The sequence below is a fragment of the Anomaloglossus baeobatrachus genome, chromosome 7, assembly GCF_048569485.1.
Source record: "Anomaloglossus baeobatrachus isolate aAnoBae1 chromosome 7, aAnoBae1.hap1, whole genome shotgun sequence".
Taxonomy (NCBI): domain Eukaryota; kingdom Metazoa; phylum Chordata; class Amphibia; order Anura; family Aromobatidae; genus Anomaloglossus; species Anomaloglossus baeobatrachus.
This window is the reverse complement of record NC_134359.1, coordinates 245,829,596-246,117,953: the sequence shown is the minus strand read 5'-3', so window position 1 is coordinate 246,117,953 and position 288,358 is coordinate 245,829,596. Positions and strand designations below refer to the sequence as shown.

General features: G+C 50.7%; 3 protein-coding genes across 3 annotated transcripts; 1 reads left to right on the top strand and 2 right to left on the bottom strand.

The window, feature by feature from the left end:
- Positions 1 to 5,144: 5,144 nt before the first annotated feature.
- LOC142245361 (transmembrane protein 180-like) lies at positions 5,145 to 26,922 on the bottom strand. The gene is made up of 5 exons (XM_075318011.1): positions 26,593 to 26,922; positions 15,251 to 15,416; positions 13,017 to 13,745; positions 11,624 to 11,778; positions 5,145 to 5,232 (listed from the first exon to the last, which is right to left on the bottom strand). The coding sequence occupies exons 2-5, from the start codon at positions 15,401 to 15,403 to the stop codon at positions 5,145 to 5,147; spliced, it is 1,125 nt and encodes a 374-aa protein (XP_075174126.1). The 5' UTR covers positions 15,404 to 15,416; positions 26,593 to 26,922.
- On the top strand, positions 26,885 to 62,191 carry CDR2 (cerebellar degeneration related protein 2). The gene is made up of 5 exons (XM_075318010.1): positions 26,885 to 27,102; positions 41,190 to 41,302; positions 44,454 to 44,602; positions 54,626 to 54,778; positions 58,427 to 62,191. Exons 1-5 carry the CDS (start codon positions 27,024 to 27,026, stop codon positions 59,259 to 59,261), a joined length of 1,329 nt encoding a protein of 442 aa, XP_075174125.1. The 5' UTR covers positions 26,885 to 27,023; the 3' UTR covers positions 59,262 to 62,191.
- Positions 62,192 to 91,860: 29,669 nt separating this feature from the next.
- On the bottom strand, positions 91,861 to 280,991 carry POLR3E (RNA polymerase III subunit E). The gene is made up of 21 exons (XM_075318009.1): positions 280,908 to 280,991; positions 270,078 to 270,176; positions 261,503 to 261,553; positions 261,137 to 261,214; positions 260,934 to 261,049; positions 259,600 to 259,682; positions 257,981 to 258,088; positions 257,845 to 257,897; positions 239,410 to 239,529; positions 239,250 to 239,335; positions 188,913 to 188,957; positions 180,978 to 181,069; positions 166,591 to 166,711; positions 166,241 to 166,322; positions 164,858 to 164,917; positions 152,279 to 152,436; positions 123,064 to 123,128; positions 117,049 to 117,524; positions 108,064 to 108,141; positions 100,782 to 100,907; positions 91,861 to 95,361 (listed from the first exon to the last, which is right to left on the bottom strand). The coding sequence occupies exons 2-21, from the start codon at positions 270,111 to 270,113 to the stop codon at positions 95,305 to 95,307; spliced, it is 2,091 nt and encodes a 696-aa protein (XP_075174124.1). The 5' UTR covers positions 270,114 to 270,176; positions 280,908 to 280,991; the 3' UTR covers positions 91,861 to 95,304.
- Positions 280,992 to 288,358: the final 7,367 nt, after the last annotated feature.

Below are 288,358 nucleotides of genomic sequence, written 5' to 3'. Positions count from 1 at the left end.
CACCACAGCGAGTAGTGAGCATGTGCAACCACCATAGCGAGTAGTGAGCATGTGCAACCACCACAGCGAGTAGGGAGCATGTGCAACCACCATAGCAAGTAGTGAGCATGTGCAACCACTATAGTGAGTAGTGAGCATGTGCAACCACCATAGTGAATGCTGCACTGGTCACACATGCTCACTACCATTTCATTCACGCAAGGGACTTTGAGAGTTAGGTTTTGTTTTTTTTGTGATTGGTGCAGCAGCTTGACCCCCAGTGACTAATTATATATATATATATATGGTATTTATATATGGTATATGGTATAACTCCAATAATGAGGACCGGTCCGCTCTACTGACTTATCTTTTCTAGTGAAACTTGTGTCTTCTGAAACAGCAATTCTCTCAGTGTAAATCTCTGCATTGAACTATTCCTCGGTTTATTCCTCTTACAAATTTTTGAGTAAAGTGAAAACTGGGTGTATTCCCCTACACAGCCTGACATTGTCCAATCACTGCTGGCGGAGTCAGGTTATACAGGGACACGCCCTTTTGACAAGGAAATGGTAACACCCTGTTGTCCATTCACTCAAATTTCTAGGAGGAATAAAATTAATGGCAAAATGTAGAGTTACAAGTAAAGAAGCTTCAGAATTATTTCATTTAGAAATCATTTATTGAAAACAGACGTCAATAGATCCGATAGATCTTTAATGGAAAAACTCACTTGTGAATGACAGTTTAAAATAATATTCCCAATTTTAAAGGATAGACGACTTTTGAAGGTGTTTTTTACTTGCATGTCTTTGTGGCAGAAAACCGTTTCTACCTCTCTTCCAATAGGGTTTTATTACAAATTTTGTCTTGTTTGGCCTCTACATCCTCTACGCATCATTGTACATAGCAGGCTGCAGAATGAGTTAACAGTGAATCCATCAGCGAGCTCATCGGACACCAGGATCTGTAAGGCTCATCTCTTTCTGAGCTGCACCAATTTGTGACCAAATCAAAGTTATACGCAAATATAGGATAGCCATAGGTAAGCAACAAAAGCTCAATATTATTCACATTTTGAACTGTGAAGCAGATGAGCCTTCATCCCCATCTTATACCATGGCTTATTCTTAACACAATTACATCATAAATGAGAAATAAACAGGGAAAGTTGTGACATCTGGGTCTCCAGGACCAATATTGAAAGTGTGGGTAGTATTTACATAATGTAATTTTATTACTGTAAGTGTTTCTCTTTCTTAAAGAGAATCTGTCAGCAGATTTTTACCATGTAATCTGAGAGCAGCATGATGTAGGGGCAGAGACCCTGATTCCAGTTATGTATCATTTACTGGGCTGTGTTTTTAATTAAATCAGTGTTTTATCAGCAGGAGATTATCATTACAGGTGTCTCGCTATAAGCGCGTCAAGCGCGTCCAGACCAAAAAGGAGTCTGACGCACAATGAAAAAACACCAAAACACCACCACAAACAAGGGAAGGAATATCAGGGAAACGATAACAATGGCGGGCCCTGACACTAGTGAGAGGGGATGGTGGGAAACCTTTTATGCTCACCTGCAGCTGTCCTTGCTCTCCTAGCCAGTCCCTATACAGTCTCCACAACTGTTGCAGAGCAGCACTGAGAGACCCTCGGAAGGCCCTATAGATGCCCTGGTTAGGGAGAGGCGGGTGAGGTTCACTAAACCCACCGCTTCACTAAAGAGACAAGAGGGTAGGAGAGACAAACAGGGGAAAATCTGCAATGTAAAAGCATAAAGTGTGGCTTCTGGAATGCTTCAACTCAGCTCCTTCCACCAAGGGGGCCAGTATACAAATGGATTTGTATCTTCAGCAGGGATTGCTGGGTAACACCTATTTAAACCTGACAGGCATGACTACAAAGCTACTGCAGCTGAAGCACTCAGCTAGGGACTGCTGGAGAAGCTGCCAGCAGCAAAACTGACATTAACCGTTTAGGTACTAAAGGAAACAAAACATTTCAATGTTGATAACCAGATAGAGATGAGAGGCTCCTGTCCTCAAGCTGTCACTAGTCTCCAAAACCAGGGAGATGACCGTGACAACAGGACTAGGTGTCTCGTGCCTGCTGGTCCAACCTCGCCTCCACCACTGACTGGCAGCTTTCTGTGTACATTGTATATTGACAAAAAGCTGCCAATCAGTGGTGTGGTTGAGTTATACACAGCATGTGGAGTCATTTCCAGCTCTGCTAAATCTGCACCCAGTAAACTAAGTGACAACACTGGAATCAGGCTCTCTGCCCCTACATCATACTGCTGTTAGTCTACATAGCAGAAAGCAGCGGACAGATTGCCTTTAAGCTTTCAGAACCTATTTAATATGATATTTAAAGGGGTTGTTCAGGCGTATAAAATAAGGCTTTGTTTACATAGAAAACAAACAAATAAAATGGCATGCAAACAGATACCAGACCGAACCCGAAATGTATTTTACACCCTTTTTGAAGGGATCAGTTTTTATTACAGCAGATACTACAGGAACATACATACATCCAAATGGTCTGTTATATGGACGCCATATGCTTGGCCACCACAGCACGGGCGCGTGCCGACGAACAGACGGCAAAATCTGGAGGCTCCTACCAAAATGTTGGCATCACATAGCATTTCTTGAATACATACGAGAAGCTTTATTGCCCCTTTAGATATTATTAGGTTAATCTTAACCTACAAAATGATTTGCACATTACCCGTAAGGCAGCTGGAGAAAAACAAAACTGCACATGAACCAAGACCATATGAAAATCAGGCCGCCACCTCCCAATAGCTATGCAAAAGTGATGGCCCAAGCACAATATTTGTACTGTATATTATGCCAGTCACTACTCACGGGCTAGCCGTGAGGCTGGGTAGTCAAAAGGTGTAAGATACTAGGAGAGCTCGTAATGACCAAAAAGGGTGAAACAAGGTGTAGACAGGTCACAGATCGAGGCCAAAATTCCATGAAGGTAGAGGATAGAGTCAAAGGGGTTAAGCAAATCAGAAGAAAAATCCAAGGTCGGGTAAAAAAATAGATCAGACTGAGCACAGGAACAACCGGCACACAGACACCACCGAGCTAAAGCTACAACCGGCAGTAACTGAGATCAGAGAGGCAGCTGCATAGCAAGGTAGACATCTGGAGGAAACCTCACACGCTACAGCCCGGATTGGATGGCTGAGCTGTATATCGCCATACTGACAGCTCAGCATGCCCCAGCCTCCGACTGGATGGCTGAACTTGTCACTCACTGCATCTAGACACAACGATAGGAGAAATCGTGGCACTCACTCACTTTTTTGAAACTTCTTAGTGCTAAAAATTGCAGTTTTGCACACATCAGATAGCACACCCACACACACCACATCTGGAGATACCGATTGCTTCTTGCCGTCAGAGGATCCTGGGACGCAGTATAGTGGGGCACGAGGACCTGTGGTGGAATGCATTGTTGCGTTCCACTGCAGGTCCTTCATATGTTCCACCGTAGTTCATCACGCTCCACTACACTGCGTCCCAGGATCCTCTGCCGGACAGAATTGGTATCGCCGAATGTGGTGAGTGTAATTGTATGCGATTTCATGTGTGTGGGTGTGCGATCTGATGGGGGTGTGTGTGTGTGTGTGTGTGTGTGTGTGTGTGTGTATGTGTGTGTGTGCGATCTGATGGGTGTGTGCGCGATCTGGTGGATGTGTGTGGGTGTGTGTGCGATCTGATGGGTGGGTATGCGCGCGATATGATGGGTGGGTGTGCGATCTGATGGGTGGGTGTGCGCGCGATCTGATGGGTGTGAGATCTGAGGTTTGTGGGTGTGTGCGATCTGGTGGGTGTGGGTGTGCGTTCCACTGCAGCTCCTCCTGCTCGGTGTCTGGTGAGTACGATTGCGGGGTCTTCTTTCTTCTCTCTTTTGGGGGGTGTCCTCTGTCTATAATGAAGTGTCCTGCAGTATCTTTAAGTATTTTGGCTGCATGGACATTTCATTATTGAACCACAACTAGTGCTTATATTCGGGGTAGGGCTTATATTTAAGCCTTACGCCGAAAATTCTGAAAATTCCTGCTAGGGCTAATTTTTGGGGAGGACTTATTTTTGGAAAAACACAGTATCAGACGTGATTAGTTATTTTTTGGTGCAGTTTGTCAGGAATTGAAAAACCATGTGAGTCTGATGCATCCTCTTTCATGATTGGTCTAAGAAGTTTGAGATAATATTAAAAAGAGGAGGGGGGGGGGTCTCCATTCAGGACCCTCATCTATTGTCTGAGTATGGGCTCATGCAGATGTCCATGATACGCGGTCTGAGCACGGACCGCACTGCGGGATCTGTCCATGGGTCTACACACCTGGACTTGACATCCTAATAGGAGTATAGGAGGCTGTCAAGTTAGGGCTGGGAGACCTGTGGACAGCCCGTGCAATGATGTACATGCTCAGGCCGAGTTTCACAGATGTCTGCATGAGCCCTTGAGAGCAGCTATAATGAGAGTTTCTATCTTTGAAGGACTTGGCATGACTATGCATTGCACAGACAGTCATTAATTAAAAGCACCAGGCTATGTAATACTTTAATTTGTCCTGTGGGGGCGCTGTAGGAGATGTGAAACTTCCTACTGGATTCTTTCATTGACTGCAGCAGATTGCTAGGAAATCCAGCAGAAGGACACCCCATTATCAGCTTCTCATCAGGCTCGGACCGGCCCACCGGTGGACAGGTGAATCCCCAGGTGGGCCCCTGTGCAGGATTTGGTCACCCAGCACCTTATATGAGTAATAGTTAGCACAATACACTTGATTCACTGTGTCCCGACCATGGCAGCATCTCCTCATCAGCCGTAGCACTCACTTCCATTTGATTGCTCGTTTGGTCCGAAGGCGGGGAACGTTCTAGGACGATGTCCCTGTACTGTTTTTTTTTTAGTAATGATCTATTTATGCAAACCAGGTCGGCATTAATATGTACCGTATAACCGGCCTCCCTGCAGGCCAAGGCGATGGATCCCATACACAGGGAGGAAAGGAATAATAGGTCAGATATGAGTAAGACAAGTTTTACAAGAAGCGCAAAGCATCAACAGCAATCAGGTCAGCCGTAATAACAGAACAATGATCGGACTGACTTAAAGGGCTTGAAGCCACAGGTCACTTACTTGCGTTTGTAGTTGGCAAAATCTGCATCTACAATATCAGCCAAAGGCAGATTAAACACGCTAAACGAGGCATGTACTAACACCCTGCAAAGAAAGAATAGAATATGAGTTACAAATAAGTGTAGATCTAGAGTATGTCTGTAATTATACAGCAAACGCCGATGCAGCATGAATAAGAAAAGAGCCATGTTATAAAATGCAGGTTAGGGTAGCTGGAAATGAATGTGTCACTATGGTAACAGACTACAATCAGATGCTGTGTAGTCAGATCCTGCAGACATAGGATATTCCTCCTGCCCACTGATGTTAACGACAAGCTGTCAGCTGCATTTTATGGTGTTACCAGAGATGGCGCTCTGTAGGTCAGTGTGCTGCAATTCTAATGACGCCTCTTTGGTCCAGATCAGTTGTGCCATTATTGAGAAATCCTGATTTTAGCTAGAAGCAAATTAGATTGGAGGCCTATTGGTGCCCTTGTGGGAGGTGGTCGCGTTACCCCCACCCATACTGTGTTTTATGCGGTGTGTATTATACATATGGTGAATTCTATAGAGAATGTGAGAAGAAGCACTAGAGAGGGTGCACACTATTTGGGGTAACATTTACCACTCTTGGGGACTGCCCTTGTCAGGGCAGGAGCTGCTCATGGGCACGACAGGGTAAAATGTATATAATTCCTGTGCTGCGGTTTCTATCTGGAGAAAATAAAAATGAGTGGAGGATCTCTACTAGGAACTTGGTGAGATCAAACCATTATTTACTATGCACTAGCTGTAGCACCCGGCATTGCCTGGGATAGCAACTTTCTCTGTTTCTCTCCCAATCTCTGTCTGTCTGACTCCCTCTGTCTGTCGGTCTGATTCCTGGTCTGCCTGACTCCCTCTGTCTGTCGGTCTGATTCCTGGTCTGCCTGACTCCCTCTGTCTGTCGGTCTGATTCCTGGTCTGCCTGACTCCCTCTGTCTGTCGGTCTGATTCCTGGTCTGCCTGACTCCCTCTGTCTGTCGGTCTGATTCCTGGTCTGCCTGACTCCCTCTGTCCGTCGGTCTGATTCCTGGTCTGTCTGACTCCCTCTGTCCGTCGGTCTGATTCCTGGTCTGTCTGACTCCCTCTGTCCGTCGGTCTGATTCCTGGTCTGTCTGACTCCCTCTGTCCGTCGGTCTGATTCCTGGTCTGTCTGACTCCCTCTGTCCGTCGGTCTGATTCCTGGTCTGTCTGACTCCCTCTGTCCGTCGGTCTGATTCCTGGTCTGTCTGACTCCCTCTGTCCGTCGGTCTGATTCCTGGTCTGTCTGACTCCCTCTGTCCGTCGGTCTGATTCCTGGTCTGTCTGACTCCCTCTGTCCGTCGGTCTGATTCCTGGTCTGTCTGACTCCCTCTGTCCGTCGGTCTGATTCCTGGTCTGTCTGACTCCCTCTGTCCGTCGGTCTGATTCCTGGTCTGTCTGACTCCCTCTGTCCGTCGGTCTGATTCCTGGTCTGTCTGACTCCCTCTGTCCGTCGGTCTGATTCCTGGTCTGTCTGACTCCCTCTGTCCGTCGGTCTGATTCCTGGTCTGTCTGTCTCTTGCCCTGTCTCTCGGTCTGTCTCTTGCCCTGTCTCTCGGTCTGTCTCTTGCCCTGTCTCTCGGTCTGTCTCTTGCCCTGTCTCTCGGTCTGTCTCTTGCCCTGTCTCTCGGTCTGTCTCTTGCCCTGTCTCTCGGTCTGTCTCTTGCCCTGTCTCTCGGTCTGTCTCTTGCCCTGTCTCTCGGTCTGTCTCTTGCCCTGTCTCTCGGTCTGTCTCTTGCCCTGTCTCTCGGTCTGTCTCTTGCCCTGTCTCTCGGTCTGTCTCTTGCCCTGTCTCTCGGTCTGTCTCTTGCCCTGTCTCTCGGTCTGTCTCTTGCCCTGTCTCTCGGTCTGTCTCTTGCCCTGTCTCTCGGTCTGTCTCTTGCCCTGTCTCTCGGTCTGTCTCTTGCCCTGTCTCTCGGTCTGTCTCTTGCCCTGTCTCTCGGTCTGTCTCCTGCCCTGTCTCTCGGTCTGTCTCCTGCCCTGTCTCTCGGTCTGTCTCCTGCCCTGTCTCTCGGTCTGTCTCCTGCCCTGTCTCTCGGTCTGTCTCCTGCCCTGTCTCTCGGTCTGTCTCCTGCCCTGTCTCTCGGTCTGTCTCCTGCCCTGTCTCTCGGTCTGTCTCCTGCCCTGTCTGTTCATTTTTGGGATGGTTGCACGAATTGTTGTTTATTGTCTTTTTATGCTCCTGCATAACTTTTAAAAGTAAATATTAAAAAGGTATATTTTATTCCTATTAGCTAATTTCTTGTAATATGGGCAATACCTGGTTTTCCATAAACATTTTGGAAAATAGCTCTGATTTAATATACTATTTAAACTCACGTTTTTAGAAATTTTTATTTTTTAAACTTGTCAAAACACCAAAATTTTTAGTTATTTTTTTGTATCTTTTTTTTTTTTTGCTTCCTTAACCACAGGTAGCATAATCTGGCAGGCTCTGTATGTTGCACTGGGACAGAGAAAAACCGGGCCTGGGGATGAGATGACTAGTCACAGAGTTATGTCGGTGCTGGCATCTCACCCAACCAGCTCTGCATGAGTGGCAGGTTTTTCCCCTGTTTGTGTATAGCAGGGGTGGGGAACCTTCTTTCTGCTATGGGCCATTTGGATATTTATAACATAACATTCGTGGTCGTACAAAATTATCAACTTGAAATGTATCCTGCAATATTTGATAAAGCATTTAATTAACTCCCCCCTGATGTGAACGCTGGAGCCGCTTCTTTTTCATGTGACATGTGATATTAGGTGCTATTGATGATACTACTTGCAGCTGCTTTTCCATCTTTTTTGCATCAGTCTGGTGCGCAGCAGACTCTTTGCAATAAATTCTGAAAAGAACTCGCAGCAGTAAGTTCTGTACACAAAGGTATATTACACTGCGGGTCTCCTCACAGTGGGAAATTCATCAACGCTCTTCTTACATTTATAGAACTCAAGCAGTGGGAGGTCTGCTGTATAGTTCTCAGAGGAGACACAGACTGCTGTATATACATCACGTAGGAGAACCTGAGATTTCTATATATACCATACATCACATAGGAGATAGACTGCTGTATATACATTATACAGACTGCTGTATATACATTACACAGACTGCTGTATATACATTAAACAGACTGCTGTATATACATTACACAGACTGCTGTATATATGTCACATCGGAGACACAGACTGCCATAAACCTCACACAGGAAAAACCAAGACTGCAGTATACACATCACATAGACCCAGACAGATATAGATCACATAAAAGACACTGACACTGCTGTATATACTGTACATCACATAGGACAAAGACTGTCAAACATCACATAGGAAGAAAAGACAGCTGTATATACATCACATAGGAGATGCACACTGCTGTCTATACATCAGATAGACACTGAGACTGCTCTATATACATCATATAGGAGACAGACTGCTGTATATACACACATCACATCAGAGACACAGATACTGCCATAAAAATCACAGGAGACACGAAGACTGCAGTAAATACATCCCATTGGAGACACAAACTGCTGTATTTAAATCACATAGGAGACACCAAAACTGCTGCCTATACATCAGACACTGACTGCCATTAACATCACACAGGAGACAGACTACTGTATACAGCGTGTCCAGCGCCATTAACTTGAGAACGGCGGCGGCTATAAGCATAGAAGTGGTGTCTAGGTATAGTAAAGTATCCATGCGCTATGCAATGAAACCACCTATAGCGCCACCTGGTGGAAAACAACGGAGTTAGCATTTTTATCTCGAAAACTGAACGAGACAGAGAAAAAAAAAGTGAATTACAAAATTGTAGGACATAATCAGTTCAATACGACTCGACATCTTGCATACAGAAATGCTATGTTATGAAACCCATCTCCCCCCCCCCCCCAAACATTGAATGCTGGTCACGCATATGGCGCTCATTTATCTTTGATGCTCAAAGTGGCCCCCGTCAGCTGCATTGCACATCTGGACTCTGGACAGCATACTGTATCTTGCTGCACGTTGTGCAATATAGTAGGTGACACGTTTGCACAAGCATCTGTGATACGTCGTCGTAGGTCCTGTAATGTTGGTGGAGGGGTCGCATACACCTGCTGTTTGATGTGACCTCACAGAAAGAAGTCCAATGGGGTCAGGTCAGGTGAGCGTGGAGGCCACTCCACACAGCCACCATACCCAATGACTTGTAGGAAGGTCTCCATGAGGTATCGCTTCACGCCCGCCGCCTTGTGAGAGTTACACGTTCTAATCATAGCATTTCTGTATGCAAGGTGTCGATTCGTATTGAATTGATGATGCCCTACAACTTTGTAATTCACTTTTTTTCTCTATCTCGTTCCATTTTCAGGATAAAAATGCTAACTCCGTTGTTTTCCACCAGGTGGCACTATAAAGTGGTTTCATTGCGTAGCGCATGGCTACTTTACTATACCTAGACACCACTTCTATTCCTATAGCTGCTGCCAGTCTCAAGTTAATGGCGGTGGACAGGATATGGGTGGACACACTGTATACATCCCATAGTAGACATCGTGGCTGCCATCTCCATCGATGGGACTGGAGTGCAGAACGTGTGCCGATTCTGAAGGTATGTCCTGACACTGGGCACTAGCCGGCATCAGATCTTAATCCTTCACTGCATGCGCTGCAACGCTCAGTAGTGAAAGCTGTGAGTGTGGGTTATACCGATTGCAAAGGGCAATTAATGGTCCCCAGGAATCTGCTGGAGATTCCCCATCCCCTGTGTATAGGGACATTTCAGAGTAAAATATACATCTCCAGATACAGGTATTTTGCTGTGAAGGTGCCCTTTCTGTAATTTATTAGTAGTCAGACAGCAATTAGCATAACAGTAGAGTCGGCAGAGCCAGAAAAGCAAGGACGAGAACATGACAAGGCAGATACCTGATTGACAGGGTTAATAATAGCAATACTCGTTCTCTGAAACAGTCTAATGTACGCATATCTACAGAAGACCTTTCACCAAATTTTTCATGTTGCACTCGATACATGATCTAATAAGGACTGTGGAGCTGAATACATTTTTGTTATTTTTTATTATTTTCCCTCTGCCTTGGGGAGATATTAGCAATCAAAATATCTGATACCTAATGAGTTAAATTTTGTTAAGTGCAAGTCGATGTTATCAGAGCGTTTTCACTGCCAGAACGTTGTGCTAGCATCTTTGGGGTACGTGTACTTCTTTCCTCTGTATATTACCCAATTATAAACAGGTATAATTGCATTTTCTCTCATGGGATTGTCTCTCTCAGTAATATGGGCTGGTTGTGAGCTCTCTCTAGGATACTGCTTTCTTCATTTTTTTTTCCTCTCATGGGATTGTCTCTCAGTAATATGGGCTGGTTGTGAGCTCTCTCCAGGATGCTGCTTTCTTCATTTTTTTTTTCTTTCTTTCATGGGATTGTCTCCCTCAGTAATATAGGCTGGTTGTGAGCTCTCTCAAGGTGCTGCTTTCTTCATTTCTTTTTCTTATATGGGATTGTCTCTCTCAGTAATATAGGCTGGTTGTGAGCCCTCTCCAGGGTGCTGCTTTCTTCATTTCTTTTTCTTATATGGGATTGTCTCTCTCAGTAATATAGGCTGGTTGTGAGCCCTCTCCAGGGTGCTGCTTTCTTCATTTCTTTTTCTTATATGGGATTGTCTCTCTCAGTAATATAGGCTGGTTGTGAGCTCTCTCCAGGGTGCTGCTTTCTTCATTTCTTTTTCTTATATGGGATTGTCTCTCTCAGTAATATAGGCTGGTTGTGAGCCCTCTCCAGGGTGCTGCTTTCTTCATTTCTTTTTCTTATATGGGATTGTCTCTCTCAGTAATATACGCTGGTTGTGAGCTCTCTCCAGGGTGCTGTTTTTTTCATTAGCGCATATATCAGCACAGCTTCTATCCTGCACAGACTTTCTCATTATGAGCTATCCACCTTATATTATGCCAGGGTTCTACAAAGTATCAGATCTATATCCAGGCACTTGTAGCCTCACATTTGGGCACCAAGTCTTCAAGGGCTGGCGCTTTGCACACCAATCTTAATAAACAGTGGCAGAAGTGGCGTAAAAATGGAAAAAGTTGTTAAATTGTTCCGCAACTGCAACTTCAATAGATATGGTGTGCCTTTTCAAGCAGTTTTGATACAAAACTGACAAACGGGACCTTGATATTTTTTCATACCCTCATGTGAATTCAATGCAAAGCGATTTGTATGTTTATAGATTGGCGCAATATAGACTCCTCGGCCAGAGGAGGGGTCTCCGCATTTACTTGTAGATCAGTCAGTGGCCATGTAAATGTAATACGATATAAGAATATGAACCTGTCTTTAGAGACTAAATACTATTGAGGAAAAACAGAAGCCATAAAAGACCGTGTTACGCCTGACAGTGACAGAAAGCAGGAGCCGGAGATGTTTACTTACATGTCGGTGACGAGGAATACCGCCAGGACATAGTAATGCTGCGGCCCTATTAACACCATCAGAACCGCAGAAATGGCTTCTACATAGAAGGCATACAGGATGACCTTATAATAGCCGATACTGGAGAATAACGAGTGACTGATCAGCACAAGAAACTAAAATATAAAAGAAAAGGGTTTAACAGTGACTGAATATACAATATTTAACCAATGATAATAATGACTCATTAAACTAGGCTATGATAAGATAAAATATGACTTAATATAACTCAGACTGTCTCCTGGCTATGGACACCAGGCGGTTAGTTGCCGGTGGAGTACGGTGGAGTGCTCCCGGAACTACGCACCAACGGGGTACAGAATCCTAGGTCAGGCAAACACTCCAGGCAGACCTGATAAAATCTGGGGGACCATCAAGGACCTCACTGACTTTGAAGTTTTGGACACAGTAGCAACGGGAGAACCGGGGACCAGGATCAGAGACTCCAACCCCTCAGGGGTCACGCTACCGTCATAAAGACTGCTGTAGAAGACTACCAGGAGGGGACCCCCAGCTTCTCCCAGCCACGGGGACCCACCAACCAAAGACAGGTGCAGGGGAAAGAAGCCACCAGATCACTACACCGGGACTGGGACTAAGAGGACCTGCAGTTGAGACCAGCCGGCCTCGGGTAACCAGTACCAGCTTGCAGTGAGTAAAAGAACCAGTTACACTGAAACCCCTTGTGTGGCCTACCTTCTTTCAACACCTATCTGCATCACCTGTCCTCTGGGGCCCGGTCCTGCTTGCGGAGGGCCCAACATGCAGGCTGCCACTAACACCAGCCCCAGTAGTGAAAACTATGCAGCGGCGGCTCCATCCACATAGCCGCAACCCGCAAGTGGCGTCACGTGTGCACATTACTCAAATCCCCTGTATTTACCCCCTTTTAAAAAAGCACCCAAGGCACGCGACCGGGCAACGGCCACCAAAGTGACATTCCCCAGTTATACACCGCTCAGGACAGAGTACCCCATAACCCTGGGCGACACATGACCCCCAGAACGAGGCCAGAACAAACAGGCCCCTGCCGGAGGCGGAATACAGGTACTGGCAGAGCCGTACATGACTCACGACAGTCCCTTTGAAAAGATTGGTAGGACAGTTGTCAATTTGACCATAAATTTTACAGGAAAATAACAGAAATGGTAAAATGTTATTTTTTGGGAAAGAGGTGCAGACGTTTTCCATTTTTTTTTTATATGCCTGTAATATATATGTTTGGATTAGTGATTTTTTTTTTTTCCCCATGGACCAAATGGGCAGGAGAAGCCTTGAAGATCGAGGGTCTCTGCAGAATGATCGACGCCATACTATACCACAAAAATGAAAGGTAGAAGGTTTTAGAATTTACCTGAGGAAACATGAAGCCGGCTCCATACATGAGACTTCTGACAAAAGAGGGGAGTGCGTCTTTAGGAATAAGGTTGTCAGCAAAAATGATCATGAAATTGCTGCAAAAAGTAGCGTGAAAAACTTGAAAAAAGTTCATAGACACAAACAACAGAAAGTTCCTTTGGGTTAGGATCTGTTTGGTGAGCGTCAGCACGGCGGCCCAGGAGAGCGAGGTGTCTGACTTGGTGCCGCTCTCCACCAGCCTTTCCCGCTGCTCATACTGGCTTATGCCAAACACCCCGGTATAACACATGCATGCCGTGGCCACGACGGCCACAAAGACCGTGAACGTCTGAAAGTTGGGGAAGTTCTCCATGTTATCGGATACGAGTCCGCAGAAGAGAATGCTGGAGGACCCCAGCAGTGACGCCACTTGGTTGTATTTAATGAGCTGAAGACGACTTTCGTGCTTGGATGAAATCTCGGCAAACAGGGCGCATTGGGCAAGCAAGACAAAGGTAAGCATGCCATCAAAGATGCAGAGGGCTATCACCAGGTGGAGACCACTGAGCCATTCCCCCTCTGTGTAATCCTTCCAGGGGAACCAAGGAAGCAGGAAAGCAAGGGCATAAAATGGAGCGCCATACAATATGGAGTGGCGCCGTATGGAGCAGAAGCCGGTTTTGGAATTATCTTGGATATAACCAAATAGCGGGTCGTTTATGGCATTCCAGATCATAAAAATCACCTGTAAGAATTAAAAGAGCATGTAAATACTATAAAGAACTATCCTCCTATATACCAGCTACTAAGTATTAAAATGTAATATTCCCCATCCTAAAGGAGTTTTCCCACAGGCTGATGTTGGATCCTTAGCAAGCAGATGGTCCTAAATCCGCCTGTATATATGGAGAGGTGGCAGCCACGCTCCACCACCGCTGCCGTCTCATATGGATCTTTGGTTGCCTGTCCCCGGGATCAGTTGGGTTCTTTATGGACATTCATTACCTGTTCTCCAAAAACTGCAATTTGACAATGAAAATGTGCGGAGAAAGCTGTGCTGACCTCGAGGTGGGTGGTGGGACACACATCTGTGAGACATTTATGGAATGACCCTAATGGGAACACCACATCGAGGTAGACCTTTACATAGATTGATACCCAGTTCTCATTGCCTTTTAATGGAGACACCAGCCTTCTGCGGGGATCTGGAATTTGCTTCTTTAAAGGGAACCTGTCAGGTCCCCTGTGCCCTCCATGCTATCTATATGCCCAAATTCCCGTCCAAACCAGCCCTGTATAACGCTATTCACTAATATGAATGTTTAAAAAACTACTTATAACTCTCGCTGTTCTTATGCTATATTAGGGCCTTGACTAGTTACAGGGGCGTTGGTTCCCCTGACTAGTCGGCGCTCTTTCCATATTATCACATCCCTGTGGGCGTGATAACATGATTTCCGTGAGCCAATGTGACCACAAAGTCCAGGAAATGTTGCGCATGCACGCAGCTCATTTTGGCCACATCAGTGCATCAGCTGGGTGTAGGCAGAGTACTATGCATGACCATAAGCTCAAGGGGGTGGTGAGGAAGGGGCCCTACTGAATATGTCGGCAGTGCGGGCTTCAAATAATGGAGTAGATTGAGCTCTCGGCTCACGATCTCATCTGTGCATGCGCTGCCTCCGGCCCTTTGCTCTTCCAGCAGCGGACTTAAAGAAAATGCCACTTGGAAGTGGCGCATGCGCAGAAGAGATCTTGGCTCGTCATTGAGCCAATAGTTCAATCTGTGCATGCGCCGAATCCGGGTGCAGTTTCTTTAAAGCTTGCACCGCCATGAGGTTCTGGATCCAGGCTCACAGCGAGGATCCAGGACACGCACCATAGCGCCTGCAGCATCTCCCTACTCCACCACCATCTTTGCCTCCTATGACCCTGCTCCACCAGTAAGACACCACCGGAATATAAAACAGACCATTTTTTATTTTTATTTTTTCCCTATTTTCTCTAAATTTGGCATGAGTGTTATCAAACGAAAGATATGGACTTTTTTTTTTTAACCATTCATATTAGTAAATAGCGTTATACAGGGCTGGTTAGGGAGGGAATTTGGGCATTCAAGTATGTACAGGTATGAGTGCTGCTGGGCTGGAGGGCAGTTGACAGGTTCCCTTTAACAAAAACACAAAATAAAAAAGAACATTGACTTGATTTGATTTCCAAACAGAGACGGATCTTGACGCTACATTTTACCTGCGCCTGGTGAAAGGCCCCTTCTGATATTTTGTAGTGGTTAAGAAACAACTTCACGTAATAGAAGTTAAATATGCTGTTCATCATTCCAGCACCTAATGTGGTCATGGAGTAGGCCAGGGCGGGCCCGTGGATTCCTAAGGACAACTTCATCTTCACAGGTCACCTAAGGAAACATAAACAGTGACAAAACTACATAAAGAGACAGAAGACCAATACATAAATGTATAATACAAATACATATAAAGGCAGAAACCAAAGCATAAAGTAATGACACAATCAGAAGGAGTTCTCCAGGATTATATTGCCAGTGCTTATATCTTGTTACTAAAATTTTGCGTACATCATAGCTGGATTTTCCAATTTGTCTATACAATGAATGTATGCAGGGTATTTGTGATACCATGTACCAGGTTTCCCCAAAAATAAGACAGGGTCTTATATTATTTTTTGCTCTGAAAGATGCGCTAGGGCTTATTTTCAGGGCATGCCTTATATTTTCCCCATGAGATCTGCTATTCTCGTGGTGCAGAACCGGTCCTATAGTGGTGGGTACATACCATATTTACAAAGGGTTAAATTACCTGATTATAATTCTGTGTACTGCCAAGTTCACCCTCAAAAGAAAGCAGACACCCCCTAAAAGAATCGCACATATCAGACCCAAAACACTTAGAATTTGCAAGTGAATGGGCTCTCACATACAAATCTGCGTCATTGTGAGGTCCCCCTGCGTTCTACAGTGATTGGCTCCCCCTGGTGACTGGAAGCAGTATCACTCATGTGGAGTGATACTGGTACATAATCTGTTTGTGAGAGCTGCAGTGCAAAGCAGCTGGAACGGCAAGGGACCTGACAGTGACACAGATCTCCGTGTCAGAGCCCATCTACCATCGGGACTTGTTAACTGTAATTGTTTGGTGAGTGCATTTTTTGTTGTTGTTTTTTTGGGAGGGGGGGGGATTTGCTTTCTTTTGGGGGTGTCTGCTTTCTTTGATGAAGATTCCTGCTCTATTCTTTAACTTTTCTAGCTGCTTGGACACCTGCTTATGGAGTTGCAACTAGGGCTTATTTTTGGAGTAGTGGTTATATTTAAAGCATACTGAAAAAAAACCCAAAAATCCTACAGGGTCTTAGTTTTGGGGTAAGTCTTCTTTTCAGGGACAGTATTTTAAGGTGCTGTGTGATTAGTCAAGTGCCTCGCTTTACCAGACCTATTGTAAGGGCCAGTACTAAGCTGTCACAGAAAGCGGAATTCCATTTTTCATTAGTCAACACTTTTTGAACTTTGGAGATACTTTTGATTTGTTTTAGTGACATGTCAGGAGTTTTGATCTATGAAGAGCCCCCATCACTGAAAAGACAGGGCAGAAGGGCTCCCATCTTGTTTGGCTGAATGAGTAGAGTAATGTACGGGCTCAAAGACTTTCCATTAGAGTTGACCAGAAAGATTTGCAGAACCCTGGTCTCCAGCATCCATGTCTTTCGTCCATTTCCACTAAACCAGAGCGCCATGAACCTCCTCCTCCCTGCCGGCGTCCCAGGCACTTCTTCTGGCCAGTATTGCCCAACACAATGTCATGCGTCCATCATGCTGAAATGAAGACTGTTCTGGACCTACAGATCAAAGAATCGATGGGGATGCTGGACGGTAGGAGGAAGCTCACAGGTCTCTTGTATGGCGGCTGCCGTACCACACTCCTTAAAGGGAACCTGTCATCAGCTTTTTGCCCTATAAGCTGCGGCCACCACCACCGGGCTCTTATATACAGCATTCTAACATGCTGTATATAAGAGCCCAGGCCGCTGTGTAGAACATAAAAAACACTTTATAATACTCACCTAAACCGGTCACTGCGGTGGATGTGGCTCAAATGGGCGTCTTCGTGCTCCGGTGCCGTCGCCGCCTCTTTCAGCCATCTTCGTCCTCCTTCTGAAGCCTGTGTGCATGACCTGCCTACATCATACACACTCTCCGGTCCTGCACAGGCGCACTACAATACTTTGATCTGCCCTGCTCAGTCAGGGCTGTGGAGTCGGTAAGCCAAACCTTCGACTCCGACTCCTCAAATTCTCTTGCACCGACTCCGACTCCGGCTCCTACATATATTGCTTATAGTTAGGTGAAAAATTTATTGTAGTACATGAATATGTGTATGTGAACATCAGACATTTAATAATTTTTATGATACAATAATCAAGATATTTGGATAGAACATAAAATATATTTATTGGAATACAACTTTAGAACACAAAAAACTGTAATAAATTGTAAATATGTAATACACTATGTAATATACAGTAGATTACATATATATCTTGTGTGTGTATATACACTGTGTGTGTATATATATATATATATTACATATTTACAATTTATTAGTTTTTTTGTGTTCTAAAGTTGTATTCTAATAAATATTTTATGTTCTATCCAAATATCTTGATTATTGTATCATAAAAACAATTAAATGTCTGATGTTCACATTGTACTACAATACATTTTTCACTTAAATATAAGCATTATACTAAATGTTAATATTTAGTAAAATATTCAGCACATTCTGCATTGCACTCCTGTCCCCAATTTATTATATATTTTAGGAGTCGGAGTCGGTGCATTTTATACCGACTCCAACTCCGACTCCGACTCCACCAAAATGAGCTCCGACTCCGACTCCACGACTCCGACTCCGACTCCACAGCCCTGCTGCTCAGGACCTGAATGCCGGCGAGTGTGGATGACGTCGGACGCATCATAAAAGAAAAATTTCCAACTTATCAAACTATTTTGAGGGTCATCAAATAATATTTGGAATTGCATCAAAAAAGAAGGAGGACAAAGCTGGCCGAAGGAGGAGGCGCCGGCACCGGAGGACGAAGACACCCATTTGACCCAACTCCACCACAGTGACCGTTTAGGTGAGTATTATAAAGTGATTTTTATGTTCTACACAGCGGCCTGGGCTCTTATATACAGCATGTTAGAATGTTGTATATAAGAGCACACTGGTGGTGGCCGCAGCTTATAGGGCAAAAAAACTGGTGACAGGTTCCCTTTAAAATCTTTCTGCTCAACGCTACATTGTATAGATCAATACATCACTTTGCTTGGTTTTTGAGAATCAGCTACTTAACTACAAGTTTCCACCCTTCATTGGAGTTTTAGGACTAGGATCCACATGGAGTAAAGCTTTTGATATGTTGCTATGAGTTGTCAAAAATTGTTTCAAACTTCAGTTCCCCGTTAAGTCGTACAGTAAACCTGCCAAATATAAGATTGTCAAAAGCAATTTAGTTTATGGACGGGGTAACTTGGTATCTTCAGTATCTTATATGACTGCAGCTATAGTCCCAGAATGGCCCTCAAACCTTTATACATTATATATCTGCAAACGTTTAAGCAGGTGTGGAAAACAAAATGCTGCAAAGTAAGAATGCTTTCAATAATTGAAGTCTTAATAGTTTATTTTTATCAATTAAGTAAATGTAAAGTGAATGAACAAAAGAGAAATCTAAATCACATCACTATTTGGTGACTGCCCTTTGCCTTCATTATTTCTTCTAGAGACTTGCACACAGCTTTTATCACGATGTTACTTTGGGAAGCGAGTGACTATGTTGTCTCTTACGCTAGAGGACCCTAGGCTATCCCTCACCTCCGGATTACTCCTAATGGTGGAGATGCCAGAATCTTACTCCTAATGGTGGAGATGCCAGAATCCCGTGACTTACTATACGCTTGAGACATACTACTCTAATACACCCCTCGCTCCAGGGAGGGACAAGCAGGAGTGAGACGGTAAACTGATAAGAACAGACAAGGGAAAACCAAAGCTCTAACACACTGCACATACACAGGACTATACAAAGAGAGACTTAGCCCACTTGCTGTAGGTGTGGTAGGGAGGAGGGCACATTGCTTCATGTGTTTTGGGAGTGCGAGGCGATGTGGCTGTTCTGGTCGGGAGTATCCGATATTATTCGGAAGGTGTTTGGAACTACTGAGGAATTGGGACCGGCGGCCTTCCTGCTTCATCACTGTGGGACCCCTTTAAAAACCTACAGATCCTCACTGAGGAAGTTCCTTATAATGGCTGCTAGGTCATGCATTCCTGAGAGATGGAAAAGTCAAGCGCCACCTACTGTCGCACAGTGGATTGCCAGATCCAATGAACTCATGCACATGGAGGACCTGACCTCTTCTGTGCATGACTCCTACACAAAATTCTGGGCCACTTGGAGAGAGTGGATGGACTTCCAACAAACAGTGGAGTACCGAGACCTGGTGGGGGATTGCGCAGGGTCCAATGGTGGGGCGTCATTGTAGGTCTGGAGTGGCGCGTCATTGTAGGTCTGGAGTGGCGCTTTGCTTGGGTTCGGAGAGACGGTGTGTTGCCTTGCCTTGTTTACCCTACCTCCCCCCCCTTTCTTCTATACCCCCTGTTCTGGTCTTTTCTTCTTCCTTTCTCTTCTGATCTGCTTTAGGCTATCACGTCTGATAGTCTGTTTAAATTCTAGTTGCCTTTCTATTAAGGTGGTGTCACACACAGCGACAACGACGTCGCTGCTACGTCACCATTTTCTGTGACGTTGCAGCGACGTCCCATCGCTGTCGCTGTGTGTGACATCCAGCAACGAGCTGGCCCCTGCTGTGAGGTCGCCGCTCGTTGCTGAATGTCCTGCTTCATTTTTTGGTCGTCGCTCTCCCGCTGCGACGCACACATCGCTGTGTTTGACAGCGAGAGAGCGACGAAATGAAGAGAGCAGGGAGCAGGAGCCGGCATCTGGCAGCTGTGGTAAGCTGTAACCACAGTAAACATCGGGTAACCAAGGTGGTTACCCGATATTTACCTTAGTTACCAGCCTCCGCAGCTCTCACGCTGCCAGTGCCGGCTCCTGCTCTCTGCACATGTAGCTGTAGTACACATCGTGTAATTAACCCTATGTGTACTGTAGCTAGAAGAGCAGGGAGCCAGCGCTCAGTGTGCGCGACTCCCTGCTCTCTGCACATGTTGCAGCACAGCGACGCGTGTCGTTATGATCGCTGCTGCGTCGCTGTGTTTGACAGAAAATGGTGACGTAACAGCGACGTCGTTGTCGCTGTCGTTTAGTGTGAACCCAGCTTTAGGTCTATTGTTTACCTTGTTTTTATTTCAATATTTGGAATCTTACACTCATCTTGATGTAGTTGGGCCGTTAGGCCTTTGGATTGTTTATTATGTTTATGTTGATTCCAACTAATCTAAATAAATAAAGAATTAAAAAAAAAATAAATAAATATAAAAGAAGAGAGCCTTAGGCTGCTTTCACACTACGTTTTTTTTAACATGCCTCATGAACGTTTTTGCTGCAAAAGCAGATCCTGTGTGTTATTTTGCAGGATCCTGTCACTTTAAGTTTATGGGCAGGCATTGGAGTCATGTGATCGGGAGTGAGGGGAACTGAACGTGAAAGACTGGGAGTCGGCATCAGACAGCTGCGGAGGCTCGTAACCAAGGTAAACATCGGGTAACTTGCTTGGATACCCGATATTTACCTTGGTTATGAGCGTCTGCAGCTGCTAGGAACCGGCTCCCTGTACACGTAACCAAGGTAAACATCGTAAACATCGGGTAACTAAGCCTGCGGTTACCCGATATTTACCTTGGTTACGAGCATCCTCCGTTCTCAGGCAGGGAAGAGAGGCGAGGGAGGGAGGGGGGGGAGGGGGAGAGAGAGACTGATCACGCCAGGCTGGTTTCTGGGCATGCTCAGTAGAGCAAGCAGGATCCTGTCTATCAGCATGCCAGCGTTCACATGCGTTTGCGTGCAGTATAGTCAGGATCCAGCGATTTGCAGTCTTTGGACGTAGTTCAAAAACGCTACAAGTAGCGCTTTTGAAAAAAAAGTTAAAAAACTGCAAGTCGCTGGATCCTCACTATAACGCACGCAAACGCATGTTGATGCGAGTCCACTGCAAATGCATTGAAATGAAAACGCATTTGCACTGGATCCGTTTTTGCGTTAAAAAAACGTTCATGACGCATGTTAAAAAAACGTAGTGTGAAAGCAGCCTAAGGAGAAAAACAAGAGCAGGAGGGTAGCAACAAAATGGTAACAAAGATTAAACTCCACAACAGCATACAGCAACAAATATCACACCAAATAGTCTGGATCACGATACTTCCCCAGACCAACTAAGATTATTATTATTATTATTATTATTATTATTATTATTAGGACCCAGCCAGCATATATTGGAGAGGAGCAGATGTGATTGGCTCCCCCACAGCAGGTGATCAAAGAAGCCTAACAAGACAAAATAATCACTGATCTCGGGGAGACCAGCCAGAGAAAACACTGCCGGTAGCCAATGAGGGCGCTCAACACATTGAAATCCTACGTACATTGCCCCCTGGGAAATATGCAAAACAAAAAAGCACATGAGCCTTTGTTAGGAGTCTCAACACAGAAACCTGCCAGATATCCCTCCGGGAAGGACTCTCTGGCTGGTCTCCCCGAGATCAGTGATTGTTTTGTCTTGCTGGTCTACTAGGCATTGCTCCTACCTAGCCAGAATCCTACTCCACACTGATGAGGGGCAATACCCCAAAACAGCTGTGTGTGGATGGATACCTGGCCTTGGTAATTCCCTTTTCATATTTTTAAACTCGTCAAAGAGTTGGATATTGACTAAAAGGGCCACTTAATATGGTGGTCTCCTAAAAAGAGCCACTCCTTGGCTAGGTCCTTCCCGGAGGGATATCTGGCTGCTTTCTGTATCGAGACTCCGAACAGAGGCTCCATGGACCTTTTTGATTTGCAAAGAAGCCTAACAAGTAGACTCTGCCTGCGTAGATCACAGATACCAGAGGAGTTTTCAGGCGAAGTGTCAGAATCTGTAGTCTGACCAGAACCAGATGACGCCATGACAGTCGGTGAAGTTTGTTAAAATATTTTTGAAAAATCTCAGCAGGGAGTTTGTTCCAAACATCTTGAAGGACTAAACCCAGATCTGTGTATGAGGCTTGTGCGGATCCTTCTGTCTCTCCATGTAATCCCAGACCTGGTGATGTGAGATCAGGGCTCTGTGGGGGCCGGATCATCACTTTCTATGGCTCATTATTCTTCTTTACACTGTAGATAGCACTTCATGACATTGGCTGGATGTTTGGGGTCATTTTCCTGCTGCGGAATGAATTTGGAGCCAATCAGACGCCTCCCTCATGGTATGACATGATGGATAAGGATCTGCCAGTATTTCTCAGCCTTAGGACATTGATCTCAACATCTGCTCTACGTGACACAGGAAGAGACAGAAGCTGACATCCACAAAAGATCTGTGGTTAGTTCTCCAAGATGTTTGGCACGACCTTCCGGCTGAATTCATTCACACACTGTGTGCATTTGTATGCAGGAAAGTTCATGCTGTTTTAGAGGTGAAGGGAGGGCACACCAAATATTGATTGGATTTCTCTTTTGCTCATGCACTTTGCATTGCGTTAAGTGGCATATTTGTTTTTAGAAATGGTTTGAGCTCCTGGTTTTGGTGGAATATCCAACAAGACCATGTTGGGATCTTTAGAGAAAAGCTTAGACCGGCCTGTGTGCGCTATCCAGAAGCAGAGCACACTTGGAGGCATCCATTGACCTGACCCCAATTGTATATGTAACCTGTAAGGCAGCAACATTATGAAACACATGACTTACCAAACACAATTATAGCTCTGTGCCAAAAAGTACAGGAGGTGGCATAAATCTGTAGATACAAAGCACTGGATCCTCATTATTCTCTCCCTACTCACTTAAAAGGGAAAATGTGCCCCGATAATTTCACCTGAGTATTGAATAGGGCGGGGAGTTAGATCAGATACACAGGTATCAGGGGTACAAGGTAAAGGTGTCAATTTGGCCCTGTATGTATCTGATCTATGTCACGTAGGACTATAAGGAGCAGCAGGCGGAGAAGGACAGAAGCCATTGTATTTTTGTTACATGTCAGTCCTGGGCTACACAATCACAGTGACACATTACCCTGCAAAGTCACCTACAGCAATTTAAATGGAACCTGTAATGTTGGAAATGGTCTCTGATCTGATGGCAGGATGAGCTATACAGCAGGAGGAGCAGTTATGGCAAAAAGCTTCAGTAAATGTTTTCTATTGAAATCCCTGGTGCTTGTATGTAGAGGAGTCCAGTGGGCGGTCCTACCGGTGATTGTATGTATAGGAGTCAAGTGGGCGGTCCTACTGGTGATTGTATATAAAGGCATCCAGTGGGCGGTCCTAGTGGTGATTGGATGTATAGAAGTCCAGTGGGCGGTCCTAATCACCAGTAGGATCACCCACTGGATTCTGTAATTGTATGTAGAGGAGTCCAGTGAGTGTTCCTACTGGTGATTAGGACTGCACACTGGACTCCTATACATACATTCACTAGTAGGACCGCACACTGGACTCCTATACATACAATCACTAGTGGGACCGCACACTGGACTCCTATACATACAATCACTAGTAGGACTGCACACTGGACTCCTATACATACATTCACTAGTAGGACTGCACACTGGACTCCTATACATACAATCACTAGTAGGACTGCACACTGGACTCCTATACATACATTCACTAGTGGGACCGCACACTGGACTCCTATACATACAATCACTAGTAGGACTGCACACTGGACTCCTATACATACAATCACTAGTAGGACTGCACACTGGACTCCTATACATACAATCACTAGTAGGACTGCACACTGGACTCCTATACATACAATCACTAGTAGGACTGCACACTGGACTCCTATACATACATTCACTAGTAGGACTGCACACTGGACTCCTATACATACAATCACTAGTAGGACTGCACACTGGACTCCTATACATACATTCACTAGTAGGACTGCACACTGGACTCCTATACATACAATCACTAGTAGGACTGCACACTGGACTCCTATACATACATTCACTAGTAGGACTGCACACTGGACTCCTATACATACAATCACTAGTAGGACTGCACACTGGACTCCTATACATACAATCACTAGTAGGACTGCACACTGGACTCCTATACATACATTCACTAGTAGGACTGCACACTGGACTCCTATACATACATTCACTAGTAGGACCGCACACTGGACTCCTATACATACATTCACTAGTAGGACCGCACACTGGACTCCTATACATACATTCACTAGTAGGACCGCACACTGGACTCCTATACATACATTCACTAGTGGGACCGCACACTGGACTCCTATACATACATTCACTAGTAGGACCGCACACTGGACTCCTATACATACATTCACTAGTAGGACCGCACACTGGACTCCTATACATACATTCACTAGTAGGACCGCACACTGGACTCCTATACATACATTCACTAGTAGGACTGCACACTGGACTCCTATACATACATTCACTAGTAGGACTGCACACTGGACTCCTATACATACATTCACTAGTAGGACTGCACACTGGACTCCTATACATACATTCACTAGTAGGACTGCACACTGGACTCCTATACATACAATCACTAGTAGGACTGCACACTGGACTCCTATACATACATTCACTAGTAGGACTGCACACTGGACTCCTATACATACATTCACTAGTAGGACTGCACACTGGACTCCTATACATACATTCACTAGTAGGACTGCACACTGGACTCCTATACATACATTCACTAGTAGGACCGCACACTGGACTCCTATACATACATTCACTAGTAGGACCGCACACTGGACTCCTATACATACATTCACTAGTAGGACCGCACACTGGACTCCTATACATACATTCACTAGTAGGACTGCACACTGGACTCCTATACATACATTCACTAGTAGGACTGCACACTGGACTCCTATACATACATTCACTAGTAGGACTGCACACTGGACTCCTATACATACATTCACTAGTAGGACTGCACACTGGACTCCTATACATACAATCACTAGTAGGACTGCACACTGGACTCCTATACATACATTCACTAGTAGGACTGCACACTGGACTCCTATACATACATTCACTAGTAGGACTGCACACTGGACTCCTATACATACATTCACTAGTAGGACTGCACACTGGACTCCTATACATACAATCACTAGTAGGACTGCACACTGGACTCCTATACATACATTCACTAGTAGGACTGCACACTGGACTCCTATACATACATTCACTAGTAGGACTGCACACTGGACTCCTATACATACATTCACTAGTAGGACCGCACACTGGACTCCTATACATACATTCACTAGTGGGACCGCACACTGGACTCCTATACATACATTGACCAGTAGGACCGCCCACTGGACTCCTATACATACATTGACCAGTAGGACCGCCCACTGGACTCCTATACATACATTGACCAGTAGGACCGCCCACTGGACTCCTATACATACATTGACCAGTAGGACCGCCCACTGGACTCCTATACATACATTGACCAGTAGGACCGCCCACTGGACTCCTATACACACATTGACCAGTAGGACCGCACACTGGACTCCTATACATACATTGACCAGTAGGACCGCACACTGGACTCCTATACATACATTGACCAGTAGGACCGCCCACTGGACTCCTATACATACATTGACCAGTAGGACCGCCCACTGGACTCCTATACATACATTGACCAGTAGGACCGCCCACTGGACTCCTATACACACATTGACCAGTAGGACCGCACACTGGACTCCTATACATACATTGACCAGTAGGACCGCACACTGGACTCCTATACATACAGTAACCAGTAGGCCCGCACACTGGACTCCTATACATACAGCGACCAGTAGGACCGCACACTGGACTCCTATACATACAATCACCAGTAGGACCGCACACTGGACTTCTATACATACAATCACTCAGGACGTCGACGCATAAAATATAAGTGCTCCACAGTCCTATATATCATGTCTTTATACGCGATGCCCACGGACCAAGCTGCACGCACAATGTGATGGATCCCTTTAACGCGGACCCCAACTGCTGATAGTTAAAGGGGTGTTCTGATTTTATGTCACTGTTACCTCATCAGATTTTAGTGACTCTGCCACAAATGAACAGGCAGGACCCGGCCAAAATCTGCAATCAGAAGCGAGAAATGCAGCGTCAAACATCAATCCGAACCGATCAACCGAATCTGCAGACACTGCGCGGATTTACAAGCGTTTTTCATGCTTGTGGTGATCTATCTACCCGGGGTACAACACAGCACGAGCGAGCTGCAGCACGATCCTGCACATCACTACCCATCACCAAATGTAACGCACGCTCCACAGCGAGCACATCCTACCGGGCAGCGAGGAGCAGGGCTCATGGATGGCGAGGACGCGGACGATCTCCCACCAGTTGCCCGTCGCAACCCGCACGCTTCAAGAGACTACCAGCATCAGCAGCAAAACACGGAAGTGTCAAAATCTGAGATCTGGGCGTGTTCTTGTGTTTAACCAATCACAGCACGGCAATCTGCCTTCACTAATATGTGATAGGTCCAAAGGTATCCGCTGTCTCTTTAGCACGAGATTTTATTGGCTAGTTTGTAAGCGGCCCCTCCCATTTGCAAATTTGACGTCACACACTCCGAATGCCACGTTGCGGCGCTGTTCGGAGGCGTTCGGCTGTTTCCGTCCGCGGCTCGGAGGAGGAGGAGAGCAGGAGCCGCTGTCAGCCTCGGTCCCCTCCGCCTGCTGCAGTCCGGGAGTCCCGGGAGAGCGGAGCGCAGTCATGTTAACCGACAGCAACGTGGAGGAGTTCGAGATCAAGGAGGATGAGCCGTGGTACGACCAGCAGGACCTGCAGCAAGGTGAGTGCGGGGTGAGCCATGTGCAGCCTCCACCCTGCAGGCTGGGAGCTAGCGGATCACTATGGGGGAGCAGAAACTTCAGAAATGATGGCGGGTCCGTGTATACCGCAGCCCGCACTGGCCGGGGAGCGATCCGCCATACGATGCAATTGGTCAGATTAGGTTGGATGCGATCAGTGATGACCTGCAAACCATTAATAATTCTCCATCATCGGGACACGCTCCGGCCACATGAAGTGATTGGTGGGGTGATGGGGGGCTGCTGTGATGGGGGGCTGCTAATCCGTGTCACACAATGGAGACATTGCCATCACTTCTGTCCTTTTGGGTTAATTTTTTTTGGGTGATATTCCCCATTCTCTTCCCCGTCCCCTTTTACTGCAGTCAGACGGTCGTGCGGTCTGTGCCCTATATCATGTTAGGTCATCATTGTTCTGTCACTGTCATATCTGATAATTCTGCAACTACAGCCTGTATTCTGCACCTGCCCTGCACTGTATATAGCTCAGTGACTGCAGCCTGTATTCTGCACATCCCCTGCACTGTATATAGCTCAGTGACTGCAGCCTGTATTCTGCACATGCCCTGCATTGTATATAGCTCAGCGATAACAGGCAATATTCTGCACATACTGTACTGTATATAGCTCAGTGACTGCAGCCTGCATTGTGCACCTGTCCTGCACTATATAGAGCTCAGTGACTGCAGCCTGCATTGTGCACCTGTTCTGCACTGTATATAGCTCAGTGATTGCAGCCTGTATTCTGCACATGCCCTGCAGTGTGCCGGATGTGGTGAGCTTGATGCAATCCCCGCTGGGCCAGTCTCCCATTATCAGTCGGTAAGTGCAGCTTTGTCCTTCGCTGTCAGTGCTGTAGAGTGCGTCACAATGAATCACATCCCACACATCAGATTTATTAAATATTATAGTTAACCCCTTCATGTGCTTTATGGACTTTAAAATGCCTTTTACTCAATTTAGTCCATGACCTTTTTTATTTTTACCTTCTAAAGCGCTGTTCTGTTGTGTATTAACTTTTGACATTCCCTATATTGTCTAGGAGAAAGGGCTCAGATTTTTTTTTTTTTTTGTTTTTTGCCTCCAAGGCTATGTTCACACTGACTCTTCTGGAGAGAATGTGCCCTAAATTCCTCCTCCAAACTTACTTTTTAAGGCTATATGCACAGAAACTCTCCAAATCCCCAAACTCCTCAAACTCATTGAGTGCCCCCCGGTGTGCTGTCGCCGTGGCCCCCCGGTGTGCTGTCGCCGTGGCCCCCCGGTGTGCTGTCGCCGTGGCCCCCCGGTGTGCTGTCGCCGTGGCCCCCCGGTGTGCTGTCGCCGTGGCCCCCCGGTGTGCTGTCGCCGTGGCCCCCCGGTGTGCTGTCGCCGTGGCCCCCCGGTGTGCTGTCGCCGTGGCCCCCCGGTGTGCTGTCGCCGTGGCCCCCCGGTGTGCTGTCGCCGTGGCCCCCCGTGTGCTGCCAGGTGAGTATGTCAGCTTTCATGGCAGACAGGTGCAGTATTTGGCCTGACTGGTGGTTGTACCTCCTGTGTTCTCATGTTGTTGGGCCCTAAAATAGAGGAGTCTGGTAATCTGGGAATTTATTACGGTATATCTGATATATGTCATCATTGCAGCAGTTTTGCCCAAGTAATGATGAAATGAAGGAACCGCAGTGAATTGTGCAGAGATCAGTGCTCTGCACCTGGATAATGGGTTATGCAATAGGAATTCTAATCTGCTCAGTGTGGACTCTAGAGCGGACCGCGTCCACGCTGTGCACTTGGCAAGTGACGGCTGTCGGATTAATCGATCATTAACTGTTAATATTTTGTTCTGCTCATCACAAGGCCGCCTGTCCCACTGTAGTGCTGTGACGTGAGAGCATTGCTGCAAGGAGAGCATACTTGTCATGTTTTACTATATGGCGGCACATGGATTCCGTACTTTGGAGCTTCAGGGGCGACTGCGTGCGGTTGAATAATTTACTGCGCCATATACAAGCCACAGACTGCAGAAGTGTCCCAGAAGGAGGAATGTGTCCAAAGGCTAAATCCACATGGGTGATGTGTCGGTGCAATGTTGTTTTATTTAATATATACATATATATTATATTTCGTACGTCCTATTCTGATTCTCAAAATTGGTGTCTTACACTTGGACCTGTCATTTTCATCACGTGATTTTTTTTTTTTGTCCCAAAACGCGTTGTACATAAAATCACCATGGAGGTACCTTTTTGGATTGTCTGTTCCTTCATGGCATCATGGCGTTAACCCCTTCAAACACCGCTTTACAGTTCACATCCACATAGGGCTTCAGCAGCCGTGACTTTCCAGCACTTTCAAGTGCTTCAGACGCACGTAACCCGACAAGGTGAGCCTTTTCAGCGTTTCACCCATGTGTCTCACCCGGAGAAGTCCCTATTTGCCCTTCTGTTTTACAGCTCTTTTTGTTCACAATACTCGTAATAAGCAGTTGGATACTTGGTTAAGGGTACCGTCACACTAAGTGACGCTCCAGCGATCCCACCAGCGATCTGACCTGGTCAGGATCGCTGGTGCGTCGTACATGGTCGCTGGTGCGTCGGTACATGGTCGCTGGTGAGCTGTCAATCAGGCAGATTTCACCAGCGACCAGTGACCAGCCCCCAGCGACACGTGGAAGCGATGCTGCGCTTGGTAACTAAGGTAAATATCGGATAACCAAGCGCTTGGTTACCCGATATTTACCTTGGTTACCAGTGCACACCGCTTAGCGCTGGCTCTCTGCACTCCTAGCCAGAGTACACATCGGGTTAATAAGCAAACCGCTTTGCTTATTTACCCGATGTGTACTCTGGCTACGTGTGCAGGGAGCAGGGAGCCAGCACTAGCAGCCTGAGAGCGGCGGACGCTAGTAACCAAGGTAAATATCGGATAACCAAGCAAACGGCTTCTCTGGTTACCCGATATTTACCTTGGTTACACCTTACTGCAGGCTGTCGGACGCCTGCTCCCTGCACATTCAGATCGTTGCTCTCTCGCTGTCACACACAGCGATGTGTGCTTCACAGCGAGAGCAACGAGCCAAAAATGAACCAGCACTGTGTGTAACGAGCAGCGATCTCACAGCAGGGGCCAGATCGCTGCTCAGTGTCACACACAGCGAGATCGCTAATGAGGTCACTGCTGCGTCACCAAAACCGTGACTCCGCAGCAATCTCACTATGTGAGAAGTACCCCTAATACTTGAGTATGATAAAAATCAATGGGGGACTTCAGCATTTTTCCAGAAGATTTCCTGGGAAAAGGCTTGAGTTCCCCATTGACTTTCATTATACTGGGGTACTCTAGTCACGTCCATTCAAACATTAATTGCTCTTATTGAGTATGGAGCATGGTAGTGCTCGCTCATCACTAATATTTTTGCACCCATGTTACAATTACCGTAAATCCCAGCTACCCAAACAATCAGCATAATCTCTGAAGCTTTAGTAGACCCGCAGAGGTTCACATTGGTGTGAGCAGTCACGCTTGTGCACATAGCCTTAAAGGGTTTTACCACAACTGGACCGCTCCACTGAGTTGTTTGGATCGGTGCCATTCTCCCAATCACAGCCCTGTGTCTCCCCACTGGTCATGGGAGGTTGTCACGTGGCCACTGCAGCCAATCGGCAGACGTTAATCAGCTGCAGTCTATGCTATTCTATCTGGTGGAATAGTAAAGGCTGCAGCCAATCATTAGCTGCGGCGCTCACATGACCAGAGGGGGGGGGGGGGCAGCGTTGTAAATGATCACTGTTAGTCTGAGGCTGCTTTCACACATCCGGTTTTAGCAGAGCCGGCCATTCCGGCTCTAAAACCTAAGCAACGGACGTGGCGACAATACCTCATCCTTTGCATAAGTTTTTGACATGTGGCCCGTCCGTTTTTTGCCGCTTGGAGCACGCTACTGAGCATGCGCAATGGAAAAAAACGCATGCGGCGGCCGGATGCGGTGTTTGCCGCAGGATGCCGCATGCGGCGTCCATAGGCATGCATTGCAAATTGCGGCGCGATGCGTTTTTTTTTGCCGGACCAAAAAACGTGCAAGGCAACGTTCCATCCGGCCGCCGCATCGGCTAAATCTGCCGCATGCTGCAAAAACCGGACCGAACGCAAGCCCATGCGGCACAATCCGGCACTAATGAAAGTCTATGCAAAAAAAAACGCAACCGGCGTCAAAAAAAAAACTGTTGCGGTTTTTCTGCAAAGCACCGGATTGTGCCGCACAGGAAAAAAACGGATGTGTGAAAGCAGCCTGAGAGGTAGGAATTTGGAGGAGCTGTTGATAAAGGGTTGTGGATATCCCCTTTAAATTTGCCAATGCTCCGATCATCTAAAACCTATATACCTAAACTAATAATCATATTAATCTAATGTGCTGTCAAGAACGATGATCTTTTGTGCAGAACATCATTTCACCCAACAAACGTTTTGCTCATTTGTCGGGTGATTGGCAGCCGGTCTTATGGACTAGTGATGACACAAGGAGGCGACATCATCACGATCCGTAAATTGTGACTCAGAATTCTCCTGTAGGTTTATATGTCCTTCTTTTTCCCCCTCTCGTTGCGGCAGGATGTTACATAATCTGCTGTGTAATGTCTCCTCGTATTACTTTAGATGCTTTTTTTTTTTTTGCTTCTCACCATTGTGTCCGTACATTCCTTTAGTTCAGCAATTTCCTCCAAGAATCCTGAGCAGGAGATCCTGATTCCTGTTACTGAGCGATATTCCCGCCCGGACGAGGAGCAGGACTCTCATAGTTTCCATCCGATGTTCTTATAAATCAGACAAAACACAGTCTTCTTAGCGACTTATTACAATGTGACATTTTTTGCCAACAAGCGATAATTTTTAGGCAGATCTGGTTTCGCGACAATCTTAACAATATTCCAATTGCTACACACTGTGAATATCGCTCTGCTTTGAATGATATTATGATTTTACGATTTTTACCCCCATCTCATAAGGGCTTCATTGTGTCTTTCATGTAAGTAATATGATAAATAGTGTAAGAGGACAGGTCGGAGTTTCATAGTGTTTAAGGTTGAAGGTAGACTTAGGGGTACTTTGCACACTACGACATCGCAAGCCGATGCTGCGATGCCGAGTGCGATAGTCCCTGCCCCTGTCGCAGCTGCGATATGGGGTGATAGCTGGCGTAGCGAAAATGATCGCTACGCCAGCTTCACATGCACTCACCTTGCCCTGCGACGTCGCTCTGGCCGGCGACCCGCCTCCTTATTAAGGGGGCGGGCCGTGCGGCGTCATAGCGACGTCACACGGAAGGCGGCCAATAGAAGCGGAGGGGCGCGGGACGTAAACATCCCGCCCACCTCCTTCCTTCCGCATAGCCGTCAGGAGCCGCGGTGAAGGAGGTAGGAGATGTTCGTCGCTCCTGCTACTTCACACACAGCGATGTGTGCTGCCGCAGGAGCGAGGAACAACATCGGACCGTCGCAGCAAGGTAATTATGGTTTTCGCCGACGCTATACCGATGATACGATTATGATGCTTTTGCGCTCGTTAATCGTATCATCTAAGATTTACACACTACGATGTCGCATGCGATGCCGGAAGTGCGTCACTTTCGACATGACCCCACCGACATCGCACCTGCAATGTCGTAGTGTGCAAAGTACCCTTTATGTCCATCGAGTTCAACCCCCTGACCTAACATGTTGATCCATAGGAAGGCAAAAAAACTCCATGTGACAGAGAGTAAGCGCCACATTAGGCTGCTTTCACACCTCCGGTTTCTGCAATGCGGCACACTCCGGCACTTTGCAGGAAAATCGCAACCGGTTTTTTTTGCTGCCGGTTGCGATTTTCCTGCATAGACTTTAATTAGTGCCGCATTGTGCCGCATGGCCTTGCGTTTCATCCGGTTTTTGCCGCATGCGGCAGATTTAGCCGATGCGGCGGCCGGATGGAACGTTGCCTGGCACGTTTTTTCGTGCGGCAAAAAAAACCGCATCGCGCCGCATTCGGCCGATGCGGCGCATTTTTCAATGCATGCCTATGGCAGCCGGATGCGGCGCGATGCGGCAATAACCGCATCCGGCCGCCGCATGCGGTTTTTGCCACTGCGCATGCTCAGTAGCATGCCGCAAGCGGCAAAAACCGGACTGGCCGCAAAGGAAAAACTTATGCAAAGGATGCGGTGTTTTCACCGCATCCGTTGCATAGCTTGCACAGCCGGATTGAGCCGCAGAGCTCAAGCCGGATGTGTGAAAGCAGCCTTAGAGGAAAAACTCCTTCCCGACTCCACATTCGGCAATCAGACTAGTTCCCTGGATCATTGCCCCATCACAGAATCTAGTACACCCAACCAGTAATATTATATTTTTCAAGAAAGGCGTCCAGAGCTGTCTTAAATTTTAGTAGTCAATCAACCATTACAACATTGTGGCAGAGTTCCATAGTCTCACTGCTCTTACAGTAAAGAATCCACATCTGTGATTATGATTAAACCTCCTTTAATTAAAGGGGTTCTCTTGAAACAGAAAAAAAGAAAATGTTGTTATACAGCAGAAAGATAATTTCACCCAACAATCATTTTGCTAAGTGATTGACAGCCTGTTTTTAGGCTGTGTCCGCACTGAATTTTGTTTTTGAGACAGTCAAAAATGATGATTTTATCAAGTGGCAGCCACTTCAGGAAGCTATCCTTCTATGTGGTGTCTTCTAGACTTTTTCATACGTTTTCTCAGTCTTTATTCCGGTGTGGTTTAGAGCGGACCCACTCCAAAAGTCTCTTCAAAATCCTACATGGGCAAGATTATCTTGAACCGATTCCTTATAGGAATGCTAGCTTATGAGATAATCTTGCAGTGTAAATGGACCTTTTTAAGGCTTTGTGCACACTAGAAATGTCATGTTTTTCAAGAAACTTTCTTGAGAGACATTCTGGGAGCTGAAGATTCTTGCATCTGCGGAAAAAATCCGCACCAAATTCGCGGCAAAAACGCATGCAGATTTGCCGCGAATTACCCGCAAATTTTTCTCTGCGGATTTTTATGAATGGATAAGTGCAAATCCGGGGGTAATCCGCAGGAAATAATGAACATGCTCATTTTCTCAAGAAAGTTTCTCGAGAACATTTTCTCAAGAAACTTTCCTTGAGAAAAATTCGCAGTGTGCGCACACCTATTTTTTTTTCCATAGGTTTTGCTGGGAAATGTCTGCAGAAAGATTTAACACCTTTCTCAAGAAATTTCCGCAGCAAATACGCAGGTAAATCCGCGGGTAAAACGGTCTAGTGCGCACAAAGCCTAAGGTCCGTTTTATATGGACTGTCTGGCGGCACAATACGACCGCCAATCGGTAAACTTGTACCAATTTGGTCTTTTACATGCAGGTAGTGACCGATGCGAACTGAGCGACCTAGACTGGATTGCTCACTGCGCACAGGCCGCCATAGCTATCGGCAGAGGACGATGCACTGCCCAGAACGGTGTGGTTTGGGGTTTTTTTCTGTGTGCTGCATAGGAGATCATATCGCCCCCTGAATGACCATTTTATTTGTTCATTAGGTGATCGGCAGCCTATCTGCACCGCAAGAAAATCCTGAAACCATTTGTAACAGTCATTCATGATATTTTGCATTGTAAATGCCCCTTTACTCAAATCCAGACAGAGCAGCTTCTCAGACATAGCGAGGGTCTGTCTGAATGAGCCGCCTACAAGTGGTTAAACAGACCAGAAACAATAGCGTCTATTCTTATTGACCTCCCATTGTTCAATATATGGGCCTGTAAATAGGTCACAAAATGGCCACTGTCCTCAGCTGTTGTACTGAACCCTTTGTTAGCACTATAACAATGTTCTCTGTCCTGCTGCCTGCAGGATCCGATTAGAAAGGTTTTGCCGTTCTTTTTATTGTCCATCACAACCAATCACAGCGCAGCTTTCATTTTACCACAGTGTTGTGAAATTGAAAGCAGAGCTCTGGTTGCTATTGGCAACAAACATATTTTTTTAATGAAAGAGGCCTTTTTAATATTTCTTTTTAACTAAGATGTATAGACTTCTTTAATAAAGGCCTCGCTGTGCAGCCTGCGTCTACATAACACGTCTTGGAAGCTTTTGAATGATGTTTGTTTGTTTTTTGTATATACGGTATCAGTGAGACGTCCTTTTTGGAGTCTAATCATTTGTATAGCTCGTTTTTTGTTGTCATGTCTGTGAATGACCCCTCTGTGTCCCGTGCAGCTGCGCTCGCCTCCATCTAGTTAGTCATGGACGTTACATCAACTATCACTGCTGTGTTCACCAAATTGACATCTTGGAATGCAGTGTGTGTATGTGTGTGTGTATGTGTGTATGTGTGTATGTGTGTGTGTGTGTATGTGTGTGTGTATAGATAGATGGATAGAGGGATGGATAGAGGGATAGATAGATATCAGCTCCAGTGAAACCCCCCCCCCCCCCCCCACCTGTGTTCTGTAACATCCTGCCTGCAGATCAAATACTATTTTCAACATCTTCATTTCCCTTTGACGAGCTGTAAACAAATACAAAAAATAAGGAACAATATAATACTATGCTAATAAATTAGCTATAAAACAAATGAAAAACAGCATTTCCTCATTTATTATGTTGAGAAGAGTTTAATTCGTGACATATATAATATAATATAATATAATATACAAGTGCCTCTCGATAAATTATCAACAAAGTTATCAACAAAGTTATTTATTTCAGTAATTCAATACAAAAAGGGAAACACATATTTTATACAGTCCTATATATTATATTCAATCATTACACACAGAGGGATCTATGTCTATATATTATATAGTCGTTACACACAGAGGGATCTATGTCTATATATTATATAGTCGTTACACACAGAGGGATCTATTCCTATATATTATATAGAGTCATTACACACAGAGGGATCTATTCCTATATATTATATAGTCGTTACACACAGAGGGATCTATTCCTATATATTATATAGAGTCATTACACACAGAGGGATCTATTCCTATATATTATATAGTCATTACACACAGAGGGATCTATTCCTATGTATTATATAGAGTCATTACACACAGAGGGATCTATTCCTATATATTACATAGTCATTACACACAGAGGGATCTATTCCTATCTAATATATAAAGCTCTATGTATGTGTGTATGTATGTCCGCTAAAGGAATTTGCACCGTCACATTTACAATCACGAAACACCCCATGTGACTCAGGGAACGTCATAGACTGTTTTGACGGGAAAATTTAACCTCGCGCTTTAGTTACACTCCAAAATCCTGCCTTCATTAAACTGAATGGAGGTGAGAGCTACAGACTGTTAATAGCAACTGTCAGTGGTTGCTATAGGAACAAAATAAACTGTTAGTATAAGAAGCTTATTTGTGAGGTAATAAGATGTAGGTGAGGAGACGGATAGAGAGAGAGACAGAAAAAGACAGACAGCCCGGGCAAAGAGACAGTTACTATCCCGGGCAACGTCCGGGTACTACAGCTAGTATAATATAGTCATTACACACAGAGGGATATATTTAAAGTGTTATTTCTGTTAATGTTGATTATGGCTTACAGCCAATGAAAACCCAAAAGTCATTATCTCAGAAAATTAGAATAATTACCACAAAACACTTGCAAAGGCTTCTTAACCATTTAAAATGGTCCCTTAGGCTGGTTCAGTAGGCTACACAATCATGGGGAAGACTGCTGACTTGACAGATGTCCTGAAGGCAATCATTGACACAAAATGTATAATATATGCCAAACACTCACATGTCTACTTGTATGTGTATTTATAGAGTAGCAGTAAAAAAAGGGCAAACCTAGAGATAAAGGAATTAATTCCGGTTCTAGTTCCATATGGAGAATTGCTGATTAGATAATGTAGCTGTTAATGATTAACATATGAGACTTCACTTTCTAGTGAGCTGTATAACAAGACACGTGTTATAGAATATGTCTTTGACCTGTGTATACATATTTTATCTATTACATCTATATTTTTTGTGTGGCATCTGATCTGCTGTCCATTATGTCCAGTCCTTGTATTGTCACTGTACCTGGTATAGAAAAGGAGTATTAAACCTGCTGCCATGCAATACTCTATATTCATGAGATCTATATAAACCAAACACTGATTGGCGGCTTTCTGCCTATGCACAGTATACACCGAAAGTTGCAAATCCGTATAGTAGGCAGAGTTACATGCATGTCAGCAGAACTTTTTAATCAAAACTGAAGCAAGCAGCCCAGTAAGTGACACATCACTAGAATCTGAGTCTCTTCCCCTACAATATTTTGCTTAGCTGAGATGGCAAAAATTTGGTGACAGATTCCCTTTCACATGGTATAACTTAAAAGGAAAGTGTCATCAGGTTTTTGCCACCTAATCTGAGAGTAGCATAATGTAGGGACAGAGATCCTGATTCCAGTGATGTCTCTTACTGGGCTGCTTAGTGTAGTTTAGATAAAATCACTGATTAATCTGGACTACTTAGTGTGCTACCAGTTAGTCCAGCAAATTCATGAGCTCTGTATAACTGCTAGATCTGCAGCAGAGAAAACATTAATTTTTTCAAAATGACAGCAAACAGCTCAGTAACTGACACATCGCTGGAGTCAGGGTCTCTGTCTCTACATTATGCTGCTCTCAGATGGGGGAGCAAAAACCTGGTGAGATTCCATTTTAAAGGGTTGTCATCCACCTATTAATGGGCGGGGGAAGGGGGAATTGCTGCTCTCCTACTGGCTCCTCTGTACTTGGCACTAAATATGTGCCCCAATATTACCTTGGGGGAGTCACATGATTGGATGCCATTAGAAATCATTCCATAATGTGACACTGTAACTCCTAGAATGCTAGATAAAGAATATCCGATTGTGTCTTGCAGCTCTGGGACCTCTGGAGAGGCTATAATCACATATATATTGTAATGTATGGGTGCTGACATTGCACGGGTGCTGCCTACACGACTCTCGGTAATCCCATTCATTACTGTCTTATTTGCTTTTTCCAGTTTCATAATTGTCATTTGAACTGGTCCCAGCACCTCCCAGATTAAGAGAACAATACGGCTCCAGCTTTTTACAGGGCATTTTCCTTTCTCATAATTGTGGGTTGCTTTTTGCAAGCAGAGATCAAGCGTTTATACATAAGCACCTCAAGAATGTGTTTTTCGGTGTAAGGCTGATTTAACCCCTTGGTGACCAAGCCCAATTCTTCGCTTCTGACGTGTGTCACTTTCTATGGTAAAAAAAATGTTTCAACATATCCTTGTTATTCTGAGTAGTGGTGAGCGGGCACTACCATGCTCAGGGGGTGGGTACTCGTAACTAGTGATGAGTGGGCTCTACCATGCTCGGGTGCTCAGTACTCATAACTAGTGATGAGTGGGCTCTACCATGCTCAGGTGCTCAATACTCGTAACTAGTGATGAGCGAGCACTACCATGCTCAGGTGCACAGTACTCGTAACTAGTGATGAGCGGGCACTACCATGCTCAGGTGCTCAATACTCGTAACTAGTGATGAGTGGGCTCTACCATGCTCAGGTGCCCAGTACTCGTAACTAGTGATGAGCGGGCACTACCATGCTCGGGTGGTGGGTACTCGTAACTAGTGATGAGCGGGCACTACCATGCTCAGGTGCTCAATACTCGTAACTAGTGATGAGTGGGCTCTACCATGCTCAGGTGCTCAGTACTCGTAACTAGTGATGAGCGGGCACTACCATGCTCGGGTGGTGGGTACTCGTAACTAGTGATGAGTGGGCTCTACCATGCTCGGGTGCTCAGTACTCGTAACTAGTGATGAGTGGGCTCTACCATGCTCAGGTGCTCAATACTCGTAACTAGTGATGAGCGGGCACTACCATGCTCAGGTGCACAGTACTCGTAACTAGTGATGAGCGAGCACTACCATGCTCAGGTGCACAGTACTCGTAACTAGTGATGAGCGGGCACTACCATGCTCAGGTGCTCAATACTCGTAACTAGTGATGAGTGGGCTCTACCATGCTCAGGTGCCCAGTACTCGTAACTAGTGATGAGTGGGCACTACCATGCTCAGGTGCCCAGTACTCGTAACTAGTGATGAGCGGGCACTACCATGCTCGGGTGGTGGGTACTCGTAACTAGTGATGAGCGGGCACTACCATGCTCAGGTGCTCAATACTCGTAACTAGTGATGAGTGGGCTCTACCATGCTCAGGTGCTCAGTACTCGTAACTAGTGATGAGCGGGCACTACCATGCTCGGGTGGTGGGTACTCGTAACTAGTGATGAGTGGGCTCTACCATGCTCGGGTGCTCAGTACTCGTAACTAGTGATGAGTGGGCTCTACCATGCTCAGGTGCTCAATACTCGTAACTAGTGATGAGCGGGCACTACCATGCTCAGGTGCACAGTACTCGTAACTAGTGATGAGCGAGCACTACCATGCTCAGGTGCACAGTACTCGTAACTAGTGATGAGCGGGCACTACCATGCTCAGGTGCTCAATACTCGTAACTAGTGATGAGTGGGCTCTACCATGCTCAGGTGCCCAGTACTCGTAACTAGTGATGAGTGGGCACTACCATGCTCAGGTGCCCAGTACTCGTAACTAGTGATGAGCGGGCACTACCATGCTCGGGTGGTGGGTACTCGTAACTAGTGATGAGCGGGCACTACCATGCTCAGGTGCTCAATACTCGTAACTAGTGATGAGTGGGCTCTACCATGCTCAGGTGCTCAGTACTCGTAACTAGTGATGAGCGGGCACTACCATGCTCGGGTGGTGGGTACTCGTAACTAGTGATGAGTGGGCTCTACCATGCTCGGGTGCTCAGTACTCGTAACTAGTGATGAGTGGGCTCTACCATGCTCAGGTGCTCAATACTCGTAACTAGTGATGAGCGGGCACTACCATGCTCAGGTGCACAGTACTCGTAACTAGTGATGAGCGAGCACTACCATGCTCAGGTGCACAGTACTCGTAACTAGTGATGAGCGGGCACTACCATGCTCAGGTGCTCAATACTCGTAACTAGTGATGAGTGGGCTCTACCATGCTCAGGTGCCCAGTACTCGTAACTAGTGATGAGTGGGCACTACCATGCTCAGGTGCTCAATACTCGTAACTAGTGATGAGCGGGCACTACCATGCTCAGGTGCTCAATACTCGTAACTAGTGATGAGCGGGCACTACCATGCTCAGGTGCTCAGTACTCGTAACTAGTGAAGAGTGAGCACTACCATTCTCGGGTACTCGTAGCTAGTGATGAGTGGGCACTACATGCTCGGGTGCTGTGTAGTCGTAACTAGTGATGAGTGAGCACTACCATGCTGAGGTGCTTGGTACTTGTAACTAGTGATGAGCGAGCACTACCATGCTGAGGTGCTTGGTACTTGTAACTAGTGATGAGTGAGCACTACCATGCTGAGGTGCTTGGTACTTGTAACTAGTGATGAGCGAGCACTACCATGCTGAGGTGCTTGGTACTTGTAACTAGCAGTCGGATTCTTGGATGGGCTCAACTCGTGTACAGAGTATAATGGAAATCAAATGGGAGCGCGATCATTTTTCCTGAAGATCGTCCGGACTGCCCTACAGTACGGCACGCTCCCTTCTCTGATTGTACTTTGACAGTGAGGTGTCGATCTTTATTTAGAGCCTGGTGTGGGCAGGAGCTCTGCTACATGACAATCTAAAAATTCTGACTATGTCAGATTAGCTGCAGCCAGTAATCGAAGTGATACATCGTTGGATTCAGAATCTCCTTGCCTACATCATGCTGCTCTGAGGTAGCAAAAACCTGCTGACTGATTCCTTTTAAGACAAATCCACTTCAAGAAACTTTCCTTATCTGTGTTTTGTTTTTGTTTTGCCCACATTTGTGCTCCCATGTCGGTTTTTGTGATCCGTTTGGAAAGAATCAAAACCTCCCCTCACTTGGTTCCTTTTCCAATCCGATCCCAAAATGACATGGATCCATCTAACCCAGTCACACTATTTGCACATCTATCCATGATCTTCATATGTTACCACCCGCAGAGTTTATATCCTCTATATTGTGATTATTTCCAGATCTGCAGCTGGCCGCCGAGCTTGGCAAGACCTTACTAGACCGCAACACTGAACTGGAGGAGTCCCTGCAGCAGATGTACGCCACCAACCAGGAACAGATCCAGGAAATCGAGGTACAAAGCTTGTCCTGTGTCGTGCCGCTCACCATTGTGTATTCATACTTCTGTACAGAGATTGAGATTACCTCCGTTTGATGTCTTCAGGCTACAAGCTCAAATTGTCTCCTGTGTTATACCCAGAGCTGCACTCCTAATTCTGCTGCTTTTTGGTTCTCAGTAGCCCACGTCCTGGGAGTCACTTGGTTGAGCGTTATTCGTACCTAACACAAGTGCTATACATCAGTCCTGGCATTGTCAGAGCGCCATTAAACTATAGGACGTTGCGATTCCTATGTACTTGCTGCCCCCCCCCTATAGAAAGGTGATTATCTGAAATAGGTCGAATTGAAGCACTTCAGGTTAATCCATACTTTGCAACAAATCCTCAGACATAAAGCGGCTGTAGAGCCCTGTGTATGCAGTCACATTCACACACATATTAATAAATGGTTTGTCTAATAATCCGGTCTAGATGATAAACCTGGAAATTATAAGGCAGTGCATTATAGGGAATGGAGTGCAGTAACAGCTGTGAAAGTCGATTTTCTCCTCATGTGGCCTAGCCGGTGTATGGAGATTGTTTCCCGTTTCGTAGCTTCTCCTTAAAATCGAATATCTTCTTGTAAAATTTTAATTAGTAAATGATCGGATGTTCTGGGTTTAACGCGGCCCCCTGATATTTCTGAGAATATTGATTTTAATGTTGTGATATGAATAGAATATAGGAAACAATCTAAAACAATATTTTATTTAGCCCTCCCCATCCTTTTACCGCCTTTCCCCTTTTTCCTGCCCTTTCCCCCTCCCGCTTTTTCCCGCCTTTCCCCCCCAATCTTTTTTTTTTTTCCCGCCTTTCCCCTTTTTCCTGCTCTTTCCGGCTCCCGCTTTTTCCCGCCTTTCCCCTTTTTTCCTGCCCTTTCCCCCTCCCTCTTTTTCCCGCCTTTCTCCCGCCTTTCCCCCCTCATTCTTCTCCTGCCTCCCCCCCCCCCTTTTTCTGCCTCCCCCCCCCCTCCCCCTTCCTTCCTCGTTCTTTTCCCGCCATTAAGAGGTTCTCACACCAGTGCAACTCCTGGGATTTTGGTATGTGTTGAGGGGCATAATTTACGATAGTTAGATCCCTCTTGTCTTCAGTCCTGGTACACCAACAACTGAGCGTTACATTGATTTGGTTATGGATACAGTGGTACAACCATTTCCCCTTAGCGTCCCAGAAGCCATTTTCCAAAACAACCATGTCAGGCCCCATGTTGCTTGTGCTATGCCTAAACGTGTAACCATTGCCTGCAATGTCTCCATACTTGTCTCCCATTATGCACATCTGAGACATTATTGGTCAGCAATTGCAAATGGAGCTGCCATCACTGGATCTTGATGGATTTTCCCAAGTGTAGCGTGGCAGAACATTCTTTGCACCATTATTGATAACCTTATTGTTCGCAGGCAAAGCATATAAGTGCTCTAAACCATGCAATGTAGCTCTGGCAGTATGTTTAGGATCTTTGTCCTGCTGGAAGGTGAACCTATACTCCGTCAACTCTTTTGCAGCGTGTAAGAGGTTTTCCTCCAGGATTGCCATGTGTTTAGCTCCATCCATCTTCTCATCAATTCCAACAAGCTTCCCTGCCCCTGCTGAAGAAAAGCCTCCCCACAGCATAATGCTGCCTAGAACCTAAAAGGAAATTTTCAAGGCAGTGTGTGTATTTATTATTATTATTTATTATTATTTATTTATAGAGCACCATTGATTCCATGGTGCTGTACATGAGAAGGGGTTACATACACAAGTTACAGTAGACAGACTAGTACAGAGGGAAGAGGGCCCTACCCTTGTGGGCTTACATTCTATAGGATTGTGGGGAGGAGACAGTAGGTGGGGTGTAGATCGGGCGGCGGCTCCGCTCGGTGGTTGGGCGGCGGCTCCGCTCGGTGGTTGGGCGGCGGCTCCGCTCGGTGGTTGGGCGGCGGCTCCGCTCGGTGGTTGGGCGGCGGCTCCGCTCGGTGGTTGGGCGGCGGCTCCGCTCGGTGGTTGGGCGGCGGCTCCGCTCGGTGGTTGGGCGGCGGCTCCGCTCGGTGGTTGGGCGGCGGCTCCGCTTGGTGGTTGGGCGGCGGCTCCGCTTGGTGTTTGGGCGGCGGCTCCGCTTGGTGGTTGGGCGGCGGCTCCGCTCGGTGGTTGGGCGGCGGCTCCGCTCGGTGGTTGGGCGGCGGCTCCGCTCGGTGGTTGGGCGGCGGCTCCGCTCGGTAGTGAAGCAGTGAGGTCATTGTAGATTATAGGCATTTCTGAACAGATGGGTTTTCAGGTTCCGTTTGAAGCTTACAAGGGTAGGGGATAGTCTGACGTGTTGAGGCAACGAGTTCCAGGAGACTGGGGATGCTCGGGAGAAGTCTTGGAGTCGGTTGCTTGAGGAGCGAATGAGAGAGGAGGAGAGAAGGAGATCTTGGGAGGACCGGAGGTGACGTGTTGGAGTGTAGTGGGAGATTAGTTCGGAGATATACGGAGGAGACAAACTATGCACAGCTTTGTAGGTCAGTGTTAGTAGTTTGAATTGGATACGATGGAAGATTGGAAGCCAGTGGAGGGATTTGCAGAGAGGAGTAGCGGGGTGGTATTGAGGAGAGGTGGATCAGTCGGGCAGCAGAGTTAAGGATGGACTGCAGAGGGGCAAGCGTGTTAGCAGGGAGGCCACAGAGGAGGATGTTACAGTAGTCGAGGCGGGAGATTGAGGGCATGCCCTAGCAGTTTTGCTAGTGTATGATAGTTATATATATCTATCTCTATCTATGTTCCTATTTTATTTTTTTTTTTTTATTTTTTTGGTGTGCCTCCACACTGTTGTACATTAAGAAGCCGCTCGCTAGTAATGTCAAACATGAGTCCCCTACATGTACAGACTTTCAATCTGTTCTTCATTCAGCAATTGTGTTTAAAAATTCATTACAGATCGTGTCCTTGGGTGCTTTGACCACTCCCAGAGCACTTAAGTGTCATATGCATATGAATTAATACAGCAAAGTTTTTGTGATTTAAGTGGAGAGCAGCAGATTGCATCAGTAAAAGAGTGGATGACGTTATCTTTTAGGGAGCAACATGACTATATAAATGGTGTTTGGAAAGGCAGGAATTGTGCTGACTAGTACCTTTTTAATGATTTTATTCTTTTCCTGCCAGTACCTGACCAAACAGGTGGATCTGCTGAGGCGGATGAACGAGCAGCATGCCAAGGTGTATGAGCAGCTGGATGTCACCGCCAGAGAGCTGGAAGATGCCAATCAGAAGCTGGTACTGGAGAGTCGCTCATCCCAGCAAAAGATTGGAAGGTAGGTGGCCGGGTAGAGCGGAGCCTCTGTAGTGATCCTGATCATGTCTGGGAGCCATCATGGCAGCAAGACTGTAAAAACTGGGTGTTCCTGCCTAAGACAAGGGCTAAATATCCTAATTTTGCAGTTTTGGTAAGTATGCTATCTGTGTGCCAATCAGAGAAAAAATCCAGGCACACACTTCCTTCAAATGGTGGTGCTCGTATCACAGGGCGGCCTCCTCAAATATCAATATAGTATTAAGGATTGGCACTCGCATCAAACTCTCCCTTTCTTTGTCGCTCCTTATTGGGAGACCCAGACAATTGGGTGTATAGCTATGCCTCCGGAGGCCACACAAAGTATTACACTTAAAAGTGTAAGGCCCCTCCCCTTCAGCCTATACACCCCCCGTGCTGCCACGGGCTCATCAGTTTTTATGCTTTGTGCGAAGGAGGTCAGACATGCACGCATAGCTCCACAGCTTAGTCAGCAGCAGCTGCTGACTATGTCGGATGGAAGAAAAGAGGGCCCATAACAGGGCCCCCAGCATGCTCCCTTCTCACCCCACTCTTGTCGGCGGTGTTGTTAAGGTTGAGGTATCCATTGCGGGTACGGAGGCTGGAGCCCACATGCTGCTTTCCTTCCCCATCCCTCAATTAGGGCTCTGGGTGAAGTGGGATCCTTTCGGTCTCCAGGCACAGGAGACCGTGCTCCATCCACAGCTCCTGAGGACCATGCTGGATAGGAGCCGAGTATCGTTCAGGGACATGGCCCTGCTACTTTGAGGTACTCTGTGTCCCCGTGGGGACCGCGCACAGCAACACTCCAGCATTGCTGGGTGTGCTAGTGCACCGGGGACAGCAGCGCTGACTGCGTTTGTGCCATTACACACTTCAGCGTCGCTGAGTGTGTTCGTGTAGGGGGACTGCCGCGCTGACCGCCGCTGCCATGGTTATCACTGCGGCGCGGCTGGGACTGTTAGTGCGCCGGGGACTTCCGCGCCGACCGCGCTTATACGGCGGCCGCGCTTATAACTCGAGTCCCCGGCTTTTGCGGCCTAGTCTCGTTTTCTTCCCGCCCCCAGCCCTGCCAGTCAGGGGAAGGGCGGGACGCTGTACAGGACGGCAGCACTGAGGGCTGGAGCATGCTTTGCATACTCCACCCCCCTCACTCTGCACAGTGGGGCACCAGTTCCCGCACTTTTCTGGGTCACGCCCACGGCTCCCTCCTCTCCTCAGGACGCCGGCAGCCATTCCTCTCAGCTCTGCTAACGCTGGAGAGGAGAGACAAGCTCAGGGAGACCCAGGCAGGATTTCTGGTGCCCACACAACCGCTTTGCGCAGGCGGTAAGCAGCACCTGTGGTGCTGGCCCCACTAGTGCAGAAGTGTACTTATAGATTATATGATTATAGACTATACTTTACACTGTATGGTGCACTGTTGATTTTTGTCTATATACCCTCCTGTATTGCTCAGAGGAGACAACAGCATGTCGTCCACAAATTGCAAGGGTGCCAAAGCACAGACTTACTATGCTGCCTGTGCAGCATGTACGGCTATACTGCCGGCAGGTTCCACTGACCCTCATTGTGTGCAATGCTCGGCCCCTGTGGCACTTACTCAGCCGGAGCCTCTGCTAAGGGTGGCCCAGGGAGAACCACCTGTTAACACTGTCCAGGTGACAGGGACGGAGTTTGCAGTTTTTACTGAAAGACTTTCTGAGACTATGGCTAAGATATTAGAAGCCTTGCAGTCCAGGCCGGCATCTCAAGCCAGGGGCACTGTGGAATCATTGCCCCCTGGTCCCCCTCAGTTGGAACAGCAATGTCCTCCCGGGGTGTCTCATGGATCCCAGGGTGAGGTCTCTGACACGGACCGCAGCCCCAGACCGATTAAGCGAGCTCGCTATGATATCCCCTCGACATCATCACAATGTTCAGGGTCTCAGCGAGAGGACTCTCTGTATGATGAAGCGGAGGTAGCAGATCAGGATTCTGATCCTGAGACCGCTCTCAACCTTGATACGCCTGATGGGGACGCCATAGTGAATGATCTTATTGCATCCATCAATGAAATGTTGGATATTTCTCCCTCAGCTCCTCCAGTGGAGGAGTCAGCCTCTCAGCAGGAGAAATTCCGTTTCAGGTTTCCCAAGCGTACAAAGAGTATGTTTCTGGACCACTCTGACTTCAGAGAGGCAGTCCAGAAACACCGAGCTTGTCCAGATAAGCGTTTTTCCAAGCGCCTTAAGGATACACGTTACCCTTTCCCCCCTGACGTGGTCAAGGGCTGGACTCAGTGTCCCAAGGTGGATCCTCCAATCTCCAGACTTGCGGCTAGATCCATAGTTGCAATGGAAGATGGAGCTTCACTCAAGGATGCCACTGACAGACAGATGGAGCTCTGGTTGAAATCCATCTATGAAGCTATCGGCGCGTCTTTTGCTCCAGCATTCGCAGCCGTATGGGCACTCCAAGCTATCTCAGCTGGTCAGGCGCAAATTGACGCACTCACACGTACGTCTGCGCCGCAGGTGGCGTCCATAACCTCTCAAACGTCGGCATTTGCGTCCTACGCTATTAATGCTGTCCTGGACTCTGCGAGCCGTACGGTGGTTGCAGCCGACAATTCGGTGGCAATACGCAGGGCCTTGTGGCTGCGGGAATGGAAGGCAGATTCGGCTTCCAAAAAGTGCTTAACTGGTTTGCCATTTTCTGGCGACCGTTTGTTTGGTGAGAGATTGGATGAAATCATCAAACAATCCAAGGGAAAGGAAACATCCTTACCCCAGGCCAAACCAAAAACACCCCAACAGAGGAGGGGACAGTCGAGGTTTCGGTCCTTTCGGATTGCGGGCAGGTCCCAATTTTCCTCGTCCAAAAGGCCGCAGAAGGATCAGAGGAACTCCGACGCATGGCGGTCTAAATCACGCCCTAAAAAGACCGCCGGAGGTGCCGCTACTAAGGCGGCTTCCTCATGACTTACGGCCTCCTCACACCGCATCCTCGGTCGGTGGCAGGCTCTCCCGCTTTTGCGACACCTGGCTGCCACAAGTAAAAGACCGTTGGGTGAGAGACATTTTGTCTCACGGTTACAGGATAGAGTTCAGCTCTCGTCCTCCGACTCGATTCTTCAGAACATCTCCGCCTCCCGAGCAAGCCGAGGCTCTTCTGCAGGCGGTGGGCATTCTGAAGGCAGAAGGAGTGGTGGTCCCGGTTCCTCTTCAGCAACAGGGTCACGGTTTCTACTCCAACCTGTTTGTGGTTCCAAAGAAGGACGGGTCCTTCCGTCCTGTTTTGGACCTAAAACTGCTCAACAAACACGTAAGGACCAGGCGGTTCCGGATGGAATCCCTCCGCTCCGTCATCGCCTCAATGTCCCAAGGAGATTTCCTAGCATCGATCGATATCAAGGATGCTTATCTCCACGTACCAATTGCTCCAGAGCATCAGCGCTTCTTGCGTTTCGCCATAGGAGACGAACACCTTCAGTTCACGGCACTGCCGTTCGGCCTGGCGACAGCCCCAAGGGTTTTCACCAAGGTCATGGCTACAGTAGTTGCGGTCCTCCACTCTCAGGGTCACTCAGTGATACCTTACTTAGACGATCTGCTGGTCAAGGCACCCTCTCAAGAGGCATGCCAACACAGCCTCCACGTTACTCTGGAGATTCTCCAGAGTTTCGGGTGGATCATCAATTTTCCAAAGTCAAATCTGACACCGGTCCAATCGCTGACATATCTTGGCATGGAGTTTCATACTCTTCCAGCGATAGTGAAGCTTCCGCTGGACAAACAGCGTTCACTACAGACAGGGGTGCAATCTCTCCTTCAAGGTCGGTCACACCCCTTGAGGCGCCTCATGCACTTCCTGAGGAAGATGGTGGCAGCAATGGAAGCAGTCCCTTTCGCGCAGTTTCACCTGCGTCCACTTCAATGGGACATCCTACGCAAGTGGGACAGGATGCCGACGTCCCTAGACAGGAACGTCTCCCTCTCTCAGGCAACCAAAGCTTCCCTTCGGTGGTGGCTTCTTCCCACCTCATTATCGAAAGGAAAATCCTTCCTACCCCCATCCTGGGCGGTGGTCACAAGGTCCCAACATTCATGGCTCGATCTCAAGATCACAGAGCTCTGGCGGCAGACGCCTTAGTTCAGGATTGGTCGCAGTTTCGGCTTCCTTATGTGTTTCCTCCTCTGGCACTGTTGCCCAGAGTGTTACGCAAGATCAGGGCCGACTGCCGCCGCGTCATCCTCGTCGCTCCAGACTCGCCGAGGAGGTCATGGTACCCGGATCTGTGGCATCTCACGGTCGGCCGACCGTGGGCACTGCCAGACCGACCAGATTTGCTGTCTCAAGGGCCGTTTTTCCATCTGAATTCTGCGGCCCTCAACCTGACTGTGTGGCCATTGAGTCCTGGATCCTAGCGTCTTCAGGATTATCTCAAGAGGTCATTGCCACTATGAGACAGGCTAGGAAACCAACGTCCGCCAAGATCTAATCCAGTTCACCAATGTGAAAAGGATTTGCACTTGTTAGATCTGATGAGAGCACTCAGACTCTACATTTCTCGTACGGCGCCGCTCGGATGCACTCTTTGTCCTTGTCGCTGGCCAGCGTAAAGGGACACAAGCTTCCAAGTCAACCCTGGCTCGGTGGATCAAGGAACCAATTCTCGAAGCTTACCGTTCCTCGGGGCTTCCGGTTCCCTCAGGACTGAAGGCCCATTCTACCAGGGCTGTGGGAGCGTCCTGGGCCTTGCGACACCAGGCTACGGCTCAGCAGGTGTGTCAGGCAGCTACCTGGTCGAGCCTGCACACTTTCACGAAACACTATCAGGTGCATACCTATGCTTCGGCAGATGCCAGCCTAGGTAGGCGAGTCCTTCAGGCGGCAGTTGCCCACCTGTAGGACGGAGCCGTTACGGCTCTATTATGAGGTATTATTTACCCACCCAGGGACTGCTTTTGGACGTCCCAATTGTCTGGGTCTCCCAATAAGGAGCGACAAAGAAGAAGGGAATTTTGTTTACTTACCGTAAATTCCTTTTCTTCTAGCTCCAATTGGGAGACCCAGCACCCGCCCCTGTTTTTGTATACACATGTTGTTCATGTTAAATGGTTTCAGTTCTCCGATATTCCTTCGGATTGAATTTACTTTAAACCAGTTTATAATTTTTTCCTCCTTCGGGCTTTTGCACCAAAACTGATGAGCCCGTGGCAGCACGGGGGGTGTATAGGCTGAAGGGGAGGGGCTTTACACTTTTAGTGTAATACTTTGTGTGGCCTCCGGAGGCATAGCTATACACCCAATTGTCTGGGTCTCCCAATTGGAGCTAGAAGAAAAGGAATTTACGGTAAGTAAACAAAATTCCCTTCTTTCTTTACATTTTTAGTTTATCATTCCATAATCGTCATAAATGATGTGTTTTGGCTGTCATCCTGAAGCCTTTCTCGCACTATTTGAGAGGCTTCAGTATGAAAGCTGAAACGCGTAATTTGTGACGATTACGGAATTATAAAATAAAAAAAGTTTATCAAAAAAAGGAATAGTTTGATGCCAGTGCCGATCCTCAATACTAGTCACTGTGGCTAGTGAGCGGGAAGGTACGGACCTGGGTACGGTTCCTTCTAAATGGGAAAATATCAATAAAATGTCTGAAATAGCCTACTTTGGCATTGTTTAGTTAAAGGGATTTTCCATCTTTGTGGGGACAATTTTTATTATTTTATATTTATGTATTTGGGGCTAAAAAAAAACCTTTTTGTGCTTTATTCAATTATGTTAATTTCACCTGCGTCTTCAGTTTGTGCTCCTCCCAGCATCTCTCATCCCCATTATATCAATCATGGCTCGGGGGTCCTAATGGGCCCACGGCTCGGGGGTCCTAATGGGCCCACGGCTCGGGGGTCCTAATGGGCCCACGGCTCGGGGGTCCTAATGGGCCCACGGCTCGGGGGTCCTAATGGGCCCACGGCTCGGGGGTCCTATATTGCGAATGCAATCAGTTTACAAAAGTGCTCAATGCTTTGGATATTGCCCACTGAAAACCCCTCGTCGGAGCCTTTTGTTTACATGGTTGCCCATGGATACGTCCTGTAGATCTTTCATGACAGGTCGCACATGCTCAGTAAATACCGGCTATTTTTCTATAGTATGTAACCTTGTTGCATTGTAGTTAGACGACACATTTGGGGTTGTCAGTCATCACTGCACATGATTACATTGACATTGTGCACTCACTCCTGTCAAAGGAGAAGCCGCTATCCTCCTCTGACTGTACCGTGATGGGTATAGCTGACCACGTACCAGCCACTAAACCACAAATGTATGTGTGCTTTTAGTAGCTTGAGTTTGTCTATTTGTCATATTGGATACAACCTGGGCCTTTATAATTAATAATATAATAATTAATAATAATAATTTTATTCATTTATATAGCGCTATTAATTCCACAGCGCTTTACATACATTGGCAATACTGTCCCCATTGGGGCTCACAATCTAGAGTCCCTATCTGTATGTCTTTGGAGTGTGGGAGGAAACCGGAGTACCCGGAGGAAACCCACGCAAACACGGGGAGAACATACAAACTCCTTGCAGATAGTGTCCTTGGTGGGATTTGAACCCAGGACCCTAGCGCTGCAAGACTGTAGTGCTAACCATGAGGTATACAATTTGTTAAGGACGGGACACAAGTGATCCCTTTTCGATCTGACCGCTGTTTCAAATCATATTGTCATGTGTGCACGTGAGATTAAATAACGGACTACGAGTCAGTTACATGTATCTCCATGACTGCCACTGAGGCAACTGAACTTTATTCTTTGAATAAGCCCCTAGACCGAGCAGTAAGGGGGTGTAAACAAAAGTTTTAGTCCAATCAAGTATCGCAGGTCAGGGCTTCAAGACATATAGAGAGATCTGCACATCCTCCTTGTATTGGTCAGTCCAGGCTCCAGGAATTTCTTTTGTTTATCACCTCGGGTGTAGACAGGAAATGGCAGCCATCTTAAAATTACATGTGCTGGTATATACTGTGTTTAAGGAAAAATACACTGAATATGCAGCATACATATATACATATATACATATTAGTAAGGAACAAAAGCATTCACAAATATGTGTGTTAGTTTACATCTACTGAACTATATACCGGAGTCTATGAAATGGCTGAATTACGTATTTCTTTATACTCAATTCTTATCCTCAACACAATTGGAACTCTTTGTTGCCCATAGCAACCAAATAGAACTACCCTTTTAATTTGTAAAATGGCTGTGGTAAAATGAAAGCTGCACTAAGCATTGGTGTGACTCGGACCAGCCCTGGGCAGGGTGTACGGTTCTGCTGACACAGTGCATTACATTGCGGTCCTGATGGCACCTCACCCTATTTGGGGCGGGTACTTGAGGGCGCTATGTATTCAGGTGCAGAAATGGCACTGTCCTGGTTTTGTCGCTGTAATTGGAAATTTCCTACATATTTCCTGTGCGCTCTGCTGCTTCCCTCCTTAGCTAATGGCCTATTTTTTATTCTTATTGTGCACTTTGTCTCCATGTTTGTGTTGTGGTAGTTGCATTCTGCGCTTTATTATTGTAGTATCCATGTTAAGTCCTTCTATTTACTTTTGTTTTTAATTTGTGTTGCTGTGATGTGTGTTTCGATGTGTCGCTTTGATTTATTACTAAAGTTCTTTGTGATAAATTGGTATTGGGCTTTGTCGTGATGGGTTTAATATCATTTTGGATCCCAGGGAATAATTGTGAACTGATTTATCTTGTGTGTTATTGTGGAATGTCCCTCTGGTTGTAGGTGGTAATTGGCCTGTAAGGAATACACTGCCCGGTGCTTTATCTTCCCTTCCTTCTGGTGATGTTGGTATTTGTGTGCAATTATTCCCCCAGACATTGCAATAGGGAAAAAAAAAATCATTTTTTCACATGTACATGAATGTAGATCTTGTACTGTATCCTTACTGTCACCTTGTCCCATTGCATGACCACTTGTGGTAAGTCTTGCTGGCCAGATGGTTGGGTAGTAGTGATGAGGGGGCACTACCATGCTCGGGTGCTCTGTACTCGTAACTAGTGATGAGCGGGCACTACCATGCTCAGGTGCTCTGTACTCGTAACTAGTGATGAGCGGGCACTACCATGCTCAGGTGCTCTGTACTCGTAACTAGTGATGAGCGATCACTACCATGCTTGGGTGCTCGTAACTAGTGATGAGCGGGCACTACCATGCTTGGGTGGTCGGTACTTGTGACTAGTGATGAGCGGGCACTACCATGCTTGGGTGCTCGGTACTTGTGACTAGTGATGAGCGGGCACTACCATGCTCGGGTGCTCGATACTTGTAACTAGTGATGAGCGGGTACTGCCGTGCTCAGTACTCGTAGAAAACAGTTAAGGCTCGGATGGGTGCGACTTGACTGCAACTATATTCGGGTACTCAATGGGAGACTTGAGCATTTTTATGGAAGCTCTCCTGGAAAAATGCAAGAGTTCCCCATTGACTTCCATTTTACTCGGTACACTCATCCGAGCATCCAACAGCTCGTTACTAGTACGGAGCACCCGAGCATGGTAGTGCTTGCTCATCACTTGGAAGCTTAACCAATGATTTGGCAATTTGTGAAAGCTCAAATTTTGTGAATGAAATTACTGCTAAACTGACAGGATAATGATTGTGTGCACATCGGCTCATGAGATTATAGGGAGGATGTGCTCCATTTGTTAGACTGTGTCACTGATCCCTTTGTAGTAATTCTCCTATACCTGAACCTATGTATGAGCTAATGTAATAGTGGTGACATTATTTATATGCGTCAGTTTTGGCTGCATTTACACTTTTACAAGAAGGGGAATCTGTCAGATGATTTTGTAGTACAATACTACTGTTCTCATTAAATAGGACTTAAGGAGACCTTTCAGGATCAGTAAGTTTTACTGTTCTACCTGTTATCTTGTTGTAAGGTTCATAGAATTCGGTGTCCTGTGCACAGTAGTCAAGTCTATGTAAGGGTCTGTGCGCACTGGGAAATTTGTGTTTCTTAAGAAAAATCCGCAACTTCTGGCAGAATTCCGCACCCGCGGCAAAAAACACACCAAAAACACACCCAAAATCTGCCTGTGGTTTTGCTGCGTTTTTTTCCGCAGGTAGGTGCCTGCGGTTTTTAACCATTATCTATGGCAAAACCGCAGGTACCTGCGGAAAAGAAGTGACCTGCTGCTTCTTTTTGCCACAGAAATTCTGCAGCAAAACCTGTTGGGGGGGGAAAAATGTGTGCGCGCACAGCATTTTGGATTTCCCGTAGATTTTGCTGGGGAAGGACTGCAGAAAGGTTATGAACAAAAAACGCACCTTTTCTGCAGCAAATCCGCAGCAAAAAATGCAGTGTGTACACAGACCCTAAACATTACTTGTATATTCACTGCTTCCACCTCCCAGTGCATTCACTATCACTTCTGAGAGGTTAGAGGGGCTATGGGTGGGGGCAACAGTGCAAATTCAGTTCAGATTTACTTTCACTGATGTCAGCACTGAGAGGTGGGAGGGGGAAGCAGGGCATATGCATTTTATATTTACATATACTTGACTAGTTACTACTCACACTGAATTCTACAGAGCTTACAACAAGATAACAGGATAACGTAGAGCAATAAAATTTACTGTTCCTGAAAGGTCTCCTCCTATTTAAAGATAAGTTTAGTATTGTACTAGAAAATCACCTGACAGATTTCCTTAAATTCAAAGTCACACAGGTTACGCTGTCAGCAAAGCATGAATCCTTTAGGGTAGGCAATGTTTAGCATGTCCAGTTAAAAACAAAACTTGTAGGCAAAATTTCACCCATCAATCTGGAAGCTGAGCACTTTCTGTATTTGAGGGGCTTGGGCTGTCAGAGACAAAATGTGCCTTAACATCCTCAGTTTAGTAAATGAAGAGTCCACTTCTTGGGATCCATGCCCACGATGAGTTTTTATTGCGCTTCTGATGCTGCGCCTTTTCGCTGTAATCACTTTTTCCATTATTTTCAGTTTGACAGAGACTATTGAAAACCTGCAGCTTCACATTGATGATCTACAGAAACAGATGGAAGAGCTGAAAAAGTGTCGTAGCCGTGAAAAGTTTGAGCAATCGAGGTCAACCCACAGCTTCTCCTGTCTGAAGGAGCTCTATGACCTGCGCAAGTAAGTTTTTAAGAAATGATGTGGCTGGAAATGTTAAGATTCACCATATAAAATGTAGAAATCCATTTTGGTGTATATTTACTTCGGCTTTATTTAAAGGGAACATATAAGAGCAATTTATGACAGAAATAGGTGGTATATAGACTGAGAAATATAGCCACACCTTGAGTGCTAGAATGTGCAGACATTGAATATAGGAAATTTGGGCTGCATTACTGTTATATAGAATATACTGAAAAAATTAAGCTATGTAGTGCACATATTGGCCAATTCATAAGAGCCCATCAGCCGCGACAAGGCATAACTTTCTAATGGTATGGCCTAGTGCTACAATAAAAGTTGGTACATCTTTTGTAATAATCCCATGTGCCAGCGCTGAGTAATTGAAGAGGTTGTCCACTACTTTTTACATTGATGGTCGATCCTTAGGGGCACTTTGCACACTATGACATCACAGGTGCGATGTCGGAGGGGTCATGTCGAAAGTGACGCACTCGACATCGTAGTGTGTAAATCCTAGATGATACGATTTAATGAGCGCAAAATTGTCGTAATCGTATCATCGGTGTAGTGTCTGGGAATTCCATAATTACGCGACTGCGACAGGTACGATGTTGTTCCTCGTTCCTGCGGCAGCACACATCGCTGTGTGTGAGGACGCAGGAGCGAGGAACATCTCCTACCTGCGTCCTGCAGCTCACGCCGGCTATGCGGAAGGACAGAGGTGGCCGGGATGTTTATGTCCCGCTCATCTTCGCCCCTCCGCTTCTATTGGCCGCCTGCCGTGTGACGTCGCTATGACGCCGCACGACCCGCCCCCTTAATAAGGAGGCGGGTCGCCGGCCATATCGACGCCGCAAGGCAGGTGAGTCCATGTGAAGCTGCCGTAGCGATAATGTTCGCTACGGCTGCTATCCTAAGATATCGCTGCTGCAATGGAGGCGGGGACTATCGTGCTCGGCATCGCAAGCATCGGCTTGCGATGTCGTTGTGTGCAAAGTGCCCCTTAGAATAGGTCATCAATGTCTGGTCAGCCAAGGCCGGACACCCTGCACCCCCGACGATCAGTTGTGTTTGGTGCCGGCAGCAGCAGCTAGAAGTGCTCCATTCTGGAACTGCTGTGTCTTCTGATCGTGGCTGGGTACTGCACATACAACTCCCATTCATATCAATAGGAGACGGATGTGCAGGACCCGGCCACCACTATCTGAAGACGCGGCAGCTCAAGAACTGAGCATTTCCAGCTGCCGGTGCTGAGACCAGCTGATTGGAGGGGGTGCCGGGTGATCAGATATTGGTGACCTATCCTAAGGATAGACCTTCAATGTAAAAGTAGTGGACAGCCTGTTTAAAGCTTCGAAGCATATTTTTCTTGAGGTGCTTCGACACAATCAGAATCGGACTGGCTACTAGAGGAACCGCCAGTAATACCAGTCCTGGCTGCGGTTACTTGCACTGAACTCTGGAGCTCTCACCTGAACTCTGGAGTGGAGCCTGGACTGAACTCATGGTTTGCAGGACTGATTCCCCGGCGATAGCGGTTCATGTCACAGCTGCAGACAGGCCAGGCTGAACTCCGGAGCTCAGGTGAGAGCTCCGGAGTTCAGTGCAGGTAACTGCAGCCAGGCCTGGTATTACTGGCGGTTCCTCCGGTAGCCAGTCCGACACTGGACACAATGCACTTCCAGGTCAATTTTCATGGTGCTTCAAAGCTTTATTCCTCTGCGCTGGCAAATCAGATTACTACAAAACAAGTACCAATTTTTTCTTATTGTTGTACTGGGACCTATACAGCAAGACCACTCATATTAAAAAGAAAACCCACCATGCCAAATATATTTCTTGACTACTGAGATTTGAAGCTGTGTTAATGGGAGAGTCTAATCTTTGGCTTACAAGCCTCAAATACATCAATATCTACACTGAGCTTTGACTATGTAGTGGCCAAAGTCGCATGTAGCCCCTTGACTTGCAGTACTTCACGGATGATGTCCCATAAGTACGCCAGGCAGATAACAAAATTAATATCCTCCATCTTCCTGGCAACCAAATTATAGCTGAGCAGAGGAAACAACTATTGCTAGATTTCACTAAAGCAAACGGGGCACCTGATTATGCCACAGTTGACTCCTCTTGTAACTGACATCCGTGACGCAACTCCATCGCTCTTTAACCTGTTCCGCTTTCTCACACTACTTTCTTCTTACTTCTATGTTATCTTGGATCTTTCTTAGACTTATCATACAGGGAATCTGCATAAAAGCCAAGTGACAAAAACTTATTTAAAGGGGTTGGCCACTACTGCTGCTCTGTTTTTCTAAATATATGGCCTACCCTTAGGATTAGGTCATCAATATCCGATTAGTGGGGGTGTGACACCCAGTATCGCCTTAGGTCCACGGCTACCGACAGCTGCTGGAACACAGCAACTGTTTATTTCTATAGTGACCACTTTCGGGTACGACAGAGCCACCTCCTAGTCATTTGAATATATATTTTTGACGGAGCTGCTGTGGTTAGGTACCATCAGCTGCCGCTAATAACTAATCATAGGAAATACTGTGGATAGATGCGCAAAATAGGGTCTGACCAGGTAAGGTGACATATAAGTCGAGGTAATATCACTCGCCTATTAGGGTTGTGCCAGTCACAACTCCTAAAAGCACATAAAAGATGGTAACACTTGCAGCCCCGGGATACTGGATCAGACCTAACAGGGGAGAGATTGGGTGTATGCCGCGCTATCACCAGAAAAACAGATGTTATTTAATTTCTTCGGATCAACGTGTTTCAGAGAACACGGTCTCCTTCATCAGGACAAAGAAAAATCAACAGTCTCAAGACTTTTTCTTTGATGTCCTGATGGAGAGTGTTCTCTGAAACGCATTGATCTGAATAAAGAAATTAAATGATCAACATTGGTTTTTCTGGTGATAGCGTGGCATACACCCGATCACCAGAAAAATCGATACTGATTATTTAATTTCCTCAGGTCAACGCGTCTTAGAGAACAGTCTCCTTCATCAGGACAAATAAAAAGTCTTGAGAATGTTGATTTTTCTTTGTCCTGATGGACACTGTGTTCTCTGAAATGAGTTGGCCTGAATAAAGAGATGAAATAATCCACATCTGTTTTTCTGGTGATAGCGCGGCATACACTCGATCTCTCCCCCGTTATGTCGGTAATAGCCAATCAGCAGGGATGCCAGATGTTGCACCCCCACCAATGATATTGATGGCTATCAATAAAAAAAAAAAAGTAATGGTCAAACCCTTTTTAAGGCTCCGGTCATATCTGCATCTTGCCCATGTGAATAGGGTTACCACATTCCCGTTCACATGCTTTGAAGAACTCCTTGTGTTTTCTTTTCGGAATCCATGGATTAATCCTATCGAATCACAAGTGGGATCTGCTGCAAAGCCACAGCGGAGTGGCAGCCTGTGATTTCTCCTACGGGAGTCATCAAGAAAAATGTGTCAGATATGCAATAAGCAAATTCAACATGTGTGAACATGTCCGAATCCTCCAGTCTTGTCAGAGTGATCATTATATCTCTTCCTTCTTTTAGTAGTGAAGAAAAAAATCCTGTTACCAGGCTTAACCTGAAAGGTGGTGGTAGACTAAGTATTTTCCTTTTTTCCCCACAGGTATTTTGTCTATGATCACGTCTTTGCTGAGAAGATCACATCTCTAAACACACAACCTGGTCCCGTTGAAGAAGAAAATGAACATCTCAAGAAAACTCTGGCCATTCTGGAGGCACAGCTCACCCTAGAACGCAAGAAGAGGGAGAACTTAGAGGACGAATATAATCAGGTCCTGAAGGAAAACTCAGAGTTGGAGCATATTCTCAAAGATAGGGATTCATGTCATGCCCGGGCAGAAGAGCTGGAAGCTGAGGTGGCCGAAATGCGTCAGATATGTCGGTCAGACAGTGTGTTCTCTAGCAGTGTTGAAAAGCTGATACCAGAATCCATCTTCATATCATTCAAGGAGACTTCAGAAAAGGACTCTGAGTCTGATCCAGTCCCTGAGGTAGAGAAAAAGCCCCTAAAAAGAAGTAGTAGTGAGATGGTCCTGCCCACTATTGCTGCCGAAGCCATTCATAATGGTCATGAGGAGACCTGTATCAGGAGGACCGAGGCTGTGAAGCAAAGGGGAATTTCTCTGCTCAATGAGGTGGACTCCCAGTACAGTGCCCTAAAAGCTAAATACGAGGAGCTTCTTCAGCGCTGTCAGATGGAGGATGACTTCTTCAGTCACAAGTCCGTCCAGACCTCCAAACTGTCCACCTTGCCTTCTCCAGACAACTCTCCACCAAATACCTTAAATTCACCCAAGCACACCCCCTGCTCCCCGGTGTCCCAGCCAGAGTACAAAGTTCTTTTTCAGGAAATATTTACTTGTATCAACAAAACCAAAGAAGAGATCAGTGAGAATCGAACGAAATACAAACTTATCTCCAACTCCGAGAGTAGTTAGAGCCTACAGCAGAACTTCTGTTTTGTTTTCGTCAAGCGTACCGACCACTTAGACCTAATATATTCGTATGTCTATTTCCTTCTAAATTATTTTTTATTCTTGATCATAAGGATGTCTATTGGCTACCTCATTAGCCCATGCTCTGGCCAACAAGATCGGTGATCCTACTATGTAAAGTGGAATCCACTTTCAGAAGGTGACCTTGGTTTCATCTCACAAGCTTTAACTGTCTTGGGTTTTCTGATCATCACATTAGTCAAAAAGGTGTCCAGGCTTAGGAAAATGAGGCTGTTTTCTTCCAAAACCAGTGACGCAGATGGGATCTCACGTCTTGCTTGAAGCTTTGATGCTTATGGACCTAGTGAAGAGTGGAACCAAACTACAAAAGCTATGAAGGCCCGGATTCTACATGTTTCATCTTCAAAAACCGAGGTCTGATGATCAAGGATCAGTGGAACCGAACTACAAGAGCTTTGAAGGACCAGATGTTACATGTTTCATCCTCAAAAACAAAGGTCTGAGGAAGTTGTTGTCGTAGCCTGGTGACTCTTTGGTCTGACTTGTTTGTGGGATAACAGGATATACCTTCAGGTTCACGCCTCGTCTGCGAACATAAAGTTATGTGGTACAAACAATATTCCTACTGTTGGTCAACTATTTTATACCACTAGCCTTGACGATATGAGGAGTACCAGTCTTTCTGGTATTGAAGCTCAGCTGTACTAAAGTGACTACAGTACCACATACAACCTGTGGACTAGTCTGGTGCTGTTTTGGAAGAAAGACAGGCAACCTCTTAAGTCTCTGGCTAAAGCAGGTTTTTTGCAAGATTCACAGTCTGAATAGAGACTGATGTCTGGACCACCTCTGGTTCTCCTGCCCAGAATTTGGGTCAGTAGACTCGAGGAGATCCATGTCTAACGTGTGAATTCTCTGCTTTAGGTCAGCTCCGTACAACAGCACAATGTTGGTGCCGTCACTTTAGTACGATGCACGTAGTCTTCTATGGGCAGGAGAGAAGCACAGTCTATTTTATGCATGGCACCCGTGTAGGAGCTGAGCTGCGTAGATCATATGTCTGCATTACGCGTAGTTGTATGATACTTTTTAGTATCATTTTATATAGAAGCTGCAGGGTTTCTGGGGTCCCATAATTGGCCCAACGCGGAGATAACTTTTTGATATACTGTGATGTCGTATTAGAGAACACTAATATATTGCACTTATTACTAGCTGTAAATGATCTCTCATAGATGTTTATTATATCTATAGGTGTTTTTTTTTTTTTTGTATATATATATTTTTTAATTTTGTTCCTAATGTTCTGCATTTGTTGGTATAATATATGCCTCTTTCCTAGACGCAGGAACATCACCGCAGCCGTTACAGGATTGTGGTCACTACATAGTGGTGGCCCTACCTGCTACTATGCCGAAAGCTTACTGTTACCTCCATGACACACATCCTGCCATTGTGTGCCACAATACACCCCTTATTGTTATTTCTCACATTTTCAAAGCCATGTCATCCACCCGCCACCCAGATTTGTAACCGGGTAGAGCTCGATGACTGGAAATAAGGCGTTATATAAATCTATAAACATGTTTTTCGTTCTGTGTACGAAAAATTACTGTAAGTCCATATTCAAATGGTTTAGTAATTTGATTTGTGCCAATTTTCTTAGTTTAGTGGGATCAGGGGAATCCATTAAAGGGGTTGTCCCCATTCAGAAACATCAGACTATAAGCTGCGGTAGTTATAAAATTAAAAGTAAGTATTACTTGCCCTCCCCCGGTCCAGCCCCAGCTCTTCACCGCTGCTTCCTTCTCTGTTTGGCTGCAGCGTTGACATCACATCTGTGATTTCAGTCATTTGGGCCATCTACACACACAGAACCAACCGCTGAGCTCAGTGATTGTTTGCAGTGATATTTGTGGACAAACTACAGAGAATTGGCAGCAAGGGAGACTCCGCTCTGGACCTGGGGAGGGTAACTAATACTTTAGTTGTTTTTTTTTTTTTTCCATAACGACTGCTGTTTTGAGCCCAAAGTTGTGTGGAAAAGGACAACTTCTTCTTTAAAAGTTTTCCCAAATTTTTATTTTTTAGGAATTTTTTTTCTTTTTTGGGCATAGGTGATCAGGTGTGGACTTAATATCCTGCTGTGAATACATCCAAAAGTGAATTCACGAGACTGTGTATAGCGACCATACTTTCTTGACCATATAAGTCTAGTCTCAAAAGCGTAAACAGGCTCCCCAGGAATTTAGGTAAAGGGAATCTGTCAGCAGGTTTTTGCTATGTAAGCTGAAGCCAGCATACTGCAAGGGATAACACACACCATTCAGGCATGCCTGTCTTGTCACAGTCTGATATTATTATTTTTGCTTTTTGTTTAAGCAGCAAGAGCCTTATCATTGCAAGACTACAAAGTCCGGAATGCCTCCTCTCCTCCTGTGATTGACACCTCACTGTCAATGTACAATCTCTATGGAGAGCCTGATCTGGGTGGGGACAGCTCTCTCAGCTCTGTTACATGGCTAAAGTTAAAAATTCTGATTGTCAGTAATCTAAGTGATACATTGTTGGATTCAGGATCTCTGTCATGCCAACATGCTGCTCTCAGATGAGGTATCAAAAACCTGCTGACAGATTCAGTTTAATCCTAACCTATAGCCAGATCAGGATATACGGATGAGAACATATGACCACAGTTTTGGCCCCAATGCTGTCGCGACTGGAGCTTTTCTTCATACACAATTTTCAGATATGGAATCTTGACATTTTTAGATCCTAAAAAGTGTATAAAAACAGGTTTGGTTTTTTGTTCTTCTTTCGTGCAGTCCTGAACATTTTATTCTACAAATATTCGACATGTCCTTCAATCTCAATCTGGTTTTGGGATTGAGGGGAGGGAGACAGACATAAACATGATAAAATGATGGGGGGGGTGGGGGGGGGGAGGGGGGTTGTCCTTGCATTTTTCGTGTCTCTCTCTACCCCACATCAGTTATGGCTGGAGCGTCCCTTTTTAGTGTAGTGCATCTTTAGTGAATTTCTGCAACAAAAACAAGCAAATGCTGCATTTTATGTAGCCATTTTTTCTATTTTGTTATTATTTATTTTAACCTACTAAAATATTAATTGTTTAAAGTGGTAATTGTTACCGACTTTCTATTGTGCTTTGAGATAAAGGTACGTGCCACCATAAGAGCCGCTTCATAGCTCATTCTTTAAACTTTATCAGGACAGAAGAGATGATTAAAATGGATCCATCACCAGATATCACAATACAAACTGCATACATTAATAAGTGGGCCTGAGACATGAGGCCGGTGTACATACATTAAAAGCCATGTTACTATGACTGTATAATGCAAAAATTGAAAATAGTATTTTGAGGCCAACCAGAGCTCCTTTTCATTTTAGGGAAGAAAATAATAATTTGAGTATACAAAAGGGATTCTAACATGGAAGTGATGAGTCTGGAGAACAGATATAAAACATCTATTTCTATCTAGTCAATAATGTGTAATACACAGCTTTATAACTTATGACTAGTGATGAGCGGGCACTACCATGCTCGGGTGCTCAGTACTCATAACTAGTGATGAGCGGGCTCTACCATGCTCGGGTGCTCGTAACTAGTGATGATTAGGCACTACCGTGCTCCAGTACTTGTAACTAGTGATGAGCGAACACTACCATGCTCAGGAGCTTGGTACTTGTAACTAGCATTGGGATGCTCAGATAGGTGTGACGCTAGTACCCAAGTATAATGCAACGCGAGCATTTTTCTGGAAAATGCTTAAGTTCCCCATTAACTTGCATTATAGTCAGTAAACAAGTCATACCTATCCAAATATAATGGAAGTCAATGGGGAACTTCAGCACTTTCTGGGAACTTTTTTGGGGAAAAATGCTCATGTTCCATTATACTTGGGTACTCGAGTCGCACCCATCTGAGCATTCAACAGCTGGAATGCTCGAGTTCTATTATACTTTGATGCCCGGATGGGTGCGACTCGAGTACTCAACTGCTGTTTACAAGTACAGAGCACCTGAGCATGGTAGTGCCTGCTCATCACTAGTGACTAGAACCGAGCACCCGAGCATGGTAGTGCCCGCTCATCACTAGTGACTAGTACCGAGCACCTGAGCATGGTAGTGCCCGCTCATCACTAGTGACTAGTACCGAGCACCTGAGCATGGTAGTGCTCACTCACCATTCGTTTCGAGTATCAAGTAGTCAAGCATGGTAGTGCCTGCTCATCACTACTCATGACCGCTCCTCTTTGAGCCTGGCTACATTGAAAATCTGACTAGTCACCCTTTGTAGATAGGTGTGTGAGCTGCCTTTTATCATATTATGGTTTGTAAAACTTACCAAAATAGAACATGGTGTGATTAATTTTTTCTTTCCAAGCTGGCCATAAGTCCATATGGAATATTGGCCATATACACCCATATAATGGGTCCATGCGCAGTCGGTGCTGTACACAGATTGTATGCTTTTCTGAATGAACCCTACACCTTTGAGTCTAGGCTAGTGATTCTCCTTTGAAGCCTATAACGTTGACTCGCCACTTGCTGCAGAACTTCAGGTCCCCAGAACGTGATGGGATTTCTCATTCCCCAACATTTAGAGAACCATAATTTGGGATCACTAGTTTCGATTGTGAGATACCAATTTGTTACAGGGCAAAGTGGCCATGACTGTCACCATATTGCCTTGTTGATAGGGCCATGTCTCTTTGCTTATGGCCCCATATCACAACCTACTCTGGCACAATGGAGATAGATATTCAATCCTATAGGATTCTCGGTTGTGAGTGACACATGACTTTGCCCATAGGCTTCAGTATCGGTAGCCTTCAACCTGTCTATGATGACTGCTGAGTCCGCGAGGAATCTTTTCCTTAGTCTATGTAGTTTGTTGTATTTCCTTCCATGGCCTGGAAGAGCAAGCACATTCTTTATACAAATGGTGAAATGTGCAAATATATACTATATAGGGTGAAGCTAGAGCTGGGATTTTCTAGCACAGTATAAATGCTGCTTTGCATTGCACCATGCTATTACTCGTATCTTCAGCACTCTGTGTGACTTTTACTGTGCATAGGCTTTTAGTGCCTCGTTTACGCCAACACTGAAGTGCTGAATAACTGATGGACTTTATGGATCGTGAAGCAGAACGTAAAACAAACAATCCATAAAATACATCAGTTCTATACTGAACTAGTGCATGCTTGTTTAGAAGCAAGGGATACAATAGATTATCCCATACTTAGGTGTTTCTAGGAATAATGCAGATTAACGTCGGTATGAATGAAGCGTAAGAAGGCGGCTTATGTGGGGGTGGGCAGTAATAAAGGTAAGTCGGATCAGGTGATGTCAGAATTTGCGTTATGGTATTAATATGAATGAAACTGGTTTCTGCCACCAGAAGTATACGGGATTGTAACAGAAGAAGTGTTCTAGATGGTAAAATAAGACAGTATTATTGATGGCGGCTCGCTAGAGAAAGTCTATTGCTAATAGGAGAGACTCTAAATGATGACGTATGTGGTCTAGAATCGGATATTCCATTATATTTATCCTTTGCTCAATCTGATCGGCACAATAAAGACATTCCTTACATGTTATTCTGTTGTGTATACTTATTTGGACCTTATTCAGCGCACACTAGGATTACTGGACATGGAAATGTCAGAATAAATGTAATAAAGAGGTTAGACCATAATCTGGCTAGGAATATGGGCTGTAGTGTGAAAACAATCAGTTCAACTTGCAAGAATCACAATATGGAAGAAGACTTCAACTCTACTGCCATCAATTGGAAGCAGCAATTCTAAAAGTCAAAATCTACATTTGTCACATGACTTAGGATAAAAGCCAAACCAGAATCTCAATTTGCAGACGTGTTTCGGGGTACTGCTCCTCATCAGTGTAAAGTGTGAAATCTAGTTTGGCTGTATGAGAGGCTAAGGGTACAGTTACACTTACACTTACACTTGCACATAGCATCGGAAGTGATATGCTAATGACCCTCTGCTGCGAGTGTCATGCGACTGTGATCTAATCATATCACAGCTACAGAGAAGAGAGAGAAAACACTTTCTCCCCATCTCCTCTGCTGTCTGTCTCTACGTACATCACAGTGCAGTCGGATCATATGCAAGTGCAGTGCGATGTTTCACACGCTCCCATAGACTTGTATGGGGGTGCGTGAGCCGAGACTCTCTGCCAAACACAGCATGCTGCTATTAATTTCTCAGTTTGATATGGCATGAGGAATCAATCGAAGATGGATATGCTCTATAGTTTTGCACTAGTGCGAGTACAGTCCGATGTTTTATCGGCTTGCACTCATCCATGCAAAACACAAGTAGAACGAACAGTACCCTAAGAATGGGATCTAAAGGATAACATTTCTCCTTGTGAAGAGTGATAGGCCTGACCTTTCAGTGTAAGGAGGCTTATACACCATGCAATGCTCCTATGGGAAATTAAATATATAAATGGCCTCTACAGAGAGGAAGAAGACTTCAACTCTAGTGCCACCTCAAGGAAGTATCAATCCTAAAAGTCAATATCAACACTTTAACAGCCTTGGATAAAAGCCAAACCAGAATGTTTCAAAACACAAGTCCTCTTCTTCACTGAAGAGGTAATTTGTATATTTAATTTCCCACAGGAGCATATTGCATGGTGGTATATAAGCCACCAGGCATGTCACTCTCCACAAGAGGAAATGTTATCCCCTTTAGATCCTAATTATCAGTGACACACAAGGCGGATCCAAAGTACTTTGGCCAGTCATAAGACATTTGACTTTTTTGCCCGTTTCACCCAAAAAAAAAAATGGGCAAGATGAACAGTGGTATTCCTTAAGACAATCTATGCTCCAAAAAAACCCCTAAAAATAGTAAATCTTTATTATGGAATGTAAAAACCCACTCAAACAAAACCAAGTGTTGTGTGAAATCTACGTCAGGGTAACTTTTGGGACACAAAGCAGCAGGGGTAACAGCAAGTGATGGCCCGTTTTCGCTGCTCGATTTCTAAAACTGAACATGGACAAAACAGAATTCATTGTCTTTCCTCCTCCCTCTCACTTAACCCCTCCCCCACCTACTCTTCACCAATGTCAATGGCTGCTCACTCTCCCCAGTGCCACGTGCTCGCTGTCTGGGAGTAACTAGACTCTACTCTCTTTTTCAAGCCACAAGTCCAAGCCCTCTTCACCTTCTTCCGCCTCCAACTCAAAAAATATTTCCCGGATTTGTACATTACTTTCCCAAGAAGCTACAAAAACTAGTACATGCCCTTATCTCATGCCTGGACTACTGCAACCTCCTGCTCTGTGGACTCTCTTCTAACAGTCTTGAACCCCCACAAACTATTCTGAACTACGCTGCCTGGCTAATCCACCTGTCCCCCCGCTACTCCCCGACCTCTCCTCTCTGCCAATCCCTTCACTGGCTTCCCATTGCACAATGACTCCAGTTCAAAACCCTAACCTACAAAGCCATCCACAACCTACAGTACCTCCTCCATACATCTGTGACCTAGTCTCCTGGTACCTACCTGCACATAACCTTAGATCCTCACAAGATCCCATTCTCTACTCCCCTTGCATCTCCTCTTCCCATCATCACATCCAAGATTTCTCCCGTGCTGCCCCCATAATCTGGGACAACATAGACTCTCGCCTACCTTGACAAGCTTCAAAAAGGAACCTGAAGACCCACCTCTCCAGACAAGCCTACAACCTGCCGTAACCCTCAGTCCTCCATAGCACTGTATGACCATCTTTACCCTCACTGTATCCTCACCCATGCCCTGTAGACTGAGCCCTCAAGGGCAGGGTCTTCTCTTCTCCTGTACCTGTCTGTCTTGTTTTGTTTATTGTACTTGTCCCCATTATGTATACCCCTTTCACATTTAAATCTCTATGGAATAAATGGAGCTATAATAATAGTATAGGTCAGGGTATGGGTAATCCAACAATATTAGGAGGACATGGGCCTTGCCCTACACTTTTTCTATGCCTCACGGAGGTAATATCACCCTAATTTTTTCAGCACCCGTTCCTTGACAGCTGCCCCTATTACTCCTTGCTCTGCCACTAGATATGTCCCCTCCACCAAAACCTCATTAAAGTGCAAGTGCAGATACATGAATGTAGCACATTCAAAGATCAGAATAACATTAAATCCACCCGTTAGAATATAAATGTAACTTCCCACCACACCATAAGACCAGGAAAGAGCCTAAACAAATGATGTCTATAAGTAGGAATAAATGTCCCTTGTTAGGGGATACTTAGCATAAGTTGGTAGCTCCCTTGAGGTCCATAAAGATTATCTACCAGGCCAAGAAGATACCCAATGCATTTCCCCGCCCACCAGGGGTAGTAGGATTAATAGTCAAAAGAAGAGGCCACCTGTTTAGACCCTCTTCTAAATATACAGTGCCTACAAGTAGTATTCAACCCCCTGCAGATTTAGCAGGTTTACACATTCGGAATTAACTTGGCATTGTGACATTTGGACTGTAGATGAGCCTGGAAGTGTGAAATGCACTGCAGCAAAAAAGAATGTTATTTCTTTTTTTATTTATTTTTTTAAATTGTGAAAAGTTTATTCAGAGGATCATTTATTATTCAACCCCTCAAACCACAAGAATTCTGTTTGGTTCCCCTAAAGTATTAAGAAGTATTTCAGGCACAAAGAACAATGAGCTTCACATGTTTGGATTAATTATCTCTTTCTTTGTCGCTCTATTGGGAGACCCAGACAATTGGGTGTATAGGCTATGCCTCCGGAGGCCGCACAAAGTATTACACTCAAAAGTGTTAAGCCCCTCCCCTTCTGCCTATACACCCCCCGTGCTCCCACGGGCTCCTCAGTTTTTTGCTTTGTGCGAAGGAGGTCAGACACGCACAGCACAGCTCCACAGATTAGTCAGCAGCAGCTGCTGACTATGTCGGTTGGAAGAAAAGTGGGCCCATATAGGGCCCCCAGCATGCTCCCTTCTCACCCCACTCTTGTCGGCGGTGTTGTTAAGGTTGAGGTATCCATTGCGGGTACGGAGGCTGGAGCCCACATGCTGCTTTCCTTCCCCATCCCCCTCAGGGCTCTGGGTGAAGTGGGATCCTATCGGTCTCCAGGCACTGAGACCGTGCTTCATCCACAACTCCTGTGGAGCCTGCTGGATAGGAGCCGGGTACAGTTCAGGGACATGGCCCTGCTACGTGAAGGTACTCTGTATCCCTGTGGGGACCGCGCACGGCAACACCTCAGCTTTGCTGGGTGTGCTAGTGCACCGGGGACCGCGGCGCTGACCGGGTTAAACTGTGCCATTACACACTCAGCGTCGCTGAGTGTGTTTATATGTAAGGGCTACCGCGCTAACCGCCGCTGCCATGGGAAACTGCGGCGCGGCTGGGACTTGTAGTTCGCCGGGGACTTCGGCGTCGGCCGCGCTTTTACGGCGGCCACGCGTATACTCGAGTCCCCGGCTTGCTTGCGGCCTAGTTTCCCTTTCTCCCGCCCTCAGCCCTGACAGGCAGGGGAAGGGCGGGACGCTGCACGGAACGAGCAGCACTGAGGGCTGGAGTATGATTTCCATACTCCACCCCCCTCACTGTGCACAGTGTGAGCACCTCGGCCACGCCCACGGCTCCCTCCTCTCGTCAGGACGCCGCAGCCATTTCCTGTCAGCTCCTCCGACGCTGCAGAGAGGGATTAACCCTGGGAGACCCAGACACGGTCTCTGGTGGCCTCATAACCGCTTTAGGCGGATGGTAAGCAGCACCTGTGGTGCTAGCCCCATGGTGCTGTAGTGTATTGATACATTATTTGTTTATAGTATATATTTTACACTGTATGAGCACAGTTCATTCTGGCTATATACCCTATTGTGTTACTCAGGGCGCCCACAAAAGGCAGGGGTGCCAAAACACAGGCTTATTATGCTGCCTGCGTCGCTTGTACGACCCAGCTGCCGGCAGGTTCCATTGACCCTCGTGTGCAATGTTCGGCCCTGTGACACTTCTTCAGCCAGGGCCTCTGCTAAGAGGGGGCCAGGGGGAGCCACCTGTTGACACTGTCCTAGTGATGGGGACGGAGTTTGCAAAACTCTCTGAGACTATGACTAAGATACTAGAAGCCTTGCAGTCCAGGCCGGTATCTCAGCAAAGGGACTCTGTTGAATCATTGTTCCCTGCCCCCCCTCAGTTGGACCAACAATGTCCTCCCGGGGTATCTCATACATCCCAGACTGAGGGTTCTGACTTAGACACCAGCCCCAGACCGACTAAGCGGGCTCGCTTAGAATTTCCCTCGACATCATATTGTTCAGGGTCTCAGCGGGGGGAATCTCTGGTTGATGATGCGGAGACAGCTGATCAGGATTCTGATCCTGAGGGCGCTCTCAATCTTAATACTCCAGACGGGGACGCCATAGTGAACGTTCTTATTGCGTCCATCGATCAAATGCTGGATATTTCTCCCTCAGCTCCTCCGGCAGAGGAGTCAGCTTCTCTTACACCGAGTATGTTTCTGGACCACTCTGATTTCAGAGAGGCAGTCCAGATTCATCATGCTTGTCCAGATAAGCGGTTTTCTAAGCGCCTTAAGGATACACGTTATCCTTTTCCCCCTGACGTGGTTAAAGGTTGGACTCAGTGTCCCAAAGTGGATCCTCCAATCTCCAGACTGGCGGCTAGATCCATACTTGCAGTGGAAGAGGGGGCCTCGCTCAAGGATGCCACTGACAGGCAGATGGAGCTCTGGTTGAAATCCATCTATGAAGCTATCGGAGCTTCTTTTGCCCCAGCATTCGCAGCCGTATGGCCGCTACAAGCTATCTCAGCAGGTCAAGCGAAAATTGAAGCAGCCACATGCACGGCCGCGCCACAAGTGGCATCCATTACCACCCAGACCTCGGCAATTGCGTCTTACGCTATTATTGCTGTCCTGGACTCTGCGAGCCGTACGGCGGTCGCGGCCGCCAATTCGGTGGTACTCCGCAGGACCTTGTGGCTACGGGAATGGAAGGCAGATTTTGCTTCCAAAAAAGCGCTTAACCAGTTTGCCAATTTCTGGTGACAGGCTGTTTGGCGAGCGTCTGGATGAAATCATCACACAATCCAAGGGAAAGGATACATCCTTACCCCAGTCCAAACAGGACATACCCCAACAGAGGAGAGGGCAGTCGAGGTTTCGGTCCTTTCAGGGCGGGGCAGGTCCCAATTCTCCTCGTCCAAAAGGTCTCAGAAAGAACAAAGGAACTCTGATGCATGGCGGTCTAAGTCACGTCCTTAAAAGGCCACCGGAGGCGCCGCTAACAAAGCGGCTTCCTCATGACTTCGACCTCCTCTAGTAGCATCCTCGGTCGGTGGCAGGCTCTCCCGCTTTTGCGACACCTGGCTGCCACAAATAAAAGACCGCTGGGTGAGAGACATTCTGTCTCACGGTTACAAGATAGAGTTCACCTCTCGTCCCCCGACTCGATTCTTCAGGTCATTCCCGCCTCCCTAGCGAGCCGAGGCTCTTCTGCAGGCGCTGTGCACTCTGAAGGCAGAAGGAGTGGTGATCCCGGTTCCTCTTCAGCAACTGAGCCACGGTTTTTACTCCATCTTGTTTGTGGTCCCAAAGGAGGACGGGTCTTTCCGCCCGGTCCTGGACCGGAAACTGCTCAACAAACATGTAAAACCAGACGGTTCAGGATGGAATCCCTCCGCTCCGTCATCGCCTCAATGTACCAAGGAGATTTCATTGCATCGATCGATATCAAAGATGCTTATCTCCACGTACCGATTGCTCCAGAGCCCAGCGCTTCTTGCGCTTCGACATAGGAAACGAACACCTGCAATTCGTGGCACTGCCGTTCGGCCTGGCAACAGCCCCACGGGTTTTTACCAAGGTTATGGCTACTGTAGTAGCGCTCCTACACTCGCAGGGTCACTCGGTGATCCCGTACTTGGATGCTGATCAAGGCACCCTCTCAAGAGGCATGCCAACGCATCCTCGACGCTTCCCTGGAGACTCTCCAGGGTGTCGGGTGGATCATCAATTTTCCAAAGTCAAATCTGACACCGGCCCAATCGCTGACATATCTTGGCATGGAGTTTCATACCCTCTCAGCGATAGTGAAGCTTCCGCTGTTCAAGCAGTAGGCACTACAGAAAGGGGTACAATCTCTCCTTCAAGGCCAGTCACACCCCTTGAGGCGCCTCATGCACTTCCTGGGGAAGATGGTGGCAGCAATGGAGGCAGTCCCTTTCGCGCAGTTTCACCTGCGTCCTCTTCAATGGGACATCCTACGCAAATGGGACAGGAAGCCGACGTCCCTCGACAGGACCGTCTCCCTCTCTCAGGCGACCAAAGCTTCCCTTCGGTGGTGGCTTCTTCCCACTTCGTTATCGAAGGGGAAATCCTTCCTACCCCCATCCTGGGAAGTAGTCACGATGGACGCAAGTCTGTCAGGGTGGGGAACGGTTTTTTCCCCACCACAGGGCTCAGGGTACGTGGACCCAGCAAGAGTCCTCGCTTCAGATCAACGTTCTGGAAATACGGGCAGTGTATCTTGCCCAGAAAGCGTTCCAGCAGTGGCTGGAGGGCAAGCAGATCCGAATTCAGTCGGACAATTCCACAGCGGTGGCATACATCAACCACCAAGGCGGCACACGCAGCCGGCAAGCCTTCCAGGAAGTCCGGCGGATTTTGATGTGGGTGGAAGCCACGGCATCCACCATATCCGCAGTTCACATCCCAGGCGTGGAAAACTGGGAAGCAGATTATCTCAGTTGCCAGGGCATGGACGCAGGGGAATGGTCCCTTCACACGGACGTGTTTCAGGAGATCCGTTGCTGCTGGGGGGTGCCGGACGTCGACCTCATGGCGTCCCGGCACAACAACAAGGTACCAATGTTCATGGCACGGTCTCAAGATCCCAGAGCTCTGGCGGCAGACGCCTTAGTTCAGGATGGTCGCAGTTTCAGCTCCCTTATGTGTTTCCTCCGCTGGCACTGTTGCCCAGAGTGTTACGCAAGATCAGGACCGACTGCCGCCGCGCCATCCTCGTCGCTCCAGGCTGGCCAAGGAGGTCGTGGTACCCGGATCTGTGGCATCTCATGGTCGGCCAACCGTGGACACTACCAGACCGAACAGACTTGCTATCTCGAGGGCCGTTTTTTCCATCTGAATTCTGCGGCCCTCAACCTGACTGTGTGGCTATTGAGTCCTGGACCCTAGCTTCTTCAGGGTTATCTCAAGACGTCATTGCCACTATGAGACAGGCTAGGAAACCAACGTCCGCTAAGATCTACCACAGGACGTGGAAAATTTTCCTGTCGTGGTGCTCTGCTCAGGGTTTTTCTCCCTGGCCTTTTGCCTTGCCCACTTTTCTGTCCTTCCTTCAATCTGGACTGGAAAAGGGTTTGTCGCTCGGCTCCCTTAAGGGACAAGTCTCAGCGCTCTCTGTGTTTTTCCAGAAGCGCCTAGCCAGGCTTCCACAGGTACGCACGTTCCTGCAGGGGGTTTGTCACATCGTTCCTCCTTACAAGCGGCCGTTAGAACCCTGGGATCTAAACAGGGTTCTGATGGTTCTTCAGAAACCACCATTCGAGCCAATGAGAGATATTTCCCTCTCACGACTTTCGCAGAAAGTGGTTTTTCTAGTAGCAGTCACTTCACTTCGGAGAGTGTCTGAGCTAGCAGCATTGTCGTGCAAAGCCCCTTTCCTGGTGTTTCACCAGGACAAGGTGGTTCTACGTCCGGTTCCGGATTTTCTCCCTAAGGTGGTATCCTCCTTTCATCTCAATCAGGATATCTCCTTACCTTCTTTTTATCCTCATCCAGTTCACCAATGTGAAAAGGATTGGCACTTGTTAGATTGGGTGAGAGCACTCAGACTCTACATTTCTCGTACGGCGCCCCTGCGCCGCTCGGATGCACTCTTTGTCCTTGTCGCTGGCCAGCGTAAAGGGTCACAGGCTTCCAAATCAACCCTGGCTCGGTGGATCAAGGAGCCAATTATCAAAGCCTACCGTTCTGCTGGGCTTCCGGTTCCCTCAGGGCTGAAGGCCCATTCTACCAGAGCCGTGGGCGCGTCCTGGGCTTTGAGGCACCAGGCTTCGGCTCAGCAGGTGTGTCAGGCGGCTACCTGGTCGAGCCTGCACACTTTCACGAAGCACTATCAGGTGCATACCTATGCTTCGGCGGATGCCAGCCTAGGTAGACGAGTCCTTCAGGCGGCGGTTGCCCACCTGTAGGAAGAGGCCGTTTTACGGCTCTATTATGAGGTATTATTTTACCCACCCAGGGACTGCTTTTGGACGTCCCAATTGTCTGGGTCTCCCAATAGAGCGACAAAGAAGAAGGGAATTTTGTTTACTTACCGTAAATTCCTTTTCTTCTAGCTCTAATTGGGAGACCCAGCGCCCGCCCCTGTTTTTTTGTGTACACATGTTGTTCAGGGCTGCAGAGCGGCGCTGGAAGAAAACGCACTCCCAGGAAGACTTCACCACATTCAAAAATGCAATTCACACATTTCGCTTGGCCCTTACCTCGGCTAAACAGGAATACTTCAGAAACCTCATATCCTCTTTAACACACAACCCCAAACAGCTCTTCAATACTTTCAACTCCCTCCTTCGCCCACCACTGCCCCCTCCAACCTCCCTCATTTCCGCAGAAGAATTTGCCACATATTTCAAAGAAAAGATCGACCAAACCAGACAAGTCTTTTCTGCTCAACCACCACAACCCCTTCATATAACAGACCACTGCTCCTCCCCCATAAACTTCCTCTCCACTATCACCGAAGAAGAGCTTGCACATCTTCTCTCAAAAGCGCACCTCACCACCTGCGCACGTGATCCCATCCCAACCCACCTCCTCCCCAACCTCACCACTATCCTAATTCCAGCCTTAACCCATCTCTTCAACCTATCTTTATCAACTGGTACCTTCCCTTCTGCCTTTAAACATGCAACAGTCACACCCATCCTAAAGAAACCTTCCCTCGACCCAACCTCTGCTGCCAGCTATCGCCCCATATCGCTACTCCCATTCGCCTCAAAACTCCTGGAACAGCACGTCCATGCTGAACTTTCCTCCCACCTCTCCTCTAACTCTCACTTTGACAACCTACAGTCCGGCTTCCGTCCACATCATTCCACTGAAACTGCCCTGACAAAAATCACAAATGACTTACTTACTGCCAAAGCTAACAACCACTTCTCTATACTCCTACTTCTAGACCTATCCTCAGCTTTTGACACTGTTGACCACTCCCTCCTACTACAGATCCTCTCTTCCCTTGGTGTCAGAGACCTCGCCCTCTCTTGGATCTCTTCATACCTCTCCAACCGCACTTTTACTGTCTCCCACTCCCACACAACCTCTTCATCCCGTCCTCTCTCTGTTGGTGTCCCTCAAGGCTCTGTCCTGGGACCATTACTTTTTTCTATCTATACATTTGGCCTGGGACAACTCATAAAGTCCCATGGCTTCCAGTACCACCTATATGCCGATGACACTCAGATCTACCTCTCTGGTCCAGATGTCACTTCTCTGCTGTCCAGAATCCCAGAGTGCCTATCTGCTATATCTTCCTTCTTCTCCTCTCGCTTCCTAAAGCTCAATGTGGCCAAAACTGAGCTGATCATCTTTCCTCCATCTCCCCTACACTCTCTACCTGATCTATCTATTACAATAAATAACATCACGCTCTCCCCAGCACCCAAAGTTCGGTGCCTCGGAGTGACCTTTGACTCTGCCTTGTCCTTCATACCACACATTCAATCCCTCACCACCTCCTGTCGTCTTCAACTCAAAAATATTTCCAGAATCCGTCCCTTCATCAATTCTCAATCTACAAAAATGCTAGTGCATGCTCTCATAATCTCCCGCCTCGACTACTGCAACATCCTCCTATGTGGTCTCCCTGCTAACACGCTCGCCCCTCTCCAGTCCATCCTTAATGCTGCTGCCCGACTGATCCACCTCTCGCCTCACTACCACCCCGCTTCTCCTCTCTGCATGTCCCTTCACTGGCTCCCAATCTTCCATCGTATCCAATTCAAACTACTAATACTGACTTACAAAGCCATCCACAAATTGTCTCCTCCATATATCTCTGAACTAATCTCTCGCTACACTCCAAAACGTAATCTCCGGTCCTCCCAAGATCTCCTTCTATCCTCCTCTCTCATTCGCTCCTCATGCAACCGTCTCCAAGACTTCTCCCGAACATCCCCAGTCTTCTGGAACTCACTGCCTCAACACGTCAGATTATCTACTACACTTGCAAACTTCAAACGGAACCTAAAGACTCATCTGTTCAGAAATGCCTATAACCTTGAATGACCTCACTGCCCCACCACCGTGCGGAGCTGCCGCCCCACCACCGTGCGGAGCTGCCGCCCCACCACCGTGCGGAGCTGCCGCCCCACCACCGTGCGGAGCTGCCGCCCCACCACCGTGCGGAGCTGCCGCCCCACCACCGTGCGGAGCTGCCGCCCCACCTACACCCCACCTACTGTCTCCTCCCCATAATCCTATAGAATGTAAGCCCGCAAGGGCAGGGCCCTCTTCCCTCTGTACTAGTCTGTCTACTGTAACTTGTACATGTATTTTGTATGTAACCCCCCTTCTCATGTACAGCACCATGGAATCAATGGTGCTCTATAAATAAATAATAATAATAATAATAATAATAATGTTGAATGGTTTCAGTTCTCCGATATTCCTTCGGATTGAAGTTACTTTTAACCAGTTTATAATTCTTTTTCCTCCTTCTTGCTTTTGCACCAAAACTGAGGAGCCCGTGGGAGCACGGGGGGTGTATAGGCAGAAGGGGAGGGGCTTAACACTTTTGAGTGTAATACTTTGTGCGGCCTCCGGAGGCATAGCCTATACACCCAATTGTCTGGGTCTCCCAATTAGAGCTAGAAGAAAAGGAATTTACGGTAAGTAAACAAAATTCCCTTCTTTTCCAGCCTTTTCTGACTAATTAAGACCCTCCCCAAACTTGTGAACAGCACTCATACTTTGTCAACATGGGAAAGACAAAGGAGCATTCCAAGGCCATCAGAGACAAGATCGTGGAGGGTCACAAGGCTGGCAAGGGGTACAAAACCCTTTCCAAGGAGTTGGGCCTACCTGTCTCCACTGTTGGGAGCATCATCCGGAAGTGGAAGGCTTATGGAACTACTGTTAGCCTTCCACGGCCTGGACAGCCTTTGAAAGTTTCCACCCGTGCCGAGGCCAGGCTTGTCCGAAGAGTCAAGGCTAACCCAAGGGCAACCAGGAAGGAGCTCCGGGAAGATCGCATGGCAGTGGGGACATTGGTTTCAGTCAATACCATAAGTAACGTACTCCACCGCAATGGTCTCCGTTCCAGATGAGCCCATAAGGTACCTTTACTTTCAAAGCGTCATGTCAAGGCTCGTCTACAGTTTGCTCATGATCACTTGGAGGACTCTGAGACAGACTGATTCAAGGTTCTCTGGTCTGATGAGACCAAGATCGAGATCTTTGGTGCCAACCACAGACGTGACGTTTGGAGACTGGATGGCACTGCATACGACCCCAAGAATACCATCCCTACAGTCAAGCATGGTGGTGGCAGCATCATGCTGTGGGGCTGTTTCTCAGCCAAGGGGCCTGGCCATCTAGTCCGCATCCATGGGAAGATGGATAGCACGGCCTACCTGGAGATTTTGGCCAAGAACCTCCGCTCCTCCATCAAGGATCTTAAGATGGGTCGTCATTTCATCTTCCAACAAGACAACGACCCAAAGCACACAGCCAAGAAAACCAAGGCCTGGTTCAAGAGGGAAAAAATCAAGGTGTTGCAGTGGCCTAGTCAGTCTCCTGACCTTAACCCAATTGAAAACTTGTGGAAGGAGCTCAAGATTAAAGTCCACATGAGACACCCAAAGAACCTAGATAACTTGGAGAAGATCTGCATGGAGGAGTGGGCCAAGATAACTCCAGAGACCTGTGCCGGCCTGATCAGGTCTTATAAAAGATGATTATTAGCTGTAATTGCAAACCAGGGTTATTCCACAAAATATTAAACCTAGGGGTTAAATAATAATTGACGCACACTTTTATGTTGAAAATTTATTAAAATTTAACTGAGCAACATAACTTGTTGGTTTGTAAGATTTATGCATCTGTTAATAAATCCTGCTCTTGTTTGAAGTTTGCAGGCTCTAACTTATTTGCATCTTATCAAACCTGCTAAATCTGCAGGGGGTTGAATACTACTTGTAAGCACTGTATACTGTAGCAAGCCTGGGATATCTGTGCATATGATCCACGTGGGACATGAGGGGGTCCGGTCTCCCCGCTGTAGCGAGTGCCAATCATCTTAATTCTAACCTGAAAACTTCAAACAACTCTTCAGCAGAGATAAGTGAACCTGTGGAACTTCGAATACAAGCCCTCATCAACATTACTAAGAGACATCTTTTTGGGAATTGAGCTGGTCTCTGCTTCTCCTGCTCGCCATGTTCCCTCCTTACAATGCACACTGACAGTGCACTCTCTTGCAAGCTCGTCACTTCTCATTAGACCTGGAAAGGGAGTGTACTGTCACTGTGCACAGATAAGGATATTGCCCAGTAAAAAGGAGCTCATACTGAGTACATGATAGAATTGACGACACATGCTCAGTAGAGCAGAATGAGCCCAGCCTTCGAAACGGTTATTACTGATGAGGCTATGTTTCAGGGTGAGGACAGAGTCTGCGGCAGTGACTGTCTTGTTTAAGTATCCAAGCATGAACTGTGGATTCTCAAACAAAATTATCAAATGGAAAGTTGGTAAAAAAAAAAATTAAAATAAAGCAATAAGAAAGTAATAATCGAAACGCGTCGTGGCATTCTCTCCTCTGCAGCATCATTACGGGTCAGTACATTTCTGACTACTTGTACATCGCCTGGTGGGTTTTTGCATCATTATTATTGTCCTGATTATTTCAGCACTGTTCATTCATCCTTACATATTACCTTGTTTACACATTAGCACCAGTAATCGTTTGAAACAATTTTTTTTTTTTTAATAAAATTAAAAAAAAAAAGAAGGGAATTTTGTTACTTACCGTAAATTCCTTTTCTTCTAGCTCCAATTGGGAGACCCAGACGATTGGGTGTATAGCTACTGCCTCCGGAGGCCACACAAAGCATTACACTAAAAAGTGTAAGGCCCCTCCCCTTCTGGCTATACACCCCCCGTGGGATCACGGGCTGCTCAGTTTTAGTGCTAAAGCAAGAAGGAGGAAAGCCAATAACTGGTTTAAACAAATTCAATCCGAAGTAACATCGGAGAACTGAAACCGTTCAACATGAACAACATGTGTACCCGAAAAAAACAAAAATCCTGAAGGAAACAGGGCGGGTGCTGGGTCTCCCAATTGGAGCTAGAAGAAAAGGAATTTACGGTAAGTAACAAAATTCCCTTCTTCTTCGGCGCTCCATTGGGAGACCCAGACGATTGGGACGTCCAAAAGCAGTCCCTGGGTGGGTAAATTAATACCTCAAGTTAGAGCTGCAAAACAGCCCTCCCCTACGAGGAGGCAACCGCCGCCTGCAGGACTCTTCTACCTAGGCTGGCGTCCGCCGAAGCGTAGGTATGCACCTGATAATGTTTGGTGAAAGTGTGCAGACTCGACCAGGTAGCTGCCTGGCACACCTGTTGAGCCGTAGCCTGGTGTCGTAATGCCCAGGACGCACCCACGGCTCTGGTAGAATGGGCCTTCAGCCCTGATGGAACCGGAAGCCCAGCAGAACGGTAGGCTTCAAGAATTGGTTCCTTGATCCATCGAGCCAGGGTGGATTTGGAAGCCTGCGATCCTTTGCGCTTACCAGCGACAAGGACAAAGAGTGCATCCGAGCGGCGCAGGGGCGCCGTGCGGGAAATGTAGATTCTGAGTGCTCTCACGAGATCCAACAAATGCAAATCCTTTTCATACCGATGAACTGGATGAGGACAAAAGGAAGGTAAGGAGATATCCTGATTGAGATGAAAAGAGGATACCACCTTAGGGAGAAACTCCTGAATCGGGCGCAGCACTACCTTGTCCTGGTGAAAAACCAGGAAGGGAGCTTTGGATGACAGCGCTGCCAGCTCGGATACCCTCCGAAGAGACGTGACCGCTACCAGAAAGGCCACTTTCTGTGAGAGTCGAGAAAGTGAAACATCCCTCAGAGGCTCGAAGGGCGGCTTCTGGAGAGCAACTAGTACCCTGTTCAGATCCCATGGATCTAACGGCCGTTTGTACGGAGGGACGATGTGACAAACCCCCTGCAGGAACGTGCGTACCTGAGGAAGTCGTGCTAGACGCTTTTGAAAAAATACCGATAGCGCTGAGACTTGCCCTTTAAGGGAGCCGAGCGATAAGCCTTTTTCCAAACCAGATTGCAGGAAGGAAAGAAAAGTAGGCAATGCAAATGGCCAGGGGGACACTCCCTGTGCCGAGCACCAGGATAAGAAAATCTTCCACGTTCTGTGGTAGATCTTAGCAGACGTGGGTTTCCTAGCCTGTCTCATGGTGGCCACGACCCCTTGAGATAATCCTGAAGATGCTAGTATCCAGGACTCAATGGCCACACAGTCAGGTTCAGGGCCGTAGAATTCAGATGGAAAAACGGCCCTTGTGACAGTAAGTCTGGCCGGTCTGGTAGCGCCCACGGTTGGCCGACCGTGAGATGCCACAGATCCGGATACCACGACCTCCTCGGCCAGTCTGGGGCGACGAGCAGGACGCGGCGGCAATCGGACCTGATCTTGCGTAGCACTCTGGGCAAGAGTGCCAGAGGGGGAAACACATAGGGCAGCTGGAACTGCGACCAATCTTGCACTAAGGCGTCTGCCGCCAGAGCTCTGTGATCGCGAGACCGTGCCATGAAAGTTGGGATCTTGTTGTTGTGCCGGGACGCCATTAGGTCGACGTCCGGCCTTCCCCAGCGGCGACAGATTTCCTGAAACACGTCCGGGTGAAGGGACCATTCCCCTGCGTCCATACCCTGGCGACTGAGGAAGTCCGCTTCCCAGTTTTCTACGCCGGGGATGTGAACTGCGGATATGGTGGAGGCCGTGGCTTCCACCCACATCAGAATCCGCCGGACTTCCTGGAAGGCTTGCCGACTGCGTGTCCCGCCTTGGTGGTTGATGTATGCCACCGCTGTGGAGTTGTCCGACTGAATTCGGATCTGCTTTCCTTCCAGCCACTGCTGGAAGGCTTGTAGGGCAAGATACACTGCCCTGATTTCCAGAACATTGATCTGAAGGGTGGACTCCTGCTGAGTCCACGTACCCTGAGCCCTGTGGTGGAGAAAAACTGCTCCCCACCCTGACAGACTCGCGTCTGTCGTGACCACCGCCCAGGATGGGGGTAGGAAGGACCTTCCTTGTGATAATGAGGTGGGAAGAAGCCACCATTGAAGAGAGTCCTTGGCCGTCTGGGAAAGGGAGACTTTCCTGTCTAAGGACGTCGACTTCCCGTCCCATTGGCAGAGAATGTCCCATTGAAGTGGGCGCAGATGAAACTGCGCAAACGGGACTGCCTCCATTGCTGCCACCATCTTCCCCAGGAAGTGCATGAGGCGTCTTAAGGGGTGCGACTGGCCTTGAAGGAGAGAGTGCACCCCTGTCTGTAGTGAACGCTGCTTGTCCATCGGAAGCTTCACTATCGCTGAGAGAGTATGAAACTCCATGCCAAGATATGTTAGTGATTGGGTCGGTGACAGATTTGACTTTGAAAAGTTGATGATCCACCCGAAAGTCTGGAGAGTCTCCAGCGCAACGTTCAGGCTGTGTTGGCATGCCTCTTGAGAGGGTGCCTTGACAAGTAGATCGTCCAAGTAAGGGATCACCGAGTGTCCCTGAGAGTGCAAGACTGCTACCACTGCTGCCATGACCTTGGTGAAAACCCGTGGGGCTGTCGCCAGATCAAATGGCAGGGCTACGAACTGAAGGTGTTCGTCTCCTATAACGAAGCGTAGAAAACGCTGGTGCTCTGGAGCAATCGGCACGTGGAGATAAGCATCCTTGATGTCTATTGATGCTAGGAAATCTCCTTGAGACATCGAGGCAATGACGGAGCGGAGAGATTCCATCCGGAACCGCCTGGTTTTCACGTGCTTGTTGAGCAGTTTTAGGTCCAGAACAGGACGGAAAGAGCCGTCCTTTTTTGGCACCACAAACAGATTGGAGTAAAAACCTTGACCTCGTTCCTGAAGAGGAACAGGGATCACCACTCCTTCTGCCCTTAGAGAGCACACCGCCTGCAGAAGAGCATCGGCTCGGTCGGGATGTGGGGAAGTTCTGAAGAACCGAGGCGGAGGACGAGAACTGAACTCTATACGGTACCCGTGAGACAAAATGTCTGTTACCCACCGGTCTTTGACCTGTGGCAGCCAAATGCCGCAAAAGCGGGAGAGCCTGCCACCGACCGAGGATGCGGAGAGAGGAGGCCGAAAGTCATGAGGCAGCCGGCTTGGAAGCGGTTCCTCCGGCTGCTTTCTTTGGGCGTGAGTGAGTCCGCCAGGAATCTGAGCTCCTCTGCTCCTTCTGAGTCCTTTTGGACGAGGAGAATTGGGCCCTGCCCGAACCTCGAAAGGACCGAAACCTCGACTGTCCCCTCCACTGTTGAGGTTTGCTTGATCTGGGCTGGGGTAAGGAAGAGTCCTTACCCTTGGACTGTTTAATGATTTCAGCCAATTGCTCACCAAACAGTCTGTCTTGAGATAATGGCAAACTGGTTAAGCATTTTTTGGAAGCAGAATCTGCTTTCCATTCCTTTAACCATAAGGCTCTGCGTAAAACCACAGAGTTGGCGGACGCCATTGACGTACGGCTGGTAGAGTCCAAGACCGCATTGATAGCGTAAGTCGCAAACGCAGACATTTGCGAGGTCAAGGACGCCACTTGCGGCACTGATGGACGTATGACAGAGTCCACCTGCGCCAGACCAGCTGAAATAGCTTGGAGTGCCCACACGGCTGCGAATGCTGGAGCAAACGACGCGCCGATAGCTTCATAGACAGATTTCAACCAAAGGTCCATCTGTCTGTCATTGGCATCTTTAAGTGAAGCCCCATCTTCCACTGCAACTATGGATCTAGCCGCAAGCCTGGAGATTGGGGGGTCCACCTTTGGACACTGGGTCCAGCGTTTGACCATGTCAGGGGGTAAGGGATAACGTGTATCCTTAAGACGTTTGGAGAAACGCTTATCTGGATAAGCATGGTGTTTCTGGACTGCTTCTCTGAAGTCGGCGTGGTCCAGAAAAGTACTCAATTTACGTTTGGGATACCTGAAATGGAATTTCTCCTGCTGTGCTGCTGCCTCCTCCGCTGGAGGAGAAATATCCAGCAGTCTATTGATGGCCGCTATAAGATCATTCACCATGGCGTCACCATCAGGGGTATCCAGGTTGAGAGCAGTCTCAGGATTAGACTCCTGATCACCTAGCTCTGTCTCATCATACAGAGAATCCTCTCGCTGAGACCCTGACCAGCGTGATGACGCCGAGGGTCTCTCCCAGCGAGCTCGCTTAGGCTGCCTGGGACTGTCGTCCGAGTCAGAGCCTTCAGCCTGTGATGCCTGGGACCCCCTTGGAGCATGGATTAGTTCCAACTGAGGGGGACCGGGGAACATTGAATCAGCAGTGCCCATGGTCTGAGTGACCGGCCTGGACTGCAAAGTTTCTAGAATTTTTGTCATAGTCACAGACATCTTATCAGCAAAAACTGCAAACTCTGTCCCCGTCACCGGGGCAGGGTTCACAGGCGTCTCTGCCTGGGCCACTACTAGCATAGACTCCGGCTGACGAAGTGGCACAGGGACCGAACATTGCACACAATGGGGGTCAGTGGAACCTGCCGGTAGATCAGCCCCACATGCGGTACAGGCAGCATATAAAGCCTGTGCCTTGGCACCCTTGCTTTTTGCGGATGACATGCTGTTGTCTCCTCAGAGCAATGAAGGGAATTTTGTTACTTACCGTAAATTCCTTTTCTTCTAGCTCCTATTGGTTGACCCAGACGATTGGGTGTATAGCTACTGCCTCCGGAGGCCACACAAAGCATTACACTAAAAAGTGTAAGGCCCCTCCCCTTCTGGCTATACACCCCCAGTGGGATCACTGGCTCACCAGTTTTAGTGCAAAAGCAAGAAGGAGGAAAGCCAATAACTGGTTTAAACAAATTCACTCCGAAGTAACATCGGAGAACTGAAAACCATTCAACATGAACAACATGTGTACCCGAAAACAACCAAAAATCCCGAAGGACAACAGGGCGGGTGCTGGGTCTCCCAATAGGAGCTAGAAGAAAAGGAATTTACGGTAAGTAACAAAATTCCCTTCTTCGGCGCTCCATTGGGAGACCCAGACGATTGGGACGTCCAAAAGCTGTCCCTGGGTGGGTAAAGAAATACCTCATGTTAGAGCTGCAAGACAGCCTTCCCCTACGGGGAGGCAACTGCCGCCTGCAGGACTCTTCTACCTAGGCTGGCGTCCGCCGAAGCATAGGTATGCACCTGATAATGTTTGGTGAAGGTGTGCAGACTCGACCAGGTAGCTGCCTGGCACACCTGTTGAGCCGTAGCCTGGTGCCGTAATGCCCAGGACGCACCCACGGCTCTGGTAGAATGGGCCTTCAGCCCTGATGAAACCGGAAGCCCAGTAGAACGGTAGGCTTCAAGGATTGGTTCCTTGATCCATTGAGCCAGGGTGGATGTTGCAGCCTGCGATCCCTTGCGCTGACCAGTGACAAGGACAAAGAGTGCATCCGAGCGGCGCAGGAGCGCCGTGCGGGAATGTAGATTCTGGGTGCTCTACACCAGATCCAACAATGCAAAGCCATTACATATCGATGAAATGGAGAAAAGGAAGGTAAGGAGATATCCTGATTGTGATAAAAAGGGGATACCACCTTAGGGAGAAACTCTGGGATCGGACGCAGCACTACCTTATCTTGGTGAACACCAGGAAGGGAGCTCTGGATGACCTCGCTGCTAGTTCTGACACTCTCCGAAGAGACGTGACCGCTACCAGAAAGGCCACTTTCTGTGAAAGTCGAGAAAGTGAAAACAACCCTCAGAGGCTCGAAGGGCGGCTCCTAGAGAGCAATTAATACCCTGTGCAGATCCCATGGGTCTGACGGCCTCTTGTACGGAGGGACAATGTGATAATCCCCCTGCAGGAACGTGCGTACCTGAGGAAGTCGTACTAGGCGCTTCTGAAAGAATACCGACAGCGCTGCGACTTGTCCTTTAAGGGAGCCGAGCGACAAACCTTTTCCCAATCCAGATGCAGGAAGGGGGAAAAAGGAGACAATGCAAATGGCCAGGGAGACACTCCCTAAGCAGAGCACCAAGATAAGAATAACTTCCACGTTTTGTGGGAGATTTTGGCAGACGTCGGCTTCCTAGCCCGTCTCATGGTGGCAATGACGTCTTGAGATAATCCTGAAGACGCTAGGATCTCGGACTCGATGGCCACACAGTCCGGATCAGGGCCGTAGAATTCAGTGGAAAGAACGGCCCTTGGGACAGTAAGTCTGGCCGGTCTGAGAGTGCCCACGGTTGGCCGACCGTGAGATGCCACAGATCCGGGACCACGACCTCCTCGGTCAGTCTGGGACGACGAGGATGGCGCGGCGGCAAGCGGAGCTGAGCTTGCGTAGCACTCTGGGCAACAGTGCCAGAGTAGGAAACACATAGGGTAGCTGGAACTGCGACCAATCCTGAACTAGGGCGCCTGCCGCCAGAGCTCTTTGCTCGTGAGACCGCGCCATGAAAATCGGGACCTTGTTGTTGTGCCGAGACGCCATTAGGTCGACGTCCGGCATCCTCCAGCGGCTACAGATTTCCTGACACCATACTGGGTGCAGAGGCCATTCCCCTGCGTCCATGCCCAGGCGACTGAGGAAGTCTGCTTCCCAATTTTCTACGCCCGGGATGTGAACTGCGGATATGGTGGATGCTCTGTCCCCCACCCACATCAGAATCCGCCGGATTGCCTGGTAGGCTTGGCGATGCGTGTTCCGCCTTGGTGGGCGATGTCTGCCACCGCTGTGGAATTGTCCGACTGAATTCGGATCTGTTTTCCTTCCAGCCACTGCTGGAAGGCTTGCAGGGCAAGATGCACTGCCCAGATTTCCAGAACATTGATCTGAAGGATGGACTCCTCTGGAGAGAGTCCTTGACCGTCTGAGAAGGGAAACGTTCCTTTCTAGGGACGTCGACTCCCCAACCCATTGGCAAGGCATGTCCCATTGAAGCGGACGCAGTGAAACTGCGCGAAAGTGACTGCCTCTGCATGAGGCGTCTTAAGGGGTGTGACTGGCCTTGAAGGAGAGACTGCACCCCCGTCTGTAGTGAACTCTGCTTGTCCAGCGGAAGCTTCACTATCGCTGAGGGAGTGTGAAACTCCATGCCCAGATATGTCAGCGATTGGGTCGGTGCCCGATGTAACCTTGAAAAGTTGATGATCCACCCGAAACTCTGGAGAGTCTCCAGCGCCACGTTCAGGCTGTGTCGGCATGCCTCTTGAGAGGGTGCCTTGACAAGTGGATCGTCCAGTAAGGATCACAGAGTGACCCTGAGAGTGCAGGACTGCTCCCACTGCTGCCCTGAACTTGGTGAAAACCCGTAGGGCTGTCGCCAGACCGAAGGGCAGGGCTACGCACTGAAGATGCTCGTCTTCAATAACGAAACGTAGCAAACGCTGGTGCTCTGGAGCAATCGGCACGAGGAGATAAGCATCCTGATGTCTATTGATGCTAGGAAAATCTCCTTGAGACATTGAGGCAATGACGGAGCGGAGGGTTACATCCGGAACCGCCTGGCCTTCACGTGCTTGGTGAGCAGTTTTAGGTCCAGAACGGAACGGAAAAAGCCACCCTTTTTTGGCACCCCAATAAGATTGGAGGAAAAAACCGTGTCTTGTTCCTGAAGAGGAACAGGGATTACCACTCCTTCTGCCTAAGAAGAGCATCGGCTCGGTGGGGGGGTGGGGAGGGGGGGGAAGTTCTGAAGAATCGAGCCGGAGGACGAGAACAGAGCTCTATCCTGTACACGTGAGACACAATGTCTCTCACCCACCGGTCTGTGACCTGTGGCAGCTAAATGTACCCAGAAGCGGGAGATTCTGCCACCAACCGCGGATGCGGGGAGAGAGAGCTGAAATACATGAGGAGATCGCCTTGGCAGCGGATCCTCCTGCTGCCTTCCTTGGGCGTGAATGAGCCCGGCCGGAATCTGAGCCCCTCTGAGCCTTTTGAGCCCTTTTAGACGAGTACAAGTGGGACTTGCCCGAGCCTGGGAAGGACCAACCTCGACTGTCCCCCCAGGACAGCATTACTAGGGTAAGTCGCAATGCAGACATTGCGAGGTTAAGGACACCACCTGCGGCACAGATGTACATGTGCTCAAGACCAGCTGCGCAAGACCAGCTGAAATAGGTTAGGGTGCCCATACGGCTGCGAATGCCGGAGCAACCGACACGCTGATAGCTTCACAGACAGATTTCAACCAGAGGTCTATCTGTCTGTCAATGGCATCTTTAAGTGAATTCCCATCTCCCCTGCAACTATGGATCTAGCCGCAAGCCTGGAGATTGGGGGATCCACCTTTGGACCCTGGGTCCAGGGCTGTACCACATCAGGGTAAAGGGATAACGTGCATCCTTAATACGTTTGGAGAAAACGTTTATCTGGTAAGCGTGGTGTTTCTGAACTGCGTCTCTGAAGTCAGCGTGGTCAGAAAAAGTACTCAATCTACGCATGAGTACTGAAAAAGGATTTCTCCTGCTGTGAAGCTGACTCCTCCACTGGGGGAGCTGAGGGAGAAATATGCAACATTCCATTGATGGACGCTATAAGATCATTCACTATGGCGTCCCCATCCGGTGTATCCGGATTGAGAGCGGTGTCAGGACCAAAGCCCTGATCAGCTACGTCTGCCTCATCATACAGAGAGTCGTCCTGCTGGGACCTTGACCAGTGATGAAGCCGAGTGCCGCACCCAGCGAGCTAGCTTAGGCTGTCTGGGACTGCCGTCCGTGTCAGAGCCTTCACCCTGGAATGCCTGGGACCCCCCCGGAGTACTGAGTACGTTCCAAATGAGGGTGGCCAGGGAGCATTAATCAAGATTGCCCATGGCCTGGCTGGAGTGCAAAGTCTCCATCCCATGACAATCTCCGTCCCTGTCCCTGGACAGGGTTGACAGGTGGTTTCTTTGGCCACTTCTAGTAGAGACCCCGGCTGACCAAGTGCTACAGGGGAGCATTGCCCACAATGGGGGTCAGTGAAACCTGCCGGTGGAACAGTATCTGCAGGAAAAGCAGCATAGAAAGCCTGTGTTGCTTTTTTGCTGCTGTATTCTAGTCATCTATGCAGTGTACAACATACAAGCATAAACAGTTCAGCACATGCAATACAAGCAGCATAGAAAGCCTGTGCCTTGGCACCCTTGCTTTTTTGCTGCTGTTGTCCAGCCATCTAGGAGAATATAGCCCAGAGTAGCGACCGTACAGTGCAATGTATAGCATACAAGCATATATACAAATGAACACTTCAGCACATGCAGTACAAGCAGCCTATAAAGCCTGTGCCTTGGCACCCATGCTTTTTTGCTGCAGTTGTCCAGCCCTCTAGGAGAATATAGCCAAGAGTAGCGACCGTACAGTGCAATGTATAGCATACAAGCATAAGTACAAATGAACACTTCAGCCATGCAATACAAGCAGCCTAGAAAACCTGTGCCTTAGCACCCTTACGTTTTTGCTGCTGTTATCTCGCCATCTAGAAGGGCATATAGCCAAAGATAGCGACCTACAGTGCAGTGTATAGCATACAAGCATAAAATACAAATGGACACTTCGGTATTTAGTGGGGTCAGCACTTCAGGTGCTGCTTACCGCCCGCCTATAACGCGGGTGTGTGGTCGCCAGAGCCCTGTGTTGGTTGCCCAGAGCATGTCTCCGTTCCCCAGCTCGGACGGCGTGCAGGAATGGCTGCCGGCGTCCTTCTCCAGCTCGTGTGACGAGGGGCGGGCCGTGGGCGTGCCCCAGACAAGAGCGGGAAACTGGCGTCCCACTGTGTCCAGTGAAGGGGGCTGGAGAATGCAAAGCAGACTCCAGCCCTCGGCGCTGACTGTCTGTACAGCGTCCCGCCTCTCCCCTGACTGGCAGGGCTGGAGGCGGGAACGAAACGAAAACTAGGCCGCAAAGCCGGGGACTCGAGTAATAAGCGCGGCCGTCCATGTGCACGGCCAGCGCGGAAGTCCCCGGCGCACCACAAGTCCCAGCCGCGCCACAGTGTAAAAAACACCCAGCAACGGCCGGCGCGGCAGTTCCCAATACATAAAGTCACTCAGCAAAGCTGTAGTGACTAATAGCACGAGCGCTCTGCGCTGTTGCCCCCGGCGCACTAACACTCCCAGCAATGCTGGTGTGTGTGTGCGCGCTTGCCCGGGGACACAGAGTACCTTAATGTAGCAGGGCCTGTCCCTGACGATACTCAGCTCCATATCCAGCAGGTTCTCTGGGTCTGTGGATGGAGCCCGGTCTCAGTGCCTGGAGACCTGTAAGATCCCACTTCACCCAGAGCCCTGAGGGGGGATGGGGAAGGAAAACAGCATGTGGGCTCCAGCCTCCGTACCCGCAATGGGTACCTCAACCTTACAAACCGCAAGTGGGGTGAGAAGGGAGCATGCTGGGGACCCCATATGGGCCCACTTTTCTTCCATCCGACATAGTCAGCAGCTGCTGCTGACTAAACAGTGGAGCTATGCGTGGATGTCTGACCTCCTTCGCACAAAGCAGAAAACTGGTGAGCCAGTGATCCCACTGGGGGTGTATAGCCAGAAGGGGAGGGGCCTTACACTTTTTAGTGTAATGCTTTGTGTGGCCTCCGGAGGCAGTAGCTATACACCCAATCGTCTGGGTCTCCCAATGGAGCGCCGAAGAAATAGGGGTATAAGCCAAGAAGCGACCGTACAGTGCAATATATAGGTACAGACAAAAGTACACCAAACAACACTGTGGCACTAGTGGGGTCAGCACCTAGGTGCTGCTTACCGCCCGCTTAACAGCGGGTGTGTGGTCGCCAGAATCCCCTGTCTGGGTCTCCCAGGGCTATGTCCGTTCTCCAGCTCAGACTGCGTGCAGGAATGGCTGCCGGCGTCCTGTGAAGAGGGGCGGGCCGTGGGCGTGCTGCAGACAAAGAGCGGGAAACTGGCGTCCCACTGTGCCCAGTGAGAGGGCTGGAGTATGTAAATAAGACTCCAGCCCTCGGCGCTGACTATTGTACAGCGTCTCTCCCCTTCCCTGACTGACAGGGCTGGGGGCGGGAACGAAACGTAACTAGGCCGCAGAAGCTGGGGACTAGATTTATAAGCGCTGCCGTCGTAAAAGCACGGTCGGCGCGAAGTCCCCGGCGCACCACAAGTCTCAGCCGCGCCGCAGTCTCCGGGGGCGGCCGGCGCGGTAGTTCCCCACACATAAACTCACTCAGCTAAGCTGCAGTGAGTATAACCCAAGCGCACAGCGCTACTGTCCCCGGCGCACTAGAACACCCAGCAACGCTGGAGTGTGTCTGTGCCTGTCTGTACGGGGACACAGAGTACCTGAATGTTGCAGGGCCTTGTCCCTGACGGTACCCAGCTCCGTATCCAGCAGGATCTCCGGGTCTGTGGATGGAGCCCGGCCTCAGAGCCTGGAGGCCGGTAAGATCCCACTTCACCAGAGCCCTCAGGGGGATGGGGAAGGAAAAACAGCATGTGGGCTCCAGCCTCCGTACCCGCAATGGGTACCTCAACCTTAGCAAACACCGCCAACAAGAGTGGGGTGAGAAGGGAGCATGCTGGGGGCCCTTTAGCATGGGCCCTCTTTTCTTCCATCCGATATAGTCAGCAGCTACTGCTGACTAAACAGTGGAGCTATGCGTGGATGTCTGACCTCCTTCGCACAAAGCTTGAAAACTGAGCAGCCCGTGATCCCACGGGGGGTGTATAGCCAGAAGGGGAGGGGCCTTACACTTTTTAGTGTAATGCTTTGTGTGGCCTCCGGAGGCAGTAGCTATACACCCAGTCGTCTGGGTCTCCCAATGGAGCGCCGAAGAAAAAAAGCTATTATCTCTATGATCCATTTTGTTATGGTTATATATGACATTTTTAGTGGGAGCTGTTTATTATTAATTTAGGGCGTAATCAGTGCGTAAATGAAGACCATGTAGCCGCCCTGCAAACCTGAAGTGCCATCAGCTTAACATCCAATCTTCCCCAATGCTTTTGGGAATAACCTTTTAACCCCTTCACGACCATGGACGGATATATCCGTCATGGAGCGTGTCCCGTTAAGCCCCGCCCCCTGCCGCGGGCAGGCGGCGGCGGTCGGCACACATATCAGCTGTTTTCAACAGCTGACATGTGTGCCTGCTAGCCATTAACCCCTTAAATCTTGCTGCCAAAGTCTGGCAGCAAGATCTAAATGCGCGCGGCCATGTTTTTTTACTTACCGCCGCCCCCACCGGAAGTCACGTGCGTGATCACGTGACTATCGGTGGTTGCCATTGTAGCACAGGGTCATGTGATGATGCCTGCAGCTATGATGTTTCACTTTCGTTTTCCCTCGGCACGGAACAGAGGGAAAAAGAAAGTGACTGTATCTGCTGTTTACAGCTGTATAGCTGTGATCAGCAGATCGATAATAGCGATCGGATTGCTGATCGCTATAGCCCCCTAGGGGGACTAGTAAAATAAAAAAAAAAGTAAAAAAAAACCCAAAAAACCTAAAAGTTGAAATCACCCCCCTTTCCCCCCATTGAAAATTAAAGGGTTAAAAAATAAATAAATATACACATATTTGGTATCGCCGCGTTCAGAAATGCCCGATCTATCAAAATATAAAATCAATTAATCTGACTGGTAAACGGCGTAGTGGCAAAAAAATTTCAAACGCCAAAATTACGTTTTTTGGTCGCCGCAAGTTTAACACAAAATGCAATAACAGGCGATCAAAACGTAGCATCTGCGCAACAATGGTACCATTAGAAACGTCAGCTCTAGACGCAAAAAATAAGCAGTCACTGAGCCATAGATCCCAAAAAATAAGAACGCTACGTGTTTCGGAAAATGGCGCAAAACGAGCGCCACTTTTATTGGACAAACTTGTGAATTTTTAACCCCTTAGATACAAGTAAACCTATACATGTTTGGTGTCTACAAACTCGCACCGACCTCAGGCATCACAGCGAGACATTAGTTTTACCATATAGTGAACACCGTGAATAAAACATCCCAAAAACTATTGTGCCATCACACTTTTTTTGCAATTTTTCCACATTTGGAATTTTTTTGCTGTTTTCCAGTACACCATATGGTAAAACTTATGGTTTCATTTAAAAGTACAACTTGTCCCGCAAAAAACAAGCCCTCATATGGCAAGATTGACAGAAAAATAAAAAAAGTTGCGGCTCTCTGAAGAAGGGGAGCAAAAAACAAAAACGCAAAAACGGAAAGTGCCCCGGGGCTGAAGGGGTTAAAGAATGAATGAATGAATGAATAAATGTCATACAATTCTGGCAGCTTTATTTACATAAAGTAACAATTTACATTTAATTTTTCATGTAAAACAGAATTACTCAAATATTAAGCAAGTTTTTATTTATCTGAACTTTGATATCCTTAAAGGGGGTTGTCCAGCATGGTTTTCCTAAAGATAGACCCTCACGGATCTGATATTGATGACCTGACACAGTGATCAGCAGCTGAGGCCAGGAGTATGTGGAGCCAGAATAGCGCCATATGCCGTGTACTGGCCATTCTGAGTTACTGCAGCTCAGCTTTATTACAGGGCATCCATCGGTCAGTAGGATCAGCCCATATGGGCAGGTCATAGGAAGCTGAATAAAATGCTACCTCCATATCTGCAATCCCATATCTTATTCCAGAGAAATCCACATATTTCTTATACATACAGTAAACTAACTTTCTATGGACCGAACACAGATCTCCCCTAGAATTTACCCTCAGAGCTTATGTTAAATAAAAGGGGGCATTACCAGTGTGAGACATGTAATGACTGACATTCTGCTCTCCTGATCTAACTGCAGAGCTGTGTGTGATTGATTCTAAGGGGTACTTTGCACACTACGACATCGCAGCTGCGATGTCGGTGGGGTCAAATCGAAAGCGATGCACATCCGGTGTCGCTGTCGATATCGGAGTGTGTAAATCGTTTTTGATACGATTTCGACGCTTTTGCGCTCGTTAAATCGTATCATCGGTGTTGCGTCGGTCATTTCCATAATTTCGGAAGGACCGATGTTACGATGTTGTTCCTCGTTCCTGCGGCAGCACACATCGCTGTGTGTGAAGGCGCAGGAGCGAGGAACATCTACCTGCGTCCTGCGGCTCACGCCGGTTATGCGGAAGGAAGGTGGTGGGCGGGATGTTTACGTCCCGCTCATCTCCGCCCCTCCGCTTCTATTGGCCGCCTGCTGTGACGCCGCACGACCTGCCCCCTTAGGAAGGAGGCGGGTCGCCGGCCAGAGCGACGTCACAGGGCAGGTAAGTCCGTGTGAAGCTGCCGTAGCAATAATGTTCGCTACGGCAGCTATCACAAGAGATGGCATGTGCGACGGGGGTGGGGACTATCGCGCTCAGCATCGCTACCATCGGCTTGCGATGTCGTAGTGTGCAAAGTACCCCTAAGACTGGAGTCACACTTGCGAGTGCCTCGTACGTAACTTGCGCATGTCTCGTCTTGCATCGCATCACCCAACCCGGCCGCACACTCTGACAGGAGCGGGTCAGCTTCATGTATTTTTATGCAGGTGAGACGTCAGGATCGTGTCCGGCTGTGACGGGTGATGCGATGCAAGACACTTGCAAGTGTGACTCCAGCCTAACTGACATCTGCAGGTTCAGCTTTTATCTAGCCACTGTTGTAATATTGTTGTAATACAGCAGAGCTGTGAGAGCTGCAGCAAATGTGTTTGTAAGGAGACAAAGCTCAGTTCTACTGTTCTGTGTTCTTACATGTCTCACACTGGTAACGCCTCCTTTCATTTAGAATAAGCCCTGGAGGCAGAATCTTAAGGAGATTTGTAGACAGCTTGTAAGTCTTCGTTCACTTACATATACCCATGGTCCTGTGTCCCCCAATAAGGCGAGAGAGAAACTTGGATTTCTCTGGAATAACACATTGGATCGCAGATGACCATGATATGGGCTTCTTTAGCTTCGAAAAAAAAGAAGCCTCAGAGAAGATCTCAACTATACGTGTGAGCAATGCAAAGGACTGACCTATAACTTATTCCTTCCAAAGGATGAGGGAACATTCAGTACAGGTGGAGAATAGACGATTCATGCAGCTAAATAGGAAAGGGTTCTTTACAGTTAGAGCAGTCACACTGTGGAATGCCCTACTACAAGAGGTAGTAATGGCAGATACTATAACAGCTTTTAAAAAAAAGGGCTGGATGATTTCCTCACAACAAATGGCATTGTTGGTTATCAATAATCTAGTGATGGGGAACATATAACTGGTGGCGAAAGGTTGAACTTGATAGATCCAAGTCTTTATTCAACCTATATAACTTATTTTTCAGCTTTCTATGACCTGCATGCCCATATAGATGGCTTATCAGAGTTGATCCCACTAATAGATTCCCTTGAAAAAAAAAGCAACTGTTCATTAAAAAATTACTTATTGGTTAAATAAGGTTATTGTGTTCAGTATTTTTTTAATTTGTTCTAAAGGTTGTCTTTAGAAAAAGAACAGTGATCAGTGTGAAAGTTGCATGATTTATTTTAGACTCATTTTTTGTAGTTCAGGAAAAAAAAAAAAAATCACATGAACATTAGCCACAATGAACCCTATCTTTTGCATTAATGCATCTAATGAGCGTGTGCAATAGTCATTGTGAAGGGATGGGGAGCAGGGTTGGTTAACTAATGTCATCACCTTTTGTGATTGGTGGTTCCTGTGTTATCCGCTGTGCATAGAGGTCTTACCTGTCATTGTAACCCTGCTATATAAAATGTGCAAAACGCAAACATCTCAAATAAGTAATTTTCTGATGATCGCTATGTGGTATGAGCTGCTGCGCTGTTCTACAGGATTTTGGACTCCCATCAGTCTGATATTTATGATTTTTTCCAAAGATAGGCTAGTCATATAAAAAGTTGTAGACAACCCTACCTACCGTAATAAAAGGCAAAACATAAAAAAAGCATTAAAGGTAGATGTATACACCACACATATCATCCAAAATTACTGACCCCGCATTCAATGCAGAGGAACTAAATGATTCTATTATTTTATCCTTATAAATATAACAATTTAATGTAAACTGGATGCAGAGGCAAATAATGAAAGCAGCCGGCAATGGATCAGGCCTAGTCACCTTTATTTATTATTGTGTGCTTACCAATAATGACATCATTAGGAACCGGTGACATCACACGGTACCTCATTCCCAGTGATGTCACCAGCTCCAGTTCTATTATTGGTTCCGCTGCGTCCACTCCCAGCACGTGGCGGCCGTGTAGACCGACAGCAGCAGATCCGCGGGACGTCTTCCTTTTTTGATAGACACATGCGCACTCCTCTTTTCTTGCAGTTCATCCTTACGAGCAATCGATTCAGGCCGCTATTAAAGTCATTATTTTGTTTGTGTACGTCGCTCAGCTTCTGATGTTGGCACGTGTGTAAACCTAAAATTCACCCATCCTTTCGTCAACTGGGCGCGCGTATCAATGTGAGGTTAGAGAACAAAAGAGGTTTGTTTTTTTTAAAAAAAAAAAAAAAAAAAGCAAATAAAGACCTCGAAGAGCAGCGTTCTTCCTGGGAACAGTCGTCCATCCACAGACCACACAGCGTGCTGCATCCTCCGCCTTTGGTAACGGTTTGGTGACGGTGCAAGGACCCAACAGGGCGTCATCCAGAACAGATGTGATCTGTGCTTAGGCCACTGTATTATTCTACTGCCGCCTTCCTGGGACCATCAGGACTGTACTGTTCCTTTAAGATACCACATACTGCCGTAACACACACAACAGTCCTGGGAAAAGAGAACACTGACATTAATATTCCAGGGTCTAACAGAAGATGTCCAGCCTTCCTATCTAATATATAAAGCGGAGCGTGAGTGAGCATGAGAGTGTGAGTGAGTGTGTGCGCTTTACAGTTATTCACCAAAAAACCTGCCTCCAATAAAGTCAATGGAGCTGGGACAATGCAGCCAGAACTTCACAAGAATGTGCAGCCACACCCTTGAATTGAATGTTGGCATGTCAGAATGCAGCTGGAGGAAAGAGAGCCGGCGAGACAGCCGGAGGAAAGAGAGCCGGACAGACAGAGACGGGGAAAGAGAGCCGGACAGACAGAGACGGGGAAAGAGAGCCGGACAGACAGAGACGGGGAAAGAGAGCCGGACAGACAGAGACGGGGAAAGAGAGCCGGACAGACAGAGACGGGGAAAGAGAGCCGGACAGACAGAGACGGGGAAAGAGAGCCGGACAGACAGAGACGGGGAAAGAGAGCCGGACAGACAGAGACGGGGAAAGAGAGCCGGACAGACAGAGACGGGGAAAGAGAGCCGGACAGACAGAGACGGGGAAAGAGCCGGACAGACCGAGACGAAGAAACAGACAGACAGACCGAGACGAAGAAACAGACAGACAGACAGAGACGGGGAAAGACAGACAGACAGAGACGAAGAAACAGACAGACAGACCGAGACGAAGAAACAGACAGACAGACAGAGATGGGGAAAGAGACAGACAGAGATGGGGAAAGAGACAGACAGACAGAGATGGGGAAAGAGACAGACAGACAGAGACGGGGAAAGAGACAGACAGAGGGGGAAAGAGACAGACAGAGGGGGAAAGAGACAGACAGAGGGGGAAAGAGACAGACAGACGGGGAAAGAGACAGACAGACGGGGAAAGAGACAGACAGACAGACGGGGAAACAGACAGACAGACAGAGGGGGAAAGAGAGAGACAGAGGGGGAAAGAGACAGACAGAGGGGGAAAGAGACAGACAGAGGGGGAAAGAGACAGACAGACGGGGAAAGAGACAGACAGACGGGGAAAGAGACAGACAGACGGGGAAAGAGACAGACAGACGGGGAAAGAGACAGACAGACGGGGAAAGAGACAGACAGAGGGGGAAAGAGACAGACAGACAGACGGGGAAACAGACAGAGGGGGAAAGAGACAGACAGAGGGGGAAAGAGACAGACAGAGGGGGAAAGAGACAGACAGACGGGGAAAGAGACAGACAGAGGGGGAAAGAGACAGACAGACAGACGGGGAAACAGACAGAGGGGGAAAGAGACAGACAGAGGGGGAAAGAGACAGACAGAGGGGGAAAGAGACAGACAGAGGGGGAAAGAGACAGACAGACGGGGAAAGAGGCAAACAGACAAGGAAAGAGGCAAACAGACAAGGAAAGAGGCAAACAGACAAGGAAAGAGGCAAACAGACAAGGAAAGAGGCAAACAGACAAGGAAAGAGGCAAACAGACAAGGAAAGAGGCAAACAGACAAGGAAAGAGGCAAACAGACAAGGAAAGAGAGACAGACAAGGAAAGAGAGACAGACAAGGAAAGAGAGACAGACAAGGAAAGAGAGACAGACAAGGAAAGAGACAGACAGACAGAGACGGGGAAAGAGACAGACAGAGGGGGAAAGAGACAGACAGACGGGGAAAGAGACAGACAGACGGGGAAAGAGACAGACAGACGGGGAAAGAGACAGACAGACGGGGAAACAGACAGACAGACAGAGGGGGAAAGAGAGAGACAGAGGGGGAAAGAGACAGACAGAGGGGGAAAGAGACAGACAGAGGGGGAAAGAGACAGACAGACGGGGAAAGAGACAGACAGACGGGGAAAGAGACAGACAGACGGGGAAAGAGACAGACAGACGGGGAAAGAGACAGACAGACGGGGAAAGAGACAGACAGAGGGGGAAAGAGACAGACAGACAGACGGGGAAACAGACAGAGGGGGAAAGAGACAGACAGAGGGGGAAAGAGACAGACAGAGGGGGAAAGAGACAGACAGACGGGGAAAGAGACAGACAGAGGGGGAAAGAGACAGACAGACAGACGGGGAAACAGACAGAGGGGGAAAGAGACAGACAGAGGGGGAAAGAGACAGACAGAGGGGGAAAGAGACAGACAGACGGGGAAAGAGACAGACAGAGGGGGAAAGAGACAGACAGACAGACGGGGAAACAGACAGAGGGGGAAAGAGACAGACAGAGGGGGAAAGAGACAGACAGAGGGGGAAAGAGACAGACAGAGGGGGAAAGAGACAGACAGACGGGGAAAGAGGCAAACAGACGGGGAAAGAGGCAAACAGACAAGGAAAGAGGCAAACAGACAAGGAAAGAGGCAAACAGACAAGGAAAGAGGCAAACAGACAAGGAAAGAGGCAAACAGACAAGGAAAGAGGCAAACAGACAAGGAAAGAGAGACAGACAAGGAAAGAGAGACAGACAAGGAAAGAGAGACAGACAAGGAAAGAGAGACAGACAAGGAAAGAGAGACAGACAAGGAAAGAGACAGACAGACAGAGACGGGGAAAGAGACAGACAGAGGGGGAAAGAGACAGACAGAGGGGGAAAGAGACAGACAGACGGGGAAAGAGACAGACAGACGGGGAAAGAGACAGACAGACAGACGGGGAAACAGACAGACAGACAGAGGGGGAAAGAGAGAGACAGAGGGGGAAAGAGAGAGACAGAGGGGGAAAGAGACAGACAGAGGGGGAAAGAGACAGACAGACGGGGAAAGAGACAGACAGACGGGGAAAGAGACAGACAGACGGGGAAAGAGACAGACAGACGGGGAAAGAGACAGACAGACGGGGAAAGAGACAGACAGAGGGGGAAAGAGACAGACAGACAGACGGGGAAACAGACAGAGGGGGAAAGAGACAGACAGAGGGGGAAAGAGACAGACAGAGGGGGAAAGAGACAGACAGACGGGGAAAGAGACAGACAGAGGGGGAAAGAGACAGACAGACAGACGGGGAAACAGACAGAGGGGGAAAGAGACAGACAGAGGGGGAAAGAGACAGACAGAGGGGGAAAGAGACAGACAGAGGGGGAAAGAGACAGACAGACGGGGAAAGGGGCAAACAGACAAGGAAAGAGGCAAACAGACAAGGAAAGAGGCAAACAGACAAGGAAAGAGGCAAACAGACAAGGAAAGAGGCAAACAGACAAGGAAAGAGGCAAACAGACAAGGAAAGAGAGACAGACAAGGAAAGAGAGACAGACAAGGAAAGAGAGACAGACAAGGAAAGAGACAGACAAGGAAAGAGAGACAGACAAGGAAAGAGACAGACAAGGAAAGAGAGACAGACAAGGAAAGAGAGACAGACAAGGAAAGAGAGACAGACAAGGAAAGAGAGACAGACAAGGAAAGAGAGACAGACAAGGAAAGAGAGAGACAGAGACAGACAAGGAAAGAGAGAGACAGAGACAGACAAGGAAAGAGAGAGACAGAGACAGACAAGGAAAGAGAGAGACAGAGACAGACAAGGAAAGAGAGAGACAGACAAGGAAAGAGAGAGACAGAGACAGACAAGGAAAGAGAGAGACAAAGATCGAGAGAGACAGATACTGGGAGAGAAACACAGAGACAGTTACTATCCTGGGCAACACCGGGTGCTACAGCTAGTAGGTAATATAATCTGCCTATGGCAATGTTTGCAGTTATCTAATGCCATCTTAAAAGAGAGTTTGTTATTTAATCTTACTGCAGTATGAAGTAGAGAGCCTGATTCCAGCCATGTGTCACTTATTGGGCTGTCTGCCGTAGCTTCACTACAACCAGTGTGTTATCAACAGAAAATTATGGCTACTGGACTACTACTTGTCTCATGCAGGCGAGTCAGGCTAATTCGTGCAACCTCGAAAGCTAGACCTAGTGTGAATGTGCAGGTCTAAAAGCGGGAAATCAGACTGAGGATAAAGACTGGCGACACCAGAAAAGGGTGCGGTTATATAGGCAAAATGAATGTTTAAAGCAGACCACACATTGCTTGCATTGCCCATTAAAAGGAACCTAAACACACTATTAACCTGCATAGATGGGGTTAATCGGCAGGTTAATAGCACTCCAAACCTGCCTGACACCTGCATGTTAAACCCCGCAACCGGGAGAAAATCAATCCTCCGGGCAGTGTTCTGATTTCAGTCATGGGGCGTCATCAACAAGGGTTTAGTCACCGTTCTGTGTATGTTGACAGTGGCGGTCGCTGCCCCCCCTCCCCCACACTGACTGACAACCGCTCAGCATTAGAGGAAGCTGTTAGTCAGTGCCGGGGCACCACCGCTCTCCATACACAGAGTGGTGACTGAAGCTGACCAGCGCCGCCTCCATGACTGAATCCAAAATGCTGCCGGGAGGATTAAAGTTAATTTCCTGCTGGCAGCGGGGTTTAATGTGCAGGTTCCAAATGCTATTAACCTGCAGATTAACCCCATACATGCAGGTTAATAATGTTTTTCCATGTGACAGGTCCCTTATAATATGGTCATAACAAACCCATCTAATGATCAGAAGTAAGTGACCCCTCTTAAAGGGGTTGTCCTGCCTTGGGATACAAGTCGGCAATCGCTATGTAGCTGCAAAATTGGAATTCTCAGTGCGCGCGCCGTCAGGAATCTCAGATTACAGTGCCGGCTGCTTGTGGGTGTGTGACCACAGGTATGTGGTTTGGAAAGATGCAGTCACGTGCGGACTAGATATGTGCGCCTTGCGCAATACAAATATATGGTCTAATGTCAAGTCAGAATGTGGCCAGAAGTATGCCCTCGCATACGTACGGTCACTTGACATACTGTTCCCGTAGAATCCTAACAGTGTGCGCACTGTGTCCTGTGAGGATTCATAAACCTGCAGTTAAAGAGTGACTGCTGACTTGTACCCCAAGGCCATACAACCCCTTAAAAAGCAATGAGCATTTCTGCAAGGTTTTCCTATTAGGGAATGTTAGAACAGGTTGCAATTTGTAGTATACAGGAAGATTGTTCCATCACCAGGAGCAAAACAGTAACAATGCAGAGACTTGACAAGAATCTGCATAACTAATTATGTGCTAAATAGTTGCAAGTCAAATTTATGTATGAGATGGCCAAGATGATTTTCCATAAAATGAAGGTAGTTGCACGCTCAAAGCTGTAGTGGATGGTGAGATATGGAGCCTGAAAGTCAGAAGTACAAAACATTGTTACCCTTTTGCTCGTCAGTGTTGGAGGTAGTGTCACTTGCGGTATTTTGTGTGTCCCAATGCGTCGCTGTACGCATTGTACAATGTAGTGAGAGCATAGCGAGAAGCCTTTCGGCATGAGAAGAGTTAAAGAAATCACTGCTGGTAAACACAGAACTTAGCAGTTAAGCCAATTATCACACTTGACAGAACGGTGCTTACAAGACGTCTCCTTGCTTTCACACTTCTTACCTTCAGCACCTTGTCCAGCTGAGGCTTACTGAGACTTTCCCCAAACTCCTGGCTCATCCGTGTCTGGATCGCGTTCCTCCGCATCCTGTGGACCTTGGAGAACAGTTCCAGCAGGGTTTGTCTTTCCTATGGCAGAAATATGTAATGGTTCATATTAACCAGCAGGGGGCAGATGACCATGTACGGCTACAGGCACAATGGTGGAGAAACCCATTGAAATCAAGTGTCAAGGAAGAGAAGGATCGGGCATGTCCGATGTCAGACTGCCCATCCTTTATGCTCTTGGTGAGAAAAGCCGCTACTAGAGAAGCCGAGATCTAGGTGTTAGAGAGGTGAGAATTCATTTGCAGGAGCCAGCAGGCTACACCACTCATCTTCTGGCCATGGAGGAACAAAGAACACAACTGTCTCCATCTGGGATCAATGAGAGTCCACCGATCTAGTGGACACGTGATACCAGGTTTAGGCTGGAACCCCCCTTTATGTGCGTCTCTAGTGTGAACAGTTCATTAAATGGAGATCAGTCATCAGTTCAGAGAAGAAGGGAATTTTGTTTACTTACCGTAAATTCCTTTTCTTCTAGCTCCAATTGGGAGACCCAGACAATTGGGTGTATAGCTACTGCCTCCGGAGGCCGCACAAAGTACTACACTTAAAAGTGTAAGGCCCCTCCCCTTCTGGCTATACACCCCCCCGTGGGAGCACGGGTCCCTCAGTTTTAGTGCAAAAGCAAGAAGGAGGAAAGCCAATAACTGTTTCAAAAACAAATTCAATCCGATAAACAATATCGGAGAACGTAACTTATCAACATGAACAACATGTGCACCCGAAAAACAAATACCCTAAGAAAAAACAGGGCGGGTGCTGGGTCTCCCAATTGGAGCTAGAAGAAAAGGAATTTACGGTAAGTAAACAAAATTCCCTTCTTCTTTGTCGCTCCTAATTGGGAGACCCAGACAATTGAGACGTCCAAAAGCAGTCCCTGGGTGGGTAAAAGAATACCTCGTGATCGGGCTGTCAGGCAGCCCTTTCTTACAGGTGGGCCACCGCCGCCTGCAGGACTTGTCTACCTAGGCTGGCATCCGCCGAAGCGTAGGTATGCACCTGATAATGCTTGGTAAAAGTGTGCAGACTCGACCAGGTAGCCGCCTGGCACACCTGCTGAGCCGTAGCCTGATGCCGTAATGCCCAGGACGCACCCACGGCTCTGGTAGAATGGGCCTTCAGTCCAGAAGGAGTCGGAAGCCCAGCAGAACGGTAGGCGTGAAGAATTGGTTCCTTGATCCACCGCGCAAGGGTGGATTTGGAAGCTTGCGACCCTTTATGCTGACCAGCGACCAGGATAAAGAGTGCATCCGAACGGCGCAGAGGCGCCGTGCGGGAAATGTAGATCCTGAGTGCTCTCACCAGGTCCAACAGATGCAAACCCTTTTCAAATTGGTGAACTGGATGCGGACACAAAGATGGTAAAGTGATATCCTGATTGAGATGAAAGGAAGATACCACCTTGGGAAGAAACTCTGGAATTGGACGCAGTACTACCTTGTCTTGGTGAAACACCAGGAAGGGAGATTTGCAAGATAACGCCGCCAGCTCTGACACTCTCCGAAGAGACGTGACCGCCACCAGAAAAGCCACTTTCTGTGAAAGCCGAGAAAAGGAAATCTCCTTCATAGGCTCGAAAGGTGGCTTCTGGAGAGCAATTAGAACCTTGTTCAGATCCCAGGGTTCCAATGGCCGCTTGTAAGGGGGAATGATATGACAAACCCCTTGCAGGAACGTGCGTACCTTAGGAAGTCGCGCCAGGCGCTTCTGAAAGAATACGGATAGCGCAGAGACTTGTCCTTTAAGGGAGCTAAGCGACAAACCTTTTTCCAACCCAGACTGCAGGAAGGAAAGAAAAATAGGCACTGCAAATGGCCAGGGAGAAACTCCCTGAGCAGAGCACCAAGATAAGAATATCTTCCACGTTCTGTGGTAGATCTTGGCGGAGGATGGTTTCCTAGCCTGTCTCATGGTGGCAACAACATCATGAGATAAACCTGAGGTCCCTAGGATCCAGGACTCAATGGCCACACAGTCAGGTTCAGGGCCACAGAATTCAGATGGAAAAACGGCCCTTGAGACAGCAAGTCTGGACGGCCTGGTAGCGTCCACGGTTGTCCTACCGTGAGATGCCACAGATCCGGGTACCACGACCTCCTTGGCCAGTCTGGAGCGACGAGAATGGCGCAACGGCAGTCGGACCTGATTTTGCGGAGCACTCTGGGCAACAATGCCAGAGGTGGGAACACATAAGGTAGTCGGAACTGCGACCAATCCTGAACTAAGGCGTCTGCCGCCAGAGCTCGGTGATCGTGAGACCGTGCCATGAAAACCGGGACCTTGTTGTTGTGCCGTGACGCCATCAGGTCGACGTCCGGCATCCCCCAGCGGCGACAGATCTCCTGAAACACGTCCGGGTGAAGGGACCATTCCCCTGCATCCATGCCCTGGCGACTGAGAAAGTCTGCTTCCCAGTTTTCCACGCCTGGGATGTGAACTGCGGATATGGTGGATGCTGTGTTTTCCACCCACGTCAGAATCCGCCGGACTTCTTGAAAGGCTTGCCGACTGCGTGTTCCCCCTTGGTGGTTGATGTACGCCACCGCTGTGGAATTGTCCAACTGAATCCGGATCTGCTTGCCCTCCAGCCACTGTTGGAAGGCTCGCAGAGCAAGATAGACTGCTCTGATTTCCAGAACATTGATCTGAAGGGTGGACTCTCTCTGAGTCCACGTACCCTGAGCCCTGTGGTGAAGAAACACTGCTCCCCACCCTGATAGGCTCGCATCTGTCGTGACCACCGCCCAGGATGGGGGTAGGAACGACTTTCCTTTTGACAATGAGGTGGGAAGAAGCCACCATCGGAGAGAGTCCTTGGCTGCCTGAGAGAGGGAGACATCCCTGTCGAGGGACGTCGACTTCCCGTCCCATTGGCGGAGAATGTCCCATTGTAGAGGGCGCAGATGAAACTGCGCGAAAGGGACTGCTTCCATTGCTGCCACCATCTTCCCTAGGAAATGCATGAGGCGCCTCAAGGAGTGGGACTGGTTCTGCAGGAGAGATTGCACCCCTGTCTGCAGAGAGCACTGCTTGTCCAGTGGAAGCTTCACTATCGCTGAGAGAGTATGAAACTCCATGCCAAGATATGTTAGTGATTGGGTCGGGGTTAGATTTGACTTTGAAAAGTTGATAATCCACCCGAAACTCTGGAGAGTCTTCAGTGCCACGTCCAGACTGTGTTGGCATGCCTCTTGAGAGGGTGCCTTTATAAGTAGATCGTCCAAATACGGGATCACGGAGTGACCCTGCGAGTGCAGGACAGCTACTACTGCTGCCATGACCTTGGTGAAGACCCGAGGGGCTGTTGCCAGCCCGAAAGGTAACGCTACGAACTGCAGGTGTTCGCTTTCTATAACGAAGCGTAGAAAACGCTGATGCTCTGGCGCAATCGGCACGTGAAGATAAGCATCTTTGATGTCTATTGATGCTAAGAAATCTCCTTGAGACATTGAGGCTATGACGGAGCGTAGAGATTCCATCCGGAACCTCCTGGTTTTTACGTGTTTGTTGAGCAACTTTAGATCCAGGACGGGCCGAAAGGACCCGTCCTTCTTTGGCACCACAAACAGATTGGAGTAAAAACCGTGACCTTGTTCCTGAAGAGGAACGGAAGTCACCACTCCTTCCGCCTTTAGAGCGGCCACCGCCTGCAGCAGAGCATTGGCTCGGTCGGGCGGTGGGGAAGTTCTGAAGAAACGAGTTGGAGGACGAGAGCTGAACTCTATCCTGTACCCGCGAGACAGAATGTCCCTCACCCAACGGTCTTTGACCTGTGACAGCCAAATGTCGCCAAAGCGGGAGAGCCTGCCACCGACCGAGGATGCGGAGAGAGGAGGCTGAAAGTCATGAGGAAGCCGTCTTGGTAACGGTTCTTCCTGCTGTCTTTTTTGGGCGTGACTGAGTCCGCCAAGAATCTGAGCCTCTCTGATCCTTTTGAGTCCTTTTGGACGAGGAGAATTGGGACCTGCCTGAGCCTCGAAAGGACCGAAAACCAGACTGACCCCTCCTTTGTTGGGGCTTGTTTTGTCTGTGTTGAGGTAAGGATGAGTCCTTACCCTTGGAGTGTTTGATGATTTCATCCAAACGCTCCCCAAACAATCGGTCACGAGAAAAAGGCAAACTGGTTAAGGACTTCTTGGAAGCAGAATCTGCCTTCCATTCTCTCAACCACAGGGCTCTGCGCAAAACCACGGAGTTGGCTGACGCCACCGCCGTACGGCTCGTAGAGTCCAGGACAGCATTAATCGCGTAAGACGCGAATGCAGACATTTGAGAGGTCAATGGTGCCACCTGCGGGGCAGATGTACGTGTGACCGAGTCGACTTGTATAAGCCCAGCTGAAATGGCTTGGAGTGCCCATACGGCTGCAAAAGCTGGCGCCAACGACGCTCCAATAGCTTCATAGATGGATTTCAGCCAGAGCTCCATCTGCCTGTCAGTGGCATCTTTAAGTGCCGCTCCATCTTCTACTGCAACTAAAGATCTAGCTGCAAGCCTGGAGATTGGAGGGTCCACCTTGGGACACTGGGTCCAACCCTTGACCACGTCAGGGGGAAAAGGATAGCGTGTATCTTTAAGCCGTTTAGAAAACCGCTTCTCAGGATAAGCGTGGTGTTTCTGGATTGCATCTCTAAAGTCAGAGTGGTCCAGAAAAGTGCTTAATTTACGCTTGGGATATCTGAAATGGAATTTCTCCTGCTGTGAAGCTGCCTCCTCCGCAGGAGGAGCTGGCGGGGAAATATCTAACATCCTATTGATGGACGCTATAAGATCATTCACTATGGCGTCACCATCCGGTGTATCCAGATTGAGAGCGGTCCCAGGATCAGAATCTTGATCAGTTACATCCGCCTCATCACCCATAGATTCGTCCCGCTGGGATCCTGACCAGTGAGACGAAGTTGAGGGCCCCTCATAACGAGCCCGCTTAGGTTGTCTGGGACTGTTGTCTGAGTCAGAATCGTCACCCTGGGGTGCATGTGACACCCCCGGAGCTTGGAAGTGTTCCAGCTGAGGGGGACCAGGGAGCAATGATGCCACAGTGTCCAAGGTCTGAGTTACTGGTCTAGACTGCAATGTTTCAAGAATCTTTGACATGGTCATAGACAAACTGTCAGCAAAAGCTGCAAACTCCGTTCCTGTCACCTGGACAGCATTCACAGGTGGTACACTCTGGGTCACGTCCAGCAGAGGCCCCGGCTGTGCAAGTTGCACAGGGGCCGAGCACTGCACACAATGGGGGTCAGTGGAACCTGCCGGTAGAGCAGCCCCACATGCGGTACAGGCAGCATATAATGTCTGTGCCTTGGCACCCTTGCGTTTTGCGGACGACATGCTGTTGCCTCCTTGTAATCTAGGAGGGTATATAGCCGAGAATCACCAGCGACCGTACAGTACAAAGTATTTGCAAACACAAAATACTCAGTATACAAACGGCACAAGTGGGGGTGAGCCCTTGAGGGCTGCTTACCGCCCGCTGAACAGCGGGTATGAGGCCGTAGAATCCCGTGTCTGGGTCTCCCCTCTGCAGCTCAGCGTGCAGGCAGGAATGGCTGCCGGCGTTCTGTGAAGAGGGGCGGACCGTGGGCGTGCCACAAACAAAGTGCGGGAAACTGCGTCCTACTGTGCCTGGTGTGAGGGCTGGAGTATGTAAAAAAGACTCCAGCCCTCAGCGCTGATGCTCTGTACAGCGTCCCGCCCTCCTCCTGACTGGCAGGTGCGGAGGCGGGAACGAACGAACTAGGCCGCAAAAGCTGGGGACTGTAGTAATAAGCGCGGCCGTGATATATGCACGGTCAGCGCGAAAGTCCCCGGCGCACCACAAGTCCCAGCCGCGTCGCAGTCCCAGCGGCCGGCGCGACCGTTCTCCCTGAGTCTACCCACTCAGCTAAGCTGAAGTGAGGAAATGGCACAAGCGCAGCAGCGCTGTTGTCCCCGGCGCACTAACACACCCAGCAATGCTGCGGTGTGCGCGCGTATGCACGGGGACACAGAGTACCTTGACGGAGCAGGGCCATGTCCCTGACGATACTCAGCTCCATATCCAGCGGCTTCTCCAGGGGCTGCGGATGGAGCACGGTCTCAGTACCTGGAGACCGGTAAAATCCCACTTCGCCCAGAGCCCTAATGGGGATGGGGAAGGAATCAGCATGTGGGCTCCAGCCTCCGTACCCGCAATGGGTACCTCAACCTTAACAAGCACCACCGACAGAAAGTGGGGTGAGAAGGGAGCATGCTGGGGGCCCTGTATGGGCCCTCTTTTCTTCCATCCGACATAGTCAGCAGCTGCTGCTGACTAAATAGTGGAGCTATGCGTGCGTGTCTGACCTCCTTCGCACAAAGCAAAAACTGAGGGACCCGTGCTCCCACGGGGGGGTGTATAGCCAGAAGGGGAGGGGCCTTACACTTTTAAGTGTAGTACTTTGTGCGGCCTCCGGAGGCAGTAGCTATACACCCAATTGTCTGGGTCTCCCAATTAGGAGCGAAAAAGAAGATACCATACTCCATCCTACCACCGAACGTCACCCAACCATCCTCCCACCGAACGTCACCCAACCATCCTCCCACCGCACGTCACCCAACCATCCTCCCACCGCACGTCACCCAACCATCCTCCCCCAACCGCACGTCAACCAACCATCCTCCCCCAACCGCACGTCAACCAACCATCCTCCCCCAACCGCACGTCAACCAACCATCCTCCCCCAACCGCACGTCAACCATCCATCCTCCCCCAACCGCACGTCAACCATCCATCCTCCCCCAACCGCACGTCAACCATCCTCCCCCAACCGCACGTCAACCATCCTCCCCAAACCGCACGTCAACCATCCTCCCCCAACCGCACGTCAACCATCCTCCCCAAACCGCACGTCAACCATCCTCCCCAAACCGCACGTCAACCATCCTCCCCAAACCGCACGTCAACCATCCTCCCCCCAACCGCACGTCAACCATCCTCCCCCCAACCGCACGTCAACCATCCTCCCCCAACCGCACGTCAACCATCCTCCCCAAACCGCACGTCAACCATCCTCCCCAAACCGCACGTCAACCATCCTCCCCCAACCGCACGTCAACCATCCACCCCCAACCGCACGTCAACCATCCTCCCCCACCGCACGTCAACCATTCTGCCACCGCATGTCAACCACCTTACCACCGCACTACATCTTACCTTGTCATACGTGTCCCCGCTGGTCCAGAGTGCAAATACTTTTTGTTCCTCAGGTGTAGCCGTGCTCTGAGGAGGGAACTAAGAACAAAAAAAAAATTCCTCAGAAACTGAAGACAAGACAAAACTCAAGTCATCAGCAGTACATTGTGGTGAACCATACTACTAAAGTCTGGACATTTAGAGAGCTTGTTCACAACTTTTACAATGATGGCGTACGCTTCGGATAGGTCATTATTGTCTGATCAGCCGGGGTCCAACACCCCACACCACCCCAATCAGCTGTGGTCGGTGCCAGCAAATGCTCAGTTCCAGAGCTGCCCCATTTTCGGATAGTGGCCGCAACTAGGTACTGTATATTAATAGGAAAGGGTTCTTTACAGTTAGAGCAGTCAGACTGTGAAATGCCGTACTGCAAGAGGTAGTAATGGCAGACACTATAACAGCTGTTAAAAAAAGGGCTGGATGATTTCCTCAGTACACACAACATTGTGGGTTATAGATAATTTAGTGACAAAAATGTATAATTGGTGGAGAAAGGTTAAACTAAATGGAGCTAAATACAAAAATAGAGATATCATTTCTTATATATTGGCACTTTGCAATACGCTGAGACTCCTGGAGATTTGCAGCACAGGGCTCCTGGTTTACAGCCTATGAATAGGCGCTCTGTTACCCAAATCTGAAGGAAAATAAAGGATTAACCGAGTCATTATTCCGTAATCAATGCGATGTAAAGATGATAGCAGGGAATTCTTTTGTGTCGGTGACCCAATTAGCCGAATTACATGAGAAGGTGCCTGGAACAATGCGAGCCTCTCAAAGAAAACATTCCTGTGCTCAATAAGCCGGGTTACTATTCCCTTTTCATTCTGGTATGTTACCCCCCTCCCTGTACGAGTACAATTGTGAACTGCATTAAAGGGAATCTGTCAGCAGGTGTTTGCTATGTAATCTGAGTGCAACATGATGTAGAGACAGAGATCCCAACTCCAGCAATGTGACACTTACTGAGCTGTTTCTTGCAGTTCTAATAAAAATCCGTTTTCTCTGCTGCAGACCTAGCAGTGCTCAGAACGCGGACTTCTTAACCCCGCCCCCACCAGTAATTGGCAACTTAGTAGACAAAGTTTCCAATCACTGGTGGGGGGCGGGGTTACACAGCAAGAGGACTATTCCTACTAGCCTGTAGTGATAATCTCCTCCTGATAAAATACACATTTTATTGAAACAACAAAGCCACAGTAATAAGTGACACATAGCTGGAATCCAAGTCTCAGTCCCTACATTAGGCTGCTCTCAATTTCATAGCAAAAACCTGCTGACCGATTTCAATTAAGGCTAGTTTCACACTTGTGTTGAACGGCATCCGTTTCACTGTGTTGTGTGACGGATGCAACGGATGCGTTGCATATAATGGCACAATGGATCGTACAAAACGGAAAGTTTTTTTTTTTTCTTCTTTACAGTTTTAGGCTACTTTCACACATCAGTTTTCTGTATTCAGGCACAGTCCTTTTTTTTCCTGATCCAACGGATCCTGAAAAAAAAGTGAAAACCGTATCCATCGGATCCGTTTTTTAACGGATCCGTTATGCCGGATCCGTTAAAAAACGGATCCGGTGGATACGGTTTGCATCCGTTTTTGCATCCTTTTCGTCCGTTTTTTGGCTGGATCCGTTTTGTTAATTACATTGGAGCATGCTCAGTTTAGAAAAACGGATCCGGCGGCCGCATCCGTTTTTTACCGCATTACGCCGGATCCGGCGTCCATAGGCTTCTATTGTAAAACACGCCGTATCCGGCGCGATGCGTTTTTTTTGCCGGACAAAAAAACGTTGCAAGCTACGTTGCCTCCGGCCGCATCCGGAAAAAAACGGATGCAACGCAAAGCCATCCGGTACAATCCGGTAACAATGCAAGTCTATGGGGAAAAAACGGATGCGGTACCGGATCCGTTTTACCCGTTTTTTTCCGGATTGAACCTGATGGCAAAAAACTGATGTGTGAAAGTAGCCTTACTGGCAGCAGACTATTGTGAACGATCAGCTGAGCGCTCTCAAAAGCCGGCTGCCAGACACTCAGCTGAGCGCTCTCACATGCCGGCGGCCGGGCGCGCTCTCACATGCCGGCGGCCGGGCGCGCTCTCACATGCCGGCGGCCGGGCGCGCTCTCACATGCCGGCGGCCGGGCGCGCGCTCACATGCCGGCGGCCGGGCGCGCTCTCACATGCCGGCGGCCGGGCGCTCTCACATGCCGGCGGCCGGGCGCGCTCTCACATGCCGGCGGCTGGGCGAGCTCTCACATGCCGGCGGCCGGGCGCGCTCTCATGCCGGCGGCCGGGCGCGCTCTCACATACCGGCGGCTGGGCGCTCAGCTGAACGTTCGGGCACCGAGAGACAAAACAAAGTTTCTGTGATTAAAAAAAAAAAAAAAAAAAATGAGCATGCGCAGTGAAAAAAATAGAGGATTCCGCCGCTCAAACAACGTTACATGCTGCGTTCCTTCCGCCCAGCGAACGCAACGCAGCGTCGGCCAGCGGAAGGAACGCAGGTACTTTTGGCACAATACGTCATCCATACAAGTCTATGGGAAACATTCCACCGTTTTCCAAAAGGGCGGATTGTGACGGAAGGGAAAAAACGCAAGTGTGAAAGTACTTTAAGAAGGAAGGGGGGGGGGGGGGGGGGGAGACAAAAAAAAAAATAAAAAATCACTGGAGGATGGTGAATCTCCCTGTATATTCACAATACAAGACTCCTGCTTGCACATGCGAGGGTCTCTCCATTCACTGCTATGGGAGGATAGCTGAGCATGCTCTATAAACAGTGACAAAGAGGTGCTACACTGAAGGAGATCCTGATCCCACATTTATAATGTAACCTATGGATATGCCATAAAGGTCCCTTTCAGGCTATGTGCACTTCTTAAGCATTTGCTGCAATTTTGTTATAACTGGCCATCAGAAAGCCGTCTCTTGTGACCCAGCAGAAACACCATTGTGCAGACAGGAAAAAAAGAGAATTTTGTTACTTACCGTAAATTCTTTTTCTTATAGTTCCGTATTGGGAGACCTAGACCATGGGTGTTTAGCTTCTGCCTCCGGAGGACACACAAAGTACTACACTTAAAAGTGTAGCTCCTCCCTCTGAGCTTATACACCACCTGGTAGCCAGTCCCAGCCAGTTTAGTGCAAAAGCTGAAGGAGAATAGCCACCCACAAGTAGAACCGAGTAAGAAAAGGAACAACCGGAGACTCTGTCCACGACAACAGCCGGTGATAACAGACGGAACAAGAAAATTGCCAACAGGCAACAGGGAGGGTGCTGGGTCTCCCAATACGGAACTATAAGAAAAAGAATTTACGGTAAGTAACAAAATTCTCTTTTTCTTCATCGTTCCTTTGGGAGACCCAGACCAAGGGACGTTCAAAAGCTGTCCCTGGGTGGGAATAAACAGAAAAAACTAAGAAGTAGGCGGAACCTAACTTCACAAGTGGGCGACCGCCGCCTGAAGGATGCGTCTGCCCAAGCTCGCATCTGCCGAAGCATGAGCATGCACTTGGTAGTGCTTCGAAAAGGTATGCAGGCTAGTCCAAGTGGCAGCCTGACATACTTGTTGAGCCGTAGCCTGGTGCCTAAAAGCCCAAGAGGCACCGACAGCTCTGGTCGAGTGTGCTTTGATCCCCGGCGGGGGAGGCACCTGAGTACACTGGTAGGCGTCCGAAATGGTCGATCTAATCCAACTGGCCAAGGTCGGCTTAGAAGCAGAGAGACCCTTGCGCCGCCCTGTGGTTAGCACAAAAAGAGAGGTGCACCGCCTAAGCGTAGCGGTGCGAGACACATAGATCCGGAGAGCACGCACCAGATCTAGAGTATGCAGCGCTTTCTCAAAGCGATGAACAGGGGCCGGACAGAAGGAAGGCAAGGAAATATCCTGGTTAAGGTGGAAGGGAGAGACCACCTTAGGAAGAAAGTCCGGGGTCGGACGGAGAACTACCTTGTCTTGATGAAAAACCAAAAAAGGTGACTCCGAGGAGAGCGCAGCCAAATCAGAGACTCTCCTGAGAGAAGTTATGGCAACTAGAAAGGCCACCTTTTGAGAAAGACGATACAAAGAAACCTCCCTAAGGGGCTCGAAAGGGGGTTTCTGCAATACCGTGAGGACCAAGTTAAGGTCCCAGGGATCCAAGGGCCGCCGATAAGGCGGAATGATGTGAGACGCACCTTGCATGAAGGTGCGGACCTGAGCCAGCCGGGCGAGACGCCGCTGGAACAGCACTGATAGAGCTGAGAGTTGTCCCTTGAGAGAGTTGAGGGACAGTCCTAGCTGCAGACCGGACTGTAAAAAAGAGAAGGGTCGGCAACGAGAATGGCCAAGGAGAATGGCCGGAAGAGCGACAACAGGACAGGAAAATTTTCCAAGTCCTGTGATAGATCTTGACGGAGGAAGACTTACGGGCCCGAGTCATAGTGGAGATGACTTCAGGAGGAATACCAGAAGCCGTCAAAATCCAGGGCTCAAGAGCCACGCCGTCAATTTGAGTGCCGCAGAATTCGGGCGGAAAAACGGACCTTGCGAGAGCAGGTCTGGACGGTCCGGAAGATGCCACGGCATCTCCACGGACAGTTGGAGCAGGTCCGGATACCAAGCTCGCCTGGGCCAGTCCAGTGCAATGAGGATGACTCGACGGCCCTCCATTCTGATCTTGCGCAGGACTCTGGGCAAGAGAGCTAGAGGGGGAAACACGTAGGACAGACGAAACTGGGACCAGTCTTGAACCAGAGCGTCCGCGGCGAAGGCCTGAGGATCGTGGGAGCGAGCCACGTAAACCGGAACCTTGTTGTTTTGACGGGATGCCATTAGGTCCACGTCCGGAGTGCCCCACTTGCGGCAGATTGACTGAAACACTGCCGGGTGCAGGGACCACTCGCCACCGTCCACGGATTGACGGCTGAGATAATTTGCCTCCCAGTTTTCTACGCCAGGCATGTGGACTGCGGATATGGTGGACTTGGAGTCCTCCGCCCATTGAAGAATGCGTTGGACCTCCAACATTGCCAGGCGGCTGCGTGTCCCGCCTTGGTGATTGATGTAGGCAACCGCTGTCGCGTTGTCTGACTGGACTCGAATGTACCTGCCCGCCAACAGGTGGTGAAAGGCTAGGAGAGCTAGAAGCACAGCTCTGGTTTCCAGCACATTGATTGAAAGGGCTGACTCGGACGGAGTCCAAGTGCCCTGTGCTCTGTGGTGGAGATATACCGCTCCCCAGCCGGATAGGCTGGCATCCGTGGTGAGAATCACCCAGGACGGAGTCAGGAAGGAGCGCCCTTGGGACAGGGAGAGGGGTCGAAGCCACCACTGAAGAGAGCTCCTGGTCCGTGGCGACAGAGCCACTAACCTCTGTAAGGAGGAAGGCCGCTTGTCCCAACAGCGGAGAATGTCCAGCTGCAGAGGACGCAGATAGAACTGGGCAAAGGGAACCGCCTCCATGGAGGCCACCATTTGACCCAGCACCTGCATCAGACGCCTGAGGGTATAACGGCGGGGCCTCAGGAGAGAACGCACCGCCAACCGGAGTGACAGTTGTTTGTCTAAGGGCAGCTTCACAAGTGCCGGCAAAGTCTCGAACTGCATCCCTAGGTACGTGAGACTCTGGGTCGGAGTCAGAGTGGATTTGGGAAGATTGACAATCCACCCGAATTGGGCTAGGGTGGCGAGAGTGAGCGAAACACTCCGCTGACAGTCTGCGCTGGATGTACCCTTGACCAGAAGGTCGTCCAGATAAGGAAGCACTGCTAACCCCTGGAGGTATAGGACCGCAATCACTGCCGCCATGACCTTGGTGAATACCCGAGGGGCCGTGGCTAACCCGAAGGGGAGAGCCACGAATTGGAAATGATCCTCTCCTATCGCAAAACGTAACCAACGCTGATGTAACACTGCGATTGGCACATGTAGATAGGCATCTCTGATGTCGATGGACGCCAGGAACTCCCCTTGGGTCATAGAGGCAATGACTGATCGCAGAGACTCCATGCGAAAATGCCGCACCCGGACATGCTTGTTGAGAAGCTTGAGATCCAAAATGGGCCGGAAGGTACCGTCCTTTTTTTTGGAACTAGGAAGAGATTTGAGTAAAAACCTCTGAACCGTTCCTGAGCGAGAACTGGGACAATCACTCCGTTTGCCTGCAAGGACGCCACGGCCTGCGAGAAGGCGGCGGCCTTGGAGCAGGGGGGAGTTGAGAGAAAAAATCTGTTTGGAGGGCTGGAAGAGAATTCTATCCTGTAGCCGTGAGATATGATGTCTCTCACCCACTGATCGGAGACTTGCTTTAACCATGCGTCGCCAAAGTGGGAGAGCCTGCCACCGACTAAGGACGTGGCTGGAGCGGGCCGAGAGTCATGAGGAAGCTGCCTTAGTGGCAGAACCTTCTGCGGTCTTCTGCGAACGCGCAAACAAAATCAGATGAGAATGCATGTGTGGATGTATGCCTCCTGACACAAAGCGATAAACTGGCTAGGACTGGCTACCAGGGGGTGTATAAGCTCAGAGGGAGGAGCTACACTTTTAAGTGTAGTACTTTGTGTGTCCTCCGGAGGCAGAAGCTAAACACCCATGGTCTGGGTCTCCCAAAGGAACGATAAAGAAAAGATGACGCTATTGTATGCTGCGGCAGAGATAAGCGGCCACAAGATATATATTTGGTGACGATCATCTTAAGGAAAACAATAGGAAGGCACAAGTTGACTTTCACCAAACCTATTTATCCTGAATATATTGAAGAAATTAGATCGCTAAAATGAAACAAATTAGGTTTCTTTGTTTTATACTCCCGTTACAGTTCTGCAAGTTTGTGAGGGTTGCGGTGCTGAACCCCCCCCCGACCGATCGCCTCAACCAAATCACTGCCCTGCAGAGTGTGCTCAGAGGTACTGCGCTCCTGCAAGAGCGGTGTACAGGAGAAAAGTCTAAGATCCTGCACATCACACAACCCCCCTGCAGCCCAAAGCCTGGTCCCAAGCCCTCCCCTCCGCGGCCCAGAGCCAAGCCCAAAAGCCCGCCTCCTGTGGCCCAGAGCCAAGCCCAAAAGCTTGGCCCAGAGCCAAGCATGAAAGCCCGCCTCCTGCGGCCCAGAGCCAAGCCCACCTCCTGCGACCCAGATGCAATCCCGATAGCCCACCTATTGCGGCAAAGAGGCAAGCCCGAAAGCCCGCCTCCTGCGGCCCACAGCCAAGCATAAGACCGCCTCCTGCGGCCCAGAGCCAAGCCCGAAAGCCCGCCTCCTGCGACCCAGATGCAATCCTGATAGCCCACCTATTGCGGCAAAGAGGCAAGCCCGAAAGCCCGCCTCCTGCGACCCAGAGCCAAGCCCAAAAGCTTGGCCCAGAGCCAAGCATGAAAGCCCGCCTCCTGCGGCCCAGAGCCAAGCCCGAAAGCCCGCCTCCTGCGACCCAGATGCAATCCTGATAGCCCACCTATTGCGGCAAAGAGGCAAGCCCGAAAGCCCGCCTCCTGCGACCCAGAGCCAAGCCCAAAAGCTTGGCCCAGAGCCAAGCATGAAAGCCCGCCTCCTGCGGCCCAGAGCCAAGCCCACCTCCTGTGACCCAGATGCAATCCTGATAGCCCACCTATTGCGGCAAAGAGGCAAGCCCGAAAGCCCGCCTCCTGCGGCCCACAGCCAAGCATAAGACCGCCTCCTGCGGCCCAGAGCCAAGCCCGAAAGCCCGCCTCCTGCGGCCCAGAGCCAAGCCCAAAAGCCCGCCTCCTTAAGCCCAAAGCCAAGCCCAAAAGCCTGCCTCCTGCGGCCCAGAGCCAAGCCCAAAAGCCCGCCTCCTGCGGCCCAGAGCCAAGCCCAAAAGCCCGCCTCCTGCGGCCCAGAGCCAAGCCCAAAAGCCCGCCTCCTGCGGCCCAGAGCCAAGCCCAAAAGCCCGCCTCCTGCGGCCCAGAGCCAAGCCCAAAAGCCTGCCTCCTGCGGCCCAGAGCCAAGCCCAAAAGCTTGCCTCCTGCGGCCCAGAGCCAAGCCCAAAAGCTTGCCTCCTGCGGCCCAGAGCCAAGCATAAGACCTCCTCCTGCGGCCCAGAGCCAAGCCCAAAAGCTTGCCTCCTGCGGCCCAGAGCCAAGCTAACAGCCGCCAAACCTCCCCACGACCCAGAGCCAAGCCCGAAAGCCCGCCTCCTGCGGCCCAGAGCCAAGCCCGAAAGCCCGCCTCCTGCGGCCCAGAGCCAAGCCCGAAAGCCCGCCTCCTGCGGCCCAGAGCCAAGCCCGAAAGCCCGCCTCCTGCGGCCCAGAGCCAAGCCCGAAAGCCCGCCTCCTGCGGCCCAGAGCCAAGCCCGAAAGCCCGCCTCCTGCGGCCCAGAGCCAAGCCCGAAAGCCCGCCTCCTGCGGCCCAGAGCCAAGCCCGAAAGCCCGCCTCCTGCGGCCCAGAGCCAAGCCCGAAAGCCCGCCTCCTGCGGCCCAGAGCCAAGCCTGAAAGCCCGCCTCCTGCGGCCCAGAGCCAAGCCCGAAAGCCCGCCTCCTGCGGCCCAGAGCCAAGCCCGAAAGCCCGCCTCCTGCGGCCCAGAGCCAAGCCCGAAAGCCCGCCTCCTGCGGCCCAGAGCCAAGCCCGAAAGCCCGCCTCCTGCGGCCCAGAGCCAAGCCCGAAAGCCCGCCTCTGCGGCCCAGAGCCAAGCCCGCCGACCGACCACCCCCTCCTGCGGCCCAGAGCCAAGCTCACAGCCGCCAAACCCCCCCACGGCCCAGAGCCAAGCCCGCCGCCTAGCCCCAAGCAGTTTTTTAAGCAATCAGTGGGGGCCTCAGAACCTGAAAAAATCTGCAAGATATGTAAGGAGGGTAGTATGTTTAAAAACTAAACAATAGGTACACTAACCAGACCTAATGCTTTTGCAAAGCCCCACATTTACCAACAAAGAACTCTGGACCCGAGAGCAGCTGTCTGCAGACACACGCACAATACCCGTCTGCAGACACACGCACAATACTTACAGGCACCATGATCTGTTTACAGCCGGAATTTAAAACCGTTTCCTGCAGCATTTTATCGGAGATGCCACTAAATAGGATATGTCCGGGAGGAAGACTGGCTAAATGGAGATTAAATAAACGTTTAAGTTCATTCATGGTCAGAACATATTGCCTCCTGAACGTGGACTCCACAAACGCCACTAGTTCTTTTGTGACAGGATCCTTCTCCCCGTTCACGGACTCCTTAGAGTTCTCGTCTGTGTGGACACCATTGACCATCCCATTGTTGAAGCTTTCATACGTAGAGGTGTCCATGCTTTCGTCGCTCATCGGCTCCTCTTTGATGTGGACATCGGCCACCACAGTCACGCTGGAGGTCAGCTTGGTCAGTTCTTTCTTCTTCTGTAAATCCTTTTCCAGCCGGGCCTTGTTCTCCTTGGCTTTGGCTCTCGCTAAGTTCAATACTTGGTCCCCGGTGATCACAGTGGATGAAGCTTCTGAATACAAAAGAAAATGTAACAGCAAATGAAGGCGCTGCTCCAGATCAAGAGCTGGTTATAGTCATACAAATCTACTGTCACGTGCATCGATCGGTATACCACTTTATATAATAATGCATCCAATAGGTTCTCTTATCTGGCCAAGCAGAGGACTGATTCTAGGAGACTTGTCCTTCATGGATGGTATGTAAAGGCTGTAATTTTGGATTACTAAATTAAAAAGGAACCTGTCACCAGATTTGTCCCCTATAAGCTGCGGCCACCAATAACCCCTTACGTAAATGCTGTAGACCAATTTATATAACATTAAAAAAAGACTTCTTTATTTGTGCTTTATACTACTTTTATATGTGTATTTGTATGTTTTATACAATACCGGCCTGATTTGCCGCTGATTCTTATGTGCCAGTTGCTGCACAATAAAATATCCTTGCACTGTATAAAAAAAAAAAAAAAAAAAAAAAAAAAAGACATATACTCACCTGCGGGGCGGTCCGATACATCGCTGATCTCTATCCGATGCCTCCTCTCTTCCTTCCATTGCGGTCCTCTTTTCCAGCTCCGTGTGGATGATGCGGTCGTAAGTCATCCACACAGAGTCAGCCATTGCGCTCCCGAGCTCTTCTCTCTGTCTTGCTGCGGGCAGTGCAAAGCACTGTAATGCGTAGGAGCAGGGAAAGGTCACACACTGCCAACGCATGCGCATTTCAATACATTGATCTTCCTTCAGCGGGGCAGAGAGAAGAAGTGCACGTGCACAAGAGCACCGTGGCGGATTCTGAGTGGACGACGTAGGAGGAGTCATCCACAAGGACCTGGAAAGGAAAACGGTGATGGACGGAAGGGAGGAGGCGCCGGACCCGAGAGCAGCGACACCCTTCAGACCGGACGCCCCCTAGGTGAGTATAATAAAAGCTGTCTTATGTTATACAGAGCGGCCTTGGCTCTTACACACAGTATTATTATTATAGCGCCATTTATTCCATGGCGCTTTACAAATGAAAAGCGTATACATAGAAACAACAATCATTAACAGTACAAAACAGACTGGTATAGGAGGAGAGAGGACCCTGCCCGCGAGGGCTCACAGTCTACAGGGAATGGGTGATGGTACAATAGGTGAGGACAGAGCCGGTTGTGCAGTGGTGTACTGGACTGAGGGCTATTGTAGGTTGTAGGCTTCTCGGAAGAGATGGGTCTTCAAGTTCCTCTTGAAGCTTTTCACGGTAGGATAGTCCAATATGCTGGGGTAGACTGTTGCAGAGTATGGGGGAGGCACGGGAGAAATCTTGTATAAGATTGTGGAAAGAAGAGATGAGAGGAGTAGAGAAGGAGATCTTGTGAGGATCTGAGGTTACGTGCAGGTAGGTACCGGGAGACTAGGTCACAGATGTATGGAGGAGATAGGTTGTGGATGGCTTTGTATGTCATGGTTAGTGTTTTGAACTGGAGTTTTTGGGCAGTGGCAAGCCAGTGAAGGGATTCGCAGAGAGGAGAGGCCGGGGAATAGCGAGGGGAGGTGTGGATTAAGTGGGCTGCAGAGTATTCTAGAATGTTGTATATATGGGCTCATTGATAGTGGCCGCAGCCTATAGTGGACAAATCACAGGTTCTCGTTAATAAATCACTGATCGATCACTGCTGTGATCTGTAGCCTGGTCTGGGTTTCCATCTATGGATACCATTGGTGGCTGACGATTCAATCACAGCACCCAAAAGTCACTTTTTTCCCCAAAAAAACTGCTTTCAGTCAGCGCCCGTCATGCTCACTCATGTTATGTCCAGGAACTAATGATCGTAGAAAATTTGCCTACATGGCCATCCAAAATGTTGGCAGTATGGCCCGACTGAGAAAAGAGCCGGCCAGTGCTAAAGGCGAGACCGGAAATTGTACATGTACCATACGCAGGGTATCCCTGGAGGTCATTATTACGGAGGCGTAGCGATATGTCACCTTAGACCAGGGGTCTCAAACACGCGGGCCGCATGCCCCCAGGCCCGTGCCCCTGTTCCCTATCGCGGCTGGTGCAGGGGCCGCAGCCACTGTCTGCACTTTATGTCAGATGAATGTGTTGCTGGTGCTGCGCTCTCGCGCCGGCAATACAATCATCTCACATAAATCACTGACAGTGACACTGCAGCTGCCGCGATAGTGACCGGAGGCACGGGCCTGGGGGGGGGGGGTTGGGTGGGGGGGTCGCACGAAGCAGAGGTGAGGCAGCGGAGGGGGCGCGGGACAGGTGAGAAGAATGGTGTTTGTGCGCGCGTGTGTTTGTGCGCGCGCGTGTTTGTGCGCGCGCGCGTGTGTGTGCGCGCGTTGGACGTTAACCCCTTAGTGACCTATGACGTACTGGGTACATTATGGCTCCCTGGTACTTAAGGACCCGTGACGTACCCAGTATGTCATGGCGAAATCGCAGCCCCGGTGAATACCTTAGATTCGGGGAGGAGGGGACCTCAGGAGGGGTGGTGTCTCCTCCCCGGACCTACGGAGGCTGTGATTGGCTGACGAACGCCGCTCAGCCAATCACAACCACTAATGTTTCAGCCATTGAAAATCGCTGAAACATTGAAATCCAGCCAGGATCAGTGCAGCTATAGCCCTGATCATTGGCTGGAGCTGGGTGACCTGTGTTTCACCCGCCCCCAGCTCTGATTGGAGAGACCGGCCTTGTGACCGATCTCTCCAATCACTGTGGATCTGGGGCCACAGACCACTCCCCTCAGCTTCACTCCGGCGTCTATGGAAGGTGAGTGGAGCTGCTGACCCATTACTACAGGATGGGGACAAAGTGCGCACATTACTATGAGATGGGGATAAGGCTGGAGACATTACTATAGGATTGGGACATTACAAGGATGGGCACAATACTATTGGATGGGGACATTATTACTATAGTATGGGGACATTACTATAGGATAGGGACTAGGATGGGCACATTACTATAGGATGGGGGCAAGGCTGGGGACAGTACTATAGGATGGGGACAAGGTGGGCACAGTACTATAGGATGGGGACAAGGTGGGCACATTACTGTAGGATAGGGACATTACTACAAGGGGATAAGGATGAGAAACATTACTATAGAATAGGGATAATGCTGGGGACATTACTATAGGGTGGGGACAAGGTTGGCACATTACTAAAGGATGGGCACATTACTAAAGGATGGGGACAGTACTATAGGATGGGGACATTGCTACAAGGGGACAAGGATGGGGTACATTACTATAAGATGGGGTAAATTACTATAGGATGGGGACAAGGATGAACACATTACTATAACATGGGGACAAGGATGAACACATTACTGCAAAATGGGGACAAGGATGGGGAACATTAGGATGGGAACAAAGATGAGCACATTACTGTGGGATGGGGACTAGGATGGGGCACATAAATACAAGGGGACAAGGCTGGGGACATTACTATAGGATGGGGACTAGGATGGGCACAGTACTATAGGATGGGGACTAGGATGGGCACAGTACTATAGGATGGGGACTAGGATGGGCACAGTACTATAGGATGGGGACTAGGATGGGCACAGTACTATAGGATGGGGACTAGGATGGGCACAGTACTATAGGATGGGGACTAGGATGGGCACAGTACTATAGGATGGGGACTAGGATGGGCACAGTACTATAGGATGGGGACTAGGATGGGCACAGTACTATAGGATGGGGACATTACTACAGGATGGGGACAAGGTGGGCACATTACTGTAGGATAGGGACATTACTACAAGGGGATAAGGATGGGAAACATTACTATAGAATAGTGATAATGCTGGGGACATTACTATAGGGTGGGGACAAGGTTGGCACATTACTAAAGGATGGGGACAGTACTATAGGATGGGGACATTGCTATAAGGGGACAAGGATGGGGAACATTACTATAAGATGGGGTAAATTACTATAGGATGGGGACAAGGATGAACACATTACTATAACATGGGGACAAGGATGAACACATTACTGCAAAATGGGGACAAGGATGGGGAACATTAGGATGGGAACAAAGATGAGCACATTACTGTGGGATGGGGACTAGGATGGGGCACAAATACAAGGGGACAAAGATGAGCACATTACTGTGGGGATGGGGACTAGGATGGGGCACATTACTACAAGGGGACAAGGATGAGCACATTACTGTGGGATGGGGCACAATACTACAAGGGGACAAGGATGGGCACGTTACAACAATATGGGGAACATTACTAAAAGATGTTGGTCAAAATTTCTATATAGTGCTAATTGTAAGACTATTAGTTACAAGAAAGGGATAAAATATAAAAAAAAAAAAAAAGTGCACCTTTGCTATAATGAACAAGTGAAAATGTTGAAAATCAGTGATCCCAAGGTGTGTAAAAAAAAAATAAAATATATATATATATTATATATGGTACCAATAAAAATGTCACTTTGTCCTGCAAAGAATGCGGCCCCCCAAATTATTTTTTTTCCTCTGTGCGGCCCATACATCCAGCCGAGCTTGAGACCCCTGCCTTAGACCCTGTTCATAACGGTGTCACAGTTTCTGTTCCAAATGCATTACCCGATCTGGCATCCCATGGACACCAATGGGATTCATGAAGGTGCTGGTTGGCAAGTCTGTCTGTCCTTCCAAAGAGAAGACTAATCATTAATGCAAAAATGATGGAATATGTAATGGCACAGATGTGGTGAGCACAGCCCGGGTCAGGCAAATGTCAGCGACACCCTTCACCCGATATACAGCAACACGAGCTAATAAAGCGGGATTACAAATAGAAAATAAAATCCTTAATTAAGCCTGCGCATATCCTCTTACAGGGCTTAGGACCATTCTAATAAAATGCTAGGAGAGGAAGATTATTCCACAGAAGATAATTGCCGGCAAACAATTTATCGAGGAGGAGGAGGAGGAGGGTAGAAATTAGGATAATTGAAAGCAAACGTTTTAGATCCTATTTTCCTTAAATAGATCAATCATGGATCATCAGCCTTCATGGTATCAATGTCTTCAAGGACTAATCCATGAACAGAAGCTCGAGGTTAAAGGGAATCTGTCACCAGGTTTTTGCTCCCCCATATGAGAGCAGCATAATGTAGAGACAGAGACCCTGATTCCAGCGATGTGTCACTTACTGAGCTGTTTGCTGTCATTTTGATAAAAATCACTTTTCCCTGCTGTAGGTTATACAGAGCTCATGAATATGCTGGACTACCTACAGCGCGCCAAATAGTCCTGTAATTATAATCTCCTGCTGATAAATCAGTGATTAGCAACTCAGTAAGTGACATTGCAGGAATCAGGATCTCTGCCCCTACATTATGCTGCTCTCAGATTAGGTGGCAAAAACCCGAAGACAGATTCCCTTTAACATTGAGCAAATCCTCAAGTGTTAATTCAGATAAGAACTTGAAGACAAACCATCCGTTGTAATAAGGCAGAAGTATTGCATGTGGCTACTGGAAAATAATCCAGACATTGGGAACCTACATAGCCCTTGCAAAAATCCAAACCGACACTTGGTGCCATTACCTGAAGACGTTTCCATCTTTTTAGACATCGCATCTTCTGTCGACAAACTGAACACTTTATCTAACCTGCAAAAGAGACAGATATAATAATGGATGAAATGTAAATGAAGCCTCCGAGCGGTCAGAAGATCACAGTACCTGCAGGATCCTCTCTGTATGGGAGATCCTAAGACCCACCACCATGGCTTGCATTACACAACTCACATTATAGGATTTTAACTTAACAAATGGTCTAATGTCCCGTAATTTCACACATGTAAGGCTAAGTTCACACATCCTGTGTTTTGCATCAGTCACAATCCGTAGCCTTGAGGAATTACGGAATCCTGCAAAATATTTTGCAGGAATCCTGTATTTCCCCATAGACTTCTATTAGTGACGGATTGCGACTGATGACCCTGCGTTGCATCCGCTGCGTCGCGGTCCGTCGTTTTTGACTGACCGCCGAGCGGGGAGCAACGCAGAATGTAACGTTTTTCGGGCCGTCAAAATTAACGCGCCGCGCAGGAATCCGTCGCCATCCGTCAAGCTTGTAATGCATGTCTATGGTGCTGGATTCCGTCGTAATCCGTCTTACAACGGAATCCAGCGCAGGATTCCGTCATGCTCTACTGAGCATGCCCAGCATGCTTGGCACGCCCACTGGGCTGTCCCAAACACAGACGGATCATGACTGATCCGTCAAAAAACGGACGCACAGCGGATGTAACGGACGCAACTGATCCGTTTTTTCACAGGATTCCTGTGAAAGGAATCCTGTGAAAAACACATCAGTTGCATCAGTTGACATCTTGAAAATGACTGATCCGTTGCTGACGGACCTGACGGATTGAAAACACAGGATGTGTGAACTTAGCCTTACCTGATCTCGTACATTACAGTCCAGGTATACACATTGTCTGCACAGCTGCAATAGTGATAGCACCGCCAATCCCAAATTTAAATAGTGACTGCCCACCTCTGGGGTCATTTTTATTTCACTTAAAGGGGTTATCAAGTACTTTAGACAACCCCTTCTCATTCCCCATGTTTGGCCCTGTTAAAATACATAAAAAAAAAAATAAAAAAAAGCTTACACTCACCTCCCGTGCCATAGCACAGCTGTTCCAGTGGTAAAATGGCACGGGAGGGGAGTATAGGCTTTTTATAATTTGTGGGAGGCAAATATAGGGAATGAGACGGGATTGTACTAGTAGTGGGCAACCCCTTTAACCCCTTCAAAACCTGTTGATTTTCAGTTTTTCCTCCCCCTGTTACAAGAGCCATAACTTTTATTTTTGTTGTCAATATTGCCATATCAGGGCTTGTTTTTGTACTTTAGAACAACACTATTCTTTCTGCCACATATTGTACTGGCAAAAGGGGGGGGGGGGGGGGGAATATCTAAGTGCGGTGAGAATGCAAAAAAAATAAACAAATAAGTAAAAAATCCATGATTGTTTGGGGTTTTTCCATTTTCCGCGCTCACTATATGGTAAAAGTGACCGGGCAGTATGATTCCCCAGGTCAGTACGAGCTCATAAAAATAAAACTATACATGTTTGGTATCTAAGTGGTGAAAAAAATTCACATACATATATACATACATACACACATTATATTATATTATATTATATTATATTATATTATATTATATTATATTATTATATATATATATATATATATATATATATATATATATATATATATATATATATATATATATATATATATATATATATATATATATATATATATACATATACACACATATATACACATATATACACATACACATGCACACATACACACATATATATATTTAGATACACACACATACATACAATGTTTTGATCACCTGTTATTGCATTGTAATGCTATGTTGCAGAGACGTTTCATTTTTTTTTTTCTTACTGTCCTTTAGCGATAAGATTCATTGATTTTATATTTTGATACATCTGGCATTTCTGAACATGGTGATACCAAATATGTGTAATTTTCTTTTTATTATTATTGTTTTAGTTTCAATAGGGCAAAAGGAGGGAGATTTGAACTTAAGGGTTTTTATATTTTTTCATGTATTATTAATCCCCTTAGCGGATTTATGCCTGTATTATCTGATCACGTCTGCTGTTCGGTGCGATGCTTCAGCACCGCTCTGTACAGCAGAAATATTGTGTTCCTGCGAGTGCTGGCGCTCTGCCGCCATTCACAGAAAATCAATCATGACAGCGACTGGGGTAATCACCGGACACAGTGCTGTCCTGACAACCCATCGACACTCCAGGATCGTGTCACGGGGCCGCTGGTGGTGTCGGGAAACGGCGCGATCCTCGCCAGTACGCAATCTAACTAGTCTGTTAGCTGCATGTCTCTGGGACAGATCCTAGGTCGCATCTATCCCACATTAACCCCTTAATGACCTTTGACGTACTGTGTACGTCACGGTGACATGGTGCTAAACGACCCATAACGTACCCAGTACGTCATGACGAAATCGCGGTCCCGGAGCCCCGGGGAGTCCAATTTCTTTGATTAAACGGTAGATTCGGGAAGGAGGGGACCTCTGCCTGACCTCAGGAGGGGTGGTGCCTCCTCCCCGAACGTACAGAGGCTGTGATTGGCTGACAAACGCCGCTCAGCCAATTACAGTCACTGTAATGTTCCAGCCATTGAAAATGGCTGGAACATTTAAATCCAGCCCTGATCAGTGCTGCTGTAGCACTGGCCATTGGCTGGAGCTGGGTGATCGGTGCTTCACCCGCCCCCAGCTCTGATTGGAGAGACCGGTCTTGTGACCGCTCTCTCCAATCAATGTGGATCTGCGGCCTGTGACCGTCCCTGGAAGCCGAGGAGAGCGGTCTCTGCGGGTGCCCATCGGTAAGTTGCCGCCCGCCCCTGTCCCCGATCGCCCTGCCAGCCCCGCCGCTGTCTCCGATCGCCCCCGCCGCTGTCTCCGATCGCCCCGCCCGCCCCCGCCGCTGTCTCCGATCGCCCCGCCCGCCACCGCCAGCCCCACCGCTGCTCCCGATCCACCGCTGTCCCCGCCGCCACACTCGCGATCCACCGCTGTCTCCGCCGCCACGCTTGCCACTGTCCCCGCCGCTGCTCCGGATCCACCGCTGTCCCCGCCGCCACTGTCCCCACCGCTGCTCCGGATCCACCGCTGTCCCCGCCGCCACGCTCGCCACTGTCCCCACCGCTGCTCCGGATCCACCGCTGTCCCCGCCGCCACGCTCGCCACTGTCCCCACCGCTGCTCCTGATCCACCGCTGTCCCTGCCGCTGCTCCGGACCCACCGCTGTCCCCGTCGCCACACTCGCCACTGTCCCCGCCGCTGCTCCGGATCCACCGCGCTGTCCCCGCCGCCACGCTCGCCACTGTCCCCGCCACCGCTCCCGATCCACCGCTGTCCCCGCCGCCACGCTCGCCACTGTCCCCGCCGCCGTCGCACCCACCTTTTTCAGCCACTGCTGCCCCCGAATCGGCCCCCACTGTTCCCGATCGGCGGCCGCCGCCTCCTTCATCGGCTGCCCCTTCTCCATCGCCACTACACCTCCTATCCCTCCATGTGCTGCAAGCCACCCTCCCCCCACATGTGTGTTTTTTAGTTTACAAAATGGGGTCAATTGTGGGGGAGCTCCATTGTTTAGGCACTTCAGGGGGGTCTCCAAACGCAACATGGCGTCCGCTAATAATTCCAACCAATTTTGCTGTGAAATGGTGCTCCTTGCCTTCCGAGTCCTGCTGTGTGCCCAAACATTTGATTTCCACCACATATGGGGTTATCTGCGTACTCAGGAGAAAATGCACAATACATTTTATGGTGCATTTTTTCCTGATACCCTTGTGATAAAAAAGCTACCTGGTTGAAGCAACAGTTTTGTGGTAAAAAAAAATTTTTTTCTTTTCACGGCTCAACGTTATAAACTTCTGTGAAGCCCCCAGGGGTTCAAAGTGCACATCAAACATCTAGAAAAAATAGTTGAGGGCTCTAGTTTCCAAAATGGGGTCACTTATGGGGGAGCTCCATTGTTTAGGCACCTCAGGGAGTCTTCAAACCCGTCATGGCGTCCGCTAATGAGTGCAGCTAATTTTGCACTCAAAAGTTCAAATGGCGCTCCTTGCCTTCCGAGTCCTGCCGTGTGCCCAAACATTTGATTTCCACCACATATGGGGTATCTGCGTACTCAGGAGAAAATGCACGATACATTTTATGATGCATTTTTCCTGATACCCTTGTGAAAATACAAATTTTTATGGCTAAAGTAACATTTTTGTGTTAAAAAAAAAAGAGAATTTTGTTTACTTACCGTAAATTCTTTTTCTTATAGTTCCGACATGGGAGACCCAGACAATGGGTGTATAGCTTCTGCCTCCGGAGGACACACAAAGTACTACACTCAAACGTGTAGCTCCTCCCTCCTAGCATATACACCCCCTGGTAGCCAGTCCTAGCCAGTTTAGTGCAAAAGCTGAAGGAGGACATCCACCCACAAGTAGAGATAGAGTAAAACCCGGAATAATCGGAATCTCTGTCTACAACAACAGCCGGTGATAACACACGGAACAAGAAACCTGCCAACAGGCAACAGGGAGGGTGCTGGGTCTCCCATGTCGGAACTATAAGAAAAAGAATTTACGGTAAGTAAACAAAATTCTCTTTTTCTTCATCGTTCCTTATGGGAGACCCAGACAATGGGACGTTCCAAAGCAGTCCATGGGTGGGAAATAAACAGAAACTGAGAAGTAGGCGAAACCTAACTTCACAAATGGGCGACAGCCGCCTGAAGGATGCGTCTGCTCAAGCTCGCATCTGCCGAAGCATGAGCATGCACTTGGTAGTGCTATGAAAAAGTATGCAAACTAGACCAAGTGGCAGTCTGACAGACCTGCTGAGCCGTGGCCTAGGCCTGAAGCCTAAGAGGCACCAACAGCTCTGGTCAAGTGTGCCTTGATCCCCGACGGGAGAGGCACTTGAGTACAATGGTAGGTATCGGAAATGGCCGACCTAAACCAATCGAGCCAGGGTCGGCTTAAATGCCGAGAGGCCCTTACGCTGACCAGTGGTCAGCACAAAAGAGAGGTGCACCGCCTAGGAACAGCGGTGCGAGACACATAGATCCGGAGCACCCGCACCAGATCCAGAGTATGCAACGCCTCTTCAAGGCGATGAATAGGAGCCGGACAAAAGGAAGGCAGGGAAAATGCCCCGGTTAAGGTGGAAGCAGCAACAACCTTAGGGAGAAAATCCGGAGTCGGACGGAGAACCACCTTGTCTTGATGAAAAACCAAAAAGGGGGGACTCCGAAGAGAGTGCAGCCAAAACAGAGACTCTCTTGAGGGAAGTAATGGCCACTAGAAAGACCACTTTCTATGAAAAACTAAACAAAGAAACCTCCCTAAGAGGCTCAAAGGGGGGTTTCCAAAAACCGTGAGGACCGAAATAAGGTCCCAGGGCTCCAAAGGCCGCCGGTAAGGCGGAATGATGTGAGATGCGCCCTGCATGAAGGAACGCACCTGAGCTAGCCGGGCAATACGCCGCTGGTACAACACTGACAGAGCCGAGACCTATCCCTTAAGGGAATTGAGGGATAGTCCTAGCTGCAGACCGGACTGTAGAAGGAACAGGAGGGTCAGCAAGGCCAAAAGGCCAAAGGATACTTCCGAGCTCGAGTCATAGTGGAGATGACTTCAGGAGGGATACCAGAAGTTGTCAAGATCCATGACTCAAAAGCCACGCCGTCAATCTGAGAGCCGCAGATTCTGGCGGAAAAGACGGACCTCGTGAGAGGAACAGTCCGGGAGATGCCATGGCACCTCTACGGACAGACGGAGCAGGTCAGGGTACCAAGCCTGCCTGGGTCAGTCTGGAGTAATGAGAATGACCCGACGGCCCTCCTTTCTGATCTTGACTCTGGGCAAGAACTAGAGGATGAAACACATAAGACATACGAAACTGGGACCAAACTTGAACCAGTGCGTCTGCCGCAAAAACCTGAGGATCGTGGAGCCACGGTTTGACGGCTGAGACAATCTGCCTCCCAGCTTTCCACATCTGGGATGTGGGCTGCGGATATGGTGGACTAGGAGTCCTCCGTCCACAGAAGAATGCGATGAACCTCCAACAGTGATGTCCCGCCCTGGAGGTTGATGTAGGCAAACGCTGTAGCGTTGTCTGACTGGACTCGAATGTGCCTGGCCGTCAACAGATGACGAAAAGGCTTGGAGAGCTAGAAACACAGCTCTGAATTCCAGCACATTGATCCAGAGGGCTGATTCGGACAGAGTCCAAGTGCCCTGCGCTCCAAGGTGGAGATATACTGCTCCCCAGCCGGATAGACTAGCATCTTGGTGAGGATCACCCGGGACGGAGCCAGGAAGGAGCGTCCCTGAGACAGAGGGGCCGAAGCCACCAGTGAAACGAGCCCCTGGTCTGTGGCGAATCCACCACTCCGTGGAAGGAGGGAGTCCGCTTGTTCCAACAGCGGAAAGAAGGGAATTTTGTTTACTTACCGTAAATTCCTTTTCTTCTAGCTCCAATTGGGAGACCCAGACAATTGGGTGTATAGCTTCTGCCTCCGGAGGCCACACAAAGTATTACACTTAAAAGTGTAAACCCCTCCCCTCTGCTATACACCCTCCCGTGCATCACGGGCTCCTCAGTTTTGGTGCAAAAGCAGGAAGGAGGAAACTTATAAATTGGTCTAAGGTAACTTCAATCCGAAGGATGTTCGGAGAACTGAAACCATAACCAAGAACAATTCAATCTGAACAACATGTGTACACAAAGAACTAACAGCCCGAAGGGAACAGGGGCGGGTGCTGGGTCTCCCAATTGGAGCTAGAAGAAAAGGAATTTACGGTAAGTAAACAAAATTCCCTTCTTCTTTGTCGCTCCATTGGGAGACCCAGACAATTGGGACGTCCAAAAGCAGTCCCTGGGTGGGTAAAAGAATACCTCGGTAAAAAGAGCCGTAAAACGGCTCCTTCCTACAGGTGGGCAACCGCCGCCTGAAGGACTCGCCTACCTAAGCTGGCATCTGCCGAGCGTAGGTATGCACTAGATAGTGCTTCGTGAAAGCGTGCAGACTCAACCAGGTAGTCGTCTGACACACCTGCTGAGCCGTAGCCTGGTGCAGCAACGCCCAGGACGCACCCACGGCTCTGGCAGAATGGGCCTTCAGCCCCGAAGGAACCGGAAGCCCAGCAGAACGGTAGGCTTCAAGAATTGGTTCCTTGATCCACCGAGCCAAGTTGACTTGGGAGCTTGTGACCCTTTACGCTGGCCAGCGACAAGGACAAAGAGTGCATCCGAGCGGCGCAGGGGCGCCGTACGGGAAATGTAGAGTCTGAGTGCTCTCACCAGACCTAACAAGTGCCAATCCTTTTCACGTTGGTGAACCGGATGAGGACAAAAAGAAGGTAAGAAGATATCCTGATTGAGATGAACAGAGGATACCACCTTCGGGGGAAATTCCGGAACCGGACGCAGAACCACCTTGTTCTGGTGAAACACCAGGAAGGGGGGCTTTGCATGACATCGCTGCTATGTCAGACACTCTGCGGAGTGACGTGACTGCCACTAGGAAGACCACCTTCTGCGAAAGGCGTGAAAGAGAATATCCCTCATTGGCTCGAAGGGTGGTTTCCGAAGAGCCGGTATCACCCTGTTCCGATCCCAGGGTTCTAGCCGACGCTTGTAAGGAGGGACTATGTGGCAAACCCCCTGCAGGAACGTGCGTACCTGAGGGAGTCTGGCTAGACGCTTCTGAACAAAAAAACACAAAAAAGCGCCGAAACTTGTCCCTTAAGGGAACCGAGAGACAACCCCTTTTCCATTCCGGATTGAAGGAAGGACAGAAAGTGGGCAAGGTGAATGGCCAGAGAGTAAAACTGATCAGAGCACCAGGATAAGAAAATCTTCCACGTCCTGTGGTAGATCTTGGCGGACGTTGGTTTCCTGGCCTGTCTCATAGTGGCAATGACCTCTTGAGATAACTCTGAAGACGCTAGGATCCAGGATTCAATGGCTACGCAGTCAGGTTGAGGGCCGCAGAATTCAGATGGAAAAAACGGCCCTTGAGACAGCAAGTCTGGCCGGTCTGGTAGTGTCCACGGTTAGCCTACCGTGAGATGCCACATGTCCGGGTACCACGACCTCCTCGGCCAGCGAGGATGGCGCGGCGGCAGTCGGATCTGATCTTGCGTAACACTCTGGGCAGCATCGCCAGAGGGGAAAATACGTGAGGCAGTGGAAACTGCGACCAATCCTGAACTAATGCGTCTGCCGCCAGAGCTCTGTGATCTTGAGAACGTGCCATGAATGCCGGGACCTTGTTGTTGTGCCGGGACGTCAATAGGTCGACGTCCAGCTTCCCCAGCGGCAACAAATCTCTGAAACACGTCCGGTCGAAGAGACCATTCCCTGTGTCCATGCCCTGGCGACTGAGAAAGTCTGCTTCCCAGTTTTCTACGCCCGGGATGTGAGCTGCGGAGATGGTGGAGGCTGTGGCTTCCACCCACAGCAGAATCCGCCGGACTTGCTGGAAGGCTTGCCGACTGCTTGTGCCGCCTTGGCGGTTGATGTATGCCACCGCCGTGGCGTAGTCCGACTGAATTCGGATCTGCCTATCTTCCAGCCATGGCTGGAACGCTTTTAGGGCTAGACACTGCCCTTCCCTCCAGAACATTGATCTGTAGGGAGGACTCTGCTGAGTACATGTACCCTGAGCCCTGTGGCGGAGGAAGACCCCCTGACAGACTCGCGTCCGCCGTGACCACAGCCCAGGATGTGGGCAGGAAGGACTTTTCCTTCGAGAAGAAGTGGGAAGAAGCCGCCACTGAAGGGAGGCCTTGGCTGCCCGAGAAGGAGCAACGTTCCTGTCGAGGGACGCTGTCCCATTTGTGGAGAAAGTCCCATTGAAGTGGGCGCAGATGAATCTGCGCAAACGGAGCTGCCTCCATTGCTGCCACCAACTTCTCTAGGAAATGCATGAGGCGCCTCAAAGGGTGTGACTGGGCTCGAAGGAGCGATTGCACCCCTGTCTGTAGTGAACGCTGTTTGTCCAGCGGAAGCTTCACTATCGCTGATAGAGTATGAAACTCCATGCCGAGATATGTCAGTGATTGTGCCGGTGTCAATTTTGACTTTGGGAAAATTGATGAACCACCCGAATCTCTGGAGAGTCTCTAGAACAATGTTCAGGCTGTGATGCCATGCCACCCGAGAGGGGGCCTTGACCAGTACATTGCCTGAGATAGGAGGACCGCTAGGCGCAGCGCAGGAAGCGCTGATATTCTGGTACAATCGGCACGTAGAGATAAGTATCCCTGATGTCGATTGACGCTAAGAAGCCTCCTTGGGCCATCAAGGGCGATGGCAAGCGGAGAAATTCCATCCGGAACCGTCAGGTTCCCTGTCCGTTGAGCAGTGTGAAGTCCAGAACGGGCCGGAGTGATCCGTCCTATCTGGTACCACGAACAAGCTGGAGTAAAAAGCCGCGACTACGTTCTTGAAGGGGAACGAGGATCGCAACTCCTCCTGCTTTTGGAGTGTTCACCGCCTGGAAACGTGCCTCGGCTCGCTCGGGGGACGGAGATGCTCTGAAGCAACGAGTCGGAGGACGAGAACTGAGCTCTATCCTGTGACCGTAAGACAGAATGCCTCCTACATCGGTCTTGGCCATGTGGGGACCACTCCCCTGACCTGGATGCAGAAAAGGTTCTCTGTGCACGGCGGAGGATGAAAATACCACCGCCTGAAACGTCAAAGACGCTAATTGCGGAGCACCGGAAGACCGCATTGATCTCAGACAGAGCAGCTGAGATAGCCTGGAGTGCCCACCCCTGCAAAGGCTGGGGCAACGGACGCGCCTATGGCTTCATAGATGGATCTCATTAGGAGTTCTATCTGTCTGTCCGTGGCATTCTTGAGCGTGGACTCGCCAGCCACTGCTACTACTGATCTAGCCGCCAGTCAAGAGGCTGGAGGGCACCTTATGACACTGAGCCCAAGCCTTAACAACGTCAGAGGGGAAGGGACAACGTGTGTTATAAGGCGTTCAGTAAAACGCTTGTCCGGGAAGGTGTGCTTCTGGACAGTATCTGTGAAGCCTTAAGAGCCACGTCCGGACAGAGTCCTGGGTTGCGACCTCCGCCCCATCCTCTAGAGGGTCCTCAAGCTGAGACCCTTGGAGAAGTCGGGGAACATTCCAAGCAAGGCTGCTTAGCCGGACTGGGACTGCGGTTCGTGCTGGAGTACCCCACGTCATAACTAGAGGCCACCCCAGGAACACGCTTCGTCGCAGACCGAAAGAGGCCTGGGGCGATCCCGCAGTGCCCGGGGCCTGTGTAAGGGGCCGGTCTGGACTGCACACTCCTAGTCTCTTAGCCGACCATTTGTCCATAGCCTGAGACATGGATAGTGAAAATGGCCCAGAGAGTTTCTCAGCAAAAACTGCAACTCTGTCCCTGCCGCCTGGACAGGGAACGCCGGCGGAGCTCAACCAGTGCCCCCGTCTCCGGCTGAGCGAGTGCCACATGGCCCGAGCAATGTTCACAGTGACCACTGAGGATACATATGTACAGCCGAACTGTGAAACTGCATACAAACATTATATATCCATATATACAGTTCATCACATATACAGTTCATCACTCTAGGGGGCCCAGCATCGAGAAGAAACCCCCTGGTGTACCGACCCTGAAGCAGTATGTGCTGCTGAAAATATGGCTGTCGGCGTATACAGTGGAGGGGGGAGCCGTGGACATAACCCCAAAAGTGCGGGAATCTGGTACCCTGAGTGAAAAGTGAGGGGGGCGGAGGACACCAAGTGTGCTCCAGCCCTCACTGCTAGCCTCCGACTGACCGTCCCGCCCTTCCCCCTGACTGGCAGGGCCAGGGACGGGAGTTTAAGGCGCTAGGCCGCAAAAGCCGGGAGCTAAAGTTACAGACCGCGGCCGGCAAGCAGGCGCGGTTGGCGCGGTGGTCGCCAAGTCTGAGGCCAAGGTGCTCTCTGCACCGTCCCCAAGGGGACACTGAGTAACTTGCGGGGATCAGCGTGCTTAGTGAGGGGGGCGGAGGACAGCGAAGTGTGCTCCGGCCCTCACTGTCGGCGTCAGCCCGACTGTGTCGCCCTTCCCCCTGACTGGCAGGTCCGGGGGCGGTTTAATGATTGAACAGTGCCCGGGCTGAATCACCAGCCTGGACTGTACGGCTTCTCCAGTAGTAGCCAAAAATGCACAGTGCGACCATACAGTGTAAATCAAGCATACAAGCATATATATATATATTACACTTCGGCACTCAGTGGGGCCAGCACCTCAAGTGCTGCTTACCGACCGCACAAGCGGTTGTGTGATCACCAGAATCCCTGCCTAGGCCTCCCAGTGTTGTCTCTCCTCTCCAGCGTCAGAATTGCTGACAGGAATGGCTGCCGGCGTTCTGTGGGGAGGAGGGGGCCGTGGGCGTGCCCTAGAAAGTGCGGGAATCTAGTGCCCCACTGTGCTGAGTGAGGGGAGAGGAGGATACAGAGTATGCTCCAGCCCTCAGCACTGACGTCTTGTGCAGCGTCCCGCCCTTCCCCTGACTGGCAGGCCTGTGGGCGGGAATAAGCGAAACTAGGCCGCAAAAGCCGGGGACTAAAGTTATAAGCGCGGCCGGCATATAAGCGCGGCCGGCGCGGTAGTCCCCGGCGCACTAACACACCCAGCAGTGCTGCAGTGTGTATGGCACAAGCGCTCCATGCGCGGTCCCCACGGGGACACAGAGTACCTCACAGTAGCAGGGCCTTGTCCCTGATGATACTCGGCTCCTATCCAGCAGATTCCCCAGGGGCTGCGGAGGGAGCACGGTCCCAGTGCCTGGAGACCGATTAGGATCCCACTTCACCCAGAGCCCTATAGGGATGGGGAAGGAAAACAGCATGTGGCTCCTGCCTATGTACCCGCAATGGGTACCTCAACCTTAACAACACCGCCGACCAGAGTGGGGTGAGAAGGGAGCATGCTGGGGGCCCAATATGGGCCCTCTTTTCTTCCATCCGACCTAGTCAGCAGCTGCTGCTGACTAAGATGTGGAGCTATGCGTGGATGTCAGCCTCCTTCGCACAAAGCATGAAAACTGAGGAGCCCGTGATGCACGGGAGGGTGTATAGCAGAGGGGAGGGGTTTACACTTTTAAGTGTAATACTTTGTGTGGCCTCCGGAGGCAGAAGCTATACACCCAATTGTCTGGGTCTCCCAATGGAGCGACAAAGAAATATCCAGCCGCAGAGGACGCAGATGGAACTGGGCAAGGGAATCGCTTCCGTTGACACCACCAACTGATCCAGCACCTGTATTAGGTGCCTGATGGAACCACGTCGACCGCCAGCGGAGGGACTGCTGTTTGACTAAGGGCAGCTTCACAAGTGCCGACAGAGTCTCGAATTGCGTCCCTGGGTATGTGAACTTCTGGGTCGAAGTCAGAGTGGACTTGGACAGAAGACAAACCACCCGAATTGGTCAGAGTGGCGAGAGTGAGCGAGGCACTCCGCCAACAGTCTGCACTGGCTGAAGCCCAGACTAGAAGGCTGTCTAGGATAAAAGGATCGCTGCCAACCCCAAGGGGTGCAGGACCGCAATCACAGCTGCCCCGACTTTGAGAATACTCGAGGGGCCGTGGCTAACCCCAAGGGAAGAACCATGAATTGGACCACTCTGATTGTAAAACGTAGCCAACGCTGGTTGGAACTGAGATTGGCACATGCAGATAGGCATATCTGATGTCGATGGATGCTAGGGAATCTCTTTAGGTCAACGATTGACCGCAGAGACTCCATGCAAAAACGCCGCACCTGAACATGCTTGAGAAGCTTGAGATCCAGGTCGGAAGGCACCGCCCTCCTCGGGTACTAGGAATAGATTTAAGCAGAAATCTCAGAACCGTTCCCAGTCGGGAACCGGTACAATTACTCCAGTGGCCTGCAAGAATGCCCCAGCCTGTGAGAAGGCGGCGGCCTTGGAGCAGGGGGGAGTTGACAGAAAAAATCTGTTTGGCGGGCTGGATAGAATCCTATCCTGTAGCCGTGGGAGATGGTATCTCGCACCCCCTGATCGGAGACGTGTTAAAAGAAGGGAATTTTGTTTACTTACCGTAAATTCCTTTTCTTCTAGCTCCAATTGGGAGACCCAGACAATTGGGTGTATAGCTATTGCCTCTGGAGGCCACACAAAGTATTACACTTAAAAGTGTAAGGCCCCTCCCCTTCTGGCTATACACCCCCAGTGGGATCACTGGCTCACCAGTTTTAGTGCCAAAGCAAGAAGGAGGAAAGCCAATAACTGGTTTAAAGACCAATTCAATCCGAGGAAACATCGGAGAACCGAACCATACCACATGAACAACATGTGTACCCGAAAAAACAGAAAAACCCCGAGAAAACAGGGCGGGTGCTGGGTCTCCCAATTGGAGCTAGAAGAAAAGGAATTTACGGTAAGTAAACAAAATTCCCTTCTTCTTTGTCGCTCCATTGGGAGACCCAGACAATTGGGATGTCCAAAAGCAATCCCTGGGTGGGTAAAAGAATACCTCATGATAGGGCCGTCAAACGGCCCTCTCCTACAGGTGGCCAACCGCCGCCTGAATGACTTATCTACCTAGGCTGGCGTCTGCCGAAGCGTAGGTATGCATCTGATAATGCTTGGTAAAAGTAAGTAGACTCGACCAGGTGGGTGCCTGACACACCTGCTGAGCCGTAGCCTGGTGCCGTAATGCCCAGGATGCACCCACGGCTCTGGTAGAATGGGCCTTCGGCCTTGAGAGAACCAGAAGCCCAGTAGAACTGTAGGTTTCAAGAATTGGTTCCTCGAGCCCCCGAGCAAGGGTGGATCTGGAAGCTTGCGACTGTTTACGCCGACCAGCGACAAGGACAAAGAGTGCATCCGGGTGGCGCAGGAGCGCCATGCGGGAAGTAGAACCTGAGTGCTCTCACCAGAACCAACAGATGCAAATCTTTCTGAAATTGATGGACTGGACGAGGACACAAAGAAGGTGAGGTGATATCCTGATTGATATGAAAATGGGATACCACCTTAGGGAGAAATTCCGGAACCGGACGCAGAACTACCCTGTCCTGGTGAAGGACCAGGAAGGGAGTTTGTATGAGAGCGTTGCTAGCTCGGAAACTCTCCTAAGAGACGAGACCGTTACTAGAAGGCCACTTCCCGTGAAAAACGGGAAGGGAGACATCCTTCAAAGGCTCGAAAGGCGGCATCTGGAGAGCAATTAGAACCTTGTTCAGATCTCAGGGCTCTAACGGCCGCTTGTACGGAGTGCTGAGAAGACAAACTCCCCGTAGGAACGTGCGTACCTGAGGAAGTCGTCGTTTCTGAAAAAATACAGATAGCGCTGAGACTTGTCCCTAAAGGGAACTGAGCGACAACCCATTTTCCTACCTAGATTGCAGGAAGGAAGGAAACATAGACGATGCAACCGGCCAGGGAGAAACACCCTGCGCCGAGCACCGAGATAAGAACATCTTCCACGTCCTGTGGTCAATCTTGGCGGACGTTGGTATGCTAGCCTGTCTCATGGTGGCAACCACGTCCTGAGGTAATCCTGACGACACTAGGTTCCAGGACTCAATGCCACACCATCCGGTTGAGGGCCGTAGAATTCAAATGGAAGAATGGCCCTTGAGACAGCCAGTCTGATTGGTCTGGTAGTGCCCCCGGTTAGCCTACCGTGAGGCACCACAGAACCGAGTACCACAACATCCTCGGCCAATTTGTAGCGACGAGGATGGCGCGGCCGCAGTCGGTCTTGATCTAGCGCAGTACTCTGGGCAACAATGCCAGAGGTGGCACCTAAGGTAGCTGGAACTGCGACCAATGCTGAACTAAGGCGTTTGCCGCCAGAGCTCGATGATTGTGAAACCGTGCCATGAAGCTGGCACATTGTTGTTGTGCCGTGACGCCATTAGATCGACGTCCGGCCTCTGTCAGCGGCGCTAGATCTCCTGAAACCCGTCCGGGTGAGGAGACCATACTCTTTCGGCCACACCTCAGCGACTTAGGAAGTCAGCTTCCTAGTTTCCACACTTGGGATGTGAATTGTGGATATGGTGGATGCCGTGTCTTCCACCCACATCAGAACCTGCCGGACTTCCTGGAAGGCTTGCCGGTTGCGCGTTCTTCCTTGGTGGTTGATGTATGCCACCGCTGTGGAGCTGTCCGACTGAAGTCGGATATGCTTGCTTTCCAGCCGCTGTTGGAAGGATTGTAGGGCAAGATACACTGCTCTGTGTTCAAGAACATTGATCTGAAGAGTGGACTCTTGCTGAGTCCACGTACCCTGAGCGCTGTAGTGGAGAAAAACTGCTCCCCACCCTGATAGACTCGCGTCTGTCGTAACTATCGCCCAGGACGGGGATAGGAAGGACCTTCTTTTTGACCAAGAGGTGAGAAGAAGCCACCACCGTAGAGATTCCTTGGCCGCCTGAGAAAGAACGACGACTCTGTTGAGGGACGTCGACTCCTCGTCCCATTGGCGGAGAATGTCCCATTGTAGTGGACGCAGTAAAACTGCGCGAAAGGAACTGCCTCCATTGCTACCATCTTACGTAGGAAGTGCATGAGGCGTCTCAATGTGTGCGACTGGTTCTTAAAGAAGAGCTTGCAGCCCGTAGTGAATGCTGTTTGTCTAGCGGCAGCTTCACTATCGCTGAGAGAGTAAGAAACTCTATGCCTAGATATGTTATCGATAGGGTCGGGGTCGGATCTGACTTTAAAAAGTTGATGATCCACCCAAAACTCTAGAGAGTCTCCAGCGCAACGTTCGGGCAGTGTTGGCATGTTTCCTAAGAGAGTGCCTTGACAAGTAGATCGTCTAAATACGGGACCACAGAGTGACCCTGAGAGTGCAGGACTGTGACTACTGCTGCCCTGACCTTGGCGAAGACCAGTTGGACTGTCGCTAGCCGGAAGGTAGAGCTACGAACAGAGGGTGTTCGTCTCCTATAACGAAGCGTAGAAACGCTAGTGCTCTGGATCAATCGGCACGTGTGGATAAGCATCCTTGATGCCTAATGATGCTAGGAAATATCCTTGGGACCTTGAGGCGATGACATGGCGGAGGGATTCCATCCGGAACCGCCTGGTGTCCACGAGCTTGCTGAGCATTTTTAGATCCAGAACGGGACGGAACGGCCCGTTGTTATAGGTACCGCAAAGAATTTGGGGTAAAAACCGTGACCTTGTTCCTGAAGAGGAACGGGGGTCATCACTCTTTCTGCCTATAGAGTGCACCCTGTTTGCAGAAGAGCAGCGGCCCGGCCGGGAGGTGGAGAAATTCTGAAGAATCGAGTTGGAGGACGAGAAGTGAGCTCTATCCTGTACCCGTGAGACAGAATGTCTCACACTCAATGGTCATTGACCTATGGCAGCTAAATATCGCCAAGGCGGGAGAGCCTGCTACCGACCGAGGCCGCAAGTCATGAGGAAGCCGCCTTGGAAGCGGGTTTTCAGACTGTCGCTTTTTTGGGCGAGACTGAGCCCGCTAAGAATCTTAGCTCCTCTGATCCTTTTGAGTCCACATTGGACGAGGAAAAATGGGACCTGCCCGAGCCTCGAAAAGGCCGAAAACCCCGACTGCCTCTTGCTCTGTTGGGGTTTGTTGTGTCCGGGCTGAGGAAAGGATGAATCCTTACCCCTGGACTGTTTGATGGTTACATCCAACGCTCACCAAACAGTCGGTCAGCAGAAAAAGGCAACTGGTTAGGCAACCTTTTTTGGAAGCAGAATCTGCCTTCCATTCACTTAACGAGCAGACCAGGCTCTGCTTAAAAACACGGAGTAGCGGAGGCTACCGCCGCACGGTTCGCAGAGTCCAGGACAACCTGAATCGCGTAAGAAACAAATGCAGACATTTGAGAGGTTAAGGATGCCACCTGCGGCACAGATGTACGTGTAACCGTGTCAATCTGTGTAAGACAAGCTGAAATAGCTTGGAGTGCCCCAAGGGAGAGAATGCCGGAGCCAACGGTGCGCCGACAGCCTCATAGATGGCTTTCGACCAGAGATCCATCTGTCTGTCAGTGGCATCTTTGAGTTTGCAGTTCCATCTCCCACTGCAACTATGGATCTAGCTACAAGCCTGGAGATTGGAGGATGCCGCTCGGGACATTGGGTCCAGTCCTTGACCAAGTCAGGGGACAGGGATAACGTGTATCCTAAGCCGTTTGGAGAAGCGCATATCTGGATAAGCGTGGTGTTCCTGGACTGCCTCTCTGAAGGCAGAGTGGTCCAGAAAAATACGTGAAGCTGACTCCTCCACTGGAGGAGCTGTGAGAAATAACCCACATTCTATAGATGGACGCTATAAGATTATTTACTATGGCGTCACAATCAGGTGTATCCAGATTGAGAGCGGTCTCAGGATCAGAATCCTGAGCCGCTACTTCCGCCTCATTACACAGCGAGTCCTTCTGTTAGGACCCTGATGAAACCGAGGCCGCTCATAGCGAGCCCACTTAGGCTGTCTGGGACTGACGTCCGTGCAGAGCCGTGACTCTGGGATGCGTGTGACATTCCCGGAGCTGTTAGTTATTCACACTGAGGGGGGCCATGGATCAATGATTCAACAGTGCCCATATTGTGAGAGACATGTCCGGACTGCTAGGCTTCTAGTATCATAGCCATAGTCTCAGAAAAACTGTCAGTAAATACTGCAGACACCGTCCTCATCCCCTGGCCATTAGTGCATACAATGGGAGTCTATGTACCTGCCGGCCGTATAGCCGTACATGCTGTACCAGCTGTATAGAAAAACATGTGGTTCTGCACCTTTGTTTTACACAGAGAATATGCTGATAACTCCTCCGCATAATCCAGGAGGGTATATACAACGTGCGACCAAACAGTGCAATGTATATAGTACAAGCATATCTATAAGTGCACTTCTGCACTAGTGGGGTTAGCACCACAGGTGCTGCTTAACGCCTGTTACAGCGATTGTGTGACTATCAGAATGCCAGGGTCTTCCACACTTGTCTCTGTATCGTACAGAAACTGACACTAATGGCTGCCGGTGTCCTTGTAGAGAAGGAAGCCGTGGGCGTGCCTGAGAAAGTGCGGGAATCCGGATTCACAGTGCACACAGTGAGAGGGGTGGAGTATGCAAAACATACTCCAGCTCTCAGCTCTGCTCTATGCAGCGTCACGCCCCTACCCTGACTGTCAGGGCTGTGGGCGGTAACGAAGGGAGACTAGGCCCAGAAGCCGGGGACTCGAGTTAACAGCGCGGCCGCCGTAAAAGCGCGGGCCGCGCTGAAGTCCCCGGCGCACCACAAGTGCCAGCCGCGCCGCAGTTCCAGCGGCCGGCGCGACCGATTCATAGAAGTGGCCAGCGTCCCGCCCCTCTCCTGACTGGCAGGTCTGGGGGCGGGAACGAACGGAAGCAGGCCGCAAAAGCCGGGGACTCTAGTTATCAGCGCGGCCGCCGTAAAAGCGCGGGCCGCGCTGAAGTCCCCGGCGCACCACAAGTGCCAGCCGCGCCGCAGTCCCAGCGGCCGGCGCGACCAATTCCCATAAGTGAGCCTGCTTCAGCAAAGCTGAATGAGGCCATGGCACAGGCGCCGCAGCGCTGATGTCCCCCGGCGCACTACAACACCCAGCATGCTGCGGTGTGAGCGCCAAATGCACGGGGACACAGAGTACCTTGAGGAAGCAGGGCCATGTCCCTGATGTACTCCGCTCCATCCAGCATCTTCTCCAGGGGCTGTAGATGGAGCACGGTCTCAGTGCCTGGAGACCGGTAAATCCCACTTCACCCAGAGCCCTGTAAAAAGGGATGGGGAAGGAATCAGCATGTGGGCTCCTGCCGCCGTACCCGCAATGGGTACCTCAACCTTACAAACACCTCCGACATACAGTGGGGTGAGAAGGGAGCATGCTGGGGACACTATATGTGTCCTCTTTTCTTCCATCCGACATAGTCAGCAGCTGCTGCTGACTAAAAAGTGGAGCTATGCGTGGATGTGTTGCCTCCTTCGCACAAAGCACAAAACTGGTGAGCCAGTGATCCCACTGGGGGTGTATAGCCAGAAGGGGAGGGGCCTTACACTTTTAAGTGTAATACTTTGTGTGGCCTCCAGAGGCAATAGCTATACACCCAATTGTCTGGGTCTCCCAATGGAGCGACAAAGAAACATACGTCGCCAAAATGGGAGAGCCTGCCACCGACCAAGGACGTTGCTGGCGTGGCCAGATAGCCAGGAGGAGGCTGACTTAGTGGCAGCATCTCCTGCGGTCTTCTGAGGACGCGGCTTCGTGCGTCATTTGGGTTTACGATCCTTGGCTGAGCTAGTGGACGAGGCCGAGGGCTTAGAGAACGATCAGATGGAGGAACGAAAGGAACGAAACCTCGACTGATTCCTGCCCTGGACAGGTTACCTGGTTTAGGTTTATGGCATGGAAGAACTCTTCCCGCCAAGAGCTTCCTTAATAATTTCATTCAGTTGTTCCCGAATGGTCTGGTCCCAGCAAAAGGGAGCCCAGCAAGGAACTTCTATAGAAGCATCCGCCTTCCACTTCCGAAGCCATAGGAGCCTGCGGATAGCGAGGAAATTAGCCGAGGCTACCGCAGAGCGGTGAGAGTCTCGAGCATGGCAGATAAGGCAGAGGATGAAAAAGACTGAAGTCTGGAAGTTAAGGCAACCATTTCGGGCATAGATTCCCTGTGAGGGAATACATCTCCTCTAGAGAAGCAGAGATGGCCTTGAAAGCCCACACTGCTGCAAAAGCTGGGGAGAACGTGGCCCCTGCCGCCTCCATACAGATTTGGCCAGAAGGACAACCTGTCGGACAGCAAGGCCGTAAGTGAGGAGCCATCAGCCACTGGTACAACGGCCCGGGCTGAGGGTCTAAACACCGGAGGGATCACCTTTGGTGAATGAGCCCACTCCTTGACCACCTCTGGTGGAAGGGGAAAACCGTCCTCAGCACCACGCTTTGGGAAGCGTTTGCCAGAACAGACCCTGGGCTTGGTCACAGTGGCCTGAAAAACTGGAGTGGGTAAGGAACACACTCGTTGTTCTCTTAGGCAAGGTAAACTGGTGCCCCTTTGTGCCAAAGAGGGTTGCTCCTCTGATACTGGCGGGTTGAGGTCCAGTACCGAAGTAATGTACAGTGGATCCTTTGCCGTCAGCCACTGATACAACTATCCGGGCTGAAACACTAGACACCGGAGGGACCACCCTTGGGGAATGAGCCCACTCCTTGACAACCTCTGGTGGAAGGGGGAAAAAGTCATCAGAACCACGCTTTAATGGGAGCGTCTGTCAGGACAAGCTCTGGGCTTGGTCACGGTGGGCTGAAAACTGGAGTGGTTAAGGAACACACTCCTTGTTCTCTTTAAGGTATACTGATGTCTGTCTGCCAGAGGGGGGATACTCCCCTGATACAGGCGGATCGAGGTCCAGTACAAATATAATGAACGCAATCAAATCATTAGCATCTGCATCACCTTCGGACTCCGAACCCCCAGTAAGGACATCCTCTTTGTCCAGTGAGTCAGCTCGTGAATCAGAGCTGCGGGGGGACAGGGGATCCTGCGTCTCCATTTTAGGAGGACGGGTTCTGAGACCAGATGAAGAGTCCTCTGAGAGCTTTGCTGAGCGAGCTGTAGCAGCAGAAGCGCCCTGAGAAGGGGGCCAATGCATGCTCAGCACCACCAGAGCCGGAGCAGCTGGAGGGACCCTCCAAGCTGAGGAATCACTGTGTTTATGCATATTAAGAAAAACAGCCTTGCAGCCTTGCTCTGATGTGAGACATGCTGCAGAAGTGGGGGCTCTGTGAGAGAATGCATCTCCAGGACGCCCCCCAGCAGAGTATAACAGAGAATATAAGCAGCTGCACAACCGAAGGTTGTGGCTAGCCAGACAGTTTAACATACATTACTGTGCCCTCCAGTCCCCCAGCCCAGGCCCCCATTTGTCACAATGAGGTATCTCTGTGCCTATGCAGACACAGAGAACGCTGAGAAAATGGCGACCGGAGCGAGGAGAGGGGGCGGGGCCTACTCTGAGAGCAGGCAAATGAAGTATACAGGGGAGGGAATCCTTCCTCAGTGAGGAGTGTCCGCTCCCTGTGCGGAACAGCCGCTGGGCGGAGCCACGCTGTCCCTCTGCACTGACTGACATGCTGGGGAGGAGAATCGAAACTAGGCCTCAGGCGAAGCCGGGGCCTAGATTTAAGAATGCGGCCAGCGTGCAGGCACCGTCGGCGCGGTTCTCCAGTGAAAACTGGGGAACCGGCCGGAAATAACACAGTGATATAACATACTGTCCCCAATAAATAAAGTACAAGGGACCCCTGGAAGGACCACTTTCAGCGGTAAAAACGTCTCAATACTTAGCTTTGAGACGCCGGGCCATGTCCCTGGAGAGGGGTTAAACGCTCCTTCCGACAGGATCCTGAACAGGGCTGCGGATGGAGACCGGTCTCCTGCAAAGCAGTGAGAACCGAGATGGCTCCCACTTCAAACCAGAGCCTCTCAGAGGATGTTGAAGGAGCGCGGCATGTGAAGGCTCCAGCCTTATAAAGTCAACCTTAACAGCACCACCGACACAGTGGGGTGAGAAGGGACATGCCGGGAGTCCAGACTGGACCCGCTTTTCTTCCAAATCTTTGAAATCCAAAAAAAAAAAAATCAAAAATCAAGAGAATGCATGTGTGTGTGTGTGACCTCTTGAACACAAAGCATTGAAACTGGCTAGGGCTGGCTACCAGGGGGTGTATATGCCAGGAGGGAGGAGCTACACATTTGAGTGTAGTACTTTGTGTGTCCTCCGGAGGCAGAAGCTATACACCCATTGTCTGGGTCTCCCATAAGGAACGATGAAGAAAGTAGTATTTTCATTTTTTCTTCTACATTGCTTTGGTTGCTGTGAAGCTCCTAAAGGGTTAATAAACTTCTTGGATGTGGTTTTGAGCAGAGTGAGGGGTACAGATTTTAGAATGGGGTCACTTTTGGGTATTTTCTGTCGCCTAGGTTTCTCAAATCACTCCAAATGTGATGTGGTACCTAAAAAATTTTTTTTTGTAAATTTTGTTGGAAAAAAAGAGAATTTTGTTTACTTACCGTAAATTCTTTTTCTTATAGTTCCGACATGGGAGACCCAAACCATGGGTGTATAGCTTCTGCCTCCGGAGGACACACAAAGTACTACACTCAAACGTGTAGCTCCTCCCTCCGGGCTATATACACCCCCTGGATGACAATCTACCCAGTTCAGTGCAAAAGCTGAAGGAGGACATCCACCCATAAGTAGAGATAGAGTAAAACTCGGAATAACCGTAACTCTGACTACTAACAACAGCCGGTGAAACACACGGAACAAAAAAAACTGCCGACAGGCAACAGGGAGGGTGCTGGGTCTCCCATGTCGGAACTATAAGAAAAAGAATTTACGGTAAGTAAACAAAATTCTCTTTTTCTTTATCGTTCCTTATGGGAGACCCAAACCATGGGACGTTCCAAAGCAGTCCATGGGTGGGAATAAACCAAACTGAGAAGTAGGCAAAACCTAACTTCACAAATGGGCGACAGCCGCCTGAAGTATGCGTCTGCCCAAGCTCGCATCTGCCGAAGCATGAGCATGCACTTGGTAGTGCTTCGAAAAAGTGTGCAGACTGGACCACGTGGCAGCCTGACAGACCTGCTGAGCCGTAGCCTGGTGCCTGAAAGCCCAAGAGGCACCAACAGCTCTGGTCGAGTGTGCCTTGATCCCCGGCGGGGGAGGCACCTGAGCACACTGGTAGGCATCGGATATGGCCGACCTAATCCAACGAGCTAAGGTCGGCTTAGAAGCCGAGAGGCCCTTACGCCGACCTGTGGTTAGCACAAAAAGAGGTGCACCGCCTAAGAACAGCGGTGCGAGACACATAGATCCGGAGATCCAGATCCAGAGTATGCAACGCTTTTTCAAAGCGATGAACAGGAGCCGGACAAAAGGAAGGCAGGGAAATGTCCTGGTTAAGGTGGAAAGGAGAAACCACCTGACAGACCTGCTGAGCCGTAGCCTGGTGCCTGAAAGCCCAGGAGGCACCGACAGCTCTGGTCGAGTGCGCCTTAATCCCTGGCGGGAGAGGCACCTGAGAACACTGGTAGGCATCGGTGATAGCCGACCTGATCCAACGAGCTAGGGTCGGTTTAGAAGCAGCGAGACCTTTGCGCTGACCAGTGGTTAGCACAAAAAGTGAGGTGCACCGCCTAAAAACGGCGGTGCGTGACACAGATTCGGAGCGCCCGCACCAAATCCAAGCTATGCAACGCCTTTTCAAAGCGATGCACAGGGGCCGGACAAAAAGAAGGCAATGAAATGTCCTGGTTAAGGTGGAAAGGAGACACCACCTTAGGGAGAAAATCCGGAGACAGACGAAGAACCACCTTGTCTTGGTGAAACACCAAAAAGGGGGATTCCGAAGAGAGCGCAGCCAAATCAGAAACTCTCCTGAGAGAAGTTATGGCTACTAGAAAAAACAACTTTCTGTGAAAGTCGAAACAAGGGAACCTCCCTGAGAGGCTCAAAGGGGGGTTTCTGTAAGGCCGTGAGGACCAGATTAAGGTCCCAGGGATCCAAGGGCCGCCGGTAAGGAGGAATGATGTGAGATGCGCCCTGCATGAAGGTGCGCACCTGAGCCAGTCGGGCGATACGCCGCTGGAACAATACCGACAGAGCCGACACCTGTCCCTTGAGGGAATTGAGGGACAGTCCTAGCTGTAGACCGGACTGTAGAAAAGACAGGACGGTCGGCAAGGAGAACAGCCAAGGAGCATGGTCGGAAGAGCGACACCAGGACAGGAAAATCCTCCAAGTCCTGTGGTAAATCCTGGCCGAGGAAGACTTCCGAGCCTGAGTCATGGTGGAGATGACTTCAGAGGGAATGCCTGAAGCCGTCAGGATCCAGGACTCAAGAGCAATGCCGTCAATCTGAGAGCCGCAGAATTCTGGCGGAAGAACGGACCTTGAGAGAGAAGGTCTGGGCGGTCCGGGAGATGCCACGGCACCTCTACGGACAGACGGAGCAGGTCTGGGTACCAAGCTCGCCTGGGCCAGTCCGGAGCAATGAGTATGACTCGACGGCCCTCCATTCTGATCTTGCGCAGAACCCTGGGCAAGAGCGCTAGAGGGGGAAACACATAGGCCAGACGGAACTGGGACCAATCTTGAACCAGTGCGTCTGCTGCGAAGGGTTGAGGATCGTGGGAGCGAGCCACGTAAACCGGAACCTTGTTGTTGTGCCGGGATGCCATTAGGTCCACTTCCGGAGTGCCCCACTTGCGGCAGATTGATGTGAACACTGCCGGATGCAGGGCCCACTCGCCACTGTCCACGGTTTGACGGCTGAGGTAATCGGCCTCCCAGTTTTCCACGCCTGGGATGTGGACTGCAGACATGGTGGACTTGGAGTCCTCCGTCCACTGGAGGAATCGTTGAACCTCCAACATCGCCAGACGGCTGTCAGTCCCGCCCTGGTGATTGATGTAGGCAACCGCTGTCGCGTTGTCCGACTGAACTCGAATGTGCTTGCCCGCCAACAGGTGGTGAAAGGCTAGGAGAGCTAGAAACACAGCTCTGGTTTCCAGCACATTGATCGAGAGGGCAGATTCGGACGGAGTCCAAGTGCCCTGTGCTCGGTGATGGAGAAATACTGCTCCCCAACCGGAGAGGCTGGCATCCGTGGTGAGGATCACCCAGGACGGAGTCAGGAAGGAGCGTCCCTGAGACAGAGAGAGGGGCCGAAGCCACCACTGAAGGGAGCACCTGGTCTGTGACGACAGAGCCACCTGCCTGTGCAAGGAAGAGATCCGCTTGTCCCAACAGCGGAGAATGTCCAGCTGCAGGGGACGCAGATGGAACTGAGCAAAGGGAACCGCTTCCATGGACGCCACCATCTGACCCAGCACCTGCATGAGGTGTCTGATGGAATGACGGCGGTGCCTCAGCAGAGAGCGCACCGCCAGACGAAGGGACTGCTATTTGACTAAGGGCAACTTGACAAGTGCCGGCAGAGTCTCGAATTGCATCCCTAGGTACAAAAGCACCTGGGTCGGGATCAGAGTGGACTTGGGCAGATTGACAAGCCACCCGAACTGAACTAGCGTGGCGAGAGTGAGAGAGACACTCCGCTGGCAGTCTGCACTGGATGAGGCCTTGACTAGAAGGTCGTCCAGGTAAGGAATCACTGCCAACCCCTGGAGGTGCAGGACCGCAACCACTGCTGCCATGACCTTGGTGAATACTCGAGGGGCCGTGGCTAAGCCGAAGGGGAGAGCCACGAATTGAAAATGTTCCTCTCCGATCGCAAAGCGTAGCCAACGCTGGTGTGAGACCGCAATAGGCACATGCAGATAGGCATCTCTGATGTCGATGGATGCCAGAAAATCTCCTTGGGTCATTGAGGCAATGACCGATCTCAGAGATTCCATGCGAAAGTGCCGCACCTGAACATGCTTGTTGAGAAGCTTGAGATCCAGGATGGGTCGGAAGGAACCGTCCTTTTTGGGGACTAGAAAGAGGTTTGAGTAGAAACCGCTGAACCGTTCCCGGGCGGGAACCGGAACAATTACACCGTTGGCCTGCAGGGATGCCACGGCGTGAGAGAAGGCGGCGGCCTTGGAGCAGGGGGGGGGTGGACAGAAAAAATCTGTTTGGCGGGCTGGAAGAAAATTCTATCCTGTAGCCGTGGGAGATGATATCCCGCACCCACTGATCGGAGACGTGTTGCAACCACACGTCGCCAAAGTGGGAGAGCCTGCCACCGACCAAGGACGTTGCTGGCGCGGCCAGATAGTCACGAGGAGGCTGCCTTAGTGGCAGCGGCTCCTCAGGTCTTTTGAGGACGCGGCTTTGCGCGCCAGTTGGATTTACGATCTTTGGCTGCGGTAGTGGACGAGGCCGAGGGCTTAGAGGATGACCAGTTAGAGGAACGAAAGGAACGAAACCTCGATTGGTTCCTGCCCTGGACAGGTTTCTTGGCTTTAGCTTGTGGCAAGGAAGTACTCTTCCCGCCAGTAGCTTCCTTAATTATGTCATCCAGCTGTTCCCCAAACAGCCGGGACCCAGTAAAAGGGAGACTCGCAAGGTACTTCTTAGAGGAAGCGTCTGCTTTCCACTCTCGAAGCCACAAGATCCTGCGGATCGCGAGGGAGTTAGCGGAGGCCACCGCCGTGCGGTGAGAAGCCTCCAGGATGGCAGACATGGCGTAGGATGCAAAAGCCGAAGCTTGAGAAGTTAAGGCATCCATCTCAGGAATAGAGTCCCTGGAGAGGGAATGAATCTCCGCCAGAGAGGCAGAGACTGCCTTAAGAGCCCACACTGCCACAAAAGACGGGGAGAACGAGGCTCCTGCCGCCTCATATACAGACTTGGCCAGAAGGTCAACCTGGCGGTCAGTGGGGTCCTTAAGAGAAGTGCCGTCAGCCACAGCTACGACTGTGCGGGCTGAGATTCTGGACACCGGAGGGTCTACCTTTGGGGACTGGGCCCAGTCCTTAACCACCTCCGGTGGAAAAGGGAAACGGTCATCTGAACTACGCTTCGGAAAACGTTTGTCAGGACAGGCCCTGGGCTTGTTAACAGTGGTGTGAAAGCTGGAGTGGTTAAAAAACATACTCCTAGGTTTCTTAGGAGAGGTAAACTGGCGTACCTCTACCAGAGAGGGTTGTTCCTCTGACTCTTGTGGGTTGAGGTTCAGTACGGAGTTAATGGACGCAATCAAGTCACTAACATCCGCATCACCCTCAGACAAGTCAATGGGGTACATAGAGGCAGCGTCTGAGCCCACAGTAAGTGAATCCTCCTCGCCCTGCACCTCGGCTTGTGAATCAGAGCCGTGGGACGAGGAAGGAGAAGGTTCCCTGCGTCTCCGTTTAGGGGGACGGGGTCCTAGGACATGCTCTGAGGGCTCTGCAGAGCTCGGAGCCGCAGAGACACCCTGAGAGGGGGGCTGATGCATAGACAGCAGTGTCCGGGACAGCTGCCCCATGGAGTCGGCAAAAGACTTGGAAATAGCCTGTGAAAAGGATGCTACCCAAGCCGGGGGTTCAGCCACCGGGGCCGGAGCAGCCGGAGGGACCCCTGCGGAGGCTCCAGGCTGAGACACAACCATGTTAGCACAGGCATCACAATGTGGGTATGTGCTTGGCTCTGGCAGAATGAGCTTACACGCAGTGCATATAGCGTACATGTTTGCAGCCTTGCTCCTAGTGACAGACATGCTGCTGAGGAGGAAGTTCTGCAGCCAGAATACACTCCTGTAGAATGCCTGAGAGTGTAATAAAAGTCCACAACCAGAAGTTGTGGCTTACCAGCCCGTGCTCTCTGTGTGCCCTCCGGATTCCACCGCTCCCCTGTGAAGCGTCAGCCTTCCTGACAGTATGCAGCTGCAGCATCCAGCGCCTTCCAGTGTAAGAACGCTGAGAAAATGGCGCTGGGAGAAGGAGGGGGGGCGTGTATAAGCCCAAGAGCGGGAAAAACGGAGGGCAGAGAGATACAGGGAGATATACAGGGGAGGGAACATCTCCCCAGAGAGGAGTGCCCTCCCCTCTGCTGGTCGGGTGGTGGGCGGCGCTGTATGCAAAACATACAGAGAAGCCAAAACCGATACTAGGCCCAAACTGAAGCCGGGGCCTAGATTTTAAAATGCGGCCGACGAGCAGGCACCTTCGGCGCGGTTCTCAGGGGAAATCCCCAAAACCGGCCGAAAATTACAGTAACGCTAAAGCACATACTGTCCCCCTAATAAAAGTACCCGGGACCCCTGAAAAACGTCTCAATACTTAGCTTTTGAGACGCAGGGCCATGTCCCTGGAGAGGGGGGTAAATGCTCCTTCCAGCAGGAACCAGACAGGGCTGCGGATGGAGACCGGTCTTCTGCAAGCAGAGAGGACCGTGGAGGCTCCCACTTCAACCCAGAGCCTCTTAGAGGATGTGAAGGAGCGCGGCATGTGAAGGCTCCAGCCTTATAAGTCAACCTTAACAGCACCGCCGACAGAGTGGGGTATGAAGGGACATGCCGGGAGTCCAGACTGGACCCGCTTTTCTTCCAAATCTTTAAAATTAAAATAAAAATGAAAAAAATATCAGAAAATGAAAGTGTGTGATCCTCCTGGAACACAAAGCATTGAACTGGGTAGATTGTCATCCAGGGGGTGTATATAGCCCGAAGGGAGGAGCTACACGTTTGAGTGTAGTACTTTGTTTGTCCTCCGGAGGCAGAAGCTATACACCCATGGTTTGGGTCTCCCATAAGGAACGATAAAGAAATGAGAAATTGCTGATGAACTTTGAACCCTTCTAACTTCCTAACGGAAATTTTTTTTTTTTTCAAAAATTGCGCTGGTGTAAAGCAGACAAGTGGGAAATGTTATCTAGTAACTATTTTGTGTGACATATCTTTTAGATTTATGGGCATAAAATTTCAAATTTTGAAAATTTCAAAATTTTAAAAATTTTTGCCAAATTTCCGAAATTTTCACAAATAAACGCAAAACATATCGGCCTAAATTTACCACTGACATGAAGTACAATATGTCACGAAAAAACAATCTCAGAATCGCCAGGATCCGTTGAAGTGTTCCAGAGTTATAACCTGTCAAAGTCACACTGGTCAAAATTGCAAAAAATGGCCGGGTCTTTAAGGTGAAAACAGGCTGGGGGCTGAAGGGGTTAAAGGGACAGATATGACCTAGAAAGACCCTACCAAGTCCCAAGTTCCTTAGACAACCTAGGATGACCTAGGTCATCCTAGGTTGTCTAAGGGACTTGGTAGGGACTTGTTTAGGATTATTCCAAAGATTAAAAGTTATCACCGATCCAAAGTATAGGTGATATCTTGTGAATTGGTAGAGTTCTCCAGCGACTGAGAACAGGGCTCCGAAATGGCATATCGATATAGCGCACATGCACGGCATGGGGACTCTGCTACAAACAAGTGCAAAGCTTGCTAATAAAGGTCATACACACAAACCCTCCACCACCGACTGGGAGCAAACATGGTCAGCAGAGATCTTTAGAGAGTTCACGTCAGCAGATTTCCAGAACGATAGAACGGTCTTTCTACAGACCAGAGATTCCCAACGGAGGTTCCTTGCGAGAACGCCAGCTCTTGATGTTCCTCAAGATGCAACATTTCCTAATCGGTGGTCCCCAACACAGGTATGTGCCACCATATTGTGCCGCTGTACTTACTTGGACTGTATACCTTTCCATAGCATAGACTGTCTCTGGACCACATCTGGATGCTTCTTCATAAAATCTTCATCAAACGGCAGCATAAACTCCCAGCCTTTGTTAATTCTAGGTATGGCCATGTGGTCCAAGAAATCCTTCACATCTTCTTGGCAGAGCTAGGAGGAAAATTAAAAGAAGGGAATTTTGTTTACTTACCGTAAATTCCTTTTCTTCTAGCTCCAATTGGGAGACCCAGACAATTGGGTGTATAGCTTCTGCCTCCGGAGGCCACACAAAGTATTACACTTAAAAGTGTAAACCCCTCCCCTCTGCCTATACACCCCCCCGTGCATCACGGGCTCCTCAGTTTTGGTGCAAAAGCAGTAAGGAGGAAACTAATAAATTGGTCTAAGGTAAATTCAATCCGAAGGATGTTCGGAGAACTGAAACCATGAACCAAAAGAACAATTCAACATGAACAACATGTGTACACAAAGAACAACAGCCCGAAGGGAACAGGGGCGGGTGCTGGGTCTCCCAATTGGAGCTAGGAGAAGAAGGGAATTTTGTTACTTACCGTAAATTCCTTTTCTTCTAGCTCCAATTGGGAGACCCAGACGATTGGGTGTATAGCTACTGCCTCCGGAGGCCACACAAAGCATTACACTAAAAAGTGTAAGGCCCCTCCCCTTCTGGCTATACACCCCCCGTGGGATCACGGCTGCTCAGTTTTAGTGCTAAAGCAAGAAGGAGGAAAGCCAATAACTGGTTTAAACAAATTCAATCCGAAGTAACATCGGAGAACTGAAACCGTTCAACATGAACAACATGTGTACCCGAAAAAAACAAAAATCCCGAAGGAAACAGGGCGGGTGCTGGGTCTCCCAATTGGAGCTAGAAGAAAAGGAATTTACGGTAAGTAACAAAATTCCCTTCTTCTTCGGCGCTCCATTGGGAGACCCAGACGATTGGGACGTCCAAAAGCAGTCCCTGGGTGGGTAAAGTAATACCTCAAGTTAGAGCTGCAAAACAGCCCTCTCCTACGAGGAGGCAACCGCCGCCTGCAGGACTCTTCTACCTAGGCTGGCGTCCGCCGAAGCGTAGGTATGCACCTGATAATGTTTGGTGAAAGTGTGCAGACTCGACCAGGTAGCTGCTTGGCACACCTGTTGAGCCGTAGCCTGGTGTCGTAGTGCCCAGGACGCACCCACGGCTCTGGTAGAATGGGCCTTCAGCCCTGATGGAACCGGAAGCCCAGCAGAACGGTAGGCTTCAAGAATTGGTTCTTTGATCCATCGAGCCAGAGTGGATTTGGAAGCCTGCGATCCTTTGCGCTTACCAGCGACAAGGACAAAGAGTGCATCCGAGCGGCGCAGGGGCGCCGTGCGGGAAATGTAGATTCTGAGTGCTCTCACGAGATCCAACAAATGCAAATCCTTTTCATACCTATGAACTGGATGAGGACAAAAGGAAGGCAAGGAGATATCCTGATTGAGATGAAAAGAGGATACCACCTTAGGGAGAAACTCCTGAATCGGGCGCAGCACTACCTTGTCCTGGTGAAAAACCAGGAAGGGAGCTTTAGATGACAGCGCTGCCAGCTCGGATACCCTCCGAAGAGACGTGACCGCTACCAGAAAGGCCACTTTCTGTGAGAGCCGGGAAAGTGAAACATCTTTCAGAGGCTCGAAGGGCGGCTTCTGGAGAGTAACTAGTACCCTGTTCAGATCCCATGGATCTAACGGCCGTTTGTACGGAGGAACGATGTGACAAACCCCTTGCAGGAACGTGCGTACCTGAGGAAGTCGTGCTAGACGCTTTTGAAAAAATACCGATAGCGCTGAGACTTGCCCTTTAAGGGAGCCGAGCGATAAGCCTTTTTCCAAACCAGATTGTAGGAAGGAAAGAAAAGTAGGCAATGCAAATGGCCAGGGGGACACTCCCTGTGCCGAGCACCAGGATAAGAAAATCTTCCACGTTCTGTGGTAGATCTTAGCGGACGTGGGCTTCCTAGCCTGTCTCATGGTGGCCACGACCCCTTGAGATAATCCTGAAGATGCTAGTATCCAGGACTCAATGGCCACACAGTCAGGTTCAGGGCCGCAGAATTGAGATGGAAAAACGGCCCTTGTGACAGTAAGTCTGGCCGGTCTGGTAGCGCCCACGGTTGGCCGACCGTGAGATGCCACAGATCCGGATACCACGACCTTCTCGGCCAGTCTGGGGCGACGAGCAGGGCGCGGCGGCAATCGGACCTGATCTTGCGTAGCACTCTGGGCAAGAGTGCCAGAGGGGGAAACACATAGGGCAGTTGGAACTGCGACCAATCTTGCACTAAGGCGTCTGCCGCCAGAGCTCTGTGATCGCGAGACCGTGCCATGAAATTTGGGACCTTGTTGTTGTGCCGGGACGCCATTAGATCGACGTCCGGCCTTCCCCAGCGGCGACAGATTTCCTGAAACACGTCCGGGTGAAGGGACCATTCCCCTGCGTCCATACCCTGGCGACTGAGGAAGTCCGCTTCCCAGTTTTCCACGCCGGGAATGTGAACTGCGGATATGGTGGAGGCCGTGGCTTCCACCCACATCAGAATCCGCCGGACTTCCTGGAAGGCTTGCCGACTGCGTGTCCCGCCTTGGTGGTTGATGTATGCCACCGCTGTGGAGTTGTCCGACTGAATTCGGATCTGCTTTCCTTCCAGCCACTGCTGAAAGGCTTGTAGGGCAAGATACACTGCCCTGATTTCCAGAACATTGATCTGAAGGGTGGACTCCTGCTGAGTCCACGTACCCTGAGCCCTGTGGTGGAGAAAAACTGCTCCCCACCCTGACAGACTCGCGTCTGTCGTGACCACCGCCCAGGATGGGGGTAGGAATGACCTTCCCTGTGATAATGAGGTGGGAAGAAGCCACCATTGAAGGGAGTCCTTGGCCGTCTGGGAAAGGGAGACTTTCCTGTCTAAGGACGTCGACTTCCCGTCCCATTGACGGAGAATGTCCCATTGAAGTGGGCGCAGATGAAACTGTGCAAACGGAACTGCCTCCATTGCTGCCACCATCTTCCCCAGGAAGTGCATGAGGCGTCTTAAGGGGTGCGACTGGCCCTGAAGGAGAGAGTGCACCCCTGTCTGTAGTGAACGCTGCTTGTCCATCGGAAGCTTCACTGTCGCTGAGAGAGTATGAAACTCCATGCCAAGATATGTTAGTGATTGGGTCGGGAACAGATTTGACTTTGAAAAGTTGATGATCCACCCGAAAGTCTGGAGAGTCTCCAGCGCAACGTTCAGGCTGTGTTGGCATGCCTCTTGAGAGGGTGCCTTGACAAGTAGATCGTCCAAGTAAGGGATCACCGAGTGTCCCTGAGAGTGCAAGACTGCTACCACTGCTGCCATGACCTTGGTGAAAACCCGTGGGGCTGTCGCCAGACCAAACGGCAGGGCTATGAACTGAAAGTGTTCGTCTCCTACAACGAAGCGTAGAAAACGCTGGTGCTCTGGAGCAATCGGCACGTGGAGATAAGCATCTTTGATGTCTATTGATGCTAGGAAATCTCCTTGAGACATCGAGGCAATGACGGAGCGGAGGGATTCCATCCGGAACCGCCTGGTTTTCACGTGCTTGTTGAGCAGTTTTAGGTCCAGAACAGGACGGAAAGAGCCGTCCTTTTTTGGCACCACAAATAGATTGGAGTAAAAACCCTGACCTCTTTCCAGGAGAGGAACCGGGATCACCACTCCCTCTGCTCTTAGAGAGCACACCGCTTGCAGAAGAGCATCGGTTCGGCCGGGATGTGGGGAAGTTCTGAAGAACCGAGGCGGAGGACGAGAACTGAACTCTATCCGGTACCCGTGAGACAAAATGTCTGCTACCCACCGGTCTTTGACCTGTGGCAGCCAAATGCCGCAAAAGCGGGAGAGCCTGCCACCGACCGAGGATGCGGAGAGAGGAGGCCGAAAGTCATGAGGCAGCCGGCTTGGAAGCGGTTTCTCCGGCTGCTTTCTTTGGACGTGAGTGAGTCCGCCAGGAATCTGAGCTACTCTGTTCCTTCTGAGTCCTTTTGGACGAGGAGAATTGGGCCCTGCCCGAACCTCGAAAGGACCGAAACCTCGACTGTCCCTTCCACTGCTGAGGTTTGTTTGATCTGGGCTGGGGCAAGGAAGAGTCCTTGCCCTTGGACTGTTTAATGATTTCCGCCAATTGCTCACCAAACAGCCTGTCTTGAGATAATGGCAAACTGGTTAAGCATTTTTTCGAAGCAGAATCTGCTTTCCATTCTTTTAACCATAAGGCTCTGCGTAAAACCACAGAGTTGGCGGACGCCATTGACGTACGGCTGGTAGAGTCCAAGACCGCATTGATAGCGTAAGTCGCAAACGCAGACATTTGCGAGGTCAAGGACGCCACTCGCGGCACTGATGGACGTATGATCGAGTCCACCTGCGCTAGACCAGCTGAAATAGCTTGGAGTGCCCACACGGCTGCGAATGCTGGAGCAAACGACGCGCCGATAGCTTCATAGACAGATTTCAACCAAAGGTCCATCTGTCTGTCATTGGCATCTTTAAGTGAAGCCCCATCTTCCACTGCAACTATGGATCTAGCCGCAAGCCTGGAGATTGGGGGGGTCCACCTTTGGACACTGGGTCCAGCGTTTGACCACGTCAGGGGGAAAGGGATAACGTGTATCCTTAAGACGTTTGGAGAAACGCTTATCTGGAGAAGCATGGTGTTTCTGGACTGCTTCTCTGAAGTCCGCGTGGTCCAGAAAAGAGCTCAATTTACGTTTGGGATACCTAAAATGGAATTTCTCCTGCTGTGCTGCTGCATCCTCCGCTGGAGGGGAAATATCCAGCAGTCTATTGATGGCCGCTATAAGGTCATTCACCATGGCGTCACCATCAGGGGTATCCAGGTTGAGAGCAGTCTCAGGATTAGACTCCTGATCACCTAGTTCTGTCTCATCATACAGAGAATCCTCTCGCTGAGACCCTGACCAGCGTGATGACGCCGAGGGTCTCTCCCAGCGAGCTCGCTTAGGCTGCCTGGGACTGTCGTCCGAGTCAGAGCCTTCAGCCTGTGATGCCTGGGACCCCCTTGGAGCACGGATTAGTTCCAACTGAGGGGGGCCGGGGAACATTGAATCAGCAGTGCCCGTGGCCTGAGTGACCGGCCTGGACTGCAAAGTTTCTAGAATTTTTGTCATAGTCACAGACATCTTATCAGCAAAAACTGCAAACTCTGTCCCCGTCACCGGGGCAGGGTTCACAGGCGTCTCTGCCTGGGCCACTACTAGCATAGACTCCGGCTGACGAAGTGGCACAGGGACCGAACATTGCACACAATGGGGGTCAGTGGAACCTGCCGGTAGATCAGCCCCACATGCGGTACAGGCAGCATAAGAAGCCCGTGCCTTGGCACCCTTGCTTTTTGCGGATGACATGCTGTTGTCTCCTCAGAGCAATATAGGGGTATAAGCCAAGAAGCGACCGTACAGTGCAATGTATATATATATATATATATATGTACCAACAAAAGTACACAAAACAACACTGTGGCACTAGTGGGGTCAGCACTTAGGTGCTGCTTACCGCCCGCTTAATAGCGGGTGTGTGGTCGCCAGAATCCCCTGTCTGGGTCTCCCAGGGCTATGTCCGTTCTCCAGCTCAGACTGCGTGCAGGAATGGCTGCCAGCGTCCTGTGAAGAGGGGCGGGCCGTGGGCGTGCTGCAGACAAAGAGCGGGAACTGGCGTCCCACTGTGCCCAGTGAGAGGGCTGGAGTATGTAAATAAGACTCCAGCCCTCGGCGCTGACTACCGTACAGCGTCTCTCCCCTGCCCTGACTGACAGGGCAGGGGGCGGGAACGAACGTAACTAGGCCGCAGAAGCCGGGGACTAGATTTATCAGCGCTGCCGTCGTAAAAGCACGGTCGGCGCGAAGTCCCCGGCGCACCACAAGTCACAGCCGCGCCGCTGTCTCATGGCGGCCGGCGCGGTAGTTCCCCATATAAACTCACTCAGCTAAGCTGCAGTGAGTAAAACCCCAGGCGCAGCAGCGCTACTGTCCCCGGCGCACTAGAACACCCAGCAACGCTGGAGTGTGTCTGTGCCTGTCTGCACGGGGACACAGAGTACCTGAATGTTGCAGGGCCTTGTCCCTGATGGTACCCAGCTCCGTATCCAGCAGGATCTCCGGGTCTGTGGATGGAGCCCGGCCTCAGAGTCTGGAGGCCGGTAAGATCCCACTTCCCCAGAGCCCTCAGGGGGATGGGGAAGGAAAACAGCATGTGGGCTCCAGCCTCCGTACCCGCAATGGGTACCTCAACCTTAACAAACACCGCCAAAAAGATGGGGTGAGAAGGGAGCATGCTGGGGGCCCTTTAGCAAGGGCCCTCTTTTCTTCCATCCGATATAGTCAGCAGCTACTGCTGACTAAACAGTGGAGCTATGCGTGGATGTCTGACCTCCTTCGCACAAAGCTTGAAAACTGAGCAGCCGTGATCCCACGGGGGGTGTATAGCCAGAAGGGGAGGGGCCTTACACTTTTTAGTGTAATGCTTTGTGTGGCCTCCGGAGGCAGTAGCTATACACCCAATCGTCTGGGTCTCCCAATGGAGCGCCGAAGAAAAGGAATTTACGGTAAGTAAACAAAATTCCCTTCTTCTTTGTCGCTCCATTGGGAGACCCAGACAATTGGGACGTCCAAAAGCAGTCCCTGGGTGGGTAAAAGAATACCTCGGTAAAAGGAGCCGTAAAACGGCCCCTTCCTACAGGTGGGCAACCGCCGCCTGAAGGACTCGCCTACCTAGGCTGGCATCTGCCGAAGCGTAGGTATGCACTTGATAGTGTTTCGTGAAAGTGTGCAGACTCGACCAGGTAGCCGCCTGACACACCTGCTGAGCCGTAGCCTGGTGCCGCAAAGCCCAGGACGCACCCACGGCTCTGGTAGAATGGGCCTTCAGCCCTGAAGGAACCGGAAGCCCAGAAGAACGGTAGGCTTCCAGAATTGGTTCCTTGATCCACCGAGCCAAGGTTGACTTAGAAGCCTGCGACCCTTTACGCTGGCCAGCGACAAGCACAAAGAGCGCATCTGAGCGGCGCAGGGGCGCCGTACGAGAAATGTATAGTCTGAGTGCTCTCACCAGATCTAACAAGTGCAAATCCTTTTCACATTGGTGAACTGGATGAGGACAAAAAGAAGGTAAGGAGATATCCTGATTGAGATGAAAAGGGGATACCACCTTCGGAAGAAATTCCGGAACCGGACGCAGAACCACCTTGTCCTGGTGAAACACCAGGAAGGGGGCTTTGCATGACAGCGCTGCTAGCTCAGACACTCTCCGAAGTGATGTGACTGCCACTAGGAAGACCACCTTCTGCGAAAGGCGTGAAAGAGAAATATCCTTCATTGGCTCGAAGGGTGGTTTCTGAAGAGCCGTTAGCACCCTGTTCAGATCCCAGGGTTCTAGCGGACGCTTGTAAGGAGGGACTATGTGGCAAACCCCCTGCAGGAACGTGCGTACCTGTGGAAGCCTGGCTAGACGCTTTTGAAAAAACACAGAGAGCGCCGAGACTTGTCCCTTAAGGGAGCCGAGAGACAAACCCTTTTCCATTCCGGATTGAAGGAAGGACAGAAAAGTGGGCAAGGCAAATGGCCAGGGAGTAAAACCCTGATCAGAGCACCAGGATAAGAAGATCCTCCACGTCCTGTGGTAGATCTTGGCGGACGTTGGTTTCCTGGCCTGTCTCATAGTGGCAATGACCTCTTGAGATAACCCTGAAGACGCTAGGATCCAGGACTCAATGGCCACACAGTCAGGTTGAGGGCCGCAGAATTCAGATGGAAAAATGGCCCTTGAGACAGCAAGTCTGGTCGGTCTGGTAGTGCCCACGGTTGGCCCACCGTGAGATGCCACAGATCCGGGTACCACGACCTCCTCGGCCAGTCTGGAGCGACGAGGATGGCGCGGCGGCAGTCGGACCTGATCTTGCGTAACACTCTGGGCAGCATTGCCAAAGGAGGAAACACATAAGGTAGTCGAAACTGCGACCAATCCTGAACTAATGTGTCCGCCGCCAGAGCTCTGTGATCTTGAGACCGTGCCATGAATGCTGGGACTTTGTTGTTGTGCCGAGACGCCATGAGATCGACGTCCGGCGTTCCCCAGCGGCAACAGATCTCTTGAAACACGTCCGGGTGAAGAGACCATTCCCCTGCGTCCATGCCCTGGCGACTGAGAAAGTCTGCTTCCCAGTTTTCTACGCCCGGGATGTGAACTGCGGAGATGGTGGAGGCTGTGGCTTCCACCCACAGCAGAATCCGCCGAACTTCCTGGAAGGCTTGCCGACTGCGTGTGCCGCCTTGGTGGTTGATATATGCCACCGCCGTGGCGTTGTCCGACTGAATTCGGATCTGCCTGCCTTCCAGCCACGGCTGGAACGCTTTTAGGGATAGATACACTGCCCTTATCTCCAGAACATTGATCTGAAGGGAGGACTCTGGCTGAGTCCAGGTACCCTGAGCCCTGTGGTGGAGAAAGACCGCTCCCCACCCTGACAGACTCGCGTCCGTCGTGACCACAGCCCAGGATGGGGGCAGGAAGGATTTCCCCTTCGACAGAGAAGTGGGAAGAAGCCACCACTGAAGGGAGGCCTTGGCTGCCCGAGAAAGGGAGACGTTCCTGTCGAGGGACGTCGACTTCCTGTCCCATTTGCGGAGAATGTCCCATTGAAGTGGACGCAGATGAAACTGCGCAAAAGGAACTGCCTCCATTGCTGCCACCATCTTCCCTAGGAAGTGCATGAGGCGCCTCAAGGGGTGCGACTGGGCTCGAAGGAGAGATTGCACCCCTGTTTGTAGTGAACGCTGTTTGTCCAGCGGAAGCTTCACTATCGCTGAGAGAGTATGAAACTCCATGCCGAGATATGTCAGTGATTGTGCCGGTGTCAATTTTGACTTTGGGAAATTGATGATCCACCCGAACCTCTGGAGAGTCTCCAGAGCAGTGTTCAGGCTGTGTTGGCATGCCACCCGAGAGGGGGCCTTGACAAGCAGATCGTCTAAGTAAGGGATCACCGAGTGTCCCTGAGAGTGTAGGACTGCTACCACCGTTGCCATGACCTTGGTGAAGACCCGTGGGGCTGTCGCCAGGCCGAAAGGCAGTGCCACGAACTGAAGGTGATCGTCCCCGATGGCGAAACGCAGGAAGCGCTGATGCTCTGGTGCAATCGGCACGTGGAGATAAGCATCCCTGGTGTCGATTGATGCTAGGAAGTCTCCTTGGGACATTGAGGCGATGACGGAGCGGAGAGATTCCATCCGGAACCGCCTGGTTTTCACATGTCTGTTGAGCAGTTTTAGGTCCAGAACGGGACGGAAAGATCCGTCCTTTTTTGGCACCACAAACAAGTTGGAGTAAAAACCGTGGCCCCATTTGCTGAAGGGGAACAGGGATCACCACTCCTTCTGCCTTCAGAGTGCTCACGCCTGAAGAAGAGCATCGGCTCGCTCGGGGGGTGGAGATGTTCTGAAGAAACGAGTCGGAGGACGAGAGCTGAACTCTATCCTGTAACCGTGAGACAGAATGTCTCTCACCCATCGGTCTTGGACATGTGGCAACCAGGCGTCGCAAAAGCGGGACAGCCTGCCACCGACCGAGGATGCGGTTTGGGGAGGCCGAAAGTCATGAGGAGGCCGCTTTTGGAGCGGTTCCTCCGGCGGTCTTCTTAGGACGTGACTTAGACCGCCATGAATCGGAGTTCCTCTGACCCTTCTGTGGCCTGTTGGACGAGGAGAATTGAGATCTGGCTGAGGGCCGAAAGGACCGAAACCTCGATTGTACCTTCCGTTGTGGAGGTCTGTTTGGTTTGTTGTCTCCCCTCTGAGATTCTCCAGCGTCTGAAGTGCTGATAGGAATGGCTACCAGCGTTCTGAGAGGAGGAGGGGGCCGTGGGCGTGCCTCAGAAAGTGCGGGAATCTGGTGCCCCACGGTGCTCAGTGAGGGGGGAGGAGGATACGAAGTATGCTCCAGCCCTCAGCGCTGACGTCCAGTGCAGCGTCCCGCCCTTACCCCTGACTGGCAGGCCTGGGGGCGGGAGTATGCGGTACTAGGCCGCAAAAGCCGGGGAGTAAAGTTATAAGCGCGGCCGGCAAATAAGCGCGGTAGTCCCGGCGCACCAACACACCCAGCAGCTGCTGCAGCGTCCATAACACAGGCGCTCTATGCGCCGTCCCCAAGGGGACACAGAGTACCTCAGAGTAGCAGGGCCTGTCCCTGACGATACCCGGCTCCTGTCCAGCAGATTCCCCCAGGGGCTGTGGAGGGAGCACGGTCCCAGTGCCTGGTGACCGGTTAGGATCCCACTTCACCCAGAGCCCCTAAGGGATGGGGAAGGAAAACAGCATGTGGCTCCTGCCTATGTACCCGCAATGGGTACCTCAACCTTAACAGCACCGCCAACCAGAGTGGGGTGAGAAGGGAGCATGCCGGGGGCCCTGTTATGGGCCCTCTTTTCTTCCATCCGATATAGTCAGCAGCTGCTGCTGACTAAATTGTGGAGCTTGCGTGCATGTGTGCCTCCTTCGCACAAAGCATAAAAACTGAGGAGCCCGTGATGCACGGGGGTGTGTATAGGCAGAGGGGAGGGGTTTACACTTTTAAGTGTAATACTTTGTGTGGCCTCCGGAGGCAGAAGCTATACACCCAATTGTCTGGGTCTCCCAATGGAGCGACACAGAAAACAAGAATACGGATTATGTTCATAGTATTAATACTTAGCAGTATATGCACTAAGGTTACTATAACAAAAGAGCAAAGCGATTTGCAGAAGCCAGGTCCGGTGGCCATGTCCATGATCTATGCTCAGGGGAACGAAGCCTTGTGTGAACTGCCTCCGAAATGCCCAAATCCCTAGAGACTCCTCAGACTAATAGACCGGCAGAACGTCACACGTGTCAGAAGAGGCTTTTGGGATTCCAGCAGGTACGAGGTGGCTCACACAGGCTCCCAACCGGTGGCCACGGGTCACACATGGCTGCTGGACCAATGCCCTGCAAATGGATTTACTCATCTCTAGTTACTTTACCAAGAAGAAATACCTTTTCCTTAAACATTTATTATATGAAGGGCCTGTGATATGGACATTTAGAGATTGAGGGACATTCTGGGCTGAAATCGCCGGGTTTGATATATTGTATATACAGTATATTTGATATTATATGAAACAGGTTGTCTGGTCTATAGACACTTGCATGGAGTGAGGCTGCACCCATCTAGCCAGATTCAGACCGGGAGTCTGCATATCGCATACTTGTGGCCATGTGATTGATGTTCTCGGATCGGACACCGGAGAATCCTCACCAAGCATAGTGAGGGCAATATGAGGAGTGACACAGAGACTGCAGACTTGCGGATTCACACCGGACAACCCCTTTAATCCCCTGATGAACAAGCAATATTTTATTTTGCGCTTACATTTTCTGTCCCTTTTTTCTAGAATTGTTGCTCCACTTAAATGTCACTGACATTGAGAAACTGAGAGCAGCAGCTAGGTGGTCAATCAGAAGCGATCAGAATCAACTTTAAATTACTGCGGTTAAGAGGCTGGCACCGACTGTACAATACAGCCAGCAACCGTCATACAGGGAGAAGCACAGCTCCTAAGTTCAGTTCGGAGGGTATAGTGGAACTTTATCTAAAGTTCAGTTTGTGACCCTGACTTGATCTGAACCTCAATGGAAGTCAGTAATTGGGCAGCTTGAGTCTCCACCTAAATCCTATCAGCCATAAACAGATCACTTCTGTTTTTAAGTCTATGTTCGAATCAGAACTTCAAACATTGAACTTCAGGTTCGCTCCTCTCTACTAAGCCCACTCCATATGTACATCACACGATGCACACCAGAGTAGTTGCTCCACTTAAATGTTGCTGACATTGAGAGAATGATAGCAGCAAATAGGTGGTCAAACAGAAGCGATTAGAATCAACTTTATTTAATGCTGTTAAGAGGCAGATGGCCGGCTGTACAATACAGCCAGCACCCATCAAATATGGAGAAGAACAGCTCCTAAGCCTACTCCATATGTACGTCACACAATCGACACCAGAACTGTTGCTTTACTTAAATGTCGCTGACATTGAGAGACTGATGGCAGCAGCTAGGTGATTAAACAGCAGCAATGAGAATCAACTTTACTTAATGCTGTTAAGAGGCAGGCGCCGGTTGTACAATACAGACAGCACCCGTCACACATGGACCACTCCATATGTACATCACACAATAGACAAAAGAATTGTTGCTCCACATAAATGTCACTAACATTGAGAGACTGATAGCAGCAGTTAGGTGGTTAAACAGCAGCGATCAGAATCACTGCTGTTAAGAGGTAGGTGCTGGCTGTACAACACAGCCAGCACCAATCATATATGGAGAGGCTCAGCTCCTAAGCCCGTTACATATGTACATCACACGTCAGGGAGGGGCGTAAAACATTTCTAATGAAAAGGCTCAGGCAACTGTATCCAACCCAACCGAGTACACAATGGTTGGAATACGTCCCTCGGGCCTATTCTGCAGGAAGCTCACTTATAGCCTTCATACCTTTGTCACAGTGGCCACCTCCTTCCTCACCACCCAGCGATCTTGTGTGAATTTCCACATCTAGAAAAGACAAAACAAGTAGTTTAAATGCAGTAATAACAAGAAGGATTTGCGGGGCACTACTTCCACTGAGGACTGTCCACATCAAACAACCAGCAGCTAGTTGCAGAAAGCACACACGGTGCTATTGATCTCTGCTGTGACTAGAGAAAACTTCCAGGTCGGACTATGCTGAATACAGCTACGGGGTGCTTGTTCCAAAAGCATCAGAGCATGAAACATTAAGCAAAGGGAGAAAAAAGGAACAGCACTCACCGGTAATTGCTGTGAAGTATTCAGGTTTATTTCATGGTCGGAGGATACATGCTTCGGCGTTACAGGGAGGGAATGAGGATGGTTAGCACAAAAAGACTACGGCCGTTTCGCCCCTGTAGGTGGGGCGAAACGGGTCTTCGACCCGTCGAAGCCCCACCTACAGGGGCGAAACGGCCGTAGTCTTTTTGTGCTAACCATCCTCATTCCCTCCCTGTAACGCCGAAGCATGTATCCTCCGACCATGAAATAAACCTGAATACTTCACAGCAATTACCGGTGAGTGCTGTTCCTTTTTTCTCCCTTTGCTTCAAGTAGTTTAAATGCTTTGCTCAAAGTCATGATGGCTCCCAATAAAACTTGGATCAATTTTTCTATTAAAATTAAAGGTACAGCATAAATGTGAATATGTGCACAATTACTGCGGATATTAACACCTGGAATTCTGCTTCCAAAATGCATCTAAATTTACTTTTTAGTGGTTGGAAGTATATGACATTTGATATTTACAAAACCTGTTGAAAAGACTAATCTTACTGCCCCGATTGCCATGGGAAGTAAAATCTGCTTTTGATGCACATACTAGTCTAATAAGTGCAGTAACTGACCCGATTATCATTTTTACTGTGTGTGATTCTTCTCAATCAGTATTCTACCTGCTCTATAGGTGCTGGAGCTCCCTCCCCTTTACCCCTTATAATGCACTGCTCCTGGCTACCTGCTCTTATGTTGTGCCTCTATTATCATCTGCTCTGGACTAGACCTCCTGAGCTTTTTGTCCATAGACAATAGCTCTACCATTGAGCCACTGCCTGTACTATGTTGTGCCTCTATGTCATTTGAAAGAGTGGCAGCAGAGACCCCAAAATCAGCCCCAAATTCTATAATTACTGCGCTGGAGACAGATTACATGTGACAACAGGCAGGGGATAGAAACTTATAAAGAAGGAAGACACCTACTGGTCAGCAGTAGTTGTCTGAAAGCACAGTAACAGTTGACGCCCCACTTTGAAGGGTTTCTCCCCTTTATTTCCCGATCATTGTATTGCTCTATGTCCAGTTTATACTTACAACAAAATCTCTTCCCCGGCACAAAACTTCCGAAGAGACCCCACTGTGGGGACTGGACGACTCTTTTGGGTACACGACATCACTGGAATAAATCAAAGATTAAAGATTTATTTTTCAGAGCAGTTTAGAACATAAAAGAACAGATTTGTTTTCTTTGGGCAACAAAGCAAATTTCTGCCGATACAATGATGGACAATATCCAATTAAAGAAGGAAAATTCTACAATATTAAATTACAGGTCAAAAATAATATTGTGCACCATTGTGCTCTAGAAGAAAATGTGACAAGATCACAAATACGATCACTTGTGTGTATTAATAAGGGGCTGCGGACGCAGTTTGCTCGCTCACCTCTTCACCACCCAGTTTCCTTGCACCAACATCGCCACCTGCTGTATGCATCGCAGAACTGCAATCGATTCCGTTCCCGCTGCCATTAACCCCATGAGATTTGCAAATGGAATTACTTTTACTGCAGAGACAAAAAAAAAAAAAAATGAAAATTTAATAGAAAAGTGTATGGAAGACAAATGGAAATGATTTCATACAGTATGGGTACTTTCACACTTGCTTTGTTTTCCTTCAGTTGCAATCCGCCGTTTTGGAAAACAGCGGAATCCGTTAACGGATTCCGCTGTTCCCCATAGACTTGTATGGATGACGGATTGCGATAGATGTACCTGCGTTGCTTCCGCCGAGCGGAAGGAACGCAGCATGTAACGTTAATTGCTTGCATTAAAATGACGCCAAGCGGTGGATTCCGTCACATCCGTCAATAGTTATAATGGATCCCTATGGTGGAGGATTCCGTTGCAAAGTGCTTAACAACGGAATCCGCTGCTGGATTCCGCTAATTTCTACTGAGCATGCCCAAAATGAAAAAAAAAAATGGAAAAAAGAGAATTTTGTTTACTTACCGTAAATTCTTTTTCTTATAGTTCCATATTGGGAGACCCAGACATTGGGTGTATAGCTTCTGCCTCCGGAGGACACACAAAGTACTACACTAAAAAGTGTAGCTCCTCCCTCTGAGCATATACACCCCCTGGATAACCAGATCTAGCCAGTTTAGTGCAAAAGCTGAAGGAGAATAGCCACCCACAAGTAAAGACAGAGCAAGAACCGGAACAACCGGAGCCTCTGTCTACAACAACAGCCGGTGATAACACGCAGAACAAGAAACTGCCAACAGGCAACAGGGAGGGTGCTGGGTCTCCCATTACGGAACTATAAGAAAAAGAATTTACGGTAAGTAAACAAAATTCTCTTTTTTTTATCGTTCCTATGGGAGACCCAGACATTGGGACGTCTCAAAGCAGTCCATGGGTGGGAATAAACAGAAAACTGAGAAGTAGGCGGAGCCTAACTTCACAAATGGGCGACAGCCGCCTGAAGGATGCGTCTGCCCAAGCTCGCATCTGCCGAAGCATGAGCATGCACTTGGTAGTGCTTTGAAAAGGTATGCAGGCTAGTCCAAGTGGCAGCCTGACAGACCTGCTGAGCCGTAGCCTGGTGCCTGAAAGCCCAAGAGGCACCAACAGCTCTGGTCGAGTGTGCCTTGATCCCCGGCGGGGGAGGCACCTGAGCACACTGGTAGGCATCGGATATGGCCGACCTAATCCAACGAGCTAAGGTCGGCTTAGAAGCCGAGAGGCCCTTACGCCGACCTGTGGTTAGCACAAAAAGAGGTGCACCGCCTAAGAACAGCGGTGCGAGACACATAGATCCGGAGCGCCCGCACCAGATCCAGAGTATGCAACGCTTTTTCAAAGCGATGAACAGGAGCCGGACAAAGAAGGGAATTTTGTTTACTTACCGTAAATTCCTTTTCTTCTAGCTCTAATTGGGAGACCCAGACAATTGGGTGTATAGGCTATGCCTCCGGAGGCCGCACAAAGTACTACACTTAAAAGTGTTAGGCCCCTCCCCTTCTGCCTATACACCCCCCGTGCTCCCACGGGCTGCTCAGTTTTGGTGCAAAAGCAAGAAGGAGGAAAAATAATTATAAACTGGTTTAAAGTAACTTCAATCCGAAGGAAACTCGGAGAACTGAAACCATTCAACATGAACAACATGTGTACACAAAAAAAAAAAAAAAAAAAAACAGGGGCGGGTGCTGGGTCTCCCAATTAGAGCTAGAAGAAAAGGAATTTACGGTAAGTAAACAAAATTCCCTTCTTTTTCGCTCTATTGGGAGACCCAGACAATTGGGACGTCCAAAAGCAGTCCCTGGGTGGGTAAAATAATACCTCGTAAGAGAGCCGTAAAACGGCCCTTTCCTACAGGTGGGCAACCGCCGCCTGAAGGACTCGTCTACCTAGGCTGGCATCCGCCGCAGCATAGGTATGCACCTGATAGTGCTTCGTGAAAGTGTGCAGGCTCGACCAGGTAGCCGCCTGACACACCTGTTGAGCCGCAGCCTGGTGCCTCAAAGCCCAGGACGCTCCCACGGCTCTGGTAGAATGGGCCTTCAGCCCTGAGGGAACCGGAAGCCCAGCCGAACGGTAAGCTTCGATAATTGGCTCCTTGATCCACCGAGCCAGGGTTGATTTGGAAGCCTGTGACCCTTTACGCTGGCCAGCGACAAGGACAAAGAGTGCATCCGAGCGGCGCAGGGGCGCCGTACGAGAAATGTAGAGTCTGAGTGCTCTCACCAGATCTAACAAGTGCAAATCCTTTTCACATTGGTGAACTGGATGAGGATAAAAAGAGGGTAAGGAAATATCCTGATTGAGATGAAAGGGGGATACCACCTTAGGGAGAAATTCCGGAACCGGACGTAGAACCACCTTGTCCTGGTGAAAAACCAGAAAAGGGGCTTTGCACGACAACGCTGCTAGCTCAGACACTCTCCGAAGAGAAGTGACTGCTACTAGAAAAACCACTTTCTGCGAAAGTCGTGAGAGGGAGATATCTCTCATTGGCTCGAATGGTGGTTTCTGAAGAACCATCAGCACCCTGTTTAGATCCCAGGGTTCTAACGGCCGCTTGTAAGGTGGAACGATGAGACAAACTCCCTGCAGGAATGTGCGTACCTGTGGAAGTCTAGCTAGGCGCTTCTGGAAAAACACAGAGAGCGCTGAAACTTGTCCCTTAAGGGAACCGAGCGACAAACCCTTTTCCAGTCCAGATTGAAGGAAGGACAGAAAAGTAGGTAATGCAAATGGCCAGGGAGAAAAACCCTGAGCAGAGCACCACGACAGGAAAATTTTCCACGTCCTGTGATAAATCTTGGCGGACGTTGGTTTCCTAGCCTGTCTCATAGTGGCAATGACTTCTTGAGATAACCCTGAAGACGCTAGGATCCAGGACTCAATGGCCACACAGTCAGGTTGAGGGCCGCAGAATTCAGATGGAAAAACGGCCCTTGAAACAGCAAGTCTGGTCGGTCTGGTAGTGCCCACGGTTGGCCGACCGTGAGATGCCACAGATCCGGGTACCACGACCTCCTCGGCCAGTCTGGAGCGACGAGGATGGCGCGGCGGCAGTCGGCCCTGATCTTGCGTAACACTCTGGGCAACAGTGCCAGCGGAGGAAACACATAAGGGAGCTGAAACTGCGACCAATCCTGAACTAAGGCGTCTGCCGCCAGAGCTCTGGGATCTTGAGACCGTGCCATGAACGTTGGTACCTTGTTGTTGTGCCGGGACGCCATGAGGTCGACGTCCGGCACCCCCCAGCGGCAACAGATCTCCTGAAACACGTCCGGGTGAAGGGACCATTCCCCTGCGTCCATGCCCTGGCGACTGAGATAATCTGCTTCCCAGTTTTCCACGCCTGGGATGTGAACTGCGGATATGGTGGAGGCCGTGGCTTCCACCCACATCAAAATCCGCCGGACTTCCTGGAAGGCTTGTCGACTGCGTGTGCCGCCTTGGTGGTTGATGTATGCCACCGCTGTGGAATTGTCCGACTGAATTCGGATCTGCTTGCCTTCCAGCCACTGCTGGAACGCTTTCAGGGCAAGATACACTGCCCGAATTTCCAGAACATTGATCTGAAGCGAGGACTCTTGCCGGGACCACGTACCCTGAGTCCTGTGGTGGAGAAAAACCGCTCCCCACCCTGACAGACTTGCGTCCGTCGTGACTACTTCCCAGGATGGGGGTAGGAAGGATTTCCCCTTCGATAATGAAGTGGGAAGAAGCCACCACCGAAGGGAAGCTTTGGTCGCCTGAGAGAGGGAGACGGTCCTGTCGAGGGACGTCGGCTTCCTGTCCCATTTGCGTAGGATGTCCCATTGAAGAGGACGCAGGTGAAACTGCGCGAAAGGGACTGCTTCCATTGCTGCCACCATCTTCCCCAGGAAGTGCATGAGGCGCCTCAAGGGGTGTGACTGGCCTTGAAGGAGAGATTGTACCCCTGTCTGTAGTGACCGCTGCTTGTTCAGCGGAAGCTTCACTATCGCTGAGAGGGTATGAAACTCCATGCCAAGGTATGTGAGCGATTGGGCCGGTGTCAGATTTGACTTTGGAAAATTGATGATCCACCCGAAACTCTGGAGAGTCTCCAGGGTAGCGTCGAGGCTGTGTTGGCATGCCTCTTGAGAGGGTGCCTTGATCAACAGATCGTCCAAGTACGGGATCACCGAGTGACCCTGAGAATGGAGGACCGCTACTACAGTAGCCATAACCTTGGTGAAAACCCGTGGGGCTGTTGCCAGGCCGAATGGCAGTGCCACGAACTGCAGGTGTTCGTTTCCTATGGCGAAGCGCAAGAAGCGCTGGTGCTCTGGGGCAATCGGAACGTGGAGATAAGCATCTTTGATATCGATCGATGCAAGGAAATCTCCTTGGGACATTGAGGCGATGACGGAGCGAAGGGATTCCATCTGGAACCGTCTGGTCTTTACGTGTTTGTTGAGAAGTTTCAGGTCTAGGACAGGACGGAAAGACCCGTTCTTCTTTGGGACCACAAACAAGTTGGAGTAAAAACCGTGGCCCTGTTGATGAAGAGGAACAGGGACCACCACTCCTTCTGCCTTCAGAGTGCCCAGCGCCTGCAGAAGAGCCTCGGCTCTCTCGGGAGGCGGAGAAGACCTGAAGAATCGAGTCGGGGGACGAGAGATGAACTCTATCTTGTAACCGTGAGACAGAATGTCTCTCACCCAGCGGTCTTTTATTTGTGGCAGCCAGGCGTCGCAAAAGCGGGAGAGCCTGCCACCGACCGAGGATGCTACTAGAGGAGGTCGAAAGTCATGAGGAAGCCGCTTTGTTAGCGGTGCCTCCAATGTTCTTTTTAGGACGTGACTTAGACCGCCATGCATCAGAGTTCCTTTGTTCTTTCTGAGACCTTTTGGACGAGGAGAATTGGGACCTGCCCGCGCCCCGAAAGGACCGAAACCTCGCCTGCCCTCTCCTCTGTTGGGGAATGTTCTGTTTGGGCTGGGGTAAGGATGTATCCTTTCCCTTGGATTGTTTGATGATTTCATCCAGACGCTCGCCAAACAGCCTGTCGCCAGAAATTGGCAAACTGGTTAAGCGCTTTTTGGAAGCAGAATCTGCCTTCCATTCCCGTAGCCACAAGGCCCTGCGGAGTACCACCGAATTGGCGGTCGCCACCGTCGTACGGCTCACAGAGTCCAGGACAGCATTAATAGCGTAAGACGCAATTGCCGAGGTCTGGGTGGTAATGGATGCCACTTGTGGCGCGGCCGTGCAAGTGGCTGCTTCAATTTGCGCTTGACCTGCTGAGATAGCTTGCAGCGCCCATACGGCTGCGAATGCTGGGGCAAAAGAAGCTCCGATAGCTTCATAGATGGATTTCAACCAGAGCTCCATCTGCCTGTCAGTGGCATCTTTGAGTGAAGCCCCATCTTCCACTGCAAGTATGGATTTAGCCGCCAGTCTGGAGATTGGAGGATCCACTTTGGGACATTGAGTCCAACCTTTAACCACGTCCGGGGGGAAAGGATAACGTGTATCCTTAAGGCGCTTAGAAAAACGCTTATCTGGACCAGCATGGTGATTCTGGATTGCCTCTCTGAAATCAGAGTGGTCTAGAAACATACTCTGTGTCCGCTTGGGAAACCTGAAACGAAATTTCTCCTGCTGAGAAGCTGACTCCTCCGCCGGAGGGGCTGAGGGAGAAATATCCAGCAACTGATGGATGGACGCAATAAGATCGTTTACTATGGCGTCCCCGTCTGGAGTATTAAGATTGAGAGCGCTCTCAGGATCAGAATCCTGATCAGCTGTCTCCGCATCATCAACCAAAGATTCCCCCCGCTGAGACCCTAAACAATATGATGTCGAGGGAAATTCTAAGCGAGCCCGCTTAGTCAATCTGGGGCTGGGGTCTAAGTCAGAACCCTCAGACTGGGATGTAGGAGATACCCCGGGAGGACATTGTTGGTCCAACTGAGGGGGGCCCGGGAACAACGATTCAACAGGGTCCCGTTGCTGAGATACCGGCCTGGACTGCAAGGCTTCTAGTATCTTAGCCATAGTCTCAGAGTTTAGCAAACTCAGTCCCCGTCACCTGGACAGTGTCAACAGGTGTCTCCCCCTGGGCCCCTCTTAGCATAAACTCCGGCTGAAGAAGTGGCACAGGGGTCGAACACTGCACACAATGAGGGTCAGTGGAACCTGCCGGTAGTGGGGTCTTACAAGCGGCGCAGGCAGCATAATAAGCCTGTGTTTTGGCACCCCTGCCTTTTGTGGGCGCCATGCTATAGTTTTCCTTGAGTTACACAAAAGGGTATATAGCCAGAATGCACTGTGCTCATACAGTGTAAAGTATATATGATACACAAATAATGTACCAATACACTACAGCACCATGGGGCTAGCACCAACAGGTGCTGCTTACCAGCCGCCTAAAGCGGTTGTGAGGCCACCAGAGACCGTGTCTGTGTCTCCCAGGACTTGTCCCTCTTCTGCAGCGTCGGTGGAGCTGACAGGAATGGCTGCGGCGTCCTGACGAGATGAGGGAGCTGTGGGCGTGGCCGAGAAAGAGCGCGAACTGGTGCTCACACCGTGCACAGTGAGGGGGGTGGAGTATGTAAATCATACTCCAGCCCTCAGAGCTGCTCGCTCCGTGCAGCGTCCCGCCCTTCCCCCTGCCTGTCAGGGCTGAGGGCGGGAGAAAAGTAAACTAGGCCGCAAGGAAGCCGGGGACTCTAGTAATAAACGCGGCCGCCGTAAAAGCGCGGCCGGCGTGAAAGTCCCCGGCGAACTACAAGTCCCAGCCGCGCCGCAGTGTCCCATGGCAGCGGCGGTTAGTGCGGTAGCCCTTACATATAAACACACTCAGCGACGCTGAGTGTGTAATGGCACATATAGACCCGGTCAGCGCCGCGGTCCCCGGTGCACTAGCACACCCAGCAAAGCTGAGGTGATGCCGTGCGCGGTCCCCACAGGGATACAGAGTACCTCCAAGATGCAGGGCCATGTCCCTGAACAATACTCGGCTCCTATCCATCAGGCTCCACAGGAGTTGTGGATGGAGCACGGTCTCAGTGCCTGGAGACCGGTAAGATCCCACTTCACCCAGAGCCCAGAGGGGGATGGGGAAGGAAAGCAGCATGTGGGCTCCAGCCTCCGTACCCGCAATGGATACCTCAACCTTAACAACACCGCCGACAAGAGTGGGGTGAGAAGGGAGCATGCTGGGGGCCCTATATGGGCCCACTTTTCTTCCATCCGACATAGTCAGCAGCTGCTGCTGACCAATCTGTGGAGCTGTGCTGTGCGTGTCTGACCTCCTTCGCACAAAGCAAAAAACTGAGCAGCCCGTGGGAGCACGGGGGGTGTATAGGCAGAAGGGGAGGGGCCTAACACTTTTAAGTGTAGTACTTTGTGCGGCCTCCGGAGGCATAGCCTATACACCCAATTGTCTGGGTCTCCCAATAGAGCGAAAAAGAAAGGAAGGCAGGGAAATGTCCTGGTTAAGGTGGAAAGGAGAAACCACCTTAGGGAGAAAATCCGGAGTCGGACGGAGAACCACCTTGTCTTGATGAAAAACCAAAAAAGGTGACTCTGAAGAGAGCGCAGCCAAAATCAGAGACTCTCCTGAGGGAAGTTATGGCCACTAGAAAGACCACTTTCTGTGAAAGACGAGACAAAGAAACCACCCTAAGAGGCTCAAAGGGGGGTTTCTGCAAGGCCGTGAGGACCAGATTGAGGTCCCAGGGATCCAAGGGACGCAGGTAAGGCGGAATGATGTGAGATGCGCCCTGCATGAAGGTGCGCACCTGAGCCAGTCGGGCGATACGCCGCTGGAACAATACTGACAGAGCCGAGACTTGTCCCTTGAGGGAATTGAGGGATAGTCCTAGCTGCAGACCGGACTGTAAAAAGGACAGAAGGGTCGGCAGGGAAAAAGGCCAAGGAGCATGGCCGGAAGAGCGACACCAGGACAGGAAGATTCTCCAGGTCCTGTGATATATCTTGGCCGAGGAAGACTTCCGAGCCCGAGTCATAGTGGAGATGACTTCAGGAGGGATACCAGAAGTCGTCAAGATCCAGGACTCAAGAGCCACGCCGTCAATCTGAGAGCCGCAGAATTCGGGCGGACAAACGGACCTTGTGAGAGAAGGTCTGGACGGTCCGGAAGATGCCACGGCACCTCTACGGACAGATTGAGCAGGTCTGGGTACCAAGCTCGCCTGGGCCAGTCCGGTGCAATGAGGATGACCCGACGGCCCTCCATTCTGATCTTGCGCAGAACTCTGGGCAAGAGAGCTAGAGGGGGAAACACGTAGGACAGACGAAACTGGGACCAATCTTGAACCAGCGCGTCCGCTGCAAGGGCCTGAGGATCGTGGGAGCGAGCCACGTAAACCGGAACCTTGTTGTTGTGCCGGGATGCCATTAGATCCACTTCCGGAGTGCCCCACTTGCGGCAGATTGACCGAAACACTGCCGGATGCAGGGACCACTCGCCACTGTCCACGGTTTGACGGCTGAGATAATCTGCTTCCCAGTTTTCCACGCCTGGGATGTGGACTGCGGATATGGTGGACTTGGAGTCCTCCGTCCATTGAAGGATGCGTTGAACCTCCAACATTGCCAGGCGGCTGCGTGTCCCGCCTTGGTGATTGATGTAGGCAACCGCTGTCGCGTTGTCTGACTGGACTCGGATGTGCTTGCCCGCCAAAAGGTGGTGAAAGGCTAGGAGAGCCATAAGCACAGCTCTGGTTTCCAGCACATTGATCGAGAGGGCTGACTCGGACGGAGTCCAAGTGCCCTGCGCTCGGTGGAGGAGACATACCGCTCCCCAGCCGGATAGACTGGCATCCGTGGTGAGAATCACCCAGGACGGGGCCAGGAAGGAGCGTCCCTGAGACAGAGAGAGGGGCCGAAGCCACCACTGAAGGGAGCCCCTGGTCTGTGGCGACAGAGCCACTAGCCTGTGCAAGGAGGAAGTCCACTTGTCCCAACAGCAGAGAATGTCCAGCTGCAGAGGACGCAGATGGAACTGGGCAAAGGGAACAGCCTCCATTGACGCCACCATCTGACCCAGCACCTGCATCAGGTGCCTGATGGAATGACGGCGGGGCCTCAGCAGAGAGCGCACCGCCAGATGGAGGGACTGATGTTTGACTAAGGGCAGCTTCACAAGTGCCGGCAGAGTCTCGAACTGCATCCCTAGGTACGTGAGCCTCTGGGTTGGAGTCAGAGTGGATTTGGGCAGATTGACAAGCCACCCGAATTGGGTTAGAGTGGCGAGAGTGAGCGAGACACTCCGCTGACAGTCTGCGCTGGATGAAGCCTTGACTAGAAGGTCGTCCAGGTAAGGAATCACTGCCAACCCCTGGAGGTGCAGAACCGCAACCACTGCTGCCATGACCTTGGTGAATACTCGAGGGGCCGTGGCTAACCCGAAGGGGAGAGCCACGAATTGGAAATGTTCCTCTCAGATTGCAAAACGTAGCCAACGCTGGTGTGAAACTGCAATTGGCACATGCAGATAGGCATCTCTGATGTCGATGGATGCCAGGAAATCTCCTTGGGTCATTGAGGCAATGACTGACCGCAGAGACTCCATGCGAAAATGCCGCACCTGAACATGCTTGTTGAGAAGCTTGAGATCCAGGATGGGCCGGAAGGAACCGTCCTTTTTGGGGACTAGGAAGTGATTTGAGTAGAAACCTCTGAACCGTTCCCGGGCGGGAACCGGTACAATTACTCCGTTGGCCTGCAAGGATGCCACGGCCTGAGAGAAGGCGGCAGCCTTGGAGCAGGGGGGAGTTGACAGAAAAAATCTGTTTGGCGGGCTGGAAGAGAATTCTATCCTGTAGCCGTGGGAGATGATATCTCTCTCCCACTGATCGGAGACGTGTTGAAACCACACATCGCCAAAGTGGGAGAGCCTGCCACCGACTAAGGACGTTGCTGGCGCGGCCAGATAGTCAAGAGGAGGCTGCCTTAGTGGCAGCAGCTCCTGCGGTCTTTTGTGGACGCGCCTTTGTGCGCCAGTTGGGTTTTTGGTCCTTGGCTGAGTTAGTGGACGAGGCCGAGGGCTTAGAGGATGACCAGTTGGAGGAACGAAAGGAACGAAACCTCGACTGATTCCTACCCTGGGCAGGTTTCCTGGCTTTGGTTTGTGGCATGGAAGTACTCTTCCCGCCAGTAGCTTCCTTAATAATTTCATCCAGTTGTTCTCCGAATAGCCTGGATCCAGCAAAAGGGAGCCCAGCAAGGTACTTCTTTGAAGAAGCATCTGCCTTCCACTCTCGAAGCCACAAGATCCTGCGGATAGCGAGGGAATTAGCCGAAGCCACCGCAGTGCGGTGAGAAGCCTCCAGCATGGCAGACATGGCATAGGATGAAAAAGCTGAAGCTTGGGAAGTTAAGGCAACCATTTCGGGCATAGATTCCCTGGTGAGGGAATGCATCTCCTCTAGAGAAGCAGAGATGGCCTTGAGAGCCCACACTGCTGCAAAAGATGGGGAGAACGAGGCCCCAGCCGCCTCATATACAGATTTGGCCAGAAGGTCAACCTGGCGGTCAGTGGAATCCTTAAGAGAGGTGCCATCAGCCACTGATACAACGGTCCGGGCTGAGAGTCTAGACACCGGAGGGTCTACCTTTGGTGAATGAGCCCACTCCTTGACCACCTCAGGTGGAAAGGGAAAACGGTCATCAGAACCACGCTTTGGGAAGCGTTTGTCAGGACAGGCCCTAGGCTTGGTCACAGTGGCCTGAAAACTGGAGTGGTTAAAAAACACACTCCTTGTCCTCTTAGGCAAGGTAAACTGGTGCTTTTCTGCCAGAGAGGGTTGCTCCTCTGATACTGGCGGATTGAGGTCCAGTACAGAATTAATGGACGCAATCAAATCACTAACATCTGCGTCACTTTCGGACAGATCAATGGGGCACATGGAGGTAGTGTCCGAGCCCCCAGTAAAGGCATCCTCCTCGTCCTGCGAGTCAGCTCGTGAATCAGAGCCGTGGGACGAGGAAGGAGAGGGGACCCTGCGTCTCCTTTTAGGAGGACGGGGTCTGGGACCAGATGAAGAATCCTCTGTGAGCTCCGCTGAGAGAGCCCTAGCAGCAGAGGCGCCCTGAGAAGGGGGCTGATGCATGTTCAGCAAAGTCCGGGACAGCTGTTCCATGGAGTCGGCAAAAGACTGGGAGATTGACCTAGAGAAGGATTCTACCCAAGCCGGGGGGGGTTCAGCCACCGGAGCCGGATCAGCCGGAGGGACCACTGTGGGTGCGATTCCAGGCTGAGGCATTGTCAGGTTAGAGCAGGCATCACAATGTGGATATGTGCTCGGTTCAGGCAGCACGAGCTTACATCCAGTGAATATTGAGTACAGCCTTGCTCCTCGTGTGAGACATGCTGCTGAAGTGGGGTCTCTGAGCCAGAATGACCCCCAGAGAGTATATAAGAAGGTCCACAACCGGAGGTTGTGGCTTACCAGACCGTTTGTGTGCCCTCCAGATCCCACAGCCCGGACCCCCAAGCAGCTTAGCAGGGATGCTGCAGCCAGCGCTGATCCAGAGAAAATGGCGCCGAAGCGAGGAGAGGGGGCGGGACCTGCTCTGAGAGCGGGATCTGGAGGGCCATTTACAGGGGAGGGGACATGTACTCAGAGAGGAGTGTCCCTCCCCTGTGCTGAACGGCCGCTGGGCGGAGCCGCACTGTCCCTCTGCATGATTGACATGCGAGGGCAGTGAAATTGAAAGTAGGCCTCCGGCGAAGCCGGGGCCTAAATTTAAGCGATGCGGCCGGCGCGCAGGCACCATCGGCGCGGTTCTCAGGCGACAACCAGAGAACCGGCCGGAAATGTCAGAAAAGTTACACAGCACACTCTCCCACCATAATAAAGTACCGGGACCCCCCGAATATAAACGTCTCAGGTACTTGGCTTGCTGAGTCGCAGGGTTCCAAGTCCCTGGGGATGAGTGCTCCGTCCAGCAGGATCCTGAAGGGCTGCAGATGGAGACCGGTCTCCTGCAAAGCAAGGAGAACCGTGCTGGCTCCCACTTCAAGCCAGAGCCCGAGGGATGGTGAAGGAGCGCAGCATGTAAGGCTCCAGCCTTGTAAATCAACCTTAACAGCACCGCCGACACAGTGGGGTGAGAAGGGACATGCCGGGAGTCCAGGCTTGGACCCGCTTTTCTTCAAAAACTTTCCAAAAATGAAAAATCAGATGAGAATGCATGTGTTGATGTATGCCTCCTGAACACAAAGCAATGAACTGGCTAGATCTGGTTATCCAGGGGGTGTATATGCTCAGAGGGAGGAGCTACACTTTTTAGTGTAGTACTTTGTTAGTCCTCCGGACGCAGAAGCTATACACCCAATGTCTGGGTCTCCCATAGGAAAGATAAAGAAAAAACAAAAACGGAGCCGACGCATTCCGTTAGACGGACGCCAAACGGATACAACGGATCCATTATTTCAAAGGAATCAGCTAACCGATTCCTGTGAAATAACGGACCCGTTGCATCCGTTGACAACACAAAAATAACGGATGTGTCAAAACGACGCAGCAACGGACCCAGCGGATTCAACCCAACGCAAGTGTGAAACTAGCCTATGAGAGGCATCGACGAATTAGCAGATTTCTTTATTTACATCTGTGCATGCGCCAACGTCGCTCATAAGTCTTCACCACAGTGTCTTCAATAAAATGGCGTCTGAAAATGCGGTATGAGCATGTGGACTCTGGGGCCATTTTAATGAAGACATAATTACTGTGGCAATGTGCACGTTCCACCAAGAATAGAAATGACGGTGCGATATTGAAATAAAAGGGGGTAAGCCAGGAGGACGCCGGAGGAGGAATCAACGCCCAAACGCACGAACCGCTGCACAGGCCAATCAAAGGGCAGTGCATTTATGCAACTTTGATTAAAGACTTTTCATCAACCAAGTATCAGATCTTTCTATAACATGTATACCTGGATTCTGCACCTTAGTGCCAGTATGGCACGGACTGCACCTCATATAGCAAAATCCTGCTGCTTGGTTCCCTTTAAATTCTAAGCTTGTTAATCAGGTTTGATGAAGGAAGGAACGGAAGGAAGGAACGGAAGGAAGGAACGGAAGGAAGGAACGGAAGGAAGGAACGGAAGGAAGGAACGGAAGGAAGGAACGGAAGGAAGGAACGGAAGGAAGGAACGGAAGGAAGGAACGGAAGGAAGGAACGGAAGGAAGGAACGGAAGGAAGGAACGGAAGGAAGGAAGGAACGGAAGGAAGGAAGGAACGGAAGGAAGGAACGGAAGGAAGGAAGGAACGGAAGGAAGGAACGGAAGGAAGGAACGGAAGGAAGGAAGGAACGGAAGGAAGGAACGGAAGGAAGGAAGGAACGGAAGGAAGGAACGGAAGGAAGGAACGGAAGGAAGGAACGGAAGGAAGGAAGGAACGGAAGGAAGGAACGGAAGGAAGGAAGGAACGGAAGGAAGGAACGGAAGGAAGGAACGGAAGGAAGGAAGGAACGGAAGGAAGGAAGGAACGGAAGGAAGGAAGGAACGGAAGGAAGGAAGGAACGGAAGGAAGGAAGGAACGGAAGGAAGGAAGGAACGGAAGGAAGGAAGGAACGGAAGGAAGGAAGGAACGGAAGGAAGGAAGGAACGGAAGGAAGGAAGGAACGGAAGGAAGGAAGGAACGGAAGGAAGGAAGGAACGGAAGGAAGGAAGGAACGGAAGGAAGGAAGGAAGGAAGGGAAGGGAAGGGAAGGGAAGGAAGGAAGGAAGGAAGGAACGGAAGGAAGGAAGGAACGGAAGGAAGGAAGGAAGGAAGGAAGGAACGGAAGGAAGGAACGGAAGGAAGGAACGGAAGGAAGGAACGGAAGGAAGGAACGGAAGGAAGGAACGGAAGGAAGGAACGGAAGGAAGGAACGGAAGGAAGGAACGGAAGGAACGGAAGGAAGGAACGGAATGAAATGAATGAATGGAATGAAATTAAATGAATGATTTACTCTCCTCCTGCATCGGTGCCTGGTTCCAGAGGGCGCTGAAACTATGGGAGCGACACACTGATGCAAGAGGGGAGTATACATTTTTATTTTTTTTTTTTGCTACTTTGTGTCCAGCACTGATTCGGCTGGGGTCTCACGTAGTGGTTTAACCCCTGTAATGTTTCTAAGTACATTAGAGAAGCCATATACAATGCCCGATTTTCAGATCTCTCACACAGGTATCCAACCTGAACTTTACTGTACAAGATGGATCTCCTGGCATGTTAATGGGGGGAGGTGGGGGGGCACCCTACTGAGCTGCAATTCCTTAAAGCCACCGATAGCCGTGGGGTCCTGTTCTTCGTACTAGGTCAGACGTACCATTTTTCATCAGGATCTTGATTTGATCGGCCAGTGGTAAAGTCCTCAGTTGAGCCATTGATAACACATTGCTCGGAGCTACCGGCTTTTCACTGTATGGGAAAAAATACAGGATTACTCAGGAATCAAATACATTTTTTTCAGTCCTGGCATGTATCAATCCACAGAGTATAGAGATGTACAGAGGTTTTCTAAAAGAAGGGAATTTTGTTTACTTACCGTAAATTCCTTTTCTTCTAGCTCCAATTGGGAGACCCAGACAATTGGGTGTATAGCTTCTGCCTCCGGAGGCCACACAAAGTATTACACTTAAAAGTGTAAAGCCCCTCCCCTTCTGCCTATACACCCCCCGTGCCTCACGGGCTCCTCCGTTTTGGTGCAAAAGCAAGAAGGAGGAAAAGTTATAAATTGGTTTAAAGTAAATTCAATCCGAAGAAATTTCGGAGAACTGAAACCATTCAACATGAACAACATGTGTACACAAAGAACAACAGCCCGAAGGGAACAGGGGCGGGTGCTGGGTCTCCCAATTGGAGCTAGAAGAAAAGGAATTTACGGTAAGTAAACAAAATTCCCTTCTTCTTTGTCGCTCCATTGGGAGACCCAGACAATTGGGACGTCCAAAAGCAGTCCCTGGGTGGGTAAAGTAAAACCTCGTAATAGAGCCGTAAAACGGCCCCTTCCTACAGGTGGGCAACCGCCGCCTGAAGGACTCGCCTACCTAGGCTGGCATCTGCCGAAGCATAGGTATGCACCTGATAGTGTTTCGTGAAAGTGTGCAGGCTCGACCAGGTAGCTGCCTGACACACCTGCTGAGCCGTAGCCTGGTGCCGCAAAGCCCAGGACGCACCCACGGCTCTGGTAGAATGGGCCCTCAGCCCTGAGGGAACCGGAAGCCCAGAAGATCGGTAAGCTTCGAGAATTGGTTCCTTGATCCACCGAGCCAGGGTTGATTTGGAAGCCTGTGACCCTTTACGCTGGCCAGCGACAAGGACAAAGAGTGCATCCGAGCGGCGCAGGGGCGCCGTACGAGAAATGTAGAGTCTGAGTGCTCTCACCAGATCTAACAAGTGCAAATCCCTTTCACATTGGTGAACTGGATGAGGACAAAAAGAGGGTAAGGAGATATCCTGATTGAGATGAAAGGGGGATACCACCTTAGGGAGAAATTCCGGTACCGGACGCAGAACCACCTTGTCCTGGTGAAACACCAGGAAAGGGGCTTTGCATGACAGCGCTGCTAGCTCAAACACTCTCCGAAGTGATGTGACTGCTACTAGGAAGGCCACTTTCTGCGAAAGGCGTGAGAGAGAAATATCCCTCATTGGCTCGAATGTGGTTTCTGAAGAGCCATCAGCACCCTGTTCAGATCCCAGGGTTCTAACGGCCGCTTGTAAGGAGGGACTATGTGACAAACCCCCTGCAGGAACGTGCGTACCTGTGGAAGTCTGGCCAGGCGCTTCTGAAAGAACACAGAGTGCGCTGAGACTTGTCCCTTAAGGGAGCCGAGCGACAAACCTTTTTCCAATCCGGATTGAAGGAAGGAAAGAAAAGTGGGCAAGGCAAATGGCCAGGGAGAAAAACCCTGATCAGAGCACCAAGATAAGAATATCCTCCACGTCCTGTGGTAGATCTTGGCGGACGTTGGCTTCCTAGCCTGTCTCATAGTGGCAATGACCTCTTGAGATAACCCTGAAGACGCTAGGATCCAGGACTCAATGGCCACACAGTCAGGTTGAGGGACGCAGAATTCAGATGGAAAAACGGCCCTTGAGACAGCAAGTCTGGTCGGTCTGGTAGTGCCCACGGTTGGCCCACCGTGAGATGCCACAGATCCGGATACCACGACCTCCTCGGCCAGTCTGGAGCGACGAGGATGGCGCGGCGGCAGTCGGACCTGATCTTGCGTAACACTCTGGGCAACAGTGCCAGAGGAGGAAACACATAAGGGAGTTGAAACTGCGACCAATCCTGAACTAAGGCGTCTGCCGCCAGAGCTCTGTGATCTTGAGACCGTGCCATGAATGTCGGGACCTTGTTGTTGTGCCGGGACGCCATTAGGCCGACGTCCGGCATCCCCCAGCGGCAACAGATCTCCTGAAACACGTCCGGGTGAAGGGACCATTCCCCTGCGTCCATGCCCTGGCGACTGAGAAAGTCTGCTTCCCAGTTTTCTACGCCCGGGATGTGAACTGCGGATATGGTGGAGGCTGTGGCTTCCACCCATAGCAGAATCCGCCGGACTTCCTGGAAGGCTTGCCGACTGCGTGTTCCGCCTTGGTGGTTGATGTATGCCACCGCTGTGGAGTTGTCCGACTGAATTTGGATCTGCTTGCCTTCCAGCCACGGCTGGAACGCCTTTAGGGCAAGATACACTGCTCTTATCTCCAGAACATTGATCTGAAGGGAGGACTCTGGCTGAGTCCAAGTACCCTGAGCCCTGTGGTGGAGAAAGACCGCTCCCCACCCTGACAGGCTCGCGTCCGTCGTGACCACAGCCCAGGATGGGGGCAGGAAGGATTTCCCCTTCGACAGAGAAGTGGGAAGAAGCCACCACTGAAGGGAAGCCTTGGCTGCCCGAGAAAGGGAGACGTTCCTGTCGAGGGACGTCGACTTCCTGTCCCATTTGCGGAGAATGTCCCATTGAAGTGGACGCAGATGAAACTGCGCAAAAGGAACTGCCTCCATTGCTGCTACCATCTTCCCTAGGAAGTGCATGAGGCGCCTCAAGGGGTGTGACTGGCCTTGAAGGAGAGATTGCACCCCTGTCTGTAGTGAACGCTGTTTGTCCAGCGGAAGCTTCACTATCGCTGAGAGAGTATGAAACTCCATGCCAAGATATGTCCTAGTAAATCTCCTTGGGACATTGAGGCGATGACGGAGCGGAGCGATTCCATCCGGAACCGCCTGGTTTTTACGTGTTTGTTGAGCAGTTTTAGGTCCAGAACAGGACGGAAGGATCCGTCCTTTTTCGGCACCACGAACAAGTTGGAGTAAAAACCGTGACCCTGTTGCTGAAAAGGAACAAGGATCACCACTCCTTCTGCCTTCAGAGTGCACACCGCCTGAAGAAGAGCATCGGCTCGCTCGGGGGGCGGAGATGTTCTGAAGAATCGAGTCGGGGGACGAGAGCTGAACTCTATCCTGTAACCGTGAGACAGAATGTCTCTCACCCAACGGTCTTTTACCTGTGGCAGCCAGGTGTCGCAAAAGCGGGAAAGCCTGCCACCGACCGAGGATGCGGTGTGAGGAGGCCGAAAGTCATGAGGAGACCGCTTTGGGAGCGGTTCCTCCGGCGGTCTTTTTAGGACGTGACTTAGACCGCCATGAATCGGAGTTCCTCTGATCCTTCTGAGGCCTTTTAGACGAGGAGAATTGAGACCTGCCCGCGGACCGAAAGGACCGAAACCTCGATTGTACCTTCCGTGGTTGAGGTCTGTTTGGTTTGGACTGGGATAAGGATGAGTCCTTTCCCTTGGATTGTTTAATGATTTCATCCAATCGCTCCCCAAACAGGCGGTCGCCAGAAAATGGCAAACCGGTTAAGAACTTTTTGGAAGCAGAGTCTGCCTTCCATTCACGTAGCCACATGGCCCTGCGGACTGCCACCGAATTGGCGAATGCTACCGCCGTACGGCTCGCAGAGTCCAGGACAGCATTAATGGCGTAGGACGCAAACGCCGACGCCTGAGAGGTTAAGGACACCACCTGCGGGGCAGATGTACGTGTGACTGCATTAATCTGCGCATGACAAGCTGAGATAGCTTGGAGTGCCCATACGGCTGCGAATGCTGGAGCAAAAGACGCGCCGATAGCTTCATAGATGGATTTCAACCAGAGCTCCATCTGTCTGTCAGTGGCATCTTTGAGTGAAGCCCCATCTTCCACTGCAACTATGGATCTAGCCGCCAGTCTGGAGACTGGAGGATCCACCTTGGGACACTGAGCCCAGCCCTTGACAACGTCAGGGGGGAAGGGATAACGTGTATCCTTAAGGCGCTTGGAAAAACGCTTATCTGGACAAGCTCGGTGTTTCTGGACTGCCTCTCTGAAGTCAGAGTGATCCAGAAACGTACTCAATGTACGCTTGGGAAACCTGAAACGGAATTTCTCCTGCTGAGAAGCTGACTCCTCAATTGGAGGAGCTGGGGGAGAAATATCTAACACCTGATTGATGGACGCTATAAGGTCATTCACTATGGCGTCACCTTCAGGTGTATCTAGGTTGAGAGCGGCCTCAGGATCAGAATCCTGATCTGCTACCTCCGCTTCATCATCCAGAGAGTCCTCCTGAGACCCTGAACAGTGTGATGAAGTCGAGGGAATTTCCCAGCGAGCCCGCCTAGGCTATGTGCGCACGTCGCGCAAAAACATGCAGTCACGCTGCGCTTTCTAGCGCAGCGCAACTGCATGCGTCCTGCGTCCCCTGCACAGTCTATGGAGACTGTGCAGGGGCCGTGCGCACGTGGCGTCTAAGAGCGCAGCGCTTCGGCTACTGCCGAAGCGCTGCGCAAAAAGAAGTGACATGTCACTTCTTTCCTGCGCTTTGCCGGCAGCTCCTGCTCTGTCTATGGCAGGAGCTGCAGGCAGAGCGCATGGAATCGGCGCTCACTACGGACACCTCTGCAGCGATCCAAAGGCGCACATGTGCTCTTCAGATCGCTGCAGAAATATCTGCAGGGCTAGTACGCAACGTGCGCACACAGCCCCAGGCGGTCTGGGACTGCGGTCCGTGTCAGAGACCTCACCCTGGGACCTATGGGTCACCCCAGGAGCACTTTGCTGTTCCAACCGAGGGGGGCCTGGGGTCAATGATTCAACAGTGCCCGGGGCCTGTGTTACCGGCCTGGACTGCAAGGCTGCTAGTATCTTAGCAGACCATTTATCCATACTCTCAGACAGTTTGTCAGCAAATACTGCAAACTCCGTCCCTGTCACCTGGACAGTGGTAGCAGGTGGTTCCACCTGGGCCACCAGTAGCAGAGGCTCCGGCTGAGTAAGTGCCACGGGGGCCGAGCATTGCACACAATGAGGATCGGTGAAACCTGCCGGTAGTATAGCCGCACATGAGGTACAGGTTGCAAAGTAAGCCTGTGCTTTGGCACCCTTGCTTTTGTCTCGTCTGAGTACAATCCAGGAGGGTATATAGCCAAAAATCAACAGTGCGACCGTACAGTGTAAATGTATAGCATTTAAGCATATATATATATATATGTACACTTCGGCACTCAGTGGGGCCAGCACCACAGGTGCTGCTTACCGACCGCTCAAAGCGGTTGTGTGATCATCAGATTCCCTGCCTGGGCCTCCCAGAGCCGTGTTGTCTCTCCTCTCCAGGGTCAGAAGTGCTGACAGGAATGGCTGCCGGCGTTCTGTGGGGAGGAGGGGGCCGTGGGCGTGCCCTAGAAAGTGCGGGAATCTGATGCCCCACTGTGCTGAGTGAGGGGGGAGGAGGATACAAAGTATGCTCCAGCCCTCAGCGCTGACGTCCTGTGCAGCGTCCCGCCCTTCCCCTGACTGGCAGGCCTGGGGGCGGGAATATGCGATACTAGGCCGCAAAAGCCGGGGACTAAAGTTATAAGCGCGGCCGGCAAATAAGCGCGGTCGGCGCGGTAGTCCCCGGCGCACTAACACACCCAGCAGTGCTGCAGTGTGTATGGCACAAGCGCTCCAGGCGCGGTCCCCCAAGGGGACACAGAGTACCTCACAGTAGCAGGGCCTTGTCCCTGACGATACCCGGCTCCTGTCCAGCAGATTCCCCAGGGGCTGCGGAGGGAGCACGGTCCCAGTGCCTGGAGACCGATTAGGATCCCACTTCACCCAGAGCCCATTAAGGGATGGGGAAGGAAAACAGCATGTGGCTCCTGCCTATGTACTCGCAATGAGTACCTCAACCTTAACAGCACCGCCGACCAAAGTGGGGTGAGAAGGGAGCATGCCGGGGGCCCTGTTATGGGCCCTCTTTTCTTCCATCCGACATAGTCAGCAGCTGCTGCTGACTAAATTGTGGAGCTATGCGTGCATGTGTGCCTCCTTCGCACAAAGCATAAAAACTGAGGAGCCCGTGAGGCACGGGGGGTGTATAGGCAGAAGGGGAGGGGCTTTACACTTTTAAGTGTAATACTTTGTGTGGCCTCCGGAGGCAGAAGCTATACACCCAATTGTCTGGGTCTCCCAATGGAGCGACAAAGAAAGATTGTGATAGAGAGGAGGTAAATATCAGCTCACATGAACGGCTGACATTTAGGCCTCTTTCACACGTCCGTGAAAAACCACACACGTTTTTCACGGACGTGTCAAAAGTGCGTATTGCCCTGCATGAGCCTTATTTATGGCACACGTGTGTTCTCCGTGTGTTATCTGTGATAACACACGGAGAACGGGAACTTTCTGCTCACCTGTCCCTGGCTTCGCTGTTCGTGGTGCTGATCTTCGGTCTCCGGTCCTGCCGACTCCCCGCTGCTGCTGCTGAAGGCCGCAGTGAAGTGAATATTCAATGAGCATAATGAGCGGGGGTCGGAAGCAAGTGACAGCAGCAGCAGAGACAGCAGGGCTGGAGAAGGGGAGTAAAGTTTTTTTTTTTTTCTCAAACACGTGTGTTTTCTCCGGCGCGTCACACGGAACACCTCCGTGTGGTCCGTTTGTGTTCCGTGTGACACCCGTGATGCCGGAGAAAAAAAACAGACATGTTGACGTGTGGATCACACGGACACACGTATGCTCCACACGTACACACGGTCCATGGCAGAACACACACGTGAGCACAGACCCATTGATTTTAATGGGTCTACGTGTGCCTGTGAGGAAACGGACCAAACACGTACCGGAGACACAGACGTGTGAAAGAGGCCTTAAACTGTATTTAAAGGGGTTGTCCAGTGAAAATGATTCTCTCCTAGCCACAGAATAGGGGATAATTACTGATGAGTGAATAGTAATTATTCGCGTGCGGATTATTCCTAACGAATCGCAGATTAACTATTCCTGTATTCGTCACAAATAATTAACCTAATGCAAGTCAACGGGGAACCCGAGCATTTTTCTGGGAGAAATCTTCAAGGAAAAATGCTCGGGTTCCCATTGACTTGCATTAGGTTCGTTATTTATGATGAATACTGGTATAGTACTTTGGGATTCAATACAAATAATCCAAATACAAATAGTTACTACTCGCCGATCACTAGAGATAATATGTTGATCAGTGTAAATTCAACAGTACAGAGCACTTCTAATCCCCTTACAATGGAGCCTCGACCTCCCGCTCTATTCATTGTCTATGGGACCACTTATCGCTGTGTTATTTATCCCAGCAGTCCCATAGATAATTAATGTAACGACGGTCAGATGTCCACCTTGCCGCTTTATTTTGTGGATCAGTGCGGGTCCCACCAGTCAGCCCCAGACCGATCAGCAAGTTGTGACGTATCCCGTGGATGGGTGATCATTTGCGTTCATTGGACAGCATATTTTAGTGGTAATGGTAAAATTGAATGATATGGCAGATTTTTAGCATTTGTCTAAGGCCAGCTTTAAGACTAGTATAAGGGCTTGTTCACATGAGTAAATTTTCTATTGAACCGAACACAGACCAATTATGCGCAGAATGCCCTATTCTGATCCATGTAGTAAGCACAATAATGCATGAATCAGAAGGCATCTCCTGCGGGCACTAATGGCACAAGAAGCTGTGGACGGGACTAATCGTGTCCTTAATGTGGAGATATGCTTCTCGCTCAACCATGTACAGATCCTCCATTATCCCATTTGCAAATTACTACTCCCCCAATTGTAGACCGTCCGTAAGCAGTCCTGTAAAAGCTCCATAACTTCCATGAACGACATTCTCCGATTCTGATCAGTTCCCGGATCCCTTACACTCCAGGTGGGATCCATCATTCATGACAAACGATATAGAAAAATGAGAAAAGAACTTACGCTTCTTCCTGCACGCTAGGAGGCATCAGCATCTGGAGATACTCGCTGAAAGACAAAGCACAAGGAGCTGTAGAAACCGAAGATACAGAAAAACAATACTGGAGCTGGAAGAATATATATTCATGTTACTGTATTTTTTTGTTTTAGGAGATGCACCCCAAATTTAGAGGAGGAAAATAGGAAAAATTAGTTTTTAATGTTAAAATGAGGGTCCATCTTACAATCCTAGTTCGTCTCATCAGGGGGAGCGGTGGCGGTGGAGCAGCTCAGGAGGGCCACAGGAGGCAGGGTCGGCGATGCTTCGTGCTCAGAGGAGGGGGTGTCATGGCTCAGGAGGGTCGGTGATGCTGCGGGCTCAGAGGAGGGTGTGTGGCGGCTCAGGAGGGTCACAGGAGGCAGGGTCAGTGATGCTTCACGCTCAGAGGAGGGGGGTGTCATGGCTCAGGAGGGTCGGTGATGCTGTGGGCTCAGAGGAGGGTGTGTTGCGGCTCAGGAGGGTCACAGGAGGCAGGGTCGGCGATGCTTCGTGCTCAGAGGAGGGGGTGTCGTGGCTCAGGAGGGTCGGTGATGCTGCGGGCTCAGAGGAGGGTGTGTTGCGGCTCAGGAGGGCCACAGGAGGCAGGGTCGGCGATGCTTCGTGCTCAGAGGAGGGGGTGTCATGGCTCAGGAGGGTCGGTGATGCTGCGGGCTCAGAGGAGGGTGTGTGGCGGCTCAGGAGGGTCACAGGAGGCAGGGTCAGTGATGCTTCACGCTCAGAGGAGGGGGGTGTCATGGCTCAGGAGGGTCGGTGATGCTGTGGGCTCAGAGGAGGGTGTGTTGCGGCTCAGGAGGGTCACAGGAGGCAGGGTCGGCGATGCTTCGTGCTCAGAGGAGGGGGTGTCGTGGCTCAGGAGGGTCGGTGATGCTGCGGGCTCAGAGGAGGGTGTGTTGCGGCTCAGGAGGGTCACAGGAGGCAGGGTCGGCGATGCTTCGTGCTCAGAGGAGGGGGTGTCGTGGCTCAGGAGGGTCGGTGATGCTGTGGGCTCAGAGGAGAGTGTGTTGCGGCTTAGGAGGGTCACAGGAGGCAGGGTCGGCGATGCTTCGTGCTCAGAGGAGGGGGTGTCGTGGCTCAGGAGGGTCACAGGAGGCAGGGTCAGTGATGCTTCACGCTCAGAGGAGGGGGTGTCATGGCTCAGGAGGGTCGGTGATGCTGCGGGCTCAGAGGAGGGTGTGTGGCGGCTCAGGAGGGTCACAGGAGGCAGAGTCGGCGATGATGTGCGCTCAGAAGAGGGGGTGTCGTGGCTCAGGGGGGGGGGGTGGGGCGGTGATGCTGCGGGCTCAGAGGAAAGTGTGTGGCGGCTCAGGAGGGTCACAGGAGGCAGGGTCGGCGATGCTTCACGCTCAGAGGAGGGGGTGTCATGGCTCAGGAGGGTCGGTGATGCTGCGGGCTCAGAGGAGGGTGTGTGGCGGCTCAGGAGGGTCACAGGAGGCAGGGTCGGCGATGATGTGCGCTCAGAAGAGGGGGTGTCGTGGCTCAGGAGGGTCGGTGATGCCGTGGGTGCCGGGGTGTGGCGGCTCAGGATGGTCACAGGAGGCAGGGTCAGTGATGCTGTGTGCTCTGAGGAGGGGGTGTTGTGGCTCAGGAGGGTCAGTGGACAGAGGGTCGGCAATGCTCCGGGCTCAGAGGAGGGTGTGTGGCAGCTCAGGAAGGTCACAGGAGGGAGGGTTGGCAATGCTGTGGGCTAGGAGAAGGTTGTGTTGCCACTCAGGAGGGTCAGTGGACGGAGGGTCGGCAATGGTGCGGGTTCGGAGGAGGTCGGTGTCGCAGCTCTGGAGGATCAGTGGACGAAGATTAAGCAATACTGCGGCCTCAGGGCGTCACAGCGTCAGGTGCCATTTATCTGCCGGCAGACTGTGGGATCCACTGAATCGCCCGCAGTTACATAGTTACATAGTTACTTAGGTTGAAAAAAGACCTAGGTCCATCTAGTTCAACCTTCTTCCACCAGTTCTACATTTAGTCACTAAGTCATTTATAACCAACAATGTTTTGTGTACTGAGGAAATCATCCAGCCCTTTTTTAAAAGCTGTTATAGTATCGGCCATTACTACCTCTTGTGGTAGTGTATTCCACAGTCTGACCGCTCTAACTGTAAAGAACCCTTTCCTATTTAGCTGTCGGAATCGCTTTTCTTCCACTCGCAGTGAGTGCCCCCTAGTCCTTAGTATTGTCTTTGGAAGAAATAAGTCATGTGCCAGTCCTTTATATTGACCACACATGTATTTATACATATAAATGAGATCTCCTCTGAGACGTCTTTTTTCTAAGCTAAACATATCTAACTTTTTCAACCTGTCATCATATGGGAGGCCTCCATTCCTTGTAGTAGTCTAGTTGCCCGCCTTTGAACTGACTAACTTCTGAATGTCCTTTTTAAAATGTGGAGCCCAAAACTGGATCCCGTATTCCAGATGTGGCCTTACAAGTGATTTATAGAGGGGTAACAATACATTGGGATCCGGGATATAATCTCTATTTTTATACACCCTAGAATCTTGTTTGCTTTTGCAGCTGCTGCCTGACATTGAGTGCTGCTGCTCAGCTTATTTGTAATGAGAATACCCAAGTCCTTCTCCTGTTCTGTAGTCCCGAGTTTACTTCCATTTAATGTATACGCAGCTATAGGATTACTCCGTCCTAGGTGCATTACTTTACATTTATCAACATTAAATCTCATTTGCCAAGTATCTGCCCATTCTGACATCTTATCCAGATCTTTTTGTAATATTGTACTATCCAGGTCAGTTTTTAATATCCTACATAGTTTGGTGTCATCGGCAAAGACTGACACTGTACTATCAATACTATCCACAAGGTCATTAATAAAGAGAGTAAAAAGAATCGGTCCAAGCACAGATCCCTGCGGCACCCCACTGCTGACTATAGCCCATTTAGAGAATGTACCATTTATGACTACTCTTTGTTTCCTATCTTTTAGCCAATTCCTTACCCAGTTGCATATTGTGTCCCCTAGTCCTTGCTTCTGGAGCTTTAGTATAAGGCTATTATGTGGTACAGTATCAAATGCCTTTGCAAAGTCCAAATAAATCACATCAGCTGCATTACCAATATCCAGGTTTGAACTTACCCCCTCATAGAACCCCAACAGGTTGGTTATACACGACTTATCTTTCATGAATCCATGCTGTTTGTCAGTTATCATATTATTTTCTGCAATATATTTTTGCATGTCATCCCTTAAAATGCCCTCAAAAACTTTGCATACTACTGATGTCAGGCTTACTGGACGGTAGTTGCCTGGATCTACCCTCTTACCTTTCTTAAATATCGGTACCAAATCAGCAATCCTCCAATCCTGAGGCACCAACCCTGTTACAAGTGAGTCTAAAAAGATGAGATACAGCGGTCTGTCGATTACGGAGCTCAATTCCCTCAATATTCGTGGATAAATGCCATCTGGCCCTGGGGATTTGTCTATGTTTAATTTACTTAGACGTAGGCGTACTTCATCTTGTGTTAAATTAATTATATCGGGTGGTGGACTTTGATTTTTCACTTGTTGAATGATCCCTGGTACAGTCAGTTCCTTGGTGAATACAGATGAGAAGAAGGGAATTTTGTTTACTTACCGTAAATTCCTTTTCTTCTAGCTCCAATTGGGAGACCCAGACAATTGGGTGTATAGCTACTGCCTCCGGAGGACACACAAAGTATTACACTTAAAAGTGTAAAGCCCCTCCCCTCTGCTATACACCCTCCCGTGCATCACGGGCTCCTCAGTTTTGGTGCAAAAGCAGGAAGGAGGAAACTTATAAATTGGTCTAAGGTAAATTCAATCCGAAGGATGTTCGGAGAACTGAAACCATAACCAAGAACAATTCAATCTGAACAACATGTGTACACAAAGAAACAACAGCCCGAAGGGAACAGGGGCGGGTGCTGGGTCTCCCAATTGGAGCTAGAAGAAAAGGAATTTACGGTAAGTAAACAAAATTCCCTTCTTCTTTGTCGCTCCATTGGGAGACCCAGACAATTGGGACGTCCAAAAGCAGTCCCTGGGTGGGTAAAAGAATACCTCGGTAAAAGAGCCGTAAAACGGCTCCTTCCTACAGGTGGACAACCGCCGCCTGAAGGACTCGCCTACCTAGGCTGGCATCTGCCGAAGCGTAGGTATGCACTAGATAGTGCTTCGTGAAAGTGTGCAGACTCGACCAGGTAGTCGCCTGACACACCTGCTGAGCCGTAGCCTGGTGCAGCAATGCCCAGGACGCACCCACGGCTCTGGCAGAATGGGCCTCCAGCCCAGAAGGGACCGGAAGCCCAGCAGAACGGTAGGCTTCAAGAATTGGTTCCTTGATCCACTGAGCCAAGTTGACTTGGAAGCCTGCGACCCTTTACGCTGGCCAGCGACAAGGACAAAGAGCGCATCCGAGCGGCGCAGGTGCGCCGTACGAGAAATGTAGAGTCTGAGTGCTCTCACCAGACCTAACAAGTGCAAATCCTTTTCACATCGGTGAACTGGATGAGGACAAGAAAGAAGGTAAGAAGATATCCTGATTGAGATGAAGAAGGGAATTTTGTTTACTTACCGTAAATTCCTTTTCTTCTAGCTCCAATTGGGAGACCCAGACAATTGGGTGTATAGCTACTGCCTCCGGAGGCCACACAAAGCATTACACTTAAAAGTGTAAGGCCCCTCCCCTTCTGCCTATACACCCCCCGTGGGATCACGGGTTCCTCAGTTTTAGTGCCAAAGCAAGAAGGAGGAAAGCCAATAACTGGTTTAAGAACAAATTCAATCCGAAGAAACATCGGAGAACCGAAACCATTCAACATGAACAACATGTGTACCTGATCAAACAAAAATCCCTAAGCAAACAGGGCGGGTGCTGGGTCTCCCAATTGGAGCTAGAAGAAAAGGAATTTACGGTAAGTAAACAAAATTCCCTTCTTCTTTGTCGCTCCTAATTGGGAGACCCAGACAATTGGGACGTCCAAAAGCAGTCCCTGGGTGGGTATAATAACCCCTCGTGATAGGACCGTAAAAACAGCCCTACCCTACAGGTGGGCCGTCGCCGCCTGAAGGGCTTGTCTACCTAGGCTGGCGTCCGCAGCTTGATAGCGTTTGGTAAAAGTGTGCAGACGCGACCAGGTAGCCGCCTGGCACACCTGCTGAGCCGTAGCCTGGTGTCGTAATGCCCAGGACGCACCCACGGCTCTGGTAGAATGGGCCGTCAGCCCTGAGGGAACCGGAAGCCCAGCAGAACGGTAGGCTTCAAGAATTGGTTCCTTGATCCACCGAGCTAGGGTGGATTTGGAAGCTTGCGACCCTTTGCGCTGACCAGCGACAAGGACAAAAAGTGCATCCGAGCGGCGCAGGGGCGCCGTGCGGGAAATGTAGATCCTGAGCGCTCTCACGAGATCCAACAAATGCAAATCCTTTTCAATTGATGAACTGGATGAGGGCACAAGGAAGGCAAGGAGATATCCTGATTAAGATGAAACGGGGATACCACCTTAGGGAGAAACTCCGGAATAGGGCGCAAAACCACCTTGTCCTGGTGAATCACCAGGAAGGGAGATTTGCATGACAGCGCTGCTAGCTCGGACCCTCTCCGGAGAGACGTGACCGCTACTAGAAAGGCCACTTTCTGTGAAAGGCGAGAAAGGGAAACATCCCTCATAGGCTCGAAAGGCGGCTTCTGAAGAACAATTAGAACCCTGTTCCGATCCCAGGGCTCTAACGGCCGCTTGTAAGGAGGGACGATATGACAGACCCCTTGCAGGAACGTGCGTACCTGAGGAAGTCGTGCTGGGCGCTTCTGAAAAAATACAGATAGCGCTGAGACTTGCCCCTTGAGGGAGCTGAGCGACAAACCTTTTTCCAACCCGGATTGCAGGAAGGAAAGAAAAGTAGGCAAACTAAATAGCCAGGGAGAGACTCCCTGAGCAGAGCACCAAGACAAGAATATTTCGTCCTGTGGTATATCTTGGCGCAGGTAGGTTCTCTGGCCTGTCTCATGGTGGCAATGACCTCTTGAGACAATCCTGAACCCGCTAGGATCCAGGACTCAATGGCCATACAGTCAGGTTCAGGGCCGCAGAATTCTGATGGAAAAACGTCCCTTGAGACCGCAAGTCTGGTCGGTCTGGTAGTGCCCACGGTTGGCCTACCGCGAGGTGCCACAGATCCGGGTACCACGACCTCCTTGGCCAGTCTGGAGCGACGAGGATGGCGCGGCGGCAGTCGGACCTGATCTTGCGCAGCACTCTGGGCAACAGAGCCAGATGTGGAAACACATAAGGAACCCGGAACTGCGACCAATCTTGAACTAAGGCATCTGCCGCCAGAGCTCGGTGATCATGAGACTGTGCCATGAAAACTGGGACCTTGTTGTTGTGCCGGGACGCCATTAGGTCGACGTCCGGCATCTCCCAGCGGCGACAGATCTCTTAAAACACGTCCGTGTGGAGAGACCATTCCCCTGCGTCCATACCCTGGCGACTGAGGAAGCCTGCTTCCCAGTTGTCCACGCCTGGGATGTGAACTGCGGATATGGTGGAGGCCGTGGCTTCCACCCACGTCAGAATCCGCCGGACTTCCTGGAAGGCTTGCCGACTGCGAGTTCCTCCTTGGTGGTTGATGTATGTCACCGCTGTGGAGTTGTCCGACTGAATACGGATCTGCTTGCCTTCCAGCCACTGCTGGAAGGCTGGTAGGGCAAGATACACTGCTCTGATCTCCAGAACGTTGATCTGAAGAGTGGACTCTTGCTGAGTCCACGTACCTTGAGCCCTGTGGTGGAGAAAGACTGCTCCCCACCCTGACAGACTCGCATCTGTCGTCACTACCGCCCAGGATGGAGGTAGGAAGGATTTCCCTTTCGACAATGAGGTGGGAAGCCGCCACCATCGAAGAGAATCCTTGGCCGCCTGAGAGAGAGAGACGTTGCTGTCGAGGGACGTCGACCTCCCGTCCCATTGGCGGCGAATGTCCCATTGTAGTGGACGCAGATTAAACTGCGCGAAAGGGACTGCCTCTATTGCTGCCACCATCTTCCCTAGGAAGTGTATGAGGCGTCTCAAGGGGTGTGACTGACCTTGAAGGAGAGATTGCACCCCTGTCTGCAATGAACGCTATTTGACAAGCGGAAGCTTCACTACCGCTGAGAGAGAGTGAAAATCCATGCCAAGATATGTTATCGACTGGGTCGGGGTTAGATTCGACTTGGAAAAGTTGATGATCCACCCGAAACCCTGGAGGGTCTCCAGCGCCACGTTCAGGCTGTGTTGGCATGCCTCTTGAGAAGGCGCCTTGACCAGCAGATCGTCTAAGTAAGGGATCACGGAGTGTCCCTGAGAGTGTAGGACTGCAACTACAGCTGCCATGACTTTGGTGAAGACCCGTGGGGCTGTCGCCAGACCAAAAGGCAGGCTACGAACTGAAGGTGTTCGTCTCCTATAACGAAACGTAGAAAACGCTGATGCTCTGGAGCCATCGGTACGTGGAGATAAGCATCCTTGATGTCTATCGATGCTAGGAAATCTCCTTGAGACATTGCGGCGATGACGGATCGGAGGGATTCCATCCGGAACCGTCTGGTTCTCACGTGGATGTTGAGAAGTTTTAGGTCCAGAACGGGACGGAAAGACTCGTCCTTCTTTTGGTACCCCAAACAAATTGGAGTAAAAACCGTGACCTTGCTCTTGAAGAGGAACAGGGATCACCACTCCTTCCGCCTTTAGAGTGCATACCGCCTGTAGGAGAGCATCGGCTCGGTCGGGAGGCGGAGACGTTCTGAAGAATCGAGTTGGAGGACGAGAACTGAACTCTATCCTGTACCCGTGAGACAGAATGTCTCGCACCCAACGGTCTCAGACCTGTGGCAGCCAAATGTCGCCAAAGCGGGAGAGCCTGCCACCGACCGAGGATGCGGAGGGGGGAGGCCGGAAGTCATGAGGAAGCCGCCTTGGTAGCGGGTCTTCCGGCTGTCTTTTTTGGGCGTGACTGAGCCCGCCAAGAATCTGAACTCCTCTGATCCTTTTGAGTCCTTTTGGACGAGGAGAATTGGGACCTGCCCGAACCTCGAAAGGACCGAAACCCCGACTGTCCCCTCCTCTGTTGGGGTTTGTTTTGTCTGGGCTGAGGTAAGGATGAATCCTTACCCTTGGACTGTTAAATGATTTCATCCAAGCGCTCACCAAACAGCCGGTCACCCGAAAATGGCAAACTGGTTAAACATTTTTTGGAAGCAGAATCTGCTTTCCATTCCCTTAACCCCAAGGCTCTGCGTAAAACCACGGAGTAGGCAGATGCCACTGCCGTACGGCTCGTAGAGTCCAGGACAGCATTAATCGCGTAAGACGCAAATGCCGACATTTGAGAGGTTAAGGATGCCACCTGCGGAACAGATGTACGTGTGACCGTGTCAATCTGTGCAAGACCAGCTGAAATAGCTTGGAGTGCCCATACGGCTGCGAATGCAGGAGCAAACGACGCGCCGATAGCCTCATAGATGGATTTCAACCAGAGCTCCATCTGTCTGTCAGTGGCATCTTTAAGTGCAGCCCCATCCTCCATTGCAACTATGGATCTAGCCGCAAGCCTGGAGATAGGGGGATCCACCTTGGGACACTGGGTCCAGCTCTTGACCACGTCAGGAGGAAAGGGATAACGTGTATCCTTAAGCGGTTTGGAGAAACACTTATCTGGATAAGCGTGGTGTTTCTGGAGTGACTCTCTGAAGTCAGAATGGTCCAGAAAAGTACTTAATTTCCGCTTGGGAAATCTGAAATGGAATTTCTCCTGCTGTGAAGCTGACTCCTCCACTTGAGGAGCTGGGGGAGAAATATCCAACATTTTATTGATGGACGCGATAGAATGTTCACTATGGCGTCACCATCAGGAGTATCTAGATTTAGAGCGGTCTCAGGGTCAGAATCCTGATCAGCTATTTCCGTCTCATCACACAGAGAATCCTCCTGCTGAGAGCCTGACCAGTGAGATGATGTAGAGGGCCGCTCATAGCGAGCTCTCTTAGGCTGTCTGGGACTGTCGTCCGTGTCAGAGCCATCACCCTGGGATGCATGGGACACCCCCGGAGCTGTTCCAACTGAGGGGGGCCAGGGAGCAATGAATCAACAGCGCCCATGACTGAGTTACTGGTCTAGACTGCAAAGTTTCTAGAATCTGAGACATAGTCACAGATAATCTATCCGCAAAAATTACAAACTCTGTCCCCGTCACCTGGACAGTATTCACAGGTGGATCTCTCTGGGACACCTCCAGCAGAGGCCCTGGCCGAGCAGGGAGCACAGGGACCGAACACTGCACACAATGGGGGTCAGTGGAACCTGCCTGTAGAACAGCCGCACAAGCGGTGTAAGCAGCCTTGGCACCCCTGTTTTTTTTTTTTGTTTTTTTTTTTTTTGCGGACGACATGCTATATTCTCCTCCAGGAGGGTATATAGCCAAGAATCACCAGCGACTTAGTGCAATGTATAGCATGCATGCATAAAAATACAAATGAACACTTTCACTAGTGGGGTCAGCACCGGAGGGTGCCGCTTACCGCCCGCTAAGAGCGGGTATGTAGTCGCCAGAATCCCGTGCCTGGGTGTCCCAGAACTTGTCTCCCCTTTCCAGCTCAGCCTGCACATCAGGAATGGCTGCCGGCGTTCTGTGAAGAGGGGCGGACCGTGGGCGTGCCTCAGACAAAGTGCGGGAAGCTGGCTTCCCACTGTGCTCAATGTGAGGGCTGGAGTATGTAAAGCAGATTCCAGCCCTCGGCGCTGACTTTCTGTATAGCGTCCCGCCCTTCCCCTGACTGGCAGGCCTGGGGGCGGGAACGAAACGGAACTAGGCCGCAAAAGCCGGGGACTCTAGTAAAAAGCGCGGCCGACAAATCTGCACGGCCAGCGCGGAAGTCCCCGGCGCACCACAAGTCCCAGCCGCGTCGCAGTAAAAACTGTCAGCAGGGGCCGGCGCGGCAGTTCCCCACACACTAACTCCCTTAGCAAGCTGTGGAAGTGTGGCACAAGCGCAGCAGCGCTATTGTCCCCGGCGCACTAACACACCCAGCCATGCTGCAGTGTGTGCGCGGTCTTTACGGGGACACAGAGTACCTTGGCGTAGCAGGGCCCTGTCCCTGACGAAACTCCGCTCCATATCCAGCAGATTCCCCAGGGGCTGTGGACGGAGCACGGTCTCTGTGCCTGGAGACCGGTAAATCCCACTTCACCCAGAGCCCAAAGGGGGATGGGGAAGGATGCAGCATGTGGGCTCCAGCCTCTGTACCCGCAATGGGTACCTCAACCTTAACAAACACCGCCGACACAAAGTGGGGTGAGAAGGGAGCATGCTGGGGGCCCAAGTATGGGCTCTCTTTTCTTCCAACCGACATAGTCAGCAGCTGCTGCTGACTAAAACAGTGGAGCTATGCGTGGATGTCTGACCTCCTTCGCACAAAGCTTGAAAACTGAGGAACCCGTGATCCCACGGGGGGTGTATAGGCAGAAGGGGAGGGGCCTTACACTTTTAAGTGTAATGCTTTGTGTGGCCTCCGGAGGCAGTAGCTATACACCCAGTTGTCTGGGTCTCCCAATTAGGAGCGACAAAGAAAAGAGGATACCACCTTCGGGAGAAATTCCGGAACCGGACGCAGAACCACCTTGTCCTGGTGAAACACCAGGAAGGGGGGCTTTGCATGACAGTGCTGCTATGTCCGACACTCTGCGGAGTGACGTGACTGCCACTAGGAAGACCACCTTCTGCGAAAAGCGTGAAAGAGAAATATCCCTCATTGGCTCGAAGGGTGGTTCCTGAAGAGCCGGTATCACCCTGTTCTGATCCCAGGGTTCTAGCCGACGCTTGGAAGGATGGACTATGTGGCAAACCCCCTGCAGGAACGTGCGTGCCTGAGGAAGCCTGGCTAGACGCTTTTGAAAAAACACAGAAAGCGCCGAAATTTGTCCCTTAAGGGAATCGAGAGACCACCCCTTTTCCATTCCGGATTGAAGGAAGGACAGAAAAGTGGGCAAGGCGAATGGCCAGAGTAAAACCCTGATCAGAGCACCAGGATAAGAAGATCTTCCACGTCCTGTGGTAGATCTTGGCGGACGTTGGTTTCCTGGCCTGTCTCATAGTGGTAATGACCTCTTGAGAGAACCCTGAAGACGCTAGGATCCAGGACTCAAAGGCTACGCAGTCAGGTTGAGGGCCGCAGAATTCAGATGGAAAAACGGCCCTTGAGATAGCAAGTCTGGCCGGCCTGGTAGTGTCCACGGTTGGCCTACCGTGAGATGCCACAGATCCGGGAACCACAACCTCCTCGGCCAGTCTGGAGCGACGAGGATGGCGCGGCGGCAGTCGGATCTGATCTTGCGTAACACTCTGGGCAGCATCGCCAGAGGAAGAAATACGTAAGGCAGTGGAAACTGCGACCCAATCTGGTCTTGAGAACGTGCCATGAATGCCGGGACCTTGTTGTTGTGCCGGGACGCCAATAGGTCGACGTTCGGCTTCACCCAGCGGCAACAAATCTCTTGAAACACGTCCGGGTGAAGAGACCATTCCCCTGCGTCCATGCCCGGCGACTGAAAAAGACTGCTTCCCAGTTTTCTACGCCCGGGATGTGAACTGCGGAGATGGTGGAGGCTGTGGCTTCCACCGACAGCAGAATCCGCCGGACTTCCTGGAAGGCTTGCCGACTGCTTGTGCCGCCTTGGTGGTTGATGTATGCCACCGCCGTGGTGATGTCCAACTGAAATCGGATCTGCCTGCATTCCAGCCATGGCTGGAACGCTTTTAGGGCTAGATACACTGCCCTCACCTCCGGAACATTGATCTGGAGGGAGGACTCTGTTGAGTCCATGTACCCTGAGCCCTGTGGCGGGGGAAGACTCCCTGACAGACTCGCGTCAGCCGTGACCACAGCCCAGGTTGGGGGCAGGAAGGATTTTTCCTTCGATAAGAAGTGAGAAGAAGCCACCACTGAAGGGATGCCTTGGCTGCCCGAGAAGGAGCAACGTTCCTGTCGAGGGACGTCGATTTGCTGTCCAATTTGCGGAGAAAGTCCCATTGAAGTGGGCGCAGATGAATCTGCGCAAACTGAGCTGCCTCCATTGCTGCCACCAACTTCTCTAGGAAGTGTATGAGGCGCCTCAAAGGGTGTGACTGGGCTCGAAGGAGCGATTGCACCCCTGTCTGTAGTGAACACTGTATGTCCAGCGGAAGCTTCACTATCGCTGAGAGAGTATGAAACTCCATGCTGAGATATGTCAGTGATTGGGCCGGTGTCAATCTTGACTTTGGTAAATTGATGATCCACCCGAATCTCTGGAGAGTCTCTAGAGCAATGTTCGGGCTGTGTTGGCATGCCACCCGAGAGGGAGCCTTGACCAGCAGATAGTCTAAGTAAAGGATCACCGAGTGTCCCTGAGAGTGTAGGACCGCTACCACCGTTGTCATGACCTTGGTGAAGGCCCGTGGGGCTGTCGCCAGGCCGAGAGTTAGTGCCACGAACTGAAGGTGTTCGTCCTCTATGGCGAAGCGCAGGAAGCGCTGAAATTCTGGTACAATTGGCACGTGGAGATAAGCATCCCTGATGTCGATTGATGCTAGGAGGCCTCCTTGGGCCATCAAAGGCGATGGCAAAGCGGAGAGATTCCATCCGGAACCGTCAGGTTCTCTGTCCGTTGAGCAGTGTGAAGTCCAGAACGGGGTGGAGTGATCCGTCCTATCTGGTGTTCACCGCCTGGAAATGCATCGGCTCGCTCGGGGGACGGAGATGCTCTGAAGCAACGAGTCGGAGGACGAGAACTGAGCTCTATCCTGTGACCGTAAGACAGAATGTCTCCTAAATCAGTCTTGGACACGTGGGGACCACTCCCCTGACCTGGACCGCCATACAGAAAAGGTTCTCTGTGCACGGCGGAGGATGAAAATACCACCGCCTGAGACGTCAAAGACGCTAAATGCGGAGCAGACCGCATTAATCTGAGACAGAGCAGCTGAGATAGCATGGAGTGCCCGCCCCTGCAAAGGCTGGGGCAACGGACGCGCCTATGGGTTCATAGATGGATCTCATTAGGAGTTCTGTCTGTCTGTCCGTGGCATTCTTGAGCGTGGACCCGTCAGCCACTGCTACTACTGATCTAGCCGCCAGTCAAGAGACTGGAGGGCACCTTATGACACTGAACCCAAACCTTAACAACGTCAGAGGGGAAGGGACCACGTGTGTTATAAGGCGTTCAGTAAAACGCTTGTCCGGGAAGGTGTGCTTCTGTACAGTATCTGTGAAGCCTTTAGAGCCACGTCCGGACAGAGTCCTGGGTTGCGACCTCCGCCCCATCCTCTAGAGGGTCCTCAAGCTGAGGCCCTAGAAAAAGTCGGGGAAGATTCCAAGCAAGGCTGCTTAGCCGGACTGGGACTGCGGTTCGTGCTGGAGTACCCCACGTCATAACTAGAGGCCACCCCAGGAACACGCTTCGTCGCAGACCGATAGAGGCCTGGGGCGATCCCGCAGTGCCCGGGGCCTGTGTAAGGGACCGGTCTGGACTGCAAACACCTAGTCTCTTAGCCGACCATTTGTCCATAGCCTGAGACATGGATAGTGAAAATGACTCAGAGTTTCTCAGCAAAAGCTGCAACTCTGTCCCTGCCGCCTGGACAGGTAACGCCGGCGGAGTTCAACCAGTGCCCCCGGCTCCGGCTGAGCGAGTGCCACATGGCCCGAGCAATGTCACAGCGATCACTGAGGATACATATGTACAGCCGAACTGTGAAACTGCATACAAAAATATATATCCATATATACATTTCATCACTCTAGGGAGCCCAGCATCAAGAAGAAGCCCCCTGGCGTACCGACCCTGAAGCAGTATGTGCTGCTTAAAACAAGGCTGTCGGCGTATACAGTGGAGGGGGGAGCCGTGGGCGTAACCCCAAAAGTGCGGGAATCTGGTGCCCTGAGTGAAAACGTGAGGGGGGCGGAGGACAGCCAAGTGTGCTCCAGCCCTCACTGTTAGCCTCCGACTGACCGTCCCGCCCTTCCCCCTGACTGTCAGGGCCAGGGGCGGGAGTTTAAGGCGCTAGGCCGCAAAAGCCGGGAGCTAAAGTTAAACACCGCGGCCGGCCGGCAGGCGCGGTCGGCGCGGTAGTACCGTATCAACCCAGCAGTCTGCCCAATCTGCCAAGGTGCACCATGCACCGTCCCCAAGGGGACACTGAGTACCTCTGTGCCGCAGAGAGCTTAGTGAGGGTGATGGAGGACAGCGAAGTGTGCTCCGGCCCTCACTGTCGGCGTCAGCCCGACTGTCCCGCCCTTCCCCCTGACTGGCAGGTCCGGGGGCGGGAGATTATTGCACTAGGCCGCGAAAGCCGGGTGCTAAAGTTGAACACCGCGGCCGGCCGGCAGGCGCGGTCGGCGCGGTAGTACCGTACCAACCCAGCAGTCACTGCCCAATCTGCCAAGGTGCTCCATGCACCGTCCCCACGGGGACACTGAGTACCTCTGCGCCGCGGAGTGCATAGTGAGGGTGATGGAGGACAGCGAAGTGTGCTCCAGCTCTCACTGTCGGCGTTAGACCGACCGTCCCGCCCTTCCCCCTGACTGGCAGGGCCGTGGGCGGGAGTGAAAAGGCACTAGGCCGCAAAAGCCGGGGACTAAAGTTATAAACCGCGGCCGGCAGGCAGGCGCGGTCGGCGCGGTAGTCCAGGCGTCATACGAATCACCTCGGGCGCTGCAGCGTCTGAGGCCAAGGTGCTCTATGCACCGTCCCCAAGGGGACACAGAGTACCTGTAGATGCAGGGCCCTGTCCCTGATGATACTCCGTCTCCGTCCGGCAGAATCCCACAGGGGCTGCGGATGGAGGCCGGTCCCAGTGCCTGGATGACCGGATAGGATCCCACTTCGCCCAGAGCCCATAAGGGATGGGGAAGGAAAACAGCATGTGGCTCCTGCCTGTGTACCCGCAATGGGTACCTCAACCTTAACAACACCGCCGACTCAGTGGGGTGAGAAGGGAGCATGCTGGGGGCCCTGTTATGGGCCCTCTTTTCTTCCATCCGATCTAGTCAGCAGCTGCTGCTGACCAAATTGTGGAGCTTGCGTGGATGTGTGCCTCCTTCGCACAAAGCATAAAAACTGAGGCGCCCGTGATGCACAGGAGGGTGTATAGCAGAGGGGAGGGGCTTAACACTTTTAAGTGTAATACTTTGTGTGTCCTCCGGAGGCAGTAGCTATACACCCAATTGTCTGGGTCTCCCAATGGAGCGACAAAGAAATGCCTATTTAATATCTCAGTCTTTTGTTTGTCCTCTATAACTAACTTGTTATTATATTTTAAGGGGCCGATACTATCCTTTGTTTTCCTTTTGGCATTAATGTATTTATAAAAGATTTTGGGATTTATTTTAATGTCATTGGCGATTTTTGTTTCAGTAGCTAATTTTGCTTGTTTGATTTCTTTTTTACATTTCCTATTGATATCTTTATACTCCTGCAATGCTATTTCTGTATTCTCAGCCTTCAAGATTTTAAATGCCCTTTGTTTTTGTTTTATTATACTTTGTACAGTCTTATTTATCCATAGTGGTTTCTTTTTATTCCTGGACATTTTATTACCAGAGGGTATACGTTTTTTACAGGACTCTAGTAGTATATCCTTAAACTTACCCCATTTATGTTCGGTATCCCCAGTTACCATGACTTTGTCCCAATCTACACATTTAAGCTCTTCCCTTAATTTGTTGAAATCAGCTTTCCTAAAATTCCAGGTTTTAGCATTCCCCCTTTGAAATGTTCTATTGAATATTATGTTGAAGCTTACCATATTATGATCGCTGGTGCCCAAGTGCTCCCGGACCTGTAGATCTGAAATTGTATCCGGTCTATTTGACAGGACCAAATCTAGCAAATTATCTCCCCTCGTCGGTTCATCTACCATCTGAGAGAGGAAATGGTCTTGAATGGTAGATAAGAACTTACAGCTTTTAGCAGAACCAGAAGATTCTATGTCCCACTGAATGTCTGGATAGTTGAAATCCCCCATAATAAGAACCCGATTATTATTATTAGCTGCCTTTTCAATTTGTTCCAGCATTTCACCCTCTATTTGTTCAGGTATGTTAGGAGGCTTATAGCAAACTCCAATTAGCATTTTTCCATTATTCCCCTCCCCATGTACATTTACCCATACTGACTCTACATTGTTGCTGTTCCCCTCAATGTCATCATACAACACAGGTTTTAGGTTAGATTTAATAAATATACACACCCCACCACCTTTTTTGTCTTTCCTGTCCCTCCTAAATGTACTATAACCCTGTATGTTTGTCACCCAGTCATGGCTTTCATCCAGCCAGGTTTCCGTAATGCCCACCACATCATAATCCATGGTTGACATAAGAGTCTCCAATTCATTCATTTTGTTTGCAAGGCTTCTTGCATTTGCCAGTAGACATTTAATCCTATTAACACCTTTATTACTCCTAGCCTCCCTACGTTCCTTGTATGTCCCATCCCCCCCAATCCTTCATTGACCCCTACCGTCTCCCTGTCTCTATCTGCTCCATCTATCCCCTTATTTGCTCCACTACCCTCCCTCCCCCCAGATCCTAGTTTAAAAGCTCCTCCATCCGTCTGACCATTTTCTCCCCCAGCACAGCTGCACCTTCCCCATTGAGGTGCAGCCCGTCCCTACCGTAGAGCCTGTAGCCGACTGAGAAGTCGGCCCAGTTCTCCATGAACCCGAACCCTTCCTTCCTGCACCAATTTCTAAGCCACATATTTATCTCCCTAAGCTCCCGCTGTCTTTCTAGTGACGCTCGTGGCACCGGTAGTATTTCTGAAAACACCACCTTGGAGGTCCTGGACTTCAGCTTCTCTCCTAGTTCCCTGTAATCATTTTTAAGGACCTTCCACCTGCCTCTAACTTTGTCATTAGTACCAATGTGCACCATGACCGCTGGGTTTTCCCCAGCCCCACCCAGCAATCTGTCTATCCGATCCACAATATGCCGAACCCGAGCACCTGGCAGACAACACACTGTTCGGCATTCACGGTCTCGGCAACAGATGACCCTGTCTGTCCGCCTAATTATAGAGTCCCCTACCACCAACATCTGTCTGGGCTTTGCTGCACTCCTATTTCCCTCCTTCCTACAGCAGTTTTCCTGGTTGCTAGGAGCAACGTCCTGCTGTAGTGACCCTAGTCCAGGCCCTTCATTCCTAATATCAGCCAAACAGGCATATTTACTAGGTTGTGCCAGATCAGGACTAGGCTCCCTGACACTTTTCCCCCTACCTCTTCTTCTAACTGTTACCCAGCTACCTACCTCTGGGTCCTGATCTTCCCCACTTCCACCCTCCTCCATATCACTGACCCCAGCCAGAGAAAGCTCAGTGAGCTCTAAACTCCTCTCCAGGTTTGCAATGCCCCTTAGTGTTGCAAGCTGCTTATTTAGATCAGTTACCTTGGCTTCCAAATACGCAACATGCTTGCATCGAGTGCAGACATAGTCACCCTCGAACGGCTGCTCAAGGCATGCATACATCTGACAAGATACACACCTGGTAGCATTGTCCATGGAGCACCTATCAAATGGGGATAAACAGTAAAGTAGAAAAACAAAGATGAGATTGACTTCAAGAAAATGGCCGTGGAGACAGCGCGTGCGCAGAAAGGACTTTGTGGCCATTTTCTTGAAGTCCATCGCATCAAATTGCACACGCGCCACCTCCTCGGCCATTTTCTTGAAGTCCATTGCGTCAACCACAAGCGATTCAATGGAGCCTGCTGTCAAATCAAATGGTGTCCGCCACATCGCCGACCCTGCATCCTGTGACAATCCTGAGCCGCTCAACTGCAGTGACACCCCCTCCTCCGAACCCTCAGTATCGCCAACCCTGCCTCCTGTGACGCTGCTCCACCACCGCCGCTCCGGTAAGCCATATCCGGATTATAAGACGCACCCCCATTTTACCCCCAGTTTTCGGGGGAAAAAAGGGGCGTCTTATAATCCGGAAAGAAGGGAATTTTGTTTACTTACCGTAAATTCCTTTTCTTCTAGCTCCTATTGGGAGACCCAGACAATTGGGGTGTATAGCTTCTGCCTCCGGAGGCCACACAAAGTATTACACTTTAAAAAGTGTAACCCCTCCCCTCTGCCTATACACCCTCCCGTGCATCACGGGCTCCTCAGTTTTGGTGCCAAAGCAGGAAGGAGGAAACTTATAAATTGGTCTAAGGTAAACTCAATCCGAAGGATGTTCGGAGAACTGAAACCATGAACCAAAGAACAATTCAACATGAACAACATGTGTACACAAAAGAACAACAGCCCGAAGGGAACAGGGGCGGGTGCTGGGTCTCCCAATAGGAGCTAGAAGAAAAGGAATTCATGGTAAGTAAACAAAATTCCCTTCTTTGTCGCTCCATTGGGAGACCCAGACAATTGGGACGTCCAAAAGCAGTCCCTGGGTGGGTAAAAGAATACCTCGATAAAAAGAGCCGTAAAACGGCCCCCTCTTACAGGTGGGCAACCGTCGCCTGAAGGACTCGCCTACCTAGGCTGGCATCTGCCGAAGCATAGGCATGCACCTGATAGTGTTTCGTGAAAGTGTGCAGACTCGACCAGGTAGCCGCCTGACACACCTGCTGAGCCGTAGCTTGGTGCCGCAATGCCCAGGACGCACCTACGGCTCTGGTAGAATGGGCTTTCAGCCCTGTAGGAACCGGAAGCCCAGACGAACGGTAGGCTTCAAGAATCGGTTCCTTGATCCACCGAGCCAAGGTTGACTTGGAAGCCTGCGACCCCTTACGCTGGCCAGCGACAAGGACAAAGAGCGCATCAGAACGGCGCAGGGGCGCCGTGCGAGAAATGTAGAGTCTGAGTGCTCTCACGAGATCTAACAAGTGCAAATCCTTTTCACATTGGTGAACTGGATTAGGACAAAAAGAAGGTAAGGAGATATCCTGATTGAGATGAAAAGGGGATACCACCTTAGGGAGAAATTCCGGGACCGGACGCAGAACCACCTTATCCTGGTGAAACACCAGGAAGGGGGCTTTGCATGACAGCGCTGCTAGCTCAGACACTCTCCGAAGTGATGTGACTGCCACTAGGAAGACCACCTTCTGCGAAAGGCGTGAAAGAGAAACATCCCTCATCGGCTCGAAAGGTGGTTTCTGAAGAGTCGTTAGCACCCTGTTAAGATCCCAGGGTTCTAGCGGACGCTTGTAAGGTGGGACTATGTGGCAAACCCCCTGCAGGAACGTGCGTACCTGCGGAAGCCTGGCTAGACGCTTTTGAAAGAAGGGAATTTTGTTTACTTACCGTAAATTCCTTTTCTTCTAGCTCCAATTGGGAGACCCAGACAATTGGGTGTATAGCTACTGCCTCCGGAGGCCGCACAAAGTACTACACTTAAAAGTGTAAGGCCCCTCCCCTTCTGGCTAAACACCCCCCCGTGGGAGCACGGGTCCCTCAGTTTTAGTGCAAAAGCAAGAAGGAGGAAAGCCAATAACTGTTTCAAAAACAAATTCAATCCGATAACAATATCGGAGAACGTAACTTATCAACATGAACAACATGTGCACCCGAAAAACAAATACCCTAAGAAAAAACAGGGCGGGTGCTGGGTCTCCCAATTGGAGCTAGAAGAAAAGGAATTTACGGTAAGTAAACAAAATTCCCTTCTTTTTCGCTCCTAATTGGGAGACCCAGACAATTGGGACGTCCAAAAGCAGTCCCTGGGTGGGTAAAAGACTACCTCGTGATCGGGCTGTCAGGCAGCCCTTTCTTACAGGTGGGCCACCGCCGCCTGCAGGACTTGTCTACCTAGGCTGGCATCCGCCGAAGCGTAGGTATGCACCTGATAATGCTTGGTAAAAGTGTGCAGACTCGACCAGGTAGCCGCCTGGCACACCTGCTGAGCCGTAGCCTGATGCCGTAATGCCCAGGACGCACCCACGGCTCTGGTAGAATGGGCCTTCAGTCCAGAAGGAGTCGGAAGCCCAGCAGAACGGTAGGCGTGAAGAATTGGTTCCTTGATCCACCGCGCAAGGGTGGATTTGGAAGCTTGCGACCCTTTATGCTGACCAGCGACCAGGATAAAGAGTGCATCCGAACGGCGCAGAGGCGCCGTGCGGGAAATGTAGATCCTGAGTGCTCTCACCAGGTCCAACAGATGCAAACCCTTTTCAAATTGGTGAACTGGATGCGGACACAAAGATGGTAAAGTGATATCCTGATTGAGATGAAAGGAAGATACCACCTTGGGAAGAAACTCTGGAATTGGACGCAGTACTACCTTGTCTTGGTGAAACACCAGGAAGGGAGATTTGCAAGATAACGCCGCCAGCTCTGACACTCTCCGAAGAGACGTGACCGCCACCAGAAAAGCCACTTTCTGTGAAAGCCGAGAAAAGGAAATCTCCTTCATAGGCTCGAAAGGTGGCTTCTGGAGAGCAATTAGAACCTTGTTCAGATCCCAGGGTTCCAATGGCCGCTTGTAAGGGGGAACGATATGACAAACCCCTTGCAGGAACGTGCGTACCTTAGGAAGTCGCGCCAGGCGCTTCTGAAAGAATACGGATAGCGCAGAGACTTGTCCTTTAAGGGAGCTAAGCGACAAACCTTTTTCCAACCCAGACTGCAGGAAGGAAAGAAAAATAGGCAATGCAAATGGCCAGGGAGAAACTCCCTGAGCGGAGCACCAAGATAAGAATATCTTCCACGTTCTGTGGTAGATCTTGGCGGAGGATGGTTTCCTAGCCTGTCTCATGGTGGCAACAACATCATGAGATAAACCTGAGGTCCCTAGGATCCAGGACTCAATGGCCACACAGTCAGGTTCAGGGCCGCAGAATTCAGATGGAAAAACGGCCCTTGAGACAGCAAGTCTGGACGGCCTGGTAGGGCCCACGGTTGTCCTACCGTAAGATGCCACAGATCCGGGTACCACGACCTCCTTGGCCAGTCTGGAGCGACGAGAATGGCGCAACGGCAGTCGGACCTGATTTTGCGGAGCACTCTGGGCAACAATGCCAGAGGTGGAAACACATAAGGTAGTCGGAACTGCGACCAATCCTGAACTAAGGCGTCTGCCACCAGAGCTCGGTGATCGTGAGACCGTGCCATGAAAACCGGGACCTTGTTGTTGTGCCGTGACGCCATCAGGTCGACGTCCGGCATCCCCCAGCGGCGACAGATCTCCTGAAACACGTCCGGGTGAAGGGACCATTCCCCTGCGTCCATGCCCTGGCGACTGAGAAAGCCTGCTTCCCAGTTTTCCACGCCTGGGATGTGAACTGCGGATATGGTGGATGCTGTGTTTTCCACCAACGTCAGAATCCGCCGGACTTCTTGAAAGGCTTGCCGACTGCGTGTTCCCCCTTGGTGGTTGATGTACGCCACCGCTGTGGAATTGTCCGACTGAATCCGGATCTGCTTGCCCTCCAGCCACTGTTGGAAGGCTCGCAGAGCAAGATAGACTGCTCTGATTTCCAGAACATTGATCTGAAGGGTGGACTCTCTCTGAGTCCACGTACCCTGAGCCCTGTGGTGAAGAAACACTGCTCCCCACCCTGATAGGCTCGCATCTGTCGTGACCACCGCCCAGGATGGGGGTAGGAACGACTTTCCTTTTGACAATGAGGTGGGAAGAAGCCACCATCGGAGAGAGTCCTTGGCTGCCTGAGAGAGGGAGACATCCCTGTCGAGGGACGACGACTTCCCGTCCCATTGGCGGAGAATGTCCCATTGTAGAGGGCGCAGATGAAACTGCGCGAAGAAGGGAATTTTGTTACTTACCGTAAATTCCTTTTCTTCTAGCTCCAATTGGGAGACCCAGACGATTGGGTGTATAGCTACTGCCTCCGGAGGCCACACAAAGCACTACACTAAAAAGTGCAAGGCCCCTCCCCTTCTGGCTATACACCCCGTGGGATCACGGGCTGCTCAGTTTTAGTGTTAAAGCAAGAAGGAGGAAAGCCAATAACTGGTTTAAACAAATTCAATCCGAAGTAACATCGGAGAACTGAAACCGTTCAACATGAACATGTGTACCCGAAAAAACCAAAAATCCCGAAGGAAACAGGGCGGGTGCTGGGTCTCCCAATTGGAGCTAGAAGAAAAGGAATTTACGGTAAGTAACAAAATTCCCTTCTTCTTCGGCGCTCCATTGGGAGACCCAGACGATTGGGACGTCCAAAAGCAGTCCCTGGGTGGGTAAAGTAATACCTCAAGTTTGAGCTGCAAAACAGCTCTCCCCTACGAGGAGGCAACCGCCGCCTGCAGGACTCTTCTACCTAGGCTGGCGTCCGCCGAAGCGTAGGTATGCACCTGATAATGTTTGGTGAAAGTGTGCAGACTCGACCAGGTAGCTGCCTGGCACACCTGTTGAGCCGTAGCCTGGTGTCGTAATGCCCAGGACGCACCCACGGCTCTGGTAGAATGGGCTTTCAGCCCTGATGGAACCGGCAGCCCAGCAGAACGGTAGGCTTCAAGAATTGGTTCCTTGATCCATCGAGCCAGGGTGGATTTGGACGCCTGCGATCCTTTGCGCTTACCAGCGACAAGGACAAAGAGTGCATCCGAGCGGCGCAGGGGCGCCGTGCGGGAAATGTAGATTCTGAGTGCTCTCACGAGATCCAACAAATGCAAATCCTTTTCAAACCGATGAACTGGATGAGGACAAAAGGAAGGTAAGGAGATATCCTGATTGAGATGAAAAGAGGATACCACCTTAGGGAGAAACTCCTGAACGGGGCGCAGCACTACCTTGTCCTGGTGAAAAACCAGGAAGGGAGCTTTGGATGACAGCGCTGCCAGCTCGGATACCCTCCGAAGAGACGTGACCGCTACCAGAAAGGCCACTTTCTGTGAGAGTCGAGAAAGTGAAACATCCCTCAGAGGCTCGAAGGGCGGCTTCTGGAGAGCAACTAGTACCCTATTCAGATCCCATGGATCTAACGGCCGTTTGTACGGAGGGACGATGTGACAAACCCCCTGCAGGAACGTGCGTACCTGAGGAAGTCGCGCTAGACGCTTTTGAAAAAATACCGATAGCGCTGAGACTTGCCCTTTAAGGGAGCCGAGTGATAAGCCTTTTTCCAAACCAGATTGCAGGAAGGAAAGAAAAGTAGGCAATGCAAATGGCCAGGGGGACACTCCCTGTGCCGAGCACCAGGATAAGAAAATCTTCCACGTTCTGTGGTAGATCTTAGCAGACGTGGGCTTCCTAGCCTGTCTCATGGTGGCCACGACCCCTTGGGATAATCCTGAAGATGCTAGTATCCAGGACTCAATGGCCACACAGTCAGGTTCAGGGCCGTAAAATTCAGATGGAAAAACGGCCCTTGTGACAGTAAGTCTGGCCGGTCTGGTAGCGCCCACGGTTGGCCGACCGTGAGATGCCACAGATCCGGATACCACGACCTTCTCGGCCAGTCTGGAGCGACGAGCAGGACGCGGCGGCACTCGGACCTGATCTTGCGTAGCACTCTGGGCAAGAGTGCCAGAGGGGGAAACACATAGGGCAGCTGGAACTGCGACCAATCTTGCACTAAGGCGTCTGCCGCCAGAGCTCTGTGATCGCGAGACCGTGCCATGAAAATTGGGACCTTGTTGTTGTGCCGGGACGCCATTAGGTCGACATCCGGCCTTCCCCAGCGGCGACAGATTTCCTGAAACACGTCCGGGTGAAGGGACCATTCCCCTGCGTCCATACCCTGGCGACTGAGGAAGTCCGCTTCCCAGTTTTCTACGCCGGGGATGTGAACTGCGGAGATGGTGGAGGCCGTGGCTTCCACCCACATCAGAATCCGCCGGACTTCCTGGAAGGCTTGCCGACTGCGTGTCCCGCCTTGGTGGTTGATGTAAGCCACCGCTGTGGAGTTGTCCGACTGAATTCGGATCTGCTTTCCTTCCAGCCACTGCTGGAAGGCTTGTAGGGCAAGATACACTGCCCTGATTTCCAGAACATTGATCTGAAGGGTGGACTCCTGCTGAGTCCACGTACCCTGAGCCCTGTGGTGGAGAAAAACTGCTCCCCACCCTGACAGACTCGCGTCTGTCGTGACCACCGCCCAGGATGGGGGTAGGAATGACCTTCCCTGTGATAATGAGGTGGGAAGAAGCCACCATTGAAGAGAGTCCTTGGCCATCTGGGAAAGGGAGACTTTCCTGTCTAAGGACGTCGACTTCCCGTCCCATTGGCGGAGAATGTCCCATTGAAGTGGGCGCAGATGAAACTGCGCAAACGGGACTGCCTCCATTGCTGCCACCATCTTCCCCAGGAAGTGCATGAGGCGTCTTAAGGGGTGCGACTGGCCTTGAAGGAGAGAGTGCACCCCTGTCTGTAGTGAACGCTGCTTGTCCATCGGAAGCTTCACTATCGCTGAGAGAGTATGAAACTCCATGCCAAGATATGTTAGTGATTGGGTCGGTGACAGATTTGACTTTGAAAAGTTGATGATCCACCCGAAAGTCTGGAGAGTCTCCAGCGCAACGTTCAGGCTGTGTTGGCATGCCTCTTGAGAGGGTGCCTTGACAAGTAGATCGTCCAAGTAAGGGATCACCGAGTGTCCCTGAGAGTGCAAGACTGCTACCACTGCTGCCATGACCTTGGTGAAAACCCGTGGGGCTGTCGCCAGACCAAATGGCAGGGCTACAAACTGAAGGTGTTCGTCCCCTATAACGAAACGTAGAAAACGCTGGTGCTCTGGAGCAATCGGCACGTGGAGATAAGCATCTTTGATGTCTATTGATGCTAGGAAATCTCCTTGAGACATCGAGGCAATGACGGAGCGGAGAGATTCCATCCGGAACCGCCTGGTTTTCACGTGCTTGTTGAGCAGTTTTAGGTCCAGAACAGGACGGAAAGAGCCGTCCTTTTTTGGCACCACAAACAGATTGGAGTAAAAACCTTGACCTCGTTCCTGAAGAGGAACAGGGATCACCACTCCTTCTGCCCTTAGAGAGCACACCGCCTGCAGAAGAGCATCGGCTCGGTCGGGATGTGGGGAAGTTCTGAAGAACCGATGCGGAGGACGAGAACTGAACTCTATCCGGTACCCGTGAGACAAAATGTCTGTTACCCACCGGTCTTTGACCTGTGGCAGCCAAATGCCGCAAAAGCGGGAGAGCCTGCCACCGACCGAGGATGCGGAGAGAGGAGGCCGAAAGTCATGAGGCAGCCGGCTTGGAAGTGGTTCCTCCGGCTGCTTTCTTTGGGCGTGAGTGAGTCCGCCAGGAATCTGAGCTCCTCTGCTCCTTCTGAGTCCTTTTGGACGAGGAGAATTGGGCCCTGCCCGAACCTCGAAAGGACCGAAACCTCGACTGTCCCTTCCACTGTTGAGGTTTGCTTGATCTGGGCTGTGGTAAGGAAGAGTCCTTACCCTTGGACTGTTTAATGATTTCCGCCAATTGCTCACCAAACAGTCTGTCTTGAGATAATGGCAAACTGGTTAAGCATTTTTTGGAAGCAGAATCTGCTTTCCATTCCTTTAACCATAAGGCTCTGCGTAAAACCACAGAGTTGGCGGACGCTATTGACGTACGGCTGGTAGAGTCCAAGACCGCATTGATAGCGTAAGTCGCAAACGCAGACATTTGCGATGTCAAGGACGCCACTTGCGGCACTGATGGACGTATGACAGAGTCCACCTGCGCCAGACCAGCTGAAATAGCTTGGAGTGCCCACACGGCTGCGAATGCTGGAGCAAACGACGCGCCGATAGCTTCATAGACAGATTTCAACCAAAGGTCCATCTGTCTGTCATTGGCATCTTTAAGTGAAGCCCCATCTTCCACTGCAACTATGGATCTAGCCGCAAGCCTGGAGATTGGGGGGTCCACCTTTGGACACTGGGTCCAGCGTTTGACCACGTCAGTGGGAAAGGGATAACGTGTATCCTTAAGACGTTTGGAGAAACGCTTATCTGGATAAGCATGGTGTTTCTGGACTGCTTCTCTGAAGTCAGCGTGGTCCAGGAAAGTACTCAATTTACGTTTGGGATACCTGAAATGGAATTTCTCCTGCTGTGCTGCTGCCTCCTCCGCTGGAGGAGAAATATCCAGCAGTCTATTGATGGCCGCTATAAGATCATTCACCATGGCGTCACCATCAGGGGTATCCAGGTTGAGAGCAGTCTCAGGATTAGACTCCTGATCACCTAGCTCTGTCTCATCATACAGAGAATCCTCTCGCTGAGACCCTGACCAGCGTGATGACGCCGAGGGTCTCTCCCAGCGAGCTCGCTTAGGCTGCCTGGGACTGTCGTCCGAGTCAGAGCCTTCAGCCTGTGATGTCTGGGACCCCCTTGGAGCACGGATTAGTTCCAACTGAGGGGGACTAGAATCAGCAGTACCCATGGTCTGAGTGACCGGCCTGGACTGCAAAGTTTCTAGAATTTTTGTCATAGTCACAGACATCTTATCAGCAAAAACTGCAAACTCTGTCCCCGTCACCGGGGCAGGGTTCACAGGCGTCTCTGCCTGGGCCACTACTAGCATAGACTCCGGCTGACGAAGTGGCACAGGGACCGAACATTGCACACAATGGGGGTCCGTGGAACCTGCCGGTAGATCAGCCCCACATGCGGTACAGGCAGCATATGAAGCCCGTGCCTTGGCACCCTTGCTTTTTGCGGATGACATGCTGTTGTCTCCTCACAGCAATATAGGGGTATAAGCCAAGAAGCGACCGTACAGTGCAATATATAGGTACAGATAAAAGTACACAAAACAACACTGTGGCACTAGTGGGGTCAGCACCTAGGTGCTGCTTACCGCCCGCTAAACAGCGGGTGTGTGGTCGCCAGAATCCCTTGTCTGGGTCTCCCAGGGCTATGTCCGTTCTCCAGCTCAGACTGCGTGCAGGAATGGCTGCCGGCGTCCTGTGAAGAGGGGCGGGCCGTGGGCGTGCTGCAGACAAAGAGCGGGAAACTGGCGTCCCACTGTGCCCAGTGAGAGGGCTGGAGTATGTAAATAAGACTCCAGCCCTCGGCGCTGACTATTGTACAGCGTCTCTCCCCTTCCCTGACTGACAGGGCTGGGGGCGGGAACGAAGCGTAACTAGGCCGCAGAAGCCGGGGACTAAATTTATAAGCTCTGCCGTCGTAAAAGCACGGTCGGCGCGAAGTCCCCGGCGCACCACAAGTCTCAGCCGCGCCGCAGTCACCGTGGCGGCCGGCGCGGTAGTTCCCCACACATAAACTCACTCAGCAAAGCTGCAGTGAGTATAACCCAAGCGCGCAGCGCTACTGTCCCCGGCGCACTAGAACACCCAGCAACGCTGGAGTGTGTCTGTGCCTGTCTGTACGGGGACACAGAGTACCTGAATGTTGCAGGGCCTTGTCCCTGACGGTACCCAGCTCCGTATCCAGCAGGATCTCCGGGTCTGTGGATGGAGCCCGGCCTCAGAGCCTGGAGGCCGGTAAGATCCCACTTCACCAGAGCCCTTCAGGGGGATGGGGAAGGAAAACAGCATGTGGGCTCCAGCCTCCGTACCCGCAATGGGTACCTCAACCTTAACAAACACCGCCGACAAAAGTGGGGTGAGAAGGGAGCATGCTGGGGGCCCTAGTATATGGGCCCTCTTTTCTTCCATCCGACATAGTCAGCAGCTGCTGCTGACTAAACAGTGGAGCTATGCGTGGATGTCTGACCTCCTTCGCACAAAGCATAAAACTGAGCAGCCCGTGATCCCACGGGGGGTGTATAGCCAGAAGGGGAGGGGCCTTGCACTTTTTAGTGTAGTGCTTTGTGTGGCCTCCGGAGGCAGTAGCTATACACCCAATCGTCTGGGTCTCCCAATGGAGCGCCGAAGAAAGGGACTGCTTCCATTGCTGCCACCATCTTCCCTAGGAAATGCATGAGGCGCCTCAAGGAGTGGGACTGGTTCTGCAGGAGAGATTGCACCCCTGTCTGCAGAGAGCACTGCTTGTCCAGTGGAAGCTTCACTATCGCTGAGAGAGTATGAAACTCCATGCCAAGATATGTTAGTGATTGGGTCGGGGTTAGATTTGACTTTGAAAAGTTGATAATCCACCCGAAACTCTGGAGAGTCTTCAGTGCCACGTCCAGACTGTGTTGGCATGCCTCTTGAGAGGGTGCCTTTATAAGTAGATCGTCCAAATACGGGATCACGGAGTGACCCTGCGAGTGCAGGACAGCTACTACTGCTGCCATGACCTTGGTGAAGACCCGAGGGGCTGTTGCCAGCCCGAAAGGTAACGCTACGAACTGCAGGTGTTCGCTTTCTATAACGAAGCGTAGAAAACGCTGATGCTCTGGCGCAATCGGCACGTGAAGATAAGCATCTTTGATGTCTATTGATGCTAAGAAATCTCCTTGAGACATTGAGGCTATGACGGAGCGTAGAGATTCCATGCGGAACCTCCTGGTTTTTACGTGTTTGTTGAGCAACTTTAGATCCAGGACGGGCCGAAAGGACCCGTCCTTCTTTGGCACCACAAACAGATTGGAGTAAAAACCGTGACCTTGTTCCTGAAGAGGAACGGAAGTCACCACTCCTTCCGCCTTTAGAGCGGCCACCGCCTGCAGCAGAGCATCGGCTCGGTCGGGCGGTGGGGAAGTCCTGAAGAAACGAGTTGGAGGACGAGAGCTGAACTCTATCCTGTACCCGTGAGACAGAATGTCCTTCACCCAACGGTCTTTGACCTGTGACAGCCAAATGTCGCCAAAGCGGGAGAGCCTGCCACCGACCGAGGATGCGGAGAGAGGAGGCTGAAAGTCATGAGGAAGCCGTCTTGGTAACGGTTCTTCCTGCTGTCTTTTTTGGGCGTGACTGAGTCCGCCAAGAATCTGAGCCTCTCTGATCCTTTTGAGTCCTTTTGGACGAGGAGAATTGGGACCTGCCTGAGCCTCGAAAGGACCGAAAACCAGACTGACCCCTCCTTTGTTGGGGCTTGTTTTGTCTGTGTTGAGGTAAGGATGAGTCCTTACCCTTGGAGTGTTTAATGATTTCATCCAAACGCTCCCCAAACAATCGGTCGCGAGAAAAAGGCAAACAGGTTAAGCACTTCTTGGAAGCAGAATCTGCCTTCCATTCTCTCAACCACAGGGCTCTGCGCAAAACCACGGAGTTGGCTGACGCCACCGCCGTACGGCTCGTAGAGTCCAGGACAGCATTAATCGCGTAAGACGCGAATGCAGACATTTGAGAGGTCAATGGTGCCACCTGCGGGGCAGATGTACGTGTGACCGAGTCGACTTGTATAAGCCCAGCTGAAATGGCTTGGAGTGCCCACACGGCTGCAAAAGCTGGCGCCAACGACGCTCCAATAGCTTCATAGATGGATTTCAGCCAGAGCTCCATCTGCCTGTCAGTGGCATCTTTAAGTGCCGCTCCATCTTCTACTGCAACTAAAGATCTAGCTGCAAGCCTGGAGATTGGAGGGTCCACCTTGGGACACTGGGTCCAACCCTTGACCACGTCAGGGGGAAAAGGATAGCGTGTATCTTTAAGCCGTTTAGAAAACCGCTTCTCAGGATAAGCGTGGTGTTTCTGGATTGCATCTCTAAAGTCAGAGTGGTCCAGAAAAGTGCTTAATTTACGCTTGGGATATCTGAAATGGAATTTCTCCTGCTGTGAAGCTGCCTCCTCCGCAGGAAGAGCTGGCGGGGAAATATCTAACATCCTATTGATGGACGCTATAAGATCATTCACTATGGCGTCACCATCAGGAGTATCCAGATTGAGAGCGGTCCCAGGATCAGAATCTTGATCAGTTACATCCGCCTCATCACCCATAGATTCGTCCCGCTGGGATCCTGACCAGTGAGACGAAGTTGAGGGCCCCTCATAACGAGCCCGCTTAGGTTGTCTGGGACTGTTGTCTGAGTCAGAATCGTCACCCTGGGGTGCATGTGACACCCCCGGAGCTTGGAAGTGTTCCAGCTGAGGGGGACCAGGGAGCAATGATGCCACAGTGTCCATGGTCTGAGTTACTGGTCTAGACTGCAATGTTTCAAGAATCTTTGACATGGTCATAGACAATCTGTCAGCAAAAGCTGCAAACTCCGTTCCTGTCACCTGGACAGCATTCACAGGTGGTACACTCTGGGTCACGTCCAGCAGAGGCCCCGGCTGTGCAAGTTGCACAGGGGCCGAGCACTGCACACAATGGGGGTCAGTGGAACCTGCCGGTAGAGCAGCCCCACATGCGGTACAGGCAGCATATAATGTCTGTGCCTTAGCACCCTTGCGTTTTGCGGACGACATGCTGTTGCCTCCTTGTAATCTAGGAGGGTATATAGCCGAGAATCACCAGCGACCGTACAGTACAAAGTATTTGCAAACACAAAATACTCAGTATACAAACGGCACAAGTGGGGGTGAGCCCTTGAGGGCTGCTTACCGCCCGCTGAACAGCGGGTATGAGGCCGTAGAATCCCGTGTCTGGGTCTCCCCGTCTCCCCTCTGCAGCTCAGCGTGCAGGCAGGAATGGCTGCCGGCGTTCAGTGAAGAGGGGCGGACCGTGGGCGTGCCACAAACAAAGTGCGGGAAACTGCGTCCTACTGTGCCTGGTGTGAGGGCTGGAGTATGTAAAAAAGACTCCAGCCCTCAGCGCTGATGCTCTGTACAGCGTCCCGCCCTCCTCCTGACTGGCAGGTGCGGAGGCGGGAACGAACGAACTAGGCCGCAAAAGCCGGGGACTGTAGTAATAAGCGCGGCCGTGATATATGCACAGTCAGCGCGGAAGTCCCCGGCGCACCACAAGTCCCAGCCGCGTCGCAGTCCCAGCGGCCGGCGCGACCGTTCTCCCTGAGTCTACCCACTCAGCTAAGCTGAAGTGAGGAAATGGCACAAGCGCAGCAGCGCTGTTGTCCCCGGCGCACTAACACACTCAGCAATGCTGCGGTGTGTGCGCGCGTATGCACGGGGACACAGAGTACCTTGACAGAGCAGGGCCATGTCCCTGACGATACTCAGCTCCATATCCAGCGGCTTCTCCAGGGGCTGTGGATGGAGCACGGTCTCAGTGCCTGGAAACCGGTAAAATCCCACTTCGCCCAGAGCCCTAATGGGGATGGGGAAGGAATCAGCATGTGGGCTCCAGCCTCCGTACCCGCAATGGGTACCTCAACCTTAACAAGCACCACCGACAGAAAGTGGGGTGAGAAGGGAGCATGCTGGGGGCCCTGTATGGGCCCTCTTTTCTTCCATCCGACATAGTCAGCAGCTGCTGCTGACTAAATAGTGGAGCTATGCGTGCGTGTCTGACCTCCTTCGCACAAAGCAAAGAAGGGAATTTTGTTTACTTACCGTAAATTCCTTTTCTTCTAGCTCCAATTGGGAGACCCAGACAATTGGGTGTATAGCTATTGCCTCCGGAGGCCACACAAAGTATTACACTCAAAAGTGTAAGGCCCCTCCCCTTCTGGCTATACACCCCCAGTGGGATCACTGGCTCATCAGTTTTAGTGCCAAAGCAAGAAGGAGGAAAGCCAATAACAGGTTTAAGGACCAATTCAATCCGAGGAACATCGGAGAACTGAAACCATTCCACATTAACAACATGTGTACCCGAAAAAACCGAAAAAACCCCCGAGAAAACAGGGCGGGTGCTGGGTCTCCCAATTGGAGCTAGAAGAAAAGGAATTTACGGTAAGTAAACAAAATTCCCTTCTTCTTTGTCGCTCCATTGGGAGACCCAGACAATTGGGATGTCCAAAAGCAATCCCTGGGTGGGTAAAAGAATACCTCATGATAGGGCCGTCAAACGGCCCTCTCCTACAGGTGGCCAACCGCCGCCTGAATGACTTATCTACCTAGGCTGGCGTCTGCCGAAGCGTAGGTATGCATCTGATAATGCCTGGTAAAAGTAAGTAGACTCGACCAGGTGGGTGCCTGACACACCTGCTGAGCCGTAGCCTGGTGCCGTAATGCCCAGGACGCACCCACGGCTCTGGTAGAATGGGCCTTCAGCCCTGAAGGAACCGGAAGCCCAGTAGAACTGTAGGTTTCAAGAAATGGTTCCTCGATCCTCCGAGCCAGGGTGGATCTGGAAGCTTGCGACTCTTTACGCCGACCAGCGACAAGGACAAGAGTGCATCCGTGTAGAACCTGAGTGCTCTCACCAGATCCAACAGCTGCAAATGTTTCTGAAGTTGGTGGACTGGATGAGGACACAAAGAAGGTGAGGTGATATCTTGATTGAGATGAGAGTGGGATACCACCTTATGGAGAAATCCCGGAATCGGGCGCAGAACTACCTTGTCCTGGTAAAGGACCAGGAAGTAAGATTTGTATGAGAGCGTTACTAGCTCGAAAACTTCTCCTAAGAGCCGTGACCGTACTAGAGAGGCCACTTCCCGTGAAAGGTGGGAAAGGGAAAATCTTTCCTAGGCTCGAAAGGCGGCTTCTTAAGAGCAATTAGAACCTTGTTCAGATCCCAGGGCTCTAACGGCCGCTTGTACGGAGTGCTGAGAAGACAAACTCCCTGCAGGAACGTGCGTACCTGCGGAAGTCGTGCTAGGCGTTTCTGAAAAAATACAGATAGCGCTGAGACTTGTCCCGAGAGGGAGCTGAGCGACAACCCATTTTCCAACCTAGATTGCAGGAAGGAAGGAAACATAGACGATTGAACCGGCTTGGGAGAAACCCCTTGAGCCGAGTACCCAGATAAGAATATCTTCCACATCCTGTGGTCAATCTTGGCGGACGTTGGTATCCTAGTCTGTCCCATGGTGGCAACCACGTCCTGAGATAATCCTGAAGACGCAAGGCTCCAGGACTCAATGCCACACCGTCAGGTTGAGGGTCGCAGAATTCAACTGGAAAAATGGAAAAATGGCCCTTGAGACAGCAAGTCTGATCGGTCTGGTAGTGCCTCCGGTTGGCCCACCGTGAGGTACCACCGATTCGAGTACCACGTCATCCTCGGCCAATGGAGCGACGAGGATGGCGCGGCGGCAGTCGGGCCTGAACTTGCGCAGCACTCTGGGCAACAATGCCAGCGGCGTGACCCATAAGGTAGCTAGAACTGCGACCAATGCTGAACTAAGGCGTTCGCCGCCAGAGATCGAAGATTGTGAGACCGTGCCATGAAGCCGGGACGATGTTGTTGTGCCGTGACGCCATTAGGTCGACGTCCGGCATCTGTCAGCGGCGACAGATCTTGAGGAGACCATACGTCTGCGTCCATACCCTGGCGACTGAGGAAGTCTGCTTCCCAGTCTTCCCCTGGGATGTGAACTGAGGATACGGTGAATGCCGTGCCTTCCACCCACGTCAGAATCTGCCGGATTTCCTGGAAGGCTTGCCGGCTGCGTGTTCTTCCTTGGTGGTAAATGTATGCCACCGCTGTGGAGTTGTCCGATTGAATTCGGATTTGCTTGCTTTCCAGCCACTGCTGGAAGGCTAGTCGAGCAAGATACACTGCTCTGTTTTCCAGAACATTGATCTGAAGGTTGGATTATTTCTGAGTCCAAGTACCTTGAGCCCTGTGGTGGAGAAAAACTGCTCCCCACCCTGATAGACTCACGTCTGTCGTAACTACCACCCAGGATGGGAGTAGGAAGGACCTTGGGAAGTACATGAGGCGTCTCAATGTGTGCGACTGGTCCTTAAAGGAGAGATTGTAGCCTTGTCTGTAGTGAACGCTGTTGATTTAGCGTAAGCTTCACTATCGCTGAGAGAGTATGAAACTCCATGCCTAGATATGGTAGCGATTGGGTCAGGGTCGGATCTGACATTGAAAGTTGATGATCCACCCAAAACTCTGGAGAGTCTCCAGCGCAACATACGGGCAGTGTTCCCTAAGAGGGTGCCTTGACCAGGAAATCGTCCAAATACGGGATCACAGAGTGACCTTGAGAGTGCAGAACTGTCACTACTGCTGCCATGAACTTGGCGAAGACCCGTGGGGCTGTCGCCAGCAGGAAGGAAGAGTTACGAACAGAAGGTGTTCGTTTCCTATAACGAAGCGCAGAAACGCTGGTGCTCTGGATCAATCGGCACGTGGAGATAAGCATCCTGTCTATTGATGCTAGGAAACCTCCTTGGGACATTGAGGCGATGACGGAGCGGAGTATTCCATCCAGAACCGCCTGGTGCTCACGAGCTTGTTGAGCCGTTTTAGATCCAGAACGGGACGGAACGACCCGTCCTTTTTTGGCTCCCGAAATAAATTGGGGCAAAAACCGTGACCTTGGTCCTGAAGAGAAACGTAGTCACCACTCCTTCTGCCTATAAAGTGCCCATCGTTTGCAGAAGCGCAACGGCTCGGCCGGGAGGTGGAGAAGTTCTGAAGAATCGAGTTGGAGGACGAACTAAACTCTATCCTGTACCCGTGAGACAGAATGTCTCTCCCCCAACGGCCATTGACCTATGGCAGTTAAATATCGCCAAGGCGGGAGAGCCTGCTACCGAGCGCGGATGCGAAGAGAGGAGGCTGCAAGTCCTGAGGAAGCCGCCTTGGAAGCGGGTTTTCAGACTGTCTGTTTTGGGCGTGACTGAGCCCGCCACGAATCTGAGCTCCTCTGATCTTTTTGAGTCCTTTTGGACGAGGGGACCCCTGCTCTGTTGGGGTTTGTTTGTCTGGGCTGAGGTAAGGATGAATCTTTACCCTTGGAGTGTTTAATGATTTCATCCAAACGCCCACCAAACAGTCGTTCCGCAGAAAAAAAAAAAAAAACAAACTGGTTAAGTACTTTTTTGGAAGCAAAATCTGCCTTCCATTCACTTAACGACCAGGGTCTGCGTAAAAACACGGAGTGAGCGGACGCCTCTGTCGTACGGCTCGTAGAGTGTAGGACAGGCGTAATCGCGTAAGACGCAAATGCAAACATTTGAGAGGTTAAGGATGCCACCTGCGGTACAGATGTACGTGTGACTGTGTCCATCTGTGTAAGACAAGCTGAAATGGCTTGGAGTGCCTCTATGGCTGCGAATGCTGGAGCCAACGGCGCGCCTACAGCCTCATAGGTGGATTTCGACCAGAGATCCATCTGTCTGTCAGCGGCATCTGTAAGTGGAACCCCATCTTCCACTGCAATTATGGATCTAGCCACAAGCCTGGAGAGTGGAGGATGTCCCTTGGGACACTGGGTCCAGCCCTTGACCACGTCAGGGGCAGGGATAACGTGTATCTTAAGCCGCTTGGAGAAGCGCTTATCTGGATAAGCGTGGTGTTTTTGGACTATCTCTCTGAAGGCAGAGTGGTCCAGAAAAATACCTAATTTACGCTTGGGATACCTGAAATAGAATTTCTCCTGCCGTACAGCTGGCTCCTTCACAGGAGGAGCTGAGGGAGAAATGACCAACATTCTATTGATGGACGCTATAAGATAATACACTATGGCGTCCCCATCAGGTGTACCGAGATTGAGAGCGGTCTCAGGATAAGACTCCTGAGCAGCTATCTCCGCTTCAGCACCCAGAGAGTCCACCTGCGGGACCCTGACCAGTGCGATGAAACTGAGGGCCGCTCAGCGAGCCCGCTTAGGCTGTCTGGGACTGTCGTCCGTGTCAGAGCCGTGACTCTGGGATGCACGTGACCCCCCCGGAGCTGTAATTGTTCACACTGAGGGGGACCATGGATCAATGATTCAACAGTGCTCATGGTGTGAGAGACTTGTCTGGACTGCAAGGCTTCTAGTATCACAGCCATAGTCTCAGAAAATCTGTCAGTAAACACTGCAGACTTCATCCCCATCCTCTGGATCATTAGCAGAGACTCCGGCTGAGTTGCATACAATGGGGGTGTATGTAACCTGCCGGCCATATAGCCGTACCTGCTGTACCGGCTGCATGGAAAACATGTGCTTCTGCACCTCTGTTTTCCACAGACAGTATGCTGTAATCTCCTCCGCACAATAAGGAGGATATATACAAAAGTACGACCAAAACAGTGCAATGCATAGCGTAGAAGCATATATCTCAATGCACTTCGGCACTAGTGGGGTTAGCACCACAAGTGCTGATTAACGCCTGCTCACAGCGATTGTGTGAACCTCAGAATCCCTGTCAGGGTGTTCCCACACTTGTCTGTTTTATCGCTATAGAAAGAACTGACAATAATGGCTGCCGGCGTCCTGTGTTAGAGAAGGAAGCCGTGGGCGTGCTTGAGAAAGTGCGGGAATCCGGTTTCACAGTGCACACAGTGAGAGGGGTGGAGTATGCAAAACATACTCCAGCTCTCCGGGCTGCCGTGATGTGCAGCGTCACGCCCCTACCCTGACTGGCAGGCCTGTGGGCGTTAACGAACGAACTAGGCCGCAAAAGCCGGGGACTCGATTTATAAGCGCGGCCGCCGTAAAAGCGCGGCCAGCGCGGAAGTCCCCGGCGCACCACAAGTCCCAGCCGCGTCGCAGTCCCAGCGGCCGGCGCGACCGTTCTACATAAGTCTGCCCACTCAGCTAAGCTGAAGTGAGACAATGGCACAAGCGCAGCAGCGCTGATGTCCCCGGCGCACTAACACACCCAGCAATGCTGCGGTGTGCGTGCGAAATGCACGGGGACACAGAGTACCTTGAGGAAGCAGGGCCATGTCCCTGATGTACTCCGCTCCATATCCAGCGTCTTCTCCAGGGGCTGCAGATGGAGCACGGTCTCAGTGCCTGGAGACCGTTAAAATCCCACTTCGCCCAGAGCCCTGTAACAGGGATGGGGAAGGAATCAGCATGTGGGCTCCAGCCTCCGTACCCGCAATGGGTACCTCAACCTTAACAAACACCTCCGACATAAAGTGGGGTGAGAAGGGAGCATGCTGGGGGCCCTCGTATGGGCCCTCTTTTCTTCCATCCGACATAGTCAGCAGCTGCTGCTGACTAAACAGTGGAGCTATGTGTGGATGTCTGACCTCCTTGCACAAAGCATGAAAACTGATGAGCCAGTGATCCCACTGGGGGTGTATAGCCAGAAGGGGAGGGGCCTTACACTTTTGAGTGTAATACTTTGTGTGGCCTCCGGAGGCAATAGCTATACACCCAATTGTCTGGGTCTCCCAATGGAGCGACAAAGAAAACTGAGGGACCCGTGCTCCCACGGGGGGGTGTATAGCCAGAAGGGGAGGGGCCTTACACTTTTAAGTGTAGTACTTTGTGCGGCCTCCGGAGGCAGTAGCTATACACCCAATTGTCTGGGTCTCCCAATTAGGAGCGAAAAAGAAAAACACGGAAAGCGCCGAAACTTGTCCCTTGAGAGAGCCGAGAGACAAACCCTTGTCCATTCCGGATTGAAGGAAAGACAGAAAAGTGGGCAAGGCAAACGGCCAGGGAGTAAAACCCTGATCAGAGCACCAGGATAAGAAAATCCTCCACGTCCTGTGGTAGATCTTGGCGGACGTTGGTTTCCTGGCCTGTCTCATAGTGGCAATGACCTCTTGAGATAACCCTGAGGACGCTAGGATCCAGGACTCAATGGCCACACAGTCAGGTTGAGGGCCGCAGAATTCAGATGGAAAAATGGCCCTTGAGACAGCAAGTCTGGTCGGTCTGGTAGTGCCCACGGTTGACCCACCGTGAGATGCCACAGATCCGGGTACCACGACCTCCTCGGCCAGTCTGGGGCGATAAGGATGGCACGGCGGCAGTCGGACCTGATCTTGCGTAACACTCTGGGCAGCAGTGCCAGAGGAGGAAATACATAAGGCAGTCGAAACTGCGACCAATCCTGAACTAATGCGTCTGCCGCCAGAGCTCTGTGATCTTGAGACCGTGCCATGAATGCCGGGACTTTGTTGTTGTGCCGGGACGCCATTAGGTCGACGTCCGGCGTTCCCCAGCGGCAACAGATCTCTTGAAACACGTCCGGGTGAAGAGACCATTCCCCTGCGTCCATGCCCTGGCGACTGAGAAAGTCTGCTTCCCAGTTTTCTACGCCCGGGATGTGAACTGCGGAGATGGTGGAGGCTGTGGCTTCCACCCACAGCAGAATCCGCCGAACTTCTTGGAAGGCTTGACGACTGCGTGTGCCGCCTTGGTGGTTGATGTACGCCACCGCCGTGGCGTTGTCCGACTGAATTCGGATCTGTCTGCCCTCCAGCCACAGCTGGAACGCCTTTAGGGCTAGATACACTGCCCTTATCTCCAGAACATTGATCTGAAGGGAGGACTCTGTCGGAGTCCAGGTTCCCTGAGCCCTGTGGTGGAGGAAGACCGCTCCCCACCCTGACAGACTCGCGTCCGTCGTGACCACAGCCCAGGATGGGGGCAGGAAGGATTTTCCCTTCGACAAAGAAGTGGGAAGAAGCCACCACTGAAGAGAGGCTTTGGCTGCCCGAGAAAGAGAGACGTTCCTGTCTAAGGACGTCGACCTCCTGTCCCATTTGCGGAGAATGTCCCATTGGAGTGGACGCAGATGAAACTGCGCAAATGGAACTGCCTCCACTGCTGCCACCATCTTCCCTAGGAAGTGCATGAGGCGCCTCAAGGGGTGTGACTGGGCTCGAAGGAGAGATTGCACCCCTGTCTGTAGTGAACGCTGTTTGTCCAGCGGTAGCTTCACTATCGCTGAGAGAGTATGAAACTCCATCCCGAGGTAAGTTAGCGATTGTGTCGGTGTCAATTTTGACTTTGGGAAATTGATGATCCACCCGAACCTCTGGAGAGTCTCCAGAGCAGTGTTCAGGCTGTGTTGGCATGCCACCCGGGAGGGTGCCTTGACTAGAAGATCGTCTAAGTAAGGGATCACCGAGTATCCCTGAGAGTGTAGGACTGCCACCACTGTTGCCATGACTGTGGTGAAGACCCGTGGGGCTGTCGCCAGGCCGAAAGGCAGTGCCACGAACTGAAGGTGTTCGTCTCCGATGGCGAAACGCAGGAAGCGCTGATGCTCTGGTGCAATCGGCACGTGGAGATAAGCATCCCTGATGTCGATTGATGCTAGGAAGTCTCCTTGGGACATCGAGGCGATGACGGAGCGGAGAGATTCCATCCGGAACCGTCTGGTTTTCACATGTCTGTTGAGCAGTTTGAGGTCCAGAACGGGGCGGAATGATCCGTCCTTTTTTGGCACCACAAACAAGTTGGAGTAAAAACCGCGACCACATTCTTGAAGGGGAACAGGGATCACCACTCCTTCTGCCTTCAGAGTGTTCACCGCCTGAAAAAGAGCATCGGCTCGCTCGGGGGGCGGAGATGTTCTGAAGAAACGAGTCGGAGGACGAGAGCTGAGCTCTATCCTGTAACCGTGAGACAGAATGTCTCTCACCCATCGGTCTAGGACATGTGGCAACCAGGCGTCGCAAAAGCGGGAGAGCTTGCCACCGACCGAGGATGCGGTTTGGGGAGGCCGAAAGTCATGAGGAGGCCGCCTTGGGGGCGGTTCCTCCGGCGGTCTTTTTAGGACGTGACTTAAACCGCCATGAATCAGAGTTCCTCTGGCCCTTCTGTGGCCTGTTGGACGTGGAGAATTGAGATCTGGCTGAGGGCCGAAAGGACCGAAACCTCGGTTGTATCTTCCGTTGCTGAGGTCTGTTTGGTTTGGACTGGGGTAAGGACGAGTCCTTTCCCTTGGATTGTTTAATAATCTCATCCAATTGCTCGCCAAACAGACGGTCGCCAGAAAATGGCAAACCAGTTAAGAACTTCTTGGAAGCAGAGTCTTCCTTCCATTCGCGTAGCCACATGGCCCTGCCACTGAATTGGCGGATGCTACCGCTGTACGGCTCGCAGAGTCCAGGACGGCGTTCATGGCGTAGGACGAAAAAGCCGACGCCTGAGAGGTTAAAGACACAACCTGCGGCGTAGAGGCACGTGTGACTGCATTAATCTCAGACAGACAAGCTGAGATAGCTTGGAGTGCCCATACGGCTGCGAATGCCGGAGCAAAAGACGCGCCTATGGCTTCATAGATGGATTTCATCAGGAGCTCTATTTGCCTGTCAGTGGCATCCTTGAGCAATGAACCATCTGCCACTGCTACTATGGATCTAGCCGCCAGTCTAGAGACTGGAGGATCCACCTTGGGACACTGAGCCCACCCCTTAACTACGTCAGTGGGGAAGGGGTAACGTGTGTCATTAAGGCGCTTAGTAAAGCGCTTGTCCGGAAATGCTCGGTGCTTCTGGACCGCATCTCTGAAGTTGGAGTGATCGAAAAAAGCACTCCGTGTACGTTTGGGAAACCTAAATTGGCGTTTCTCCTGTTGTGAAGCTGACTCCTCTATCGGTGGAGTTGGAGTAGAAAGTTCTAGCACCTGGTTGATGGACGCTATAAAGGTCATTTACTATGGCGTCACCTTCGGGTGTATCAAGATTAAGAGCAACGTCAGGATCAGAGCCCTGAGCTGCGACCTCCGCTTCATCCTCCAGAGAGTCCTCATGCTGAGACCCTGAGCAGTGTGATGAAGTCGAGGGAAGTTCCCAGCGAGCCCGCTTAGCCGGTCTGGGACTGCGGTCCGTGTCGGAGTTCTCACCGTGGGACCTAGGAGTCACCCCAGGAGCAGTTTGCTGCGCCGACCGAGGGGGGCCTGGGGGCAATGATTCAACAGTGCCCGGGGCCTGTGTTACCGGTCTGGACTGCAAAGCTTCTAGTATCTTAGCAGACCATCTGTCCATAGACTGAGCCATGGATTGTGAAAGTGACTCAAAGTTTCTCAGCCAACATTGCAAACTCTGTCCCTGCCACCTGGACAGTGGCAGCCGGTAGTTCTACCTGGGCCGAGGGTCCCACCAGTGCCTGAGGCTCCGGCTGAGTGAGTGTCACAGGGGCCGAGCATTGCACACAATGAGGGTAGGTGGAACCTGCAGGTAACATAGCCGCACAAGAGGTACAAGTAGCAAAGAAGGGAATTTTGTTACTTACCGTAAATTCCTTTTCTTCTAGCTCCAATTGGGAGACCCAGACGATTGGGTGTATAGCTACTGCCTCCGGAGGCCACACAAAGCATTACACTAAAAAGTGTAAGGCCCCTCCCCTTCTGGCTATACACCCCCCGTGGGATCACGGGCTGATCAGTTTTAGTGCAAAAGCAAGAAGGAGGAAGCCAATAACTGGTTAAACAAATTCAATCCGAAGGAACATCGGAGAACTGAAACCATTCAACATGAACAACATGTGTACCCGAACAAACCAAAAATCCCGAAGGAAACAGGGGCGGGTGCTGGGTCTCCCAATTGGAGCTAGAAGAAAAGGAATTTACGGTAAGTAACAAAATTCCCTTCTTCTTCGGCGCTCCATTGGGAGACCCAGACGATTGGGACGTCCAAAAGCAGTCCCTGGGTGGGTAAATGAATAGCTCAAGTTTGGACTGTAAAAACAGCCCTTCCCTACATGGAGGCAACCTCCGCCTGCAGGACTCATCTACTTAGGCTGGCATCCGCCTAAGCGTAGGCATGCACCTGAAAATGCTTGGTGAAGGTGTGCAGACTCGACCAGGTAGCCGCCTGGCACACCTGCTGAGCCGTAGCCTGGTGCCGTAATGCCCAGGACGCACCCACGGCTCTGGTAGAATGGGCCTTCAGCCCTGATGGAACCGGAAGCCCAGTAGAACGGTAGGCTTCAAGGATTGGTTCCTTGATCCATCGAGCCAGGGTGGATTTTGCAGCCTGCGACCCCTTGCGCTGACCAGTGACAAGGACAAAGAGTGCATCCGAGCGGCGCAGGGGCGCCGTGCGGGAATGTAGATTCTGGGTGCTCTACACCAGATCCAACAATGCAAAGCCATTACATATCGATGAAATGGATAAAAGGAAGGTAAGGAGATATCCTGATTGTGATAAAAAGGGGATACCACCTTAGGGAGAAACTCTGGGATCGGGCGCAGCACTACCTTATCTTGGTGAACACCAGGAAGGGAGCTTTGGATGACCGCGCTGCTAGTTCGGACACTCTCCGAAGAGACGTGACCGCTACCAGAAAGGCCACTTTCTGTGAAAGTCAAGAAAGTGAAACATCCCTCAGAGGCTCGAAGGGCGGCTCCTGGAGAGCAATTAATACCCTGTTCAGATCCCATGGGTCTAACGGCCTCTTGTACGGAGGGACAATGTGATAACCCCCCTGCAGGAACGTGCGTACCTGAGGAAGTCGTACTAGGCGCTTCTGAAAGAATACCGACAGCGCTGCGACTTGTCCTTTAAGGGAGCCGAGCGACAAACCTTTTCCCAATCCAGATGCAGGAAGGGAGGAAAAAGGAGACAATGCAAATGGCCAGGGAGACACTCCCTAAGCAGAGCACCAAGATAAGAATAACTTCCACGTCTTGTGGTAGATCTTGGCAGACGTCGGCTTCCTAGCCCGTCTCATGGTGGCAATGACGTCTTGAGATAATCCTGAAGACGCTAGGATCTCGGACTCGATGGCCACACAGTCAGGTTCAGGGCCGTAGAATTCAATGGAAAAAACGGCCCTTGGGACAGTAAGTCTGGCCGGTCTGAGAGTGCCCACGGTTGGCCGACCGTGAGATGCCACAGATCCGGGAACCACGACCTCCTCGGCCAGTCTGGGACGACGAGGATGGCGCGGCGGCAAGCGGAGCTGAGCTTGCGTAGCACTCTGGGCAACAGTGCCAGAGGTGGAAACACATAGGGTAGCTGGAACTGCGACCAATCCTGAACTAGGGCGCCTGCCGCCAGAGCTCTTTGCTCGTGAGACCGCGCCATGAAAATCGGGACCTTGTTGTTGCGCCGAGACGCCATTAGGTCGACGTCCGGCATCCCCCAGCGGCTACAGATTTCCTGACACCATTCTGGGTGCAGAGGCCATTCCCCTGCGTCCATGCCCTGGCGACTGAGGAAGTCTGCTTCCCAATTTTCTACGCCCGGGATGTGAACTGCGGATATGGTGGATGCTCTGTCTCCCACCCACATCAGAATCCGCCGGATTGCCTGGTAGGCTTGGCGATGCGTGTTCCGCCTTGGTGGGTGATGTATGCCACCGCTGTGGAATTGTCCGACTGAATTCGGATCTGTTTTCCTTCCAGCCACTGCTGGAAGGCTTGCAGGGCAAGATACACTGCCCAGATTTCCAGAACATTGATCTGAAGGATGGACTCCTCTGAAGAGAGTCCTTGACCGTCTGAGAAGGGAGACGTTCCTGTCTAGGGACGTCGACTCCCCAACCCATTGGCAAAGCATGTCCCATTGAAGTGGACGCAGATGAAACTGCGCGAAAGTGACTGCCTCTGCATGAGGCGTCTTAGGCTATGTGCGCACTAGGCGTTTTTGCCGCGTTTTTAGCGGCGTTTTTTACCGCGTTTTTGTGCTGAAAACGCAGTGACATTGCTTCCCCAGCAATGTCAATGGGTTTTCATAAGTGCTGTCCCCACACAGCGTTTTTTTTTTAGCTGCGTTTTTGTGGTGACCACAAAAACGCAGCATGTCAATTATTTCTGCGTTTTTCACTGCGTTTTTCACTCATTGAATTCAATGAGATGTTAAAAACGCAATGAAAAACGCATATAGCCGCGTTTCTATGACTAAAAACGCAGCTATACACGCAAGGGGTGGGCACTACAGTGACGTGTACAGGAAGAGGATTCCTTCTGTTGGTAAACACAGAAGCAGGAATCCTCCCGGTACCGTCACCGCTGCCTCCACCTCCCGTTCGGTGCCATGTCAGCTCCGTGCGGCGCCATGTCTGGGCGGGAGGTGGAGGCAGCGGCGAAAACCAAAGTGAACAGTAGAAAAATAAAAAAATGTCATATATACTCACCTGTCTGCAGGGTCCCGGTGCCATGCCCGCTCCCATCTCCTCCCGGTACTGCCGCTTCGGCTGTGTGCAGTCTCCCCGGTGCAGGACCTTGCTTGCAGGACCTGGCGGTGGATCACCTGATGCAGTCACCTGACGCATCAGCTGATCGCAGTCTCGCCGGCTTCTTCGCGCCCGGCCGGCTATCAGCTGATCCTGCCGTCAGGGGACTTCATCAGCTGATTACCGGCAGCTCTTGCAGCGATCGGACGGGATCAGACTCCTGTCCAATCGATCGCTCCAGGAGCTGCCGGTAATCAGCACAGCACATGAGTATTTTTTTTTTTTTTTTCTACTGATGCATCAGCTGATTGTATAATCGGCTTTTATACAATCAGCTGATGTGTGATGTGATTCAGGCACTTGAACCTGACACATCATCTGATCGGTATGCCTTCCAGCAAACCGATCAGATGATATTGGATCCGGATTGGACGGCGCGGGACCCTGACCCAGGATTACTGCGGAGGGGGGTTAATTTCAATAAAGATGGAGTCACTAATTGTGTTGTGTTTTATTTCTAATAAAAATATTTTTCTGTGTGTTGTGTTTTTTTTTTTATCATTACTAGAAATTCATGGTGGCCATGTCTAATATTGGCGTGACACCATGAATTTCGGGCTTAGGGCTAGCTGATAATATACAGCTAGCCCTAACTCCATTATTACCTAGCTAGCCACCCGGCATCAGGGCAGCTAGAAGAGTTGGATACAGCGCCAGAAGATGGCGCTTCTATGAAAGCGCCATTTTCTGGGGTGGCTGCGGACTGCAATTCGCAGTGGGGGTGCCCAGAAAGCATGGGCACCCTGCACTGTGGATTCCAATCCCCAGCTGCCTAGTTGTACCCGGCTGGACTCAAAAATTAGGCGAAGCCCACGTCATTTTTTTTTTTTAATTATTTCATGAAATAATTAAAAAAAAAGGGCTTCTCTATATTTTTGGTTCCCAGCCGGGTACAAATAGGCAGCTGGGGGTTGGGGGCAGCCCGTATCTGCCTGCTGTACCCGGCTAGCATAGAAAAATATGGCGAAGCCCATGTCATTTTTTTTTCTTTTTGGGCAAAAAACTGCATACAGTCCTGGATGGAGGCTGCTGAGCCTTGTAGTTCTGCAGCTGCTGCCTGCTCTCCTGCATACACTAGTGAATGGAGGATGCTGAGACTTGTAGTTCTGCAGCTGCTGTCTGCTCTCCTGCATACACTAGTGAATGGAGGATGCTGAGACTTGTAGTTCTGCAGCTGCTGTCTGCTCTCCTGCATACACTAGTGAATGGAGGATGCTGAGACTTGTAGTTCTGCAGCTGCTGCCTGCTCTCCTGCATTCACTAGTGAATGGAGGATGCTGAGACTTGTAGTTCTGCAGCTGCTGCCTGCTCTCCTGCATACACTAGTGAATGGAGGATGCTGAGACTTGTAGTTCTGCAGCTGCTGTCTGCTCTCCTGCATACACTAGTGAATGGAGGATGCTGAGACTTGTAGTTCTGCAGCTGCTGTCTGCTCTCCTGCATACAATGAACATTTTGAAGAAGGAAATGACATCAGACCTTTTTTTTTTTTTTTCATCAACAATCTTTAATGGCATTGTGCACTGATTAAAAACGCAGTGAGCAAAAACGCAGCAAAAAACGCACCAAATCGCGATTTGGTGCGTTTTTTGCCGCGTTTTTTTAGCCGCGGGTGCGTTTTTTAGACAAAAACGCACATAAAAACGCAGCGTGAAAAAAACGCCTAGTGCGCACATACCCTTAAGGGGTGTGACTGGCCTTGAAGGAGAGACTGCACCCCCGTCTGTAGTGAACGCTGCTTGTCCAGCGGAAGCTTCACTATCGCTGAGGGAGTGTGAAACTCCATGCCCAGATATGTCAGCGATTGGGTCGGTGCCCGATTTAACCTTGAAAAGTTGATGATCCACCCGAAACTCTGGAGAGTCTCCAGCGCCACGTTCAGGCTGTGTTGGCATGCCTCTTGAGAGGGTGCCTTGACAAGTGGATCGTCCCAGTAAGGATCACAGAGTGACCCTGAGAGTGCAGGACTGCTCCCACTGCTGCCCTGAACTTGGTGAAAACCCGTAGGGCTGTCGCCAGACCGAAGGGCAGGGCTACGAACTGAAGATGCTCGTCTTCAATAACGAAACGTAGCAAACGCTGGTGCTCTGGAGCAATCGGCACGTGGAGATAAGCATCCTGATGTCTATTAATGCTAGGAAATCTCCTTGAGACATTGAGGCAATGACGGAGCGGAGGGTTACATCCGGAACCGCCTGGCCTTCACGTGCTTGGTGAGCAGTTTTAGGTCCAGAACGGAACGGAAAGAGCCACCCTTTTTTGGCACCCCAATCAGATTGGAGGAAAAAACCGTGTCTTGTTCCTGAAGAGGAACAGGGATTACCACTCCTTCTGCCTGCAGAAGAGCATCGGCTCGGTGGGGGGGGGGGAAGTTCTGAAGAATCGAGCCAGAGGACGAGAACAGAGCTCTATCCTGTACACGTGAGACACAATGTCTCTCACCCACCGGTCTGTGACCTGTGGCAGCTAAATGTCGCCAAGCGGGAGAGTCTGCCACCAACCGCGGATGCGGAGAGAGAGAGCTGAAAGTCATGAGGAGACCGCCTTGGTAGCGGTTCCTCCGGCTGCCTTCCTTGGGCGTGATTGAGCCCGGCCGGAATCTGAGCCCCTCTGAGCCTTTTGAGCCCTTTTGGACGAGGACAATTGGGACCTGCCCGAGCCTGGGAAGGACCGAAACCTCGACTGTCCCCCCAGGACAGCATTACTAGGGTAAGTCGCAATGCAGACATTGCGAAGTTAAGGACACCACCTGCGGCACAGATGTACATGTGCTCAAGACCAGCTGCGCAAGACCAGCTGAAATAGCTTAGAGTGCCCATACGGCTGCGAATGCCGGAGCAACCGACACGCTGATAGCTTCACAGACAGATTTCAATCAGAGGTCCATCTGTCTGTCAATGGCATCTTTAAGTGAAGTCCCATCTCCACTGCAACTATGGATCTAGCCGCAAGCCTGGAGATTGGGGGATCCACCTTTGGACCCTGGGTCCAGCGCTTTACCACGTCAGGGGGAAGGGATAACGTGTATCCTTAATACGTTTGGAGAAAACGCTTATCTGGTAAGCGTGGTGTTTCTGAACTGCTTCTCTGAAGTCAGCGTGGCCAGAAAAGTACTCAATATACGCATGAGATACTGAAAAAGGATTTCTCCTGCTGTGAAGCTGACTGCTCCACTGGGGGAGCTGAGGGAGAAATATCCAACATTCCATTGATGGACGCTATAAGATCATTCACTATGGCGTCACCATCCGGTGTATCCGGATTGAGAGCGGTGTCAGGACCAAAGCCCTGATCAGCTACGTCTGCCTCATCATACAGAGAGTCCTCCTGCTGGGACCCTGACCAGTGATGAAGCCGAGTGCCGCACCCAGCGAGCTAGCTTAGGCTGTCTGGGACTGTCGTCCGTGTCAGAGCCTTCACCCTGGAATGCCTGGGACCCCCCCGGAGCACTGATTATGTTCCAAATGAGGGTGGCCAGGGAGCATTAATCAAGATTGCCCATGGCCTGTCTGGACTGCAAAGTCTCTATCCCATGACAATCTATCAGCCGAAACTGCAACTCCGTCCCTGTCCCTGGACAGGGTTCACAGGTGGTTCCTTTGGCCACCTCTAGTAGAGACCCCGGCTGACCAAGTGCTACAGGGGAGCATTGCACACAATGGGGGTCAGTGGAACCTGCCGGTGGAACAGTATCACATGCAGTAAAAGCAGCATAGAAAGCCTGTGTTGCTTTTTTGCTGCTGTATTCTAACCATCTATGCAATGTATAGCATACAAGCATAAACACTTCAGCACATGCAATACAAGCAGCATAGAAAGCCTGTGCCTTGGCACCCTTGCTTTTTTGCTGCTGTTGTCCAGCCATCTAGGAGAATATAGCCAAGAGTAGCGACCGTACAGTGCAATGTATAGCATACAAGCATAAGTACAAATGAACACTTCAGCACATGCAATACAAGCAGCCTATAAAGCCTGTGCCTTGGCACCCATGCTTTTTTGCTGCTGTTGTCCAGCCCTCTAGGAGAATATAGCCAAGAGTAGCGACCGTACAGTGCAATGTATAGCATACAAGCATAAGTACAAATGAACACTTCAGCACATGCAATACAAGCAGCATAGAAAACCTGTGCCTTAGCACCCTTGCTTTTTTGCTGCTGTCATCTCGCCATCTAGGAGGGCATATAGCCAAAGATAGCGACCTACAGTGCAGTGTATAGCATACAAGCATAAAATACAAATGGACACTTCGGTATTTAGTGGGGTCAGCACTTCAGGTGCTGCTTACCGCCCGCCTATAACGCGGGTGTGTGGTCGCCAGAGCCCTGTGACTGGTTGCCCAGAGCATGTCTCCGTTCCCCAGCTCGGACTGCGTGCAGGAATGGCTGCCGGCGTCCTGTGAAGAGGGGCGGGCCGTGGGCGTGCCCCAGACAAGAGCGGGAAACTGGCGTCCCACTGTGTCCAGTGAAGGGGGCTGGAGAATGCAAAGCAGACTCCAGCCCTCGGCGCTGACTGTCTGTACAGCGTCCCGCCTCTCCCCTGACTGGCAGGGCTGGAGGCGGGAACGAAACGAAAACTAGGCCGCAAAGCCGGGGACTCGAGTAATAAGCGCGGCCGTCCATGTGCACGGCCAGCGCGGAAGTCCCCGGCGCACCACAAGTCCCAGCCGCGCCACAATGTAAAAAACACCCAGCAGCGGCCGGCGCGGCAGTTCCCAATACATAAAGTCACTCAGCAAAGCTGTAGTGAATAATAGCACGAGCGCTCCGCGCTGTTGCCCCCGGCGCACTAACACTCCCAGCAATGCTGGTGTGTGTGTGCGCGCTTGCCCGGGGACACAGAGTACCTTAATGTAGCAGGGCCTGTCCCTGACGATACTCAGCTCCATATCCAGCAGGTTCTCTGGGTCTGTGGATGGAGCCCGGTCTCAGTGCCTGGAGACCTGTAAGATCCCACTTCGCCCAGAGCCCTGAGGGGGGATGGGGAAGGAAAACAGCATGTGGGCTCCAGCCTCCGTACCCGCAATGGGTACCTCAACCTTAACAAACACCCGACAAAAGTGGGGTGAGAAGGGAGCATGCTGGGGGCCCCATATGGGCCCACTTTTCTTCCAACCGACATAGTCAGCAGCTGCTGCTGACTAAAAGCAGTGGAGCTATGCGTGGATGTCTGACCTCCTTCGCACAAAGCTTGAAAACTGATCAGCCCGTGATCCCACGGGGGGTGTATAGCCAGAAGGGGAGGGGCCTTACACTTTTTAGTGTAATGCTTTGTGTGGCCTCCGGAGGCAGTAGCTATACACCCAATCGTCTGGGTCTCCCAATGGAGCGCCGAAGAAATAAGCCTGTGCCTTGGCACCCTTGCTTTTTGCGGACGACATGCTGTTGTCTCCTCTTAGAGCAATCAGTGAGAGTATATAGCCAAAAGCAAATAATGCGGCCGAACAGAGCAAATGTATACACAATATGGATATATATATACACTTCGGCACCCAGGGGGGCCAGCACCTGGTAACTGGTGCGGCTTACCGACCGCCCTCAGCGGTTGTGTGTCCACCAGATTCCCTGCCTGGGCCTCCCAGAGCTGTGGAGCTCGGTCTGAAGTTCTCCCCCGGCAGCAGTGATGATAACAATGGCTGCCAGCGTTCTCAGAGGAGGAGGGAGCCGTGGGCGTGCCTCAGAAAGTGCGGGAATCTGGTGCCCCACAGTGCTCAGTGAGGGGGGAGGAGGATACCTAAGTATGCTCCAGCCCTCACCGCTGACGTCCAGTCTAGCGTCCCGCCCTTACCCCTGACTGGCAGGCCCGGGGGCGGGAGTATGCGGTACTAGGCCGCAGAAGCCGGGGACTAAATTTAGTAACGTGGCCGGCAAACAGGCGCGGTCGGCGCGGTAGTTCCGGCGACACAAAACACACAGCAGCCGCTGCAGCGTCTGTTACACAGGCGCTCTATGCGCCGTCCCCAAGGGGACACAGAGTACCTCTGAGAAGCAGGGCCTGTCCCTGATGATACCCGGTCTCCTGTCCGTCAGATTCCCTCAGGGGCTGCGGATGGAGCCCGGTCCCAGTGCATGGTGACCGGATAGGATCCCACTTCTCCCAGAGCCACTAAGGGATGGGGAAGGATAACGGCTTGTGGCTCCAGCCTTTGTACCCGCAATGGGTACCTCAACCTTAACAGCACCACCGACCATAGTGGGGTGAGAAGGGAGCATGCCGGGGGCCCTGGGGCCCTCTTTTCTTCCATCCGATAAAGTCAGCAGCTGCTGCTGACTAAAATGTGGAGCTTGCGTGAATGTGTGCCTCCTTCAACACAAAGCATAAAAACTGATGGGCCCGTGATGCACGGGAGGGTGTATAGGCAGAGGGGAGGGGTTACACTTTTTAAAGTGTAATACTTTGTGTGGCCTCCGGAGGCAGAAGCTATACACCCAATTGTCTGGGTCTCCCAATGGAGCGACAAAGAAATATGCTTTTTATATGCTCTACTTCCCCACATATAAGTTAGCAAAATTTTACATATCGCACATTTGTAGGCAGAGAGGGCATATTGGTCAGGGTAGGACAGATTTACAGTAGAACTCAATGTTGACAGAACCCCCGATATTTACCTGGAGGATTTCATCAATTCTTGGTTTTCAGACATCGTTTGATTTTGGCAAAGCAGATATTGTTTTTCATGTTCTGATCGACTGTCCTAAAAATAAATGTGGAAAAATGAGCTTCTGCCCAATGTTGGTAAATTTAGTTGCATTTCTCATGTTACCCCACCTTGATCCCACAATAATGAAGATGCACCCAGGACTCCTCCGCCTGCTTCTTCTGCAGAAATTCGTAGGATTGTGCCCTCCTCTGCTTGGCCTGCTCCGTTTCAGGGCGAGAAAAACGGACCTGCAAGGGGATATAAAGCGACATTTACAAAATGAACCGATCTCAGAGGCTTCTTGGAAGAAACACACAGCCGAACTCATTTCTGCATCGCCGTTACATCTAGATAGTGAAATGAAGGGAATTTTGTTTACTTACCGTAAATTCCTTTTCTTCTAGCTCCAATTGGGAGACCCAGACAATTGGGACGTCCAAAAGCAGTCCCTGGGTGGGTAAATAATACCTCATAATAGAGCCGTAACGGCTCCTTCCTACAGGTGGGCAACCGCCGCCTGAAGGACTCGCCTACCTAGGCTGGCATCCGCCGAAGCGTAGGTATGCACCTGATAGTGTTTCGTGAAAGTGTGCAGGCTCGACCAGGTAGCCGCCTGACACACCTGCTGAGCCGAAGCCTGGTGCCTCAAAGCCCAGGACGCACCCACGGCTCTGGTAGAATGGGCCTTCAGCCCTGAGGGAACCGGAAGCCCAGCAGAACGGTAAGCTTCGATAATTGGTTCCTTGATCCACCGAGCCAGGGTTGATTTGGAAGCCTGTGACCCTTTACGCTGGCCAGCGACAAGGACAAAGAGTGCATCCGAGCGGCGCAGGGGCGCCGTACGAGAAATGTAGAGTCTGAGTGTTCTCACCAGATCTAACAAGTGCAAATCCTTTTCACATTGGTGAATTGGATGAGGGCAAAAAGAGGGTAAGGAGATATCCTGATTGAGATGAAACGGGGATACCACCTTAGGTAGAGATTCCGGAACCGGACGCAGAACCACCTTGTCCTGGTGAAACCCCAGGAAAGGGGCTTTGCATGACAATGCTGCTAGCTCAGACACTCTCCGAAGTGAAGTGACTGCTACTAGGAAAACCACTTTCTGCGAAAGGCGTGAGAGAGGGATATCCCTCAGTGGCTCGAACGGTGGTTTCTGAAGAACCATCAGCACCCTGTTCAGATCCCAGGGTTCTAACGGCCGCTTGTAAGGAGGGACGATGTGACAAACCCCCTGCAGGAACGTGCGTACCTGTGGAAGTCTGGCCAAGCGCTTCTGAAAAAACACAGAGCGCAGAGACTTGTCCCTTAAGGGAGCCAAGCGACAAACCCTTTTCCAATCCGGACTGAAGAAAGGACAGAAAGGTGGGCAAGGCAAATGGCCAGGGAGAAAAACCCTGATCAGAGCACCATGACAGGAATATTTTCCACGTCCTGTGGTAGATCTTGGCGGACGTTGGTTTCCTAGCCTGTCTCATAGTGGCAATGACCTCTTGAGATAATCCTGAAGACGCTAAGATCCAGGACTCAATGGCCACACAGTCAGGTTGAGGGCCGCAGAATTCAGATGGAAAAACGGCCCTTGAGACAGCAAGTCTGGTCAGTCTGGTAGTGCCCACGGTTGGCCGACCGCGAGATGCCACAGATCCGGGTACCACGACCTCCTCGGCCAGTCTGGAGCGACGAGGATGGCGCGGCGGCAGTCGGCCCTGATCTTGTGTAACACTCTGGGCAACAGTGCCAGAGGAGGAAACACATAAGGGAGTTGAAACTGCGACCAATTCTGAACTAAGGCGTCTGCCGCCAGAGCTCTGTGATCGTGAGAACGTGCCATGAATGCCGTGACCTTGTTGTTGTGCCGGGACGCCATTAGGTCGACGTCCGGCATCCCCCAGCGGCAACAGATCTCCTGAAACACGTCCGGGTGAAGGGACCATTCCCCTGCGTCCATGCCCTGGCGACTGAGAAAATCTGCTTCCCAGTTTTCCACGCCCGGGATGTGAACTGCGGAGATGGTGGAGGCCGTGGCTTCCACCCACATCAAAATCCGCCGGACTTCCTGGAAGGCTTGCCGACTGCGTGTTCCTCCTTGGTGGTTGATGTAAGCCACCGCTGTGGAGTTGTCCGACTGAATTCGGATCTGCTTGCCTTCCAGCCATTGCTGGAACGCTTTTAGGGCTAGATACACTGCCCTGATCTCCAGAACATTGATCTGAAGTGAGGACTCCTGCCGAGTCCACGTACCCTGAGCCCTGTGGTGGAGAAAGACTGCTCCCCACCCTGACAGACTCGCGTCCGTCGTGACCACCGCCCAGGATGGGGGTAGGAAGGATTTCCCCTTCGATAATGAAGTGGGAAGAAGCCACCACCAAAGGGAAGCTTTGGTTGCCTGAGAGAGGGAGACGTTCCTGTCGAGGGACGTCGGCTTCCTGTCCCATTTGCGTAGGATGTCCCATTGAAGAGGACGCAGGTGAAACTGCGCGAAAGGGACTGCCTCCATTGCTGCCACCATCTTCCCCAGGAAGTGCATGAGGCGCCTCAAGGGGTGTGACTGACCTTGAAGGAGAGATTGCACCCCCGTCTGTAGTGAACGCTGCTTGTTCAGCGGAAGCTTCACTATCGCTGAGAGGGTATGAAACTCCATGCCAAGATATGTCAGCGATTGGGCCGGTGTCAGATTTGACTTTGGCAAATTGATGATCCACCCGAAATTCTGGAGAGTCTCCAGAGTAGCGGTGAGGCTGTGCTGGCATGCCTCTTGAGAGGGAGCCTTGACCAGCAGATCGTCTAAGTAAGGGATCACCGAGTGACCCTGAGAGTGGAGGACCGCAACTACTGCAGCCATGACCTTGGTGAAAACCCGTGGGGCTGTCGCCAGGCCGAACGGCAGTGCCACGAACTGCAGGTGTTCGTCTCCTATGGCGAAGCGCAGGAAGCGCTCGATGACGGAGCGGAGGGATTCCATCCGGAACCGCCGGGCCTTTACGTGTTTGTTGAGCAGTTTTAGGTCCAGGACAGGACGGAAAGATCCGTCCGTCTTTGGGACCACAAACAGGTTGGAGTAAAAACCGTGACCTTGTTGCTGAAGAGGAACAGGGACCACCACTCCTTCTGTCTTCAGAGTGCCCAGCGCCTGCAGAAGAGCATCGGCTCGCTCGGGAGGCGGAGATGTTCTGAAAAATCGAGTCGGAGGACGAGAGTTGAACTCTATCCTGTAACCGTGAGACAGAATGTCTCTCACCCAACGGTCTTACCTGTGGCAGCCAAATGTCGGAAAAGCGGGAGAGCCTGCCACCGACCGAGGATGCGGTGTGAGGGGGCCGTAAGTCATGAGGAAGCCGCCTTGGTAGCGGCACCTCCGGCGGTCTTTTTAGGGTGTGCCTTAGACCGCCATGGATCGGAGTTCCTCTGATCATTCTGAGGCCTTTTGGGCGAGGAGAATTGGGACCTGCCCGCGCCCCGTAAGGACCGAAACCTCGACTGTCCCCTCCTCTGTTGGGGTAATCTTGGTTTGGCCTGGGGTAAGGATGTTTCCTTTCCCTTGGATTGTTTGATGATTTCATCCAGCCTCACACCAAACAAACGGTCGCCAGAAAATGGCAAGCCGGTTAAGCACTTTTTGGAAGCCGAATCTGCCTTCCATTCCCGTAGCCACAAGGCCCTGCGTATTGCCACCGAATTGTCGGCTGCAACCGCCGTACGGCTCGCAGAGTCCAGGACAGCATTAAAAGCGTAGGACGCAAATGCCGACGTTTGAGAAGTTATGGATGCCACTTGCGGCACAGACGTACGTGTAATTGCGTCAATTTGCGCTTGACCCGCTGCAATAGCTTGGAGCGCCCATACGGCTGCGAATGCTGGAGCAAAAGACGCGCCGATAGCTTCATAGATGGATTTCAACCAGAACTCCATCTGTCTGTCAGTGGCATCCTTGAGCGAAGCCCCATCTTCAACTGCAACTATGGATCTAGCCGCCAGTCTGGAGATTGGAGGGTCCACCTTGGGACACTGAGTCCAGCCCTTGACCACGTCAGGGGGGGAAGGGATAACGTGTATCCTTAAGGCGCTTAGAAAAACGCTTATCTGGACAAGCCCGGTGTTTCTGGACTGCCTCTCTGAAGTCAGAGTGGTCCAGAAACATACTCGTTGTACGCTTGGGGAACCTGAAACGGAATTTCTCCTGCTGAGAAGCTGACTCCTCAACTGGAGGAGCTGAGGGAGAAATATCCAACATTTGATTTATGGACGCGATAAGATCATTCACTATGGCGTCCCCATCTGGAGTATTAAGGTTGAGCGCAGCCTCAGGATCAGAATCCTGATCAGCTACCTCCGCTTCACTCTACAGAGTGTCCTCCCGCTGAGACCCTGACCAATGTGATGATGTCGAGGGAATTTCCAAGCGAGCTCGCTTAAGCGGTCTGGGGCTGCGGTCCGTGTCAGAGACCTCACCCTGGGATCTATGAGACACCCCGGGAGGACATGGTTGTTCCGACTGAGGGGAACCAGGTGGCAATGATTCCACAGTGTCCCTGGTCTGAGATACCGGTCTGGACTGCAAGGCTTCTAGTATCTTAGCCATAGTCTCAGAAAGCCTTTCAGTAAAAACTGTAAACTCCGTCCCTGTCACCTGTACAGTGTTAGCAGGTGGTTCCCCCTGGGCCCCCCTTAGCAGAGGCTCCGGCTGAGTAAGTGCCACGGGGGCCGAGCAGTGCACACAATGAGGGTCAGTGGAGCCTGCCGGTAGTGAAGCCGTACATGCGGCGCAGGCAGCATAGTAAGCCTGTGTTTTGGCACCCCTGCTTCTTGTGGGAGCCATGCTGTTGACTCCCCTGAGCAACACAATAGGGTATATAGCCAGGATCAACCGTGCACCATACAGTGTAAAGTATAGCCTATAAATATATAATCTATAATTACACTACTGCACAAGTGGGGCCAGCACCTCAGGTGCTGCTTACCGCCCGCTTAAAGCGGTTGTGTGGCCACCAGAATCCCTGCCTGAGTCCCCCAGCGCTATTCTCTCCTCTGCAGCGTCAGAGGAGCTGAGAAATGGCTGCCGGCGTCTTGAGGAGAGGAGGGAGCCGTGGGCGTGACCCAGAAAGTGCGGGAACTGGTGCCCCACTGTGCACAGTGAGGGGGGTGGAGTATGCAAAGCATACTCCAGCCCTCAGTGCTGCTGTGCTGTACAGCGTCCCGCCCTTCCCCTGACTGGCAGGCCTGGGGGCGGGAAGAAAACGAGACTAGGCCGCAAAAGCCGGGGACTCGAGTTATAAGCGCGGCCGCCGTAAAAGCGCGGTCGGCGCTGAAGTCCCCGGCGCACTAACAGTCCCAGCCGCGCCGCAGTGATAGCAATGGCAGCGGCGGTCAGCGCGGCAGTCCCCCTACACTCACACACTCAGCGACGCTGCAGTGTGTAATGGCACCAACGCGGTCTGCGCCGCGGTCCCCGGTGCACTAGCACACCCAGCAATGCTGGAGTGTTGCTGTGCGCGGTCCCCACGGGGACACAGAGTACCTCCAAGTAGCAGGGCCATGTCCCTGAACGATACTCGGCTCCTATCCAGCAGGGTCCTCAGGAGCTGTGGATGGAGCACGGTCTCAGTGCCTGGAGACCGATAGGATCCCACTTCACCCAGAGCCCTAAGGGGGATGGGGAAGGAAAACAGCATGTGGGCTCCAGCCTCCGTACCCGCAATGGATACCTCAACCTTAACAACACCGCCGACAAGAGTGGGGTGAGAAGGGAGCATGCTGGGGGCCCTTTAAGGGCCCTCTTTTCTTCCATCCGACATAGTCAGCAGCTGCTGCTGACTAAGCTGTGGAGCTATGCGTGCATGTCTGCCTCCTTCGCACAAAGCAAAAAACTGAGGAGCCCGTGGAAGCACGGGGGGTGTATAGGCAGAAGGGGAGGGGCTTTACACTTTTAGTGTAATACTTTGTGCGGCCTCCGGAGGCATAGCCTATACACCCAATTGTCTGGGTCTCCCATGGAGCGACAAAGAAAACCCGATAATTTGCATTAAGGGCCTGTGCATATGAAATCATGTAGCTTAGTATAATCAGAGAGTCTGCAAACAGTGTCCAAGACAGTAAGGCCTAATACACACGGCATGAAAATCGGAGCGAGTGGAATGTGATAAAAAAAAGAAGGGAATTTTGTTACTTACCGTAAATTCCTTTTCTTCTAGCTCTTATTGGGAGACCCAGACGATTGGGTATAGCTACTGCCCTCCGGAGGCCACACAAAGCACTACACTAAAAAGTGCAAGGCCCCTCCCCTTCTGGCTATACCCCCCCGTGGTATCACGGGTTCTCCAGTTTTAGTGCCAAAGCAAGAAGGAGGAAGCCAATAACTGGTTTAAACAAATTAACTCCGAATAACGTCGGAGAACTGAAAAACCGTTCAACATGAACAACATGTGTACCCGCAAACAACAAAAAAATCCCGAAGGACAACAGGGCGGGTGCTGGGTCTCCCAATAAGAGCTAGAAGAAGAAGGGAATTTTGTTTACTTACCGTAAATTCCTTTTCTTCTAGCTCCAATTGGGAGACCCAGACAATTGGGTGTATAGCTATTGCCTCTGGAGGCCACACAAAGTATTACACTTAAAAGTGTAAGGCCCCTCCCCTTCTGGCTATACACCCCCAGTGGGATCACTGGCTCACCAGTTTTAGTGCCAAAGCAAGAAGGAGGAAAGCCAATAACTGGTTTAAAGACCAATTCAATCCGAGGAAACATCGGAGAACTGAACCATACCACATGAACAACATGTGTACCCGAAAAAACAGAAAAACCCCGAGAAAACAGGGCGGGTGCTGGGTCTCCCAATTGGAGCTAGAAGAAAAGGAATTTACGGTAAGTAAACAAAATTCCCTTCTTCTTTGTCGCTCCATTGGGAGACCCAGACAATTGGGATGTCCAAAAGCAATCCCTGGGTGGGTAAAAGAATACCTCATGATAGGGCCGTCAAACGGCCCTCTCCTACAGGTGGCCAACCGCCGCCTGAATGATTTATCTACCTAGGCTGGCGTCTGCCGAAGCGTAGGTATGCATCTGATAATGCTTGGTAAAAGTAAGTAGACTCGACCAGGTGGGTGCCTGACACACCTGCTGAGCCGTAGCCTGGTGCCGTAATGCCCAGGATGCACCCACGGCTCTGGTAGAATGGGCCTTCGGCCTTGAGAGAACCAGAAGCCCAGTAGAACTGTAGGTTTCAAGAATTGGTTCCTCGAGCCCCCGAGCAAGGGTGGATCTGGAAGCTTGCGACTGTTTACGCCGACCAGCGACAAGGACAAAGAGTGCATCCGGGTGGCGCAGGAGCGCCATGCGGGAAGTAGAACCTGAGTGCTCTCACCAGAACCAACAGATGCAAATCTTTCTGAAATTGATGGACTGGACGAGGACACAAAGAAGGTGAGGTGATATCCTGATTGATATGAAAATGGGATACCACCTTAGGGAGAAATTCCGGAACCGGACGCAGAACTACCCTGTCCTGGTGAAGGACCAGGAAGGGAGTTTGTATGAGAGCGTTGCTAGCTCGGAAACTCTCCTAAGAGACGAGACCGTTACTAGAAGGCCACTTCCCGTGAAAAACGGGAAGGGAGACATCCTTCAAAGGCTCGAAAGGCGGCATCTGGAGAGCAATTAGAACCTTGTTCAGATCTCAGGGCTCTAACGGCCGCTTGTACGGAGTGCTGAGAAGACAAACTCCCCGTAGGAACGTGCGTACCTGAGGAAGTCGTCGTTTCTGAAAAAATACAGATAGCGCTGAGACTTGTCCCTAAAGGGAACTGAGCGACAACCCATTTTCCTACCTAGATTGTAGGAAGGAAGGAAACATAGACGATGCAACCGGCCAGGGAGAAACACCCTGCGCCGAGCACCGAGATAAGAACATCTTCCACGTCCTGTGGTCAATCTTGGCGGACGTTGGTATGCTAGCCTGTCTCATGGTGGCAACCACGTCCTGAGGTAATCCTGACGACACTAGGTTCCAGGACTCAATGCTACACCATCCGGTTGAGGGCCGTAGAATTCAAATGGAAGAATGGCCCTTGAGACAGCCAGTCTGATTGGTCTGGTAGTGCCCCCGGTTAGCCTACCGTGAGGCACCACAGAACCGAGTACCACAACATCCTCGGCCAATTTGTAGCGACGAGGATGGCGCGGCCGCAGTCGGTCTTGATCTAGCGCAGTACTCTGGGCAACAATGCCAGAGGTGGCACCTAAGGTAGCTGGAACTGCGACCAATGCTGAACTAAGGCGTTTGCCGCCAGAGCTCGATGATTGTGAAACCGTGCCATGAAGCTGGCACATTGTTGTTGTGCCGTGACGCCATTAGATCGACGTCCGGCCTCTGTCAGCGGCGCCAGATCTCCTGAAACCCGTCCGGGTGAGGAGACCATACTCTTTCGGCCACACCTCAGCGACTTAGGAAGTCAGCTTCCTAGTTTCCACACTTGGGATGTGAATTGTGGATATGGTGGATGCCGTGTCTTCCACCCACATCAGAACCTGCCGGACTTCCTGGAAGGCTTGCCGGTTGCGCGTTCTTCCTTGGTGGTTGATGTATGCCACCGCTGTGGAGCTGTCCGACTGAAGTCGGATATGCTTGCTTTCCAGCCGCTGTTGGAAGGATTGTAGGGCAAGATACACTGCTCTGTGTTCAAGAACATTGATCTGAAGAGTGGACTCTTGCTGAGTCCACGTACCCTGAGCGCTGTAGTGGAGAAAAAACTGCTCCCCACCCTGATAGACTCGCGTCTGTCGTAACTATCGCCCAGGACGGGGATAGGAAGGACCTTCTTTTTGACCAAGAGGTGAGAAGAAGCCACCACCGTAGAGATTCCTTGGCCGCCTGAGAAAGAACGACGACTCTGTTGAGGGACGTCGACTCCTCGTCCCATTGGCGGAGAATGTCCCATTGTAGTGGACGCAGTAAAACTGCGCGAAAGGAACTGCCTCCATTGCTACCATCTTACGTAGGAAGTGCATGAGGCGTCTCAATGTGTGCGACTGGTTCTTAAAGAAGAGCTTGCAACCCGTAGTGAATGCTGTTTGTCTAGCGGCAGCTTCACTATCGCTGAGAGAGTAAGAAACTCTATGCCTAGATATGTTATCGATAGGGTCGGGGTCGGATCTGACTTTAAAAAGTTGATGATCCACCCAAAACTCTAGAGAGTCTCCAGCGCAACGTTCGGGCAGTGTTGGCATGTTTCCTAAGAGAGTGCCTTGACAAGTAGATCGTCTAAATACGGGACCACAGAGTGACCCTGAGCTAATTGGCAGCTAAATATCGCCGAGGCGGGAGAGCCTGCTACCGACCGAGGCCGCAAGTCATGAGGAAGCCGCCTTGGAAGCGGGTTTTCAGACTGTCGCTTTTTTGGGCGAGACTGAGCCCGCTAAGAATCTTAGCTCCTCTGATCCTTTTGAGTCCACATTGGACGAGGAAAAATGGGACCTGCCCGAGCCTCGAAAAGGCCGAAAACCCCGACTGCCTCTTGCTCTGTTGGGGTTTGTTGTGTCCGGGCTGAGGAAAGGATGAATCCTTACCCCTGGACTGTTTGATGGTTACATCCAACGCTCACCAAACAGTCGGTCAGCAGAAAAAGGCAACTGGTTAGGCAACCTTTTTTGGAAGCAGAATCTGCCTTCCATTCACTTAACGAGCAGACCAGGCTCTGCTTAAAAACACGGAGTAGCGGAGGCTACCGCCGCACGGTTCGCAGAGTCCAGGACAACCTGAATCGCGTAAGAAACAAATGCAGACATTTGAGAGGTTAAGGATGCCACCTGCGGCACAGATGTACGTGTAACCGTGTCAATCTGTGTAAGACAAGCTGAAATAGCTTGGAGTGCCCCAAGGGAGAGAATGCCGGAGCCAACGGTGCGCCGACAGCCTCATAGATGGCTTTCGACCAGAGATCCATCTGTCTGTCAGTGGCATCTTTGAGTTTGCAGTTCCATCTCCCACTGCAACTATGGATCTAGCTACAAGCCTGGAGATTGGAGGATGCCGCTCGGGACATTGGGTCCAGTCCTTGACCAAGTCAGGGGACAGGGATAACGTGTATCCTAAGCCGTTTGGAGAAGCGCATATCTGGATAAGCGTGGTGTTCCTGGACTGCCTCTCTGAAGGCAGAGTGGTCCAGAAAAATACGTGAAGCTGACTCCTCCACTGGAGGAGCTGTGAGAAATAACCCACATTCTATAGATGGACGCTATAAGATTATTTACTATGGCGTCACAATCAGGTGTATCCAGATTGAGAGCGGTCTCAGGATCAGAATCCTGAGCCGCTACTTCCGCCTCATTACACAGCGAGTCCTTCTGTTAGGACCCTGATGAAACCGAGGCCGCTCATAGCGAGCCCACTTAGGCTGTCTGGGACTGACGTCCGTGCAGAGCCGTGACTCTGGGATGCGTGTGACATTCCCGGAGCTGTTAGTTATTCACACTGAGGGGGGCCATGGATCAATGATTCAACAGTGCCCATATTGTGAGAGACATGTCCGGACTGCTAGGCTTCTAGTATCATAGCCATAGTCTCAGAAAAACTGTCAGTAAATACTGCAGACACCGTCCTCATCCCCTGGCCATTAGTGCATACAGTGGGAGTCTATGTACCTGCCGGCCGTATAGCCGTACATGCTGTACCAGCTGTATAGAAAAACATGTGGTTCTGCACCTTTGTTTTACACAGAGAATATGCTGATAACTCCTCCGCATAATCCAGGAGGGTATATACAACGTGCGACCAAACAGTGCAATGTATATAGTACAAGCATATCTATAAGTGCACTTCTGCACTAGTGGGGTTAGCACCACAGGTGCTGCTTAACGCCTGTTACAGCGATTGTGTGACTATCAGAATGCCAGGGTCTTCCACACTTGTCTCTGTATCGTACAGAAACTGACACTAATGGCTGCCGGCGTCCTTGTAGAGAAGGAAGCCGTGGGCGTGCCTGAGAAAGTGCGGGAATCCGGATTCACAGTGCACACAGTGAGAGGGGTGGAGTATGCAAAACATACTCCAGCTCTCAGCTCTGCTCTATGCAGCGTCACGCCCCTACCCTGACTGTCAGGGCTGTGGGCGGTAACGAAGGGAGACTAGGCCCAGAAGCCGGGGACTCGAGTTAACAGCGCGGCCGCCGTAAAAGCGCGGGCCGCGCTGAAGTCCCCGGCGCACCACAAGTGCCAGCCGCGCCGCAGTTCCAGCGGCCGGCGCGACCGATTCATAGAAGTGGCCAGCGTCCCGCCCCTCTCCTGACTGGCAGGTCTGGGGGCGGGAACGAACGGAAGCAGGCCGCAAAAGCCGGGGACTCTAGTTATCAGCGCGGCCGCCGTAAAAGCGCGGGCCGCGCTGAAGTCCCCGGCGCACCACAAGTGCCAGCCGCGCCGCTGCCAGCGGCCGGCGCGACCGATTCCTGGAAGTGGCCAGCGTCCCGCCCCTCTCCTGACTGGCAGGTCTGGGGGCGGGAACGAACGGAAGCAGGCCGCAAAAGCCGGGGACTCTAGTTATCAGCGCGGCCGCCGTAAAAGCGCAGGCCGCGCTGAAGTCCCCGGCGCACTACAAGTGCCAGCCGCGCCGCAGTCCCAGCGGCCGGCGCGACCAATTCCCATAAGTGAGCCTGCTTCAGCAAAGCTGAATGAGGCCATGGCACAGGCGCCGCAGCGCTGATGTCCCCCGGCGCACTACAACACCCAGCATGCTGCGGTGTGAGCGCCAAATGCACGGGGACACAGAGTACCTTGAGGAAGCAGGGCCATGTCCCTGATGTACTCCGCTCCATCCAGCATCTTCTCCAGGGGCTGTAGATGGAGCACGGTCTCAGTGCCTGGAGACCGGTAAATCCCACTTCACCCAGAGCCCTGTAAAAAGGGATGGGGAAGGAATCAGCATGTGGGCTCCTGCCGCCGTACCCGCAATGGGTACCTCAACCTTACAAACACCTCCGACATACAGTGGGGTGAGAAGGGAGCATGCTGGGGACACTATATGTGTCCTCTTTTCTTCCATCCGACATAGTCAGCAGCTGCTGCTGACTAAAAAGTGGAGCTATGCGTGGATGTGTTGCCTCCTTCGCACAAAGCACAAAACTGGTGAGCCAGTGATCCCACTGGGGGTGTATAGCCAGAAGGGGAGGGGCCTTACACTTTTAAGTGTAATACTTTGTGTGGCCTCCAGAGGCAATAGCTATACACCCAATTGTCTGGGTCTCCCAATGGAGCGACAAAGAAAAGGAATTTACGGTAAGTAACAAAATTCCCTTCTTCTTCAGCGCTCTATTGGGAGACCCAGACGATTGGGACGTCCAAAAGCTGTCCCTGGGTGGGTAAAGAAATACCTCATGTTAGAGCTGCAAAACAGCCCTCCCCTACGGGGGTGTCACTGCCGCCTGCAGGACTCTTCTACCTAAGCTGGCATCCGCCGAAGCATAGGTATGCACCTGATAATGCTTGGTGAAAGTGTGCAGACTCGACCAGGTAGCTGCCTGGCACACTTGTTGAGCCGAAGCCTGGTGTCGTAATGCCCAGGACGCACCCACGGCTCTGGTTGAGTGGGCTTTTAGCCCTGAAGGAACCGGAAGCCCCGCAGAACGGTAGGCCTCTAGAATTGGTTCTTTGATCCATCGAGCCAGGGTGGCTTTAGAAGCCTGCAACCCCTTGCGCGGACCAGCGACAAGGACAAAAAGTGCATCGGAACGGCGCATGGGCGCCGTGCGGGAAATGTAGATTCTGAGTGCTCTCACCAGATCTAGCAAACGTAAGTCCTTTTCATACCGGTGAACCGGATGAGGACAAAAGGAAGGCAAGGATATATCCTGATTAAGATGAAACGAGGATACGACCTTAGGGAGAAACTCCGGAATGGGGCGCAGCACTACCTTGTCCTGGTGGAACACCAGGAAGGGAGCCCTGGATGACAAAGCTGCCAGCTCCGACACTCGCCGAAGCGATGTGATCGCAACAAGAAACGCCACTTTCTGTGACAGGCGAGAAAAGGAAACTTCCTTCAGAGGCTCGAAAGGCGGCTTCTGGAGAGCAACTAGTACCCTGTTCAGATCCCATGGATCTAACGGTCGCCTGTACGGGGGCACAATATGACAGACCCCCTGCAGGAACGTGCGCACCTTAGGAAGACGTGCTAGACGCTTCTGAAAAAACACGGATAGTGCCGAGACTTGCCCTTTAAGGGAGCTGAGCGACAAGCCCTTTTCTAACCCCGATTGTAGGAAAGAAAGAAAAGTGTGCAATGCAAATGGCCAGGGAGACACTCCCTGAGCGGAACACCAGAATAAGAAAATCTTCCACGTTCTGTGGTAGATCTTAGCAGAAGTCGGCTTTCTAGCCTGTCTCATTGTGGCTACAACTCCTTGGGATAATCCTGCAGACGCTAGGATCCAGGACTCAATGGCCACACAGTCAGGTTCAGGGCCGCAGAATTCTGATGGAAAAACGGCCCTTGGGACAGTAAGTCTGGTCGGTCTGGAAGTGACCACGGTCGGCCGACCGTGAGATGCCACAGATCCGGATACCACGATCTCCTCGGCCAGTCTGGGGCGACGAGTATGACGCGGCTGCAATCGGATCTGATCTTGCGTAAGACTCTGGGCAAGAGTGCCAGAGGCGGGAATACGTATGGGAGCCGGAACTGCGACCAATCCTGTACTAAGGCGTCTGCCGCCAGAGCTCTTTGATCGCGCGACCTCGCCATAAATGCCGGGACCTTGTTGTTGTGCCGGGACGCCATTAGGTCGACGTCCGGCACTCCCCAGCGGCGACAGATTTCCTGAAACGCGTCCGGGTGAAGGGACCATTCCCCTGCGTCCATGCCCTGGCGACTGAGGAAGTCTGCTTCCCAGTTTTCGACGCCTGGGATGTGAACCGCGGATATGGTGGATGCTGTGTCTTCCACCCACATTAGAATGCGCCGGACTTCTTGGAAGGCTTGCCGACTGCGCGTCCCTCCTTGGTGGTTGATGTATGCCACCGCTGTGGAGTTGTCCGACTGGATTCGGATCTGCTTTCCTTCCAGCCACTGTTGGAAGGCTAGTAGGGCAAGATACACTGCCCTGATTTCCAGAACATTGATCTGAAGGGTGGACTCCTGCGGAGTCCACGTTCCCTGAGCCCTGTGGTGGAGAAAAACTGCTCCCCACCCTGACAGACTCGCATCTGTCGTGACCACTGCCCAGGACGGAGGCAGGAAGGATCTTCCCTGAGACAATGAGGTGGGAAGGAGCCACCATTGTAGAGAGTCCTTGGCCGTCTGGGAGAGGGAGACTTTCCTGTCTAGTGACGTTGACTTTCCGTCCCATTGGCGGAGAATGTCCCATTGAAGTGGGCGCAGATGAAACTGCGCAAAGGGAACTGCTTCCATGGCTGCCACCATCTTCCCTAGGAAGTGCATGAGGCGCCGCAAGGGGTGCGACTGACCCTGAAGGAGAGATTGCACCCCTGTTTGAAGTGATCGCTGTTTGTTCAGCGGAAGCTTCACTATCGCTGCTAGAGTATGGAACTCCATGCCAAGATACGTGAGTGATTGGGTCGGTGACAGGATCGACTTTGGAAAGTTGATGATCCATCCGAAAGACTGTAAGGTCTCCAGCGTAGCATTCAGGCTGAGTTGGCATGCCTCTTGAGAGGGTGCCTTGACCAGTAGATCGTCTAGGTAAGGGATCACCGAGTGTCCCTGAGAGTGCAAGACTGCTACCACTGCCGCCATGACCTTGGTGAAGACCCGTGGGGCTGTCGCCAGACCGAATGGCAGCGCTACGAACTGAAGATGGTCGTCTCCTATCACAAAACGTAGAAAACGTTGATGTTCTGTAGCAATTGGCACGTGGAGATAAGCATCTTTGATGTCTATTGAGGCAAGGAAGTCTCCTCGAGACATTGAGGCAATGACAGATCGTAGGGTTTCCATCCGGAACCGCCTGGCGTGCACATGTTTGTTGAGCAGTTTTAGGTCCAGAACAGGACGGAATGAGCCGTCCTTTTTTGGAACCACAAAGAGATTGGAGTAAAACCCTCGACCCTGTTCCTGAGGAGGGACAGGGATCACTACTCCTTCCGCTCTTAGGGAGTCCACCGCTTGCAGCAGGGCATCTGCTCGGTCTGGATGTGGGGAGGTTCTGAAGAACCGAGCTGGAGGACGAGAACTGAACTCGATTCTGTACCCGCGAGACAAAATGTTTGTCACCCACCGGTCTTTGACCTGTGACATCCAAATGTCGGAAAAGCGGGAGAGCCTGCCCCCGACCGGAGATGCGGGGGGGGGGGAGGCTGGAAGTCATGAGGTAGCCGCTTTAGAAGCGGTTCCTCCATTTGCTTTCCTGGGGCGTGCGTGAGCCCGCCAGGAATCTGAGACTCTTTGCGTCCTCTGAGTCCCTTTGGACGAGGAGAATTGTGTCTTGCCCGAACCTCGAAAGGACTGAAACCTCTGCTGCCATTTTTTCTGCTGAGGTTTGCTTGATCTGGGCTGGGGTAAGGAAGAGTCTTTACCCTTGGACTGTTTAATGATGTCAGCCAATGGCTCGCCAAACAGTCTATCTCTAGATAAAGGCAAGCTGGTTAAACATTTTTTGGAACCAGCATCTGCTTTCCAGTCCTTTAACCACAAGGCTCTGCGCAAAACTACCGAATTGGCGGACGCCATTGAGGTGCGGCTGGTAGATTCTAGGACCGCATTAATAGCGTAAGACGCAAACGCAGACATCTGCGAGGTAAGGGACGCCACTTGCGGCACCGCTGGATGTATGATAGCATCCACTTTCGCTAAACCAGCTGAAATAGCTTGGAGTGCCCATACGGCAGCGAATGCTGGAGCAAACGACGCGCCGATAGCTTCATAGACAGATTTTAACCAAATGTCCATCTGTCTGTCATTGGCATCCTTAAGTGAAGCGCCATCCTCCACTGCAACTATGGATCTAGCTGCAAGTTTGGAAATCGGGGGGTCTACTTTTGGACACTGGGTCCAGCGCTTGACCACATCAGGGGGGAAAGGAAAACGTGTATCCTTAGAACGTTTAGAGAAACGCCTTTCTGGATGAGCGTCGTGTTTCTGGATTGACTCTCTGAAGTCGGAGTGATCCAAGAAAGCACTCAATTTACGCTTGGGATAGAGGAAACGAAACTTCTCCTGCTCTGCAGCTGCCTCCTCTGCAGAAGGAGCTGGGGGAGAAATATCCAACAGTCTATTGATGGCTGAGATAAGATCGTTTACCATGGCGTCCCCATCCGGGGTATCCAGATTGAGAGGGGTTCCAGGATAAGACTCCTGATCACTCTCTTCAGACGCATCACAGGGCGACTGATTGCGCTGAGACCCTGAGCAGTGTGATGACGTTGAGGGTCTTTCCCAGCGAGCTCGCTTAGGGTGGCTGGGGCTATCATCTGAGTCATAATACTCAGCCTGGGAAGCCGGGGACCCCCTTGCAGTCTGGATTAATTCCAACTGAGGGGGATTAGAGGACAGAGACCTCGCCGTGTCCATAGACTGAGCCCCAGACATGGATTGCAAAGTTTCAAGGATTTTTGCCATAGTCACAGACATTCCGTCAGCAAAAACTGCAAAGTCTGTCCCTGACACCGGGGCAGGACTTACAAGCGTCTCAGGCTGGGTCACTACCCCTCCGGACTCCGGCTGGCGAAGCAGCACCGGATCTGAGCATTGCACACAATGGGGGTCTTTGGAACCTGCTGGTAGAGCAGCCCCACATGCAGCACACGCAGTGTACACAGCCCTAGCCTTGGCAGCCTTGCGTTTTGTGGATGACATGTTGCTGCCTCCTCAGAGCGATCTGGGGTATCCAGCCAGGAAGCGACCTCACAGTGCAAGCAATAAATAAATATATATATCTGGTGACTACACAGTGAGGCACTAGAGGGGCCAGCTGAAATGCCGCTTACCGCCCGCTTAAGAGCGGGTGTGTGATCTCCAAAAGCCCCCTAGTCCAGGTCTCCCAGAGCCTTGCGTCCTTCCTCCAGCCAGACTGCATGTAATGGCTGCCGGCGTCCTGGGAGAAGAGGGGGGGCGGGCCCTGGGCGTTCCTGACTAAGAGCGGGAAGCCTGCTTCCCTCTGTGCCTAGTGAGAGGGCTGGAGCATGTAAATCAGGCTCCAGCCCTCGTCGCTGCCGCGAAACAGCGTCTCTCCCCTACCCTGATTGACAGGGTGGGGGCGGGAACGAAGCGGAGCTAGGCCGCAAAAGCCGGGGACTGGATTTATAAACGCCGCCGCCGTAAAAGCGCGGTCGGCGTGTCCCCGGCGCACTACAAGTCACAGCAGCGCCGCCGGTCCAATGGGGGTCGGCGCTGCGTTCCCACAACACAAAAGTCCCCCAGTAAACTGCAGGAACACCAACTCAATCGTTACGGTCCCCGGCGCACTACAACACCCAGCCAGCCCGGAGTGTGTCCGTGCCTGCCGGGGACACAGAGTACCTGTATGATGCAGGGCCATGTCCCTGAATGTACTCGTGCTCCTCATCCATCAGGTTCAACTGGGTCTGTGGATGGAGCCCGGCGTCAGAGCTTAGAGGCCGGCAGGATCCCACTTCCACAGAGCCCTACAAGGGGATGTGGAAGGAAAACAGCATGTGGGGCTCCAGCCTCTGTACCAGCAATAGGTACCTCAACCTTACAACACCATCCACGGGTGAGAAGGGAGCATGCTGGGGGCCCTATATGGGCCCTCTTTTCTTCCATCCGAAATAGTCAGCAGCTACTGCTGACTAAAATCTGTGGAGCTATGCGTGGATGTCTGACCTCCTTCGCACAAAGCTTGAAAACTGGAGAACCCGTGATACCACGGGGGGGTATAGCCAGAAGGGGAGGGGCCTTGCACTTTTTAGTGTAGTGCTTTGTGTGGCCTCCGGAGGGCAGTAGCTATACCCAATCGTCTGGGTCTCCCAATAGAGCGCTGAAGAAAAATAAATAAATCGCATTCGACTCGGACCACTATTACTTTGTGTGCCAGCACCCATGAGCGTTTATTTTCTCAGCCCTAAATCAGACTGAGAAAACAATTGCAGCATGCTGCGATTGTAATGCGATCATTATTTCTCTCGCACCCATTCAAGTGTATGGGGCGACAGAAAAAGAAAAAAAAAAAAAAAAACGCACTGCACTCGCATTACACCGGTGTACCACAAGTGCAGTGCGAGAATGGCAATAGCTGGCTACGGAGGAGAGAGGGAGATAAATCCCTCTCTCCTCAACGCCGGCCCACCCCCGCAGCTGAGGTCTGCTCGCACGGTCGGACCTCAGTCGCAGGACACACGCATGACACTCGGCTCTGCTGTACTGCCAGCGTGAGCCAAGTGTCATGCGAGGGGATCGCAGTAATCCCCGTGTGGCCCCAGCCTTAAAAGGCAAACACCTTGGAGGAGAAGACAGACCCCGATATAAGTCAATGGGATCCATCAAGCTCCATTAGTATGCCTTGTATGATGTCACACAACTAGGTCTATTATAAATAAACGGAGACCACGACAGAGATCCTAATACTTTATACTATATATATATTAAGAGCTGCACATAAGACTTACAGTTACTTGCTTGACGTCATCCTCACCTTCATCCTGGGAGGAATCACCAGCAGCTAATAAGACAAATAAAAAAGTAGCTCTTATACCACTAGACGTGAGCGAGGAAATCTATGAACAAAGCGTTACTATGACCTACCGTCATTTGCAGCTTCTCGCTCTCGATGTTTGCTATCGGCTTTATCTAAATAAGTGAAGCTGGGCCGTAGCTGCAATATCCCGTGCAGAGGGGTGACATGAATTTCACCTGCACCGGAGAGAAACAAAAAAATAAATGTATTGAAAAAGAATTGCACAAAAGAACTAGGAGATTTAAAAGGGGGTGGACAAGCCCTTTAAGAACGGGATGGATAGATATTGATAAGTTGGGGTTCCAAACACTTCATCCATGGAAGGAAAATCACTCCCATGCTAAAAAGCCATCGGACCGAGCAAAACTGAAAGGTTTTTAAAAAAAAAAATTTATGCCCCAAGTCAATTTATGTTAAGCTAAATCATTGGAACAAGTTAGAGATCCAGCAGCAAATGGTATTGGATATACAGTCACCAGGACTATATGCGGCCTCCACTCCAATGACAATGCTGACCATGTGCATTTGACCGCTGCAGACAATCACCATCCTCAGACGTCACCTGTTGTCCACCACTGAATTCAATCATTGCGCACGGTCAGCAAGTCATTTCTGCTGGACAGTTCAATGTGGCGGTGGTAAAGTGGGGGAATTAACAGGAGATTAATTATAGCCATTCATGGATTTTTCTGCTTTGTGGCCATTTAATAAAAAGATTGATTGGAAAGGCCTTTAAAAAAAGGGGTGTTTTACACGCTGCAACATCGCTAGCGATAGCACCCGCCCCCGTCGTTGGTGCGATATGTGGAGATCGCTGCCGTAGCGAACATTATCGCTACGGCAGCGTCACACGCACGTACCTGCTCTACGACGTCGCTGTTGATGCCGAACAATCCCTCCTTCAAGGGGGAGGTGCGTTTCGTGTCATGGCGATGTCACAAAACAGCCGCCCAATAGCAGCGGAGGGGCAGAGATGAGCGGCCTCAACATGCCGCCCACCTCCTTCCTTCCGGTGGACGCAGGTAAGGAGATGTTCGTCGTTCCTGCGGTGTCACACATAGCGATGTGTGGTGCCGCAGGAACGACAAACAACATCGTACCTGTAGTAGCAATGATATTTGGAAAAGGAGCGACGTGTCAACAAGCAACGATTTTGCACGTTTTTGCGCTCGATCGTCGCTTCTTGGCGTCACACGCTGCGATGTCGCTAACGACGCTGGAAGTGCGTCACTAACGACGTGACCCCGACGATATATCGTTAGCGATGTCGCAGCGTGTAAAGCCCCCTTTAGAATCTGATATCTGGTCCAGAAAGATCAACGGTTTCTAGATCCGGTGGTGTCTGGAAGAAACAGTGTACAGACCTAGAATACCACAAGAGCTCACATTCACTTTAATGGGAGTCGAACTGCTGTACCCAAACAAGGTAACTGGATATACGCAGCGTACAGAGCTAGGACACCCCCCTCTGTGCACGGTATAGTGTCCAATCCAGGGTACTAAGCGGATAGCCCACTGAAGTCAAAGTGATCAGTTGCACCGAACAGCGGTCACTACACGGTGCATGGAGCTGTGCTGTTCCGCCCTGAACATCCGTATGTCGCAGAAGGTACAAACCGCTAATCGTGGGGGGTCCCAAGTGTCAGGCGCCCACTGAAAATAAATAAAGATTATTAAAACGATGTACCTTTTCGATAATATCCAACAGCATAGCGAGAGGTGTTGCCTGCAGCTTGTATGGAAGAGAAAGTCTGTTTGTCCATAAGTTTTCTAGAATGAAATTGGTGAGAAAAGAAAAAAAACAAAACAAAAAGTAGATTAGATTATATAATAAAGTTACATCAAGTGAGGATTACACTAAATTACTGACAAAAGGGTTACATTGGTAACAACAAAACAATGGAGTCTGCAATCTTTCCTAAACTGAAAGGTAACATCTGCAGTGATGTTTGGAGGAACTGTACAGCGCCCAATGATTATGTCCACTGAGAAAAAAGGAGACAACAGGAACTACAGGAGGGAAACAAGGACGGGGTGCAGGAATGTTTCAGAATTTACCCTGTACCTCTGTCTGAGAGATAGATAGATAGATATACATAGACATACATGCAGACAGTATAAAGTGTGTCCACCGCCATTAACTTGAGAACGGCGGCAGCTATAGGCATAGAAGTGGTGTCTAGGTATAGTAAAGTAGCCATGTGCTACGCAATGAAACCACCTATAGCGCCACCTGGTGGAAAACAACGGAGTTAGCATTTTTTGTTGAAAATGGAACAAGATAGAGAAAAAAAGTGAATTAAAAAATTGTAACGCATCATCAATTCAATACGAATTGACACCTTGCATACAGAAATGCTCTGATATGAAACCCATGACCCCCACAAAACAATGAATACTGGTCACGCATATGGCGCTCATTTAACTTTGATGCTCAAAGTGGCCACCGGCAGCTGCAATGCACATCTGGACTCTGCACAGCATACTGTATCTTGCTGCACGTTGTGCAATATGGTAGGGGACACGTTTGCACACGCATATGTGATACGTCGTCGTAGATCCTGCAATGTTGGTGGAGGGGTCGCATACACCTGCTGTTTGATGTGACCTCACAGAAAGAAGTCCAATGGGGTCAGGTCAGGTGAGCGTGGAGGCCACTCCACACAGCCACCATACCCAATGACTTGTAGGAAGGTCTCCATGAGATATCGCTTCACGTCCGCAGCCTTGTGAGCTTTACACATTCTAATCAAAACATTTCTGTATGCAAGGTGTCGATTCGTATTGAATTGATGATGCCCTACAAATTTGTAATTCACTTTTTTTCTCCATCGCGTTCCATTTTCAAGATAAAAATGCTAACTTGTTTTCCACCAGGTGGCGCTATAGGTGGTTTCATTGTGTAGCGCATGGCTACTTTACTATACCTAGACACCACTTCTATGCCTATAGCTGCCACCGTTCTCAAGTTAATGGCAGTGGACAGGATATGGGTGGACACACTGTATATGACACACTTACGAGGAGTAGGTGCTGGTCTCATCATTGCAGGTCCCATCCACATTTAGTGCAATCTGTTCGCCTTTACTTCGACAGTAATTTGGGCTCATTGTATTAATGGCCAAGTCAAGCTCCACCTGCAAAAGAATTCAGGAAATGTAATAGCTGTCAGATTCTGGAAGGGTCACTAAATATGTCAACTATTTTTATTGTTTACTTCCCACCTTTTGTTGCTTTGGTTTAATCCTCGCTGAGAGATGTGGGACGCCATCATAGTTCATCAGCGACGGTCGGATTGGATACTGGAAATAGGAAAAGTAACAACGTTCTATCAATATCTGTACATACACACATACAGAGCTCATCAGTCTAACAGAACCAGTATAATGGTGGTGGTGGGGGGGGGGGGGGGTTGGAGTCCGCCATGGTTTGTATTTAATTTAAAATGTCCCCGCCACACACAGCGCTGCTATAGGTTTCCACTACATGGAATAACTACTAAAGGAGAACAGAAGTGTCATCATAATCAATGGCTGCTCGTACAAAAATGATTTATATAATTAATAATTAATAATCCACTAGTGACCTACCTGGAATAAGTACAGCTTCTCCGCCAGGCTTTTGGCCAAGTAAACATCAAGCTGCAATACAGTAAGGTACAATAAGGGCACAATCTATGACAAGAGACAATGTATCTAATAGTAATGAGCGAACACTACCACGCTCGGGTCTACCGGCACTCGGACGCTCAGATGGGCACGACTCGAGCACCGAGTATAATGGAAGGCAATGCGGAAAGATTTCCTGGAAAATGCTCAAGTTCCCCACTGACTCCTTTATACTCGGGTACTCAAAGGCTAGTAATATAATCCTGTATTTGTCTTTTTATAGTGATTTCTATCATCATCACTTTTATTATCACATATATCACATTTATCCAAAGCTCTCTGCATTTGTGGTTCCACATATGATTATCTGGGACTAGCCCAAGAAACGTGCGCTTAGTGAGTCTAGTTTATCACGCCGATATTATGCCACAGAGGAGTGACTGATGTCCAGAAAAGCCCTCTCCGCCTCCTCCCTGCACCACAAATTCTGCACATTTGCACTAACTTCACAAGTTTGACACAGTAGTTCCCTACAAGGCTGTGGAATGAGGAGGCAGGAAAAAGGAGGCAACGGTGGAGGAGTCGGGAAAAAGGAGGCAACGGTGGAGGAGTCGGGAAAAAGGAAGCGGCGGCGGAAGAGTGGGGAAAAAGGAGGCGGCGGCGGAAGAGTCGGGAAAAAGGAGTCGGCGGAGGAGGAGTCGGGAAAAAGGAGTCGGCGGAGGAGGAGTCGGGAAAAAGGAGTCGGCGGAGGAGGAGTCGGGAAAAAGGAGTCGGCGGAGGAGGAGTCGGGAAAAGGAGTCGGCGGAGGAGGAGTCGGGAAAAAGGAGTCGGCGGAGGAGGAGTCGGGAAAAAGGAGTCGGCGGAGGAGGAGTCGGGAAAAAGGAGTCGGCGGAGGAGGAGTCGGGAAAAAGGAGTCGGCGGAGGAGGAGTCGGGAAAAAGGAGTCGGCGGAGGAGGAGTCGGGAAAAAGGAGTCGGCGGAGGAGGAGTCGGGAAAAAGGAGTCGGCGGAGGAGGAGTCGGGAAAAAGGAGGCGGCGGAGGAGGAGTCGGGAAAAAGGAGGCGGCGGCGGAGGAGTCGGGAAAAAGGAGGCGGCGGCGGAGGAGTCGGGAAAAAGGAGGCGGCGGCGGAGGAGTCGGGAAAAAGGAGGCGGCGGCGGAGGAGTCGGGAAAAAGGAGGCGGCGGAGGAGTCGGGAAAAAGGAGGCGGCGGCGGCCGAGTCGTCGGGAAAAAGGAGGCGGCGGCGGCCGAGTCGGGAAAAAGGAGGCGGCGGCGGCGGAGTCGGGAAAAAGGAGGCGGCGGCGGCGGAGTCGGGAAAAAGGAGGCGGCGGAGGAGGAGTCGGGAAAAAGGAGCCGGCGGAGGAGGAGTCGGGAAAAAGGAGCCGGCGGAGGAGGAGTCGGGAAAAAGGAGCCGGCGGAGGAGGAGTCGGGAAAAAGGAGCCGGCGGAGGAGGAGTCGGGAAAAAGGAGCCGGCGGAGGAGGAGTCAGGAAAAAGGAGCCGGCGGAGGAGGAGTCGGGAAAAAGGAGCCGGCGGAGGAGGAGTCGGGAAAAAGGAGCCGGCGGAGGAGGAGTCGGGAAAAAGGAGCCGGCGGAGGAGGAGTCGGAAAAAGGAGGCGGCGGGCGGAGGGTCGGCGAGTCGGGAAAAAGGAGGCGGCGGCGGAGGAGTCGGGAAAAAGGAGGCGGCGGCGGAGGAGTCGGGAAAAAGGAGGCGGCGGAGGAGTCGGGAAAAAGGAGGCGGCGGCGGAGGAGTCGGGAAAAAGGAGGCGGCGGCGGAGGAGTCGGGAAAAAGGAGGCGGCGGCGGAGGAGTCGGGAAAAAGGAGGCGGCAAAGGAGGAGTCGGGAAAAGGAGGCGGCAAAGGAGGAGTCGGGAAAAAGGAGGCGGCAAAGGAGGAGTCGGGAAAAAGGAGGCGGCGGAGGAGGAGTCGGGAAAAGGAGGAGGCAGAAAAGGTGGAGGCAGAAAAGGTGGAGGCAGAAAAGGTGGAGGCAAAAATAGGACGATAATGTTAATAAAAAAACTGACAAATGCTGGGAAAGCTGTGTAAACAATAGGGCTGAAAAGGATCAGTGTAAAAAAGATGCATCCCCAATATCAGCTTATATTGGTGACTGCTGCCGGTAGGTTCCCCATAAACAATGGATTTATCTACAGACTTTTAAGAGAACCAACATGGCAGCACTCAGGAGCCTGTATAGTGACTGGTGAGCAGAGTATAAAGAGTCGGCTCCAATCTGTGAGTCTCATAAAGCCACTAAACATCCTCAGCTGCCCAACCTGAGTCTGAACACGTAGACTCAATTATGGGCGCTCCTGGAAGGCCATAAATTATTTTAAAGGGGTTTTATACTCTTGTGAAATGTAATCGGCCAAACGTACTCCAGAAGCCGCCCTCTGATCTAATACTGCCGCACGGAGTCTCCACCGGATTGGAAAGAAGGGAATTTTGTTACTTACCGTAAATTCCTTTTCTTCTAGCTCCTATTGGGAGACCCAGACGATTGGGGTATAGCTACTGCCTCCGGAGGCCACACAAAGCATTACACTAAAAAGTGTAAGGCCCCTCCCCTTCTGGCTATACACCCCCAGTGGGATCACTGGCTCACCAGTTTTAGTGCAAAAGCAAGAAGGAGGAAAGCCAATAACTGGTTTAAACAAATTCACTCCGAAGTAACATCGGAGAACTGAAAACCATTCAACATGAACAACATGTGGACCCGAAAAACCAACCCAAAAATCCCGAAGGACAACAGGGCGGGTGCTGGGTCTCCCAATAGGAGCTAGAAGAAAAGGAATTTACGGTAAGTAACAAAATTCCCTTCTTCTTCGGCGCTCCATTGGGAGACCCAGGCGATTGGGACGTCCAAAAGCTGTCCCTGGGTGGGAAATACCTCATGTTAGAGCTGCAAAGACAGCCCTCCCCTACGGGTAGGCAACTGCCGCCTGCAGGACTCTTCTACCTAGGCTGGCGTCCGCCGAAGCATAGGTATGCACCTGATAATGTTTGGTGACAGTGTGCAGACTCGACCAGGTAGCTGCCTGGCACACCTGTTGAGCCGTAGCCTGGTGTCGTAATGCCCAGGACGCACCCACGGCTCTGGTAGAATGGGCCTTCAGCCCTGATGGAACCGGAAGCTCAGCAGAACGGTAGGCTTCAAGAATTGGTTCCTTGATCCATCGAGCCAGGGTGGCTTTGGAAGCCTGCGACCCTTTGCGCTGACCAGCGACAAGTATAAAGAGTGCATCCGAGCGGCGCAGGGGCGCCGTGCGGGAAAAGTAGATTCTGAGCTCTCTCATCAGATCCAACAAATGCAAATCCAATTCATATCGATGAACTGGATGAGGACAAAAGGAAGGTAAGGAGATATCCTGACTGAGATGAAAGGAGGATACCACCTTAGGGAGAAACCCCGTAATCAGGCGCAGCACTACCTTGTCTTGGTGAAACACCAGGAAAGGAGCTTTGGATGACCGCGCTGCTAGCTCGGACACTCTCTGAAGAGACGTGACCGTTACTAAAAAAGCCACTTTCTGTGACAGTCAAGAAAGTGAAAAAAACATCCCTCAGAGGCCCCAAGGGCGGCTCCTGGAGAGCCATAAGTACCCTGTGCAGATCCCATGGGTCTAACGGCCTCTTGTACGGAGGGAGAATGCGACCAACCCCCTGCAGGAACGTGCGTACCTGAGGAAGTCGTACTATGCGATTCTGAAAGAAAACGGACGAGTCCCAGCGCTGTCTGTAAAGGGAGCCGAGCGACAAACCTTTTCCCAAACCAGATTGCAGGAAGGAAGGAAAAGTAGGCAATGCAAATGTCCAGGGAGACACTCCCTGAGCAGAGCGCTAAGAGAAGAATATCTTCCACGTCTTGTGGTAGATCGTGGCAGACGTCAGCTTCCTAGCCCGTCTCATGTTGGCAATGACGACTTGAGACAATCCTGAAGACGCTAGGATCCCGGACTCGATGGCCACACAGTCAGGATCAGGGTCGTAGAATTCAGTGGAAAAAACGGCCCTTGGGACAGTAAGTCTGGCCGGTCTGAGGGTGCCCACGGTTGGCCGACCGTGAGATGCCACAGATCCGGGAACCACGACCTCCTCGGCCAGTCTGGGACTACGAGGATGGCGCGGCGGCAAGCGGAGCTAAGCTTGCGTAGCACTCTGGGCAACAGTGCCAGAGGTGGAAACACATAGGGTAGCTGGAACTGCGACCAATCCTGAACTAAGGCGCCTGCCGCCAGAGCTCTTTGCTCGTGAGACCGCGCCGAGAAAATCGGGACCTTGTTGTTGTGTCGAGACGCCATTAGGTGCAGAGGCGTCTGAGGCGTCTCTGGGTGCAGAGGCCATTCCCCTGCGTCCATACCCAGGCGACTGAGGAAGTCTGCTTCCCAATTTCCTACGCCCGGGATGTGAACTGCGGATATGGTGGATGCTCTGTCCCCCACCCACATCAGAATCCGCCGGATTGCCAGGTAGGCTTGGCGATGCGTGTTCCGCCTTGGTGGGCGATGTCTGCCACCGCTGTGGAATTGTCCGACTGAATTCGGATCTGTTTTCCTTCCAGCCACTGCTGGAAGGCTTGCAGGGCAAGATACACTGCCCAGATTTCCAAAACATTGATCTGAAGGATGGACTCCATGACCGTCTGAGAAGGGAAACGTTCCTGTCTAGGGACGTCGACTCCCCAACCCATTGGCAAAGCATGTCCCATTGAAGTGGACGCAGATGAAACTGCGCGAAAGTGACTGCCTCTGCATGAGACGTCTTAAGGGGTGTGACTGGCCTTGAAGGAGAGACTGCACCCCCGTCTGTAGTGAACGCTGCTTGACCAGCGGAAGCTTCACTACCGCTGAGAGAGTGTGAAACTCCATGCTCAGATATGTCGGCGATTGGGTCGGTGCCCGATGTAACCTTGAAAAGTTGAGGATCCACCCGAAACTCTGGAGAGTCTCCAGCGCCACGTTCAGGCTGCGTTGGCATGCCTCTTGAGAGGGTGCCTTGACAAGTGGATCGTCCCAGTAAGGATCACAGAGTGACCCTGAGAGTGCAGGACTGCTCCCACTGCTGCCCTGAACTTGGTGAAAACCCGTAGGGCTGTCGCCAGACCGAAGGGCAGGGCTACGCACTGAAGATACTCATCTTCAATAACGAAAACGTAGCACACGCTGGTGCTCTGGAGCAATCGGCACGTGGAGATAGGCATCCTGATGTCTATTGATGCTAGGAAATCTCCTTGCGACATTGAGGCAATGACGGAGCGGAGGGTTACATCCGGAACCGCCTGGCCTTCACGTGCTTGGTGAGCAGTGTTAGGTCCAGAACGGAACGGAAAGAACCACCCCTTTTTTGGCACCCCAATCAGATTGGAGGAAAAAACCGTGTCTTGTTCCTGAAGAGGAACAGGGATTACCACTTCTTCTGCCTGCAGAAGAGCGACGGCTCGGTGGGGGGAGAATGAAGAATCGCGTCGGAGGACGAGAACAGAGTTCTATCCTGTACACGTGAGACAAAATGTCTCTCACCCACCGGTCTGTGACCTGTGGCAGTTAAAAGTCCCCAAGCGGGAGATTCTGCCACCAACCGCGGATGCGGAAAGAGAGAGCTGACAGTCATGAGGAGACCGCCTTGGTAGCGGTTCCTCCTGCTGCCTTCCTTGGGCGTGATTGAGCCCGGCCGGAATCTGAGCCCCTCTGAGCCTTTTGAGCCCTTTTGGGCGAGGACAATTGGGACCTGCCCGAGCCTGGGAAGGACCAACCTCGACTGTCCCTCCAGGACAGCATTACTAGGGTAAGTCGCAATGCAGACATTGCGAGGTTAAGGACACCACCTGCGGCACAGATGTACATGTGCTCAAGACCAGCTGCGCAAGCGCAGCTGAAATAGGTTAGAGTGCCCATACGGCTGCGAATGCCGGAGCAACCGACACGCTGATAGCTTCACAGACAGACTTCAACCAGAGGTCCACCTGTCTGTCAATGGTATCTTTAAGTGAAGTCCCATCTTCACTGCAACTATGGATCTAGCCCAAGCCTGGGGATTGGGGGATCCACCTTTGGACCCTGGGTCTAGCGCTTCACCACGTCAGGTGAAAGGGATAACGTGTATCCTTAAAACGTTTGGAGAGAACGCTTATCTGGTAAGCGTGGTGTTTCTGAACTGCTTCTCTGAAGTCAGCGCCAGAAAAATACTCAATATACACTTGAGATACTGAAAGAGGGATTTATCCTGCTGTGAAGCTGACCCCTCCCCTGGAGGAGTTGAGGGGGAAATACCCAACTTTCCATTGATGGACACTATAAGATTATTCACTATAGCGTCACCATCCGGTGCATCCGGATTGAGAGCGGTCTCAAGATCAGAGTCGTGAACAGCTACGTCTGCCTCATGATACAGAGAGTACTCCTGTGGTGACCCTGACCAGTGATGAAGTCGAGGGCCATTCCCATGGAGCTCGCTTAGGCCGTCTGGGACTGTCGTCCGTGTCAGAGCCTGCACCCTGGGATGCATGGGACCCCCCTGGAACCCTGATTTATTCCCAATCAGGGTGGCCAGGGGCATTGAATCAACCTTGGCCAAGGTCTATCTGGACTGCAAAGTCTGTAAGATATTAGTCATAATCACAGACAAAAAAAAAAAGCAGCGGAAACTGCAACTCCATCCCTGTCCATGGACAGGGATCACAGGTGGTCCTTTGGCTACCTGTAGCGGAGACCCCGGTTGAGCAATTGCACATACTGGGGGCCATGGAACCGTATCACATGCAGTACAAGCAGCATAGAAAGCCTGTGCCTTGGCACCCCTGCTTTTTTGCTGTTGTTGTCTAGCCATCTAGGAGCATTAGCTAAGAATAGCGACCTTACAGTGAATGCATACAAGCATGAAGTACAAATAAACACTTCAGCACATGTAGTACAAGCAGCCTAGAAAGCTTGTGCCTTGGCACCCTTGCTTTTCTGCTGCTGTTGTCAAGTTATCCAGGAGCATTAGCCAAGAATAGCGACATACAGTGAATGTATAGCATACAAGCATGAAAATAAACACTGCAGCACATGCAATTCCAGCAGCCTTGAAAGCTTGTGTCTTAGCACCCTTGCTGTTTGCTGCCGCTGGCTAGCCATCTAGACGGGTAGACAGCCAAGAATAGCCATTACAGTGCCATGTATAGTCTGTGCTTTAGCACCGCTGCTTTTTAGCTGCTGTTTCTAGGCCTGCATCCTGAATAGCGACTTTACAAAAAGTACAGCATTAGTGGGTCAGCACTGCAGCTGCCGCTTACCGCCCGCACAAAAGCAGGTGTGTGGCGCCTCCTGTGACTGCTAGCTCAGCGCTTGTCTCCGTTTTCCCGCTCTGCGTGCCGGAATGGCTGCCGGCGTCCAGAGACGAGGGGCGGGCCGAGGGCGTGCCCGAGACAAGAGCGGGAACCCGGCGTCCCACTGAGTCTAGTGAAGGGGGCTGGAGAATGCAAAGCAGACTCCAGCTCCCTGCGCTGACTTACTGTACAGCGTCCCGCCCCTTCCCTGACTGGCAGGGCTGGGGGCGGGAACGAAAGGAAAACTAGGCCGCAAAGCCGGGGACTCGAGTAATAAGCGCGGCCGTCCATGTGCACGGCCGGCGCGGAAGTCCCCGGCGCACCACAAGTCCCAGCCGCGCCACAGTGTAAAACACCCAGCAGCGGCCGGCGCGGCAGTTCCCAATACATAAATTCACTCAGCAAAGCTGCAGTGAATAATAGCACAAGCGCTCTGCGCTGTTGTCCCCGGCGCACTAGCACTCCCAGCAATGCTGGTGCGTGTGTGCGCGATGTGTACGGGGACACAGAGTACCTTAATGTCGCAGGGCCCTGTCCCTGAGGATACTCAGCTCCGCATCCAGCAGGTTCTCTGGGTCTGTGGATGGAGCCCGGTCTCAGTGCCTGGAGACCGGTAAGATCCCACTTCACCCAGAGCCCCATCAGGGGGATGGGGAAGGAAAGCAGCATGTGGGCTCCAGCCTCCGTACCAGCAATAGGTACCTCAACCTTACAAACCGCAAGTGGGGTGAGAAGGGAGCATGCTGGGGGCCCTATATGGGCCCACTTTTCTTCCATCCGACATAGTCAGCAGCTACTGCTGACTAAACAGTGGAGCTATTGCATGGATGTGTGCCTCCTTCGCACAAAGCTTGAAAACTGGTGAGCCAGTGATCCCACTGGGGGTGTATAGCCAGAAGGGGAGGGGCCTTACACTTTTTAGTGTAATGCTTTGTGTGGCCTCCGGAGGCAGTAGCTATACACCCAATCGTCTGGGTCTCCCAATGGAGCGCCGAAGAAAGATGGCGTCACCTCCACAGTTACCCGAGCCCATCAGTGGCCTCAGACGGTGGGACTTTATTGCCTCCGGTCGGTGGCAGAGCAGCACGGCTCCACAGCGCAGGTACGGATCTTTATTAATAATTATTAGAATTCTTTGCTCTTAAATTTTACAGACCAGCAAAAAACCCTTTAGCCGCTCTAAAAGTATGCCCATATAGGAGATTACTAACAATAGTCATAAGACCTATATGTGGAACATATGTGATGTTTCCGGTTACCTCTTGTATAATTGGGTCGTCATCTTCACTTTCCATACTATTGTCAGACAAACCCACGCCCTGTGCTCCTCCGCTCCACACCACACAGAACAATGGCACCTATACAGAGTAAACACATTATGGTAAACATTGAGGTAACCAGCCATGGACAGCACTGTAGGCAAATTACACAATCCGCATAAAAACAAAAGCAACAACAAAGCAGCAAAACCTGCATTTTGTAAAGCTGGTGTCACACACAGCGACAACGACAACGACGTCGCTGCTACGTCACCATTTTCTGTGACGTTGCAGCGACGTCCCGTCGCTGTCGCTGTGTGTGACATCCAGCAACGACCTGGCCCCTGCTGTGAGGTCGCCGGTCGTTGCTGAATGTCCAGCTTCATTTTTTGGTCGTCACTCTCCCGCTGTGACACACACATCGCTGTGTGTGACAGCGAGAGAGCAACGAAATGAAGCGAGCAGGAGCCGGCACTGGCAGCTGCGGTAAGCTGTAACCAGCGTAAACATCGGGTAACCAAGGGAAGACCTTTCCCTGGTTACCCGATGTTTACGCTGGTTACCAGCCTCCGCTCTTGCTGCCAGTGCCAGCTCCTGCACTGTGACATGTGGCTGCAGTACGCATCGGGTAATTAACCCGATGTATACTGTAGCAAAGAGAGCAAGGAGCCAGCGCTAAGCAGTGCGCGCTGCTCCCTGCTCTCTGCACTGTGACATGTAGCTGCAGCACACATCGGGTTAATTAACCCGATGTGTACTGTACCTAGGAGAGCAAAGAGCCAGCGCTAAGCGCGGCTCCCTGCTCTCTGCACATGTAGCACAGCGACGTTATGATCGCTGCTTCTGCTGTGTTTGACAGCTAAGCAGCGATCATAACAGCGACTTACAAGGTCGCTGTTACGTCACCGAAAATGGTGACGTAACAGCGACGTCGTTGTCGCTGTCGTTTAGTGTGAACCCAGCTTAAGGCTACTTTCACACTTTAGTTTTTTCCCATCAGTCACAATCTGTTTTGTGAGTGATGCGACTGATCCGTGGCAGAAAGTGGGAAAAGTGATGTGACGGATACTGTAAAAAAAACCTGGATCCATTGTATTTTCTGAGGAGACAGACCGGAGGAGACAGACCGGAGGAGACAGACCGGAGGAGACAGACCGGAGGAGACAGACCGGAGGAGACAGACCGGAGGAGACAGACTGGAGGCAGACTATTTTTTTAACCAGAAAGGAATTTACACATCTGAGCATGCTCAGCTACTAAAAGGCGGATCAGTCACCGCAATCAGTCTTAGGCCCTGTGCGCACTTACCGGATTTTCCGCGGATTTGCTGCATGTTTCGCTGCAGAAAATGTTCATAACATCTCTGCAGTGAATCACCAGCAAATCCTATGGAGAAAAAAAAATCCTGTGCGCACTGGGCGGAATTTGACAGCTGCATGTTTTGCTGCGGGAATCCCGCAGCAAAAACAAGTGCATGTCACTTCTTTTCCGCACATCGCTGCGGGATTTCACTCCATTGACTCCAATATTAATCATGAAATCCCGCAGGGAATAACGCAGGCAGCAAATTCTGTGCGGTTCACTGCGTTTTCCTGCGTTATTCCCTGCGGTATTTCGCGGTTTACCTCCGGTAATGTACATCGCCTGTCTGCGGTTTTGCAGGGAAGTGATGTCATTACAGGAAGAGGAAGCGGAGCAGAGAGTAAACACACACACAGATCACACACACACACATCACAGACATAGAACACACAGACACAGACACATAGAAAGAAAACGGAAATATAGAAAACAAAGAACGTGGGCTCCGCTGCATATTTACCTTCCAGCCGAGGTAAGCACACAGCGGCGGCCCGGTATTCTCAGGCTGGGGAGGGAGAGGGGCAGGGTTAATGTCCCCCGCCTCACTCCCCCTCCGGCAGCCGAGAATATCAGCCGCAGCTGCCCCGGCACTGTCGCATGCATTATGCAGCACTACCGGAGTGTCCCCGGCTCTTCTTGCCACCATGTAGCAGTGGCAGCAGGGTAATACAAGGGGTTAATGATGGTGGGGGACCTTCGCCATTAACTCCAGGCTTGATCATGGCAGCGTCTATGTGACAGCTGACATGATCAACCCGTAAGAAAAGTGAATAAAACACACAGAAAAATCCTTTATTTTAAATAAAACAAACAAGCCTCGTTCACCCTTTTATTAACCCCTCCCGCACCAAAGCTCCGGCGTAATCCACCGCTCCGGCGTAATCCACAGGTCCTGCGCTGCTTCCATCCAGCCGCGACTGACACAGACACAGCGCTGAATGAAAGCAGACAGCAGAGGTAATTACTGGTCATTTCCCACGGCCGGTAATGTGAACTCACTGACGACCGTGGGAAATGCAGCGATCTGTCATCTATCTATCCCTCTGTCTGTCTATCTATCTATCCCTCTGTCTATTCTTCTGTCTATCTACTATCTCAGAATTAAATGACTTTTTTTTTTTTTTTCAATGTGCTTTATTGCATTGAATGCAATAAAGCACATCCCAACCCGCACGCGGCAAAACCGCGGCAATACCGCGAATAATACCGCGGTAAAACCGCAGCAAACCGCATGCAGTTTTTGGGTGCGGTTTCCCGCGGTTTTTTACCGCGGGTGCGGTAATCTTTGAGAGCATGCGGAATTTTCTCAAGAAAATTCCATTTCCCAGTGCGCACATAGCCATATAACGGATTCCAACGGATCCGGGGTCCATAGGCTTCCATTACACCACACAACGGACACCAATGGATCCGTCGCTGTCCGTTTTTTGGACATACACAAAAAAAAATTACATTCTGCGTTGCTTACGCCCAGTCACTCCACGACTGCTACGTCTCGCGATGGATGAAACACAAGGCCATCAGTTGCAATCCATCGTTAATACGAGTCTACGGGATAAAAAAATGAATCTTGCAAAAAATTGTGCAGGATCCCGTATTTTCTCAAGGTGACGGATTGTGACTGAATGGAAAAAGATTGAAGTGTGAAAGCAGCCTGTATGTGCGCACTAGGCGTTTTTTTCACGCTGCGTTTTTATGTGCGTTTTTGTCTCAAAAAACGCACCCGCGGCTAAAAAACGCGACAAAAACACATGCGTTTTTGCCGCGATTTGGTGCGTTTTTGCTCACTGCGTTTTTAATCAGTGCACAATGCCATTAAAGATTGTTGATGAAAAAAAAAAAAAAGGTCTGATGTCATTTCCTTCTTCAAAATGTTCATTGTATGCAGGAGAGCAGACAGACAGCTGCAGAACTAGTGTATGCAGGAGAGCAGACAGCAGCTGGAGAACTACAAGGCTCAGCATCCTCCATTCACTAGTGTATGCAGGAGAGCAGACAGCAGCTGCAGAACTACAAGTCTCAGCATCCTCCATTCACTAGTGTATGCAGGAGAGCAGACAGCAGCTGGAGAACTACAAGGCTCAGCATCCTCCATTCACTAGTGTATGCAGGAGAGCAGACAGCAGCTGCAGAACTACAAGGCTCAGCATCCTCCATCCAGGACTGTATGCAGTTTTTTGCCCAAAAAGAAAAAAAAAAATGACATGGGCTTCGCCATATTTTTGTATGCTAGCCGGGTACAGCAGGCAGGTACGGGCTGCCCCCAACCCCCAGCTGCCTATTTGTACCCGGCTGGGAACCAAAAATATAGAGAAGCCCTTTTTTTTTTAATTATTTCATGAATTTCATGAAATAATTAAAAAAAAAAAAATGACGTGAGCTTCGCCTAATTTTTGAGTCCAGCCGGGTACAACTAGGCAGCTGGGGATTGGAATCCACAGTGCAGGGTGCCCAAGCTTTCTGGGCACCCCCACTGCGAATTGCAGTCCGCAGCCACCCCAGAAAATGGCGCTTTCATAGAAGCGCCATCTTCTGGCGCTGTATCCAACTCTTCTAGCTGCCCTGATGCCGGGTGGCTAGCTAGGTAATAATGGAGTTAGGGGCTAGCTGTATATTATCAGCTAGCCCTAAGCCCGAAATTCATGGTGTCACGCCAATATTAGACATGGCCACCATGAATTTCTAGTAATGATAAAAAAAAAACACAACACCCAGAAAAATATTTTTATTAGAAATAAAAACACAACACAATTAGTGACTCCATCTTTATTGAAATAAAGAACCCCCCCCTCCGCAGTAATCCTGGGTTAGGGTCCCGCGCCGTCCAATCCGGATCCAATATCATCTGATCGGTTTGCTGGAAGGCAGAGTGATCAGATGATGTCAGGTTCCAGGATGTGAATCACATCACACATCAGCTGATTGTATAAAAGCCAATTATACAATCAGCTGATGCATCAGTAGAAAAAAAAAATAATACTCACTTATGTGCTGTGCTGATTACCGGCAGCTCCTGGATCGATTGGACGGGAGTCTGATCCTGTCCGATCGCTGCAGTAGCTGCCGGTAATCAGCTGATGAAGTCCCCTGACGGCAGAATCAGCTGATAGCCGGCCGGGCGCGAAAAAGCCGGCGAGACTACGATCAGCTGATGCGTCAGGTGACTGCATCAGGTGATCCACCGCCAGGTCCTGCAAGCAAGGTCCTGCCCCGGGGAGACTGCACACAGCCAGAGCTGCGGTACCGAGACAGGGGCTGGGAGCGGGCATGGCACCGGGACCCTGCAGACAGGTGAGTATATATGACATTTTTTTTTTTCTACTGTTCACTTTTGTTTTCGCCGCTGCCTCCACCTCCCGCCCAGACATGGCGCCGCACGGAGCTGACATGGCACCGGACGGGAGGTGGAGGCAGCGGTGACGGTACCGGGAGGATTCCTGCTTCTGTGTTTACCAACAGAAGGAATCCTCTTCCTGTACACGTCACTATACTGCCCACCCCTTGCGTTTATAGCTGCGTTTTTAGTCATAGAAACGCGGCTATATGCGTTTTTCATTGCGTTGTTGAACATCTCATTGAACTCAATGGGTGAAAAACGCAGTGAAAAACGCAGAAATAATTGACATGCTGCATTTTTGTGGTCACCACAAAAACGCAGCTACAAAAAAACGCTGTGTGTGGACAGCACTTCTGAAAACCCATAGACATTGCTGGGGAAGCAATGTCACTGCGCTTTCAGCACAAAAACGCGGTAAAAAACGCCGCTAAAAACGCCTAGTGCGCACAAGGCCTAAGCAGTTTTTTTTTTACTGCAATGAGAGCAGGTTTTGCCTCCAGAACAAAAAGCAGCAAAAAGTAATGTGTGAACATAGCCTAAAGGGTTATTGAAGAAGTGCACATCATCCCCAATACTTACTAATTACTGGGGAGACTCGAGGAATCCGCAGACCCCCGATAACCCCTGTGCGCCACTTTCTCCAGCCGCCCCTTAGACACTGAACAGAGCGGCACTTGCACTAATCTGCTCCATGCAAGTCAGCAGAGCCCAGTTCTGGGGATCACTGGGGGTCCCAACGATAGATATGGATAATATTCAATTCAAGAAAACCCTCTTTAAATAAGCGCAGACATAGAGCCTTGGAAACAGCAGAACCCCTGAGTCACTGATTTTCCAGGAAGTCCGGGATCTCCAGCACTGGGCTTGGCCGGCTACTGAGATTATTTACCTTGGCCTCACCCTAGCCCTTCACGGCTTCCACATTACAACACGGCCGCACCATTTATCATTCTAGAGAATACCCTGCTCTGGGAGTTTATACAGCATTTATCACATGTCAACGTGAAAAGAAAAACAGTGGCAAAAAACTGACAAACTCCACTTTATGGGTAGTGAGGTGGGCACGTTCTGTGCTGCATCACCAGGTGCAAGACCCCAATAACCTCCATACAATACAGCTGTGCTTATAGGGACTACTAAAAGGCCAGTGTCAGATCGCCCACTAATATTGACCATCACCCCAGAGACCCTGTGGTAAGGAGGCGCAGGCGATACGACAATGTGGCTAACATTAAATATGATTCCAGCCATAAATCAGCGCGTTATAGGAGAAAGTTCCTCCTGCTCCCTTTGCCATTGCCGAGAAACGATGTCCCAAACATGCTCAATGGAGGACAAGTCTGGAGACGCTGCAGGCCATGGTGACACATTCACGCCCCGGAGACCACTCACAGTAGAACGAGCTCTCATAGGTCATTATGGTGATGATCACAAAATGGGTGCAAGAAAAACGGGTTAAATGCTGCGCTAGAAAAACCACGGATCCAAGAGATGCGATGAAATCCTTTCCTTTATTGGCACGAGTCAATGCGTTTCGAAGGCATAGCCGCCTTCTTCATCAGGACAAGACAGTACAAGAAAGAACAGCATGATGAAGAAGGCGGCTATGCCTTCGAAACGCGTTGACTCGTGCCAATAAAGGAAAGGATTTCATCGCAAAGAAGCATGCTGTTCTTTCTTGTACTGTCTTGTCCTGATGAAGAAGGCGGCTATGCCTTCGAAACGCATTGACTCGTGCCAATAAAAGGAAAGGATTTCATCGCATCTCTTGGATCCGTGGTTTTTCTAGCGCAGCATTTAACCTGTTTTTCTTGCACCCATTTTGTGATCTACACTTCTCCATCGGGGCTGCTGCTGACCACCACTGCGTAATCTGCCTACATGCTTGCATAGGAGTTGTGCCTGTCACAACTGTAGCAGGTGAGTACCTGTCTTTGCACATATATCCCCTCATCCACCAGATAAGACCTTATTTTGCGCTTTTCTCCTCCACAGTTTTTCCTGATTATGGTGCAGAGGGAGACTACGAGGGGCTGCTGATAAGTCTTTGGCTTACCCAGAAAGAAACGAGATAGGATGATGAAACTTTCCATTTATTCCACATACTGTCCACTGATGTCACCACACTTCTTACATCGGTATTCCAAGGTCTGTAAGCCTAGCAACAAGAAGGATTTCGGTTGTGCCTCAAACCAGGCATCCATAGCAGCCATGGCATCAGAAATGGTGTGAAATTTGGTACCCTTGATGTGTTTGGAAAAAGATGATAGTCGGAGGGAGCTAGATCTGGTGAATAAGGTGGGTGGTCAACTAGCTGGAAGCCCAGCTCTGCCAGTGTTGCCGTGGTTGCTTGTGCAGGGTGAGCGGAGGAGTTGTCTTACAGGAACAAGATTCCTTTGGACAGCTTGTCGCACCTTTTGGCCTTCAGAGCTGCCTTCAATTGGTCCTAAAGTTCAGTGCAATACCTTGCATTGATTGTGGAACCCTTTTGAAGGTAGTCCACTAGCAGCACACGCTCCTTATCCCAGAACACAGACGCTATCACCTTAGTGGCTGATTTTTGCACCCTGAACTTCTTTGGACGAGTACAACCACTGTGCCTCCACTCTATCGATTGCTCCTTGTTTTCAGGGTCATACAAATAAATCCAGGTCTCATCTATAGTGACCAGTTGATCCAGGAAGGTCTTATCAGTTCGGAACCGCTGACAAATGGACCGGGAACCTTTCACTCGCAGCTTCTCTGATCTGTTGTCAGACATTTAGGAACCCACTTTGCAGATCGCGTCCTCATGTCCAAATGTTCATGGATAATGACACAAACACGTTCACGGGAAATCCCAATGATGTCTGCTATTGCTTTTGCTGAAATTCATTGATTCTCCGGTATAAGGTTGTGCACAGCATCGACGATCTCCGGAACAACAACCACTCTCTGTGCTTCAGGACATTCCTCATCATTGGTGCGGAAGTGGCCCGTTTTAAATTTGGCAACCCAGTGATTAACTGTGGAATATGAAGGGCATTGATCCCCCAATGTGTGCGACATATCACCATGAGATATCCTTCACGGACTTTCCTTGCAGAAACAAGAATTTTATCGCTCCTCTGCTCTGTTGCTGTGAATATCACATTAGACTCCGCCATCTTGTTTTTTCGCGTACATAGAAAACTGTTGCCATAAGCAACAAACAAAATTTTGAAAACAGATATTAGACACATAAGGCTTTTATGTGATGTAAATGTGTTACCATGGAAACAAAAAAAAGATCACAAAGCCAAAGACTTAGCAGCCCCTACAACAATGGCTGTCAATTCTCCTCAGTGAGGAGTGGTCACTTTGTCCTGGATGCAATGCCAGCTGGAGATTGGGCTGATGACCACATGGGCAAAGCCGTGAAGAGGCGACACTGTCCCAGGAGTCAATTCTCAACACGACCACGCCACACCGCAATTTGCTAGTGTGAGCAGCCTGCGTGGTCTAAATGTGTCACCATGGCCTGCAGCGTCTCCGGACTTGTCCTCCATAGAGCACATCTACGACATCATTGATCTGCAAAGGGAGCTGCCAGCAGAGGATCTTGATGATTCAGTGCAGAACATTCCTCAAGCAACCAGTAATATCCTCATTGATGCAGCCACGCTGTAAGTGCAGGGATCTGTGCCTGCGACTCACACTCCATACTGAGTACAATGTGATGTTTTGATCACGGACACATCTTCCCCTCCTGTGATCTCCAGAATGTCACCATTTCTTCTTCTTGGTGCTGCAATTCCTCTGTTCCGCAGTGTTTTATGTAGATTACCTATATACCTGTGCCATGGTGAGGGAAGTATCCCGGTATAGCCGGGCGGACTCACACTGCAGCAGCCTGCACTCGGTGTGGCTGTCAGCAGGCAGCAGTGACAGCAGCGGCAGCAGTGACAGCAGCGGCAGCAGTGACAGCAGCGGCAGCAGCACAACGTGACAACACGATTGGGATTAGTGACAACTTCCTGGCAGCGGTGGAATGATGGGCGCCCAGACACGGCTGCAGTCAGCACACTCCCCGGCTCCAGGTGGGAAACACTATGGGGTGACCTAACAAATCACAGCCCCGGACAAGACTATGCACTATGCCCCTCCGGCCTGAATTTATCCCTCTCCAGCATAAATAACCCACTCCGTCCTGTATACAAGCGCTCCCCCCCCCACTCCGTCCTGTATACAAGCGCTCCCCCCCCCCACTCCGTCCTGTATACAAGCGCTCCCCCCCCCCCACTCCGTCCTGTATAGCAAGCGCTCCCCCCCCACTCCGTCCTGTATACAAGCGCTCCCCCCCCACTCCGTCCTGTATACAAGCGCTCCCCCCCCCACTCCGTCCTGTATACAAGCGCTCCCCCCCCCACTCCGTCCTGTATACAAGCGCTCCCCCCCCCACTCCGTCCTGTATACAAGCGCTCCCCCCCACTCCATCCTGTATACAAGCGCTCCCCCCCCCCACTCCGTCCTGTATACAAGCGCTCCCCCCCCCACTCCGTCCTGTATACAAGCGCTCCCCCCCCCCACTCCGTCTGTATACAAGCGCTCCCCCCCCCACTCCGTCCTGTATACAAGCGCTCCCCCCCCCACTCCGTCCTGTATACAAGCGCTCCCCCCCCACTCCGTCCTGTATACAAGCGCTCCCCCCCCACTCGTCCTGTATACAAGCGCTCCCCCCCCACTCCGTCCTGTATACAAGCGCTCCCCCCCCACTCCGTCCTGTATACAAGCGCTCCCCCCCCCCACTCCGTCCTGTATACAAGCGCTCCCCCCCCACTCCGTCCTGTATACAAGCGCTCCCCCCCCACTCCGTCCTGTATACAAGCTCCCCCCACTCCGTCCTGTATACAAGCTCCCCCCCCCCACTCCGTCCTGTATACAAGCTCCCCCCCACACACACTCCGTCCTGTATACAAGCGCCTCCCCCACACACTCCGTCCTGTATACAAGCGCCCCCCCCACACACTCCGTCCTGTATACAAGCGCCCCCCCCCACACACTCCCGTCCTGTATACAAGCGCCCCCCCCACACACTCCGTCCTGTATACAAGCGCCCCCCCCACACACTCCGTCCTGTATACAAGCGCCCCCCCCCCACACACTCCGTCCTGTATACAAGCGCCCTCCCCACACACACACCGTCCTGTATACAAGCGCCCCCCCCCCCACACACCGTCCTGTATACAAGCGCCCCCCCCCCCCCACACACCGTCCTGTATACAAGCGCCCTCCCCACACACACCGTCCTGTATACAAGCGCCCCCCCCACACACCGTCCTGTATACAAGCGCCCCCCCCCCACACTCCGTCCTGTATACAAGCTCCCCACCCCGTCCTGTATACAAGCTCCCCCCCACTCCGTCCTGTATACAAGCCCCCCCCCCACTCCGTCCTGTATACAAGCCCCCCCCCACTCCGTCCTGTATACAAGCTCCCCCCCCCCACTCCGTCCTGTATACAAGCTCCCCCCCCCACTCCGTCCTGTATACAAGCGCTCCCCCCCACTCCGTCCTGTATACAAGCGCTCCCCCCCCCACTCCGTCCTGTATACAAGCGCTCCCCCCCCCACTCCGTCCTGTATACAAGCGCTCCCCCCCCACTCCGTCCTGTATACAAGCGCTCCCCCCCCCCACTCCGTCCTGTATACAAGGCGCTCCCCCCCCACTCCGTCCTGTATACAAGCTCCCCCCCCCCACTCCGTCCTGTATACAAGCGCTCCCCCCCCCACTCCGTCCTGTATACAAGCGCTCCCCCCCCCACTCCGTCCTGTATACAAGCGCTCCCCCCCCCCACTCCGTCCTGTATACAAGCTCCCCCCCCCCCCCCACTCCGTCCTGTATACAAGCTCCCCCCCCACACACTCCGTCTGTCCTGGATACCTGCCCTCCGTCATAGCTAACCCTCCCCCCATATTGGATACCCCCTCAGTCCCCCTCCAGCAGAAATAACCCCCTCCTTCCTGGATACTAGCCCTCGATACCCCCTCTGGCATAAACAGCCCCCTCCGTCCAGGAAACCCCCCTCTTTCATAGACAGCAACCCTCGGTCATGGATGCCCGCCCTCCGGCATATATAACCCCCTCCGTCCTGGATTTTCCCCTCCGGCCTACCTGCCGCACACGACTCCCAGACGTGGACTCCCGGCCGGGGCTCAGGCGGCGGCCATACTGCTCGTAACGCAGACACGTGGGGAACGGCTCCTCTTACCCACAATGCACTGAGCTGTGTGTCTGACTTCAGCACCGGCAGGTGGCGCTGTTACCCCGTTGAAAAAAGAATTACTCATCAGTAGAAGAATAAATATAAAAAGTTTCTGGCAGCGGTGGGATTCGAACCCACGCCCCCGAAGAGACTGGAGCCTTAATCCAGCGCCTTAGACCGCTCGGCCACGCTACCTGCTGCTGAGCCTGTGCAGTGTCTCTATAGAAGTATCTAGACCAGGCCCAAATGTCTGCAGGAAAATGTGATATGATTGAAAGTAAGAAGATAAATTACTATTAGTTTTCTGGTTTCTGTTATAGCCAATACATCCAACGTTTACCAGCCTGCCACATGGCAAGACACGGGTTTATAACAACAAAAAACTGTGGCGTAGCGTGGGAGGGGTGCCACAGGGGCGATGACAATGGCCACAAATCCTGGTAGAACAGCCCAGAAGGGGGGGAAAACAATAAAGTAACAGTGGCCATGCCTAGCGCCTCAGATCGCCATAGGGCTACAATTAAGGGCCATTTACACGCTGCGACATCGCTAACGATATATCGTCGGGGTCACAGTGTTTGTGACGTATATCCGGTGTCGTTAGCGACCTCGCAGCGTGTGACACCTATGATCGACCTTACACGATCACAAAAGAGGCAAAAAATCGTTGGTCTGTGAGACGTCGTTCACTTACCAAAAATCGTTGTCTGGTCAGTAGCGAGGTTGTTTGTCGTACCTGCGGCCGCCCACAATGAGGAAGGAAGGAGGTCGGCGGAATGTTCGTTCCGCTCATCTGCGCCCCTCCGCTTCTATTGGACGGCTGCCGTGTGACGCCGCACGAAAGGAGGCGGTTAGCCGGCCACAGTGACGTCGCAGGGAAGATAAGTCCGTGTGACGGGTGTTAGCGATGTTGTGCACCACGGGCAGCGATTTTCCCGTGACGCACAACAGACGGGGGCGGGTACGCTCGCTAGCGAGATCGCAGCGTGTAAAGCACCCTTTAGACGACAACAAAGCCCAGACTGACCAAGGATTTACTACCATAAAGTTACGGTCTCATAGAGGTGGAGAGACCAGGCGTCACTCCAGGTCTGCAGTCTGTATACAAGCCAAGAAACACGGCTGTATGGACCCGGCCTAATTCTAATACAGATGGATCCTGTGGAAAAGTTATTTCGTTCCAGTAGATCCGTCACACCACTCTCTAGCCTGTTGGTCTTTCGCACCACTCTCCGTCCTGTAGGTCCGTCACACCACTCTTTCCATCCTGTAGGTCCATTGCACCACTCTCCGTGTTGTACGTCCCTCACACCATTCTCCGTCCTGGAGGTCCGTCACACCGCTCTCTTCGTCTTGTAGGTCTGTTTCACCGCTCTCTTTGTCTTGTAGGTGTGTCGCACTACTCTCCGTGGTGGACCTGTTGGTCCCTCACACCTCTCTTCATCCTGTAGGTCCAACACACCACTCTTTTCATCCTGTAGGTCCGTCGCACCACTCTCTCCGTCCTGTTGGTCCGTCACACCACTCTCTCCGTCCTGTTGGTCCGTCGCACCACTATCCGTCCCTCACACCACTCTTTATCCTGTAGGTCCATCACACCACTCTTTCCGTAGTGTGGGTCTGTCGCACCACTCTCCGTCCTGTAGGTCCGTTGCACTACTCTCCATTCTGTAGGTCTGCCACACCACTCTCCATCCTGTACCTCTGCTGCACCACTCTCTGTCCTGTAGGTCCACCGCACCATTCTCCGTCTTGTAGGTCTGCCACACCACTCTCCATCCTGTACATCCGTCACACCACTTTCTGTCCTGTAGGTCCATTGCACCACTCTCCTCATCCTGTAGGTCCGTTGCACCATTCTCCGCCCTGTAGGTCTGCCGCACCATTCTCCGTCCTGTAAGTCTCACACACCACTCTCCAGTTTGTAGGTCCCTCGCACCACTCTCCATCCTGTAGGTATGTTGCATCACTCTCTCCATCCTGCGGGTCCGTCGCACCACTTTCTGTCCTCTAGGTTCCTTACACCACTCTCCATCCTGTCAGTCCTTCATACCACACTCCGTCCTCTAGGTCCCCTTTGTTTCTGAGAGGGACAAGCAAGCTCATCCTACAGCTACAAGTACCATAATCCCCCACTAAACCTGCTCATCGTGTCCAGGAGGTGACATTAGGCTATGTTTACATTTATCGGATGGTGCTGCAGCCAGCTACACTTTTCTACACAACTGTATCCAATAAAAAAATATATATTCTTAAAGAGAATCTGTCAACAGATTTTTGCCACCTAATCTGAGAGCAGCAAAATTTAGGGGCAGAAATCCTGATTCCAGCGATGTGTCACTTACTGGGCTGCTTAGTGTAGTTTTGATAAAATCACTGTTTAATCAGCAGTAGATTATCATTACAGGACTACTTGGCGTGCTGAAGGTAGACCAGCCTATTCATGAGCTCTGTATAACTGCTAGATCTGCAGCAGAGAAAATATTGCTTTTATCAAAATATCAGCAAACAGCTCAGTAAGTGACACATCGCTGGAATCAGGGTCTCCGTCTCTACATTATACTGCTCTCAGATGGGGGAGCAAAAGCCCGGTGACAGATTCCCTTTAAGACTTGTACGTTCTGTTATATTGAACTCCTATGGTGACAGATACCACATTATGGCATACATCAGAAGCATCTGTTTAATGTATAGATCCTGGCAAAAAAAAAAACACTAAGCAGATGCCCAAAATGAGGTGGACATAGCCTTGGCTTGATGCGCAAAAGCTCAAGATCACATATGAAGTGTTGGAAACAGAAATAAAACAGAGGACAATCATAAGGTCAACATAATATAGATTGATGTGTCACCAGATTTTACAATGCAAACAGTATACGGTTGACGCACCCACCGGGGCTTGGGGAGACTCGTTACCGGGCCGCGGTTCTTCTGCTGCTGGGACGCCGCGGTGGCCTAGCCCGGTTCCGTGACCCTGGCGGTGTCGTTTAATAAAGATGTAGGGGATGTTGTGACGCCACCTGTGGTATGCAGCAAGTTTGGTGCCGCGGCTGCAGGGTAGGGACTTCTGGGGCTGATGGTGACACAGCTTGGATAGTGTAGCTCTCCACAGGTAGAGCTGGCCCCCAGGGCAGATGGAGGTGGTAGTAGTCTATGATGGCGGTCGCAGGAGAATAAGGGAGCGACCTCAGGGATGCAGTCAATAGATGTTTACTCACTGTAGCCGGATACACAAGCCGTGGACCACCCTTGGAGTGCCAGGATTAACCGTGATGGGCTCCAGCCGATCCCGGGTAGTTTGGAGGTCGAGTCCGGTGCACCTTTCTTTAATGTGCTCTTTCCCTGGTCGACTCCTGCGCTTGCACCCTCGCTCACTGAACCCTGTATCAGTGCCTGTGGACCCTATTGAGCGGCGTGAAGTTCTATCCCTTTGGTCCTTTTGGGTCACCTTCAAGTGAATTCATGTGCGGTGGTAGCTTCGGTGCTTAGAGACACCTCAACCACTGGTTTCACTAGGGAGCCCGTGGGTTTAATCTCCACTAGCCTGGGGACCAGTCCCCGAATTGCGGCCGTGTCCCTCCACGCGTTGATTATATGTGGAATAAGTCAACGGGTTAGTGTAGGAATTCCCGTGGGCTCTAGGACCCTTCTGTCTATGCCCGGGCTGAGCGGTACCAGCTCCACACCGCGGGCCTTTCCTCCTCCACTCCTCTGACTAGACTCTCTAAAGGGTGCTTTACACGCTGTGACATCGATAGCGATTGCAAGCGATGTCGCGAGCGATAGCAACCGCCCCCGTCGTGGGTGTGATATGTGGTGATCGCTGCCGTAGTGAACATTATTGCTATGGCAGCGTCACACGCACATACCTGGTCGGCGACGTTGCTCTGGCCGGCAATCCGCCTACTTTCTAAGGGGGCAGTTCGTGCGGCGTCACACCGACGTCATACGGCAGCCGTCCAATAGCAGAGGAGGGGCGGAGATGAGCGGCCGGAACATTCCGCCCACCTCTTTCCTTCCTCATTGCCGGTGGAGGCAGGTAAGGAGATGTTCGTCGTTCCTGCGGTATTACACATAGCGATGTGTGCTGCCGCAGGAACGACGAACAACATCGTACCTGCAGCAGCAACGATATTAAGGAAAGGAGCGACTTTTCAACGAGCAACGATTTTTCACGTTTTTGTGCTCGTTGATCGTCGCTCCTTGGTGTCACACGCTGCGATGTCGGTAACGGCGCCGGATGTGCGCCACTAACGACATGACCCCGACGATATATCGTTACCGATATCGCAGTGTGTAAAGCACCCTTTACTCCCTGACTCCACACGACACCTCTGTTCCCGCTCAGCTGACTCCACCCCCCCAGTCTGGTTCGGGTATAATCACGCCCTTACCAGGTTTGGTGCTGTGCTTTTGCATGAACCGGCAGTGACCTCCTCCTTACCCAGGATGGAATACCACACCTCTGGCTGAGGTGCAGTACCTCTGTGGCGACTGAAGCCTCAGGGACGCCACACATTATTGAATAGATCACAAAGTGTGAGAGTTCATGAGCCCGAATATACTCAGCCTGACTGATGGCTGCAGCTTGGACTGAGCAGTGTGAGATCTCAGCAGCAGAAGGGAGGGGGATCACTGAGGAACTGTCAGTCATTCTGGGTTGACAGAGAATAGGAATAAACTTTCAAAAGAATTCTAAATTAGTGATGGGCGAATAGTGAAATATTCGGGGTTCGGATTAGTCTTATCGAATACATAGTACTATTCGCTCATCACTAAAATAATGCAATTCAGAGATCGATTTTGAAAGTAAGTACACCAGTCTCATCAGGATTAATACATCTATGTAATAATATATGATGTTGGTATTGTGAAAACCCCTTAAGATCACAATACGCTTCTTCCCTACATTCCTAAAATCCTGCAGAGTGAGAATAAAGAGGAACAAGAGATGAATGTAAAGAGAGCTGCGCTGCATTTTCTGCACAGCGGATAGGAAGGGGCCGCTCTGCAGAAGGAGACAGTGGGCGCCATTATATCAGCAGAGCTTTCCCTTTATTCTCAGGATTGGTGGGGGAATACGGAGAATAAAGGGAAAGTGGGGGCTTGTCACATAGATGGGCCTCTTCTTCTTCATACCTCCTATCCCAGGCCCGCGTCTCTCCCTACTGGAGCCTCAAATACTCCTCAGCAAGAAAAAAAGCAGCATAAAGTCACCAATGCCCTGCAACCTGAACCAGCTGTAAACCTCTTCTGCAGCAGTGGAGCTACCAGGGGCATCCGGTATCCTATTAGTATACATTCGGGCATCATTACTATATATGGGGGATATCAGGGGGTAATATTTGTATATACGGTATGGAGGATCAGCAGTGTTATTTCTATAGATAGACGAGATCAGGAGGTAATATGTCTATATATGGAGGATCAGTGGGCGTTATTACTATATATGGAGATATTAGGAGGTAATATTTCTATATATGGAGAAACAGCGGGTGTTATTACTATTTATGGAGATATTAGGAGGTAATATTTATATATACGGAAAAACAGCGGGTGTTATTACTATATATGGGGGATATTAGGAGGTATTATTTCTATATATGGAGAAACAGTGAGTGTTATTTCTATATTGGGGGGCGTCAGAGGGTAATACATCTATATATGGAGAATTAGCAGGCGTTATTTCTATATATGGGGGATCAGGAGGTAATATTTCTCTATATGGGGGATCAGCAAGCGTTATTACTATATATGGGGGGATATCAGGGGGTAATATTTATATATATGGAGGATCAGTGAGCGTTATTACTATATATGGGGGATCAGGAGGTAATATTTCAATATATGGAGGATCAGCGGGCGTTATTACTATATATGGGGAAATCAGGGGGTAATATTTATATATATGGAGGATCAGTGAGCGTTATTACTATATATGGGGGATCAGGAGGTAATATTTCAATATATGGAGGATCAGCGGGCGTTATTACTATATATGGGGAAATCAGGGGGTAATATGTCTATAAATGGAGGATCAGCGGGCGTTATTACTATATATGGGGGATATCAGGAGGTATTATTTCTATATATGGAGGATCAGTGAGCGTTATTACTATATATGGGGAAATCAGGGGGTAATATGTCTATATATGGAAGATCAGCAGGCGTTATTACTATATATGGGGGATATCAGGAGGTAATATGTCTATATATGGAGGATCAGCAGGCGTTATTACTATATATGGGGAAATCAGGAGGTAATATGTCTATATATGGAGGATCAGCAGGCGTTATTACTATATATGGGGAAATCAGGAGGTAATATGTCTATATATGAAGGATCAGCGGGCATTATTACTATATATGGGGAAATCAGGGGGTAATATGTCTATAAATGGAGGATCAGCAGGCGTTATTACTATATATGGGGGATATCAGGAGGTAATATGTCTATATATGGAGGATCAGCAGGCGTTATTACTATATATGGGGAAATCAGGAGGTAATATGTCTATATATGGAGGATCAGCAGGCGTTATTACTATATATGGGGAAATCAGGGGGTAATATGTCTATATATGGAGGATCAGCGGGCGTTATTACTATATATGGGGGATATCAGGAGGTAATATGTCTATATATGGAGGATCAGCAGGTGTTATTACTATATATGGGGGATGAGGAGGTAATATTTCAATATATGGAGGATCGGCAGGCGTTATTACTATATATGGGGGGGATCAGGAGGTAATATGTCTATATATGGAGGATCAGCAGGCGTTATTACTATATATGGGGGATATCAGGAGGTAATATGTCTATATATGGAGGATCAGCAGGCGTTATTACTATATATGGGGGATCAGGAGGTAATATTTCAATATATGGAGGATCAGCGGGCATTATTACTATATATGGGGAAATCAGGGGGTAATATGTCTATAAATGGAGGATCAGCTGGCGTTATTACTATATATGGGGGATATCAGGAGGTAATATGTCTATACCAAGGACACCATCTGCAAGGAGTTTGTATGTTCTCCCCGTGTTTGCGTGGGTTTCCTCCGGGTACTCCGGTTTCCTCCCACACTCCAAAGACATACAGATAGGGACTCTAGATTGTGAGCCCTAATGGGGACAGTGTTGCAAATGTATGTAAAGCGCTGTGGAATTAATAGCGCTATATAAATGAATAAAATTATTAATTATTATTATATGGAGGATCAGCAGGCGTTATTACTATATATGGGGAAATCAGGGGGTAATATGTCTATATATGGAAGATCAGCAGGCGTTATTACTATATATGGGGGATATCAGGAGGTAATATGTCTATATATGGAGGATCAGCAGGCGT

Excerpts from the sequence above, each read along its gene's own strand:
- LOC142245361 (XM_075318011.1), bottom strand. The coding sequence starts at position 15,403 with ATGAAGTTGTCCTTAGGAATCCACGGGCCCGCCCTGGCCTACTCCATG. Across the intron at positions 13,746-15,250 it reads GGGCCTTTCACCAGGCGCAG|GTGATTTTTATGATCTGGAA; the intron begins GTAAAATGTAGC and ends TAATTCTTACAG. Across the intron at positions 11,779-13,016 it reads CCGGCTTCATGTTTCCTCAG|TTTCTTGTGCTGATCAGTCA; the intron begins GTAAATTCTAAA and ends TTTATATTTTAG.
- CDR2 (XM_075318010.1), top strand. The coding sequence starts at position 27,024 with ATGTTAACCGACAGCAACGTGGAGGAGTTCGAGATCAAGGAGGATGAG. Across the intron at positions 41,303-44,453 it reads AACAGATCCAGGAAATCGAG|TACCTGACCAAACAGGTGGA; the intron begins GTACAAAGCTTG and ends TTTTCCTGCCAG. Across the intron at positions 44,603-54,625 it reads TCCCAGCAAAAGATTGGAAG|TTTGACAGAGACTATTGAAA; the intron begins GTAGGTGGCCGG and ends CATTATTTTCAG.
- POLR3E (XM_075318009.1), bottom strand. The coding sequence starts at position 270,113 with ATGGAAAGTGAAGATGACGACCCAATTATACAAGAG. Across the intron at positions 261,050-261,136 it reads TTAAACCAAAGCAACAAAAG|GTGGAGCTTGACTTGGCCAT; the intron begins GTGGGAAGTAAA and ends ATTCTTTTGCAG. Across the intron at positions 239,530-257,844 it reads ATGACGTCAAGCAAGTAACT|GTCCGTTTTTCTCGCCCTGA; the intron begins GTAAGTCTTATG and ends ATCCCCTTGCAG.